The sequence below is a fragment of the Bufo gargarizans genome, chromosome 5 (genome assembly GCF_014858855.1).
Source record: "Bufo gargarizans isolate SCDJY-AF-19 chromosome 5, ASM1485885v1, whole genome shotgun sequence".
NCBI lineage: Eukaryota > Metazoa > Chordata > Amphibia > Anura > Bufonidae > Bufo > Bufo gargarizans.
This window is the reverse complement of record NC_058084.1, coordinates 442595683-442884040: the sequence shown is the minus strand read 5'-3', so window position 1 is coordinate 442884040 and position 288358 is coordinate 442595683. Positions and strand designations below refer to the sequence as shown.

At 44.6% G+C, this 288358-nt stretch overlaps 2 protein-coding genes across 2 annotated transcripts; one reads left to right on the top strand and one right to left on the bottom strand.

Moving 5' to 3' along the window:
- Positions 1-428: 428 nt before the first annotated feature.
- Positions 429-1733, bottom strand: OTUD1 (OTU deubiquitinase 1). The gene has a single exon (XM_044294465.1). The coding sequence runs from the start codon at positions 1716-1718 to the stop codon at positions 798-800; it is 921 nt and encodes a 306-aa protein (XP_044150400.1). The 5' UTR covers positions 1719-1733; the 3' UTR covers positions 429-797.
- A 97175-nt stretch (positions 1734-98908) lies between these two features.
- Positions 98909-279481, top strand: C5H10orf67 (chromosome 5 C10orf67 homolog). The gene is made up of 16 exons (XM_044294761.1): positions 98909-99016; positions 120764-120884; positions 128847-128990; positions 131684-131758; positions 138921-139082; positions 155572-155719; positions 160061-160119; positions 165373-165438; positions 173989-174054; positions 229328-229462; positions 230831-230916; positions 232174-232239; positions 252140-252227; positions 254480-254554; positions 254632-254728; positions 279344-279481. The coding sequence occupies exons 1-16, from the start codon at positions 98922-98924 to the stop codon at positions 279445-279447; spliced, it is 1587 nt and encodes a 528-aa protein (XP_044150696.1). The 5' UTR covers positions 98909-98921; the 3' UTR covers positions 279448-279481.
- The last annotated feature ends 8877 nt before the right edge of the window (positions 279482-288358 follow it).

Sequence of the window (288358 nt, the reverse complement as noted above, 5' to 3'; positions counted from 1 at the left end):
TATGTATCAAATCGATTTTTTTTTTTCCACAATAAAAGCACACAGAGCTATGGGGACTGGGTATTGCAGATTTGCTAGCGGCCATCTATACCTTTAAGCTAAAGCCAAGCAGCTTTTGGAGCTTCAGTCGTCTATTATGATCCCTCTGCATCTGGGGGGCAACATGTTGCCTAAAACCAATGCACCTTTACTTCATGTTGTAAAAGCCACCGGCAAGTCCTCTATCTGGTCAGACTATGAATAGAAGCTTCTGGAGGAACCTAATGAGATGTAACAGGCAGCACCTTGCCCCCTACAGCAGGAACTGCTCTGCTACAAGACAAAGGGGGTTAAAGAACCACAAACATCATGAAGACCCGTTTGAAAAAGATAAGAAAATTTATTCATTCCAAACCAGATGGGAATGTCACTAGAATATACATAGAAATCCCCCCCCCCCCCAAAAAAATATTACAAAAAAACAGAAAAATAGGAATTATAGTCAATAAATACTGAGCTGCAACACAGAAGAAAGGAGCCCTCGCCATGCTGCTGCCCCACCCCCAGACTGACACACAGTGTCCACTTCTCCTCCACAAGGCCACCTAGTAAACACAATGTAGCAGGAGAGACTTCCGGTACAAACCGCTTCTCATGGACCCTCAGGGATGGAGCCCACCAGCAGAAATAACGCATGGAGCAGTTTATTATCCAGGGGAGTTCACACAAAACAACCATAAGGCCTCAAGTCTGCGGGTTTTATGAAGGTTTAAAGTGCTGGAGGGCTCCCCATCTCCTCAAGGTTCAAGGGATCCATCTCAGGAGCAGTTCTGCTCAATGTACATTTTGGACAGGGAAAGGGCCATGGACCTGGCCAGTTCTTGGTCTCGGTGTTTCTGGGCCTGGTTCTGCTTACTCCAGCTCTCGTATTCAGGGTTGGGCAGGGGTTCTTCAAACACGGCGTCGTAGTGACCATTGCTGAGCCAGCTTAGCCAGATGCTGGGCCTGGAAGGGTCTTCTTCTCCTAGGTGGTGCGCCATGGTGGACACGGTGGGGCACTCCAGGCGACCTCCCGTGGTCAGGTGGATGTTGACATTGAGCATTTGGCTCATGGCCAGCAGTTCTGGGTATCCAGCCCAAGCTCCATCCTGGGCGGCGTTGATGAGGAACTCCCCGATGTCCCCCTCGATGATGAGGTTGAAGGTGTCCAGGTGGTCGGCCACATGGTGGACGGTGCGCTCCCGGAGCTCCGAGTGCAGGTTCTGCTCCCCGTACGTGGCCTTGCTGATCGCCCGGTACAGGCAATTACCGTCGGGGATGATGTGGAAGCGATAACGATTCTTCTCCCGGAGATACTTGTCCTGCTTCTCCAGCTCCGCTAAATGCAAGGCCAGGCGCTCCTGGGGAGAATCCGCGGGGCCCCTGGGGCCCTGATCGGCCGGCTGCAGGGACGAGGTGCTGGGTCGCCAGTATCTTCCCCCCTCCTCTGGCGATGCTGATCGGATGCTTTCCTGCTGCACCATATCGCTCAGCCATGAATGCAGATCTGGAGGGGAGGAGGACGGCGGGGGCTCCTGGCTCTGCTGGAGCTGGGGTGCAGAGATCTGCATGCTGAACCCCGACCCCCCAAAGCTTGGCTGGAGGAGGCGGATGGGCACGATCCTCTCCGGGCTGCACATGGGTCTGAAGTGGGTGTGAGCGCTGCCTGGCGCCTGGGGGAGGTAGGAGAAGGCGGGCATGGTGCAGGAGGAGCTGTGTCCCTGTCCCGGGGCAGGCTCCAGTATATATACACAGCCCCACATGGGGGGGGGGGGACGTAAAAATAACCCATGTTATCAGCCGGCAGAAATATCACACAACCTGCTGCATCATCTCCCCCTCCTCATGCCAAAGTAACAAAGTAACATCCCAGATGGCGACAATGGCAAGAAGTTTCTAGATTTCTTAAAGGATGTGGATATGGCCCATATGATGAATAGGCACACCTGGGAGGGCACCTACTGTATCTGACCCAATTCTTGGGCTACTTTCACACTGGCGTTTTGGTTTCCGTTTCTGAGATCCGTTCAGGGCTCTCACAAGCGGTCCAAAACGGATCAGTTTTGCCCTAAAGCATTCTGAAGGGATAAGGATCCGCTCAGAATGAATCAGTTTGCCTCCGATCCGTCACCATTCCGCTCTGGAGGCGGACACTAAAACTCTGCTTGCAGCGTTTTGGTGTCCGCCTGACGAAGCGGAGCCAAACGGATCCGTCCTGGCACACAATGTAAGTCAATGGGGACGGATCCGTTTTCTCTGACACAATCTGGCACAATAGAAAACTGATCCGTCCTCCATTGACTTTCAATGGTGTTCAAGACGTATCCGTCTTGGCTATGTTACAGATAATACAAACGGATCCGTTCTGAATGGATGCAGACGGTTGTATTATCTTAATGGATCCATCTGTGCAGATCCATGACGGATCCGCACCAAATGTGAGTGTGAAAGTAGCCTAATACCGCCATACTACTTACCTGTGATTCAATCTGGCACATACTACATACCTGTTATTTATCCTGGCACCATACTATATACCTATAATTTATCCTGACGCCATACTACGTATCTGTGATTTATCCTGGCACTATAGTATATACCTGTGATTTATCCTGGCACTATACTATGTACCTGTGATTTATCCTGGTGCCATACTATGTACGGTATAACGGTACCTGTGATTTATCCTGGTGCCATACTATGTACGGTACCTGTGATTTATCCTGGTGCCATACTATGTACGGTTCCTGTGATTTATCCTGGCACCATACTATGTACCTGTGATTTATCCTGGTACCGTACTATGTACGGTACCTGTAATTTATCCTGGTGCCATACTATGTACGGTACCTGTGATTTATCCTGGTGCCATACTATGTACGGTACCTGTGATTTATCCTGGTGCCATACTATGTACGGTACCTGTGATTTATCCTGGCGCCATACTATGTACGGTACCTGTGATTTATCCTGGTGCCATACTATGTACGGTACCTGTGATTTATCCTGGCGCCATAAGAAGTACCTGTGATTTATCCTGGCGCCATACGAAGTACCTGTGATTTATCCTGGTGCCATACTATGTACGGTACCTGTGATTTATCCTGGTGCCATACTATGTACGGTACCTGTGATTTATCCTGGCTCCATAAGAAGTACCTGTGATTTATCCTGGCGCCATATTATGTATCTGTGGTTTATACTGCCATCATACTATGAACCTGTGACTCAATCTGGCGACATACCATGTACCTGTGATTCATTCCGGTTATATTACCCTCTGAACACATTGGCTACAATATTATTCCTGTATACTGTGATGATGCAAGTATATGTGTAGTAAAATATGAGCATACCATGTAGGGCATGCAGTACCCCAGTAGCGTCCAGAATAATACTTCCATAGAGTGCCTGACCAATAGCGCCATACATAGTACTGCCCTCGTTGTTTGCCTGACCCCTCTCCTGGCCTGCCTGGGATGTTGTGCAGGTGTCGTCCATGCCTTGGGAGTTAGATAAAAATTCAGGACAGTCCTACAAAGGTCAGGACTGATGGTGACAGTGACGGCATGGTAACTATAGGTGTAATTATTCTCATTGTATTCAGCAGCACAGCTCAGCCATCAGCACCAAGAGAAGTATCTGGCGAGAAATAGCCAGCAGCCGTGGAAAGCAGGATAATAGAAGTGGACAGGGGCTAGGAGCAGACAACCCCCTTTAAGGAGTATGGACAGGGGTCCAAAGCATACAACCCCCATAAGTGTCACTTTATGGTCTACAGTTTTAAAACAAACCCTATACTCGCCCACGTTTCCAGCCCTGCCGTTTCGGTCTGCGTATACACATCTGTAGCTAATCACAGGTCTTGTGCCGTATAATGCTGAGACCAGTCATTGGCTGCAGCAGCACACATGACCCCTGTCAGTGCCGAAAGTGTGCATGTGAGGACCAGAGCGCCGATGGACAGAAAGAACCAGAACTGAGGGGTGGAGAGCCGGTAAGTATGCTTCACTCCACAGGTCTGGCAGGGAGGGGGGAGCATTTAAAAACGTATAAAAAGCTGGAGAACCCTTTTAAAGGGGCTCTCGCACTTCAGCAAATAGCAGGTATCATGTAGAGAAAGTTAATACAAGGGATTTACTAATGTATTGTGATTATCCATATTGCCTCCTTTGCTGGCTGGATTCATTTTTCCATCACATTATATACTCCTTGTTCCCATGGTTACGACCACCCTACAATCCATCAGCAGTGGTCGTGCTTGCACACTATAGGAAAAATAGATTTTTCCTATAGTTTGCAAGCATGGCCACCGCTGATGGATTGTAGGGTGGTCGTAACCATGGGAACAAGGAGTATATAATGTGATGGAAAATAACAATATATTGTGCACAGTCAACTAGACGGTCACAATACAGATCCATATTCTGTGAGCTAACTAGGGAAGACGTCCTCCTCCCTCCAAGCAATGCTTCCAATATGGCGGACACTGAAACACATTGTTTATTTATTGTAGAATTAATAGGACACCTCCATGTGTAAAATGGGGCAAAGAGGTGACAATACGGGCCAACAGCAAGCTACAAGCCTCCTGTGATACCCAATACTGCAATGTTTACATGAGCTACAGCCCCTTAGGAGACCTTGCCCAGTTGGGAGCCTTGTTGTTGCCTATAACAACCAATCATCCTGTATTCCTACTTAGAAAATGAAAGCTTAAGCCTGATTGGTTGTTCTGGACACCATGGCCTCGTCCTATTGGCTGTTAATTCACAGGCTATACTAATGCAGTGGATGTACACAGAACGCCTCTCACGTACACGAGGCGACAGACTCATAACAATGACCTCCTCGCTTCCAATCACTAGGCACAGTACAGGTGCCACACCCCCTCGGTGACGTCACCGCCGACCAATCCAGAACCATCGAGCGCTTCATACCGCTCTCCCGCATTGTTTACACACTCAGCTTCGGGCGTCATCACGCAGCCGCCATCTTGGAGCGCGGGAGATTCCCCTTACTCTGTTTACAGCTCGGCTCGAGCCCCGCCCCGCCTCTTCCCTAAGCTTTGATTGACGGGCAACACCTCCCAGTGACGTCACTGACGGATCATGTGACTGGCGCTCTCCAGTCGGCGACTGCAGCTGTTGTAGGGTTTTGGCGGGCAGTGTGAGGAGACGCTTTTAGCCGTAGTAATAAGGTTATTTTGGGGAGTGAGGTAGAGCAGGGCTGAGGAAGACGAGTCATGCTCGGTGTATACTGGTGACTTCATTCATAGGTTTATTTTTTTTTCCTATGTGTGGAGACATATGTCTGATTGTAGGGTCTTACCAGTGGGACTCAGCGCAGGTTAGGGGACCTGCATGTGAACAAGAATTATTCATATAGGATAGCAGAGGTCTTCTCTCTTTCATTTTTCTTCCCAGCTTTTTCTGAGCCATAACTTTTTTATTTTTCTGTTCACGTAGCTATATGAGGGCTTATTTTTTACGGGTCAAGTTGTACTTTCTAACCACCTCCGGACCGCCTAACGCAGATTCGCGTTCCGGAGGTGGCAGCCCTGCGCACAGTCACGCATATATGCGTCATCTCGCGAGACGCGAGATTTCCTGTGAGCGCGCGCGCTCACAGGAACGGAAGGTAAGCGAGTGGATCTCCAGCATGCCAGCGGCGATCGTTCGCTGGCAGGCTGGAGATCTGATTTTTTTAACCCCTAACAGGTATATTAGACGCTGTTTTGATAACAGCGTCTAATATACCTGCTACCTGGTCCTCTGGTGGTCCCTTTTGTTAGGATCGACCACCAGAGGATTCAGGTAGCTCAGTACAGTCGCACCAAACACCACACTACACTACACCCCCCCCCCCCCGTCACTTATTAACCCCTGATCACCCATGATCACCCCATATAAACTCCCTGATCACCCCCCTGTCATTGATCACCCCCCTGTCAGGCTCCGTTCAGACGTCCGTATGATTTTTACGGATACATGGATCGGATCCGCAAAACGCATACGGACGTCTGAATGGAGCCTTACAGGGGGGTGATCAATGACAAGTGGGTGATCACGCATATAGACTTCCTGATCACTTCCCTGTCATTGATCACCCCTCTGTCATTGATCACCCCCCTGTAAGGCTCCATTCAGACATCCGCATGATTTTTACGGATCCACTGATACAAGGATCGGATCCGCAAAACACATGCGGACCTCTGAATGGAGCCTTACAGGGGGGTGATCAATGACAAGGGGGTGATCACGCATATAGACTTCCTGATCACTTCCCTGTCATTGATCACCCCTCTGTCATTGATCACCCCCCTGTAAGGCTCCATTCAGACGTCCGCATGATTTTTACGGATCCACTGATACATGGATCGGATCCGCAAAACACATGCGGACGTCTGAATGGAGCCTTACAGGGGGGTGATCAATGACAGGGGGTTGATCACCCCATATAGACTCCCTGATCACCCCCCTGTCATTGATCACCCCCCTGTAAGGCTCCATTCAGACGTCCGCATGTGTTTTGCGGATCCGATCCATGTATCCGTGGATCCGTAAAAAATCATACGGACGTCTGAATGGAGCCTTACAGGGGGGTGATCAGGGAGTCTATATGGGTGATCACCCCTCTGTCATTGATCACCCCCCCCCTGTAAGGCTCCATTCAGACGTCCGCATGTGTTTTGCGGATCCGATCCATGTATCCGTGGATCCGTAAAAAATCATACGGACGTCTGAATGGAGCCTTACAGGGGGGTGATCAGGGAGTCTATATGGGTGATCACCCCTCTGTCATTGATCACCCCCCCCTGTAAGGCTCCATTCAGACGTCCGCATGTGTTTTGCGGTTCCGATCCATGTATCCGTGGATCCGTAAAAAATCATACGGACGTCTGAATGGAGCCTTACAGGGGGGTGATCAGGGAGTCTATATGGGTGATCACCCCTCTGTCATTGATCACCCCCCCTGTAAGGCTCCATTCAGACGTCCGCATGTGTTTTGCGGATCCGATCCATGTATCCATGGATCCGTAAAAATCATACGGACGTCTGAATGGAGCCTTACAGGGGGGGTGATCAGTGACAGGGGGGTGATCAGGGAGTCTATATGGGTGATCACCCCCCTGTCATTGATCACCCCCCTGTCATTGATCACCCCCCTGTCATTGATCACTCCCCCTGTAAGGCTCCATTCAGACATTTTTTTGGCCCAAGTTAGCGGCAATTTTTTGTTTGTTTTTGTTTTTGTTTTTTCTTACAAAGTCTCATATTCCACTAACTTGTGTCAAAAAATAAAATCTGACATGAACTCACCATACCCCTCACGGAATCCAAATGCGTAAACATTTTTAGACATTTATATTCCAGACTTCTTCTCACGCTTTAGGGCCCCTAAAAAGCCAGGGCAGTATAAATACCCAACATGTGACCCCATTTCGGAAAGAAGACACCCCAAGGTATTCCGTGAGGGGCATATTGAGTCCATGAAAGATTGAAATTTTTGTCCTAAGTTAGCGGAAAGTAAGACTTTGTGAGAAAAAAACAAAAAAAATCAATTTCCGCTAACTTATGCAAAAAAAAAAAAATTTCTATGAACTCGCCAGGCCCCTCATTGAATACCTTGGGGTGTCTTCTTTCCAAAGTGGGGTCACATGTGGGGTATTTATACTGCCCTGGCTTTTTAGGGGCCCGAAAGTGTGAGAAGAAGTCTGGGATCCAAATGTCTAAAAATGCCCTCCTAAAAGGAATGTGGGCCCCTTTGCGCATCTAGGCTGCAAAAAAGTGTCACACATCTGGTATCGCCGTACTCAGGAGAAGTTGGGGAATGTGTTTTGGGGTGTCATTTTACATATACCCATGCTGGGTGAGAAAAATATCTTGGTCAAATGCCAACTTTGTATAAAAAAATGGGAAAAGTTATCTTTTGCCAAGATATTTCTCTCACCCAGCATGGGTATATGTAAAATGACACCCCAAAACACATTGCCCAACTTCTCCTGAGTACGGCGATACCAGATGTGTGACACTTTTTTGCAGCCAAGGTGGGCAAAGGGGCACACATTCCAAAGTGCACCTTTCGGATTTCACAGGCTATTTTTTACAGATTTTGATTGCAAAGTACTTCTTACACATTTGGGCCCCTAAATTGCCAGGGCAGTATAACTACGCCACAAGTGACCCCATTTTGGAAAGAAGACACCCCAAGGTATTCCGTGATGGGCATGGCGAGTTCCTAGAATTTTTTATTTTTGTCACAAGTTAGCGGAAAATGATGATTTTTCTTTTTTTTTCTTTTTTCCTTACAAAGTCTCATATTCCACTAACTTGCGACAAAAAATAAAAAATTCTAGGAACTCGCCGTGCCCCTCACGGAATACCTTGGGGTGTCTTCTTTCCAAAATGGGGTCACTTGTGGCGTAGTTATACTGCCCTGGCAATTTAGGGGCCCAAATGTGTGAGAAGTACCTTGCAATCAAAATGTGTAAAAAATGGCCTGTGATATCCGAAAGGTGCACTTTGGAATGTGTGCCCCTTTGCCCACCTTGGCTGCAAAAAAGTGTCACACATCTGGTATCGCCGTACTCAGGAGAAGTTTGGGAATGTGTTTTGGGGTGTCATTTTACATATACCCATGCTGGGTGAGAGAAATATCTTGGTCAAATGCCAACTTTGTATAAAAAAATGGGAAAACTTGTGACAAAAAAAAAAAAGTTCTATGAACTCACTATGCCCATCAGCGAATACCTTAGGGTGTCTACTTTCCGAAATGGGGTCATTTGTGGGGTTTTTCTACTGTTTGGGCATTGTAGATCCTCAGGAATCATGACAGGTGCTCAGAAAATCAGAGCCGTTTCAAAAAGCGGAAATTCACATTTTTGTACCATAGTTTGTAAACGCTATAACTTTTACCCAAACCATTTTTTTTTTGCCCAAACATTTTTTTTTATCAAAGACATGTAGAACAATAAATTTGGCGAAAAATTTATATATGGATGTCGTTTTTTTTGCAAAATTTTACAGCTGAAAGTGAAAAATGTCATTTTTTTGCAAAAAAATCGTTACATTTTGATTAATAACAAAAAAAGTAAAAATGTCAGCAGCAATAAAATACCACCAAATGAAAGCTCTATTAGTGAGAAGAAAAGGAGGTAAAATTCATTTGGGTGGTAAGTTGCATGACCGAGCGATAAACGGTGAAAGGAGTGTAGTGCCGAAGTGTAAAAAGTGCTCTGGTCATGAAGGGGGTTTCAGCTAGCGGGGCTGAAGTGGTTAATGCCACCATTTATTGAGACATACAATGTAGTGGGAAGCAGGGAAAAAAATTCCAAATGGGGTGGAATTTGAAAAAAAAAAAGCAATTCTTCCACCATTTGAAGGGTTTTGTTCCCACGGCGTTCCGTTTATGGCAAACCTGACCCATCCCCTTAATTCTTGATGATACCACATGTGTGTATATATATATATGTATATATATTTTTTGTCTAAAGAGTGTAAAAATAAATTGAAACTTTGAAAGAATATATATATTTATTTTTTTACATCACCATAGTCTGACCCCCATAACTTTTTTATAAAAAACCAAAAAGGAAAAACAGTCGGCACTCCTCTGTTCAGAGTCGTGGTGCTCGTTTTTTATAGTTATATCTACTGAGCTATGTGGGGGGGGGGCTCATTTTTTGCGGGACAGTCTGTTTTTATTGATACCATTTTGGAGTGTGTGTGACTTTTTGATCACATTCTATTAAGTTTTTTTGGGTTAAAGAAGCAATAAAAACTTTTTTCCCCCCTAAAAGTGAGGGGCAAATGTCCGTGCGTCTTATAAAGCGAATACTAGTGAGCGCTTCCATTACGGAAGCGCTCACTAGTATGAATTAGGTGCCGGTAGTTGGAAGCGAAGCGCCGCAAGCGCTTGTAGTACTCTCCCTCCACTGTCTCCAACACAACATATAATGCAACAGCTCTCTGTGAACCAAATAAAGTACAAAAACATATTGTAATGCTATGCTAATAGAGATGCTTGGCAAATTCATTTTGTACAAAAATGTTTGAGCCCGTCTGCCGCACGTCAAGGCCTTGGCGTGCGGCAGACGGGCTCCAATCATTTTGTACAAAATGTATTTGCCAAGCATCTCTATTAGCATAGCATTACAATATGTTTTTGTACTTTATTTGGTTCGCAGAGAGCTGTTGCATTATCTGTTGTGTTTCCAGTCATAGCAGCGTGCACCTGCCCATTGGGATGTGCTGACCAACCCCTTTTGTGTTTCCTTGCTGGGGCCGGCGCTGCACTGTCCTGACCGCGTACAGCGTAAGGACGTAGTGCGCGCACTATGACCTGACGCTACATGCAGTCAGGTGACAGCAGTGCAGGCCGGGAAGACAGAGGCGAAGAGGAGCCATGGCGCAGGACAAGTAGGAGGAGGTTTTTATTTTAATCTGATATGGGGTCTAACATTGGGGGCTGATGTGATGTCCTGATAAGGGGTCAGATGGGGGCCTGATCTGATGTCCTGTTATTTATGGGGGTCTGATATGAGGTGTGAAAGAAGGATAAAAAATATTTTTTTCTTATTTTCCTCCTCTTAAACCTGGGGTGCGTCTTATAAAGCGAAAAATACGGTATGTATTTTTTTTTTAATATTACACGGAGAGGGGGGTGATATAAATGGAAGTTTTTTTTTTAACTTTTTTGTTATGATTTTGAAGCTCATATTTCAGCCTACAAAATCCAATATTTTTGTTTTTTATTCTGAACATTCTTGGATTTTTTACATCTATTTAAATGTCACAATTGCTCATTTCTTATGTTCACCTGCTAGCATGCCAGTTATGGTAATAAGCCATGTTTGCCGATCTCTCCAGTGCCGTACATGTACGCTGCTGGTAGCGAAAGAGGTATTCCGCTTGGTTAAAGTTATCCCCTATCCATGTGGCCGCTCCATTTATTTCTATGGGAATTCCAGATATAGGTGAGCGCTGTACCCTGCTATCTCTGGAGCTTCTGCATGTGCGACAGGCCGCTCCCGTCATTTCAGGGGGGCTGCAGAAGGTACGGGACACCTGTTCTTGTATACGGTGGGGGTCCCAGCAGTAGGACCCTCACCGATCTGATTATTATCCTGTGGAGGGGATAACTTAACAACCAGAATACCCCTTTAAGCATCGTGTATGAGGGCTGATATTGTTCAGTGCACCTAAACTTATAAACAAACTTTATTAAAAACTATTGTAAAAGTGATTACATTTTTCTAATATACTTTAATTTAGTTTATTTTTCACTAACAAAATGGTCGCCTGAAGTTTGCATGCCTATTTTACTAGGGTAAGTAAAAAAAAAAGATTAAAGTTTATTAGAAAAAAATTATGTAATAACATTTACAGGAGGTTTTAAAAGTTTAGGTACACTTTAAGGGTGTATTCACAGTCAGTCCTTAGTCATTTAGATTTTTGAACCTATGCATGTGTCGTCTGCATGCGTGAATCCCGCACCTGCTGATCGCCGCTCAGTACTGTCAATCACTGACCGCATCCGCTCAGGTTTCACCCCCCCCCCTACACTTTTCACTTTACACACACCAATAAAAATGTCACGTCAGTCCCAGAGAATGTACTCCACTGAAGAGACATACACGTATCTAGATCTGGAATCCAGATTAACTGCATGGGCTTTACAGAAATAGATTTTTTCAAGATCTTTTTCTCTGAAGATTTCATAAATTTGATGGCACAAATTTATACACCAAGCAATTTATTGCCCAGAACCTCACATCCTCATATGCAAGACCCCTTGGTTGAATCTCTTTTGAAATTCCTACATTATAATAACGGACACTGCCCCCCCAAAACAAAATTCCTGGCTATTCAAGATTAGACCTGTACACGAGCACCTCAACTCCAAATTTGCATTTGCAGAGATGTTCACCCCTGAAAAAGAAATTCGCATAGATAAGTCTCTTGTATTTTTAAAGGAAGGGTTAAATTATGCCAGTATCTGCTGAACAAACGGGCACGGTATGGAATTTGGGCTCATGCACACGGCTGTGCCCGTATTGAGGTCCGCAAACTGCACCCCGCATCATGGATACGGACCCATTCACTTTAATGGGTCCGCAATCCTGAAGGTCTGTGTGGAACGGAGGCACGGAAGCACTACGGAGTGCTTCTGCACCGCAAAAAAATACACCATAAAAGCCAGAGGTACAATGGCTTGCGGCACAGTATGCGAAAATCAGAGAGGCCTCCCTAGATCCCTGGTAGGGCAACTACTCTGACAAGGCAACACTAAGAACATCCATGAGAACATCCTAGTGGTTAAGTACAAGAGGCATGTCCTTATACTGACCACCATTCACACCAGTTCTCCTGCCCAAGTGCCAGGTACCAGTCTCAACAAGCCAGACTGCATCCTTGATTACAACAGGCACACGGGAGGGGTTGATCTGTCTGATCAAGTTCTGAAGCCCTACAGTGCCATGTGTAAAACTAAGGTGTGGTACAAAAAGCTGGTCGTGCACATTGTACAGAAGGCACTGTACAATGTGTACGTTTTACATCGAGCTGCAGGCCACACAGGGACTTTCCTTCAGTTCCAAGAGGGTCACCAAGGCCCTAATTTTCCAAAGTCAGGAAGGCGAGGTCCCCAGTACATCAGAAGGTCATAGTGGCTGTGTTGTACCAGGACAACATTTCCCTGGTGAAGCCCTCCAAACAGCGAGGAGAGGAAAGACCCAACAAAGATGCCGGGTTTGTTACAAAAGGGGAATACGAAAGAGCACCATTTATCAGTGCGACACCTACCCTAAAAAACCTGGCCTCTGCATGAAAGAATGCTTCTGAATCTACGACTCACTCCCATAGAAGTAAATGGAGCATGCTGGGGGTTGTAGTTTGACAACAGCTGGAGTGCCGAAGGTTGCTGACCCCTGGTCTAGGCTTTAATACAAGAGCAGCTGTTTTCAGAGCTGGAGTAGATTTTAATCGGACTGCCAAAGGATGTGTTTTGTAAATTAAGCACATCCTCCAGCGACGCAGGGGATATTTATGACTGGTGTAAAATGCCAGTCTGACAAATGACCCCCTAGAACTTTTCATACAAAGAAAAATAACCAATCTTTTTGTCTATTGGATTAAGGGTCCATTCACACGTCCGCAAAATGGGTCCACATCCATTCCGCTATTTTGCGGAACAGGTGTGGACCCATTCATTTTCAATGGGGCCAAAATGCGCTGTCCTCATTTGCGGATCCGCACTTCCTTTCCGCCAAAAAATAGAACATGTCCTATTCTTGTCAGAAATTGTGAGTGCCGGCGATGCGCGGAACCGCAAAACACATACGTATGTGTGAATGGACCCTTACTGTGTTTCTTCTTAGTACATGATGTTCAGAATATTTGAAAAGGGAACAATCCATTCAGATTAAGCATGGAACATCTCGTCTGTGTGTCTGCCCTCGTCACCAGCACTCATGGAAGGTATGCACCAGTGTCACCTAGATTAGAGGTATCATGGGAGAAGCACTCGGTGTCCTATTACAGACTGCATCATTTGTTTTTCTTGTCCCCCAAAATTGAATTCAGATGCTAATGTATAGGAATCCCAAAGTATAACATATAAGTGCAAAATTCCTCAAAACATATGCAGCTGCAACACTATAAAGTTATAAATTATAGAAATAATAAACTTTTTTGGTGGTCCTTAACCCCTTCCTGACATGTGATGTCCTACAGTAGTATGTCACATGTCAGGTCTTTAACCCCTTCCCGCATTATCACGTACATGAGGGAATGCGGTATCTCGCCTGGCCCCTACTGGCGGCGGATTAACCCTTCACATGCCGCTGTCAGAGCAGAACCCGGCACGTGCGGGGTTTATAGGGGGAGGGGGCTCCCTCTGACTCCATTGCCCCCCTGCGCTGCAGTGACTGCATCAGAGCCTGCCAGCTAGAGAAGCCCAAGAGATACAGCCCCCAAGCTGGGTCTCCTAGGCAACTGTCAGCGTCTTACTGTGTAAGATGTTGGCAGTTCAATGCAGTACAATACAGATGTATGTATTGTACTGAATTGAAACAGGGATCGAACCCTGAAAAGTTGAAGTCCCACAGTGGGACAAATATAAAAAAAATTCAAGTTTCAAGTAGAAAAAAAAAGCCCCTTCATCCTAAAATCGTGTATAAAAATTAAAACAGATATATTAGGAATCGCTGAGTCCTTAACGACCAACTCTATAAAAATGCCACATGATCTACCACCTCAGTTAAACACTATAAAAACAAAACATTTTTCCCTTCCCCCATGACAGCACCACGGAGAGAGAGGATCCTCCCCCAAGGAGAGGGAGACCTGCAGAATAAAAAAGTGGAGCCTCTCTCCCACCTCAATGGTTTCCTGTCCCTGGAGTGGGAGACCTGCAGTTTCTCTTTCTGGAGGGCTATGAGGTCAGTGCTCCAGACAAAAAAAAATTACCAGGAGCCATTGGCTCCTAAACTAAAAAAGTTAGGAGCCAAATTACATTTTTTAGTCGCCAAATTTAAAATGCATATCATTTTAAAAAAAGGACTTTGAGAAGATGAGACGCAGGTCACAGTAGTGAGCCAGCACTACATATAGGAGAAAACAGCACCACATACCTCTCACATCCAGGGACATCTTCTGGGGGACAAGGTGACTTAAAAATGGCGAATTGCGTGTTTTTTTTTCTGTTACGGCCTTCACCGAGCGGAAATATTTTTTTATATTTTAATAGCTCACACTTTTTGGGACGTGGCGATATGTAATATGTTAATTCTTTATTGTTTGTAAATTTTATATGTAAAACTGGGAAGGGGGCCATTTAAACTTTTAGTATTTTGGTGTTTTTTTTGTTTAACTTTTTATTTAATAACCATTTCTTCCCTTAGGGACTAGAACCTGGATCTTTTCATCCCTTGTGCTATTCACCCTGATAGAGATCTATCAGGGTGAATAGGATCTCACACATCTCCCTGCTGCCCTGTGCTCTGTACACACAGCAACAGGGAGCTGAGCATGGCAGCCAGGGCTCCAGTAGCGTCCTGGCTGCCATGGTAACGATCTGAGCCCCAGCAGTGTAATCTGCCACTGCCACCAATGGAGGGGATGGGACCCTGTGGCCACCATATAACAATGGGGGAGGGGGGGGGGGACTTGTGGCCAGTGATAATGGGGGGGGAGGGGGGGACTTGTGGCCAGTGATAATGGGGGGGGGGGGGGGTGAGGCTTTGGGAGGGCGCACTGCATCACCAATGAATGTACGGTAATTAAAGAGGACCTTTCGTGGGTCCAAAGAATATGAACTTATTAGTAGCAGGCTACATAGAGCGGCGCCCAGGGATCTAAGTGCACTTACTATTAGTCCTGGGCGCCGCTCCGTTCACCCGCTGTGGCCCCCGGTAATTTCAACATTCAGAGCAAGGAGGAGGTCTCGCCAGTGTCTGTCCTTCCCCCTGACAGCAGCGCTGACCAATCACAGCGCAGAGAGAGGAAGAAAAAAAACAACTCCCTCTCTCTGCGCTGTGATTGGTCAGCGCTGCTGTCAGGGGGAAGGACAGACACTGGCGTCTCCTCCTCCTTGCTCTGAATGTTGAAATTACCGGGGGCCACAGCGGGTGAACTGAGCGGCGCCCAGGACTAATAGTAAGTGCACTTAGATCCCTGGGCGCCGCTCTATGCAGCCTACTACTAATAAGTTAATATTCTTTGTACCTATGAAAGGTCTTCTTTAACTCCTGTCGGCAGCGGTATAACAGACCCGCACCCGGCCTCAATAACAGGGCATGCGATCTGTGGCACCTGAGGGGTTAATTACCGCAGATCGCATGCCCTGTTATTGAGGCCGGGTGCCGGGTCTGTGATACCGCTGCCTATATTTATGTTTTACATTCATTGGTGGGGCAGTGGCGACAGCTCCTCCCCTCCTCCTCCCTGCTATCTGCCCATTGGTGGTAGTGGCGGCCGCGTCACAGTGGAGAGGGAGGGACTCCTTCCTTCTCCACTGACTGTGCTACGAGAACATAGGCTGCGCAGGATCGCGGCGGTACAGTCGCAAATGGCGACAAGACTGAAAAGTCTTGTCGCCATCTGCAAATTTTAAGGCGCATTGGCGACCGTTTTGGTCGCCATCTGGAGCCCTGTATGAGGTACATACCTGCTGGGGTATATCACACATATGTTGGGCTGGCAGGACCCTAGGAGCCGGTGGTGGCCCGGGACTTGCACCTGGCTCTTGTGCGCTTGCACCTGGCTCTTGGGAGTGAAACATAAAGGAAATTGAAGCAGCCCCATGTGGGGTGTTGTATTCCTCCGCATGCGTCCAGGACCCAGCAGGGATTCGGGTCTTCTGGAGCGGCATTTTCCTATGCATGCGGTCCAGAGGAGGAGATAGCTCGAGAAGTAGACATCACTTCCAAAAAAGCGTAGGTTTTACAGCGAATGTTTGTGGCTTCAGGCCTGGTTGACTGCCTCATGGCTTCAGAGCCTGGCTGTCTGCCTCTGGGCTTCTGGGCCTGGGTGTCTGCCTCTTGGCCTGGGTGTTTGCCTCGGGGCCTGGGTGTCTGCCTTTTGGCCTTCCTGGCTGTATGCCTTTGGTGTTATGGTGGTTTCTGAGGCCGGTATGGTTGAACACCTTTGCATCTATGCTGCCTTTTGAGTCTGTGCCTGGCGGGCAGGCTGCCTTTTGAGTCTGTGCCTGGAGGGCAGGCTGCCTTTTGAGTCTGTGCCTGGCGGGCAGGTTGCCTTTTGAGTCTGTGCCTGGCGGGCAGGCTGCCTTTTGAGTCTGTGCCTGGCGGGCAGGCTGCCTTTTGAGTCTGTGCCTGGCGGGCAGGCTGCCTTTTGAGTCTGTGCCTGGCGGGCAGGCTGCCTTTTGAGTCTGTGCCTGGCGGGCAGGCTGCCTTTTGAGTCTGTGCCTGGCGGGCAGGCTGCCTTTTGAGTCTGTGCCTGGCGGGCAGGCTGCCTTTTGAGTCTGTGCCTGGCGGGCAGGCTGCCTTTTGAGTCTGTGCCTGGCGGGCAGGCTGCCTTTTGAGTCTGTGCCTGGCGGGCAGGCTGCCTTTTGAGACTGTGCCTGGCGGACAGGCTGCCTTTTGAGACTGTGCCTGGCGGACAGGCTGCCTTTTGAGACTGTGCCTGGCGGACAGGCTGCCTTTTGAGACTGTGCCTGGCGGACAGGCTGCCTTTTGAGACTGTGCCTGGCGGACAGGCTGCCTTTTGAGACTGTGCCTGGCGGACAGGCTGCCTTTTGAGACTGTGCCTGGCGGACAGGCTGCCTTTTGAGACTGTGCCTGGCTGGCTGTGTTTCCTGACTGACTGCCTTTAGTGTATGCCTGAATGGCCTCATGTGCCTATGGAGCGATTGCTTCTGTGTTTATGCATTGCTGGGATGGCCGCTCCTGCAGCCTCACATTGTAGCTGTCTGTTTTCTGCTGCTGGGCTTATCTAGTGCAGTTTTGTTTGATCGGCTGGCAGCTTCTACCGCAGTGTCTGCATGGTTTACGGCTTCTGCGGCCGTGTCTGCATGGTTTACGGCTTCTGCGGCCGTGTCTGCATGGCTGACGGCTTCTGCGGCCGTGTTGTCATGGTCCCTCCCATGACAGAGGTGATAGGATCTGAGAGACTGGCGGCACGTGAGGGTATCTGACAGTCTCTCTGTTTTCTCCTTGCAGTGTTGTTGTTTAGTAATGACCACACCTCTTGTCAGGTGTAGCTTGTGGTCATTACTGAGGCTCTATTTAGTTCTCACTCACACTGCTTACCATGTGGTTGATATTTCCTGCTGGAGTTGGTTGAGCTGGTGTGTTGTTCCTTTAGATCTACTGCTCCTCCATTCTTCAAGCTAAATGCATTTTGTTTTGCATTTTGTTGTTTGCTTGTGTTCGTTGTTTTCTAGGCCTCAGGGAGATGCTGGTTCCTTCATCTGGTAAGGAATCAGTAGTCTCATGCCACCACTTCTAGGGCATTTCAGGGTCTCCAGGACTAAGGTTCTGGTGTAGGAGTTAAGGAGAGGTCTAGGGATTCCTAGGATGTCATCTCTCCCTTAGCTTTGAGGCCTAGACTCCGGTCTATTTCCTTCTGTGTGTTATCTGGTGTTTTCCCTTCCCCATTACTTGTGACACGTGTCTATGGGTCTGGTGTCGTCTGTTGCTGTGTCTCCTGACCGCTCATGCAGCAGGGTCTGGATGACTTTTCTTGGCTCAGAATGGATCTCTGTGACTAGCTGTGCCTGAGGTGCCGCCATGCCTCGGTGGCGGTCTACCTTGGGCAGTGGCGTCGCCAGGGGGGGGCCAGAGGGGGCCACGGCCCCCCCTACATCATGCTCGGCCCCCCCATGTGCCCCCCCAACTAAAATGCGCCGCCCCCCCAAAGTGAGCCGCCGCCGGGCACAGGGAGATGAGCGCTTCCATTGCACTCATCTCCTTACTACTGCCTGTGCCAGCGGCAGTGCAGGGGAGGGAGAGGCGTGTCCCTTCCCCTTGCTCTGATAGGCTGCCGGCACTAGGCCGGCAGCCTATCAGAGGCCGGCGCAGGTGGCGCGATGACGTCATCGCGCTGCCTGAGCCATACAGCGTGGGACACAGGCCTGTAGAGGCCTGTAGAGGCCTGCATCGCATCGCTGACACTGAGGTAAGTATGTGTTCTTTTTTTTTTTTTTTTTTTTTTTTACAATAGTGATACTGAATACTGAAGGGGGGGACGGGGACCTTAATAATGGCACATGATGGGGGGGGACCTTAATAATGGCACATGATGGGGGGGACCTTAATAATGGCATATGATGGGGGGGGACCTTAATAATGGCACATGATGGGGGGGACCTTAATAATGGCACATGATGGGGGGGGGACCTTAATAATGGCACATGATGGGGGGGGACCTTAATAATGGCACATGATGGGGGGGGACCTTAATAATGGCACATGATGGGGGGGGGACTTAATAATGGCACATGACAGGGGGGGACTTAGTAATGGCACATGACGGGGGGGGGACTTAATAATGGCACATGATGGGGGGGACTTAATAATGGCACATGATGGGGGGGACTTAATAATGGCACATGATGGGGGGGACTTAATAATGGCACATGATGGGGGGACTTAATAATGGCACATGATGGGGGGGACTTAATAATGGCACATGATGGGGGGGACTTAATAATGGCACATGATGGGGGGGACTTAATAATGGCACATGATGGGGGGGGGACTTAATAATGGCACATGACGGGGGGGGGACTTAATAATGGCACATGACGGGGGGGGACTTAATAATGGCACATGACGGGGGGGACTTAATAATGGCACATGACGGGGGGGGGACTTAATAATGGCACATGACGGGGGGGGGACTTAATAATGGCACATGATGGGGGGGGACTTAATAATGGCACATGATGGGGGGGACTTAATAATGGCACATGATGGGGGGGACTTAAAGGGACTCTGTCACCACTTTCTAACCCCCACTTTTAAAACTATAGTTCTGTCCATGGAGCCCCTGTGATTACAATGGTGTTATATGCGAAATCCGCAGGCTCGTTTTGATAAAAAAAAACTTTTATCTAACCTGTCAATCATGAGGATAAGGTGCCCAGGGCGTTTCTCAAGGTCTTAAGCTGCCGCCCGCCGCCGCCGCTGTTGGTGCCCAGCTCCTCCTCTGATCCTTTCAGCGCCGCCTGAATGTGAAGAAATACGCCTCCGGCTCTCCCTCAGTCCCCCCTCCTTTTCTAAAATTTCGCGCGTGCGCACAGGCCTGTGCCTGATGCTCCCGTGCGGACTTTTCGATTCAACCTCATTGAGCGAAGTGCGCATGCAACCTCCCGATAACGCGAACACTGCCGCACGCGCGGGATCTTAGAAAAGAAGGAGGGGGGACTGAGGGAGAGCCGGAGGCGTATTTCTTCACATTCAGGGGGCGCTAATTCAAGGCAGAGGAGGAGCTGGGCACCAACGGTGGCGGCGGCGTGCGGCATGTTCAGACCAGGAGAAACGCCCTGGGCACCTTATCCTCATGAGTGACAGGTTAGATAAAAGTTTTTTTTATCAAAACGAGCCTGCGGATTTCGCATATAACAACACCATTGAAATCACAGGGGCTCCATGGACAGAACTATAGTTTTAAAAGTGGGGGTTAGAAAGTGGTGACAGAGTCCCTTTAATAATGGCACATGATTACTGGCACGTAATGGGGGGCTTATTACTGGCACGTAATGGGGGGCTTATTACTGGCACATTATTGGTGGGCACTATAGGGGCATCTACTGAGGCAACACAAAGAAGGGGTGTTTTATATGGGGGGCTCTGTACAGTAGCATTTTATACTGGGACACATTATGGTGGGTACTATGGGGAAGGGGGGAGAGGAGTACTATGGAGTCATCTACGGGGGCACTAAGAAGGGGTAATTTATACTTGCAAAATTATGGGGGACACTGAGGGCATCTACTGGGGCATTTTATACTGGTACATTATGGGGGGCACTAGGAGGAAGGGGGAGAGGAGCACTATGGGGGCATTTACTGGGGGCACTATATAGGGGTATTTTATACTGGCACATTTTGGGGGACATTAGCTCAACTGGGGGCATAAGGGGGTATTTTTTGCATTGTCACATTATAAGGAGAATTATTTCTACTGGGAGGCATTATGGTGGGCTTTATTACTCCACCATGGTATGACCCCCTAGTAGCAGCACCGGCCTCTCCCTGCTCTGCTATCCCTCTGCCCCTTCTCCAAATCCTTATTATGAAATCTTTCTCATTAGGATAAAACACAACATCAGCTCCGCCGAGCCCCCGGCCAAAGTGTGGAAGTGGCGACCGAGACCCCCAAGGGCCAAGCCAAGTAACTGTAAGTGTTCATGTGAAATATGTTTATGTTATACACATATAGCCTACACTGTGCCCCACAATATACAGTATACCTCTACACTGTGCCACACAATATACAGTATACCTCTACACTGTGCCACACAATATACAGTATACCTCTACACTGTGCCCCACAATATACAGTATACCGCTACACTGTGCCCCACAATATACAGTATACCGCTACACTGTGCCACACAATATACAGTATACCTCTACACTGTGCCACACAATGTACAGTATACCTCTACACTGTGCCACACAATATACAGTATACCGCTACACTGTGCCCCACAATATACAGTATACCTCTACACTGTGCCCCTCAATATACAGTATACCTCTACACTGTGCCCCTCAATATACAGTATACCTCTACACTGTGCCACACAATATACAGTATACCTCTACACTGTGCCACACGATATACAGTATACCTCTGCACCGTGCCACACAATATACAATACAGTATACCTCTACACTGTGCCACACAGTATACCTCTACACTGTGCCACACAGTATACCTCTACACTGTGCCACACAGTATACCTCTACACTGTGCCACACAGTATACCTCTACACTGTGCCACACAGTATACCTCTACACTGTGCCACACAGTATACCTCTACACTGTGCCACACAGTATACCTCTACACTGTGCCACACAGTATACCTCTACACTGTGCCACACAGTATACCTCTACACTGTGCCACACAGTATACCTCTACACTGTGCCCCACAGTATACCTCTACACTGTGCCACACAGTATACCGTATACCTCTACACTGTGCCCCACGATATACAGTATACCGCTACACTGTGCCCCACGATATACAGTATACCTCTACACTGTGCACACAATATACAGTATACCTCTACACTGTGCCCCACGATATACAGTATACCGCTACACTGTGCCCCACGATATACAGTATACCGCTACACTGTGCCACACAATATACAGTATACCGCTACACTGTGCCCCACAATATACAGTATACCTCTACACTGTGCCCCACAATATACAGTATACCGCTACACTGTGGAGTCTGTTCTATAAGCACCCTTGTTCTGTGGCGGCGGACAGAAAATAATCTGGAAGTGCCTCTCCCAAGACCAGGCTCTGGATCCGCCACTGGTCTGGACCGCTCACAGGAGTGTACATTTCTTCTAAACTGTAATCCGTATCCTCTGACCTGCAGAAATCAGCGCTTGCTCGATAACAACTAACAGGCAGTACCTGAAGGCTGTAGCCTGGCCCTGTTACCAAAGCTAGCCGAGTGGTGTAAGGTTTAGGTACTAGTAGAGATGAGCGGCTGCTGAATCCTGATTTAAAGTTACTGCAGGATATGGATTACGGTTTAGAAATGTCAAATGTACACTCCTGTGAGAGGCGGGGAGGGGGATCTGTGGATGACACTGTTATGGGGTGGATCTGTGGATGACACATATAGCATAAGATGCTATACACTGTATGTGTCATCCACAGATCCCCCCCATAGCAGTGTCATCCACAGATCCCCCTCTCTATACAAGTGTCACCCACAGACAGCTGGACTTTTCTTCCCTGTTGCGGTTTTAGGTATTGGGTAAAGTATCGCAGCATTTCGAAGCGTACTTGTGTAAATGTATCGTTGTTATAGCTGCCCCCCCTACTTTTGTCCTGGCCCCCAGTGTGCCCCCCCAAATTTTGAAAGCTAGAGACGCCACTGACCTTGGGGGCAATGCAGGCAGAGTGAACTAGTTCTGTGACTGTTTGGTTGTCTTTGTGGTTAAGGGTCTACAATAAGCATAGCACTCCAACAAAGCCCTATAATGCTCTTGGTGAGGAGTGAGAAGATGGACTGGACCATATTGCTTGGATGGCCTACAGGATGTAGGGCGTACCAACAAAGCCCTATATGGCTCCTGGTTGGGAGTAAGAAGATGGACTGGAACATTTAGTCTGGATAGCATACAGGAGGTATGGCGCACCAGCAAAACCCTATAAATTCTTGCCGCCTGTGACGGACCGCCTGGTACCCCGACTGGGTACCTCCGTCAGAAAACAGCTTCCCCTCCGCTGGAACCCGAATTCCAGTGTCCTCAGCCCAAACCTGCCTAATAATTGGACAGAGCCAATATATGAGGACAGAACGCTAAACTCCTCAATCATCAGGCAACACTAATGTTGAAGAGTAAATTGTATGATTTTGCTAGTTTATGACGTAAAGTCATGATTTTATGAAAGACACGGAGGCGAGTATTGCTATATCTCTCTTTACTGACAAACCACAGCAGCAAAGAAAAAACATAAGAGATTAGCATATCTCTATGGCAACAACCCCTCCCACATGCTCCCCTATATATAGTCTCTGTCACAGGAAGCCTTCCTCTTTCTTGGCGGATGCCACTCCAACTCTTCAGGAACCTTGGAACAGAAACCGAGAACTGGCCGAACCGGAACTGCGATGCCGCAACTGGAAACGAAGAACGTAGATCATACGTAATCCAACCGATATAGAGAATTTAGTCACACTGGAAGAAAAACAGAAACAGGAAATCACATAGAGGGGATACTAATATCCACTAAAGTAACATATGTATGCGAAGCAGCAAACAACATAATAAATAGCAAGCATAAAGTAATCAACACCAAAGCAAAAATAATAAAATAAGATAAATAACTTAAGTAACGCGACAAGGGAGGGAAACAAGTAAGTGAGGGAGGGCAATACTCGCCTCCGTGTCTTTCATAAAATCATGACTTTACGTCATAAACTAGCAAAATCATACAATTTTATTTCAAGACACGGATGCTCCTATTGCGAGTTTAAAGCTGCCCAATAACAGAAGCAAAAACATGTTGAGTAGGACGAAAATAAAATTCTCTGAAAGTTGATACCCTGGACCAGTCTGCAATCTTCATAACGTCCTCCAGGCGAGCACCCGCCGCCATCATAGAAGTGGAAGACGCGCTCCAAGTAGAATGAGCAGTGAATATGGAAGTATCAACACCTGCCAAAGACATGAGCCATTTCACCCACCTGGCCAAAGTTGTGGTGGAAACCGGGGCAAACGGACGGCGATAGGAAAGGAACAACTGAGGGACCTCGCTGGAACGATGAGATAAAGTTCGAGACTCATATTCTCGTAAACAAGATACAGGACAAAGAGCAGGAACCGCCGGAAAATAAGGATAAGAAACAGAACGAATCTGGGTCTAAGTCCGACGAGAAATGTCAAAAGTGACTCCTTCAGGAGAGAAAAATCTAGCGTCATAATCCAAAGCTCTCACGTCCGAAACTCTCTTACAAGAAATAAGACAGAACAAAGTGACCAGCTTAGCCGACAATTGACGTAATGAGAGTTCGGAATTGGATGGCCAGGAAGAGAAAAAATTTAAAACCAGAGAAAACGTCCCATGTGGCGGAAAGGCGTGGTCTAGGAGGACGGGACATCCTGGAACCCTTGAGTAAGCGGCAGACCAAAGGGTGTTGACCTGCTGGACGGCCTTCGAAACCCTGGTGAAGAGAGGAAATGGCGGACCTGAAAAGATTTATAGTCCGTTAAGCCTTACCGTCCTCGAATAGGGAAGTAAGGAAACTCAAGATGTCCGCTACAGGGGCCGAAACAGGATCCAGACACTGGTCCACGCACCAACTAGACCAAGATCTCCAGGCCGCTATATAAACCCGTCTGGTGCCGGGAGCCCAAGACTCTTCCAGTAATCTCCAAGTTGCTTCCGAAAGGTCGCGGCCTTCGTGGGAACGCCTGATACTCTGTAAGCCAGCAGTCGAAGAGAACCATCCAGAAGGAGAGGGTGTTGAACGTCTCCCGGACCTAAGAGGAGATCTGGACAATCCGGTAAGAGAAAAGGAGGAAGGATGAGAAGCTCCAAAAGGTTGGGAAACCACGACTGAGTGGTCCAGAACGGAACAATCAAGATGATCTCTGCTGATTGGAAACGCGTAGTGAAGGTCTTCGGACCAGTCCTGAAGGAATGCGTCCACAGCCTCCGCTTCCGGGTCCGGGCGCCAACTGAAGAATCTCGGTAGTTTGTTCAAACGGGAAGCGAAGAGGTCGATGTAAGCAGGACCCCAGATTCAGGAGATGGCAGAGAACACCTGTGAGTCTAATCTCCAATCCCTGGACGTTGTGTAATCCTGGGATGTATTCCGCCACCACTGTAAGTTCCCGGCTCAGACAGAAAGACCAGAATTCCTTGGCCAAATGAGAAAGCATGGGAGAGTGGGTACCGCCCATGGCGTCGGAATCCACTGTAAAATCCGGACGAGGACCGCAAATCGCCTTCCCGTTCCAGGCTTGGAGATTGCAGATCCACCAACGGATCTCGTCCCGAGTTTCGTCGTCTAGACAAATAAGGTCCGCGTAGGTGGCTCCCTTGTGTAAATGCGCCGTCTTTAGGCGTTGTAGGGCCCGGTAATGTAAAGGGGCTGGAAAAATGGCCTGGATGGAGGAAGATAGGCCGATGATCCGAGCCAAATGTCGAAGGGAAATCTGTGGCATGTCCAGTGTTCTGCGTAGTTCCTTGCGAATCTCCTTGATCTTTGACGTCGAAAGACTGAGGGTTTCTGCTACCGAATCCACGGAAAACCCTAGGAATTCCATTATCCGCGCTGAGGTCAAAACGGACTTGTCGTAGTTGATGAGGAATCCCAACCCGGCTAACAGGTTCGAAGTGAGCTCCAGATGTGAGAGAAGGGTATGTCTGTCCTGGGCCAACAAAAGGATGTCGTCCAGGTAGATAATTAGTCGAATTCCTCGACTGCGAAGCCATGCTACCACCGGCCGCATGAGTTTGGTGAAACACCATGGAGCCGAGGAGAGGCCGAAGGGGAGGCAAGTGAAACGCCAAGTTTTTCCCCTCCACAGGAAGCGAAGCAGGTCTCTGGAGGACTCTTCTACGGGGACGGTGAGGTACGCGTCCTTTAGGTCGAGCTTCACCATCCAATCCCCTTTTAGTAGAAGATCCCTGAGAAGATGGATGCCCTCCATCTTGAAGTGTCGATACCGTACAAACCTGTTCAGGGGGCGCAGGTTGATGACGGGGCGCATCTGGCCGCCCTTGTTGCGCACCAGAAAAAAAGTGCTTAGAACACCCCCGGGGGAGTCTGGCGCACGTTCGATCGCCTCCTTTCTGTGCAGGTCCACCAGCTCCCTGTCTATGTGGAAGAGGGTGTCTGATGGGGTGACCATAGGGTGGGGAGGGGTGGGAAGAACCGGAAGACTTACCAACTCTATTTGAAAACCAAGAATTGTGGGGAGCACCTAAGCGTCCGTGGTGATGGCGGACCAAGGACGAGAAAAATGTCGGAGTCTGCCCCCTACACAAATTGGAGAAAAAAGAAGTGGTGGTACACTTAGCGAAAGGGCGACAGGAGCCAGAGCCTCCACGGAAGCCTCTACGATTGGGGGCACCTCGTGATGGGAAGAAACCCGTTGGTTGTCTGGAATCCTGGAATGAGGACCTTTCGGAGAAGGAGCGGTGGTTGTAGGAACCTCGACCCGAGCCCCAGGTCTGGAATGAGGAGCGGCCGGACAGACGGCCCCTGGAACTGCCGGCCCTGTGTGAAAAACGAGGATGGAAAACCCTCTTCATAGAGGATTGGGCCTTGTCAAGGGCCATAAATGCTCCAACAAATTTGCTCATATCTTTGATGAATGAGTCGCCAAAGAGGAGGCCTTGCGCCTCACTACCGGACTCGGACAGAGCCAGATTAGACAATTTAGGCTCGATCTTAAATAAGATCGGCTTACGTCTCTCGATTGAAAGGGAAGTGTTAACATTCCCGGCTATGCAAATGGCATGTTGTGCCCAACCACGGAGGACCTCAGGGTCCACAGATTATTAGCCACTCTAGCGGTCTCAGCCAACTCGAAAATCTTGGCTAGGGGTCCAAAGACGTCCAGGAGTTTATCCTGGCACGCCCGAAGAGCAGAATCCAGGCCTCTCCTAGGATTCCAGCCAGACTTGGATAGAAATTGGACCATCTTAGGGTCTACTGCTGGCGTATCGCAAACTTTGTTTGCTATCAAGGGCCGCGGGCATTCGGCTTTGAGCTTTTTACGCGCCTCCTTACTGAGGGGGCAGCGGACTCTGGATTCTAGATATTGGGCTACGTGATCCAGCGGTAGCCACTCAGCCGACCTCGGGTGATGCAGTGAGTCGGGGTTAAATAATGGCTCCCCAGAGGGGTCGGTCAAAGGGCCAGATGAACCCAATGCAGCATGAGATGTAGAAGGTCCTGCCGCAGTAGCGGAACTATCAATGGGCCGAACAGATGGGGAGTCAGACAGGTCTGCATCTGGAAATTCCTCATCCTGAAACCTAGCCTCCTCGTATTCGGAACCGAATTCTGATCCTGAATCTGACTCTGGTTGTGCTCTGGCACATTTCCAACTCCTCGCCTTTTCTGCCTGGTGGGAAAAGGCTCTTTTGCGCGATCCTGGCGCGCCATCATGGGTGGCTATAGACACACCAGTCAAATCGGTTCTGGAGGTTGGATGGGAAGCAGGACCTGATTGGGTATCAATCCTGGGTGGGGGGGGGGCTGAGCTTTGAGTGCATCAGCAATTGACCTGGATAGGGAATGGGATATGGATCCCATTGCCGCCATAATAGCCTCTGACACAGAGCGCTGCAGAACATCCACCTGGGAAGGGTCCAAAGTGGAAGGGGCTCCACTAAATGTATGTGCTGCAGGAGGGGAGTGAAACTCCACCTCAGAATCCTCGGCCATAGAATGCTTGGATGGGGTATGTGACATAATAGTCGAGGTAGGGTACAGGATATACTGAAAAAATTTGGCCTGAGTTTAATAATATGGGCCCCTACAACTGACTACAAAGTATGGGGTAGCTGTGAAAAAAAAAACACAATCTGATCGGGGTGAGTTACCCCACAAGACGCAGAGCAGCGCGATTGGAAGCGATGCAGGGGAAAAAGAGGGGCGTGGCTAAGCGGAATTGCGCGCCCACAGTACAGATAAGACACAGAAACGGTAAAATGGCCGCCGAGAATCTCGCGACAGAGGTAGTGCGAGATCTCAGATGCGGTCACAAGGATCCAAAATGGCCGCCAAGATTCTCGCGACCGGAGGGGTCCGCGCGAGATCTCGGGGCAGCGCGACCAGTAAACCAAAATGGTCGTCAGAATCTCGCGACCGGCCAAGGTAGCGCGAGATCTCGGGCGCGGCGCGAAAATATAAGAAGTGAGTACGGGCGCGGGAGCAGAGAGGTGGGTAAGAAGGAAAGAGGGGGGGGGGGAATTAAGAAAGAAAGAAATAATGGGGCCGACGGACGAATAAGCGCAATGGGCGCAACCTGTAGATAAAAGTCAAACTACACGGGCAAAATGACCCAAAAACAACAAAACTGACAGAAAATAAAACTGGGTAAAGTCCGCGCCCTGTAAAGGAAAGAAATATATATATATACTATGCACAAACAGTAGAAAGGGACACAGTGAAGTACTTAACTGTGGCAGCAGCAAAGAAAGAGGAAGGCTTCCTGTGACAGAGACTATATATAGGGGAGCATGTGGGAGGGGTTGTTGCCATAGAGATATGCTAATCTCTTAAGTTTTTTCTTTGCTGCTGTGGTTTGTCAGTAAAGAGAGATATAGCAATAGGAGCCTCCGTGTCTTGAAATAAAATCAAGAACTGATTTTATTGACGACCAACTCTGTATATATACAGTTCAAGAAGTCTAACAACATAACTGAATCAAACATGAACAGCATGCAAATAGACCTCCCCTCCCCAGGGACTTAATGAAAGAATAGGGAGAGGGGAGACACGTGATGGAATTATCTCCTGAGTGTATCATAGGGTGATCTACTCTACACCGGAGTCGGCTACTCCTAGAGTCAGCTATCTTAATCCCATTACTAACACAATAGAACAAAGGGACAAATAAACTAACACATTCATTGGGAGTCTCAGTGCAGAGTTAACCCTTTTTGTGTTGCAGGATTCACACCCTGCATCTTTAATGGATAATAGGAAAGATGTGGCCTATAACTCCACACATAAATCAGGGTTGATAGTTCCTTGTAACTAGGGATCGACCGATATAGATTTTTTAGAGACAATACTGATAACCTGTGAACTTTCAGGCCAATAGCAGATAAATTATACCGATATTCTTAGCATTTTCACAAAAAAAAAACATTTTTCTGTTACAGCGTTCACATAGGAGATTTTTTTTATATATATATTTTAATAGTTTGGACTTTTCGGATGTGGCAATGTGATATATTTATTTATTTATTGTTTATATATTTTATATGTAAAATTGGGAAAGGGGGTGATTTATACTTAATATTTTTTATTTATTTTTTTACTTTTTATTTAATAACTATTTCCCCCCTTGGGGGTTAGAACCTGGGATCTGTTAATCCCTTGTCATATGCACCCTGATAGAGCTCTATTAGGGTGAATAGGATCTCACACTCTCCCTGCTGCCCTGTGCATAGGGAGGAGACATCAGATTCTCTCCCTGGGCCTCTCCTTCTCCCTGGCTGTCCAATTGCAGCGCAGAACGTCACAGCCAGGGAGAAGGTGATTTTTTTTTCTCTCCCTGGCTGTGATGCTCTGCGCTGTGATTGGACAGCGCTACAGCCAGGAAGAAGGAACCCCCAGGGAGAGAAGCTGATGTCTCCTCCCTCGTGTTCTGATGCTAGTGATTAGGTAACGGGGGCCACAGCGGCGCAACAGAGCACCGGACAGAAATAATAGTAAGTTCAGGGACATCCCTGCATTAATCCCTACATGTTCTGCTACTTAGTTAATTATGTTTGGACCCATAAAAGGTCCTCTCATTGGTGGCGCAGTGCGCCCGCCCTTCCTCCTCTCGTTTCTCCTCATTGGCAGCGCGGCACAGGGGGGAGGGAGAGAGGGACGCCTTCTCCCCTGTGCTGCTGAGGGAACATGTCAGCGCGCTCATGTTCTGTGATAGCGCGCTGGACGCATTATCGGCATATCGGCAAGGTTAGATGCCGATACCGATAACTTTGAAAATAATATCAAAGTCGGTAATATCGGTAACTCCGATAATCGGTCAATCCCTACGTAGCGTAATATCAAGTGATCAACAATCATATGTACCTCAAAATAGCACAAATAAAACTGCCACCTCATCCCGTAGTTTCCAAAATGGGGTGACTTTTTGGGAGTTTCTACTATAGGGTGCATCAGGGGGTCTTCAAATGTGACATGGTGCCTAAAAACCAGTCCAGCAAAATCTGCCCTCGAAAAACCATATAGTGCTTCTTTCATTTTGAGCCTTTCCGTGTACCCATACAGCAGTTTACGACCACATATGGGGTGTATCTGTAAACTGCAGAATCGGGGTAATAAATATTGAGTTTTGTTTGGGTGTTATCCCTTCATGGAAAATCTGCAAAGAAAAGTGAAATTTTCACATTTCACCTCCATTTTCCTTTAATTCTTATGGAACAACTAATGGGTTACAAAAGTTTGTAAAATCAGTTTTGAACAATGTAAGGGACTTAGGTTCTAAAATAGTGTGGTTTCTATTATGTAAGCCCTGCAAAGTGACTTAATAACTGAATTAGTACTTTAAAAAGTGGGTTTGGAAATTTTCTTTACAAATCTCAAAATTGCTTCTAAAATTCAAAGCCTTCTAACGTCCTAAAAAATAAAATGACATTTACAAAATTATGCCAACATAAAGTACAAAATATAGTGAATATTACGTCATAACTATTTTATGAGGTATCCGTCTTAAAAGCAAAGAAATTCAAATTTCAAAAATTTTTATTAGAATTTCTCAAAATCTATTCCATAAATTCTTTTTTTTTTTTTTTTAAATAAAGGTAAAACATATTGACTTAAATTTACCACTAACATGAAGTACAATATGTCACGAGAAAACAATCTCAGAATCATTTGGGTAGGTAAAAGCGTTCCATTACCGCATAAAGTGAAACATGTCCGATTTGAAAAATGTGTCCTGGTCCTTATGGCTTGGTCTTAAAGGGGTTAAAGGAGGTCTTGAGGAAGGAGTCACTGCCAACTCCGAAACGCGTCTGGTGCATAAGTCTCGAGTAAAGAAAGCAACCGCAGCCTATTATCTGCGCACCATCTTGGAATTTCCGGAAGCGCTTTTTCACAGAGCAGACAGAAAGAAACACAAGCCTTGTGGTGTCTCGGATCAAAGACACCAAGTAACGCCGAACTACACATCGGGTCTTGACTACTTCTGACCCCGGCGTCCAAATCAGTGTTTTTCCTGTCTCAGCAACCTACTCATCTGTTTAAAAGAACGGACCGGAGCCTAGACCACCGATGCTGTAACACGTGGGACGCCACGCTAAGCACGGGTGATCGGCCATTTCATCGCATCAGAACAGTGAGTAGTGTGTTCACACACAGTACGGTTTAGCAGCAGATTAAGTGACACATGCTGTGCAGAAAATCTATGACCAAGACTGTCTATGCAATTATAAATATTGGCTACATAGTGCGGTAACAGTAGACAAATACCGGCTACACAGTGCGGTTTAGCAGCAGACTAAGTCACACATGCTGTGAAGATATCCTATGATCAAGACTGTCTATGCAATTACTGGCTACGGCCTGAACTTTCAGATCCCAATAGAGGTAGTGCGCATCCATCCCTGCGCATCTGAAACACTGTATAGTTTGTATACATAGACAAACTCGATACTATCGAGTCTATTCTAAACTACTATCTATTGCAACATAGTTACCTACAAGTTCTATGTGTTTTAAATATATGTGCATGTATTAATGTGATTATTGAGGATCCTCACCTTATTTTATAGTGTGGTAATAAATAAACAATTACATATACGTATTGGCTGGCGGTCCATGTGATTTTTCATTTGTAGGTGTGCCCCTCATACCTTTTTATTTAGTCTATTTATTCTGAAAGATTGGGGATATCTTTTTCAGGGGGAGCACCCACTCCTTGTGATTGGAGGGTGAGCCAATCCATCTATCCAAGTTAAATTATAAATGACAGACCACTGAAATTAACTCACCTGTCTCTACTTTATTCTGCCGTTAGTATGGGCAGCATAAAGTTGATGACTGGTTCCCTTTTAAAGATGGCCATAGCAACCCGGTGCCTGCTGTTTCACACAGCAGACACCCGGGCCTAATACAAAGAAAGAAATGGGTGTTAGTAAGCACATCCCAATGTGCAGGTGTACATCTCCATGGCTGAAAGCGCAAAAGCAAAATCAAAATCAAACAATGCAACATCACTTTGCAAACACAAATAAAATAAATACAATACTGCCATACTCACTATAGAAAATGTGCTAATGCTACGTTAGAAATGTGAGATTCTTGGAAAGCACATTTTTGTCCGCCCTGGCAAGGTGATTCCTTTAGGACAGGAACTTACACTAAATACTATGTCCTCTTGTGCCATACCGGCCTCCATTAAATTCAGGGAATGCAGGCTGCACATGCATGCTGAGCCTATACTATATTATACCTTTTTTGGTGCTGCAGTGGCCTCCATTAAAGAGGACCTTTCATGGGTCCAGGTATTATGAACTAGCAGGTTATGTAGGGCACTGTGCACTGATGTAATATTGCCTTTTAGTTTGTCTGGGTACTGCTCCGTTCACCCACTGTGCCCCCCTGCAGTTTTCTGGGCTGGTATGCTAATGAATAGCATCTGTACAGGAAGGAGGAGACTGCCCAGTTTCTCAATGGACGTCTCCTTCTCCCTAGCTGTGACGCTCTCCGCTGTGATTGGACGGTGCTACAGCCAGGGAGAAGGAGACGTCCATTGAGAAACAGGGCAGTCTCCTCCCTGTACCGATGCTATTCATTAGCATACCAGCCGGGAAAACTGCAGGGGAGCACAGCAGGCGAATGGAGCGGCGCCCAGACAAACTAATAAGCAATATTACATCCGTGCACAGTGCCCTACATAACCTGCTAGTTTTTTCATAATGTCTAGACCCATGAAAGGTCCTATTTAAAGTCAGGTAATGTAGGTCCCACATGCATGTTGAGCCTACATTAAATTATACCTTTTTGGTGCCACAATGGCCTCTATTAAATTCAGGGAATGCAGGCTCCACATTCATCCTGAGCCCACTCTGTATTTTACCTCTCCTGGTGCCGAATGGCCTCCAATAAATGCAGGGAGATCAGGCTACAGCTTTATACTTGTGCAATGGCCAGGTACGGGTAGATAATAATCTGTATTTGTCGTGACGCTAATTGCAGCGTGCGCAGGGTACTATCCCAGGGCCCTTCCAAGGTGTTATAACCCACGTCCCAGATTAGGAATGCCAGAATGGTGTAATGGCCTATAATGTCTCTGTAGTGTTGTGGTAGTTGTGTCACGGTGTCTCCTACCTGGGTACGGCCGGACTCCTGGCTCACTTGCAATAAATTTGAGTGTAGTGATAGTAGTAGTAATAGAGGAACTTTGCAGAATAAATGATGTCCAGACCTTTAGATGAAGTTCAAACATTGCTTTACTTGAAATAACTTGCATCCAAACAGTATACAGCTTTGATCTCTTAGTCCCAGCAGGTTTTGGCAATGATTGGCAGGAATAAGTACTTCTGCTTTAAATGTGGAGCTTGCAGGATAAACTTCTGCTTGATAGCTCTGTAACTGTGGCAGGATTAGCTTCTGCACTTATCTGTAGCTTCTGCTGTGTGGGGACAGACTAGCTGAGGAGGAATAGGCTTCTCCTAGGACTCTGGACTTATCTCACAGATGGATTCTCAGGGGATGCTTACTTCCTGGAACTCTGGAGTTTGACTGTAGTTTCTGCTCTTTTCATCCAGCAGAGCTGAAGGTGCTCAGACTGGGTATATGGCCACATCTCTTGTGGAGACTTGCCCCTACTTTCTTCCCTAAGGAGGGAATACCACTCAATACCTCCCTTTCCCCAACAGGGGGTAAACTATCACTGGTTCTAACTAGTTTTTCCCTCCCTTGCTACAGGAAGAAGGACTCGACCACCTCTCTCCTGAAAGGGGGAGGGCAGAATAGAACAGGAATGTTCCACTCTGAAGTGCCATAACATTAAGACTATCTCTGCCAATGATGCTGCCACCGGCTGGTAACCAGGATAATTACATGAACCATTACTTTTAACATAGGTTTATATGTACATTTCTGGAGGACATAACATAAATTACATCAGATGACATTATAAGAGGCGCTTAGAAGATAGTAGCGGGGTAGAGGAGTGTAGTAACACAAATCTGGGGTGTTACATTCCCCCTTACTTTGAGTCAAGCCGTCCTCAGCTTGTGCTTAGGATAAGAAGATTAAGCTCTGGGGTACCCAATTAAATACAAAGTGCTGCATGAAGTACATATAAAGACAAACATAACGGCTACCCTAAGGTTCCTGCCCGCATGAGTAGGGTGTCTTATTAACAGTTGCCCTCTGGGTATAACCAGTGAACCAAAGGTCTGCAGTAAGCAATCATTACTGACTAACTTTTGTATACCGGACCCTAGTAATGAAGAAAGCATGGGGGTGTCTTTACTCTGTAGTCCATTGTGTAATGAAATGCCCGCAAATGGAAGGGTGGCTTTATCCTTTATTCCCTTCTCTGCACCAAAGTCTGAAAATAAGGCTTATAGCACGATCCCTATGGGTAGCTAAATGGCTCTAAGGTGGTGCACTAGGCCTTAGGCAAAGGCACAGAAGGGAGAGGGGATGCTTCTCCTGAACACTTCTGGCAGTCACAGGAGGAGGGTATAATCCATAAAACTCCCGGAAGACATCACAGGATGGGGCTTTTAATAATCCCTTACCAATCCTGTCACGTATAAGAAACAGGAAGGAGGGGTATACTGCTCTCCTAGCTATTCCCGAAGCAGCGGGGTTACCCGTGTTGATGCTGGACCTGCCTGGGACTTACCTCTTGGCCCCACCTGGGTACCTGGGTTATGACGGTGCTACTGATCTGGCTAAAGGCAAAAGTTAGCTCAAAATCACAAAAAGTGCATAGATTCACATTGCGGCACTTGGAAAAGAATGCGTTGCATAACCTATAAACACTGAAGCAAAATTAGTGCAAAAGTAGAACAGTATAAGTCACAAAGAGCTCAGGTACACGTTAGAGTCTTTCCTTTGGGTGCTGGCTTGTAATGTTGCAGAACTGTAACACATAGCAAAAATAAAATAAAAAATCTATTGTAATCCAACACGAGGTATAGTTGTATTCCTCATGGGGTATGGCTTGGCTGATAGATGGAGTCCATAAAGTCCTGGCACAAAAAGGATAGATAAAAAAGGCCAAAATGTAAACAATAAATTGGTTCTGTAGACATAGTAATTTTGGACATTGGCATCAGGACTCGAATTTGAGGTTGGAAAAACCACTGAAGGGGGTCAAGCCTGTAGGGCAACTCTATTGGAGTCTCATTTCCTGAAGACAATGGCAGTTCAGGTGACTCATCCACTTTTCTTGACTGCTCCTGAACAGGCTCCTGCAAGCATTTCTTGAGCCTGTTGCGATGTACTCGCTGAGTACCTTTATACTCTCTGGATTTCGTAGACCTCCAATGAGGGGATTGTAAATGGCTCACGCTCCCAGTGACTATCCAGCTTGCTTACTGGGTGATTGTTTTTTAGCCAGACCTGGTCTCCAGGCAGTAATGGATCAGCATGTGCATGCGTATCAAATTCCTGTTTTTCTATTTATTGGGCCTTCTCTATTTTGGAGTCCACTATTTCTCTGGCGTCCTCCAGGTGCTTCTGATGCTCTTTGACCCACTCAGATTGGGGAAGGAGTGGTTCAGAGTCCGGCACAGGGACGTCGAGAGCAAGATCTGCAGGTAAACGGCCATGTCTTCCGAACATGAGGTAGTATGTGGTGTACCCAGTGAAGCAATGAGTTGTATTGTTGTACAGGTACACTAATTCAGGGAGAAGTAACGGCCATTCGGCCCTCTTGTGAAGTGGAACAGCCTTGAGCATGTTGATCAGTGTCTGGTTCATCTTTTCACACAGCCAATTCCCCTGAGGGTGGTATGCGGTGGTCCTGTTTTTTGCAGTTGTACAAGGCACAAAGTTCATAGAATAACTGAGACTCGATTGCAGATCCCTGATCAGTGAGTATCTTGTCAGGACACCTATACGGCAGAATGAAGCTCTTCCACATGGCAGCAGCCATAGTTTTTGCAGTTAAGTCCTTTACAGGTACAGTCACGATGAACTTGGTATAGTGATCTATGATTGTCATAGCATAGACGTACCCGGATCTGCTGGGTTCCAGTTTCACGTAGACGATGTCCACGATTTCAAGGGGACTTCTGCTCACTATTGGATGAAGGGGGGCTCGCTGATTTTTTTTCCTTTAGCCACAGCACAGGTGGGACACTGCCGACACCTTGTTTCAATGCCACTTCTCATGACAATCCAGTAGAAACGCCGTCTGATGGTGGCTTCTGTTTTTTGGGTTCCAAAGTGACCAGACCTATTATGGTACATGTCCATTATCATCTTGGCATCTCTTCGGGGCACCACTATCTGGTGGAGGCGCTCACAGGTGACTTGATCAAGCGTTCTCCTGAGGAGCAGGTCTTTTTGTAGGAAGAGTAGCTTCTGTTGTCGCCAAAGGAGAACTAGCTCTGAGTCAGCTCTCCGCTGCCGGATTCTCTACAGTATGCGCCCACTGTAAAAATCATCCAACAGTTCTCCGATGGCTCTGCTCTCTGCTTGTAGTTTAATCCAGAGCTCTTTCTCAGTTGGAGGTGAGGGGGTCACAGGTCTGTGGAAAACAAGTGACTTTAGATGTCAGACGCCTAGTGTGTAGGGCCTCCTGCCGGGCAAATAGGGAGTAGAATATTGGCATTTTCACATCTTCCCACTGATCATCGGTAGAAATTGGTTCTTTCCGGGCAGGTAGCCTAGACAAAGCGTCGGCATTGTCATTAGATTTGCCAGTCCGGTACTTAATGGTAAAGTTGAAGTTCGCCAGTCTAGAGGCTAATTTTTATTCCAGAGCTCCCAGACGTGCAGTGTTCAAATGAGCCAGCGGATTATTATCGGTGTAGACTGTGAAAGGTGCTCAGTGGTTTTCCGCTCTGGCCAAAGCCAGGACTTGACCTCCCGGAGCGTAGCTCCCTGTAACTGGCCAATCAGGATTTCTACTTTATGATCCTGTGATACTGGATATAGCTTCAACGTGGCTAACATTTTATCACGGAATTCCCTGAGTGAAATGGGGTTCTCCTGAGTAACTTGGGAGCCAGGGTGCCTCAAAATAGTATGGAATAGTAAGAGGCATGATGCAGGTGGCTGCAGCTGCTGCTGATGGATCACTGCGGTCGAAGAGGGTGCTATTTTCGCTGTCCGACATGACTCTTGATGCCCAGTACCAGATTAATGGGGTCAGTATTGGCTAGAATGCAATTTAGGTGCACGTTGCTATGGGCGACCGCAGCAGAATTAACTATGTTACGGCGACGACTACAAATGACCATAAACTGTGTTTTGAACAATAAAGGAATTTATTAACAATCACAAGTCTACAGTCTATTATATTTGCAATATCTATATATATATATATATATATATATATATATATTTATATCAATAGTTATAAATATATATACATATAGACATACACCGCAATACACCTAAACTACGCTAACACAACACACTACACAATTACAGTTCCACCCCACAAACTATCTATACATACACTTACTCGCAAACGTTAAGTTGCAGCGCCCACCCACCTTGCTACACACTCCTTATGGCGAAAACAAGGGCTTAAATGCAATCAGGCGTTGCAGGAGTGGTCCTGCAAGGGTTGGTAAAAAGGGTTAACCCAGGGCTGGTGGCAAATGCATTGGTGGTTAATGACCAGGGCAATGCATTAATATTCCAGGGGTTAATGCAATGCCAGGAATTGTAGTGGTTAATGTGTGGTAGTGGGCTGGGTGTGGAAGCAGGAGTTAATATTTTGGTGGCAGTGGGTTATAATATTATAGGGGTTAGTTGGTGGTATAGGGTATGGATTGGTGGTTCAGGGGTTAATGCAGGGCAAGGGTTATAGCAGGGGTTATTCGGTGGTATAGGGTACTCAGCCATACAGGGGTTAATTGCTTGTCTCCAAAGGTTGCTCTTCGTCCTGGGGATAATTCTCTTCCATTGGGCTGCTTGGCCCAACATCCCTTCTGAGCGCAGCCCCGCCGGGTCATTTAAACACTGCAGCCCAGTACACACGGGCCGGCGCGGTGATATGACGTCACCTCACCAGCCCGCACGTCCTGGCAGGGGGATGCTTTGATCCTCCCACCTGTGAAGAGACTGCATACCTCTGGCGCTGTAATTACAGCACCGGAGGTACGCAGCATACAGGGGCAGGGGAGCTCTTTGTTCTCCTTTCCCTGTTATTGATCCTTTGTCTTTTGAAGTGACCGCAACTGGACATAATTGTCCAGTCATCTAGGCAGCATCGGCTGGGGGGGCACCCGTGCTTGGGGGAAATATATTGTCCATATTTAGGTTATAAGTAGTTATATATATATATATATATAAAAAAAACAGGGACATGTATGCATATCTATATATACCAACCCACTTGGGCCTATATATATATATATATATATATATATATATACATATATATAAATCTCCCTCTTCCCTCTACAAGTAAGATCAAAAATAATGAAAATTGATATTTACAATGGAATATAAGATTAGTATAGGTACAGATAGTCTTAAAAAAGGACATCTGGTAGTAAGGACTTGGATCAGAGGGTCTATGAAAATAGGGCACTATACGTTACATCATCATTTAGTCTGTAATAAAGAAAGGTAAAAAGGGGTGAATCATCGAAACTTAAAGGGGTTTTGTCACTTCAGCAAATAGCATTTATTATGTAGAGAAAGATAAGCATGACCACCGCTGATGGATTGCAGGGTGGTCGTAACCATGGAAACGAGGAGTATATAATGTGATGGGAAAATGAATCCAGCCAGCAAAGCAAGCCATATGGATAAAAACAATACATTAGTGAGTGTGCCTCACATTTTTTAAGGATCAGGGTACGATTGCCACCTCTTCTGAGTAGTGGGGGATGTTACAATACTTGGAATTGTAACTGGTTAATGTGATGTTTTGCATTGATAAAATGGAAGGGAATGGGAAGTTCTGTTTTTTTGCACCGGATCGTGGATTTATGTTGTGATATGCGGTCTTGCATGCTTTGGGAGGTTTCTCCCACATATGCTAGACCGCATGGATATTTAATGAGGTAGATGACCAATATGGTGGCACAGGTAAAGGGCTCATGCACACAAAATTATGCACCTCTATCTTCTGCTAGTGACACCAGGCGAACCTATGTCTGGTGCCAGCTTTCAAATCCTGCACTTTAAGTCTGATGCTCTTACTACTTAGACTCATCCTGGATTGATGGTCCCCTGATGATCTGGCGACGGCCAGTGAAACGCATAGGGACGAACAGGTCCGACACTGGGGTCTCCCCCCACCTTTATTGGCGAAGTTGGGCAGTCACTAGGCTGCATAGGGGAATTGGTAGGGATACCCAGATAGGTGAGTTTTATTTATCCACTGGGGTCACCCTTAATAGGGTGATCGTGGTGCTTCTCTGACAGGTATAAGCCCAGGTCAAGTAGGGTAAGATAAGGGTCAGAGACCCAGCACTGGAATCATGGAGACCCCAGTGGTGGCACCACTTTGAAAGACTGTGGTAAGACTGTTCCTCTTTTACTGAGCACTGGTAATTTAGGCACATTCATGCAGCACATATTCTTGTCTATTATTGTACTTAACCACCTCCGGACCGCCTAACGCACATGTGCGTTCCGGAGGTGGCAGGCTGGCGCACAGTCACGCATATACGCGTCATCTCGCGAGACGCGAGATTTCCTGTGAACGCGCGCACACAGGCGCGCGCGCTCACAGGAACGGAAGGTAAGCGAGTGGATCTCCAGCCTGCCAGCGGCGATCGTTCGCTGGCAGGCTGGAGATCCGAATTTTTTAACCCCTAACAGGTATATTAGACGCTGTTTTCATAACAGCGTCTAATATACCTCCTACCTGGTCCTCTGGTGGTCCCTTTTGTTAGGATCGACCACCAGAGGACTCAGGTAGGTCAGTACAGTCGCACCAAACACCACACTACACTACACCCCCCCCCGTCACTTATTAACCCCTTATAAACCCCTGATCACCCATGATCACCCCATATAAACTCCCTGATCACCCCCCTGTCATTGATCACCGCCCTGTCATTGATCACCCCCCTGTCAGGCTCCGTTCAGACGTCCGTATGATTTTTACGGATCCACGGATACATGGATCGGATCCGCAAAAAGCATACGGACGTCTGAATGGAGCCTTACAGGGGGGTGATCAATGACAGGCGGGTGATCACCCATATACACTCCCTGATCACCCCCTGTCATTGATCACCCCCCTGTCATTGATCACTCCCCTGTAAGGCTCCATTCAGACGTCCGCATGATTTTTACGGATCCATGGATACATGGATCGGATCCGCAAAACACATGCGGACGTCTGAATGGAGCCTTACAGGGGGTGATCAATGACAGGCGGGTGATCACCCATATACACTCCCTGATCACCCCCCTGTCATTGATAACCCCCCTGTAAGGCTCCATTCAGACGTCCGCATGCGTTCTGTGGATCCGATACATGTATCCATGGATCCGTAAAAAATCATGCGGATGTCTGAATGGAGCCTTACAGGGGGGGTGATCAGTGACAGGGGGGTGATCACCCTGATTACCCTGATCACCCCCTGTCATTGATAACCCCCCTGTAAGGCTCCATTCAGACGTCCGCATGCGTTCTGTGGATCCGATACATGTATCCATGGATCCGTAAAAAATCATGCGGATGTCTGAATGGAGCCTTACAGGGGGGTGATCAGTGACAGGGGGGTGATTACCCTGATTACCCTGATCACCCCCTGTCATTGATAACCCCCCTGTAAGGCTCCATTCAGACGTCCGCATGCGTTCTGTGGATCCGATACATGTATCCATGGATCCGTAAAAAATCATGCGGATGTCTGAATGGAGCCTTACAGGGGGGTGATCAGTGACAGGGGAGTGATCACCCTGATTACCCTGATCACCCCCTGTCATTGATAACCCCCCTGTACGGCTCCATTCAGACGTCCGCATGCGTTCTGTGGATCCGATACATGTATCCATGGATCCGTAAAAAATCATGCGGATGTCTTAATGGAGCCTTACAGGGGGGGTGATCAGTGACAGGGGGGTGATCACCCTGATTACCCTGATCACCCCCTGTCATTGATAACCCCCCCTGTAAGGCTCCATTCAGACGTCCGCATACGTTCTGTGGATCCGATACATGTATCCATGGATCCGTAAAAAATCATGCGGATGTCTTAATGGAGCCTTACAGGGGGGGGTGATCAGTGACAAGGGGGTGATCACCCTGATTACCCTGATCACCCCCTGTCATTGATAACCCCCCTGTAAGGCTCCATTCAGACGTCCGCATGCGTTCTGTGGATCCGATACATGTATCCATGGATCCGTAAAAAATCATGCGGATGTCTGAATGGAGCCTTACAGGGGGGGTGATCAGTGACAGGGGGGTGATCACCCTGATCACCCTGATCACCCCCTGTCATTGATAACCCCCCTGTAAGGCTCCATTCAGACGTCCGCATGCGTTCTGTGGATCCGATACATGTATCCATGGATCCGTAAAAAATCATGCGGATGTCTGAATGGAGCCTTACAGGGGGGGTGATCAGTGACAGGGGGGTGATCACCCTGATTACCCTGATCACCCCCTGTCATTGATAACCCCCCTGTAAAGCTCCATTCAGACGTCCGCATGCGTTCTGTGGATCCGATACATGTATCCATGGATCCGTAAAAAATCATGCGGATGTCTGAATGGAGCCTTACAGGGGGGGGTGATCAGTGACAGGGGGGTGATCACCCTGATTACCCTGATCACCCCCTGTCATTGATAACCCCCCTGTAAGGCTCCATTCAGACGTCCGCATGCGTTCTGTGGATCCGATACATGTATCCATGGATCCGTAAAAAATCATGCGGATGTCTGAATGGAGCCTTACAGGGGGGGTGATCAGTGACAGGGGGGTGATCACCCTGATTACCCTGATCACCCCCTGTCATTGATAACTCCCCTGTAAGGCTCCATTCAGACGTCCGCATGCGTTCTGTGGATCCGATACATGTATCCATGGATCCGTAAAAAATCATGCGGATGTCTGAATGGAGCCTTACAGGGGGGGTGATCAGTGACAGGGGGGTGATCACCCTGATTACCCTGATCACCCCCTGTCATTGATAACCCCCCTGTAAGGCTCCATTCAGACGTCCGCATGTGTTTTGTGGATCCGATCCATGTATCCATGGATCCGTAAAAAATCATGCGGATGTCTGAATGGAGCCTTACAGGGGGGGTGATCAATGACAGGGGGTGATCAGGGAGTCTATATGGGTGATCACCCCCCTGTCATTGATCACCCCCCTGTCATTGATCACCCCCCCCCCCCTGGTAAGGCTCCATTCAGACATTTTTTTTGGCACAAGTTAGCGGAAATTTTTTGTTTGTTTTTGTTTTTGTTTTTTCTTACTAAGTCTCATATTCCACTAACTTGTGTCAAAAAATAAAATCTCACATGGACGCACCATACCCCTCACGGAATCCAAATGCGTAAACATTTTTAGACATTTATATTCCAGACTTCTTCTCACGCTTTAGGGCCCCTAAAATGCCAGGGCAGTATAAATACCCCACATGTGACCCCATTTCGGAAAGAAGACACCCCAAGGTATTCCGTGAGGGGCATATTGAGTCCATGAAAGATTGAAATTTTTGTCCTAAGTTAGCGGAAAGTGAGACTTTGTGAGAAAAAAACAAAAAAAAATCCATATCCGCTAACTTATGCAAAAAAAATAAAAATTCTAGGAACTCGCCATGCCCCTCATTGAATACCTTGGGGTGTCTTCTTTCCAAAGTGGGGTCACATGTGGGGTATTTATACTGCCCTGGCTTTTTAGGGGCCCGAAAGTGTGAGAAGAAGTCTGGGATCCAAATGTCTAAAAATGCCCTCCTAGAAGGAATTTGGGCCCCTTTGCGCATCTAGGCTGCAAAAAAGTGTCACACATGTGGTATCGCCGTACTCAGGAGAAGTTGGGGAATGTGTTTTGGGGTGTCATTTTACATATACCCATGCTGGGTGAGAAAAATATCTTGGTCAAATGCCAACTTTGTATAAAAAAATGGGAAAAGTTGTCTTTTGCCAAGATATTTCTCTCACCCAGCATGGGTATATGTAAAATGACCCCCCAAAACACATTGCCCAACTTCTCCTGAGTACGGCGATACCAGATGTGTGACACTTTTTGGCAGCCAAGGTGGGCAAAGGGGCCCATATTCCAAAGTGCACCTTTCGGATTTCGCAGGCCATTTTTTACACATTTTGATTGCAAGGTACTTCTTACACATTTGGGCCCCTAAATTGCCAGGGCAGTATAACTACGCCACAAGTGACCCCATTTTGGAAAGAAGACACCCCAAGGTATTCCGTGAGGGGCATGGCGAGTTCCTAGAATTTTTTATTTTTTGTCACAAGTTAGCGGAAAATGATGATTTTTCTTTTTTTTTCTTTTTTCCTTACAAAGTCTCATATTCCACTAACTTGCGACAAAAAATAAAAAATTCTAGGAACTCGCCATGCCCCTCACGGAATACCTTGGGGTGTCTTCTTTCCAAAATGGGGTCACTTGTGGCGTAGTTATACTGCCCTGGCAATTTAGGGGCCCAAATGTGTGAGAAGAACTTTGCAATCAAAATGTGTAAAAAATGCCCTGCAAAATCCGAAAGGTGCACTTTGGAATATGTGCCCCTTTGCCCACCTTGGCAGCAAAAAAGTGGACACATCTGGTATCGCCGTACTCAGGAGAAGTTGGGGAATGTGTTTTGGGGTGTCATTTTACATATACCCATGCTGGGTGAGAAAAATATCTTGGTCAAATGCCAACTTTGTATAAAAAAATGGGAAAAGTTGTCTTTTGCCAAGATATTTCTCTCACCCAGCATGGGTATATGTAAAATGACCCCCCAAAACACATTGCCCAACTTCTCCTGAGTACGGCGATACCAGATGTGTGACACTTTTTGGCAGCCAAGGTGGGCAAAGGGGCCCATATTCCAAAGTGCACCTTTCGGATTTCGCAGGCCATTTTTTACACATTTTGATTGCAAGGTACTTCTTACACATTTGGGCCCCTAAATTGCCAGGGCAGTATAACTACGCCACAAGTGACCCCATTTTGGAAAGAAGACACCCCAAGGTATTCCGTGAGGGGCATGGCGAGTTCCTAGAATTTTTTATTTTTTGTCACAAGTTAGCGGAAAATGATGATTTTTCTTTTTTTTTCTTTTTTCCTTACAAAGTCTCATATTCCACTAACTTGCGACAAAAAATAAAAAATTCTAGGAACTCGCCATGCCCCTCACGGAATACCTTGGGGTGTCTTCTTTCCAAAATGGGGTCACTTGTGGCGAAGTTATACTGCCCTGGCAATTTAGGGGCCCAAATGTGTGAGAAGTACCTTGCAATCAAAATGTGTAAAAAATGGCCTGCAAAATCCGAAAGGTGCACTTTGGAATATGTGCCCCTTTGCCCACCTTGGCAGCAAAAAAGTGTGACACATCTGGTATCGCCGTACTCAGGAGAAGTTGGGGAATGTGTTTTGGGGTGCCATTTTACATATAACCATGCTGGATGAGAGAAATATCTTGGCAAAAGACAACTTTTCCCATTTTTTTATACAAAGTTGGCATTTGACCAAGATATTTTTCTCACCCAGCATGGGTATATGTAAAATGACACCCCAAAACACATTCCCCAACTTCTCCTGAGTACGGCGATACCAGATGTGTCACACTTTTTTGCTGCCAAGGTGGGCAAAGGGGCACATATTCCAAAGTGCACCTTTTGGATTTCACCGGTCATTTTTTACAGATTTTGATTGCAAAGTTCTTCTCACACATTTGGGCCCCTAAATTGCCAGGGCAGTATAACTACCCCACAAGTGACCCCATTTTGGAAAGAAGACACCCCAAGGTATTCCGTGAGGGGCATGGCGAGTTCCTAGAATTTTTTATTTTTTGTCGCAAGTTAGTGGAATATGAGACTTTGTAAGAAAAAATAAATAAATACAAATCATCATCATTTTCCGCTAACTTGTGACAAAAAATAAAAAGTTCTATGAACTCACTATGCCCATCAGCGAATACCTTAGGGTGTCTACTTTCCGAAATGGGGTCATTTGTGGGGGTTTTCTACTGTCTGGGCATTGTAGAACCTCAGGAATCATGACAGGTGCTCAGAAAGTCAGAGCTGTTTCAAAAAGCGGAAATTCACATTTTTGTACCATAGTTTGTAAATGCTATAACTTTTACCCAAACCATTTTTTTTTTTGCCCAAACATTTTTTTTTTATCAAAGACATGTAGAACAATAAATTTGGCGAACAATTTATATATGGATGTGGTTTTTTTTGCAAAATTTTACAGCTGAAAGTGAAAAATGTCATTTTTTTGCAAAAAAATCGTTACATTTTGATTAATAACAAAAAAAGTAAAAATGCCAGCAGCAATGAAATACGACCAAATGAAAGCTCTATTAGTGAGAAGAAAAGGAGGTAAAATTCATTTGTATGGTAAGTTGCATGACCGAGCGATAAACGGTGAAAGTAGTGTAGTGCCGAAGTGTAAAAAGTGCTCTGGTCATGAAGGGGGTTTCACCTAGCGGGGCTGAAGTGGTTAAGGGCTATTATTTTATATCTAGTGTTGATTAAAAGTTAAGCTTTAACAAGGTCACCTATTTTTGTGTTATATATTCAATAAAAGCGAAGGTTACAGCTGTACAGCCTTTTTCTCATGAAGACAGGAGGTTTAGCTACATGTCCGATTACACACCGTGCTAACGTGTATGAGGACAGTATAGTGAAACGACTGCTGAGAGCAAGCTCAGCTAAAAGACTGCTAAAAAGAAAAATAAGTTCAGAAGATCAGACTATACAGAGCCCGCCATTAGCCACGCAGAGCCTACTTACGTATATTGCAGCAGTCTTCTAACAGTCACACCATGTCTAATAGTCGTCCAAGTTATTTTTTTGTTCTTTGTATGTTTCTAACTAATCAAATGTAATAGCTTTACCATGCACTTACTGCATCTGTAGTTGCTCCTTTCTCAGATTTCACTGTGATGTCAGCTTAATGTTTCGTGCACAAGCCTGAGAGAGCAGATATGAGTCTGTACACCAGACGTAACTGTGCTGGCCACGGCCCCCTACACTGGCTGAGCTGCTGCTGTCTGTCCTGTGTCTCCCTCCCACTGGATACTTTTAGGAAAGATTAACCCCTTCAGGAGCACAGACTCTGGGCTGAATGCTTTACTGAGTAGCTGCAGGCAGTGAGGAGACAAATGCTGGGCACAGAAGCTGACAAAGGAGTTCTGCAGAGCACTGCACAAGAGCAGGTAGTGAGAACATCCTGTGTGTATCAGCAGTGTCATTGTACAGCTGGGACTTGTAGTCATACACATACATTCTGCTGAGTATCCCAGCAGTCAGAGATGTCACTCAGGGTAGACTTATTCACTCCCTTTGCAGAGTAGGGGGAGGGGCAGAGATTGTTGTTATTGCATGTAAACAAAGGGCCAGAAGAGAACCAGGGAAATTAGGAAATAGATTTTTTATTTATTTTTTTTACCTAAAACTTGCTTAGCTATATATTGCTGCCCATCAGATTTACAGTGCTTTATATTTTATTTTCATAACTCAGACAACCCCTTTAATTTTACACCAGTAAAGGGGAGGCGTCGAAAGTGGAGTAACATCTCAAGAGAGAAGTGTAAGGGCTCATGCACACGACCGTTGTTGCTTTGCGGTCTGTATTTCACAGATCCGTTGTTCCGTATCTGAGTCTTTTTTTTCTCTGATTTAAGTCCTCTTCCGTTCCGTTATTCCACAAAACATATCCGTATGGTTTTCGTATGCGATCCATTTTTTGCAGATCGGAAACAGAAACAGTAACTTATTAATCACCAAACACCTGAGCAATATGGGCTGGGCATAGCATTTCTACAGTATGGATCCACGAAATATGGATGACATATGAATGTGTTCCATGTACGATCCGTATTTTTTGCGGACCCATTGACTTGAATGGGGCCTCGGACCGTTATTTGCGGACACTAATAGAACATGCACTACTTTTTTGCAGAACGGAAATATGGAAAAAGAAAGCACACTTGTTGTATTTGCGGACCCATTGAAGTGAATGGTTCTGCATACAGTCCGCAAAAAAAACTGAACAGAAGAAGAAAGAAAATACATTTGTGTGCATGAGCCTTTAGACTTGCAGCAAATTTATTAAACATTGTGTGACATTTAATACATTTGGCACAAATTGACTTTAATATTTCCAATAATGAGAAATTCCTCCTACCAGTCTTGAAGGATGATGGGTTGCAGCAAAACAAAACTCTGATAATTCTTTGCCATTCAATACACAGTATAGATGTAGGAAAGACAGTCATACTTAGGCCTCCTGCACACGAACGTTTTTTTACACGGTCCGCAAAAACGGGGTCCGTGGGTCCGTGATCCGTGACCGTTTTTTCGTCCGTGGGTCTTCCTTGATTTTTGGAGGATCCACGGACATGAAAAAAAAGTCGTTTTGGTGTCCGCCTGGCCGTGCGGAGCCAAACGGATCCGTCCTGAATTACAATGCAAGTCAATAGGGACGGATCCGTTTGAAGTTGACACAATATGGTGCCATTTCAAACGGATCCGTCCCCATTGACTTTCAATGTAAAGTCTGGAGTTCTTTTATACCATCGGATTGGAGTTTTCTCCAATCCGATGGTATATTTTAACTTGAAGCGTCCCCATCACCATGGGAACGCCTCTATGTTAGAATATACTGTCGGATATGAGCTACATCGTGAAAATCAGATCCGACAGTATATTCTAACACAGAGGCGTTCCCATGGTGATGGGGACGCTTCAGGTTAGAATATACTGAAAAACTGTGTACATGACTGCCCCCTGCTGCCTGGCAGGTGCTGCCAGGCAGCAGGGGGCAGACCCCCCCCCCTGTTTTTAACTCATTGGTGGCCAGTGCGGCCGCCCCCCCTCCCTCCCCTGTAGTTAACTCATTGGTGGCCAGTGCGGCCGCCCCCCCCCCCTCCCTCCCCTGTGCGGCCGCCCCCCCCCTCCCTCCCCTGTAGTAAACTCGTTGGTGTCCAGTGGGCCCCCGCTCCCTCCCCTGTAGTTAACTCGTTGGTGGCCAGTGGGCCCCCCCCCTCCGTCCGCTATAGATAACTCATTGGTGTCCAGTGGGCCCCCCCTCCGTCCGCTATAGATAACTCTCATTGGTGTCCAGTGGGCCCCCCCTCCCTCCGCTGTAGATAACTCGTTGGTGGCCAGTGGGCCCTCTCCCCTCCCTCCCCCTCCTAATTAAAATCGCCCCCCTATCATTGGTGGCAGTGGTGAGTACCGATCGGAGTCCCAGTGTAATCGCTGGGGCTCCGATCGGTAACCATGGCAACCGGGACGCTACCGCAGTCCCGGTTGCCATGGTAGCTTAGCAATTTGTAGAAGCTTCATACTTACCTGAAGAGCTGCGATGTCTGTGACCGGCCGGGAGCTCCTCCTACTGGTAAGTGAAAGGTCTGTGCGGCGCATTGCTTATAGCACAGACCTGTCACTTACCAGTAGGAGGAGCTCCCGGCCGGTCACAGACATCGCTGCTCTTCAGGTAAGTATAAAGCTTCTACAAATTGCTAAGCTACCATGGCAACCGGGACTGCAGTAGCGTCCCGGTTGCCATGGTTACCGATCGGAGCCCCAGCGATTACACTGGGACTCCGATCGGTACTCACCACTGCCACCAATGATAGGGGGGCGATTTTAATTAGGAGGGGGTGGGAGGGGAGAGGGCCCACTGGCCACCAATGAGTTATCTATAGCGGACGGAGGGGGGGCCCACTGGACACCAATTAGTTAACTACAGGGGAGGGAGGGGGGGCTGGCTACCAAGAAGTTAACTACAGGGGAGGGAGGGGGGGGGGGCGGCCGCACTGGCCACAAATGAGTTAAAAACAGGGGGGGGGGGGTCTGCCCCCTGCTGCCTGGCAGCACCTGCCAGGCAGCAGGGGGCAGTCATGTACACAGTTTTTCAGTATATTCTAACCTGAAGCGTCCCCATCACCATGGGAACGCCTCTGTGTTAGAATATACTGTCGGATCTGAGTTTTCACGAAGTGAAAACTCACCTCTGAAAAAGCTTTTATGCAGACGGATCTTCGGATCCGTCTGTATGAAAGCAACCTACGGCCACGGATCACGGACACGGATGCCAATCTTGTGTGCATCCGTGTTCTTTCACGGACCCATTGACTTGAATGGGTCCGTCAAAAAAATAGGACAGGTCATATTTTTTTGACGGACAGGATACACGGATCACGGCCTCGGCTGCAAAACGGTGCATTTTCCGATTTTTCCACGGACCCATTGAAAGTCAATGGGTCCGCGAAAAAAAACGGAAAACGGCACAACGGCCACGGGTGCACACAACGGTCGTGTGCAGGAGGCCTTAGTACTTACCTCGTCTGTGGGGGATCATCCATAGACAATTCTAACTGGAAGTCAGCCAAATCCTAGTAGACCTCTCTTTCTGCATTGCTGTGCATGTGTGACACTTGATGCTGTTGAAAATAAAACAGGGCGCACCATAGGGTAATACTCTTGGTAGACATGTAAAATAAATGGTTCCAGTGCAAGGCTCACCTTTGATGGTTGTGCTACCTGTAGGCACAACTCTAGTAAAAGCTTGTCAAGACGTGTACTGGAGTCACGATTTGATGGTGGATCTGCAGCCGCGAAGGGGTGACTACTTTTCGGAGATACCTGAGGTCTCCAAGAAGTGGTAGGATACAGAAGTGAATAGATAAGATATCCCAGAGCGCAAGAATCCAGTCCAAATGGTGATAGTTAAAAGATACTTTTATTGCAGAAGTACAACACGTTTCGAGGAGTAGTTCCCCTTCATCAGGTACATAACACTGCAACCACTGTCTACCCAATTGTCTACCCCCCCCCCCCCCCCCTTTTAAAAAAAATTTCTGTATGAAGATGCAGCGGTGCTTCGTAAGCGCCAAAGTCTCTTCCTAGGCCATATGACATCGTTCACATGGTCTCGGTGCAGCTCTGTCCCATCTGAGTGATTGGGTCTGAGCTGCAGTACCAAGCGCAGTGCAATCAAATGGACAGCGCTGTGCTTAGTAACAAGCAAAGAGGCTGCGGCGCTCACTGGGACATTGCAGTCTCCTCAAACAGCTGATTGGGGGGGGTGCCAGGAGTCGGACCCCCACCATCTCATAACTCTCTGAGTACAGATGTCATAGATGTTACCTGCAGTCCTATGTAACACCCCACAGTGAACTATTGTGTTATGTGGGGTGTTACATAGGACTGCATGGAACATCTACTACATTATCTGTACACAGAAAGTTATCACTGTTATCTGGGCTGTTACATAGGACTGCAGGTGACAAATTAAAATTTTAGTTGCCAAATTTTAAATACATACGATTATGATAAAAAAAAGACTTGGAGGAGAAGATGAGACGCAGGTCACAGTAGTGAGCCAGCTCTACATATAGGGGAATACAGCACCACATACCTGTTACTTCCAGTAACATCTTCTGTCATGTAGATCTTCTCAGTTTGACCCAGACTGCCATGACAAATTTTTTTCAGCCACTTGTCATCCAGAAGGCTTACGTGGGTGCACGTCCGAAGATGATTTCTTCCACCCCAGAAATCTGTACAGGTTCCCAATGTTTAGTTTTGAGACCGCACACCAAATGATCTTCAAAAGTTGATACTTTTATTGATTTTTCAACATCAGTGGTACATGTTATAGCAATGTTTTGGGCCCAAATTTGTTGCCCTTCATCAAGCTATAAAATAGATAAGGATACACAATAAAAATGCAATCTACTTAGAAATTGTATTTAGAAATTATACATAATTGTTAAAGACAAAAGGGGAGGTTTGGGTTAGAAAAGTAGGAGCAGATCACATATTCTTTACATGATTAGATAATTAGCATATTTTATAACTAAAATAGTGGGTGGCTAGTATCAGCAACTGGATGGAACTAGGTAAGTATTGTCCAATTATGATAATTATTTAATAAAAGCGTTATACACACGATGACGTAATAGTACTAAGCTTTAAATATAGCACAATAATGAATGGTCTATATAAAACGTCTTAAATTATTCATGCAAAACGTCCTGTATATACATGTAATCTTCATAGCTGATAGCATGATAAATGAATATAATATTTTTTTTGCAGAGATCAGGATTGATCAGGAATGTGATTAAAAGCCTCATGCTTGAATAGCACAGAATAGGAGGCCTGATTATGTTAGCAAAATACACATAAAGTCTTCATAACTAGTAGCATGATAACTACATATAATACATGTTGGAGGGATCATACAGACGTGTAATCAAGGAGCTCTTGATTAGATGGCACAGAACATTATTATGCATGATTGTCCAAGGAAATATGTAAAAGATGTAAAAAAGGACATTAGTAATAGGGGACCTGGGTCTACAAGTGTTAGACCGAGACCTCTGTGTCAAAGACACTCTGGTGAGAGAAACACAGGAGCACAGAAACACAGAAAACAAGATGCATTGACAGTAGATCTAAACGATATAGGGGTGGCTATCTGCAAATAAAAGAGGAGCAAGTTACCTGTGTGATACAAGTGTCGGGTTTCACGGCGTGCATGGCACATGGAGTACGCTGTGTGTTTATAAAGGAGGAGAACCTTAATTGAAGTGGCGTGACGCCGGTACATGCTCCGCCCATGTAACAATATTGTTAAAAAGGGACAGAAGAAAAAAATGGAGAGAAGGACAAGTTTCAATGAAATGGCCACAAGAAGTTGGTATAGGATTCTATTAATACAATACCCTGATGGCATAGATAAGGACCTAGTGCTTCTCGGGTGTCCCCACGCAGTACTAGACATAGTTGTGGCCCTAAAAGGGAAGAAAAGAAAACATATTCAGTATTATAAAAATATATAGTTAATAGTATACAATGCATAACATAGGATTATACAATCATAGTGTAAGTTTATAGGAACCAGTATTCTTTATTCAGACCCCCGAGACCCAAAGTGCCCAGGCATTGAATCCATTGCATTTCTTTCATATGTAGTAGTTCCTCACGGTTCCCTCCTCTTCTTGGTATAGGCACCCAATCTATAACTTGAAAACGGAGCTGACCGGGTGTGTATTTGTACTCATAAAAATGTGGTACTAATGGGGCTTCTTTTTTATTTGTCCGTATGTTGGACTTATGCTGGCTTATTCGATCTTACATTTTTTGTGTTGTCTCACCAACATAACCCAATCCGCATAGACATTTAATAGAGTAGATGACATAACTTGAAGTGCAGCAGAAGTGTCCCCTGATGGAATATTGCTTTCCTGATGAGGGGTGGGTTAATGTTTTGCCCTTAGTAACATTGCTGCATTGAGCACAGCCTAAACATGGATTGGTACCAGGGTTGGACCTGCCAGTGATAGTAGTATGTGGGTCAATATTTCTTGAACCCAAGTCGGATCTGATCAACGTATGTTCACTGGTCGTTTATACGACATCAGAGGTTTCGTAAGGAAAATATCAGGTGCACTTTTTTGTAAAATGTGCCAGTGTTTGTGTACTATTTTCCTAATTGCCGAACTTTGTGTGGAATGCGTCGTGACACAGGGGATTTTAGTGTTCTGTTCTTCTCTTGTGGGTTTAGGCTTTAGTAACTCATCTCTAGATAGGCTCTTAGTCCGATCTAAGTGTTGGTCTAGGAGTTGTTTAGGAGTTATGTGTATTTTGCTAACATAATCAGGCCTCCTATTCTGTGCTATTCAATCATGAGGCTTTTGATCACATTCCTGTATAATCATGATCTCTGCAACAAAAAATGTATTATATTCATTTATCATGCTATCAGCTATGAAGATTACATGTATATACAGGACGTTTTGTATGGCTCATTTAAGACGTTTTATATAGACCATTCATTATTGTGCTATATTTAAAGCTTAGTACTATTACGTCAGCATGTGTATAACGCTTTTATTAAATAATTATCATAATGGCACAATACTTACCTAGTTCCATCCAGTTGCTGATACTAGCCACCCACTATTTTAGTTATGAAATATGCTAATTCTCTAATCATGTAAAGAATATGTGATCTGCTACTACTTTTCTTCCCCAAACCTCCTTGTCCCTGCCCTTTTTTCTTTAAAAATTATGTATAATTTCTAAATACAATTTCTAAGTAGATTGCATTTTCATTGTGTATCCTTATTTGTTTTATAGATAGCTTGACGAAGGGCACCAAATTTGGGCCCGAAACGTTGCTATATCATGCACCACTGATGTTGAAAAATCAATAAAAGTATCAATTTTTGAAGATCATTTGGTGTGCTGTCTCAAACTAATTCTTTCAGCCACATCTCGTCTCTACAGAGTTTGTTACACAGACACGTTAGAGTTCTCATAATTGGAGTCATTTATCAAACTGGTGTAAAGTACAACTGGCTTAGGTGCACATAGAAACCAATCAGACTTCACCTTTCATTTTCCAAAGGAGCTGTCAAAATGAAAGGTGGAATCTGTTGCAATGGGTAACTAAGCCAGTTCTACTTTACACCAGTTTGATAAATTACTCCAAAGGTCCCTATAGTGTCTACAGCAGCTATAATGTCCCCTAGAGTGCCCCCAGTAATAATAACACCCTATATTGTGCTCCAGGTAATAATGCCTGTATAGTGTCCCCAAAAATAATGTCCCCTAATAGAAACGCCCCCACACTGCCCCCATATAGTAATTTCCCCCACACTATCCCCATACAGTAATTTCCCCCACACTACCCCCATATAGTAATTTCCCCCACACTACCCCCATACAGTAATTTCCCCCACACTATCCCCATACAGTAATTTCCACCACACTGCCCCATATAGTAATTTCCCCCCACACTGCCCCATATACTAATTTCCCCCCACACTGCCCCATATACTAATTTCCCCCCACACTGCCCCATATACTAATTTCCCCCCACACTGCCCCATATACTAATTTCCCCCACACTGCCCCCTTATAGTAATTTCCCCCACACTGCCCCCATATAGTAATTTCCCCCACACTACCCCCATATAGTAATTTCCCCCACACTGCCCCATATAATAATTTCGCCCACACTGCTCCATATATTAATTTCTCCCACACTACCCCATATAGTAATTTCCCCCACACTGTCCCATACAATAATTCCCCCCACACTGCCTCCCATGTAGTAATTACCCCCACAAAGTAATTTGCCCCCCCCCCCACACTGCCCCATCAAGTAATAACCCCACACACTGCCCCCATTAGATAATTTGCCTTGACATTGCCATCCATTAAGTAATTTGCCCCCACACTGCCCTTCATTAAGTAATTTTCCCCCCACACTGCCCCATCAAGTAATAACCCCCCACACTGCCCCCCATTAGATAATTTGCCCCCCACACTGCCCCCACAGTATTAATTTCTCCACACTGTCCCCACAGTATTAATTTCTCCACACTGTCCCCACAGTATTAATTTCTCCACACTGTCCCCACAGTATTAATTTCTCCACACTGCCCTCACAGTATTAATTCCCCCCATGGTAGTAATTTGCCCGCACAGTATTAATTGTCCCCCACACTGCCCCCACAGTATTATTTCCCCCACACTAGTAATTTTTCCCCGCGTAGTAATTTAGCCCCCCCCAGTGTCCCTACAGTAATGTCCCCCAAAGTTGCCACACAAAAAATAAAACAAATAAAAGATAATACTTACCTGTGTCCCTGTCGGCACTCACTCGTAGATGGTGCAGGCGCTCTGCGCACACACGTCAGTGTGCTGCGTCCGGGCACAGACGCGGCACGATGACGTCATCACGCCCGCCTGCATCGGGATTTTACTACCGCATACGATTCAGGCCTACTAGGCCTGAAGCCTATGGCGTGATCAGCGGTCCCGTGCCTCGCCGCAGTTTGTGGGCGTTTGGGTTGGTGATGCCATGCCTGGGCCTACAGACCCAAACGCCCAATTATAATCCGCCACTGATCATGAGGATAGGTCATCAATATAAACTGCCTGCACAAACCCTTTAATAAAAGGACTTTTATGTATGGTGAGTTGCCACATCTTATATCTCCTTGGTACGGATATTTTTCTACTTTGCAGTACTGAGCCACTTTTCACCTTAAATCCCAGGCCGATTTTTGCAAATCTGACATGTTACTTTATGTGGTAATAACTTTGGAACGCTTTTACTTATCCAAGCCATTCTGAGATTGTTTTCTCGTGACACATTGTCCTTCATGACAGTGGTAAATTTGAGTCAATATATTTCACCTTTATTTATTAAATAATCCCAAATTTACCCAAAATTTGGAAAAATTCTCATTTTTCTAAATTTGAATTTTTCTACTTTTAAAACAGATAGTAATTCCTCATAAAATAGTTATCAATCAACATTTCCCATATGTCTGCTTTATGTTGGCATCATTTTGTAAATGTAATTTTATTTTTTTAGGACTGTAGACGTTTAGAAGCCATTTTTAAAATTTTCAACAAAATTTCCAAAACCATTTTTTAAGCACTAATTCAGTTATAAAGTGATTTTGAGAAGCTTATGTACCCATAACTGACGCATACCCATAATGACCCTATTTTAGAAACTACACCCCTCAAATTATTTAAAACTGATGTTACAAACTTTAACCCTTGACGTGTTCCACAAGAATTAAATGAAAATAGAGGTGAAATTTCAAAATTTCACTTTTTTGGTAGATCATTTTTTTTTGCAACACAAGCAAGGGTTAACAGCAAAATAAACCTCAATATATATTACTCTGATTCTGCAGTTTACAGAAATACCCCATATGTGGCGGTAAACTGCCCTGTGGGCACGTAGCAGTGGCACAAGGAAAAGAGTGCCATATGGATTTTGGAGGCAGATTTTGCTAGAATGGTTTTTAGTCACCACTTTAGAATATATTAAAGGGAACCTGTCACCTCCAAAACACATTTTAAACCGTATTAACTGGCTCTATAAAAATATCACATGATCCACCCCGTCAGCTGAACGCCGTAAAAAATAAAAACAGTGCCAAAACAGAAATTTTTTGGTCACCTTGCCTCACAAAAAGTGTAATACCAAGTGATCAAAAAGGCATATTAATCTCAAAATGGTACCAATCAAACAGTCATCTCATCCCGCAAGAAATGAGAGCCTACCTAAGGCTACTTTCACACTAGCGTTCGGGCGGATCCGTTCTGAACGGATCCGCTCATAATAATGCAGACGGAGGCTCCGTTCAGAACGGATCCGTCTGCATTATATTAGCAAAAAAAAGCTAAGTGTGAAAATAGCCTGGGACGGATCCGTCCAGACTTTCAATGTAAAGTCAATGGGGGACGGATCCGCTTGAAGATTGAGCCACATTGTGGCATCTTCAAACGGATCCGTCCCTATTGACTTACATTGAAAGTCTGGACGGATCCGCACGGATCCGCACGCCTCCGAACGGCCAGGCGGACACCCGAACGCTGCAAGCAGCGTTAAGCTGTCCGCCTGTCCGTGCGGAGGCGAGCGGAGCGGAGGCTGAACGCCGCCAGACTGATGCAGTCTGAGCGGATCCGCCTCCATTCAGACTGCATCAGGGCTGGACGGCTGCGTTCGGGTCCGCTCGTGAGCTCCTTCAAACGGAGCTCACGAACGGAAACCCGAACGCTAGTGTGAAAGTAGCCTTAGACAATAGCCCAAAAAATTAAAAAAAATATGGCTCTCAGAAAATGGCAACACAAAAACAATATTTGTTTCTGTTCAAAAAGGCTTTAACTGTGTAAAACTTAACAAAAATAAAAATGATAGACATATTAGGTATCGCTGCGTCTGTAACAACCTGCTCTATAAAAATATCACGAGATGCCTGCTCAGGTGAATGCTGTAAAACATTTTTTTTTTAACTCTGCCAAAACAGCCATTTCTTGTCACCTTGCCTCCTGTTACCCCTTGTGAAAATGAAAAATTTGGGGCTAAAGCAACATTTTCTTGGAAGAAATTAAACTTTTCATTTTCACAGCCAAGTGTTTCCAAATTCTGTAAAACGCTTAGGAGGTCAAAGTGCTCAGTACCCTCCTTAATATATTCGTTAAAGGGAACCTTCACCTCTAAAACACATTTTAAACCGACATCATTACCTTACAGTAGCCCCCAGTGTGTTCCTAATCATGTTTTTGATTCCTCCACTGGTTGTTGTATACTTTATAAAAACGCTGTTTTAATCTGTGTTTTTGCTATCCTCAGAGTCATCTTGAAGTCAAGGGGGCAGCAGCCTCCTTGCTTCAAGTCAAGCTAAGCCTGCCCCTTCCCCGTCCTCCCGTTACTATGATTGACATCCTGCTGTGAGGCTGGGATCATGCAAGTCTCGCGCATGCGCGGTGTGCTCCTTGTCACTGCGCAATCCCGTCTCCGGCTCCCGCACTCAGCCGGCCGCTTTCCTCTCTCTGTGCATGCGCCGGGCTTTTCCATTGTGCGCGCTTTCTTTGTAAAACTTTATTTTTCTTACTTTTTTTTCAACTTTTTTTTTTTCCCACTTTGGGACTTCAACTTTTAAGGGTCTGATCCCCTTTACAATGCATTACAATACTTCTGTATTGTCATGCATTGGCTGTAAGTGTATTACAGTCTGTAATACACTTACAGCCTACCTGCCTGTGAGATCCAGGGGGCTGGATCTTACAGGCTCACGCGGATGACAGCAACGACGCCTAAGGAAGGCATCTGGCTGCTGTCCAAGCAATCGGGTCCCCGTCACAGCAGTGCAGGGACACGATGGACACCCGGCAAGATACCGTACGTGCCGCGGTCAGCGCTGGCCGCGGCAGTGCGAGGGTAATGCGCCGGCATCAGTGTTTTTACCGATGCCAGCGCATACATCGTGGGGTCCAGCTATCAGTGACTGCCGGACCCCTGCAGCTGATCGGGTGGTCGCAGCTCCTGTGCCCGCCCGATCAGAGTGCCGTAGCTGTACGACGCTGGGATTTGTGACCCTGTTTCCAGCGCCATACATGTACGGCGCTAGTATCCTATTGGATAAAGAAATGTTTTTGCATCGCTGCAAGACCCATTACTTTTTTAATTTTTTGTTCTACAGAGCTGTGTGAGGGCTTGATTTTTGCTGGACAACTTGTAGTTTTCAGTTTAATTTTGGAGTACGTAACGCTTTTTATGTATTTAGCAGCATTTACACCACTACAACAGACCTGTTTTGAGTGGCTGATACCGCTGCTGATCTGCCATTGATCTTTTATAAATACCAACTTTACAGTTGGTAAATTAAAGGGGTTTTCCGGGATTTTAATAATGATGACCTATCCTCAGGATAGGTCATCAATATCAGATCGGCGGGGGTCCGACATCTCCGCTGCTCAGCCAGTTGAAGAGAAGGCCGCACTCCGTGTGAGCACTGCCTTCTCTTCATTGTTTACCTGATTGCGGTGAGCAGGTGTAATTACAAGCCGTCCCATTCACTTCTATGGGACGCCTGTGTAGTATACACTTGAATAGGAAGGAGCCATCCCATTGAAGTGAACAGGACGTCTTCTTGTAATTATACCTGCTCGCCACTGCAATGTTGATGGCGAGAAGATAAACAATTAAGGGAAGGCTGCTCTCCGTGCGTCCTTCTATTCAACCAGCTAAACGGCGGGGGTCCCAGGTGTCGGACCCCCACTATTCTGATATGGATGAATTATCCTGAGGATAGGTCATCGATATTAAAATCCTGGAAAACCCCTTTAAGGACAAATAGACCCCACCTGGAAACACCCCCAAAACCACACAGGACCACCCATTTATGAGCCCTGCCACTTTTCGGCCCAGCACAGCCCAAATTTGCAGGGTCTGTCTCTGAAAATTAGAAACAGTCCCTGCAGATTCAGGATTGTTGGCAACTTTGATCTTTCTGCTGCAGTATTTGCCCTTTTAAACATAGCCTTAATAGTGTTATACACAAGTTATTCCTTTTGCCATTTTTCTTTTCTTTTTCTTTTTATACAATAAGGAAAAAACACTTTTAATACACATTGGGCATTCCATTTTACTGACTAGCTTGTATTCACAAGGCCCAGGCAACTCCAGCATTATCACTCTGCAGAATATTAACATGACCGCAATTTTATAAAGGCAATTGTTTTTGAAAACCATGTTTCAGGGCTTGCCGCTGTTTCTCCCATTTAACTGGAGAAAGCCAGTGTATTGTTAAAGGCAGGATCACGTTTTTTATATGCACCACTACTGCTGATTCAGTATTTCTGTTGGCGCAGTTCCAGGAACTTTTTCTGCAATTCTTTATGTAAAATAAACAACAACCTGGTTTTGTGCTGCAGTCTCCCTCTGCTTTGATGTGCCCTGCATTACAACACACAACTAGGGGCTCCTGCACATGACCGTTGTTGCATTCCACGTATTGCAAGACGGCCAGTCCATAATAGAACAGTCCTACAGGTGAAACTCGAACAATTTGAATATCGTGCAAAAGTTAATTTATTTCTGTAATGCAACTTAAAAGGTGAAACTAATATATGAGACAGACTCATTACAGGCAAAGCGAGATATTTCAAGCCTTTATTTATTATAATTTGGATGATTATGGCTTACAGCTTATGATCTCAGAACAATCTCAGAAAATTAGATTATTACATGAAATCAGTAAAAAAAGGATGTTAAATAGAAAAATGTAGGACCTCTGAAAAGTATAATCATGCATATGTACTCAGTACTTGGTTTGGGCCCCTTTTGCATCAATTACTGCCTCAGTGCGGCGTGGCATGGATGCTATCAGCCTGTGGCACTGCTGAGGTGTTATGGAAGACCAGGCTGCTTCAATAGCGGCCTTCAGCTCTTCTGCATTCTTCGGTCTCATGTCTCTTATCTTTCTCTTGGCAATACCCCATGGATTCTCTATGGGGTTCAGGTCAGGAGAGTTTGCTGGCCAATCAAGCACAGTAATCCCATGGTCACTGAACCAGGTTTTGGTACTTTTGGCAGTGTGGGCAGGTGCCAAGTCCTGCTGGAAAATGAAGTCACCATCTCCATAAAGCTCATCTGTGGAAGGAAGCATAAAGTGCTCCAAGATCTCCTGGTAGACTGCTGCATTGACTTTGGACTTAATGAACTATAGTGGACCAACACCAGCAGATGACATGGCTCCCAAAAATCAACACAGACTGTGGAAACTTCACACTGGAGTTCAAGAATCTTGCATTGTGTGCCTCTCCATTCTTCCTCCAGACTTGGTTTCCAAATGAGATGCAAAAGTTGCTCTCATCAGAAAAGAGGACGTTGGACCACTGAGCAACAGACCACTTCTTTTTTTCTTTAGCCCAGATAAGACACGTCTGACGTTGTTTTTTTGTTCAGGAGAGGCTTGACAAGAGGAATGCGACATTTGAAGCCCTTCTCCAGGATCCGTCTGTGGTGGATCTTGATGCACTAACTCCAGCCTCAGTCCACTCCTTGTGAAAGTCCCCAACACTTTTGAATGGCCTTTTCCTGACAATCCTCTCCAGGCTGCGGTCATCCCTGCTGCTTGTGCACCTTTCTCTTCCACACTTGTCCCTTCCACATAACTTTCTATTAATGTGCTTTGATACCGCACTTTGGGAACATGCAACTTCTTTTGCAAATACCTTTTGAGGCTTTCCCTCCTTATGGAGGGTGTCAGTGATGGTTTTCTGCACAACTCTCAGGTCAGAAATCGTTGCCATGATTGTGATTCCTACTGAACCAGACTGAGGCCTCTTAAACACTACCGGGTTTTTTTCCGTTCATTTCAATGGGTCCGCAAACAAAAACGGAATGTACTCTGTATGCATTCTTTTTTAGTGTTTCCGTATCTCCGTTTAATGCAAAGATAGAACATGTCCTATAGGCCTCATGCACACACAACCGTTGTTTGCTTCCGCGTCCATTCCGCCGATTTTAGCGTTTCAGGTGCGGACCCATTCATTTCTATGGAGCCGTTGAAAATGCGGATAGTGCACCGTTTGCCATCCGCAGAAAACGGTTCGCGGACCCATTCAAGTCAATGGGACCGCTAAAAAACGCAGAGGCACACAAGATTGTCATGCACGTCCGTTTTATTCCTATGATTTGCATGGAAAACCTTATACTTTTTTTTACATTCCTTTTATGTCTGGTGGTCCTCCAAAAATAAGGGAAGACACACGTAAACGGATCACGGAACAACGGAACCCCATTTTGCGGAACTGAACACAACAACGGTCGTGTGCATGAGGCCATATTTGGCCGTAAATCACGTTCCGAGGCACCATTAAAGACAATGGGTCCGCAAAAAAAAAACGGAATGCATACGGAAATGCATCCGTATGTCTTCCGTATCCGTTCCGTTTTTTGCAGAACCATCTATTGAAAATTTTATGCCCAGCCCAATTTGTTCTATGTAATTACTGTATACTGTATATGCCATACGGAAAAACGGAACGGAAAAACTGAAGCAAAAAACGGAACAACCGATCCGTGAAAAAACTGACTGCAAAACACTGAAATAGCAATAAGGTAGTGTGAAAGAGGCCTAAGAGACAATGTAAAGGCTCAGGAACCCTTTGCTGAGGGGATATGGACTAATTAGCTGACTAGAGTGTGACACTTTGAGCCTAGAATAATAAACCTTTTCACAATATTCTAATTTTCTGAGATTGTGACTTTAGGGTTCCATAAGCTGTAAGACATAATCATCCAAATTATAACAAATAAAGGCTTGAAATATCTCGCTTTGCATGTAATGAGTCTCATATATTAGTTTCACCTTTTAAGTTGCATTACTGAAATAAATGAACTTTTGCACAATATTCAAATTTTTCGAGTTTCACCTGTATACTTGTCCATAATGCAGACAATAGTAGGACATGCTTTATTTTTTTGCGGAATGGAGATGCTGACATACGGACACGGAACGCACACAGAGTCATTTCCTTTTTGCAGACAAGGATAGGACATTTCTACAGAAGTTTTTAAAATAGTGGGGCTTGCACTCGGCCGGATCGTTGTACGGATCCGCGATTTGTGGACTGCAAAACACTTACGGCCACGTGTATGAGCCCTAAACCTTAGGTCTTATTTAGGTGGCCTCATGTGGGCCTTATTTAGTATTCATATTACAGCTGAAATTCCCAGTCTGACCGCAGGTGTAATTACCCAATTTACAGCATCATATATGCCTATGATGTAAGCATGGAACATGAGACCTACGGTTGGGCCAGGAATTATGGCTCTAATCCAGACACTAAAATATGCCCCACATTACAGCCGTCTGAATGAGGCCTATGACTGTCTGTAGAGCAATGAAAGACCTGACATTTTAGCTGATGGCTGTGGACGCTACGGCGTCCTGTTTTTAACATACACCCAGATCTGTTATATTTATACCAAGTTAAATCTAACAAAGATGTTTCTGTCATTTTGTCTGTGTGCCACTTTTCATGATTGTGAAGTGATTGGAGGCATTATTAATATTATTACCATACTGTTCACTATGGATAAAAGCTAGTTATGGTGCCACCTGGTGGTCATCTGATGACATTTCTTTCTGTTTCATGCGTTGTTTGAGTAGCACTGATTTTCTTTTGACACATATAGTATTATAAAGCAGGACTGCACAACCTTCTTTGGCTTGAGAACCAGATACAAGATTGCTGACCTGATTTTATTTTATTTTTTTCTGGACAATTACTGTAATTTTTTTAAATGGAAAAATAATGTAAAATGATAATTGCAATCACAATCTTTAAAGGCTACCCCAGCTTCAAGAGAATCAGGTGCCCACCATTTTTTTCATGGACACTGGAATAAGTTGGCAAGCCTGGCCAGATTGGCGCAAGGTAATACTTAAACAGTATGCAATAATGAAAATAGAAGTAATAATTACGGTTAAATCATTCTGTGATGAAGCCAAAGAACCGGCCTTCACCTGCTGACAGGTGCGGTGTAATGTGCCTGTGACATGCTATTGCTTGGCATCAGTGTCCTATGGTTTTGTAGATAGGACATGCAAAATCATGGGACTCTGGAAGAATCAGGTGTTGGTTATGCAAAGCATCAGCGGTGCCAGAGGGACAAAATATGGCAGACGTCACCACTTGACAAAATGCTACCAGCTCTACCACAGTATATCAAATCCATATTTTTTCGCTCCAGCAGCCGGGACACTCGTACCTTACAAAGAAGGTAAACCACAGTCAGGGTGCAGCCCTTCTCAGTGTGTGGGATGCCACACCAGGCGCAGCACCCGACTGGTATATTACCCCCACCTTTTTATTTTTCATCCTTTTTTATTGCGACCACTAACAGTGTCCGGCCAGCAATCCCTAAACAGGGAAACTCTGCATTTATTTTTGCCTCAGCAATATTTTATATATTTTATACACACTTTTTATTGTGAAGTGTTCACAAGGGACATTTATCCACCAGAGTGCCAATGAACTATTGAAGGTGGTAACCACCACCATACGACCACCCCATTGCTCCATTTTTGCACTCCCACCTCTGCATTTTGCAATTTTTATTTCTACTTTTATTATTATTATTATTACCCTTTTAATATTCCCTAACCCTCCCCTATACTATTGATATAGACAACCAATAAATGCTTATTTTTACCATCCTATCTGTCTACATTGCTCTTTAAGCGTTACCACCAGATGTAGAGTGCCGGTTTTTGTTATACACTTCTATTGCATACCTCCCTTCTCTGATTGGGTGAATCAGTCTAAACCTAGAGCACCTAGACATTGGTCAGGTGAGCCACCAGCAACCCACATTCTCTTCTCTCGATATACTTACTGTGTGTGTTCTCTACTGTAAACACAGTGCACGTTGTCTTTTCTCCTTCTGTGTGCCACCCACAATGCCATCACAGGCTGCAGCGCAAGAATGTTTTCACTAGAGATGAGTGAATCGATTATAAAGGAATCAAATTAGTCTTAATTTTCCCCAAAATTTTGGATTGCTGCTGATATATTCTCTCCATTCCAGTTCATTGGCTACTGAGCAGTCTTCACTGCACTTCCCGTCACCGCCTGTCAACTTCCACATGGACAGGGTCTTGTGCAACACTGCAGCCAATGACTGGCCTACGCTGCACGCTCTGTGATATACCTCAGAATTGTGCTTGTTTGGGCTACATCACTTATCATCCTCAGTAAAGAGCCCCTTCTCTTAACCTCCTGCCTTACATCCTGCCAACCGTTCACCATCAAGGGCACCACACCTAACACCAGGCAGGAGCCCCAAGCCCAGGTTAGGGTTGGGCGATATAAAAAATATTTTAGAAGAAAAACCACTTGGGGCCACAAGGAGACATACTGTATAGGGCTTATACAGTAAAATGTCTCCATGTTGCCCCTATGCATTATAGTAATGTCTCCTTGTGGCTCCATTGTCCCACGCCATGTAATGAGGCCTGGGCACATGGATTTAGAAATGAATGCGTCTGCATTCGATCTGCAAAAAATGCCCTCCATATTGCGCCTAATAATAATGGCCATACAGTACCCCCTATAATAATAATGCCCCCATAGGGCATTAAGGCCCCCCCTATAGTGCCCCCATTTATATAATGCTCTCCCCCTCTAGTATAATACCCCCATATATGTTGCTCTCCCTCTCTAGTATAATGCCCCCATATATAATAGTCTCACCACCACCACCCAGTATTTCCCCCAGTAGTGCCATACATAGATATATTTTTTTTAAAACAATGCCGGCCACAGGGCCTGAGTTGCCAGTTCCCAGTGAAGGCAGTCGCAATGACATCACTGAGACCTCCTGCTCTGGGTCACAGGGGGTGCCACTGGGGGTGGCTGTGGTCATTGCGACCGTCTGCGCCGTTCTACTGCCTCATAGACTTCAGGCCCCACTGAAAGGCAGGTCAACCACTGCCTGAGGTGAGATTCTCATCTCGCCTCATGGCAGAAGCAGGCCTGACGTCACTAAAATACTGCAGTAATTAAGAAAGGGTGATATTGCTATATTATAGTCTCTTAAAGGGGTTGTCCGGAATTTGTGACATTGTTGCAATAGTACTGTAGTGACATACATATTACATACATGCATGTCCTACTCTTGACACATAATTCTGAAGCCCAGTTTTCATATATGAAATTATTAGCCGGAAATGATTGTTTTCTTAGACTCAGTGACGTCCGGGTCCCTTGCAAGCAATGGAAGGAGGGGCGGTAACTAGACTACCGACATAGCGCTAAGACACGCCCCTCCGGTCAGTGTTCCCTCTAAGCCTTGGCAGCTGCTGAGCGGGGTCGGCTCAGAGCTGGGCACAGCGCCATCAAAGGTGGGCGCTAGGAAAACCTAAGAGAAGTGTCACATCAAAGAGCATACAGTGTAACCTCTGCACCATGCCGTACAATACAGTGTAACTGCTGCACCATGCCGTACAATATATAGTATAGTTCATACACAGTGCCGTACAATATACAGTATAGTTCATGCACCATGCTGTACAATATACAATATAACCCCAAAACCATGCAATATGATGTACATTATAATCCCTACACCATGCTGTACGATGTACATTATAATCCCTACACCATGCTGTACGATGTACATTATAATCCCTACACCATGCTGTACGATGTACGTTATAATCCCTACACCATGCTGTACGATGTACGTTATAATCCATACACCATGCCGTACAATATACAGTATAGTTCATGAAGAAAAGAGAGAAAATCCAGCTCTTGATAGCAGGGAATACTTTATTCACAGCGGTATTAAAACTTCCACATATGCAGGGCAGTCAAATCTATGCATTTCGGACATTTACATGCTGGTCCTTAATCATGATAATGAACAGTATAGTTCATACACCGTGCTGCACAATATAATCCATACACCATGACGTATAATATACATTATAATTCATACACCATGCCGTACAATATACACAATAATCCCCCAGTGTAGGTGGTATACTATATATTGTACGGCATGGTATCTGAACTATACTGTATATTGTACGGCATAGTGTATGAGCTATACTGTATATTGTACGGCACTGTGTATGAACTATACTGTATATTGCACGGCACTGTGTATGAACTATACTGTATATTGTACGGCACGGTGTATGAACTATACTGTATATTGTACGGCATGGTACAGGGATTATAATGTACAGTATACTGTACAGCAAATGACAATATAACCCCTGTGCCATGCTGTACAATAAACAGTATAACCCCTACACGGTGTCCCTACACTGCACCTCTCTGTATATATTTCATTATTTTGCACCTCTCTGTATATATTTCATTATTTTGCCCCTCTCTCCATCTCTGTATATATTCCATGATAATGAAGGATTTGCTGCCAGTGGGCCTGCCCTCATATGGCCGGCGTGGGCTCCCTTTTCTGAATTCAAGTGCGGCGTGCCCCCCCCCCCTCCCTATGAAGCCGGTGTGTGTGCATACATAAATAAATAAAAATACCTACTCTGCTCCACTCATCTGTCAGAACAATCCCGTCATACCCTCTCCGGCGCCGCGCCATTCAGTCATCCCGCCATTCAGTCATCCCGCGTGATCCTGCGAGACCTGTGACCTCAGTGCCGAGTCTCGCACTGTCACAGCTGGTGGCGCAGCACCGGAGAGGGTATGGGTTACTTAATGTGCGCACTGGGCCGGTAGCGCAGCCGGCCAATCGCACTGTAGGCGTTATAAAAATAAATTGCACAGAGAGGCCCCGAGCCCCTTACATAAAGTCCGGGCAGCAGCAGTGAGCGGGCCAGCAGAGGTGCTGAGCGGAGGCATAAAGGAAGCTGCGCGGCCGCGCGCCCGCGCAGCTTACAGGGAACACTGCCTCCGGTCCGGTGACATCACCGGTCATGCAGCTTTCTATGAGGGGGCGGATAGATGGAGGAGTGGTCAATGTGCAGGAGGCTGAATATGTATGAGGGGGGCGGGTGCAGGGACGAGATGTTAGACTGTAGAAACCGGGAGATGCCACAGTGCGCTGGGACCCACAGTGCAGTGTGGCAGGAAGTCATCAGACAGATAAACAACTATGTCAACTGTCAGGAATATGGATTATTATTTACTGGCAGCCCTGATTGTCACTTGATTCACCTTTTGGATTGTACACAGTCAGTGTACATGCAACATATGTTCCAACCCCCCAGCCATCTGATTGTCAGCTAGCAAGGGAGAAAGGTCCAGGGGTCCAGGCAAACCGGATACATATTTGTGTCCCAGTGGCCATGGTGAACATGCCCATAGGCTTTGTTTGATGGTGGCATGCCAGGGAAGGGAACTATCCATATCTCCCCACAGAAACCCAATAGCAGCACCATGTTTGGACTCTAGTTGTAGCCGGAACCCAGGCGGATCCGTTGATCCCAGAACCATCTCCCTGTGACCTTCCGGACTGGAACTATAAACCCTAAAGGGTTTTGTGGGTCATTTGCAGCCAGTCCAGCAGAGGGAGTGGACCCCTCCCGAAGGCCAGAAGGGGAGGGGCCGGCTACAGGTTAAAAGGCTTGTGCCAGCAAGCGGGCGTGTCTTTTCTCTGAAGAAGGGTCACATCGTGTAATGTGTTTAGAGGGACCCAGGAACTAGCTGAGATCACTGCCCTTTATGTGACTACAGCAAAGAACACCTTACAACCCAAAGGAACTTTTATCTTACCCGGTAACTTGCTCTGCTTAAACCTGTTGTACCCATATAACCTGTATCTGTAACCTCAGACCACTGTATATATTCTATCTTGTATCTCAATCATGAATCCCCACGTCTGTGTTTCGGCCTAGTTATAAGATACCCCGGGTTGGTTTCTCACGCTACATAATCCCATTAGCGGACCAGACTTATATGAAACGAGAAGCTGGTGGCAGTTACTCGGGCTGAGACAGCGCTGTTTTTACTGTGGCAAGAGGTGTGGTATTCGTCACATTAACAATCTGTTGGGGATCGTAGAGCCATGTAAAATCTACATAAGCACATCTGGGGAACCTTGACTTGGCTAGTAATAGTAAGTAAATGTTTTTTTAAAAATTATTTTGATCCTGGACAACCCTTTAAGGCTACTTTCACACTTGCGGCAGGACGGATCCGACAGGCTGTTCACCATGTCGGATCCGTCCTGCGGCTATTTCGCCGTGCCGCCGGACCGCCGCTCCGTCCCCATTGACTATAATGGGGACGGGGGCGGAGCTCCGGCGCAGCACAGTGGTGCACGGCGAAAGGCCGCCGGACTAAAATTACTGCATGTCAGGCTTTTTAGTCCGGCGGCTTTCGCCGTGCACCTCCGTGCTGCGCCGGAGCTCCGCCCCCGTCCCCATTATAGTCAATGGGGACGGAGCGGCGGTCCGGCGGCACAGCGAAATAGCCGCAGGACGGATCCGACATGGTGAATAGCCTGCCGGATCCGTCCTGTCGCAAGTGTGAAAGTAGCCTAATACCGTGATATATGGTACATACCGGTTTATTGCCAAACCCTAGTCCAGGGTGTGCCCCAAGGGAAGAAGGGGTGCACCCTCCTATCACTGCACAGCCCTAGGGAGCGTAGGAGTGAGAACAGCCACCGTGTACTGAGTACTACTGCCACTCGTCCCATCCTTCTCGCCACTCCTCCGGTATGCTGCAGAAGTTAACACCTTATGGACCTTGCCAATTTTCACCTTAAGGACCAGGCCGTTTTTTTTTTTTTTTTTTTTTAACTTCACGTGTCACTTTATGTGGTGATAACTCTGGAATGCTTTTACTTATCCAAGCCAATTTTAGTCAATATAACTCACCTTTATTTATTAAAAAATCCAAAATTTACAGAAAATTTGGAAAAATTAGAATTTCTCTGCTTTTAAGGCAGAGAGTGATACATCATAAGAGAGTTATTACCTTACAGTCCCCATATGTCCACTTTCATGTTTGCATTATTTTGTAAATGTAATTTTATTTTTTAGGATCTTATAAGGCTTAACATTTTAGAAGCAAATTTTTTTTCTTAAAGAAAATTTCAAAAACCCACTTTTTTAAGGACCACTTTAATTCTAAAGTCACTTTGTGGGGCTTACATAGTGGAAAACACCCATAAATGACCGCATTATAGAAACTACACTCCTCAAGTTATTCAAAACTGATTTTGCAAAGTTTTATAACCGTTTAGGTGTTCCACAAGAATTAAAGGAAAAGGAGATGACATTTTTAAATTTAACTTTTTTGGCAGATTCTCCATTTTATTTCATTTTTCCCTGTAACACATCAAGGGTTAGCAGCCAAATAAAACTCAATATTTATTACCCTGATTCTGCAGCTTACAGAAACACCCCAAATGTGGTCGTAATTTGCAGTACGGGAACACGGCAGAGCGCACAATTTTTTGAAAAAAAACAATCATGTTTTTATGTCTCCGTTTTCAGATAGCTTTTTTATTTTTTGGGCAATTGTCTTAGTTAGGATCTTATTTTTTGCGGATGAGATTATGGTTTGATTGGTACTATTTTGGGGTACATACTACTTTTTGATTGTTTAGTATTACACTTTTTGTGATGTATGGTGACAAAATAATTAATTTTTTGGCACGGTTTTTATTTCTTTTTCTTTTTACGGTGTTTACCAGACGGGTTAGCTCATGTGATATTTTTATAGAGCAGGTTGTTACAGACGTAGAGATACCTAATATGTCTGTTTTTTTAAATATATTTTGGTTTTAAACAATAAAAGCATTTTTGAAACCCCCCCAAAAATTTTATGTCTCCATTTTCTGAAAGTCATATCTTTTTTATTTTTTGGCCAATTGTCTTATGTAGCGACTTTTTTGTGGGATGAGATGACGGTTTGATTGGTATTATTTTTGGGTACATATGACTTATTGATTCGCATGGTATTACACTTTTTGTGATAAAAGGTGAAATAAAATGGCGCTTTTTAGCACAGTTTTTATAAAAAAAATGTACAATGTTGACCAGACGGGGTGGATCATGGGATATTTTTATAGAGCAGGTTGTTATGGACCCGGCGATACCTAATATGTGTGGGTTTTTTTTCTATTTTTTACAATTTTATATGTCTCTTTTTATGTGGAAGGGACTTTTTTTTTAATTAAAACTAGAATTTTTTTATTGTTAAAAACACTTATTTCACTTTTAATATTTTTTTTTGTCCCACTATGGGACTTCAATATTTCAGGGTCTGATCCCTGTTACAATACATCTGTATTGTGCTGTATTGAACTGTCAGTGCCTTTCACTGTAAGACGCTGATAGTTGCCTAGGGCTTCCGTAGCTGGCAGTCCCGATGCCTGTGCAAGGCATCGGGGCTGCCATAGCAACCATCGGGTCCCCGTCACCGCAGCACGGGGACAGCGGGGTGCTGGGAGTCTGACCTCCCGCCCGTCTGATATTGATGACCTAGATAAGTCATTAATGGTAAAAAGTGGACAACCCTTTTAAACAAAAAACAGCCTAGGAGCCATGGAGTCGGAAGGAAGCAGGTGAATATACACTGCTCAAAAAAATAAAGGGAACACAAATATAACATATCCTAGATCTAAATTAATTCAATATTCTTCTGAAATACTTTGTTCTTTACATAGTTGAATGTGCTGACAACAAAATCACACAAAAATAAAAAAATAGAGGTCTGGATTTGGAGTCACACTCAAAAGTAAAGTGGAAAAACACACTACCGGCTGATCCAACTTTGATGTAATGTCCTTAAAACAAGTCAAAATGAGGCTCAGTAGTGTGTGCGGCCTCCACGTGCCTGTATGACCTCCCTACAACGCCTGTGCATGCTCCTGATGAGGTGGCGGACGGTCTCCTGAGGGATCTCCTCCCAGACCTGGACTAAAGCATCTGCCAACTCCTGGACAGTCTGTGGTGCAACGTGACGTTGGTGGATAGTGCGAGACATGATGTCCCAGATGTGCTCAATTGGATTCAGGTCTGGGGAACGGGCGGGCCAGTCCATAGCATCAATGCCTTCGTCTTGCAGGAACTGCTGACACACTCCAGCCACATGAGGTTTAGCATTGTCTTGCATTAGGAGGAACCCAGGGCCAACCGCACCAGCATATGGTCTCACAAGGGGTCTGAGGATCTCATCTCGGTACCTAATGGCAGTCAGGCTACATCTGGCGAGCACATGGAGGGCTGTGCGGCCCTCCAAAGAAATGCCACCCCACACCATTACTGACCCAATGCCAAACCGGTCATGCTGGAGGATGTTGCAGGCAGCAGAACGTTCTCCACGGCGTCTCCAGACTCTGTCACGTCTGTCATGTGCACAGTGTGAACCTGCTTTCATCTGTGAAGAGCACATGACGCCAGTGGCGAATTTGCCAATCTTGGTGTTCTCTGGCAAATGCCAAACGTCCTGCATGGTGTTGGGCTGTAAGCACAACCCCCACCTGTGGACGTCGGGCCCTCATATCACCCTTATGGAGTCTGTTTCTGACCGTTTGAGCAGACACATGCACATTTGTGGCCTGCTGGAGGCCATTTTGCAGGGCTCTGGCAGTGCTCCTCCTGTTCCTCCTTGCACAAAGGCGGAGGTAGCGGTCCTGATGCTGGCTTGTTGGCCTCCTCCACGTCTCCTGATGTACTGGCCTGTCTCCTGGTAGCGCCTCAATGCTCTGGACACTACGCTGACAGACACAGCAAACCTTCTTGCCACAGCTCGCATTGATGTGCCATCCTGGATAAGCTGCACTACCTGAGCCACTTGTGTGGGTTCTAGACTCCGTCTCATGCTACCACTAGAGTGAAAGCACCGCCAGCATTCAAAAGTGACCAAAACATCAGCCAGGAAGCATAGGAACTGAGAAGTGGTCTGTGGTCACCACCTGCAGAACCACTCCTTTATTGGGGGTGTCTTGCTAATTGCCTATAATTTCCACCTGTTGTCTATACCATTTGCACAACAGCATGTGAAATTGATTGTCACTCAGTGTTGCTTCCTAAGTGGACAGAAGTGTGATTGACTTGGAGTTACATTGTGTTGTTTAAGTGTTCCCTTTATTTTTTTAAGCAGTGTATGATAGATACAATAGTGCTGTAGGGGGGAGGAGGAATTTAAAAAAATTCATGGACAATTCCTATGGTGTTTTTTAAATAATGCAGCATGTTCAAGCAATGGCATTTTTAGGTGTTTTTCCTTCTGTATAATGAAAAAAAAGGGCTGCAAACAAACATTAAAACATGAAAAAAATGCATGCTTTTTTATGGCTTGTTGAGTGGTAAGGAAGTTTACAGTAAGGGATGAAGAGCTTTCCATTAAGGCCTCTGCACACAACCATATATTCTATCCATTTTTTGCGGATAGCACACAGATCCTTTCTTTTCTATGGATCCTATATAAGTGAGTAAAATACTTGTAATTTTTTATTGGCTAAACATTTTTGAGTCTCCTTAATTCTATTATGTCATCTGAGCTGTGCATGTTTTATGCCTGTAAGTCTCAGATACCAGTTTATAGCCATGTCAAATTGTATGTAAAAAAAAGAATAAGACATGAGGGGGTGGGGGGGCAAATATTCCTCCAAGCGCCCCTTGTGGCTTCTGGTAACATGACAGGATAACAACACAGCCAAAATAAATTTGCAAATTGCAGGCAGAATTGTTGCTTCCACAAACCATTTCACTTTGATTTCCACATAATCATACCCAGAGCTGCTAAACTCAGCGACAATGTGTCTGCCATAACCAGATTATGGCTACTCTCAGCAAAAACAGCATTAACCCTTTGTTCAGAGGCAGACCTTACCATACGGCTGTCTGCAATATAATGAGATTAAGGATCCTCTGGCGCTGAGGAGATTAATTATCTGCATTCAGCATTCATACTTTGTTTCATATTAATTAAGTAGACTCATGTAGTGAGGTGGTTGCAGCGATATACGACAGCTGCGCAAACCCCAAATCTGACAGAGCGACTCTTTCCGTCTGGGGAGTCTTTGAGCTGTGCTCCTCTCACTTTATCGCAGATGGTCTGCTCCGCGCACATGTTCGGAAACTCTAATAACTTGAAATATTGTTGACATTTACTGTAGCATTAATTGCTCTGGGCTTTGTGGCCTGCACTTGCTTTGTGTTACGTGTTTATCTAGCAGACGTCTGGTGCAATTTGCTTACGCACATCAAACACGACGACTAGTAATTAAAATGCAGTTTTAATTTTTGCTTTGGAAAAAAAAAATGCAAACATTTTAATTTAAGTGTTGTTGCTAAGAACATCCAAGGAGCTATATAGCTGCATGCAAGCAAAATGCCAGTACTCCCGCTGGAACCTGATGGAGATCATTACATTGAATGGGGTCTGGTATATGCAAGATCCTGCGATTCGGTGTAAGGTTCCCTCTATGCCGGAACAGAATACCTGAATCTAGATAATAGTTGTTCTTTATACTTTCCTTTTATGATTCACACTTGATTTTTGGCTTCAGAAAACCGGATCCCTAAGAACACATCCACACTGGATATAATCGGGGGACGGACTGGGAACTTAAAGTGTCCCTGGGAAAAAAATAAAAATGGCCCCAAGTAATAGGCGAGTCAAATTGACAGAAGGCAGAGCAACACAATTTGGCAGGGCCAGCAATACTATAGTTTGGCACAAAATACCGCCCCAGCAGAACCAAATAACACAGTGCAACATAAAATACTGTCCCCTGACCATACTGAGTATGGCGATAGTTTAATTCAGGAGTACCGCATCCTCCTTGCATTAACGCTGAGCTCATCAGATGCTTATGTACCTGGCAGTGAGGAGGGCTCAGGTGGCCCCCTATAGGGTATATCACCCCCCCTCCTGTAGGGTATATGGCCAGTCCTCCCGTGGAGATAATTCATAGTGGAATGATCTGTGACAAATTCACTGAAATATCCATTAGAGTTAGATGCAGATTTGTCTTTTGAATTTGCAGCAGATTTCACCCTGTGCATGGCAAAGGGTGAAATCTACAGATCAATTAACACTGTGCATATTTTAACCCCTTGTACATGTACAGTGCAAGTCAAGTCTTTAATCATGATGCCCACTGCGGAGCATAGCGGGCACCAAAGCCATCAGGTGTGTACTGTTTTACATAGCAGGCACCTAGTGCTAATGTCTGTAATCAGCAATAACTGTGATTGCAGGTATTTAACTCCTCAGGTGCTGTGGTTAGTTGTGAGTCTGTTTTCCATGGGAGCTCTGTGCTTCCGAGGCCCGAATGGCTTCTCTGCCCTGAGATCGGGGAAGCTGTTAGTTGGTGGTAATAGACTGGAGCTTGTTTGAGGCTATGATGCCATCCATTTTTAAGTTTTATGCTTAAATGTCTTGGGCTAATATAACTATGAAGATCATGAATTTTAAGTTGAACTAAGAAATGTAGTCTGTTATTTTCTTTGATAATATTTATAAGGAACTTAGACACGGCAAATAGGGAACTACTCCTACACCAAGACATTGTGAAATATAGTGTGTGGAGGGGGCACCCGGACGTAATGTCTAGATGTATTTTTCCATACAAGTATGCTTCTGATTGGTTGCGTTAATAAATACTTGTGATTGGATGTATTAAAATTGATGGCTAAAGGAGGGGAGGTTAGACCCCCAATGTACAACTAATAAAATTGTCTCTATGGGTGTTGCCTGGCAGAGAATCCTTTAATCAGTGTCTGGGTCTTAGGTCGACCGCATCCCCTGGCACTTGGGGAGAATTTTTTAACCAATTTGAATCCCATAGACAAGCGAGGTGTAATCCCCTAGTTTGTCACTTGTCCTAAATTGCAGCGACAGCTTTTGGTGCCCTGTGTGAGGATCCCATCAGAAGTCCAAGGGGACGATCGTGGAAGAGCTTTGGTCATTAGGGCAATTGGGAATTGCACCGTTAAATACACAGGTAAGATATTTTGTTCTTATTGTGCCTTCCTAGTACTTGACATGACCACTGTTCAGGTATTGTCCTTTTGTTGAATGTGGGGATTCTAGGTTTAGTGTGATTTTTTTGTGTGGTAAATGAGACTGATGAGTGTAAGAATGAACAAGAGGAATGTTGTGTTGCTGTGTGGCCTGAAAGTGATGGCTGTAAAGGAACGATGATACTAGGATAGAAGAAAACCAGGTGATATTTGAGAAATAGTGCCTGCATAAATAGTGAACCACCAAGTGTGCATCCCTCTTGGGGTTTGTAACCGTGCTCTTGGTATCCACACGATACCCAAGGTACCCAATCTGCGGAACCGTGTGTGAGCAGGTTGGAGCCCAGTCTGTGGCTGCTGTGTGCTAGCGACGGGGACCCATCTGTGTATGGCCTCATGCACACGACCGTTGTGTGCATCCGCGTCCGTTCCGTCATTTTTCACAGTTTAGCGGAGGTCCCATTCATTTCTATGGAGCTGTGAAAAAAACTGATAGTCCTCCGTTTTTTCTCCGTGTCCGTGATCCGTTATTCCAGTCCGTCAAAAAAATATAACCTGTCCTATTCTTGTCAGTGGAAAACGGAGGACGGACCCATTCAAGTCAATGGGTTCGTCAAAAAAAAAAACGGGTGCACAACTGGTATGTCATCCGTGTCCGCCTCCGTCTCCGTTTTTTTTCTACAAGACCTTGGTGCAATAAAATTACACTTTTCATTAACCTTCCTTTTTTTCCCCTGTCAGACAAAAAAAAAAAGGAAGACACAAGGAAACACAATGAAGCAAAATCGGACACGGACCACTGAAGCCAAATCACTGACAGTGAAAAAACACTGTGGTGTGCATGAGGCCTAACTGTGTGTGGAGCAGACCGGTAGGTGACGGCGAATAGAGTTTGCGTGTTGGCTGTTGAAGTGGCACCGATGTCCAGGGGTAGGAACAGCCAGGGGAAGTAGAGTCTGATCAACTCTTCTTCAGTGGGAACCTAGGCAGTCAAAAAAGGCTCTGAATGAGGGGCAGTGGACTGCAATGGATATCATAGAGAAACGGTGTGGAGGATGGGCATTGAGAGATGTAAACATAATTTTTAGGAGAGCAGGTATGCCAAAAGTTTGTTGTTTTAATCAGGAAAGAGTTCCAAAGGAAGAATAGACTCTGGATAGAAAGGAAACGAAATGTAGAAGCAAGCAGAACAGTGAAAAGGTGAGAGGCTGTGAAACAGAGGCTGTGTGGAAAGCAAAGATTGCATGGAGAGAATGACGGAGAAAGGATAGGAAAGAGTATATTTTTTACAGAAGGGAAAAGAAAGTGTACATTATTATGAGGTAGAAGAGAAAGAACATTCTGCTATAAGAGCAGCCTCAATGAGACTGATGCCAACAGCACCCACGGTTTTCATAAGCACATACAGTACAAAAATGGGGCCACCAGCATTGCCGTCTTGTAGTTTACCAGAGTCCCCAGTGTCTCAAGTCATAGATGATAGATGTACCTAGAGATAGTGTTTCAATGACGGTTTGTGGATTGCCTAATCCTCCTCCATATGGAAGTGCACCCCCAGCACCTTCTGCTTCAGTGAAAGGACAGAATCAAACTCCTCTAGAGAGACCCATGACAATGCAAGGTACAAGCTAGAAAAATGTGGGAGGCAACATTAATAAATACTTCAGAAAGTGCAAAGTGCATTCTGCAACCAGCCCTTGAGGCTATTAAAGGCCTTTCATCAGTTTGCCAAGGAAGCCCCCAATAGATAGTTCATCCACTGAGGGAACCACTTTTTATGGGTTCCCTGCAGAAGAAGATGGACCGAGAGGAATATTCCCAGTTGTAGTGCAAGAAAGCACAGGACCAGGATGGAAGGTTTCCCAAACCAGATGGTCTAGACCTTGGTCCCTCTCCGATCAGATTACAGAAGGAAAGGATCTTCACATTATTTGGCACTTATAAAACAATATGGTCTATCACAGAGGTGCAGTAGTCCCTGTCCCAGATATTTTTTTTGGCAGAAATGTGGTTTGATAGAACTATCTCTGATGTTAAAAGAGAATGGCAGGTTGCCTCTGTATTTAATGTTATCTCCCCCAAGAACATACTGCAGCTACTGCAAGCTGTAATGTCCTATTTAGATAGATCCCTGTATGCTAGAGTCCTTATAAAAATACCTAGTGTTCAAAAGTAGATGTGTCAGTGTGTACTGCTGCCGTTTGGTGATTTATCAATCTTTACAGTTGTAGACAGTGATAAAGTGAAGTTTATAGACTTTTGATGATCTAAATTAGCATGTTTGTCTTCTGTCCCAGGAGTTCTAAAGCTGATATTCTGAGGTTATACACTCACCTAAAGAATTTTTAGGAACACCTGTTCTATTTCTCATTAATGCGATTATCTAGTCAACCAATCACATGGCAGTTGCTTCAATGCATGTAGGGTTGTGGTCCTGGTCAAGACAATCTCCTGAACTCCAAACTGAATGTCCGAATGAAAAAGAAAGGTGATTTAAGCAATTTTGAGCGTGGCATGGTTGTTGGTGCCAGACGGGCCGGTCTGAGTATTTCACAATCTGCTCAGTTACTAGGATTTTCACGCACAACCATTTCTAGGGTTTACAAAGAATGGTGTGAAAAGGGAAAAACCTCCAGTATGCGGCAGTCCTGTGGGTGAAAATGCCCTGTTGATGCTAGAGGTCAGAGGAGAATGGGCCGACTGATTCAAGCTGATAGAAGAGCAACGTTGACTGAAATAACCACTCGTTACAACCGAGGTATGCAGCAAAGCATTTGTGAAGCCACAACACGCACAACGTTGAGGCGGATGGGCTACAACAGCAGAAGACCCCACCGGGTACCACTCATCTCCACTACAAATAGCAAAAAGAGGCTACAATTTGCCTGAGCTCACCAAAATTGGACTGTTGAAGACTGGAAAAATGTTGCCTGGTCTGATGAGTCTCAATTTCTGTTGAGACATTCAAATGGTAGAGTCCGAATTTGGCGTAAACAGAATGAGAACATGTATCCATCATGCCTTGTTACCACTGTGCAGGCTAGTGATGGTGGTGTAATGGTGTGGGGGATGTTTTCTGGGCACACTTTAGGCCCCTTAGTGCCAATTGGCCATCGTTTAAATGCCACGGGCTACCTGAGCCATGTTTCTGACCATGTCCATCCCTTCATGATCACCATGTACCCATCCTCTGATGGCTACTTCCAGCAGGATAATGCACCATGTCACAAAGCTCGAATCATTTCAAATTGGTTTCTTGAACATGACAATGAGTTCACTGTACTAAAATGGCCCCCACAGTCACCAGATCTCAACCCAATAGAGCATCTTTGGGATGTGGTGGAACGGGAGCTTCATGCCCTGGATGTGCATCCCTCAAATCTCCATCAACTGCAAGATGCTATCCTATCAATATGGGCCAACATTTCTAAAGAATGCTATCAGCACCTTGTTGAATCAATGCCACGTAGAATTAAGGCAGTTCTGAAGGCAAAAGGGGGTCCAACACCGTATTAGTATGGTGTTCCTAATAATTCTTTAGGTGAGTGTAGATGTGTATTGCAAACAAGGAATGTATGGAATATGTGCTGTGCATGTTTCCTTTGTGAAGGAGAATTGAAGTAGTTAAAGTTAAAAGTTAAAGATTTCTGATACATGCAACATGTTTGTAATGATATCCTTTAGAATTGGGTTAAAGAAATTCCACGTGGGAAAAGATGACCTCATTGTCACATTTGGTATTGTGTGCACATCATTTTTCATTTTTGCAAACTAAAGGTTTTCTGAGTTTTATTTTACAAATCTACTTAATGGACGACAAGAAAGCATGGATGTTCTTGTTTATTTAACTTGGTGGGGATTGTGACTAATCTGTTTTTCAGGAGTGAAGAAAGAAACCCCGACATATGTGGTAGATCTGCACTAAAGATAGTATACAATTTTGATTCTGTACTGGAAACTTTTGCATTAAATTTAAAGGGATTCTGTCACCTCCCCTAACCCAAAATCCGATTTTAAAGCAGCCATGCAGCACAGCTTACCTTGATTAGGCTGTGCTCTTTTATCTTGTAATCCGTCCAGTAGTTTCTGTAAAAAACGACTTTTATGGTTATGCAAATGAGCCCTGAATGTGCCCAGAGGGGCGTTTTGTTCCCCTTAGAGAGCCCAGTACCGCCCCTCTTACAGTGCCCAGCCCGCCTTCCTTGCACTGTCTAACCGCCCCCAGCCTGCCACAGCCTCTCCTCCCTCTCCTCCCCCTCCCTCACGGCCGAACGAACTCTCGCACAGGCGCAGTACCCACTGAGGGCTGCGCCAGTGCGATCTGCAGGAGACTGAGGGCAGGAGCTTCATCCTCGTCACTGGGCATGCGCCGAGCCCAGTGACGTCCGATGCTCGCTCTTCCCTCAGTCAGCAGGGAAGAGCGAGCATCGGACGTCACTGGGCTCGGCGCATGCCCAGTGACGAGGATGAAGCTCCTGCCCTCAGTCTCCTGCAGATCACACAGGCGCAGCCCTCAGTGGGTACTGCGCCTGTGCGAGAGTTCGTTCGGCCATGAGGGAGGGGGAGGAGAGGGAGGAGAGGCTGTGGCAGGCTGGGGGCGGTTAGACAGTGCAAGGAAGGCGGGCTGGGCACTGTAAGAGGGGCGGTACTGGGCTCTCTAAGGGGAACAAAACGCCCCTCTGGGCACATTCAGGGCTCATTTGCATAACCATAAAAGTCGTTTTTTACAGAAACTACTGGACGGATTACAAGATAAAAGAGCACAGCCTAATCAAGGTAAGCTGTGCTGCATGGCTGCTTTAAAATCGGATTTTGGGTTAGGGGAGGTGACAGAATCCCTTTAAAGAATGTTTTAATGGGAAAATTATGATGTATATATATTTTTGAGTTTTTATTGGAGCTCTAGTGCATATTTGTGTGTGAAAAATGTGTGATGGACCCTTATCTTGTCTGTTTTATGATTGTATTGTTATATGTTATACGTTGTATGCCAAGACATCTAGTTAGAACTGGTCAGAAAGGAGAAGTTACGTTTTGCCAGACGAAAGAGGGTGTGTTAGCAGGTGACGTAGAGATTGAGAATTTGAAGAAAAGCATATATTATACAAAGACAGCTTCTTTTGTTCTTCCCTAAACACAGATAACATTATATGCCACCAGAGTTGGAGAAAAAAGAAAGTAAAACGTTGGTTTATTTGATTTTAACAGTTGCGTATATTTCCAAGTGAGAACAATACGACTGGGTAATATTGAATTCAATAGGTTTGTTCTAAAAATGTTTTTTAATATGGCAGTCAGATAATTGTGTATTTATAAAGGTCTGCAAACAAAGTTATCAAATGGTATGTGGTTAATTCAAAATGAGATGGTTGAAGGAACTGTGTCACCAAATATTTTATCTGCCACTGAAATCTAGATAATGGATACATTTTTCTAATGTGTTCTTATTTTGTGATTGTGTAACACCCCAGAGTTGTGTTACGAAACTCTTTTACCCCGCTACAATCTCTTAAGAGCATTTATGTTGTCATCTAATGTAATTTTACATCACATCCTCACAAATGTGCATTCTAAGCCTTGTAAATGTATATTGTTGTTATTCTTCATGTTCACCAGCAGGTGGCAGCAATGTGTTAGCAAGGAATCAGCTTCAGTTTAGTGTTTCTAGACTGGAATAGTTCATTCCAGTTTATCTCCCCCCTCTGTGAGCAAAGTGGGTTGTTCCCATATCCTGCCTCATGGGGAGAGAATGAAGTTAGAAGTCAGTGTAGCCCACCCCCTGCTAGGGGTAGGGTGTGCATGTTAGGAGCTCCCAGATATAGGGATCCAAAGCCAGGATCTTGTCTGAGGCAGCTCTTCACCTCAGTGTTGTGAAGTAACTTGTTCTCCTGTGTGATTAGGACAGGCTTTGTGTGTAATAATAGGACAGCGGCCATTTCGTTTTTCCTTATGATTGCTCCCCAGACAAAACAAGCCATTATAACTAATGTAAGGTATTTGGGAATATATTTATAATGAAGTAATATTTAAGTATTTTCATTTTCTTAAAGGGGTTATCCAATTACTCAAAACCCCCCACATGTGCCGGGCCCTTCACCGGTAATATACTTACCCCGCTCCCAGCGCCGCTCCTGGTCCCCCCACCGCCGCTGCTGCTTTTCCCTGCATACGGATGAAAACATCCGGTGTCGGGGGGATCTGCCAATGGCAGGCAGGGACGGGGACAAGCCTCACTAGCGTCACCCGCGATGCAAGGGAGGCTTGTCCCCAACTGCCATTGGCTGCTCCCCTCCGACACTGGATGTTTTCATCCATGTGCATGGAGAAGCAGCAGCGGCGGTGGGGGGAGCGGGGGAAGTATATTACTGGTGAGGGGTTTGGCACATGTAGGGGGGGGGGGGGTTGAGAAATTGGAGAAACCCTTTAATTCCCGGAGAACTCCTTTAAAGGTACACCTCAGTTAATAAATGGCCCATAGGCCCTAGTTAACCTGAATGTAGTCAATAAGGAAACTCTCTTGGGACAATTAGCAAATTATGTTCAAGAGGAGGAAAATGTGAAAGAAATGAAGTGGAGTATTCTCCATTTTTAAGTTTTATGCTGAAATGTCTTGGGCTAATCTATGAAGAGCATGAATTTTAAGTTGCATTAAGAAATATAGGGGGAGATTGATCAAACTGGTGTAAAGTAGAAGTGGCTTAGTTGCCCATAGCGACCAATCAGATTCCACCTTTCATTTATCACGGCTCCTTTGGAAAATGAAAGATGGAATCTGATTGGTTGCTATGGGCAACTAAGCCACTTCTACTTTACACCAGTTTGATCAATCTCCCCCATAGTTTGTTGTTTTTTTCGGTTCTGTTTCATAACATTTATAAGGAACTCAGACACAGCAAATAGCGAACTACTCAGACATTGAGACATTGTGAAATATAGTGTGTGGAGGGGGCACCCGGGCGTAATGTGTAGATGTATTTTTCCATACTAATATGCTTCTGATTGGTTGCTTCAATAAATGCTTGTGATTGGACATATGAAAATTGATGGCTAAAGACCCCCAATGTACAACCAATAAAACTGGCTCTATGGGTGTTGTCCGGCAGAGAATCCTTTAACCAGCAAAGTGTCTGGATCCTTGATTCTTAGGTCGACCGCATCCCCTGGCACATGGGGAGAACTTATTAACCAATTTGAATCCCACAGACAAGCGAGGTGTAATCCTCTAGTTTGCGACTTGTCCTAAATTGCAGTGACAGTCACTTCTTAAAAAGATCCATAAAGTGTAACTTCATTGTAGTGTACGGGAGAGTAATACCCCGTCACTACTGAAGGGTCACTTGGGTACTGTCGTTTCCCCTGTATTTTTGGGGAGGTTGGTATAGAATATCTTATAATGTCATGCTATGTATTTTCCTGTTACTGTGAAACGTGCATTTGCAGGCCGGCTAGGGTGTAGTTCCAGCTCTGAGTCACTAGAGGGAGCTAGGGAACCCTAGGTTATATAAGGCCCAGTCAGGAAGTAATAGCAGGGAGACAGACAGTGGGAGCAGAGGTCAGAAATGATCCTGTGTCTGAGAGAAGGCCAGGCTATGGGCCTGTGAGAGCAGAGCAGGCCTGAAGCCTGCCGGCTAGGAGAGGGTAGTAAAGGCCCTGTAACCGGGTTCCGGATCCAAGGAAAAGGTTCCCCTCCTGAGTCACCATCCGTTCAGCTGAAGTAGCATAAGCGAGCCACAAGCCAAGACACAGCTTACCACAGAGGCCGATCAGATAAAGCGAGAGGTACTCAAGATAACAGAGGAGGTACTAGATAAGGACAGCTTCAAGGGTACGCCAGATAAAGGGCATTAGACCTTGGAGGAAAGTCACATGTAGCAGGACCAGTCAGGAATAGTGTGCAAGCCGCCTGTACTGCATCTCCTGTAATCAACACTCTGTATAATTCATCGCTAAGACCGGCCTTCCTGTAATGTCAAGAACCATCTGTATTCTTCTAAAACCAACCGTCTTTTATGGAACTGTGTACTACCAGTGTCCGTGTATTATCCTGACTGATATTCAGTAAAAGTTCCAGTTTTTGTTGGCTATCCTGTGCTTGCTTCGTTCTTCCACCATACTTTACACGGCGTGTCACCGTTTAATTGACACTGGCGTCACGAACTGTTAAATACCTGCCTGTTCCAGTATTTGCCCCAATTGAAGACGACAGTGGATCCCAGGTTAGTGGTCAATCTGCACTACAAAGCCCAGCATACACTACTGATCCCCTGGGACACTGCATCGCTCTTTTTGGCGTCACGAACAGGATACGCATACTTCTACAGTGCAGAGAAGTGTGAACTGTGTGCTTTAATTACTCCACCACCGTATTACAAAGACTGCAACCTTTATTCCTAACTTGTAGATTACAATTGTGCCTGGGAGGAATTGGAGGCGCTGTACTGTGTTGCGCTACCCCCAGAGAGAAAATCGCATTTGTGGACTGTGTTTTACTGGACTTTTCATCATCCTGCTTGCTGTCAGTGAATTGCAGCATCAGGAAACCTAAAATGGCCGCCGGCGCCATGAGGCTTTTTACTGCGCCATCAGGATGTGCAGAGGCGCGAATATTTGGCGCCGAAACCTTCCAAGAGGAAGGAGGAGACGACTGCCCTGGAGCGCCGCCCACCTTGAGGAGTGGCGAAGCGGCTAACTACTTTGAAGAGTTACGCCTGGGAGGCGGGGCTCCGATGGAGATAGACTGGCCCAGTGCGTGGGAGGAGTCAGAGTCGATGCAGCAACCAGGAAGAGAAGAGATGGCGTGCGCTGCAGAGAGCGAGGCTGAGACCACGTGCGAGTGGGGCGCCACTCCACCGGACTTTCCGGAGTTGGGGCCGTGGGATCCTCTAGCCTGGACGGCCACCCCCTGGGCCCAGGCCATGGATCTAAGCATCACCCGACCTGAGTCCCCACCGATCCGTCGCCGGCACGCAGAATGGCCGGCTATTATGGAAGAGTTGAGAGCCGCGGTGGCGACAAAGAACACCAGCCGGAAGAAGCGGTTCGAGGAGATGGCTAAGTCCATACAGGGAGACTCCTTTCCGGGTAAGCCCCAGCTAGAAAGGCGCCGCGGGATCGTGGTGTCCTTTGACAAGGAAAAAGGCTATGGGTTTATCCAGGAGTTGGGGACTGGCCGGGACTTCTATGTCAACCGGCGATCGGTAAAATGGCACTACCTCCCAGAGCATCTCCACAATCTAACTATAGGGGAGATCATAGAATACACCCCTGCTGAAAGTCTAAGGGGCCCCTACGCCACCGCAGTGACTCGCCCGAAGGCGCCGGCTGAGAACTGGGACTCGGAGAAAGAGAGGTCAGAGCCAGTTGCGACAGGGAGAGCGCATGTGGAAAAAGCCCGGACCACCCATCTACAGAATCAGACCTACCTCAGCCCCGACGTTTTCTGGGAGCCCATCGTGCTGCAGGGGCTGGAGGAGCGGTATCCCCCTCCGGATGCAGTGAGACGAGAGGAGGAGAAGGAGCGACAGGACAGCTGCCGGAGAGCAGAGGAATGGGCTGAGGCCCGACGCCAAACCGCAGCTGCCATTGTTACCCCAGCGGCCGGACCCCCTGGACCTCCGGTAGATCCGACCACCTGCACTAAAGCGGAACTAGAGGCCCTGCGCAAGCGGGTGTACTGGGTGGCGGACCTTGGCTGCGCTGGAGGAGTGCAGTGGTTTCCATTCCCGAGGACAGAGGCTGAAATGGAGGCCGTGAAAGATAAACCTCCCCCTCTAAAAATTGTCAGGGGAGACGGGTTTCAAATGTGGCCGTCCTTGCCGGAACAACTGCTGCAGGTTCCCTATGTCGACTCGTCATCTGAGGAAGAACATGATACTCGTCTGTGAGTACTTTTGCCCTCTTGTTCATCTCCTTAATGGCCGTTTGTCCCTCCAGTTGGCAGAGCTGGTGAAGCTCGCTGCCAGTTACCCACGGCCGGTGGCCTCCTAGTTGAATGATGTGCCACTGTGTATCAATGCTTCCAGCTGCCTTTGTTTTGTTTGGGACATCCGGTTTGCTGCTGAATTCCCGGTTGTGCCTTGAAGTTTTTGCACAAATTTTATCCCTTTTCACCCCCATTTCAGGTTGAAAAGACATTTTTATGTCAGCACTATTTTAAAGGGTAAGCAGGACTTGCCAGGATAACATGGCCCTGGTATTGTCAGAGTCCTGTATTGTCATTTTATATATGTGCTGCTGACAGTATTTAATAACCGGTTTTCTTATTCAAGTATATGTGCCCAGAGATGGACTTCCTATGTGCGAGCCTCTGAGAGGTTAATTTATTGTGGACTTATTTATTGTCATGGACTATCCTGGTTCTTTCAACATCCGCTGTGCCAGGTCAGCGCCCCCGTTCCACTCACTATCCTGTGAAAAAAAGAACGACGCCCCTTGTCACCGCACTTCGCCATTTCCAATTGGGTCTGATAAGAGTGTAAATGACATATCTGTATGCATGCATGTGTCTTCCTCTATTTCAGGTCATGATTCCAGTTGGGCGGGCCCTGATGGAGTACGAGGTCGTACTCAGCTTAAAGCAGCGGGGTATGTAGTGTACGGGAGAGTAATACCCCGTCACTACTGAAGGGTCACTTGGGTACTGTCGTTTCCCCTGTATTTTTGGGGAGGTTGGTATAGAATATCTTATAATGTCATGCTATGTATTTTCCTGTTACTGTGAAACGTGCATTTGCAGGCCGGCTAGGGTGTAGTTCCAGCTCTGAGTCACTAGAGGGAGCTAGGGAACCCTAGGTTATATAAGGCCCAGTCAGGAAGTAGTAGCAGGAGACAGACTGTGGGAGCAGAGGTCAGAAATAATCCTGTGTCTGAGAGAAGGCCAGGCTATGGGCCTGTGAGAGCAGAGCAGGCCTGAAGCCTGCCGGCTAGGAGAGGGTAGTAAAGGCCCTGTAACCGGGTTCCGGATCCAAGGAAAAGGTTCCCCTCCTGAGTCACCATCCGTTCAGCTGAAGTAGCATAAGCGAGCCACAAGCCAAGACACAGCTTACCACAGAGGCCGATCAGATAAAGCGAGAGGTACTCAAGATAACAGAGGAGGTACTAGATAAGGACAGCTTCAAGGGTACGCCAGATAAAGGGCATTAGACCTTGGAGGAAAGTCACATGTAGCAGGACCAGTCAGGAATAGTGTGCAAGCCGCCTGTACTGCATCTCCTGTAATCAACACTCTGTATAATTCATCGCTAAGACCGGCCTTCCTGTAATGTCAAGAACCATCTGTATTCTTCTAAAACCAACCGTCTTTTATGGAACTGTGTACTACCAGTGTCCGTGTATTATCCTGACTGATATTCAGTAAAAGTTCCAGTTTTTGTTGGCTATCCTGTGCTTGCTTCGTTCTTCCACCATACTTTACACGGCGTGTCACCGTTTAATTGACACTGGCGTCACGAACTGTTAAATACCTGCCTGTTCCAGTATTTGCCCCAATTGAAGACGACAGTGGATCCCAGGTTAGTGGTCAATCTGCACTACAAAGCCCAGCATACACTACTGATCCCCTGGGACACTGCATCATGCGCTACACATTCCAGACGAACGCATGTCGTCCTCCATCATGGCATGAACTAACACTGGGCAAATAGACGTTTAAATGTGGTATTGCTGTAATCATACTGACCCATAGAATGAAGAGAACAGGTCCGTTTTACATTAGAAAGTAAAACTTGTTCCAAAAAAACAACAAAAAAAAAAAACAACAAGCTGTCATATGGCTAGGTGAATGGAAAAAAAAAAGTAATGGCTCAGAGAAGGTAGGGAGTGAAAAGCGAAAACACAGAAATGGAAAATTTGCTCTGGTCAGTAAGGCATTATGCAGTGTGTGGATGAGATTTTCTAACTTCTCATCCACTCGATGCCCTAACTCATTTGAATGCAGTAAATCTGCAGGGTATTACTACTAGCAAAGTGGTAATACCCTGCAGATTTACTGCATTCAAATCCGTTAGGGTAAATATCGATCCTATGTGGACATATACTAAAAGACAGATGTGTAGCGTACTGCCAATATCAGGCATATATGGCCCTAGAGCAGTGATGGCGAACCTTTTACAGACTAAGTGCTCAAACTGTAACCCAAAACCCACTTATTTATTGCAAAGTGCCAACACGGCAATTTAACCTGAATACTATACAGTAGTTCAATATCGTGTATCTTCCATGTACTTTATCATTTACCTATAATAACCTGCCTGCATACAATGTGCTGCCTGTGCCGTTCAAAGCGCGCCCTGCGCTGATGAATAAACTCCAAATCAGACAGCTCGCGATCCTCGTATTTACGTTGCACGGGAAAGTGGCAATCCCTCAAAACAGCTAAAAAAAACTGCAGTTGAGGAAGGCTGGACAGACCGAAACACGTCCTGTATATTGATGATGTATTTGGAATAAAGTATACTACAAAGAACGGATACGCTTGCTGGGATTATCGCCCTTGAGCTGCACTGATGAATGTCAGGAAGAGTCTAAGGCATGTTGGTACACTTTAGACTTTTTCCAGGGTGTGGGTGCCCACAGAGAGGGCTCTGAGTGCCACCTCTGGCACCCGTACCATAGGTTTGCCACCACTGCCCTAGCGTACTAGCCACAGTGTCTCCAGTACCAAATGCTGTAATATTGTGCACCAGTCAGCACAACACACTACTTCTTCATGATCTTGCCATTTCTGCTAGAGAAAGTTAAAGGGGTTTTCCAGGATTCTGATATTGATGGCCAAATCGGATGCTTACAAGCGGGACCGGAACGTGTCAGTGGAAGTAGCCAGAACCTAGCAGCTTCCCTCCGGAGATCTGTCCTCGTAAGGAAGGGAGAAAAGGTCTGGCAAAAAGGTCATCAAAACTGGACAACCCCTTTTAGGACTTATAAAGTGCAGAGCAGCTTGAAAACTTGTAGTTGGAGCCTAAAGCAGGGGTGCACAACCTTTTTTGGTCTCGGGGCCGCATTGTCACATTGCCCTATTTCAAGGGGCCGCAAAAAAAAAAAGTTAATCAGCACTTGTTTGCATCAGTCTATTACACAGGCTGATGCAAAGTAAATGGGGAGGAATGATCACTACCACAGTCACTGCTCCCTCATTCAGTTCTGTTGATTATTGGCAGCAAATTCCTGATTACACGGTGAGATATGCACGGTGACACTAATTGTACATCTTTCATCCCGATAAAACATGCAAATCAGCTGACAAACGAGTGATCGCTTGTTTATCAGCTGATCAGCGGCAGTGGCGTGCCTAGGCTGTTTGGCACCTGGGGCGGGTCCTTTCTCTGCCCCCCCCCCCCAATACTTTAAGAAAATCATAACCCCTCACAGTAGTATTGCCCTCATTGTTTTGTACAGATGCATGCCCCCTAACAGTCGTTATGCCAACATTGTGCCCCCTTTATAGTAGTTATGCCCTCATTGTGCCCCTCTCACAGTAGTTATGCCCTCTCTGTGCCCCTTTCACAGTAGTAATACCCTATCTGTGCCCCTTCACAGTTGTAATGCCCTCTTTGTGCCTCCTTCACAGTAATAATGCCCCTGAATAGTAGTAATGCCCATTGTCCCCTTTCACAGTAATAATGCCCATTGTGTCCCTTCACAGTAATAATGCCCAATGTGCCCCCTTCACGGTAATAATGCTCTCTGTGTCCCCTCCATAGTAGAAATCCCCATTGTGCCCCCTTAATAGTAGTAATGTCCTCTGTTTTAGTAATGCCAATTGTGCCCCCTCCAGAGTAGAAATGCCCATTGTGCTCCCTTCACATTAGCAAAGCCCATTGTGCCCCCTCCAGAGAATAAATTTCCATTGTGCCCCCTCCAGAGTAGAAATGCCCATTGTGCCCCCGTCACATTAGCAATGCCCATTGTGCACCCTCCAGAGTAGAAATGCCCACTGTGCCCCCTTCACATTAGCAAAGCCCATTGTGCCCCCTCCATAGAATAAATGCCCATTGTGCCCCCTCCAGAGTAGAAATGCCCATTGTGCCCCCTTCACATTAGCAATGCCCATTGTGCCCCCTCCAAAGTAAAAATGCCCATTATGCCCCCTCCAGACTAGAAATGCCCATTGTGCCCCTTTTACATTAGCAATGCCCATTGTCCACCCTCCAAAGTAAAAATGCCCATTGTGCCGCCTTCACATTAGCAATGACCATTGTGCCGCCTTCACATTAGCAATGACCATTGTGCCCCCTTTAAAAACAAAATACAAAAAAACAGGCAAACACAGTACCTACTCACCTTGTCCCGTTCCGGAAGCTCACATGCCTCTCTTCTCTGCCGCCACAAATCGCTCTGCAGCACTGTGTGGGCGGAGCTTATGCAGATTCCCGGGCTGCAGGCTCCGCCCACACATGCTGGCAGCGCGATCCGTGTCTGCAGCCTGAATGGTGGAGCGGGGAGAAGTCTTGCTACTCTACCATTCAGAGAGCTGCAGGCCTGAAGGAGGGGAGGAGCGCGGACCAGTGAGCGACAGAACTGCAGCTCCCTGTGCTCCAACAATGACCACTTCCATCTGTATTGATGGAAGTACTCATTGCTTCTGGCACCCACCTGAGAGCGGCACCCATGGCCAACTGCCCCCACGCCTCTTCCTTATGCCACTGCTGCAGAGCGCTCCTTGAGAAGAAGGCAGAAGCACTGATAAACTGCGCCTGCCTTCTCGTCGGCTCCCCCACTCTCACCAATAGCCAGGGACCCGTTCTGCTCCAGACTCCTGCTATAGTACAGGGGCAGGAGCTGTCATCCTTCCCTGTGCGGCGCTCCAGGAAGAAACACAGCTGATCGCATGATCAGCTGTGTTTCTGTCCAGCAGGACAGGGGCCGCAAACCTTGGCTCCGTGGGGCCGCAGGTTGTGCACCCCTGGCCTAAAGTGACAAAAGTTAATAGGTTAATTACCCTAGCAGCTCCGTTGTACTAATTGTACCCATGTATAATTTATATGTAAATCAGGTACTTGATATATTGTATAATCATGTGTTACTTCTGAAAATATATTTCCTTGGGGTATGCGTCCTTTTTGTAATGTGTCAAATTTTTTAATTATGTGATTTTAATGATGCGTTAATAAACTACATATTTTTAGATATTTGGGCTGGTGCACAATTTTTTTCTAGGTTGTATAATCATGAAAAATTTGCCAGGAGTTTCACCTTATTGGGGTTATCCGGGATTGGGGACATTGGTGTAATAGTACTAGAGTGATATACATATTATCTACATCCATGTCCTACCATTGCCACATATTTCTGAAGCCCCGTTTTCATATAGGAAATTCTTAGCCGGAAGTGACTGTTTTCTTATACTCAGTGACGTACCGGGTCTCTTGCAGGCGGGCTGAAGCCTCTTCTTCCGGCTGCTCAGGGAGCCTGGTGACGTCACCGACACTGATGGGCGGGATCTAGCGCTGCTCTAGCCAGTAAAACTGCTAGGGCAGCACTAAAGCCCGCCCATCAGAGTCGGTGACGTCACCGAACACACTGCCGGGCGGCAGTGTGTTATTATAAACAAAAGAGCCTTTGCCCTGCGCGATTTAGCTAAATCGCGCAGGGCAAAGGAGAGCATCGGAGCATGAACTGCTCTGATGCTCAAGTCAGGGGGCTGCCTGGGTGAATATGGTGGTTTGTCCGGGTTCAGCTCTGAACCCGGACAACCCCTTTAACCCCTTAAGGACCAGGCTCATTTTCACCTTAAGGACCAGGCCATTTTTTGCAAATCTGACCAGTGTCACTTTAAGTGCTGATAACTTTAAAACACTTTGACTTTTCCAGGCCATTCTGAGATTGTTTTTTCGTCACATATTGTACTTCATGACACTGGTAAAATAAAGTCAAAAAAATTAATTTTTTTGCATAATAAAATACCTAATTTACCAAAAATTTTGAAAAATTAGCAAATTTCAAAGTTTCAGTTTCTCTACTTCTGTAATACATAGTAATACCCCCAAAAATTGTGATGACTTAACATTCCCCATATGTCTACTTCATGTTTGAATTATTTTGGGAATGATATTTATTTTTTGGGGATGTTACAAGGCTTAGAAGTTTAGAAGCAAATCTTGAAATTTTTCAGAAATTTACAAAAACCCAATTTTTAGGGACCACTACAGCTCTGAAGTCACTTTGCGAGGCTTACATAATAGAAACCGCCCAAAAATGACCCCATTCTATAAACTACACCCCTCAAGGTATTCAAAACTGATTTTACAAACTCTGTTAACCCTTTAGGTGTTGCACAAGAGTTATTGGCAAATGGGGATGAAATTTGAGAATTTCATTTTTTTGCCTAATTTTCCATTTTAACCCATTTTTTCCACTAACAAATCAAGGGTTAACAGCCAAACAAGACTGTATCTTTATTGCCCTGACTCTGCTGTTTACAGAAACACCCAATATGTGTCTGTAAACTACTGTACGGCCAGACAGCGGGGCGTAGAGTGAAAGGTGCGCCGTATGGTTTTTGGAAGCCAGATTTTACTGGACTGTTTTTTTTTACACCATGTCCCATTTGAAGCCCCCTGATGCACCCCTAGAGTAGAAACTCCATAAAAGTGACCCCATCTAAGAAACTACACCCCTCAAGGTATTCAAAACTGATTTTACAAACTTCGTTAACCCTTTAGGTGTTGCACAAGATTTAATGGAAAATAGAGATACAATTTCAAAATTTCACTTTTTTGGCAGATTTTCCATTTTAATTTTTTTTTTCCAGTTACAAAGCAAGGGTTACAGCCAAACAAAACTCATTATTTATGGCCCTGATTCGGTAGTTTACAGAAACACCCCATATGTGGTCGTAAACTGCTGTACGGGCACACGGCAGGGCGCAGAAGGAAAGGAATGCCATACGGTTTTTGGAAGGCAGATTTTGCTGGACTGTTTTTTTGACACCATGTCTCATTTGAAGCCCCCCTGATGCACCCCTAGAGTAGAAACTCCAAAAAGTGACCCCATTTTAGAAAGTACGGAATAGGGTGGCAGTATTGTTGGTACTAGTTTAGGGTACATATGATTTTTTATTGCTCTATATTACACTTTTTGTGCGGCAAGGTAACAAGAAATAGCTTTTTTGGCACGTTTTTTTTTTTTGTTATTTACAACATTCATCTGACAGGTTAGATCATGTGGTAATTTTATAGAGCAGGTTGTCACGGACGCGGCGATACCTAATATGTATACAATTTTTTTTTATTTATGTAAGTTTTATACAATAACTTTTTTTTTAAACCAAAAAATTGTTTAGTGTCTCCATAGTCTAAGAGCCATAGTTTTTTCAGTTTTTGGGCGATTATCTTGAGTAGGGTCTAATTTTTTGCGGGATGAGATGACGGTTTGATTGGCACTATTTTGGGGTGCATATGACTTTTTGATCGCTTGCTATTACACTTTTTGTGACGTAAGATGGCAAAAAATAGCTTTTTTTACATCACTTTTTTTTTTTTTTTTTACGGTGGTCATCTGAGGGGTTAGGTCATGTGATATTTTTATAGAGCCGGTCGATACGGACGTGGCGATACCTAATATGTATACTTTATTTTTATTTATGTAAGTTTTACACAATGATTTCATTTTTGAAACAAAAAAAATCATGTTTTAGTGTTTCCATAGTCTAAGAGCCATAGTTTTTTCAGTTTTTGGGCGATTATCTTGAGTAGGGTCTCATTTTTTGCGGGATGAGATGACTGTTTGATTGGTACTATTTTGGCGTACATGCGACTTTTTTGATCACTTTTATTACCTTTTTTGGGAAGTAAGGTGGGCAAAAATTCAATTTTCTCATAGTTTTTTTTTTTTTTTTTTTAATGGCGTTCACCGTGCGGGGAAAGTAACATGACCGTTTTATAGATCAGGTCGTTACGGACGCGGCGATACCTAATATGTGTAGTGTATTTTATTTTTTTAATTTTTATTCAGTGATAAATGTTTTTTTTTTTATCTTAACTTTTTTTCACTTTTTTTTTATTTTTTTGACCCAGACCCACTTGGTTCTTGAAGATCCAGTGGGTCTGATGTCTGTATAATACAGTACAGAACCTATATAGGGTTCTGCACTGTATTTTACTTACACTGACGCTTACGCTTTCAGCATAGATCTGTTCAGCACCATGGACAGCAGGACGCCTGAGCAGGCGTCCTGTTGCCATGGGAACCTTCCCCGTCTGCCACAACTTCGCAGACAGGGAAGGGTAAGGACGGGGCTCTCGGGGGGCTGCCTGGGGGCTCTCTCTCTCTCCATCGGGGGGGCTGCAAAGGCACAGCAGCCCCCCGATCGGAGAGGGAGGGAGCTCCCTGCACTGTTAACCTTTTCCATACAGCGGTCCATACGGACCGCTGTATGGAAAGGGTTAAATGGCTGACATCACATCAACGATGTCAGCCGTTTATACCAGGGTGCCAGCAATGTGCTGGCACCCTGGTATATCCACTAGAAACCAACGATTATTCAAGGGGAGGCGGGCGGGGGATCGCGATCCCGCCTGCCGCACCTCCCGCAACGCCCCCACCGCCTGCGACACCCCCCCCTGCACCACCCGCCGCCATCAAATCGTGCAGGGGGAAGGTGAAATCTTGATTTTAGGCACTCTGAAGTTTCTGATCCCCGCGGTCCGATCAGAAACTGCAAAAAGCGCAGCAAGAATTGACCTGCGGTTTGCTGCGATCGCCGACACGGGGGGGGGGGGATCAAATGACCCCCCCCCCCCTGCATTGTTACGGGATGCCGGCTGAATGATTTCAGCCGAAATCCCGTTCCGATTAACCCCCGCGGCGCCGGAATTCTGATTTTAAGTCAGGACGTACCGGTACGTCCTCGGTCCTTAAGGACTCGGGAAATGGGGCGTACCGGTACGTCCTCGGTCCTTAAGGGGTTAAGGAATAAATAGGTTAGTGCTTTAGGTCATGTCCACACTTGCAATGGAGCCATTTGTTATAAAAGGACCACAGCAGAGACTCATAAAAGTATATGTGGCACATTTTATAGCGTTGTACATATGATATACAGAGGGTTGGAAATGACATGAATAAATCATAAAAACAAGCAATTCCAGTACAAATAAACATGAACTTACTGGGAGACAAACTGGTACAGGAGGAGCGAGGGCCCTGTATGACACAGCTGTCTACATAGTCCCTAAACTTATTCCAGCATGATCATCCATGGAAACCTTATGCAGCAATTCAGATAATCTCATGACGTCTCCCATCAGCTATCTAAGACAGTCACTGGCATATACTGGAAATGACTCCTCGGTTACGTGTTGGTTCCCAGCAGGCATCTGACCTGCAAGACTTCCAGAATGCTTGGTATGCCTTTCAGTCCAGGGTGACATTTCATGATTGGAAAACATTCTATTTAGAGATCATAGAGCTTGTGGGATCTGATTCATAAAGCCAAGTAAGACAGTGCCCGGGAGATGGTATCAAATACAGGGCTTTAAAGGGACATTCCACATACTAATGTATGCATATTTTAAATGGATTGTCTCATAGAGGGTGAGTCAAAGTTACATAACCTTTTAGTTTACAGAGAATAAGTTTTATTTGGAAAACCTTTTTAATACATAGTGGTGGACCCTATGCTTTGACCTTAAAGGGGTTTTTACGGAAGTTTTATTCTGATGACCTATTCTCTGGATAGGTCATCAGTACCTTATCGGTGGGGGTCCGACACCCGGGAACTCCGCTCATTAGCTGTTTGAGAAGGCTCCGGCGCTCACAGTAGCACCGCGGCCTTCTTTCTGCTCATCAAGCACAGCGCCGTACATTGTATAGCGGCAGTACTTGGTATCGCGCTCAGCCCCATTCATCTCTATGAGAGTGAGCTGCGCCTGGGCCATGTGACCAATGAATGTGACATCACATGGCCTAGGGACAGCTGGCTACTGCAAGAGCCAGTGTATTCTCAAACAGCTGATCGGTGGGGGCCCTGGGTGTCGGACCCCCTTCGATCAGATACTGATAACCTATCCAGAGGAGAGGTCATCCATGTAAAACTTTCAGAAAACCCATTTAAAAACTAGATTCCCAGAACCCTCCAAAGCTCTTGGAGAGGGGTGGTACTGTTTTTAACAAACAGCAGCCATGTTTTTTTAAATCTTGGATAACCCCTTTAAAAGCCCAACTGCTTTGGCTAGGGCTACACAACGACATTTTTTGTAATAATAGCTGATGGTGTCACACTGCAACATGCATTCAAGTTCGATTTTGTGCGACTGTCGTGGGTTTTAGCCGCAATTTGAACAGCATGTGGTGCCACAGAGAGGCAGAGCAGAAGAGAGCTGCCAGCGAAAGAGGAGCCCTAATAAATGTAATGCGAAACCTGGTCATTTATCCTCTCAGGTGCCATGTCCAATAGCGATCGCTGTATCTGTGGAGTAAGGGCTCATGCACACGTTTTTTTTGTGGGCCATATGCGGAACCATTCATTTCAATGGGTCCACAAATAAAAAACTGAAGTTACTCTAGGCGCGTTCCGTTTCTGTATGTCAGTTCAGCCAAAAAAATAGAACATTATGGACAAGGATAGGACTGTTCTATTAGGGGCCAGCTGTTTCGTTCTGCAAAATACAGATTGCACATAGACGTCATCCATATTTTTTGCGGACCGTAAAATACATATGGTCGTGTGCATGAGCCCTTAGGCAGGGGGAAGGGGCTCCCTCTACCTTCCGATCACAGCCTCAACAGTGAAATTGCAGGGCTCCGATCGGTTACCATGACAGCCTGGAGACTGCTAAAGCTTCACAGGCCTGTCATTGTAAACTGCCTGTAAAGCTGTGCAAGAGGCACAGCTCAGCAGGCAAATGCCAAATTTCCATAGACTGTAATAGCTCTCTATTATGGTCTATGGGACAAAAGATCAGACAATCACAGGTTCTAGTCCCCTAAGATGGCTATAAGTTACTGAGTAAAAAAACAAAATATAAAAAATTTAATTTACCCCCTTTCCCAATTTTATATATATAAATACACATATCAGGTATCGCCACATCCAAAAACGTCTGGACTAGTAAAAACTCTATATACTTTTCTTCCATGAGGTACGCTGTAAATAAAAAAAAAACTAAAGCCCGCCCATCAGAGCCGGTGACATCACCGAACACACTGCCGCAACGTAATCATATTGACCCACAGAATAAGGACGTCATGTCATTTTTAGCGAACAGTCAATGCCGAAAAACTCAAAAATCTTGTCAGAATTGTGGGTTTATTTTCAATTTCACCCCACAAAGAATTTTTTTCCTGTTTTCCAATAGAAGACATGGTAAATTAAATGGTGCCATTAAAACATACAACTTATCCCGCAAAAAATAAGTCCTCAGTCATGTGTCTATGTGAATGGAAAATTAAAAAAGCTATCGCTTGTGGGCTTGGAATATGGGGAGAAAAGAACGAAAATGGTCCTACATGGGTGGCTGCTTTCCAGGGATGGTGTAAGCACCAAAAGTGATGTGATCTTTTATGTAAATATACTGATGCAGCGCTTCTTTGAAAGAAATTAACGCAGCTTCACCTGCCAGCTGCTTACCACTTGCGTTAAGGTATTCCATTATAGGTTACATTGTAACAGAGTTTTAACGGAACATAACGGAATTCGTAAGACGCAATGTGAAACGGACGCCTTTAAGAGGCATTACATTTTTATCAGTCATAATAGAAGTCTATGGACAAGCATAACGGATTCATCTGGTTTCCGTTATGCAGGATGGAAAACAAAGTCCTGTTGACGGATACGTTATGCTGCCCATAGACTTCTATTATGGGGACCTACTAAAAGGAATGACAGAATGGAATGCCCATAGAGAATAATGGACCAGAGTGGAATGCCCATAGAGAATAATGGACCAGAGTGGAATGCCCATAGAGAATAATGGACCAGAGTGGAATGCCCATAGAGAATAATGGACCAGAGTGGAATGCCCATAGAGAATAATGGAAATGTAATATTCGAATTAGAGACAAAACCATTTGACATATCTAATAATTATTTAGCAGGCTTACTCTCCAAGTTCAGTGGGATTATTTAATGTTGAGATTAAGTGGAATTATCACTGTTTTCTGCAGAATGACGAGGGTGAATAACACAAAGGAATGCCCATAGATTTTAACAGGAAACTGGAATGCCCATAGAGAATAACGGAAATGTAATATTTGAATGAGAGAAAAAAACATTTGACATCTCTAATAAATATTTAGCAGACATACTCTCCAAACTCAGGATTATTTTAAATTAAGATTAAGTGGGATTATCATTGGTTTCTATGGAATGACAAGAGGAATGACAGAATGGAATGCCCATAGAGAATAATGGAGATGTAATATTTGGGAATTAGAGACAAAACCATTTGACATATCTAATAATTATTTAGCAGGCTTTTACTCTCCACGTTCAGTGGGATTATTTAATGTTCAGATTACGTGAAATTATCACTGTTTTCTGCAGAATGACGAGGGTGAATGACACAATAGAATGCCCATAGACTATAATGGAAAGTAAACTATGAGCTCATTTGCAGGTAAATCTGTGTTTTGTAGGACATTAACCTTTACCCCAAGTGTTCCCTGGGTAGAGTAGCATATTGTAAAATTAAAATTACCTTGGATTATAACCGTTTTCCATGGAATGCAAAGGTGATGGAATGCCCATAGGCTATAATGGGAAGTAAAACTTGATTTGGTGCCTGAACCATTCAACATATCAAATAAATCTGTAGCAGGTTTACTCTTCAAGTTCAGTGGGATTATTTAAAATTTATATTAAGTGGGATTATCATGTTAATGTCCTACATAACACAGATTTACCTGCAAATGAGCTCAGAGTTTACTTCCCATTATAGTCTATGGGCATTCCTTTGTGTCTTTCACCCTCGTCATTCTGCAGAAAACTGTGATAATTCCACTTAATCTGAACATTAAATAATCCCACTGAACTTGGAGAGTAAGCCTGCTAAATAATTATTAGATATGTCAAATGGTTTTGTCTCTAATTCAAATATTACATTTCCATTATTCTCTATGGGCATTCCACTCTGGTCCATTATTCTCTATGGGCATTCCACTCTGGTCCATTATTCTCTATGGGCATTCCACTCTGGTCCATTATTCTCTATGGGCATTCCACTCTGGTCCATTATTCTCTATGGGCATTCCATTCTGTCATTCCGCTTGTCATTCCATAGAAACCAATGATAATCCCACTTAATCTTAATTTAAAATAATCCCACCGAGTTTGGAGAGTATGTCTGCTAAATATTTATCAGAGATGTCAAATGTTTTGTCTCCCATTCAAATATAACATTTCCATTATTCTCTATGGGCATTCCACTTTCCTGTTAAAGTCTATGGGCATTCCACTCTGTCATTCCTTTTAGTAGGTCCCCTATTAGGACGGATAAAAACAGAATGCCTCCTAAAGGCTTCCGTTTCGCATTCCGTCTCTCACAATTCCGTTATAACGGAACCTATAACGGAATGGCATAACACTAGTGCGAATCTGCCTTGTTCCTAAATGATAGTGCTGCAGCAGATGTGAAAGATGGGTGACCACAGTGGTCAAGGCTATATTGTTTGTGACCTAAACGTCCCAGAAACAGGCATATGGAAGCATGAGATGTACGGCATGAGTAACTGTTTGTGACTTTTATTTAAAGGGTGAGATCATGAAGAAACTTTAGCTCAGCGGCTGCACTATTCCAATAAGGAACATCTAAGGCGCCATTGCCCACTCCAAAGATGGCCGCGTGCGGCGCTTCTGAACCGGAAGTGACGTCCCCTGACGGAGGTCTGCCTGGTTGTCATGGATACGGACGCCGATCACGCTGCATGTGAATATGGAGACCCGGGGAAGCTCGGAGCTAGCGGCTCTGCCCGGCTCAGAGGAGCAGGACCTGGCGGTGCAGGCTTATGTCCAGGAGATCGAGTTCAGGTAACGGTGGCTGCGGTCCTGGACCACACCAGTGTTACTGTCACCTGTGGAGAAGCCAACTACAACTCCCAGCATGCCCCCTGGAGACTGGGTTTGCCATTATGTACAGACCCCACTTTGGGTCACATGATGCATTAGTAGAGGTGACAACTTGACATGTTGCTAGGTTACCATAGGTAAAGCATGTGACTGTCTGCAACTTCGGTGGCGCGTTTTACAGTCGCAGCATGACCGCCACATGTGGTTGTCACAGAGGGGAACCTGGTGGTCAGTGACCGGAGGATTCAACCCTGTGCGGACCGCGCAGTTTTTTTTTTTTTACAGGAAGATTTTTTTCGTTTTATTTTTACTTTTTTGTCCCACTCGGGCAGATTTATTATCTCCCTGCGCCAGTTTTCTGTTGGAAAAAAAAGTGCCAAATGCCATGGTTGCGTCTTTTTAAACGCTGTCACGACAAAATGTCGCTAGTGACGTTTTTACGCCTCTCTGATACTTTCTGAAAAGGGTGACTTGGTGAGGGCAGGGAGTGTCTTTCTTGTCTTCTATTAAATGCAGCATGCTGGAGCTCTGCTAATTTTCCAGTTGTTTCACCAAAACTTTCTCAATAGTGAAAAACACCATGAAGAAAACACTAGTGGACAAACACACTGGAGTGTCTAGAAAAGTCTCGTAGCTCCCGGATGGCAATGTCCGTGATTGGCGATAATGCCAATCATAGACATTTAACTCCTCAGATGCCAAAGTCAATTGTGACCACCGCATCTGAGCAGTGAAACCCTGGAGCACTGCACTCAAAGGGCTCCCCAGCGCCAAGATCGAGGGAGCCATTTGATTGCTGTGGAAGCCTTTGGCCTTATGAAGGTTCCCAGGCATGCCACAGCTAAGCTCCTACGAGCCCTGCCTGTAGGAACATAGGGGCTCATTTATCAAGCTGATGTAAAGTAGAACTGGATTAGTTGCCCATAGGAAACCAATCAGATCCCACCTTTCATTTTCCAAAGGAGCAGTCAAAAATGAAAGGTGGAATCTGATTGGTTGCTATGGGCAACTAAAGACAGTTCTACTTTACTCCAGTTTGATAAATGGTCCCCATAGGCCACAATGTTAAAGTGCAGTCCCTAGGGGGACTTTAACCCCTTTCCGACACAAGAGGTAATAGTACATCATGGCAGCAAGTGACTTCCCGCATTTGGACGTACTATTACGTCATGGTGATCGGGCGGACACCTGAGTGGTGCGCATCCGATCACTGCAGGGGCCCAGCAGTCACAGATAGCCGGGCGCCTGCTGTATCCGACGACATTGCTGTAAAAGCCGATGCCGGCATAGTAATCCCTTCTTTGCTGCAGTCAGCGCTGACTGCGGCATAGAAGGGGTTTGCGGCGGGTGAGGAAGCCCATCGGGTCCCCATGCTGCTGTGGCAGGGACCCAATGGGTGACAAGGCAGCTCGATGCCGTGCAGAGGCTGCCCAATGCCTTGCACGACATCAGGACCTGCCTTCTACGGGGGCCGAGGAGATCCAGGCCGGGCTCCTAGGCAACTTTTTAGGGCTCGTTCACACGACCGCGTGAAGCCCGTGCCCATGCTGTGGACCGCACCGACCGTGGCCCAGCCGCATGGGGATCGTGGACCCATTCACTTGAGCATGTTCTATCTTTTTATCGTGCAGAGGCAAGGAACGGAACCCTAGGAAGCCCTCCGTAGTGTTCCGTTCCATGCTTCCATTCCGCATCTCCAGATTTGCAGACCCATTGAAGTTAATGGGTCTGCATCCGTGATGCGGAATGCACACGGAACAGTGCCCGTGTATTGCGGATCCGCAAATGCAGCAATGGGCAGCACACGTGTGAACGAGCCCTTAGTGTATTACTCAGTGTAAGACACTTAGGCCTCTTTCAGACGGGCGTTGCGGGAAAAGGTGCGGGTGCGTTGCGGGAACATGCACGATTTTTCTGCGCGAGTGCAAAACATTGTAATGCGTTTTGCACTCGCATGAGAAAAATCTGCATGTTTGGTAAAATTCTAAGCCTTCTAACGCCTAAAAAAATAAAATGATGCAAACATAAAGTAGATGTATGGGGAATGTTAAGTAATAACTATTTTATGAGGTATCACTTCATATTTTAAAAGCAGATAGACTACTAAACGAGATAGACGAGGCGGCAAATCATAATGAGGTGGTTATTATGGGGGACTTCAACTACCCAGATATAGACTGGGAAACTGAAACTTGTATATCTCATAAAGGAAACAGGTTCTTGGCAATAACCAAAGACAATTACCTCTCCCAACTGGTTCAGGACCCGACTAGAGGGATGGCCATACTGGACTTAGTATTAACCAATAGGCCTGACAGAACAACAGACGTGCAGGTTGGGGGACACCTGGGAAATAGTGACCATAAAGTAATAACCTTCCAATTATCATTCAAAAGAGCGTTTCTACAGGGAGGAACAAAAATACCAGACTTCAAAAAAGCTAAATTTAGCCAACTAAGAGAGGCTATAGGCCTAACTAAATGGGATAAAGTCCTCACAAATAAAAATACAGCCACAAAATGGGATATCTTTAAAAGCATCCTAAAATCTCATTGTGAGAGGTACATACCGTATGGGAATAAAAGGTTAAGGAACAAAAAGAAACCAATGTGGATAAACAGAACTGTAAAGAAAGCAATAAATGACAAAAAGAAAGCATATAAAACACTAAAACAGGAGGGCAGCACGGAAGCACTGAAAAAATATAAGGAAAAAAATAGAACATGTAAAAAACAAATAAAAGCGGCCAAACTAGAGACTGAGAGATTAATTGCCAAAGAGAGTAAAACTAACACTAAAATGTTCTTCAATTATATACCGTATTTTTCGCCGTATAAGACGCACCGGCCTATAAGACGCACCTAGGTTTTTGAGGAGGAAAATAAGAAAAAAAATATTTTGAACCAAAAGGTGCACTTTTGGTGGGTTTTGAACTAATTGTGGTCTGTGGGTGACGCACTGTTCTGGGGGATCTGTGGGTGACGCACTGTTATGGGGGATCTGTGGGTGACGCACAGTTATGGGGGATCTGTGGGTGACGCACTGTTCTGGGGGATCTGTGGGTGACGCACTGTTATGGGGGATCTGTGGGTGACGCACTGTTATGGGGGATCTGTGGGTGACGCACTGTTATGGGGGATCTGTGGGTGACGCACTGTTATGGGGGATCTGTGGGTGACGCACAGTTATGGGGGATCTGTGGGTGACGCACAGTTATGGGGGATCTGTGGGTGACGCACAGTTATGGGGGATCTGTGGGTGACGCACAGTTATGGGGGATCTGTGGGTGACGCACTGTTATGGGGGATCTGTGGGTGACGCACTGTTATGGGGGATCTGTGGGTGACGCACTGTTATGGGGGATCTGTGGGTGACGCACTGTTATGGGGGATCTGTGGGTGACACTTATGGGGGATCTGTGGGTGACACTTATGGGGGATCTGTGGGTGACACTTATGGGGGATCTGTGGGTGACACTTATGGGGGATCCTCTCTGAATGGCACTGTTATGAGGATGAGGATCTGTGTATGACAGTTATGGGGGGGATCTGTGGATGACACATATATAGCATCTTATGCTATGTGTCATCCACAGATCCCCTCCATAAGTGTCCCTGTAGTAGTGAATGACCCTCAATACAGGGGGTGGGGGTCGCATCTGCTTTAATAATGACAGCGGGGCCCGTGCAGTGACTATTCTACTACACGGGCCCCGCTTACTGTATAATCATATCTCTCTAATAGTTAATTGTTGTATGCATGTAATCGCATAATGAGTGCTGTGTATTACCGTACTTAAAACTAGAAGCGCTCGCCGTTCGGAGCAGAGAGGAGGCAGGAGGCAGGCCGGGAGGACGGGCGCTTGCAACGTGAGTCATACGTCACGCGCCTGCGCCGCCTGCTTCATTCATAAGTGGGCGGTGCAGGCGCGTGACGTATGACTCACGCTGCAAGTGCCCGTCCTCCCGGCCTGCCTCCTGCCTCCTCTCTGCTCCGAACGGCGAGCGCTTCTAGTTTTAAGTACGGTAATACACAGCACTCATTATGCGATTACATGCATACAACAATTAACTATTAGAGAGATATGATTATACAGTAAGCGGGGCCCGTGTAGTAGAATAGTCACTGCACGGGCCCCGCTGTCATTATTAATGCAGATGCCGCCCCCAGCCCCTCCTCCCTCACAGCTGATACACCCGCCGCACGGCATCGCGGCGGGTGTATCATTGAAAACTGGGCAAAATCAGCTACATTCGCCGTATAAGACGCACTGCTATTTTCCCCCCACTTTTGGGGGGGAAAAAGTGCGTCTTATACGGCGAAAAATACGGTAAATGTTAAAAAGTATAAATCTGAAGGTGTCGGCCCGTTAAAGAGTAATGAGGGGGGAGTCGCAGAGAGCGACGAGGAGAAAGCAAAGCTGTTAAATATTTTTTTCTCCAATGTATTCACTGAGGAAAATAAACTGTCAGATGACATGCCGAATGTAAAAATAAATTCCCCATTAAAAGTGTCCTGTCTGACCCAGGAAGAAGTACAACAGCGACTTAAAAAGATTAAAATAGACAAATCGCCAGGACCGGATGGCATACACCCCCGTATCCTAGGGGAATTAAGTAATGTCATAGCCAGACCCTTATTTCTGATATTTGCAGACTCTATACTGACAGGGAATGTCCCACAGAATTGGCGCATGGCAAATGTGGTGCCAATATTCAAAAAGGGTCCAAAAACAGAGCCTGGAAACTATAGGCTGGTAAGTTTAACATCTGTTGTGGGTAAACTGTTTGAAGGTTTTCTGAGGGATGCTATGTTAGAGCATCTTAACGGAAATAAGCAAATAACGCCATATCAGCATGGCTTCATGAGGGATCGGTCATGTCAAACAAATTTAATCAGTTTCTATGAGGAGGTAAGTTCTAGACTTGACAGCGGCGAATCAATGGATGTCGTGTATCTGGACTTCTCCAAAGCATTTGACACTGTACCACATAAAAGGTTAGTATATAAAATGAGAATGCTCCGACTGGGAGAAAACGTCTGTAAGTGGGTAAGTAACTGGCTCAATGATAGAAAACAGAGGGTGGTTATTAACGGTACACACTCAGATTGGGTCACTGTCACTAGTGGGGTACCTCAGGGGTCAGTATTGGGCCCTATTCTCTTCAATATATTTATTAATGATCTTGTAGAAGGCTTGCATAGTAAAATATCAATTTTCGCAGATGACACTAGACTGTGTAAAGTAATTAACACTGAAGAGGACACTATACTGCTACAGAGGGATCTGGATAGATTGGAGGCTTGGGCAGATAAGTGGCAGATGAGGTTTAAAGGGAACCTGTCACCTGGATTTTGTGTATAGAGCTGAGGACATGGGCTGCTAGATGGCCCCTAGCACATCCGCAATACCCAGTCCCCATAGCTCTGTGTGCTTTTATTGTGTAAAAAAACCTATTTGATACATATGCAAATTAACCTGAGATGAGTCCTGTATGTGAGATGAGTCAGGGACAGGACTCATCTCGGGTTAATTTGCATATGTATCAAATCATTTTTTTGGCACAATAAAAGCACACAGAGCTATAGGGACTGGGTATTGCGGACGTGCTAGCGGCCATCTAGCAACCCATGTCCTCAGCTCTATACACAAAATACCGGTGACAGGTTCCCTTTAACACTGACAAATGTAAAGTTATGCACATGGGAAGGAATAATGCAAGTCACCCGTACTTATTAAATGGTAAAACACTCGGTAACACTGACATGGAAAAAGATCTAGGAATTTTAATAAACAGCAAACTAAGCTGCAAAAACCAGTGTCAAGCAGCTGCTGCCAAGGCCAATAAGATAATGGGTTGCATCAAAAGGGGCATAGATGCCCGTGATGAGAACATAGTCCTACCACTTTACAAATCACTAGTCAGACCACACATGGAGTACTGTGTACAGTTCTGGGCTCCTGTAAACAAGGCAGACATAGCAGAGCTGGAGAGGGTCCAGAGGAGGGCAACTAAAGTAATAACTGGAATGGGTGGACTACAGTACCCTGAAAGATTATCAAAATTAGGGTTATTCACTTTAGAAAAAAGACGACTGAGAGGAGATCTAATTAATATGTATAAATATATCAGGGGTCAGTACAGAGATCTCTCCCATCATCTATTCATTCCCAGGACGGTGACTGTGACGAGGGGACATCCTCTGCGTCTGGAGGAAAGAAGGTTTGTACACAAACATAGAAGAGGATTCTTTACGGTAAGAGCAGTGAGACTACGGAGCTCTCTGCCTGAGGAGGTGGTGATGGTGAGTACAATAAAGGAATTCAAGAGGGGCCTGGATGTATTTCTGGAGGGTAATAATATTACAGGCTATAGCTACTAGAGAGAGATCGTTGATCCAGGGAGTTATTCTGATTGCCTGATTGGAGTCGGGAAGGAATTTTTATTCCCCTAAAGTGAGGAAAATTGGCTTCTACCTCACAGGGGTTTTTTGCCTTCCTCTGGATCAACTTGCAGGATGACAGGCCGAACTGGATGGACAAATGTCTTTTTTCAGCCTTATGTACTATGTTACTATGTAGATTAATAGAAATTTAGAAAATTGCTAATTTTTAAAAATTTTTGGTAAATTTGGGATTTTATCATAAATAAAGGGGAAATATAGTGACTCAAATTTATGACTATCATGAAGTACAATGTGTCACGACAAAAAAATCTCAGAAAGGCTTGAATAAATAAAAGCGTTCCAAAGTTATTACCACATAAAGTGACACATGTCAGATTTGCAAAAAATGGCCTGTGCAGGAAGGTGAAAACTGGCCCGGGGTAGAAGGGGTTAAAAAAGTGTAAAAACAAGTCCAAAAAAGTTTTCAAAAATATTAAAATTTGTATTCCCTTTATTAAAAATAATTAAAAACAGTAAAAAAAAATAATATGATTGTCATCACCAGGTCCCAAAATGCCCAGACTATTAAAAAAATAAAAAATAAAAATATTTATCCTGTACAGTGAATGACGTAATGGGGGAAAAAAATCGAGATGCCAATTTACCCTTTTTTGTTGCTTCACCTCCCAAAAACATTAAAAAGGGACCAAATAGTCATAACACTCCGAAATGGTATTAATAAAAACTACAGGTTGGCCTGCAAAGATTGAGCCCAAACACAGCTTCATAGGCATCCGTGGATATAAAAAGGCTATGGAGGGCAGAATATGGCAGTGCAAAGAAGACATTTTTTTCAAAGTTTTTTTTTTAAGTATCAAAAAACACAAGAAAAACTATATAAATGTGGTAACTCCGTAATAGTACTGACCCAGTGAATGAAGATAAAATCGAAACGGATAAAAGTATGGCGGAATTACATATTTTCCCAACTCAAGGTCATTTGGAAATTTTTCTCCAGCTTCCCACTACATCATATGTAATAGTAAGTGGTGCTCTTAGAAAGTACACCTCATACGGCTATGTGAACAGAAAAAAGTTATGGATCCGGAATGAAAAATCTAAAAACTGCTGGGTTAAAGCGCATCTGTAAGCAGGATCAATCCTATTATGGCCTCATGCACACGACCGTTGTTCGGGTCCGCATCCAGGCAGGCCGCAGTTTTTGCTGCTCGGGTGTGGACCCATTCAATTCAATGGGGCTGCAAAAGATGTGGACAGCACTTGCTGAGTTCCGTGGCCCCGCAAAAAAAATATAACATGTCCTATTCTCGTCCGTTTTGCAGACAAGAATAGGCATTTCTACAATGGGCCGCCCGTTCCGTTCCGCAAATTGAGGAAGGCACACGGGCGGCTTCCGTTTTTTGCGGATCCGCGGTTTGCGGACAGCAAAAAACGGAACGGTCGTGTGCATGAGGCCTTATTCAACATATCCTGTCTTAGGGTGGATCCCACTGATTAAATGATGCCTGTTGTTAGGCTGGCGGACCATATCTGCCGCTGTGCTGCTTTCCAGGGCAGGCACAGGCATTGCTCCATTCACCTTGTTTGTATTGGGACTGTTCTTGATGGACTTCCTTACAGCGCTGCTGGCGTTAATTCTTCCCTTTTGCTCTCTCTCCACCTTCTGACTAAGGTGCTGATCAGCCTTCCTATTTAGCTGGGCTGGCGTTCCACCTCCTTGCCTGAGCGTTGGGTTTTCTGGTGTCTAGTAACCAGCGAAGGTGTGATTTCGTTTACCCATGTACCGTACCTTGTCTAACTACCGATTCTGCTCCATGCCGCCTGCCCTGATCATGGAATTGCTATCTGGATTGTGCATGTACTCAGCCTGCCTCAATCTTGGACCATATTCAGACTACATCTTTTGCCTGATCCCTTGGTGCTTCGCACTGGTGTCTCTGACCCCCATGGGTAGCGGCCTGGTTGTTTCCCTGCAGCGAGTCTAGATCCCTGTACAGGGGTTAAACTGTGAATACCAGGGAACCGCCAGGACAATTCCCTTAGGTATAGCCCAAAGTCAAATTGTTTAGATGGCACAGTGGGTCCACTACCACTGTCCGTTACACCTGTCTCGTGAAAATTGGTTCCTGAGAAAAAATACTTTTATTATTTATGCAAGTGAGGGTTTAGCTACACTGGGTTGTGTGGTCAGAACTAGAAAAGTGAGGTGCACAGAGAGGCTAGGCTCTGCCCCTCGGAGCACTGAAGTCCTCACTACAACTGATTTTCACATTTTTGGCCTGATGAAGGGGAAAGCCCCTAAAACATTGCGGTAGCGCGATTTGCGCTTGGCCCTACCTCCGTCAGTTATGTCCATTATAGTTTAAACTGTCTATGGGCTTGCCGTCACTGACTTGGAGTTTTGTGAGGTTTTGTACCTGTATGTGAAATACGAAGGTAAATACATTTTGCAGTAATCCGAGTGTCTTTTCTATTGACTTTCACAGGACAGGTATTATTTTAAACAGCAGGATCAACACCAGCAGGCAGTATGCCTCCTTTAATAAATTTGATCCTGGTGACATAAGCTCTTTAAACAGGTTGTTCACTCCAGATGCCTTTTGGACAGACCTTCCAGCGTGGCCAGACCTGATCACGACCTTCACTCTCTGCCGGCCGCTGTAAATGGCTGGTCTCCCTGCATCAGCATTCGGTTTGGCAGGGGTCACTGGCTGGCTGCGGCGGTGACGTGTCCCCCATGCATCACCCAGTTAAGGGGATCAGGTAAGTATGATTGCCTACGCAGGTCCAGCCACGCTGGGGGGGGTCTGCCTAAAGGTCTCCAGGGGGTAAACAATCCCTCCCTTTAATATTAACTGAGGTAAGAGAACTATCCCCTTAATCTTGCATAGAAAATAGAATAAAAAATCTACAGTCAGGAAATATAAACATAAAAAAGGAATATGTTGAACTAAGTGCATTTTTTTCACTTTTTTTTTTTTTTTTAACCAATGGGTGTTCACTTCAATAGAAAACCATGGGGCACATTTATTAAGACTAGCGTTTTAGACGCCAGTCTTAAAAAAGCCCCATATCTGGCGGAGGATCCACCAAAGTTATGAAGGAGGCGCAAGCTTCTCCATAACTTCAGCGCATCCAGCGCCAGTACTAAATGTAAGACGGCTTCCCATCTGTCTGACATTTAGACCTTTTCTACGCAGCCATCTGCGCCTGAAATATATCTAACATAGGCGTATTTTAAGTATAATAAATGACCCCCTGTATTTCCCCTACGTCCATGACAGCACCCTTGAGAGACCGCCTCCATCCAGGACAGGTAACAGGAACTTTCGTGGAGAGCTCTTAAGGAGGGGCTCTGCCCCTGTAGCACCAGTTCCTGTTTCCTGCCCTATGGATAGGACCTATAGTGGAGAGCTAAAGATTAGGCTGCAGGAACCCCGCATGTGTTTCAGGTTTCAGGGGTTACCTGGTGCGGCGTAAGACTCCACTAGGAGCTGCCCGCTAAGCCTGGGGCCATCCTTCTGGGTCTCGGACTGTTCCATGTCGAGCCGGCATTCCTGGGCAGTCCCTGTGTTACTTGGAGGTAATCCTCCTGGCCTCTAGTAGCTTACAGAGGCGGGGGGAGGGCTGAGTTTTTCTGAGCACGCTTCATGCGTGAACCGGAAGTTGCGTTACTCAACTTCCAGTATTTGGAACGCATGTGGTTCCGGTGGCCAGCGTTCTGGAAATGAGGGAGAAACATCCTTCTTCCATAAGGGGCTGCATGGGGATGCCGGCAGGGACCCGACCGGTGGGTTTTAAACCTTATCAGCGCGCGGTCAAAAGGATCTCTGCCAGCCTGCAGGCATCCGTGGATGTGCCTATGTCACGGAATGTGTACAGGAAACAAGACAACACAAATTGAATATATGACTCACTGGATCCAAAACTAAGGAACAAAAAGGGAGACCCCTGCAAAAGACCTGGCTCTCTCCCTTACTGCTCAGCCTATGCAAAAATCCCAATGGTAGATGATCGCATATCCTCGTACCTCGACTGTATAACACCTGAACACCCTACAATAGTGAGGGGACACGACCTCCGGCTCCCTACACTAGATACGGAGGGAGTCAGGGTCACCTGGGATCCAGCAAACAGAAAAACACAAATGAATGCACAACACTTATCTTGTAGAAGGCTGGGAAGTAGGATCAGCATGCACACACACTCCAGGAAGTAATATAAACCGCAAACTGATGCACTATGGGGAGGAATTTAAAGGGATGCAATCAGTACAACTACATGACAGCTGAGAGAGGCTAACGAGATGAGGAACTGAAAGCAAAACAAAGGAGCTTCTCAGATGCCTGGTGGTGACAGCCTATGGACAACACTCTATCCTTATCTGGAAGTATGAAGGAGGAGAGCAGTCAGCGTGCTGATGTCCAGGAGGGTCATGATGGCAGACCGGTATTCCTGGTGGGGTAAGGGGGTCAATCCCCACCTTTTATTCCTCCCTCAGTATCTAATGGGACTTATTCTCTTATTTTATTTTAGAATAACAAAGAGAGCCCTAGGAAAGCCACCGCTAAAATTAAAGGAAGAGAGTGTGCTGTATGCTAGAAAAAATTCTCTCCTTCCTGGGCTAAATTGTTATGTCAGCATTGCGTTAAGGTGGTAGAGGAGTAATCCCTATCACTACTTCAGAATATCAAAGACATTGTTAAATCTGAAGTTTCTGATTCTATCAAAATGTTTTAAGAAATGCCTCCCTTCCTCGGCTGCGGGCAAGCAGGGTCACTCTAAAGTCATATCCGATGCCGAATCTTCCAACGAGAATGAGCAAGGAGAAATCCTAGATAACTCAAGCTCTTCCTCAGATGAACAATCCACAGGTAGACCTTTATTTTCCCCTGAGGATATGGATTCTCTGCTCAAAACTATTAGAGCCACGATGAAGGTGGATGAATCCAGAGAACAGAAATCCATTCAAGATATAATGTTTAGTGATCTGGGTCACAAAAAAAATCAAAATCGCGCAGGGCAAATGCATTTTCAGGAGTTCCGGTGATGAACCGTGCTCTCCATGGAGCTGCCAGGAAATCCCGGTGATGTTACCGGCAGTGATGGGCGGGCTTTAGCGCTGCCCTAGCCAGTAAAACGGCTAGGGCAGCGCTAAAGCATGCCCATCTGAGCCGGTGACGTCACAGAACACACTGCCAGGCGGAAGCTTCTGCCCGGCAGTGTGTTGTTGTAAACAAAAGAGCCCGTGCCCTGCGCAATCTAGCGCAGGGCAAGGGAGCGCATCGGATCATGAGATGCTCCAATGCTAGCATCAGGGGGGCTTCCTGGGTGAAAATATGGGTATGATTGTGTTCAGCTCTGAACCCAGGCAACCCCTTTAAATTAGTACCTCAAATACAAAAAGTTCATAATGGAATCCGTACAGTCTGCTATAAAACATCTTTTCAAAGACTGTGTAATGGCTACCATAGACATAAAGGATGCCTACTATCACATCCCAATTCATGTTGATTTTAAAAAATACCTCAGAGTAGCAGTGTCTATGGAAGGACGGGTTCATCATTTACAATACAGAGCACTTCCATTTAGAATATCCCAGGCCCCGAGGCTTTTTACAAAATTATTGGCAGAGGTTATGGCCCACATAAAGGAAAAGGACATTCTCGTTATTCCTTACTTGGACGATATTCTGGTGGTGGCAGATTCTATAGATCTTCTAACCTCTCATCTTCTAGAAGTGGTAAACATTCTAGTAAATCTCGGATGGCAAATGAACTGGGAAAAGTCAATCTTGACCCCCTCCCAAGAATGTATTTTTCTAGGGACGATCCTAGATTCTGTGAATCTGCGGTGCATCCTCCCTTAGCATAAGATAACCCGGTTAAGAAAAGACGTGCAAGTTCTGATAGTTCGATCCTTTGAGGCTATCAGGCAAGGGATGGCGGTACTAGGCAGAATGACCTCCACAATACTAGCTGTAGGTTGGTCCCTGTTTCGCTCCAGGACACTTCAGAACCTAAAAGAATGGCAGGGGTCATTGTCCCCGCTGGATGCATCTCTTCCTCTCACCCCTCGGGTGATACAGTCCTTAACCTGTTGGCTAGAGACTTCAAATCTGACTCAGGGCTTCCTATGGGTTCTTCAGGAACAAGTAACCAAAGCCACAGATGCCAGTCCGAGGGTGGGGAGCATTTTGTCAGTGGGGGTTTCTGTAGGGGGTATGGAGTCAAACAGAAAGCCAGGATTCCCATCTAAAAGGAACAGAAAACAAGGTAGCGGATTACCTAAGCAGAAACCATTTGGTTCAAGGAGAATGGTGTTTGAATCATGAGGTCTTCAATCAGATAGTTCTGCTTTGGGGTCGTCCTCAGGTAGAACTTTTTGCAACCAAGCAAAACAAAAAATGTAGTCTCGTCTTTTCCCTTAATCCAAGAGACTTTCCGTTAGGGATAGACACTTTCTTCCTTCTTTGGCCGGATCAGCTTCGGTATGTCTTTCCTCTTATAAGACTTCTACCAAGGGTATTGCAGAAGCTGAGGCAGGAACAGACGAGGCTCGTTCTAATTGCACCTTTCTGTCCGAGAAGAACCTAGTTCACTTGGCTGAGGAAACTGTCTGTCAGATCCAGGATTCTTCCGGACAGGCAGAATCTGTTGTTTCAGCCTGTCTTTCATCGGAGGTATAGAACCTTCATCTGGCAGCCTGGTATTTGACGGGGAAATCTAAGAGCATAGGGGCCTATCCAATAAGGTTATTTCCACCCTTTTCTCTTGTCGTTAGGAAGTAACCGCCACCATTTACCTTAGAGTCTGGAAGACTTTCTTAAGGTTCACTAGGACCCCGGTTGATCATTTGAACCCTCCTCCTATGCCTAAGGTTCTGGATTTCCTTCAAGAAGGTCTTAAAGAGGACCTTTCACCGGTCCTGACATTGTGAACTAAGTATACAGACATGGAGAGCGGCGCCCGGGGATCTCACTGCACTTACTATTATCCCTGGGCACCGCTCCGTTCTCCTGCTATGCCCTACGGTATCTCTGGCCACTAAGTTATAGTAGGCGGGGTCTGCCCTTGTTCTGCTGTAGCGATGGCCAATCGCAGCGCAGAGCTCACAGCCTGGGAGAAAATAACCTCCCAGGCTGTGAGCTCTGCGCTGCGATTGGCCAGCCCTACAGCAGAACAAGGGCAGACTCTGCCTACTATAACTTAGTGAACGAAGATACCAGAGGGCATAGCAGGAGAACGGAGCGGCGCCCAGGGATAATAGTAAGTGCAGTGAGATCCCCGGGCGCCGCTCTCCATGTCTGTATTCTTAGTTCACAATATCAGGATCGGTGAAAGGTCCTCTTTAATAAAATCCTTAGACTTAGCACCCTTGAAGTACAAGTCTCTGCTCTGAGTGCTTTTTTTATTTCCCCATTGCTAATCATCCTTGGAATAGGCGATTCTTTAAAGCAGTCAGTAGAATTAAGCCTGTAATCAGGTTTTCTGTTGCCCCGTGGGATCTTAATCTAGTTTTGTCTAGGATGATGGAGCCTCCTTTTGAACCGCTACATGATTTATCTATTAAAACATTATCTTTTAAAACAGCTTTTTTCTCAGCTAGGAGAGTGGGTGAGATTTCTGTCTTTTCAACCTCTCCTCCCTATACTAACATCCTGGAGGACAGAGTGCTCATTAACCACTTAGCGCTACGCTAACGCCGAAAGGCGTCATCGCGGCGGCTCTCCCAGGCTACGCTAACGCCAATAGGCGTCATCTCGCGTGAGCCGAGATTTCCTGTGAACGCGCGCACGCAGACGCGCGCGTTCACAGGAACGGGAGGTAAGCGAGTGGATCTCCAGCCTGCCAGCGGCGATCGCTCGCTGGCAGGCTGGAGATGTGATTTTTTTAACCCCTAACAGGCATATTAGACGCTGTTTTGATAACAGCGTCTAATATACCTGCTACCTGGTCCTCTGGTGGTCCCTTTTGTTAGGATCGACCACCAGAGGACTCAGGCAGCTCACTAAAGTAGCACCAAACACCACTACACTACACTACACCCCCCCCTGTCACTTATTAACCCTTTATAAACCACTGATCAGCCCATATAGACTCCCTGATCACCCCCCTGTCATTGATCACCCCCCTGTCATTGATCACCCCCCTGTAAGGCTCCATTCAGAGGTCCGTATGATTTTTACGGATCCACGGATACATGGATCGGATCCGCAAAACGCATACGGACGTCTGAATGGAGCCTTACAGGGGGGTGATCAATGACAAGGGGGTGATCACGCATATAGACTTCCTGATCACTTCCCTGTCATTGATCACCCCCTCTGTAAGGCTCCATTCAGACGTCCGTATGATTTTTACGGATCCACTGATACATGGATCGGATCCGCAAAACACATGCGGACGTCTGAATGGAGCCTTACAGGGGGGGGAGCAAAAACAGAGGAGTGATCACCCAGATAGACTCCCTGATCACCTCCGTCATTGATCACCCCCCTGTAAGGCTCCATTCAGACGTCCGTATGATTTTTACGGATCCACGGATACATGGATCGGATCCGCAAAACACATACGTACGTCTGAATGGAGCCTTACAGGGGGGTGATCAATGACAGAGGGGTGATCACCCATATAGACTTCCTGATCACCCCCTGTCATTGATCACCCCCCTGTAAGGCTCCATTCAGACGTCCGTATGATTTTTACGGATCCACGGATACATGGATCGGATCCGCAAAACACATGCGGACGTCTGAATGGAGCCTTACAGGGGGGTGATCAGTGACAGGGGGTGATCACCCCATATACACTCCCTGATCACCCCCTGTCATTGATCACCCCCCTGTAAGGCTCCATTCAGACGTCCGTATGATTTTTTACGGATCCACGGATACATGGATCGGATCCGCAAAACACATGCGGACGTCTGAATGGAGCCTTACAGGGGGGTGATCAATGACGAAGGTGATCAGGGAGTCTATATGGGTGATCACCCCTCTGTCATTGATCACCCCCCTGTAAGGCTCCATTCAGACGTCCGCATGTGTTTTGCGGATCCGATCCATGTATCCGTGGATCCGTAAAAAATCATACGGACGTCTGAATGGAGCCTTACAGGGGGGTGATCAATGACGAAGGTGATCAGGGAGTCTATATGGGTGATCACCCCTCTGTCATTGATCACCCCCCTGTAAGGCTCTATTCAGACGTCCGCATGTGTTTTGCGGATCCGATCCATGTATCCGTGGATCCGTAAAAAATCATACGGATGTCTGAATGGAGCCTTACAGGGGGGTGATCAATGACAGGGGTGTGATCAATGACAGGGGGGTGATCACCCCATATAGATTCCCTGATCACCCCCCTGTCATTGATCACCCCCTGTAAGGCTCCATGTAGACTTTTTTTGGGCAGAAGTTAGCGGAAATTTTTTGTTTGTTTTTGTTTTTTCTTACAAAGTCTCATATTCCACTAACTTGTGTCAAAAAATAAAATCTCACATGGACGCACCATACCCCTCACGGAATCCAAATGCGTAAATTTTTTTAGACATTTATATTCCAGACTTCTTCTGACGCTGTAGGGCCCCTAAAATGCCAGGGCAGTATAAGTACCCCACATGTGACCCCATTTTGGAAAGAAGACACCCCAAGGTATTCCGTGAGGGGCATATTGAGTCCATGAAAGATTGAAATTTTTGTCCCAAGTTAGCAGAAAGGGAGACTTTGTGAGAAAATACAAAAAAAATCAATTTCCGCTAACTTGTGCCAAAAAAAAAAATTCTAGGAACTCGCCATGCCCCTCACGGAATACCTTGGGGTGTCTTCTTTCCAAAATGGGGTCACATGTAGGGTATTTATACTGCCCTGGCATGTTAGGGGCCCGAAAGCGTGAGAAGAAGTCTGGGATCCAAATGTCTAAAAATGCCCTCCTAAAAGGAATATGTGCCCCTTTGCGCATCTAGGCTGCAAAAAAGTGTCACACATGTGGTATCGCCATACTCAGGAGAAGTTGGGGAATGTGTTTTGGGGTGTCATTTTACATATACCCATGCTGGGTGAGAGAAATATCTTGGTCAAATGCCAACTTTGTATAAAAAAAAGGGAAAAGTTGTCTTTTGCCGAGATATTTCTCTCACCCAGCATGGGAATATGTAAAATGACACCCCAAAACACATTACCCAACTTCTCCTGAGTACGGCGATACCAGATGTGTCACACTTTTTTGCTGCCAAGGTGGGCAAAGGGGCACATATTCCAAAGAGCACCTTTCGGATTTCACAGGTCCTTTTTTACACATTTTGGCCCAGATTCAGGTAGATTTGCCCATTACTTACACCTGAGCCGCTCAGCTGAATTTCTCTGCGCTGGAGCAATTTTGCCAAATTGCCACCTGATTCAGGAATCGTTTGTTCATTTAATTTGCTCCTGTTTAAGGCAAAGCTGAGGGCGCAAGGCCGTGCAAGTCAAAGTGGGTGTGCCCCTATGTAAATGAGGAATTTTCGGCTCAGCAGAGGTTTGCTAGCAGAATTTCAGGGCAAATCCTGCTCAGCTGCTTGCACTGAGCAAATAAATAGGAGCAGACTTGCGCAGGTTCTTTGCTGAATTTTATCCTGCTTTTTCCTACCCCCCCCTGAGCAAGGAAATTCAGCCCTTTTGCAAGACATGGCACCTCCCAAAGGGACCAAAATAAGGAAGGCCAACTTTGTGGCTGCAGAGATGGACATCCTGATTGCTGCACTCCAGCAGCATAAGGAAGTCCTATATGGTGCCCAGCGGGCAAACACCACCATTGCCCAAAGGAGGGCTATATATGAAGCCATTGCCCTGGACATCAATGCCCTGGGTAATGAAGTGCGTACCTGGGATGACATTTGGCCATCTTTTGCTAACTTGCCCCTGCTTTTAACAGGAGCAAGTTTGCCCAGGGAAAAAAGCTTGCACGCTTCCAGCGCAAGATGCGCATCACACGCGCATGTTTCTGAATCATCGGCAGTACCTAATTTGCATATTCGCTGAGGGAATTCCATGAAGGCGCAACTTACACCCCGCGCAAAATTGCACGAAAATTGCGCAGGAACAGCTAGGCTGCGTGCGCGGGAAAATGGCCGCATTTCAGGCTTAACTGGTTTACAGAATCAGCCGCAAATTTGCATAGGAGCAAATCAGTACTTGCGCGGCGCAAATCACACTTGTTCCCGCGCAAGTGCTTCTTGAATCTGGGCCTTTGATTTCAAACTACTTACCACACATTTGGGCCCCTAAATTGCCAGGGCAGTATAACTACCCCACAAGTGACCCCATTTTGGAAAGAAGACACCCCAAGGTATTCCGTGAGGGGCATGGCGAGTTCCTAGAATTTTTTATTTTTTGTCACAAGTTAGCGGAAAATGATGATTTATTTATTTTTTATTTTTTTCCTTACAAAGTCTCATATTCCACTAACTTTTGACAAAAAAAATAAAATTCCAGGAACTCGCAGTGCCCCTCACGGAATACCTTGGGGTGTCTTCTTTCCAAAATGGGGTCACTTGTGGGGTAGTTATACTGCCCTGGCAATTTAGGGGCCCTAATGTGTGCGAAGTAGTTTGAAATCAAAATCTGTAAAAAATGGCCGGTGAAATCCTAAAGGTGTTCTTTGGAATGTGGGCCCCTTTGCCCACCTAGGCTGCAAAAAAGTGTGACACATCTGGTATCGCCGTACTCAGGAGAAGTTGGGCAATGTGTTTTGGGGTGTCATTTTACATATACCCATGCTGGGTGATATAAATATCTTTGTCAAATGCCAACTGTGTATAAAAAAATGGGAAAAGTTGTCTTTTGCCAAGATATTTCTCTCAACCAGCATGGGTATATGTAAAATGACACCCCAAAACACATTCCCCAACTTCTCCTGAGTACGGCGATACCAGATGTGTGACACTTTTTTGCAGCCTAGGTGGGCAAAGGGGCACACATTCCAAAGAGCACCTTTCGGATTTCACCGGTCATTTTTTACACATTTCGATTGCAAAGTTCTTCTCACACATTTGGGCCCCTAAATTGCCAGGGCAGTATAACTACCCCACAAGTGACCCCATTTTGGAAAGAAGACACCCCAAGGTATTTCGTGATGGGCATAGTGAGTTCATGGAAGTTTTTATTTTTTGTCACAAGTTAGTGGAATATGAGACTTTGTAAGAAAAAAAAAAAAATTATAATAAATCATCATTTTCCGCTAACTTGTGACAAAAAACAAAAAGTTCTATGAACTCACTATGCCCATCAGCGAATACCTCAGGGTGTCTACTTTCCGAAATGGGGTCATTTGTGGGTTTTTTCTACTGTTTGGGCATTGTAGAACCTCAGGAAACATGACAGGTGCTCAGAAAGTCAGAGCTGCTTCAAAAAGCGGAAATTCACATATTTGTACCATAGTTTGTTAACGCTATAACTTTTACCCAAACCATTTTTTTTTTTACCCAAACATTTTTTTTTTATCAAAGACATGTAGAACAATAAATTTAGCGAAAAATTTATATATGGATGTCGTTTTTTTTGCAAAATTTTACAACTGAAAGTGAAAAATGACATTTTTTTGCAAAAAAATAGTTAAATTTTGATTAATAACAAAAAAAGTAAAAATGTCAGCAGCAATGAAATACCACCAAATGAAAGCTCTATTAGTGAGAAGAAAAGGAGGTAAAATTCATTTGGGTGGTAAGTTGCATGACCGAGCAATAAACCGCTAAAATTGTGGAGTGCCGATTTGTAAAAAAGGGCCTGGTCACTAGGGGGGTATAAACCTGTGGTCCTTAAGTGGTTAAACCGGACCCATCTTCTTTGCCCAAAGTGGTCTCTCTTTTATTGTTCTCCCATCTTTGTGTCAATCCCCTAAGAATGAGAAGGAAAGGAGGCACCATTGTCTAGACGTTAAAAGATGCCTGTCTCATTATCTGAATGTCACCAGTCAGTGGAGGAAATCCTCTAGGCTTTTTGTATAGTTTGGTGGAAAAAACAGGGGTAATAAGGTTTCATCTAGAACCCTAGCCAGATGGATAGTAAGGGCTATCGTTTTGGCCTATTCCTCAGTGGTTGAAACTCCCCCCTCGGGTTTCGGTGCTCATTCAACCAGATTCATTTCTATTTCATGGCAGAAAGGGCCAATGCATCTTTAGAGCAAATTTCTAGGGCAGCTACATGGAAGTCTCCATGTACTTTTTTTCGTCACTACAAGTTAGATTTAGACTCTAATGATCGTCTATCCTTCGGGAGGAAGTGTTACAAGTGGTAGCGTTCCCCCCCCCCCCTAAACTGGTTCTATTCTAGTCGTCTCTCAAGGGTTCTGTCATGGGCGTAGGGGAAATTCCGGATTACTTATCGGTAATCGTTTTTCCATGAACCCATGACAGCACCTGGGATTTATTCCCACCCTATGTTTCAGTTTCATATTCATGACATACTTATGTAAATACAAATTCAATTAAATAAATAAAAGGGGTGCAAAGTCCCCCCCAAAAAAGTGTGTTTAGGACAAGTTCTCGCAATTGACTGGTGCTACAGGAGCAGAGCCCCTCCTTAAGAGTAGTGATGAGCGAACTTCTGTTTTAAGTTCGCCGTCTAAAGTTCGGCTTCCGGTTAGCGGAGAATCCCGATATGGATTCCGAATACCGTTGTGGTCCGTGGTAGCGGAATCAATAATGGCCGATTATTGATTCCGCTACCACGGACCACAACGGAATTCGGAATCCATATCAGGATTCTCCGCTAACCCGAACCCGAACTTTAGACGCCGAACTTAAAACACAAGTTCGCTCATCACTACTTAAGAGCTCTCCAAGAAAGTTCCTGTTTCCTGTCCTGGATGGAGGCGGTCTCTCAAGGGTGCTGTCATGGGCTCATGGAAAAACGGTTACCGGTGAGTAATCCTGAATTTTCAGCTTGTGGTTTTTGCCATGGATCCACCCCAAAAAACGCACAGAAAACACAAAAAAAGTATGGACGCACACAGAGTTGTTATTTGACGCTTCCATTCATTTCAATGGGATATTTAGCTCAGATTCTGCCCCAAGATAGGGCATGCTGCTTCTTGTTTCCACAACAAGTGCTTCTTTCCATTAAAATGAATAGGAGGCAGTTTAAAGGCATTTTTTTAGTTTTTTTTTAGGCAGAAACGCTCCAAAATTAGGATCAAAGAAGGTCTCTATACACATTAATGGTGGCCTAACCCCTTGAGTTTGGCGTGACTGACCGATTAATGTGTGGGTCCCAACTGTCCTTTAACAACAGATGATGGGGGAAATCCTTTGTTCCAAAGGGAGCTAATCCACCATCAAAGGTGTCTGAAACAGTTTTTTCCTCTCTCCTGTTCACGGGTTTCAAATTTGAAAACTGGCATTGGATCTGTGGAGAAATCTGTGACAATTTGTGGAGTAGATTATAGACTGTAGGGAGCAGGACCCTCACGCCTCTTGTTTGAATTGTTGATTTGTTTTTTTTTACTATGTAATGTTTGAATGAGTCTGTATGTGTATCCTCTGATTGTAAAGTGCTGTGGAAAATGCTGGCGCCATATAATAAGGTTTATTATTACAAAATCTGCAGACAAGAATAGTACTCTAGCCTCAGTCTTAGGGCTTATGCACATAAGTGTAAGGACCACTTGCCCGTATTGCGGACCATAAACAGTCGGTCCGCAATATACTGGCACAGCCATGTGCACTCCGTGGTGCGGATGCGGACCCATTGACTCGAATGGGTCAACGATCCGCAACATAGGACTTCACCTATCTTCCAAGCTCACGGAAGCACTACAAAGCGTTTTCCATGGGCTTTCGGGTCTGTGCCTCCGCATCACAAAAATATAGAACATGTTCTATCTTTGGATGTATATTGCGGATCGCGGACCCATTCAAGTCAATGGGTCCGCATCTGAAAACGGAGTGCACACAGCCAGTGCCGTGCACTGCGGACCACTATTTGCGGTCCACAGCACGGGCACTGAGCTATTATGCCGTAAAAACGCAGATTTGCAAAAAATTCGGATAACCGTGTTGCATTTTTATTTTATTTTTTTGTGGATCCATTGGAACAATGCCTATTCTTGTCCGCAAAATGGACAAGTAAAGGACATGTTCTATCTTTTTTGCGGGACTGCAGAACGGACATACGGATGCAGACAGCACACGGTGTGCAGTCCACATTTTTTGCGGCCCCTTTGAAATGAATAAGTCCGTTCCACAAAAAATGCAGATTGGATGTGGTCCGAAAACAAAGGTTGTGTATATGAGGCCTTAACAACATTTTTTTTTAAATTGCAGGCAGTCAATCTCCAATCAACTTAGAGTCGGCCTCTATGAATTGGATCATTCTACACAGACTGACGTGAACGAAGTGGTTGAGATGAAGGAGCTGACGAGTGTGATACAGTCTCTTACACAGGTCAGATCTCCGGGAAGAACATAGACAATGCAAAAATGTACTAATTAGAGATGAGCGAATTTCAGGTTGTGAAATTCGTTCTCGCTTCGTTTACTGGTAAAAGGTGAATTGCGTTATGGATTCTGTTACCACAGACCATAACGCAATTCTCTAACGGAATTCCGTCATAATAGAAGTCTGTGGGCTGCAAAACGGATCCGTCCCGTTTCCATTATGCGGGGGACGGATCTGTTATGCAGGCCATAGACTTCTATTATGAGGGAATGAATAACGGAAGCCTCTAAAGACATTCCGTTAGGCCCCTTTCACACGAGCCAGATTTCCGCGCGGGTGCAATGCGTGACGTGAACGCATAGCACCTGCACTGAATCCTGACCCATTCATTTCAATGGGTTCGTGTACATGAGCATTGTTTTTTCACACATCAGTTCTGCGTTGCGTGAAAATCGCAGCATGTTCTTTATTCTGCGTTTTTCACGCAGCCCTGGCCCCATAGAAATGAATGAATAACGCATTGCATCCGCAAGGAGATGTTGTTTGTAAACCTTCAGTTTTTTATCACGCGTGTAAAAAAACGCATCAAAACGCATTGCACCCACGCTGAAAAAACTGAACAACTGAACGCAATCGTAGAGAAAACTGACTGAACTTGCTTGCAAAATGGTGCGAGTTTCACTGAATGCACCCTGAACGCATCCGGACCTAATCCGTGACGCTCGTGTGAAAGAGGCTTTAGGCATTCCATCATAGAATTTCATTAGTCCCCTTTCACACGGGCGAGTATTCCGCGCGGATGCGATGCGTGAGTTGAACGCATTGCACCCACACTGAATCCGGACCCATTAATTTCTATGGGGCTGTGCACACGAGCGGTGATTTTCACGCATCACTTGTGCGTCGCGTGAAAATCGCAGCCTGTTCTATATTCTGCGTTTTTCACGCAACGTAGGCCCCAAAGAAGTGAATGGGGTTGCGTGAAAATCGCAAGCATCCGCAAGCAAGTGCGGATGCGGTGTGATTTTCACGCATGGTTGCTAGGAAATGATCGGGATGGAGACCCGATCATTATTATTTTCCCTTATAACTTGGTTATAAGGGAAAATAATAGCATTCTGAATACAGAATGCATAGTACAATAGCGCTGGAGGGGTTAAAAAAAAAGAAATAATAATTTAACTCACCTTAATCCACTTGCTCGCGCAGCCCGGCATCTCTTCTGTCTTCTTTTTTGCTGTGTGCAGGAAAAGGACCTGTGGTGACGTCACTCTGGTCATCACATGGTCCGTCACATGATCTTTTACCATGGTGATGGGTCATGTGATGGACCATGTGATGACCGGAGTGACGTCACCACAGGTCCTTTTCCTGCACACAGCAAAAAAGAAGACAGAAGAGAAGCCGGGCTGCGCGATCAAGTGGATTAAGGTGAGTTAAATTATTATTTCTTTTTTTTTTAACCACTCCAGCGCTATTGTACTATGCATTCTGTATTCAGAATGCTATTATTTTCCATTATGACCATGTTATAAGGGAAAATAATACAATCTACAGAACACCGATCCCAAGCCCAAACTTCTGTGAAGAAGTTCAGGTTTGGGTACCAAACATGCCGATTTTTCTCACGCGCGTGCAAAACGCATTACAATGTTTTGCACTCGCGCTGAAAAATCGCGCATGTTCCTGCAACGCACTCACACCTTTTTCCGCAACGCCCGTCTGAAAGAGGCCTTATGGTCCGTGATAACGGAATCCATAATGCAATTCACCTTTTACCAGTAAATAAAGCGTGAACGGATTTGAAAATATGAAATTCACTCATCTCTAGTTCTAATATATAATCCTACAGTTGCATCATATTTCTGATGTTATCTTCAGTTATCCTTTGTGCTTCGCTTTATATCAGTTCAAATTCAAATTATCATTTAAAATACTCACTTTTACCAATTATGTCCACTATTGCAGTCTTAGGCCGAGTTCACACGAACGTGTGTGACCCGTGCTCGTGCTGCGGGCCGCAAACAGCGGGCCGCAATGCACGATCGCCGGCCGTAGGTCAGCCGCATCGGATCGCGGACCCATTCACTTTAATGGGTCCGCGATCTGCCCGTTCCGCTAAAAGATAGGACATGTTCTATCTTTTTGCGGAACGGAGGTACGGGACGTAACCCCACGGAAGCACTCCGTAGTGCTTCCGAGGGGTCCCGTCCCGTGCGGCCGTTCCGCTATTCCGGATTTGCGGACCCATTGAAGTGAATGGGTCCGCATCCGTGAATCGGAATGCACACGGAACTGTGGCCGTGTATTGCGACCCGCGATTTGCGGGCCGCAATACGGCCACAGATCACACACGTTCGTGTGAACTAAGCCTTACCCATATGCAGGTATATAAATCTCCAATTAACATCTTTTTAGAATGAATGTTTTTCTATTTTATTTTACAGGTTTTTTTTAATGAAAGGATATTTTAATATTTTTTTTATGTTTATTTTTTTCCTAAATGCAAAATTAAGCAACTTTCTAAATAGTTATCATTATTAATTTCCTACCTCTCTGCTTCTGCAGTAAGTCCTACATGCAGCTGCTAGTGCTATGAAATCTGACATAATGTATCAGAGCTTTGCTCCTGTTTCTGACAGCTCTCTGATCTCCACCTACCTTCCCTCAGTGTTAGGGCTCATGCACACAAACTTATTTTTTGTGCATGTCCGTTCCGTGTTTTTTTTTGCGGCTCGTATGTGGAGCCATTCATTTCTATGGAGCCACAGAAAAAACTGAAAGGTCTTCATTTGCATTCCATGTCTGTATATCCGCATGTCGGTTCCACAAAAGAATAGAACATGTCCTATTCTTGTCCGTTTTGCAGACAAAGACAGGCATTGTAACAATGGATCCGCCCCAAAAAAACGGATGTCATCTGGTTATTTTGAGGACCGCAAAATACATACAATCGCATGCTTGAGCCCTTAGAGATGGCAGCAGGAGGTTGTGCACAGCGGTCTGGAGAAGGGGAAAATGATGCAAGGAGGACAGCTTAGTCTACTTTGACACTCGTGTTTTGGCTTTCTGTTTGTGAGATCCGTTCAGGACTCACACAAGCGGTCCAAAACGGATCAGTTTGCATTCTAATGCATTCTGAATGGAAAAGGATCCGCTCAGAAAGCATCAGTTTGGCTCCAATCAGTCTCCATTCCGCTTTGGAGACTAACACCAAAACGCTGCGTCCGTCTGATGAAACTGAGCCACACAATGTATGTCAATGGGGACGGATCCGTTTTCACTGACACAATCTGGCGCAATAGAAAACAGATTCGTCCTCCATTGACTTTCAATGGTGTTTAAGACGGATCAGTCTTGGCTATGTTAAAGATAATACAAATGGATCCGTTCTGAACGGATGCAGATGGTTGTATTTTCTGAACGGATCCGTCCATGACGCAAGTGCGAAAGTAGCCTAACACAAGCTGTGTAGATAAGGAGGAAAGCACACACAAGTCAGTTTACAGGAGACTTCAGCAGCATCCTGGACACACAGATCCAACAAGTATTACTGGAAGGGACAAGACCACATGGGAAAAGTCTGAAAATGAGTGAAGAAAGAAAGGTTGCAGACTGAAATTTATGTTTACTCTGAGTTTATTGGAATTACCAATTTCAAAAATTAATAGTGACAATTGACGTACAAAAATATTACATTGTAACCATTAGGGTCCAGCGCATAAAGTAACAATGAGAAAGTTGTTATTAATACAAATATAAAGAATGTGTACAATCATCAAAAAGTGAATACAGATATAGACTCACTTGCATCATTGTATCCACGTTAAACACTATCCATGAAGCATTGTGGCCTATGTAGCCAATTAGGGATCTCAGTATATTCCTTGTGGCTATACGTTTATCTCACTGGAAATTATCACCATTTAGTAAGACAATAACATGGGGGGAACAAAGAGACGCAAGAAAGGAGGGGGGTGGAGGGGAAGACAACATTGAGAGATGTTAAAACAAATGGACCTGACCTAAAGATACTGTGAGAGATCTTATAATATATAGTTCTAAAACTCATTTCGCTCCTAGTAAGTCAACAAATTCCGATGAGTCCAGAAACTGAAGTAGGCGGTCACAGCTACGGGCAAAGGATTCAGCTCTTTCTTGCTCGTTTGCTATCAACTCTTCCATACGCAGGGGCGGATTAAGGCCCCTTTCACACGGGCAAGTTTTCCGTGCGGGTGCGATCCGTGCGGCGAACGTATGGCACCCGCACTAAATCCTGACCCATTCATTTCTATGGGGCTGTGCACATGAGCGTTGTTTTTAACGCATCACTTGTGCGTTCAGTTGAAATCGCAGCATGCTCTATATTGTCCGATTTTTGACGTGACGCAGGCCCCATAGAAGTGAATGGGGTGTGTGAAAATCGGATAGGCATCCGCAAGCAAGTACGGATGCCGTGCGATTTGCACGCACGGTTGCTAGGAGACGATCGGGATGGAGACCCGATCATTATTATTTTCCCTTATAACATGGTTATAAGGGAAAATAATAGCATTCTGAATACAGAATGCATAGTAAACCAGCGCTAGAGGGGTTAAAAAATAAATAAATAATAATTTAACTCACCTTAGTCCACTTGATCGCGAAGCCCGGCATCTCCTTGTGTCTCCTCTGCGCTGAACAGGACCTGGGGTGAGCTGCTGCATTAAAAGAGGTTAAGGACCTTCGATGACGTCACTCCGGTCATCACATGGTCTTTTACCATGGTGAATCACCATGGTAAAAGATCATGTGACGTACCATGTGATGACCGGAGTGACGTCATCAAAGGTCCTTAACCTCTATTTAATGCAGCAGCTCACCCCAGGTCCTGTTCAGCGCAGAGGAGACACAAGGAGATGCCGGGCTTCGTGATCAAGTGGACTAAGGTGAGTTAAATTATTATTTATTTATTTTTTAACCCCTCTAGCGCTGGTTTACTATGCATTCTGTATTCAGAATGCTATTATTTTCCCTTATAACCATGTTATAAGGGAAAATAATACAATCTTCAGAACATCAATCCCAAGCCCGAACTTCTATGAAGAAGTTCGGGTTTGGGTACCAAACATGCGCGATTTTTCTCACGCGAGTGCAACGCATGACAATGTTTTGCACTCGCACGGGAAAATCGCGCATTTTCCCGCAACGCACCCGGCTCTTATCCGGGCAAAAAAACTGACGCCCGTGTGAAAGAGGCCTAAGTGCATGATAGGCCCGGGGCTGTCTACCCAACTTGGGCCCCTCCCTCTATTTTAGTTTAGTTTTTTTTTTTTTGGTATGAAGAGGCTGCAGTGTTTCGTGAGCGCCTCAGTCTCTTCCTAGGCCATATGACATCTTTAGACTAAAAAAAAAGACCACCATGGCAAATTCTTTCAGACGCATCTCGTCTCTACAGTTTGTAACACAGACAAGTTAGATTTCTCAATTTTTCCATCAACCTCCTCCTCCTGGTGTCCCCACAGTGTCATCCTGCTGCCACCCCCAATACTGTGCCCGTTGTGTCCCCAATGCCCCAGGTACGATACTGCTGAAAAAATTGTGACCCTAATAGACATGATTAGAGTCATTTATCAAACTGGTGTAAAGTAGAACTGGATTTCCAAAAGAGCTGTCAAATATGAAAGGTGGAATCTGATTGGCTGCTATGGGCAACTAAGCCAGTTCTACTTTACACCAGTTTGATAAATTACCCCAAATGTCCATATAGTGTCCACAGCAGCTATAATGTCCTCTAGAGACCCCCAGTAATAATACCACCCTCTATTGTGCTCCAGGCAATAATCCCTGTATCGTATCCCCAAAAATAATAGAATTGCCCCTACAGTGCCTCCCCAATAGCAACACCCCCATATAGTAATTTCCCCCAAACTGCCCCCATATAGTAGTTTGCCCCAACACAGTAATTTCCCCTACATAGTAATTTCCACCACACTGTTCCCACATAGTAATTTGTCCCCACATAGCAATTTCCCCCCACTGTCCCCACATAGAAATTACCCCACACTGTCCCCACATAGAAATTACCCCACACTGTCCCCACATAGAAATTACCCCACACTGTCCCCACATAGAAATTACCCCACACTGTCCCCACATAGAAATTACCCCACACTGTCCCCACATAGCAATTACCCCACACTGTCCCCACATAGCAATTACCCCACACTGTCCCCACATAGCAATTACCCCACACTGTCCCCACATAGAAATTACCCCACACTGTCCCCACATAGAAATTACCCACACTGTCCCCACATAGAAATTACCCCACACTGTCCCCACATAGAAATTACCCCACACTGTCCCCACATAGAAATTACCCCACACTGTCCCCACATAGAAATTACCCCACACTGTCCCCACATAGAAATTACCCCACACTGTCCCCACATAGAAATTACCCCACACTGTCCCCACATAGAAATTACCCCACACTGTCCCCACATAGAAATTACCCCACACTGTCCCCACATAGAAATTACCCCACACTGTCCCCACATAGAAATTACCCCACACTGTCCCCACATAGAAATTACCCCACACTGTCCCCACATAGAAATTACCCCCCACACTAGAATACCCCCACTGTCCCCATAGTAATTTGCCCCCACATAGTAATTTGCCCCCACACTGCCCCCACATAGTAATTTGCCCCCACATAGTAATTTGCCCCCACACTGCCCCATATAGTAATTTGCCCCCACATAGTAGTCCCTCCCATAGTAGTCCCTCCCATAATAATTTGCCCCCACACAGTAATTTGTCCCCACATAGTATTCCCCCCCCATAATAATTTGGCCCCACAGCCCCCACATTCTCCCCCTCCCCATGTACTCGAAGTCTCTTTATATGTCCTACTGTTTGTCCCCCACCCCCCACATGTCCCCCAAAGTAGGCACATGAAAAAAACAAGAAAAAATGAAAAGCTAAATACTCACCTACGCTATGTCCAGGGCCAGGCTCGCAGAGGAAGGCGGGATAAGGCAGTGCTGCGTCCCGTCACAGGCGTGCGATGACGTCATTACGCACATGCCTGCGCCGGGATTTCACTACCGCATAGGCCTCAGGCCTATGTGCGGCCTGAAGCCTATGGCGGTGATCGGCGACGGGACAGGGAGCTATGCGCTCCCGTGCCCCGTCGCAGTATGTGGGCGTTTGGGTCGGCGTTGGGCCCCACAGCGGTGCTGGGCTCGGGGCTTCCGACCCGAATGTCCCTATTGTAATCCGCCACTGTCCATACGTAATATAAATCCTAGCTCTCTTGACCATTCAAGCAATGTGGGTGGAGAGCTGGACTTCCAATGTCTAGGGATAACCATCCTCGCAGCAGACAGGAAATGTCGCAGAACTCCTTTCTTGACCTGGGCAAGAGAGCCAGGAATCAGGGATAAGGTAAGTTGTGGAGTGTTAGGAATCGTTCTGTTTGAGTAGCAGACTGAAATTTAGTGCAACTTTTTTTACTTGAGGTAACCATGGAGAACTACTTCCTTCTCGAATCCAATCAGAGGGTATTGTCTGTCTACGCGCTACTGAGATATAAATCCGGTAGGAGAATACGCACTTACAGCAAGGTGACTGCCATATTACTGACAGGTCCAATCAGCTATTATACTAAAATATTGCACCATCTGGATAAAAGCTTAGGCAAAATAATTAAGTGGGCTCATGAGTATATGCTGTATTCACGAGCCCCGTCTTCCCCTTTTCTTGTTTAGCAATTGAAGCAACTTTGCAAATAACCTTGATTGTGGAAATCTCCTGCCATTTTGTGCTTACAGCTCCCTATATTCAGATCTAAGTGTCTCCATGGTTACAGACTACAAACAAGCTCTGTGTAGTCCTGTCCTGCATTCCCTGTATTCATATGAATTCTCGTTGTATTTGGCTCAGTCTGACTTCCACATGCTCTGTTCTATCATCTTCTAGTCTCTTGACACCTTGAAGAAAGAGGTTCTTCTGCAAAAAAATCTTCTACAAGCAGAATATGAGCAGAAAATTGAAGCTCAAGCACTGGAACTTTACAATCGTATGAATGACACCGTACGGGACCTTGAAATGGTTCACAAGAAGGTAACACATGTCTTGTTATCTAGTATATTTTACTTTAGGGCGTCCCCCTGTTAAGGTACAATTCAGTGCTAGGGTTTCTCTCCACCAAGTGCATATAGTTTTATGCTATTCCTTATGTATCGCTTCCTCTACTTCAGGTCATTAAGTAGAAATCCTTATTGTTTATATCTGGGGTATAAAAACCTGTCCATGGTCCAGTGATGGACACACAACTTATTAGGTGGCAGAGCACACATACATAGTGACTATAATGAGATGTCTACTTTGGTGTCCGTCACATCACAAGGACAGATTGTCTTTGGTTCTTTGACAATTGAATAATGGCAAACTGAAACAGAAATTATACTGGAAACCTGGGAAATTTGTTGAAACGGTAATACCCCTTTTACTAGTGCCCGACCCCTTAATTCCAATGATTGGTGGGATTCAGATCATCAACACATCCAACCTTGAAGAATTTTCTGTTTAAACTATGCTGCATAGAGCCAAGCAGAGTGTAGGGCTTGTAACCATAATAATGCCAATAATCACAACCTACTGTTTTACAAAACTGTATTCTACACAATTTTACGGCATCCACTTTATGTTGCACAATTTTTGCTAATTTTAAGGTAAAACATACCCATATATGGCCCTATGGTAATACACTCATTGAAAAACAAAATGAGATACCGCCTCTAGCCTGGATACCAGATGAGATACAGCCTCTAGCCTGGATGCAAGATGAGATACGGCCTCTAGCCTGGATACAAGATGAGATATGGCCTCTAGCCTGGATACAAGATGAGATACGGCCTCTAGCCTGGATACAAGATGAGATACGGCCTCTAGCCTGGATACAAGATGAGATACGGCCTCTAGCCTGGATACAAGATGAGATACGGCCTCTAGCCTGGATACAAGATGAGATACGGCCTCTAGCCTGGATACAAGATGAGATACGGCCTCTAGCCTGGATACAAGATGAGATACAGTTGGGCATGGAGGCATACAGGTTCCTGGTATCCTGCGGCATATTTGACCACAGATGATGCAGCTGGACCTGTAGATCCTGCGCACTTGTAGGTTGCTGAAGCTGGCTTCCCATCTGGTCCCATAAATGCTCTATTGACAATAAATCCGGTTACCGGGCAGCCAAGGAAGTGTTGTAATCTGGAGGAGACATTCCTGGGAAACCCTTGTTGTGTGCGGGCGAGCATTATCCTGCTGAAAAATGCCAGTTGGAAGCCCTGCCATGAGAGGAACACGTGGCGGCAGGATGTCCTGCACATATCACTGAGCTATTAGTGTCTCTCATATCGCTACTAGAGGTGACCGACTGTCATATGCGATGGCTCCCCAGATCATCACTCCAGCAGTCGGGACAGTGAGTCGCTCCACAGCAAATGCAGGATTGATGCACTCTTCATGAGGCCTCGAACCCGACCATTGTCGAATCCCAAACAGAACTTGAATTTGTTTGGGATTCGATACGGTTCCAGTCCGTAGCACTCCAGGTTTCTCATTCACAACACCACAGCAAAGGTGACATTGGCTCAATGGCAGGACATGTAATGGAAGCCGTGACACCAAATTTCCTTCCGCTGTGTGCCTGGAAATGGTCTGGGCAGAGACGGGGGTGTAATGAAGGTGCCACCTGTGTCTGGGTGGTGGACAACAACACTGCGGGAGCTGCTTGTGCTTGCCAGCAGATCAAATCATCTTCTTTACTGGTAGCTTGTCTGGACCATCCAAAGCCTGTTGGCTGTGTGTGTGGCCCTCACGTACAACTGCTCCCAACACTTCCTAACATCTAAGTCAGAACATCCTAAATGACGGGCAGTTCATTGAAACAACCATCCGGCTTCTCGTCCCCTCTCAAAGGACTCATGCACACGACCGTTTTTTTTAAGGTCCGCAAAAACGGGGTCCGTAGGTCCGTGATCCGTGACCGTTTTTTCGTCCGTGGGTCTTCCTTGTTTTCTGGAGGATCCACGGACATGAAAAATGAAAAAAAAAATCTAAGTCAAGTTTGCCATTGAAATGATAGGAAAAAACGGACACGGATCACGGACACGGATCACGGACGCGGATGACAATCTTGTGTGCATCCGTGATTTTTCACGGACCCATTGACTTGAATGGGTCCGTGAACCGTTGGCCGTGAAAAAAGTAGGACAGGTCATATTTTTTTCACGGCCAGGAAACACGGATCACGGATGCGGCTGCCAAACGGTGCATTTTCAGATTTTTCCACGGACCCATTGAAAGTCAATGGGTCCGCGAAAAAAAACGGAAAACGGCACAACGGCCACGGATGCACACAACGGTCGTGTGCATGAGGCCAAAGTCTTTCCACTGGGAAAAATATCATAGAGACATGTCTGGCAGTCAAGAGGTACACTACCCAAAAGTAGTCTATGAGAGTTAGCAGGGGAAGCACTTTTACGCCTTTTTCTGGCAAGACCCAGTGTCTAATCAAACCACACTAATAATTTACATACTGTACCTGCCTGAGACATAACTGCATGGCAAGTTTTGCAGGTTGCAGCAATCCAACATTTCTTTCTTGGTGCGTTATTTTTTTGTAAATGAGTGTCCATAATTTATTTCCTATAGCTCCTCTGTATCTTAGTTGACATTTACATTGTATTTGTAGCTTGCAGTTATGTGCTCTCCTCTGAATTCTACCACCTTTTGCTTGTGATTTATAGAAAGTCTCCACACTCAGGAAAAGCTTTCAGCAGCAGCTGATCGATGCTCTCGCTGTGATTAGGTCTGAGTATGAGGTGAGTGTACGGTACAGTGGGGGGTTCTAGTTACCGCAGGTTTGTCATATTTTTTTCTTTGTGATAAATTGACATATAAGAAAGAATATTCACCATTTTAAAAATACATTGTTCTACTGGAAATAGCCAGGTCCGCTGCGTAAGTCTGTAGTGTCTCATTAGAATATTTAAAGGGCTTGTCCGAAATAATAAAAAATCTCAGACAAACCCTTGAAATGTCTAAATGAGAAAATTTTTGTAATACTTACCTCTTTCTCTAGCGCCATTCTCTGCAGTGGCATGAGGACCAGACTAGTGCTGCGGAGAATTCAACTGGAGAACGAGGTGAATAAAACATAATTTTTTTTATTATTATAGACCATTCAGTGGCTTGTCCAAGATTTTTAACTCCGATAGCCCCTTTTAGAGAGGTTTTCCTGGTCTTAAAGAAGTTGTGCAGGGACATAATATCGATGACATATCCTAAAGATAGATCATCAATACCAGATCGGCGGGTCTCCGACTCCCAGCACCCCTGCCAACTAGCTGTTCAAAGGGGTCACGGTGCTCATGGGAGCGCTGCATCCTCTTCAATATTTCCCTGCATGTCGTCTCCCTTGTAGTGGCGGTGCAGTGTAATTACATCTTCCTCTCCCATTCACTTTAATGGAATGAGCTGTAATTACACTGCACCGCCGCTAATAGGGAGACCGCATGCAGAAAAATGTTGAAGAGGATGCAGCTCTCACATGAGCGCCACCACCGCTAGAAACAGCTGATCGTCAGGGGTCCCCGGGAGTCAGACCCCCGCTGAGCTAATACTGATGACCTATCGTGAGGTTAGGTCATCAGTATTATGCTACTTCACAACCCGTTTAAATACTGATGACCTGATCTTAGGGTCCTTTTACACAGTCTAAGCAGATATCGGGAATTGATTGATCGTGTAGCGGAGATGAGACCTGCATTTACATGCAGCAATTACCTCTGCTGTATGGGGATAAGCGAACGATACAGCAATCACTTGCCCCCATAGAAATTCATTGTTCTTGGTCAGCAGATTGCTGTTTAGACAGTACGATCTGCTGCACAGGATGGATGATTTTTGGTGCCGGGGTTCTGCCACTTTTCTATACCCGGACAAAAGTCTATACCTGGAAGTGATGTAGCTGCACCGGAAGTCACGTGGAGTCGTTGGAATCAGCTGGAGGAGGGGGTGTGCGCGCTGCGCAAGCGCATTCGGCTAAAGTATGTTAATCTGGCAGAACTCCCCTGCATTTTCCCAGCCCTCCATTTCTTTACTATTCGTCTCTTTCTTAACTATCCATCTTTTTTCTTTACCATCCATTTCTTTCTTTACTATCAATGGCGGCATAGAGCCTGATGTGTGGCGAGCGAAGCGAGCCCGCGAGGATACAAATTAATGTAGATTACGGGCTCGCGGCGTTCTGCCAGATTACTATACTTTAGCCGAATGCGCTTGCGCAGCGCGCACACCCCCCTCCTCCAGCTGATTCCAACGCGTCCACGTGACTTCCGGTGCAGCTACATCACTTACGGGTATAGACTTTTGTCCGGGTATAGAAAAGTGGCAGAACACCGGCAAAACGACACGATGACCTGATGAATGAAGGTTTTCTCCTACATCAGGTCATCACCAGCACTTTTTATACAGGCCAATTATTGGGGATGAGCATTTATACAAACGCTCCTCTCCAATAATCGACCTGATTATCGGTCCGTGTAGAAGGACACCTAGGGAAGGTGAGCATTATCAAGTCAGTGCGCGCTCTCTCCAGGCACCTCCACGGATCAGCTGTTTGAAGGAGTTGCGGCTTTCTTGCAAGCTTTCCAGCTTCTTCTTCAGGCTTGTGAGTTCATGTTCATTGGCCGTAAAACCTTTCTGCAGCTTTTTCTTATTTAGGTGAATAGGATGAGTTGTAATACAAAGCACAGCCACTATACGGTGCTGGGCCTGGGACACAATGAAGAGACCACAGTGCTTGCCTAGAATGATCTGATATAGATCACCTGTTCTAAGGATAGGTCATCAGTATTTATGCCCTGTAATACGAATTTAAGTTGAGCTTCATTGAAAGTTAGTAATTAACTATGATCCCTTAAACGGAATCTGTCACCAGGAAATTCACAGGTACGATGCCTTGTGGGGCTGGCTCAGCTATACGTAATGAGGCCTTTCACTTATTGATCCATTGCTTCATTCTGGAGGATAAGTATGTTTAATCCGTATTCAAATGAGCAATTAACTGCGCCGATTTTTAGCAAAACGGCTGGGTCCTTTTAAGTGGTGGACTGAACATTTTGCTCACTGGATCTTTCACGAGTTTACGCTGCCGTCATCTAGGGTTATAAACCTGGTGACAGATATCTTTCAGTCATGGGACAACCACTTCAAGCCGCAGAAGTCCCTTCTTTAAACAAGTAGGGGAGAATTTATAAAGGGGTAACTAACCTATTAGACAACTTTATTTTAAAATATTTCTCTGAAACTGATTTTTTTTTTTAAATGTTATTTATCGATTTTACTGTTTTACCAGGAAAAATAGGCACCTGAAGTTCAGGGTTGCACAGTTCTGCTGGAATAGGGGACGCAGCGAGCTCAGTACTTGCAGGAGCGTACACTGCTGCTCCTGCCTGTGCCCGCTCCGCTGATCTAAATCCTGGCACAGCATTTCAGTGCAAGGTTTCCTGTATGATCTGCTATGCCAGGATTTAGCTGAGTAGAGTAGGCAGCGGGCGCAGGCAGGAGCAGTGATGTGTTATGCAGACTTCCTACCTGTGCCCTCTTCACTCAGCTAAAGGCTTGGCATAGCACATTGGTGCAGGAAACCCTGCACCTATGTGCGGTGCCAGGATTTAGATGAAAGGGCACAGGCAGGAGCTTTGTATAACACATCACCGCTCCTGCCTGTGCCCACTTAGCTAAAAGCTCTGCGTAGCACATAGGTATCAGAAGCCCTGCATCTATGGGCTGTGCCAGGATTTAGCCAAGTGGAGTTGGCACTAGCAATGACATGTGCTCTTGCCTGAACTGAGCTTACTGCGGTCCCTATTCCAGCTAAACTGTGGAATCCATAAGCCTGTATACCACATACATGTCAGCGGTGTGCAAGTGAATGGATTCCAAAGCGCTATAGACACCCTAAACTTCGGGTGCTGTGTTTTTAGTGAAACAGTAAAATCGATAAGAAAGGTATATTACAAAATGAGTTTCAGGCATTTAGATTTTTTCTATAAAAAAGTTGTCTAAAAGATTAGTTACTTTAATAAACTTGTAAGTAGAGATGGCCAGTTCGCAGTGTTCACCAGCGAACACATGCAATCTGCCATCTTAACTGACAAGTCCGGCGAGGCACAGGTAAGTCCTTACCTCTGCCTGTGCGCGAGCCGGTCTGAAATGAAATGCTGTCTCCGGGAGCAGGCAGTTCCCATAACGGCCCCTGGAGGCTGTTCTCGGAACTGCCTGCTCCTGGAGACCGCATTTTATTTCAGACCGGCTCGCGCACAGGCAGAGGTAAGGACTTACCTGTGCCTCGCCGAACTTGTCAGTTAAGATGGCAGATCGCATGTGTTCGCTGACTAACACAGCGAACTGGCCATCACTGCTTGTAAACCACATTTCTTGCGCAAAAATGGGATCCGCTCCCCTCTTTTAGATTACACTCACCACTTTTAGATAAAACTCCTCAATTTTGTTATGTTGCAGCCTTGTGCGAAAATGAAAAATAATTTTCCCCCCATCATTCTGCACTCAGTACCTCATAATGACCACGTGAAAACAGAATTTTATGTATTTTTGCAGATTTATTAAAAAGGAAAAACTAAAATTTCTCATGGATATAAGTGTTCAGACCCTTTGCTATGACACTTGCAATTTTGCTCTGGGGGCCTCCCATTTCTCTCTTCATCTTTGAGATGTTTCTACACCTTAGTTGAAATCCCCTGAGGTAAATTCATTTGATTGAATATGATTTAGAAAGATATACCCCTGTCTATATGAGGCCTCACAGCCGACAATGTATATCAGAGCAAAACCCAAGACATGAGGCGTAAACAACTGCCTGTAGAGCTCAGAGACAGGGTTGTGTAGAGGCACAGATCTGGAGAAGGGTACAAAATAGTTTCTGAAAGTTCCCAAGAGCACAGTGGCCTCCATAATTCTTAAATGGAAGTTTGGAACAACCAGGACTCTTCTTAATGCTGGCCGCCCCATAAAACTAAGCCATCAGAGGAGAAGAGCTTTGGTCACTCTAAATGAGCTCCAGAAAGAAGCTTCTCTTCAGTAAAAGACACATACAATCCCACCTGGAGTTTTGTAAAAAGCACCTTAAGGACTCTCAAACTGTGACAAACAGGATTCTCTGGTCTGATGAAACCAAGATTGAGCGTTTTGGTCTCATTTTTAGGAATCATGTTTGGAAGAAACCAGGCACTGGTCATCACCACCATCCCTACAGTGAAGCATGGTGGTGGCAGCATTATGCTGTGGGGTGTATTTCTGCAGCAGGGGAAGGGAGACTGTTCAGGGTTGAGGGAAAGCTGAATGGAGCAAAGTACAGATATTTTCTTAATAATAACCTGATCCAGAGTGCTCTGGACCTCAAACTAGGCCGAAGGTTCACTTTCCAACAAGACAATGACCCTAAGCACACATCCAAGTCAACACAGTGGATTAGGGACAACTCTATGAATGTCCTTGAGTGGCCCAGCCAGAGCCCTGACTTAAATCCAATCAACATCTCTTGAGAGACCTGAAAATGGCTGTCCACTGATGGTCCTCATCCAACCTGACAGAGCTTGAAAGGATCTGTAAAGAAAAATGGCAGAAAATACCCAAATCCAGGTGTACAAATCTCGTGGCATCATACCCAAGAAGACTGGAGGCTGTAACCACTGCCAAAGGGGCTTCAACGAAGTCCTGAGTAAAGGGTCTGAACACTTACAGGTCCTTCTAAAAAAATTAGCATATTGTGATAAAGTTCATTATTTTCTGTAATGTACTGATAAACATTAGACTTTCATATATTTTAGATTCATTACACACAACTGAAGTAGTTCAAGCCTTTTATTGTTTTAATATTGATGATTTTGGCATACAGCTCATGAAAACCCAAAATTCCTATCTAAAAAAATTAGCATATCATGAAAAGGTTCTCTAAACGAGCTATTAACCTAATCATCTGAATCAACTAATTAACTCTAAACACCTGCAAAAGATTCCTGAGGCTTTTAAAAACTCCCAGCCTGGTTCATTACTCAAAACCGCAATCATGGGTAAGACTGCCGACCTGACTGCTGTCCAGAAGGCCATCATTGACACCCTCAAGCAAGAGGGTAAGACACAGAAAGAAATTTCTGAACGAATAGGCTGTTCCCAGAGTGCTGTATCAAGGCACCACAGTGGGAAGTCTGTGGGAAGGAAAAAGTGTGGCAGAAAACGCTGCACAACGAGAAGAGGTGACCGGACCCTGAGGAAGATTGTGGAGAAGGGCCGATTCCAGACCTTGGGGGACCTGCGGAAGCAGTGGACTGAGTCTGGAGTAGAAACATCCAGAGCCCCCGTGTACAGGCGTGTGCAGGAAATGGGCTACAGGTGCCGCATTCCCCAGGTCAAGCCACTTTTGAACCAGAAACAGCGGCAGAAGCACCTGACCTGGGCTACAGAGAAGCAGCACTGGACTGTTGCATGTCATTCGGAAATCAAGGTGCCAGAGTCTGGAGGAAGACTGGGGAGAGGGAAATGCCTGAAGTCCAGTGTCAAGTACCCACAGTCAGTGATGGTCTGGGGTGCCATGTCAGCTGCTGGTGTTGGTCCACTGTGTTTTATCAAGGGCAGGGTCAATGCAGCTAGCTATCAGGAGATTTTGGAGCACTTCATGCTTCCATCTGCTGAAAAGCTTTATGGTGATGAAGATTTCATTTTTCAGCACGACCTGGCACCTGCTCACAGTGCCAAAACCACTGGTAAACGGTTTACTGACCATGGTATTACTGGGCTCAATTGGCCTGCCAACTCTCCTGACCTGAACCCCATAGAGAATCTGTGGGATATTGGGAAGAGAAAGTTGAGAGACGCAAGACCCAACACTCTGGATGAGCTTAAGGCCGCTATCGAAGCATCCTGGGCCTCCATAACACCTCAGCAGTGCCACAGGCTGACTGCCTCCATGCCACGCCGCATTGAAGCAGTCATTTCTGCAAAAGGATTCCCGACCAAGTATTGAGTGCATAACTGAACATCATTATTTGAAGGTTGACTTTTTTTGTATTAAAAACACTTTTCTTTTCTTTTATTGGTCGGATGAAATATGCTAATTTTTTTAGATAGGAATTTGGGGTTTACATGAGCTGTATGCCAAAATCATCAATATTAAAACAATGAAAGGCTTGAACTACTTCAGTTGGTGTGTAATGAATCTAAAATATATGAAAGTCTAATGTTTATCAGTACATTACAGAAAATAATGAACTTTATCACAATATGCTAATTTTTGAGAAGGACCTGTATGTCAATGCAAGATTTTAGTTTTTCCTTTTCAATAAATTGGCAAAGACTTTCTAAAATCCTGTTTTCACTTTGTCATTATGAGTGCAGAATCATTGGGGAAAACGTGAATATTTTTTTAATGTGAAAGGGTCTGAAGACTTTCCGAATGCATTGTATATGAATAGTGCTTTCTGATGCTTGTAGACATGATAAATGCTCTTGACGTTTTTTTTATTTGCATTAATGATTTTATTAAGTCTTTTGTTGATATTTGAAGAGCAATGGAAGTTATGAGCTCAGAAGACAAGTCTAAAGTTCAAGCCGGCACGCCTGGCACACTCACAAAGCTCCTCGGCACCTTTTGTGCATCCATTGTGTTCCCCTCCCAGACAGTAACATTGACCATATAAGACAAATACTGCACGTATTCTACACCTATGAAATGTCTGGCAGCATTGTCCTGTAATCGATCTGTGCAAACCTTCCCGCATAGACGTGCAGTATGATTGAATGGAAGACTCTACATTTCTGACACCTGTTGCATAAACTGAATAGATAAAGCTATTTTAAAAAATTGAAACTGACCTACGGCCTTTATTAGATTTCTCATGCTGGGTTATTGATGTGTTGGTATATTGTGTCTTGTATTTACTGTATACTTTTGCCTTTTGACAGAATCATTATACTGGGAACTCAGAACTATTGAAAAGCAAAGACTCTCAAGCAGGTGCTGCAAAAATCCAAGAGTTGCGGAGGAAGGTCATTGAGAAAGACCTGCTAATCCAGTCATTAGAGGCACAAATATCAGAACTGGTAGAAAATGAGTCACCTAAGCAGGTAACTGAGGTCACTCCACGGCTGATGATGGAACCATTGCTGATCTTAAAGTGGTTTTCTGAGCATTTTATACTGATGACCTAGGTCATCAGTATCTGACCGATGGGGGTCCAACACCCGGGACTCCTGCCGATCAGCTGCTTAAAGAGGCTGTGAGCACTGTGGCCTCCTCGCGGCTTACCAAGCACAGCGCCGCAAATAGCATCGCAGCTCAGCCCCATTCACTTGAAAGGGACTGAGCTGCATCTAGGCCCATGTGACCGAGGAACTTGATGTCACTGGCCTAGGGGGTAAGCTATGAGGAGGCCACAGAACTATCTGGAGTGCTGCAGCCTATTTAAGGAATTGATGCAACTCCTGGGACCCCCACAGATCGTATCAGATACTGATGACCTATCCCGAGGATAGGTCATCAGAATAAAACACTTGTAAAATCCCTTTAAAGGGAAAAAACGTTATTATTAAAAAAAAAATTGTGTGACTGATTCAATCATCAATAACATCACAGTGGTCGAGGTCATCTCAGGCTTTTGTAGCATATCCCTAGGATATACCAATAATGTCAGATAGGTGCGGGTCCCACCTCGGCATGCTCTCTATTCACTTCTATGGGAGTTCTGAAAATAGCCAAGCAAGCTTAGCATAGAAATTAATGGAGAGCACACCGTGCAAGCATGGTCACTGCTCCATTCACTTCTATGGAACTGCTGGAAATAGCTGAGCCAGCTATCAACTATTTTTCGGTAGTCTTTTAAAAATGAATGGAGGTCGGCCACGCATGCACAGCTGTTCTCTGTTCGTTTCTGGGGTCCTGTTCTTAAGCTAGGAGCAGGTGCAGGTCCCACCTCTGGGACCTATCAGACTTTGGTGGCATATCCTATCCTATCATATGCCACCAATGTCTGAGATGAGATAACCTCTTTAAAGAAGTGTCACGAGACAACGGGTGGATTTGTTGCATTCGGATTGGTTGCCTCTGACAGGTGCCTCCTAATTCTAAATTGTTGCTCACGGTATATATTGTAAGTTATCAAATGTCGTGTTTATTTTATATTCTTTATTGGTGCTCAGAGATCTTAATGTGTTTGACCCATATATATGATTACACGCTTTACGTTTATTGTGGCCCCATTTATGGGAGCCCCTAGTACTCCGGCAAGTATGACACGCGTTAATACTATTGTCAAGCATGCTATGAACCAACAACTGAACGGTTAAATAATGGGAGTGAAGTTGGGAGCTTCGGTAGACCATTATTTGCAACCTCTAGTCAAAAAAATGCCATTAGAGATACAAAACATGTAGGTATTTAATGATTAACGGTGGATTAAGGAGTACAAATGGCCGTCTGGTGATGTCATAACTTTGTAATCTTCCATCCCTCATTATCGGCAGTAGCTCCAGCGCCAGAAGCAGACAGCACCATCTATATTGGACTGATCTGGTTACTGCATCTTTTCCCATTAAAGCCAGCAGGAGCAGCGCTGCAGTGGCGAGCTCAGTCCACTACAAAGTAGATGGCGCTGTCTGCTTCCCTCAACAGAGCTGTTGCTGTCAGCAGGAATGCTGTGTGTCGGACTCCCGCCTATCAAGAGAATAGGCCATCACTTAAAAGGTGGATAACCCCTTTAAATCTTCCTTGTATAGGTTTAATTTGTGTAACTTTCAATTATGACGTATTTACAAGCTCAGCCCGACAGCATAATGCCATGCTGACGTCTGACCCACCATACTTTGCCATCTGCTCATACATAAACAATAGAAGTGCTCTGATGGGTTTGCACATACATCTACCCACATACCTGTACTATGTCTGAACATGTGTGCTCACCGAAATCATAGGTCACCATAGAAAAACTTGTATGGCCTCCACTGACCATTGAATATACTGCATTGTAACATAGTTTGTAAGGCTGAAAAAAGACTTAGGGGGTCGTTTATTAAGACCGGCGTTTTAAACACCGGTCTTAATAAGACCCTGCGCTGGTGGTGGATCTGCCAAAGTTCTGTAGAGGCGCCGGCCTTTACATGACTTTGGCAAATCCTGCGCCAGTCTAAATGTAAGCCAGCTTCCTAGCTGTCTTACATATAGACCATTTCCTACACCTAAAACAGACGTAGAAAATGATGAATGAGATGGACCTGCCGGCCCGCCCACGCCATGCCCACTTTTTTAGACCTGGTGTGGTTGGGGAAAATAACCTTTGCACCACATACTACACCAGAAATACACCTAATATAGTCTTTAATTAATGACCCTCTCAACATCTATCCAGTTCATCCTGTTATCCTGCAATGCTGATTGAGGTCATTATACCTTTATTAAAATCCACTATTCTGCTATTAGGTTTAACATAATGTTCATATTCATTTTATATCATGTGTTTATAGAGGAGCCATGTTTTTTCCAGGATTAATCACACTCCTTGCCAAAAAAATGTAATACCGCACACAGATAGAATCGTCAGATTGCAGCAAATCTCAGCATGCAGTGATACAAGTACCGTAAATGATTACAGCTGAGTAGACACTGGGTTTTGCTACAAGGGCATAACAGTGCTTCTGCCGCTGCCCCATAAAAAGGCTCTCAGAGGTTACTTTTGGGTAGGGTACCTCTTTGTGACTGGTCATTGACTAATAGACATGTCTCTACGATGCACTCGAAGACATATTACCCAGTTGACAAACTTTGAGAGGGGGCACATCACTGGACTGAGAGAAGCAGGATGGTCATTTTGACAAATTGCCTGTCATCTAGGCTGTTCTGGCCTAGCTGTTAGGAGGCGTTGGGAGCAGTGTTTACACGAGAGAGCGCACACACGGTGAACAGACCACCAGTAGAGAGGATGCTTTGATCCCCCGACAAGCATGAGCAGCTCCCACTTGGAACCGAAGTTTTGAGCAAAGCGACTTCGAATCTAGCATCCGAAGCTCACTTCGCTCATCACTAATCATTACATTCACACATTGAAAGTTTCATTCGATTCCGACAACTCCTTGGTGCAGTATTATTTTTTGTCAGTGTATATATGAGTGTATAAAATTCATCCACCACTAGGGGGCACTATCTACACATGGATTTATACAGTTGGTATTAGATGCTGTATAACATTTTCAGCATGGATTTGAGGGCACACTACAGATTTTAGAAGGTACGTTCCGGATTTTCCCCAGTGATTTCACCTAATCTGCTCCTTAAGGGTACTTCCACATGGGATGGATACACTGTTTCGCTCCAATGGATTTGTCTGTGCCAAATCCACAGCTTTTTACAGTCCCAGCAAAGTGGATGAGATTTTAAGAAATTTTATCCACACCCTGCAAAAAAAATACAAATAATCCAGCTGTGCCAATTTTAAATACGCAGCAAGTCAGGGTATGCTGCAGATATCTACTGCAAATTTCACCACTTGCAATTAGTGTTGAGCGAACTTGTGTTTTAAGTTCGGCATCTAAAGTTCGGGTTATCGAAGAATCCCGTTATGGATTCCGCTACCACGGACCATAACGGAATTTAGAATCCAGAACGGGATACTTCGATAACCCGAACTCGAACTTTAGACGCCAAACTTAAAACACAAGTTCGCTCAACACTACTTGCAATGCACAGGGTGCAATATAAGCAAAAATAAGTGAATGTTTTACCTGTCCTATGAAGGCCAACAGCTCGTTGACTTCTAATAGTCTGTCAGTTTCCATCGTGTCACGGAATCTTCAACGGAGCCTTAGTATTGAGCTTCGGCTACTTAAAGTTACAAGCAAGCATGAAACTCACCGCCATAGTATTATTCCCTTCAATGGGAAGAATCACAGTGACCTTGTGAAATTCTAAGCGCGAGGTTGCTTATGACTTTTTTTTTCCCTCAAAAGGAATATTAGAAGTTTGATTGTGAAACTTGCACTGCATGCGGCTGCCAGTAGTGTGAGCCCGAACCATATTCCGTGTGTCTTTACTACATGTCCTGTCCAATCTCTCCCTCTAGTGGCATGCTTCAGAATACATCTAAAGAGAAATTCAACTCCGGTTCATTTACAGTCTCCATCTCTGCTATATAAGACTACTTGCACCCACAACGTATTACAGCACCAGCAAAGTGTATGAGATTACACAAATATCATGTAGACTTTGCTTCTTTCTTCCATGCGGAAATTGACCTGCTGTGCGGATTTAGAAATCTGCAGCATGTCAAATTGTTAGTGCGATTTTCAGTGCGGATTTCACCCTTTTTAATGGAAGCATAAGACCTGTGGCAAAATCGCATCAAATATGCAATAAAATCCGCAAATAACACAAGTGGATTTCGTTGTGGATTTTGTGCGGTTCGATGTGGAGTTATGCGAGTCTTGTGCAGGCCTCAAACACAAGACCATGTCGGTTTTGCAGTCCACAAATCGTGGATCCACAAAATACGGATGCGGTCCGTGTGTCGTCTTCTTTATATTATATTATATGTTTTCAATGGGTCAGTGGTCTGCATTTTGTAGTGACTGGCGAATTTAGACAGCCTCTGCATAATTTAGGGGCTTTACCGGCAGCCATGCGACTTGATTAAATCTACGCCAGCTCCCTTGCTGGTGTAGATTTAGGTCATTTTCTACGCCAAAAACAGGGGTACAAAATGATGAATCAGACCAGCTTGTCGAAGCCACGCCCCCTTTTCTTGGAACTAGCAAAAAGTCGCATACATGTGGAAAAAGGCATAGATTGTTCCGCAAAACACCTTTACAACAAAATCTGTGCCTTATACTGTATATGCCAAAAAGTGGCTTAGATTTTTTAATAAATGACCCCCCTAGTCTCTCTTTTTGTAGAACAGACATAAGGATGCAGAAAGCACACAGACCATCCATGTGCTTTCTGCATGTCCGTTCTGCAAAAAGTTAGAATATGTCCCATAGTTGTCCACCAAATTTGGACTACAGACCCATCGAAGTCAATGGATCCACAAAAAAGTGCGGATGCAAGACAGACTGCAAAGTGTATACGGTCATGTACATGAGTCCTAAAGTCTTCTCACACAGCCCAATAGACTTGATATTTTTTCTCTTATGTAGAAGAGTTCAGGCCTGGCAAAGTGCCTACCAGTATTATAAAAAAATCAGAGCTCTCCTCAATCTATTCTAGCAATAGGAAATTCTCTAGTTATGATTTTGAAGGAGAGGCAGGGGAGCTCCGGGCCTAGGAGACTAACAGAGACCTGTACTCAGCAGAGCCCTCAAACAGAATCCAGTGTCACCGTGTTTTGTGAAATTTGGCATGTGCACCTATCACAGATGCGGTAAGGTCCTCCATCCTCATGACCTCCTGAATTTTACTGAACCAGAGAGCTGTGGTTTGGGCCGACATCTGTTCCCACAGACATGGGATACAAGCCCTTGCTGCATTAACCAAATGACGTACCACAGACTTCCTATAAGTTGACAAGCGGATGTCACTATGGTGAAGCAAAAAGAAGGCAGATGACTTAGGGAGAACATGAGAAGTGAATTCCCAAAAGATGTGTAGAATTCTTCCTCGTTCGTTTCCACGTGGTGGAAATAGAGAGTAAAGTTTACAGGGCGCCCTATACCACCAGAAGAGGACCTTGTAACCAACCTCCTGAGCTCTACTAGCGATTGAGGTCTCATGTATCAATGTAAAGAGACAATCTTCTGTTCCATTGAGAATGTGATAACCAAGTCCTGTTCCCAAGGACTAGCCAGGGCACTGGCTCCGAGATGTCACTAAAAGCCTGTGTCGTAATCCAGCCATCCGAAGAGCAAAATAAAGAGCGAGCGGTACATTGTATAGCGGCTGTGCTTGGTATCACAGCTCAGCCCCATTCACTGCAATGGGGCTGAGGTGTGTCTAAGCCATGTGATCAATGAAATCAACATCATATGGCCTAGGCAAAGCGAGAAGGTGCTACTGCGGGTGCCACGCATTCTCAAAACAGCTGTTTGGCGGGGATCCCGGGTGTCGGACTCCAACCAATTAGATACTGATGGACTTTCCTGAAGATAGGTCATCAGTTAAAAAGTCTCGGAAAAATAACCCTTTAAGTGAATATCTAAATTGTTCTTGATCTCAAGTACAAGGCAAGGTTGCTCCCTACCCCCCCTTTTATCTGCTATTTTTCTGGATCCTCTAGCCATAATCCTCAGAACTGGCAGTGAAGTTAGAGTTGTAGTTTTATGTTTGTTTTTTGGTTTTAGACCAGCAGTAGGAAAGAGTCACTGTATATGCAGGCGATGTTCTTCTTTTCCTCTCGGAGACCAGGATATCTCACTCGACTGCTCTGAGGATTACAGACAAGTTTGGGGACTTCTCAGGTTTGAGGATAAATCAGTCATACTGATGGCCTTGGAAGACGTAGGATCCCCTCCTCAATTAGCCATCTCTATATTACCACCAGGTGATAGCTTCATATATTTGAGGATAGTTATATCTAGAGATACTTTAGAGTTTTGGAGATTAAACATTTCCCTGCTTTTAGCCTATTTTAGAAACAAAGTAGATTCCTGGCCTGAAATGACCTTTTACAATGGCAGAAAAACCCTAAACTAAACGGTGTCATTTCTTAAAATTTTATATGTATTCAATAACTGTCCAATACCTTTACAACAGGATACTTTCAAAAATATTAATAATATCTATCCCAAACGTAAGAATTTATTATCTGGTGACCAAATATGGACAAATTGTGGGTTGGCGTGATTTTACATATTCATTCCGGATAAAACGTTTAATCTGTTTTTCACACATTAGAATCCAGGTTGTTGGCGGCTGTCTATATAGAGTTAAAGGGAACCTGTCATCAACTTTATGCTGACCTCACTGAGGGCAGCATAAATTAGTGACAGAAATGCTGATTTCAGTGGAGTGTCACACATCAGCTAAAAGTAAGTGGTTGCCGAGAACCAGCATCATAATCATTGCAGCCCAGGCCTTGAAAAGAGTCAAATCTACCTGAGAAGAGTCCTGGTTATTCATGAATTCCCGCCCACCTGCTGATGGCTGACAGTCTTCTACCTAGTTTTCTCTCTTTCTCTCTAGGAGAGAACTGCCAATCTTCAGCAGATGGGCATGGAGAGCAGGATATTATGAATAACCAGGACTCTTCTCAAGTAGATTTGACTCTTTTCAAAGCCTGGGCTGCAATGATTATGATGCTGGTTCTCCGCAACCACTTACTTTTAGCTCACAAGTGACACACCGCTGACATCAGCATTTCTGTCACTATTTTATGCTGCCCTCGGTGAGATAAGCATAAAGTTGATGACAGGTTCCCTTTAAGCATTTATTAGACATGCAAATCAGTAAGCCAGAAATCTTGCAATTAAAATGAAATCTATTTTCTGAACTTCTCCCTGTCATTATATGTAGCCGCACATGGCATGATTTTTATAATTTTTTCGTAGTGAATGGAGTGTCTCGAAAACCACCAACATACAAATCTCTCACGCTGGGTTCACACCTGAGCATTTTACAGCGCGTTCCTAGGCGCTGTAAAACGCTCAACAAGGAGAAACCAATGCTTCCCTATGGGAATGGTTCTCACCTGGGCGTTTTACAGCGCGTACGATCGCGCTGTAAAACGCCCGACGCCCCAAGAAGTACATGAGCTTCTTTGGGGCGTCTTGTCGCGCGTTCCCATACATAGACTTTCGGGAACGCGTGACAATGGGCGTTCGCTTATCTCTGTATGCGCGATTGCAAACGCCGGTACAATCGCACATACAGAGCGATCCCATCGCGAATGCTCAGGTCTGAACCCAGCATCAGAGGTGTGGAAACGACCATGCAATCAATTAAAGGGGTTCTGCACTTTGTTTAAACTGATGATCTATCCTCTGGATAGATCATCCGCTTCTGATCGGCGGGGGTCCGACACCCAGGACCCCGCCGATCAGCTGTTTGAGAAGGCAGCGGTGCTCCAGCAGCGCCGCGGCCTTCTCACTGTTTACCGCAGGCCCAGTGACGTCACGACTAGTATCAACTAGCCTGGGCGGGGCTAAGCTCCATTCAAGTGAACTACCACGGCACAGGTAAGGTAAAACTACAGGGAGCGCTGACTCACAGACACTGCGCGTGCGCCCTCAGGGGTAAGGAGATCTGATGGTCTTTTCTCCTTACCCTCACATTGTGCACGCGTGGATTGTGAAATCTCCTTACCCTCACAAGGGTTAGGGTTATGCCCCCCAATATGCTGCACCCACCCCCGGATGGCTGATAGTGCTGGGAGCAAAAGGAGATTTCACAAACCGCGCGTGCGCAATGTGAGGGTAAGGAGAAAAGACCGTCAGATGTCCTTACCCCTGAGGGCGGACACGCGGTGTCCGTGAGTCAGCGTTCCCTGTAGTTTTACCTTACCCGTGCCGTGCACACCCCTGGAAGTTGAGGCGCACACCCCCGGAGGTCACGAGGGGTAAGTTATTTTCACGAAGTAAGGCTACTTTCACACTGGCATTTCTGGGTCCGCTTGTGAGATCCGTTTCAGGGCTCTCACAAGTGGCCCAAAACGGATCAGTTCAGCCCCAATGCATTCTGAATGGATAAGGATCCGTTCAGAATACATCAGTTTGCCTCCGTTCAGCCTCCATTCTGCTCTGGAGGCGGACACCAAAACTCTGCTTGCAGCGATTTGGTGTCCACCTGGCGATGTGGAGCCAAACGGATCCGTCCTGACTTACAATGTAAGTCAATGGGGACGGATCCGTTTTCACTGACACAATATGGTGCAATTGCAAATGGATCCGCCTCCCATTGACTGTCAGTGTAAGTGAAAACTGATCCGTTTGCATTTTCATGAACAAAAAATATATATTTATTTATTTATTTTTTTGTTCATGGTAATGCAAACGGATCCGTTCTGAACGGATACAAGCGTTTGCATTAGGCCTCGGTTTTTTTGCGGACCCGTTGACTTGAATGGAGCCACGGAATGTGATTTGCGGGCAATAATAGGACATGTTCTATTTTTGAATGGAAATACGGAAATACGAAAACGGAATGCATACGGAGTACATTCCGTTTTTTTTGCGGAACCATTGAAATAAATGGTTCCGTAAATGGACCGTATACGGAACGCAAAAAACGGCCCGCAAAAGGAAAAAAAAAACAGTAGTGTGAAAGAGGCCTTATAGGTGCTGATCCGTCTGTGCAAATACCAGATGAATCCGCACCTAACGCAGGTGTGAAAGTAGCCTAAGGATTTTTGGTCGAACACCAGCACTAAATCCATTGTAAGTCAATGGGCGCTGGATCCGTGTTGTGTTTTTTCGCCTTGTTCAGTATCCAATGACACACTCAAAAACGCTGCTTGCAACGCTTTTGTGTGCATCATGGGAACGAAACGGAATACATTCTGGTGCACTCCGTTCAGTTTTGTCCCCATTGACAATGAATGGGGCCAAAACTTAAGCATTTTCCTTCGATATTGAGATCCTGTGACTGATCTCAATACCGGAAAGAAAAACGCTGATGTGAAAGTAGCCTAACAATGCAGCAATAAAAATCATAATATAACGTTCAGTCCCGGGGAAAGCTGGGTTACCCACACTGTGAGCACTTTGATGGTTTCTGGTTATCTCTTCACTCTAAAGCCTAAAAGGACCAAGAAATCCATAATTAGGAAAACACAGCGACTTTTATTAGTACGTCTTTTTTATGGTTTTGTGCAAATAAAAAATAACAAAAAGATCCTAGTCCCCTGGAGGACAATCTGTATCTGCACAGCATAGACTTCTGATATGTGCTCTAGTTGCTGTTTTGTCGCCTCCCGCATTATCCGCATTCATCGGGGGCTCAATATTTCTGCAGATCATTAGACTATATACCAGGAATTGATAGCAGCATTAATATGCAGTATAACCCCCATCCTTGCTCCGCACTGCTGACATCCTAATCTCGCTTGCTGTTTGGCGTAACCTCATTGGCTCCCGGCTTCAATAAGTCAAAATCTACTGCTGTGGACAGATGGCGCAGAGAATACTATAACAAAACCTGAAAATTAAAGTGTAACAGATGACTGTAGCTACAGAGGACGGTCTCTTTGTTCATCTTGCTAATGAGCATCTTCATAGAGGCAGGAGACTGAATAGATAATTACGTGCAGTTCCCTGCTCTGACAGATGATGGCGCAAGAGATAAACATTAGCCACATGGAGGAAAAGCTCCAAGCGATAGTGTTAGAAAGCCACATCATCAACCCAGTGACCAGTGGAGCTGCAGTTGTGGGGGTATCTTTATATGGAGAGAGGGTTTGATCACACAATACAGACATGCTACAGGTTTTTAGTCTGGATTTTGCATTAGGCTACTTTCACACTGGCGTTTTGGCTTTCCGTTTGTGAGATCCGTTCAGGGCTCCCACAAGCGGTCCAAAACGGATCAGTTTTGCCCTAATGCATTGTGAATGGAAAAGGATCCGCTCAGAATGCATCAGTTTGCCTCCGTTCAGTCTCCATTCCACTTTGGAGCAGCGTTTTGGTGTCCGTCTGACGAAACTGAGCCAAATGGATCCGTTCTAACACACAATGTAAGTCAATGGGGACGGATCAGTTTTCTATGACACAATCTGGCGCAATAGAAAACGAATCCGCCCCCCCCCATTGACTTCCAATGGTGCTCAAGACGGATCCGTCTTGGCTATGTTAAAGATAATACAAACGGATCCGTTCTGAACGGATGCAGACGTTTGTATTATCTGAACGGATCCGTCTGTGCAGATCCATGACGGATCCGCACCAAACGAGAGTGCCTAACAAGAACGGCAAATTCACAATTAACAGATTTGCTGCAAACTCCCTGGCAGATTTTATGTTGATGTTCCCTACGGCCTCATCGGCAAAGAACAGATGTACAAAATACGGATACCTTCCCTATACAATCCTTTTTTCACACATTAGAATCCAGGTTGTTGGCAGCTGTCTTTATAGAGTTAAAGGGAACCTGTCATCAACTTTATGCTGACCTCACTGAGGGCAGTATAAAGTAGTGACAGAAATGCTGATGTCAGCGCTGTGTCACTCATAAGAAGTAAGTGGTTGCCGAGAACCAGCATCATAATCATTGCAGCACAGGCCTTGAAAAGAGTCAAATCTACTTCAGAAGAGTCCTGGTTATTCCTAATATCCTGCTCTCCTCGCCCATCTGCTGATGATCGGCAGTTCTCTCCTAGAGAGAAAGAGAGAAAACTAGGTAGAAGACTGTCAATCATCAGCAGGTGGACGGGAGAGCAGGAGATCATGAATAACCAGGACTCTTCTCAGGTGGCCGTGACTCTTTTCCAGGTCCAGTCTGCAATGATTGTGAGGTTGGTTCTCGGCAACCACTTACTTTTAACTTTTATAAATGACAGACCGCTGAAATCAACTCACCTGTCTCTACTTTATACCGCTGTGAGTATGGGCAGCACAAAGGTGATGACAGGTTCCCTTTAAGCAAATGTTACAATCTATTTGTAGGGCCTGGACAAGTATGAAAGAAGTTTTTAACCTCTTGTCACCCCAGACACATAATACTACTTCAGCAGGCACGAGAAGTGTAAGCAGTGGGATCACAAGCTGATCCTCACCCATACACGGCAGTTTCTGACTGTTTAATACAGCTGGAACCTAGCCGCAATAACCAGGATCAATGAAAATGCAATTGCAGTCCTGGTTGTTCAAAACATTTTCCTTTTAAAAATTATGGAGGCCTCTGTGATCTTGGGAACTTTCAGTGCTACAGAAAACTTTATTGTACCCTTCTCCAGATCTGTGTCTCCTCACAATCCTGTCTCTGACCTGTACAGGCAGTTCTTATCTCCTCATGGCTTGGTTTTGGCTCTGATATGCATTGTCAACTGTGAGAGACAGGGGTACATCTTTCATGTCCAGTCAACTGAATTTACCACAGGTGTACTCCAATCAAGGTGTAGGAACGGGAGGCCCCCAAAGCTAAATTTCAAGCATACCAAAGAATCTGAATAGTTATGTTCTAGCAAAATTTTAGTTTTTCCTGTTTTAATAAATTTGCAAAAAAAATATAAAAGTCTGTTTTTAAAAAACTTTTTTTTCCCTTTATTTTAGCAGAAGGCCACAACATAAAATGTGAAAAACGGAAAGAGTTTCCGAATGCATTGTACCCGCTATATCCACTACACAATGGATGTTAATGTATAGTTCTGGCACCGGAGCTACTGCAGAGCAGCTGATTGGGGTGGGTGTGGGGTATCAGACCTCCGCCTATCAGATATTGATGAAACCAATATAAAAGCACTGGAAAACCCTTTTAAACCTGTTGGAACTTTCCCTATAGTTACAAGCCAATTACATTTTTCTCATAGGAATTATTATCACAGTCTCATCATGTCTGTGATTTTACCACAACCCATAGTCACCATGCAGGCCAAGCCTAAAAACACATTTATCAAATTATAAAAGATATAGTGGCCTTGTTTCCTAGTAGAAACCAATCACTGAGCAGCTTTAAAGTGAAGGTAAATTCTAAAGTATTATAAATCTGCCCAGCCTCCTTGCGCCTGCACTGGCCACTTTATTTCAAAAGTGGTAAGATGGAGAAAAAACACCAAAAAGTCACAAATTTCCACAATTAGCAACTTTTTGATGCCAAGAAAATAGCATAAGGAGTCTCATAAATACCATCTTTTAGTTGGCTTAGTTTCCACCAGAATTTTGTGGCAAAATTTTGACGCACATTGTCACGTCTTAAGCCACGCCCTTCTTTGTCAAGTATGGCGTGAAAAAAAATCTAAAACCCTTAATAAAGGTAGTGTTGGCCATGTGAAGTTGCAGTAGTAAATCTGCCCCAGTGTGTGTAAAGGAGACCTAACGGGAATGTATTATCAGAATAGTGCCCTCTCTTTGTCAGAACCAACCTGTGATTACAGCTGTGCTGGGGGTCCTACAATCCACACGGCTGTCTTTGAAGAAGGGGTTTTCTTCCTGAGACAGCCCTTTTAGAGTATGGACTGTAAATTCAATGGGAAAAATCAGCTTGAGTTACATGATTTTGTTGCGGAATTCACGTTTTGCATTGCAAAGGGTGAAATCCATGTAGGAAATCCGCAGCATAAATTGACATATGGCAATTTAAAATTCCTCAGGTAAATTTCCACTGCAGATTTTTTTCTGCTGTATGTGGATGGGATTTGGTAAAATCTAATTTTGCTTGTAGGGTAATATGCAGCAGACTTTCCACCTGCAATTTGCAGCATATTCGCCACATATAAACAGACCCATCAAAGGAAAAAATTTAAACAATTGGCGAGATGTTGACAAACCGTTACTTTAATTCCCTGACGTTGCTTCATAATCCGCATAGATTGGAAGAGAAGGAGTTGACAGTTCAGCCCGAGCAGAGCTTCAGCAGTAGCTGCTCATATCTCAGGATTTGTAGAGGCTAGGAATGGGCCTGGTCTTGTTTGAAAGCTGGCATTCCAAGTTCTCAAATAAGGCCAGAATCACAGCATTATCTCCACCACATCGGGGGATATAACTGTTAGAAATGGAGTTGGGAGTGAAAGCAGTGAAACTTACTTTTACTTTCATTTTCAGCTGCATTCACTGCCATCCTAATTTCTAACAGCTATATCTTCCAATGTTGTGGAGATAATGCTGTGATTCTGGTTTTGTTTCAAAGCTTGAAAAGCCAGTTTTCAAAAAAGGATCATATCTCTAGCTGTTACCAATACCCAGATATAAGGAGCTAAAACAGCCCTCTCCTCTTCAGGTGGGGGAAGGGGGGGGGCAGTTGGGGAGCTGACAGCCTGCAGGAGGAAAGAAAAATATATCTATATATATTGACCCAATTTGCAGTTTTTTTTATCTTTCCCACAAAAAAATTAAAGTTATTTAATAGATTATATGTACCCAAAAATGGTTCCTTAAAAATACTCATCCCGCAAAATCAAGAACAGTTTTTAGAATAAAAAATTAAAAAGTTAGGACTTCCGGAACAGCGAAGGGGAAAATGTTACTGAATCTTAATGCTAACATTGGTGTTTGTGTGTGTGTGTGTGTCACTAAGGGGTTAGAAATGCAATTGTGTCCCGGGAGTTGTGCGGCAACAATTTTTACTTCAGTCATATTAAAAATCTACAATTTTAAAAAAGTTACATTTTCATGAGGGTTTTTCCAATTTTAATGTGACTTTTCGGTTAATAAGAACAGGTTTTATTCCACAGGATAGGGGATACCTATTGGACCGGGTGGTGGTACCTACTGCTGCGAGCTCCAGTGATCATGAGAACAGAGACCTTGTACCCCTCGGGGCCCTCCGAAATGAACGGAGAGGCAGTTTGAGCTTGTACAGTGGCAGAACAGGATCAGAATCATCAGCTGAAAGCAGGTCTTCGTTGCTGTCTGAAATGCCCCCAAATACACTCCAAATAGGCCACTCTGTGCACCCTGGCTCCTCCTGCTTCTTCTGCCTTCAGCCTCTCCCTCTCCTTGATTGACAGGGCCAGGCAAGATGACTATACAGGATCCTGGCTCAGTCAGTCACGAAGGAGAGGGAGGGGCTAGCAGAGGAAGCAGGAGGAGCAACAGAGTGACTAGAGCCCACCCTCTGTGCACCTAACTGCTCATTTGCATATGGATTTAGAGTATTTTTTCTCCAGAATGAAGCAACGGATTGCTAAGTGAAAGGTATCTTTACATTCAGTTGAACTAGCCCTACAAGACATTGTGTCTGGTTTATCATTGAATTTACTGGTGACAGAATCCCTTTCAAAGGGTTGTCCGAGTTATAGAAAAACTCGGGCAACCTCTGTAAATGGCCTAAAATATCAAATGAATGGATGCTCACCTGCTTTCTCCTCTGCCTCTTCCTCCTTGCGCTGAGCTCTGGTTCTCACCGGTGCTATTTGATTCTTCAGTGATAATGTTTGGTGCATTCAGCTTACCGCTGAAGCCAATCACCGGCCTCAGCAGAGACGTCCCATGCATGGCTGAGGCCGGTGATTGTGTGCACCACTGCAGCCAGTAAGATAACGTCCGCAGTGGAAGAAGCAGCGGAGAAAATGAGTGAGCATCCATTCATTTGTTATTTTATTCCCTTTACAGGGGTTGCCCGAGTTTCTCTATAACTTGGACAACCCTTAAATGGGTTGTGAATGTTAGGGCAGACCTGTGCAGGGTAGCATACTTACCAGCTCCTGCGCTGTGCAGCCTCCACTGCTCCACACGGGTCCCTGGATGTAAACTTCCGGTTTGATGCCGCTGCAGCCAATCACTGGCCGCAGTGGTGACCTGCTCCCCTAGCGTCATGACAGGATGAGCGAATCTACTTTGGATGAAACATCCGAAGTCGATTCGCATAAAACTATTTTCTAATACTGTACGAAGCAGGAGCTCAGTACAGTATTATAATGTATTGGCTCCGATGAGCCGAAGTTATTTCTTCGCGAAGTCTGGCGAGACTTCACGCAATAACTTCCTAAATTAATTTGTACTGTAAAAAAAAAAACATTTCCCGAACTCGGGTTCGGTTCCAAGGTACAGTCGTATGCATGAGCCCTAAGGCATAGCATGCCGTTTCCATGTTGCGGAAGGCTTTAGAAGTGTACGTCTAGACGGCCCTAACATGGTATCTCCTGTTACCATGAAAGGCTTTGAATGAGGGTATGAGTGGCGATAAGCGTCCACCCCGTTAGAAAAAGACTTTTTTTTTTTCATAATGGAAGTGGCAAGATTGAAACAAAAGGCGCGCATAATAAAAATGTAAATGAGCTTGCTTTCCTAAAATGATAACTTTAGAGCCTTTTGTGGGGCGTTATCCTGAAGCCGTCTTACAAGGTAATCACTGTTTGCCCAGAGATTTTAAGTGAAGTGCTCAATAGCATTAGGCGCCTGCACAGTGCTATGTGTGACAAGCATGCAAAGCCACGTTAATGTTCAGAATATGAATGGCCTCCGGGTGGCTGCAGCGCCATGTAGAAAGCCAACTGTGCCGATATCTGTGGGCCTGATGGACTCCATGCGGCTTCCAGGCTGAAAACTTCACTTGCTTTGACATGTGATGTGCTCCTTGTGACACTAGCAGCACTGTCACAGAGGAACGGCACAAAGACAACAAGCCCCCCTCCTAACCGCTGCTCTCCGCAACCCCCCAGAGTTTGTCCGGCCACAAAACTCCTCGCTTTTTGCCTAGTTACGAGCAGCCCCTGTCCTAAACCCATAGAGGGAAGTGTGGGTGTGCAGGCTCCAGCTGCCTTCCTGGACACAGCCTCCATAATAAATTGACCTGAATGATGAGGGCACACAAAACAGTATGATAAGCATTATCCCTGTCAATAAAACCGTCCCCATGTGTTTTATAGCTTTTGTGTGTCATGTACTGGCGGCTTTCAAGAAGCTTTTTTTTTTCTATTCATATTTTAAATATGCAGCAGAATTCAGGAAATGATATGATGAGCACGCGGGATGATTACCACTACACAGTGGCGGGGCGGGAAGCCCCTTTGTCCCGTCCTGTAAAATAAAAGACTTTCTGATATTGCAGATCATTTACCAATCAGAAGATGACCCGGAGAAAGAGAAGCTGCTGGAAGAAAACGAGGAGCTGAAGGAGAAAACGGATTCCCTGCAGGACAGCGTCCACCAGCTGGAAATGGTTCTGAAGGAGAAAGACCAGCACATCCGCTCATTAGGTAAAATGCGGAGAGTTCGCCGCGCTTTCCACTTAAAGCGCTGTGAGGTTGCACTCATACGTGGCGGAATTTCCCGCCAGAAAATCCGCGCAGGTGCAGAGTTTTACAGATTTGCGGATTGTTTTGGTGTGAATTATGTTGCAGATTTTCTGTATGAGAATCTCTCCATTCTATTCAGCGGAAAACACTGCGGAAAAATCCGCAATAAAACTGGATTTTGTTGCCGATTTTTCCGCTGTGGTTTCCACTGCAGAATCAATTTTAACATTTAATTAAATTGAGAGATTCTCATACAGAACATCTGCAACACAACATTATTTAAGTTGCGGAATGTAAATTCCACAGCACACGACCGTATGTATTTTGTGGTCCGCAAAACACGGATCTGCAAAAAATGCGGAGGACGTCCATGGGCATTCCGTATTTTGTGGAAAGGAACAGCTGGCCCCTAATACAACAGTTCTATCCTCGTCCATAATGCGGACAATAATAGGACATGTTCTATTTTTTTGCGGAACGGACATACAGACACAGAATGCAGACAGAGTCACTTCGGTTTTTTTTTGCGGACCCATTAAAGAAATTGGTTCCACATACGGGCCGCTAAAAAAAAAACGGAACGGAAACAATATATACGTTTGTGCACATCAACCCTAAAATAGCGCAGGGAAAGACAGTTTTCAGGGGGAGTCTTGATGTTGCCACGTCTGAGTCCACCCTGAAGAGCACTCCATGCACAGGGTGCTGCCGATACTGTGCTGATAGATTGGGAGTAACAAAAATTAGGCTGGAAATATAGGGGGAGATTTATCAAGACTGGTGACTTCTACTCAGGCCTTGATATCCCCTGTGTTGCCTAATCGGAAATCTGTGGAAGCTCTGAGCTGCCGTGGGTTTCTGACTTCATTTATGGCAAAAAAGTGGAGTAAATGAAGATAACTGTGCCAGTCCCACCGACTCCACCGCTCCCCATTCCTTGCCACGCGCATAAAAAAAAAACGTTTGATCCATACTTCACTGTTACAGCGCATAAAAAGTTGAGCATTACAGTAAATACCTTAATTTCCTTATCCTCATTTGATATTCAGTGTTATTTTCTTTACCATTTACTCTGAAAGTAACAATTTTACAGGTTCCTCAAAGAAAATAAATGTCACCACAAAATAGTGACATGCTTCATTGGACCTGTATTAAAGGGAACCTGTCACCAGGATTTTGGGTATAGAGCTGAGGACATGGGTTGCTAGATGGCCGCTAGCACATCCGCAATATCCAGTCCCCATAGCTCTGTGTGCTTTTATTCTGTAAAAAAAAAAAAAATATTTTAAACATATGCTAATTAACCTGAGATAAATCCTGTAGGTGAGATTAGTCAGGGACAGGACTCATCTCAGGTTAATTTGCATATGTATCAAATCGTTTTTTCCCCACGATAAAAGCACAGAGAGCTATGGGGACTGGGTATTGCGGATGTGCTAGCGGCAATCTAGCAACCCATGTCCTCAGCTCTATACACAAAATCCCAGTGACAGGTTCCCTTTAAGGGGTTGTTCTCCAGTAGAAATGAGTTGTAGATGACTTCTAGGGTAGAGTACCTCTGTAATATGGAAACGTACAACACTCGCCTATAACTATGCAGTACAGAGAATGGGGGGCTCTGTGCACCTTCATCTTTTGTGGACCCCAAGATCAGGGGTTGAATCATCAATACATAAATACATTATTTCAAAGGGTAGTCCAGGATTTTGTTATTGATGGCCTATCCTCAGGTCCGACACTCGGCCCCCCCCCCCCCCCACTAATCAGCTCTTGCCGTGTAGCTGTCGTTCACCTCAATGGGAGCAGCTCTGCAGTTACTGGCTCCAGAGTGGAAATAGCTGTGCCGTCCCGGCAATGACTCCGGCTCCGGAGCTACGTGGGACTGCCACAATCTGAGAATCATATCAATGTCATAACCCTGGACATTCCCTTTAAACTCAATTGATATATTCTCAGTTACTTTCTCTTCATATTTTATATAACCTCTTTATAGTATATAATAAGGGAATCATGTTAAACTAACTATGTTTATGGGAGCTGATCTATAGGATTGCTTAGAAAAGATGTGAGGCAGTGTGGTGGTACTCACCCCTCCTTTTTATATATAATTGTGGGGGTTTTTGGCAGCGTAGCTGTAACCCAGCCCTAGTGTAGGAAGGACGTCCCAGCGGCCATCTTGGGAGTTGAATACTGCCCCAGCTCACCGGCGTGGGGATGCCGTATAGTGAAGCCGTGTCACCCACCGGGGAGGAGTCTGGAAGGGGTATAATTAGCAGCCCCTTTTTTCCACCAAGGTGTTCTGGGCACAGTGCTAGGTGTGCGTGTGGTAGGTAGGTTGCCACTGACTGTGAGCACTCACACGAACGTGGCTTGGTTCCGCATCCGAGCCGCGGACCTATTCACTTCAATGGGGCCGCTCCGTGTGCTGTCCGCATCCGTTGTTCCATTCTGTGGCCCCGCAATTTTTTTTTCAATCATGTCCTATTCTTGTCTGTTTTGCGGACAATATTAGGCATTTCTATAATGGGCCGTCCCTTCCGTACTTCAAATTGTGGAACGCACACTGGTGGCATCCGTGTTTTGCAGACCGCAAAACGCGCACGTTTGTGTGCATGAGCCCTTAAAGAAATTGTGTCTGTGTTGCTAAGACTTAAGGCTGAAGAAGTTGTAGTGCTTGCACCTGTCATCCTGTCTCCCTCTTACCACTTGAAGATACCTGCATTTCTCGAATCAAGATTTAAGGGGATTGTCCAAGCCGTAAAAGCCAACGGCCGTAATCTGTGCCCAATTCGCCATCTCGCAGTTCTGCCTGTTCCCGGCCGCTTTAGTGGTCACATGTCCTACAACAGCATGTCACCGGAAGAGGCCAGGAATGGAACAGCAGAAAGGTAAGGTTTTTGTTTTTTTAAATTGGGCACAGGTTATCACATCCATGGCCCAGTGCTAGAAGAGGGCTTACCACTACGACACTTTTCCAAGGACTCACCAACAAAACTTTGAGATAAAATTGTTAACATTGTCATTAAGGCCCCGTTCACATCACCGTTTGGAGATCTGCCAGGTATTTGCGGCACAGAGCAACTTGCCGGATCCTCTACTTCATCGCCATATCCCCATTGACTGCAAAGAGGTCTGGCGGTTATCCGGCCGATATATGCCGGGTTTGGGCTGGACAAAAAAAAAATTTGTTTTTTTTTGTCCATTTGACAGCCAGCATTTGCGCCGAATCCGGCAGCCAGGTCTCCGAAACAGAGATGTGAACGAGTCCTTATTGAGCTGCCAAATTTATTAAAAAGGTGCTGGCTTCTTTAATAACTTTGGCGCATCTTCCGGGAGTCTGTTTGCCAGAAATGCAGCTCAGGTATGGCGAGGAGCTGGCATAGATTTGAGCTGTAGTTTACCCCCCTCCCACTAAGCCCATGGTTTTTATAAGTGGTGAGAGCAGTGTAAGGGTTCATGCACATGACCGTATGTATTTTGCGGTCCGCAAACAATACGGATGACGTCCGTGTGCATTCCCCTAATAAAACAGTCCTATCCTTGTCCGTAATGCGGAAAATAATAGGACATGTTCTATTTTCTTGTGGAACGGACATACGGAAACCGAATGCACACAGAGTAACTTCCTTTTTCTTTTGTGGACCCATTGAAATAAATGGTTCTGACATAAGAAAAAAAATGGAACGGACACGGAAAGGAAATATGTTTGTGTTCATGAGCCCTAAAACTGAGCAAATGTAATTTCTGTGCAAAATGCAGCACAAAAATGAGCAATTTTTGTAAACCAGAAACCTGCCATACATCCTACGATACCCTCTCCGCCATTGTCACAGCAGCGCTGATAAAGGACCACATCTTATTTTCCCATTAGCGGCTATTATGAGCATCAATCTTTTAGGGGGACACAAACCATATTCTCCCACATGTTTGTCATATGATTTAATGAGTCTTTTTATCTTTTCATACAAGCCTTTCAGCTCCGGAGAACCACCTGCTAAACCTCGTCGTATTTGCTGTGACTAACAGCGGAGATGTCCAGTACTGGCATTGATGAAATGCAGCAGGTCTTCCACGCCACACTTGGCTCTTGAACTTACTTCTTAATTTCTCTCTAGGCAGCCGGCCAAACAGCAGGAAAAGGACCCTGAATGTCAAGGGCGGCTGTGAGGGTCACACTAGTGCCAGGACACTCGGCCAGCGTGCAATGACCAGGGCTTCCATCGCTGACCTCCACTGCGTGCTATGAATGCACGGTCACGGGAATGAGATTTCACGCTCTGCTTTTTAATTCTATTGTTCTAGATCTGGATGTGGGCGCCATGAGAGTCAGAATGGAAGAAGACCAAAGAACCATTGAGAAGGTGTGACTTTTGACATTAAGTGATGGCTTTTTTAAACATGTTAATAGCCAGCCCGTAGCTTTCTCTCAATCCGCAAGAAAACTGGCCAAAAAAAGAGCAGCGAACAAAACCGTTTTGTACATCCAGATTGATGGCTTATTTGAAGGAGATGAAAAGATGACAAACAGCCTATCAAAGTGAGATGTGCTTTGCCCTGAAGACAGGCTTATCACAGGGGCAGATATGGCGGCATTATGTCACGGAGTAACGCAAGGACACAGTTCATTGAATCACATTATTGTCCGTGCAGCAGCGCTCATGTGTTACAGTGTAGCCGACTGTTCACCGCCTCAATTGAAATGTAACTATTTGTCTTTATTGTTACATTTCTTTGCTTCTTAGGTTCTAACCCGTTGTTGCCTTTATAGCATTAAGAAGCCAGACGTAGCGCCCTCGACTCCAGCATCATGTGGATAATTCTGTTTTATTAACATAGGTTTTAATCACAAAATCCGAAAGGGTTTTCTATTACAATTTGATCACTTTTTATTCTTTTTTTTTTTAGGATTTTATACAAAAGAGACCCCGGGGTGATTTTCCCCAACCTAAGAGGTTCTCCAGTATTCGTTAAAATTAGGCAGGGAGTGGCGAGCGCTGTAAAAAAAATAAAAACCTTAGGCTAAGTTCAGATCTGCGTTTGGCATAGCAACTGGATATATCGTATCCGGCATACCTAGACCCCACCGGGGCCACCCAGATCTCCATTCACAGGTTTCCGGCATGAATGCTGGCTTTCTGATGGAAAAATACCACTGCATGCAGCATTTTGTTTTCCGCAGAATACACCATTCTTGCCAGACACCTGACAGATCCCATTACATTGAATACAGATCCAGCAGCCCACGGCAGTGACAGATATGATAATTCCAGTAGTCTGCTCCTCTGCCGCAACAGACTAGCAGATGTGAATGTAGCCTTACTCACCTTTAATATGTCCGGCTGCTCCAGTCCCTGCTGGGTCTACAGCGATCACGTACCATTCATCTGATGCTGCAGCCAAACACTGGCCTCAGCAGTCATGTGTTGTTCATGCACTAGTGACTACTGAGGCCAGAGATTGGCTGCAGCGGTCATCAGTGATGGTCAGTTCGCAGTGTTCGCCAGCGAACACATGCAGGCTGCCATCTTTAGTAAGGTAGACTCACCCGTCCGGCGATGCACAGGTAAGCCCTTACCTGTGCCGGGTGTCGGTCTGAAATCAAATGCAGTCACCGGGAGCAGGCAGTTCCGAGAACAGCCCGATTAAGGCCCCCGGCGGCTGTTCTCGGAACTGCCTGCTCCCGGTGACTTCATTTGATTGAGTCTACCTTACTAAAGATGGCAGCCTGCATGTGTTCGCTGGCGAACACTGCGAACTGACCTTCACTGGCGGTCATGTGAACTATGAGCATGATGTGATCACTACAGGCCCAGCGGTGATTGGATCATTGAGACATTTTTAAAGTTAGTAAGAGGTAGAAGAAGGCTGCTCTATGTCCTGTTCCATATATGTTCAAGTTTTGGCAATAAAGAAATGTCGAAAATAGGACCTTTCCGTGCCAGATCACCGTTTTTTTTGTTTTGTTTGTTTCTCCCTGCCCAATTGTTAAAAATATTGGAGAACCCTGTTAAGTTGGGCAAAATCGCCCCGTGGTCTCTTGGTTTTTTTTCTTTGTCTTTTGTGCAAAATCCTAATAAAAACAAAGAATAAACAAATCTGATAAAATGAAATTATAATAAAAAAAACAACTTCAGATTTTCTGGGCTCACAATGATAGCTCCTATGTAAAATGATAACAACTTATAAATGTTACTTTTATCATGTCCCGCCGCTCTGATCCCCACTGGGCCTGTAGTGATGACATCACGTTCTTAGTTTACGTGACGCTGCAGCAGTTACATCTACAACACATGAACTGCTGAGGCCAGTGATTGGCTGCAGTATCATGTGAACAGTGAACAATATATGGCCACTGCAGACCGAGCGGGGGTTGAAACAACCAGATATTTTAAAGGTGAGTAAGGCTACTTTCCCACTAGCGTTTAAATTTTTCGGTATTGAGATCCGTCATCGGGGCTCAATACCGGAAAAAAACGCCTCAGTTTTGTCCCCATTAATTGTCAGTGGGGAAAAAACTGAACAGAAAGGAGTGCACCAAAATGCATTCCGTTCCGTTTAGCTGCATTCCCATACCGGAGAGCAAACCGCAACATGTTGTAGTTTTCTTTCTGTTCTGGGATGCGGAGCAAGATGGATCCGGCATGATCCCCAATGCAAGTCAATGGGGACGGATCAGTTTTCTCTGACACAATAGAAAACGGATCTGTCCCCCATTGACTTTCAATTGAGTTCATGACGGATCCGTCTTGGCTATGTTAAAGATAATACAACTGGATCCGTTCATAGCAGATGCAGACGGTTGTGTTATCAGTAACGGAAGCGTTTTTGCTGAATCCTGCCGGATCCAGTAAAAACGCTAGTGTGAAAGTAGCCTAAGGGTACTTTCACACTTGCGTTTTTCTTTTCCGGCATAGAGTTCCATCACAGGGGCTCTATACCAGAAAAGAACTGTCTTCAGTTCAGTTTTTTTGACTGATCAGGCAAAAGAGAAAACCGTAGCATGCTATGGTTTTATCTCCGGCGAAAAAAAAACAGAAGACTTGCCTGAACGCCGTATCCAGCATTTTTTCCCATAGGAATGTATTAGTGCCGGATCAAAATACCGGAATGCCGGATCCGTCCTTCTGGCCTGCGCATGCGCAGACCGGTAAAAATGTGAAAAAAGATACAAGACTGATCCGTCTGTCCGCATGACAAGCGGAGAGACGGATCCGTCCTTGCAATGCATTTGTGAGACGGATCCGCATCCGTCTCACAAATGCTTTCAGTCAGCAGCAGATCGGCGGATCCGGCGGGCAGTTCCGACGACGGAACTGCCCGCCGGATCACACTGCCGCAAGTGTGAAAGTAGCCTAACTGATAGCTTTTGTCAGACGGATCAGGATCCTGATCCGTATGACAAATGCATTGGAATGCCGGATCTGTCTCTCCGGTGTCATCCGGCAAAACAGATCCGGCATTTTATTTTTTTTTCACATTTTTTGCTGTCTGAGCATGCGCAGACCGCAATGCCGGATCCGTTTTGCCGCAACACTCGGGCCGGATCATGCTTTTCAATGGGAAATAATGCCAGATCCGGCATTTCGGCAAGTGTCCTGGAATTTTGGACGGAGATAAAACCACAGCATGCTGCGGTATTAGCTCCGTCCTGAAAAGTCAAAAAGACTGAGCTGAAGACATCCTGATGCATCCTGAACAGATTGCTCTCCTATCATAATGCATTAGGATAAAACTGATCAGTTCTTTTCCGGTATTGAGCCCCTAGGACGGAACTTTATGCCAGAAAAGAAAAACGCTAGTGTGAAAGTACCGTAAGTTTTTCTTCTTTTTTTACTCAGCTTGTCTAATTGGGGCTTTTTACACATTTATATAGAACTAACATATTCTGAAGCGCTGCACAGGCATTGTCATCACTCTCCCCCATAAATTCCAAATCAGCAAGTGGGAGGAAACCAGAGTGCGGAAACAAAGCCACACAAACACAGGAAGAACATACAAACTCCATGTTGATGTTGTTTTGGGCAAATGTCAAACCAGAAGACCACAGTGCTAACTACTGAGCCGCCGCGCTGCCCAACTTCTGGCTACACATGCTTTTCATTTCATGCTTTTTATATAATTATTAAAGGTTTTTTGGGGGGGGGAGTTTTATGAGATTAGCAAAAAAGGGATGTACTGTTTTTTTTTTCCAGACAGAGCGCCACTCTAGTACACAGATTGGGTCTGGTATTGTAGCTTGATATTATTCAAGTGAATGCTGCAATATCAAACACAGCCATGTAGGGGGTGGCAAGGCTTCTGGATAAAAAATAAAAAAAATCAAGCTGTCCCTGTTATGTAATCCCAAACAACCGTTTAACCATTATGCACTTAATCTGACATGGAAATGGCCATTATGACTGTGCCAAGCACTTCTACATGTAACATGCAAATCTGCGGTGCTGAAATTTGGGGCCAGATTATCATTATCATTATCATTTTGGCGCAACTTTAAAGGCCATTTGTCTGCCACTCCCAACTGGAGGAGGATTATGCCTTTTTTGCAACTGTTTAAAAAAAATTATTGACGTCCTATGCTGAGCATAGATCATCATCAGTGGGAGTACCACTTCCAGCGCCCCCACCAAACCAGGCATCGGCACTACACATCCACAATGTGGTGGTCCTACCTAGATACTGCAGCATTTAGATGAATGGGAACAGAGCTGCAGTAACCAGGCATTACCAACGCTAAGCATAGGAAGATGAATCTTGGAGAACCCCTTTAACATAGCTAACCAGACCCACTCTTCCAAAGTGCCGAGCGCTGCATAAAACCACAAAAAGTGTCTACATGCTGTGTGCCAAAATTTGCAACTTTTTCATTCCACCAGATTTCTCATGCAAAGGCGGGAATAAATAAATAAATAAATCCCCCCCCCATCCCCGGTGGACTTTTATTATTCTAATTATTTATTTGAAAGCGCCATTAATTCCATGGCGCTGTACATTAAGAGAGGGTTAGAGCTAGGGCTACACAGCTTCATGTGTCGTGCGACAGATAGGGTACAACTACAGTGCAACATGTGTCACTCAACATTTTATAACGGTAGTCCATGGTGTTGCACTGCGACATGACAGTCACATAAAAATCCATCTTGGATGGGTTTTTTAGACTGTCGTGTTGCAGTCGCAGCATGTCGTAGTGCGACACCATAGACTACCATTATAAAATATGTCTTGCGACAAATGACGTCATGTAGCCTTAACATACTTAATAAAAAAATACAAATACGCTAAACACAAAATTATGAACAGGCTGATACAGAGAGGGAGAGGACCCTGCCCCCAAGAGCTTACAATCTACAAACTTTTATGATCCTCATCTGAGGGTAAGAAAATATTGGATCATTGATTGGACCAGGGACAATTTGGAATCTACCTATAGCTGTTCTTTGTGGCATTGGTGGGGAGTCCCAGTAGTCGGACCATCACGGATCAGGTAGTAATGGCATGTACTAGTGATATCCCATCAAAGTCTGTGATGCAATACATTTATACCTATACTAAATACTGGGAATCTGCGCTTTACTTTGTCCAGTCGGTCACTTACATACAATGGTTTTGTATTGTAGTTATCATCGGCTCAAGAAGAATTGAAAGTCCAACTTGAAAATGAAAAATCTTCTGCAGCCGACCTGGTGAGTTTATAACTCCTGATACAAGCATTTTACACCATAGACTTTCATTTAATGTCTGTCTGCAGGGTTTTTGTAGACAAAAATACAGGAAAAATTGCCATGAAAACCACCCTTCCAGGCCTGTTATAGCTGTCGGGTAAAGGAAGACTGGATAGTTAGCAATTTTAACCTGCCCTGTTATCTATTCTACGTGAGATAAGCGGCAACAAATGTGACGGCCGCATGCTTGTCTCACACCCCTATTGAAATAATTTACCTTCCCTTTGCTGGAGAACCACTGACCTGGGCTCGAGAATCCACAGGGTTGGGTAGCACAGGCACAGAGACATGGCAAGCATCTTCACTTAACGAGGACTTGTCACCTGTCCTGCAATGTCTGGTTTAGTAACTACTTGTATCCCCCATGTAATAACAATTCTGGAGCATCTATCTTATCACTGTATGATGTGCCATTCCTTTATTATTCATGCTAGAAGTTATGTATTAATTTCTAGCAGTTTGCAATGAAGGTCCAGATGGGTGATACCAGTTGGTGGGGTGTCCCTGCACAGTCTGACACTGGCAGCATTGATTGGATAGACTGTGCTGGGACCCCCCCCCACCCCCCCAACTGGTAATTCCCAGCTTGTCCTTCATTGCAAGCTGCTAGCAATTCATTCATAACTTGTCACAGAAGTAATAAAGGAACAGTAGAACATAGAGTCATAAGAATAGAAGATGCTCCAGAATTATTACATGGGAAATGCAAGTAGTTACTAAAAGCGACACGTCTGGAGAGGGGACGGGTCCTCTCTGAGCCTGACTGATTCAAAGAGGTAACGTACTGTTCCTGAGATATTCCCAAAAAATGACCTGGATTAGCCAATACAAGCCTTTCTCTTCATATCCCAACTGCCATACACACGGTCACATGACCCTTATCAGCCAATAGAAGTTCGCAGGCCCTTAGTCTCCACATACACACAGTTTTACTCCAGGTTTCCATAACAACCCAACCATTTTTCTTCACTGCTGCAGGTCAGCTTTAAAGGGGCAGGGCGCTGTGGATGACACTGTTAATGGAGTGGGGTGCTTCGGAGGTCACAGTTCAGGGGGCAGGTTGGGTGGCAATTAAGGCCAGCCTCAAAAGACGGACTTAAAAACCCCGTCCCCAGGTCCTGCTAAGCCACGCCCAGATCTGGTTAGACCAGGCCCCCCTCCCACGCCGCAGCCGACAGGGATTGAAAAAATGAAGGTAAAAATCAACTTCTGTCAGCTGCAGGGGTGGGAGGGACGGTGACTTTCTCCCTGCAGCTCACACTCAGACAGCACATGCTGCTGTCTTAGAGTGAGCTGTTCAAAAGGACATCCCTGTGTGAGTTATTCCCAAAAAATGCATTGGCCAATAGAAGCATGGTCACATGATCCTTATCAGCCAATAGAAGCTCGCAGGCCCTTAGTCTCCACATACACACAGTTTTACTCCAGGTTTCCATAACAACCCAGCCATTTTTCTTCACTGCTGAAGGTCAGCTTTAAAGGGGCAGGGCGCTGTGGATGACACTGTTTAGGGAGCGGACTGCTGTGGAGGTCTCAGTTCAGGCTCGGGTAGGGTGGCCATTCAGGCCACCCTCGAAAGACTGACTTAAAAGCCCCGTCCCCAGGCCTACTAAGCCACGCCCCCTCCCACTCCGCAGCCGACAGGGATTGAACAAATTAAGGTAAAAATCAACTTCTGTCAGCTGCAGGGGTGGGAGGGAGGGTGACTTTCTCCCTGCAGCTTCCGCTCAGACAGCACAGTGCTGCTATCTGAGAGTGAGCTGTTCAAAAGAACATCCCTGTGTCCATCCAGGTCCTGCGCCGGACGGAGGACAGGGAGTCTGAAAGATCGACTGTCCTGCCTAAAACCGGACCTCTATGGAGGTCAGTATTAAGTGGCAGAATGCTGTAGAGGCCACAGTTAAGGGGACAGGGTGTTGTGGAAATCACTGTTAAGGAGATGGGGTACTGTGGAAGTCACTAATTAAGGGGTGGCCGCTGGGGAGGTCACTGTTAAAGGAGCGTGCTGCTGTGGAAGTCACTGTTAAGGGGGCGGGATGCTGTCTAGGTCACTGTTAAAGGGGTGGGCGCGGTGGAGGTCACAGTTAAGGGGCAGTCCACTATGGAGGTCAGTGTTAAGGGGTCGGGGTGTTGTGAAGGTCACATTTTAAGGGAACAGAGCTCTGTAGAGATCACAGTTAAGGGGACAGGGTGTTGTGGAAATCACTGTTAAGGAGATGGGATACTGTGGAGGTCACTAATTAAGGGGTGGCCGCTGGGGAGGTCACTGTTAAAGGAGTGGGCTGCTGTGGAGGTCACTGTTAAGGGGGCGGGATGCTGTCCAGGTCACTGTTAAAGGGGTGGGCGCGGTGGAGGTCTCTGTTAAGGGGACAGGAAACTGTGGAGGTCACAGTTAAGGGGCAGTCCACTATGGAGGTCACTGTTAAGGGGGCGGGGTGTTGTGGAGGTCACATTTTAAAGGAACAGAGCTCTGTAGAGATCACTGTTAAGGGGGCGGGTTATTGTGGAAATCACTGTTAACGAGACGGGATACTGTGGAGGTCACTAATAAACGGGGCCGCTGTGGAGGTCACTGTTAAAGGGGCGGGGTGCTGTAGAGGTCACTGTTACGGGGACGGTCCGCTATGGAGGTCAGTGTTAAGTGGCAGATTGCTGTAGAGGCCACTGTTAAGGGGACGGGGTGTTGTTGAAATCACTGTTAAGAAAATGGGGTACTGTGGAGGTCACTGTTAAAGGGGCGGGCTGCTGTGGAGGTCACTGATAAGGGGATGGGATGCTGTGAACGTCACTGTTACAGGAGAAGGCGCGGTGGAGGTCTCTGTTAAGGGGACATAAAACGGGCGGTCCTCTATGGAGGTCAGTGTTAAGGGGCGGGGTGCTGTTGGGGTCACTGTTAAGGGGGCGGGATGTTGTGGAGGTCACATTTTAAGGGAACAGAGCCTACGGGCCCCATAGACTATAATGGGGTCCGTTAGGTTTCCGCTCAGAGGAAGATTTTTAAAGCGGAGACAAAAGGTGTGCATGCAGGACTTTTGTCTCCACTTCAAAAATCTTCCTCTGAGCGGAAACCTAATGGACCCCATTATAGTCTATGGAGCCGTAGGCTCCGTTCGGCTCAGTTATGCGCCGAATCCGTCCTTTACGTTCTCCTGCTTCTATTACGGAGCAGAACGGAAAGGCCGAACGCTGATGTGAGCGAAGCCTTCGTGGGAGGGGATGTAAATGACAGTCCATAGCTGGTGTAGATCTGAATTTCTGGTGAATGGAGGGCCAGGGATGCACCTAATTTATGAATGGCCATCTCCTTCTTAATAAAGTAGGTGCATCTCACTCCAGCAGACAGGAAATCAGGACTGGTATATGGGAGCGCCATTCTTCCTACGGTTTGTATTAGAGATTCCCCTAATTTAAAGAGACATGCTTCCTTTAATTTTGAATTATTATTACCAACAAAAATCATCACTGGTATAAAATTATCAACTTTAATAATATTCCATGTTATTTATGGGAAAAAGTACTTTTCCTATTCAGCGTTGCCCATTGATCTGTTACCCATAATTTGACCGGTCTGTGGAGTCATCTTTCTCACAATGGCAGTGAAGATGCTTTTGTTCCATTAGCAGCCTGCGTTGTCTATAGTAAGAAATAAGACACAGCTTGTGCCCAACATTCAGCATGTTCTGCAGAAGAATATGACACTGTTCAGAAGAGAAGGCTGGCTGACACCAAATCAAGGACGCCTTTAGATATGTAAAGAGACACTTTCTCGACGCTTGTCAAGCTCAGTGCCAAGTCATGGCAACTTTACGTATCCCGTTTTGTCGGCTTAGCGTTGGGTATTGTTGGGCTCAGTGTCTTAGAAATTCATGAAAAACGATACTTCAACATTACAATGGGGTCTTTCTATGAATCCAACTGGTGAGGGTCTAGTATGAGGCGTAAATGATTTTGTGGCATCATATTGAGCTCAATAATGAGGAGTCTGTTGGCATGTCGAGATGTCGCTGAATCTATTGTTGGAAGTAGTGCGGATGATGAACCATATCAGAGCCATTTAAGCCAGATTCTTGTAGTAGACATGACGTAGTACATATTTTATATTACTTTGTTCAGTCTGAGTTGTGTTTAGTGCAGCTTTTCCATGAGTCTCTCTTCCGCGTTATCAGGGCGGTTGGTGCAGCCTTCACTTCCTCTTGGCATAGTTTGCCCAGACGGGGCCAAATCCGAGGATAGGTGAGCACTGCGCCCTCCAGGAGGCAATGATGGTATTTAAAGGGCGACTGGAAAACAATTTTTGTACATATTAGTAGCTTTGTAATATATAATATCGAGATTTATCAGGAGGGGAATTTTTAAAGTTAGTTTTGCACGAATTTGCTTAATTTGTGCCAAATGTTGCACAGTGTTTTATAAATTTGGAGTATCTAGAACCATTTATATTAATGGGTCAAAAAAAAAGGTGTGCATTCCGTTTCCGTATGTCCGTCCCGCAAGAAAATAGAACATGTCTTATTATTGTCCGCATTACAGACAATTATAGGACTGTTCTATTAGGGGCCAGCTGTTCCGTTCTGCAAAATACGGAATGCACACGGACGTCATCCATATTTTTTGCGGACCGTGAAATACATACAGTCGTGTGCATGATCCCTTAAAGGGATGGTCTCACTTCAGCAAGTGGCATTTATCATGTAGAGAAAGTGAATACAAGGCACTTACTAATGTATTGTGATTGTCCATATTGCCTCCTTTGCTGGCTGGATTCATTTTTCCATCACATTATACACTGCGTGTTTGCACACTATGAAAAAAGTGCCAGTCTCTCTGGTGGGCGGTACCGTGGGAGTGCACATAGACATGTGCTTTTTCCTATAGTTTGCAAGAACGACCACCACCAAAAAATGTGGCATGTGTAGCGCGCTGTGCCAATTCTTTTGCCCGCCCATTTTTCAAAGCCCCCTTCATATTTAAAAATGCAGAAGTGAAAAAAGCAGCATAGCACGCCGCGCACCTTTTTTTTTGTCCCGCCCATTATTAAAAGCCCCTCCTACATATAATAGGCCACCCCCAACAAACACTGTACCGCTGACATTCTATAGTTGAGGCCTGTCTCTACACATCATACGGAGAGGGGAGGCCTGTCCTGGCTGCACTGCCTGCTTCACATCATACAATAGACAACAGCAGGCTACAGCCAGGAAGCTCCTCCGCTCTCCTGCCTCCCCAGATCCTGCTCAAGGCCTGTGGTTCCCCCCACCATCTGCCACCCGCCCGTGGCCTGCTGCCCACCTTGGCCGTCCTCACCCAGCTCTGAATCCTCCTTCTGCAAATGGCAGTGGAGGAGCCGGAGCATCTCCTCTCCTACATAGCGCCACATACCTCTTACATCAGTGATGTCACCTTTGTTGTAGACGTTCTCTTTCTTTATCTTCTCCATTCAGACCAGACCGCTATGATGATTTTTCTGCCATCTCCTGTCTCTGCAGAGATTGACAAACAGGCATTAGTTTCCCACATTTCTCTCATCTTCACATCTTCTGAACACCCTTTTCTGCCACCCCAATACTATACTGCAGAAACAGTCCCCCTGGAAATACTACTACCACACAGATAGTGCCCCCTATACTGTGCCCGCTGTGCCCCCAATACTATACTGCAGAAACAGTCCCCCTGGAAATACTACTACCACACAGATAGTGCCCCAATACTGTGCCCGCTGTGCCCCCAATACTATACTGCAGAAAGAGTCCCCCTGGAAATACTACTACCACACAGATAGTGCCCCCTATACTGTGCCCGCTGTGCCCCCAATACTATACTGCAGAAACAGTCCCCCTGGAAATACTACTACCACACAGATAGTGCCCCAATACTGTGCCCGCTGTGCCCCCAATACTATACTGCAGAAACAATCCCCCTGGAAATACTACTACCACACAGATAGTGCCCCCTTCAACAATTATTGGCACACAGTGCTCTAAAAAATAACTGCGCCCAGACACTAATAGTATAAAGATAATGTCCCCCAAAAATAATTGTGCTAAGCTGATACTGTGCCAGGGTGCCCCCCAAAGTAACAGTGCTCCCCAAAATCCCACCAATAGAAATAATTCTCTGCCAGAGCACACTTAGTAGTAATAATGCCCCTATAGTGCCCATACTAGTGATCATGTTCCTCATAGCCCCCCAGTAGTAGTAAAGCTCCCCATAATACCCCCTAGTAGTAATAATTCTCCCTATAATATGACAGTACATGAAATACGCTTAGTGCCCGCAGTTGAGCTAATGTCCCCATAATGTATGCCAGTATAAAATACCAGTATAAAATACCCCTGTATAGTGCCCCAGTAAATACCCTAATAGTGCTCCTCTCCCCCTTCCCCATAGTGTTCCCCATAACATGCCAGTAAAAAAATGCCCCTTCTTAGTGCCACCAGATGCCCCAATAGTGCTCCACTCCCCCATAGTGCCCCCAAATAATTCCCCATAGTGCCACCAGATGCCCCATAGTGCCGCTCTCCCCTAGAGTGCCCCCCATAATGTGCCAATAAAAAAAAAAAAACTGATGCCCCCATAGTGCTTTTCTCCCCCATGGTGCCCCCCCCATATTGCCCCCCCAAAAATGGGCAAGAAATAAATGCCCCCAGAGTGCCACGCCCGGCTCAGGCACCGCCTGAGCCGGCCCATGATAGGCCGCAGGCATTAGTGCCTGCGGCCTATCAGAAGAACAAGGGAAGGGAGACGCCTCTCCCTCCCCTGCCCCGCCGCAGCACAGCCATCTGTATTGCTGTCCTAAAGAAGGCGATACAAATGAATATGGAGATGAGCGCCTCCACAATGGAAGCGCTCATCTCCTACTTCCCCCCACCGCCGCCGGCAACTAGAACCAGGGCCGCGCCTGGTCAGGGAAAAAAACTGACAGCACACGAGTGTCATCCAGATGCAGTCCGTCTTTTACTGATGGTTGCTAGGAAATGCTGCGTGTTTGCATGTTACCTCTGTTGTATGGGGACAAGCGATCGATACAGCGAATGCTTGTCCCCATAGGAAATCATTGATCCCTGCACAGCAGATCATTGTTTAGCGCAATCTGCTGCATAGGACGATGATTTTTGGTGCTGGTAGAACGATACGATCTGACACAGACAAGCACTAATCCTCAATAATCTACCAGATCATCGGTCCGTGTAAAGGACATTTATACTAGTGATTGGGATTGAGTTCCAATGCTGTGCCGTGCTGTTCTTGGTATAGTACAAAGAGGCCGCAACACTTGTCCGAACTCTGCCGCCCTTTCAAGCAGCTGATCGGCGGGAGTGCCAAGAGTCAGACCCCCCCACTGATCAGACATTGAAGACCTAGCCTGAAAATAGGTAATCGATATTTAATTCCTGGAAATCCCATTTAACTCTATGTCTATGGAAAACTGGTAATTGGTTCTGAAGCCCCCCACATTTTGATCCAGAACAAGAGAAAGATGCCTAATGTGGATACAGCAAGTCCTTATGTATAAAACAAGCTGTAGGTCTTTCTGTGTAGAGGATCCTGCACAGTGTACCAAAAAAGTAAAACATAGCTGCCATAATTTGGTGCCCAAAGGAGCAGCTCATCCTGACTCCTGAGTGTAGTAAATGTGATACTCTGAGACGAAGTGCAGTGTAATGAAGAGGAAGCAGCTGATCGGTGGGGTGCCGGGTGTCGGACCCCCACCGATCAGATATTGATGACCTATCTCCGGACAGTAGTTCATCAGTATTAACTGCTGGACAACCCCTTTAAGGCTGGAGGCTTGCATGCAGTCAAAGCTGGTAGTGGATCCATAGGGAAGGAAATGCAAACACGTGTTGGGAAGTGCTGAGCGAATCGAAGTCCTTGAAGTTGACTTCGATACGAATTTCAGGATAAATTTGATTTGCCTCGAAGCCGAATTTCCTCGTGCTTTGTAGTAGTGAATCGATTTAACCTGAAACAGTATAAAAATGAAAAATAAAAAAAAATCATACTTACCTCATCCATTTGCTTGAAAATCTCGGCCGAAATCCCGTGCGTGGTGACGTATAACCACCCCGACGGTGTGATGACGTCATCTCAGGCCGCCCGATATTTCGTGCCAGATCTTCTAGCAAGGTGGTGGCAGCCGACCAGTCGTAAGCAATTGGATGAGGTAAGTAGGATTTATTTATTTATTTATTTTACATTGCGGTATGTATATCAGATGCTGCAATCATGTATGAACACGGCATCTGAGAGGTACAATGATGGCGGAGGAGGGGGGGCAGCGCAATCGCCATTTCCTGTCATTGCACACACTACTTACAAACAAATGCGCTTCGTGACAAAGTAATTAGTCAAAAAGCTAACTTTTTGGGAAAATTCTGTGATTTACACCAGAAACTGAATAAAAATGACATGTAAATGCGGCCTGCAGATAATATCTTCCACTGTGCATGATCTGTGTGCAGTTGTTACGTTGTTGTCACATTGTAGTAATAATCGTTTTCTTAATAACAGCTCCAACAGCAAAAGGAAGATATGGAAAATCTCCTGAAAACAAAGCTAGTAGAAAAAGATAAAGAGGTAAGCCCCCGAGGAGCGTGTCACAGACGCAGCGCTCCTCCAATGAATATTCAGGTAACTACTGCTCACAAGACGAGCTGTGCGGCGCACTGAGGAACACTGCGGTAACTGCCACCTGACCTTGTATTAATGGAAATATATAATCCTTCCATACTTTGCTTTTGTCTTTTAAGCACAATTCATGTAGTGAACTGGTAATATTCTGCCGGGGTCAGTTTACCCAGGTCTAGAAAAGCTGTGGACATGCCTTCCCCGATGAGACTGGATTTTTGGGCCAATTATCTGGAACAAGCGTTCATAGGAACACTCGTTCCCAGTAAGGCCCCTTTCACACGAGCGAGTTTTCCACGCGGGTGCAATGTGTGACGTGAACGCATAGCACCCGCACTGAATCCTGACCCATTCAATGGGTCTGTGTACATGATGTTTTTTTTTTCACGCATCAGTTCTGCGTTACGTGAAAAACGCAGCATGTTCTATATTCTCAGTTTTTCACGCAGCCCTGGCCCCATAGAAGTAAATGGGGCTTCAGTGAAAAACGCATTGTATCCGGAAGCAAGTGCAGATGCGATGCGTTTTTCACTGATGGTTGCTAGGAGATGTTTTTAAACCTTCAGTTTTTTATCACGCGCGTGAAAAGCGCATCAAAACGCATTGCACCCGCGTGGAAAAAACTGAAGAACTAAGCGCAATCGAAGACAAAATTGACTGAACTTGCTTGCAAAATGGTGTGAGTTTCAATGTACGCACCCTGAACGCATCCGGAACTTAATCGGTCACGCCTTAGGCCTCTTTCACACGGGCGTCATGTTTTTGGCCCGGATAAGATGCGGGTGCATTGCGGGAAAATGTGCGATTTTTCCGCGCGAGTGCAAAATATTGTAATGCATTTTGCACGCGCGTGAGAAAAAACGGCATGTTTGGTACCCAGACCCAAACCCGGATTTTATTATTTTCCCTTATAACTTGGTTATAAGGGAAAATAATAGCATTCTTAATACAGAATGCCTAGTACAATAGGGCTGGAGGGGTTAAAAAAAAATAATAATAATTTAACTCGCCTTAATCCACTTGCTCGCGCAGCCCGGATTCTCTTCTGTCTTCATCTTTGCTGTGCACAGGAATAGGACCTTTGATGACGTCACTGCACTCATCACATGGTCCATCACATGATCTTTTACCATGGTGATGGATCATGTGACGGACCATGTGATGAGCGCAGTGACGTCACCACAGGTCCTTTTCCTACTGCACAGCAAAGATGAAGACAGAAGAGATGCCGGCTGCGCGATCAAGTGGATTAAGGTTAGTTAAATATTTTAACTTTTTTTTAACCCCTCCAACCCTATTGTACTATGCATTCTGTATTCAGAATGCTATTATTTTCCCTTATAACCATGTTATAAGGGAAAATAATAATGACGGCTCCCCATCCCAATCGTCTCCTAGCAACCGTGCATGAAAATCGTACTGCATCCGCACTTGCTTGCGGATGCTTGCGATTTTTTCACACAGCCCCATTCATTTCTATGGGGCCTGTGTTGCGTAGAAAACGCACAATAAAGAGCATGCTGCGATTTTCACGCAACGCACAAGTGAATGCACCTCACCTCACGCATCGCACCCGCGTGGAAATCTCGCCCGTGTGAACGGGGCCTTACTGTCCCGTCCAGTCGTGCTGTTGATCAGCCAATATACGAGCAAATGCTCATATGTCAGCTGATGGATAACTGATGCATAATTATCGGCAGCACGTTTTCCTATGTAATCCGTTGTGCTGCCAATAATCATTAGAACTGAATGGGGGAGGAACGACTGCAGTAACGATCCTTTCTCCCCATTCAGTTTGCAACAAACTGTGTAATAGGCCGATACAAATGAGCAGTAATCAGCATGTGTCAATCAGGGTTCATCCTGCCCAAATATCAGGCACTCTAATGGGCCAATACTTGCGTGGAGGATTCAACTGTGTCGCTATAACGCTCTGCATTGCTGATTGATGGAGGGACACTGACCGACAAGGCTGTCCTTCTCCATTGCCACCCAGATGTTCTGTTCAGGGGGCCAGAACCAGTGCTGTAAGGTTGGTTCAAGGAAGTGCAATTGCATCTCAAAATTGGAAAGTATTACTTAAAGGGGTTATCCAATTCCTTTAATGCCACCCGAAAAATGCCTGGGGCCCTCATACAGGTTATACTTACCCCGCTCCCCAGCACCCGCATCACTTCAGATGCCCTAACGGAAGCCGCTGCCTCTCCCCTTTATGCAGATCAAAACATCCGGCAGGGAGGGGGAGCCAGTTACAGGCGGCAATGGGAACAAGCCTATGGAGGCTTGTTCCTGTCGCGGCCTGCTATTGGCTACCACCCCGTTCTCTTGCTTGATGTTTTAATCCACGCGATGAGGAGGTGCAGCGGCGCCCATGCAGGCATTAGAAGCAACGCGGATGCCGGGGAGCGGGGTAAGTATAACCTGTATGAGGGACCCGGGCATTTTGGGGCACATTATAGGGGTTGGATAACCCCTTTAACTTTATGAACTGTTAGGTTATGAAACATGCTCCCACAGGATTTGGTTACAGCTGAAAGTGTATATAGGTGTAAAATGGCGCTGCACTTTGAAAAACTTTTCATGTGTCACAGCGACATGTCAAAGGTTTTGACCATGGGGTTCTGAGCACTGAGACCGCCACTGATCGCTAGAACGAGGAGAGAAAACACGTAGCGCTCTCCCTACTGCAGGAGATGGAATTGAGACGGGCCCTACTGCAGGAGATGGAATTGAGACGGGCCCTACTGCAGGAGATGGAATTGAGACGGGCCCAAAGCCTTAATATTGAGTCCATCTCGCTTCCGTTTCCTGCAGAGAGGAGAAAGCCCTATGCAAGGGATTCTCTCTCCTCGTTCTAGCGATCGGTGAAGGTCTCAGCACTCAGACCCCCAACAATCAAAAACTTTGATATGTTACTATGACATACCAAAATTTTTTTCATATTGCAGTGACACTGGCCATTCACATTAGATTATTGGTGGCCAAATCCGATTTCAGTGGGACTGAATGACCATCTAGTGTCCTAATTTTCAGCATGCCCAATCTTTTTGTCCCCAGTGGAGATAAGCTGATGTCGGAGGTATCGGGCATCGGCTTATTCTACTTGTTCCGTTTAGAACACATGCACACTCAGCCAAGCGGAGGGGTCAGGAGTGGTGACTGTCAGCCAGACATGCATTCGTCAGGCATCTATCTAAGGCTATATGGACATGACTGTATCCGTTTTGCGGTCCTTGAACCTCAGTTTTGCTTAATATGGAAACGTTCCGTGCACAAGTCACCTTTTCCTCTGTCTCCATTATAGAAATGGCTATTCTTGTCCACACATCAGACAAGAATAGGACTTGTTCTAAAATTTGCGGGATGGACATACGGATGGAGACTTCATCCGAAGTTGATTCGCATAAAACTTTGTTAGAACACTGTATGGAGTGAGCGTTAGAATGTGTTGGCTCCGATGAGCCAAAGTTATTACTTTGTGAAGTCTCGCGATACTTCATGTAATAACTTCGGAAATTAATTTCTACAGTAAAATTCCTTTGTATCGAACTCAGGTTCGGTTCCAAGTGGTATCTGTCCTGATGTCCCGCTACTTAAGGACACAGGGCGTACCTGTACGTCCTATATATATCCGATCACTGCCGCTCGGCCGGCGGTGATCGGAACCCGGTGCCTGCTCAAATCATTGAGCAGGCACCTTGGTTAAATGCCCCCCCGTGTCGGCCTGCGGTTTGCGGCTTTTACATGTTGCGGACTGCGGCGGGCAGCGGTGCCATCGGGTCCCCGTGGGGCTGTAGGGGGAACCCGATGGCATGGAAGGCAGCGCAATGCCTTCCTAAGGCATCTGCGCTGCCTTCCTGTGACGAGCCTGTGAGATCCAGCCCTCTGGATCTCACAGGCCGGAAGCTGTATGAGTAATACACACTGTATTACTCATACAGCCAATGCATTCCAATACAGAAGTATCGGAATGCATTGTAAAGGATTAGACCCCCAAAAGTTGAAGTCCCAAAGTGGGACAAAAAATAAAGTGAAAAAAAGTTGAGAAAAAAAGTTTCCCCCCAAAAAAGTCAAAGTTTCAAGTAAAAATAAACAAAAACGTCAATAAAGTAAAAAAAAATTGGTAAAAATTAGGGAAAAAAAAAAGTTGACATATTAGGTATCGCCGCGTCCATATCGACCGGCTCTATAAACATATCACATGACCTCACCACTCAGATGAACACCGAAAAAAATAAAAAATAAAAACTGTGCTAAATAAACCATTTTCTTGTCACCTTACATCACAAAAAGTACAACAGCAAGCGATCAAGAAGGCATATGCCCACCAATCTAACCGTCACCTCATCCCGCAAAAAATTTGCCCCTACCTAAGACAATCGCCCAAAAAATAAAAAAAACTATGGCTCAGAATATGGAGACACTAAAACATAATTTTTTTTGTTTTAAAAAAGCTGTTATTGTGTAAAACTTACATAAATAAAAAAATTATACATATTGGGTATTGCCGCCTCCGTAATAACCTGTTTTTATAAAAATATCACATGACCTAACCCCTCAGATGAACACCAAAAAAAAAAAAGCTATTTTATGTCACCTTACATCAGAAAAAGTGTAATAGCAAGCGATAAAAAAGTCATATGCACCCAAAATAGTGCCAATCAAACCATCATCTCATTCCGCAAAAAATGAGACCCTACCTAAGATAATCGCCCAAAAACTGAAAAAACTATGTCTCTCAGACTATGGAGACACTAAAACATGATTTTTTTTGTTTAAAAATATCACATGACCTAACCCCTCAGATGAACACCGTAAAATAAGTAAAATAAAAACGGTGTAAAAAAAGCCATTTTTTGTCACCTTACATCACAAAAAGTGTAATAGCAAGCGATCAAAAAGTCATACGCACTCCAAAATAGAGCCAATCCAACCGTTATCTCATCCCGCTAAAATCATACCCTACCCAAGGTAATCACCAAAAAACTGTGGCTCTCAGACTGTGGAGTCAAAATAAAATCATTGTGTAAAACTTACATAAATAAAAAAAGTATACATATTAGGTATCGCCGTGTCCGTGACAACCTGGTCTATAAAAATACCACATGATCTAACCTGTCAGATGAATGTTGTAAATAACAAAAAATAAAAACGATGCCAAAACAGCTATTTCTTGTTACCTTGCCTCACAAAAAGTGTAATATAGAGCAACTAAAAATCGTATGTACCCTAAACTAGTATCAACAAAACTGCCACCCTATCCCATAGTTTCTAAAATGGGGTCACTTTTTTGGAGTTTCTACTCTAGGGGTGCATCAGGGGGGCTTCAAATGGGACATGGTGTCAAAAAAACCGTCCAGCAAAATCTGCCTTCAAAAAACCATATGGCATTCCTTTCCTTCTGCGCCCTGCCATGTGCCCTGCCATGTGCCCGTACAGCGGTTTACGACCACATATGGGGTGTTTCTGTAAACTACAGAATCAGAGCTATAAATACTGACTTTTGTTTGGCTGTTAACCCTTGCTTTGTAACTGGAAAAAAATCATTAAAATGGAAAATCTGCCAAAAAAGTGAAATTTTGAAATTGTATCTCTATTTTCCATTAATTCTTGTGTAACACCTAAAGGGTTAACGACATTTGTAAAATCTGTTTTGAATACCTTGAGGGGTGTAGTTTCTATTATGTAAGCCTCACAAAGTGACTTCAGACCTGAACTGGTCCTTTAAAAGTTGGTTTTTGAAAATTTCTGAGAAATTTCAAGATTTACTTTTAAACTTCTAAGCCTTGTAACATCCCCAAAAATAAAATGTCATTCCCAAAAATGATCCTAACATAAATTAGACATATGGGGAATGTAAAGTAATAACTATTTTTGTAGGTATTACTATATATTATAGAAGTAGAGAAATGTAAACTTGGAAATGTGCAAATTTTTCGAAATTTTTGGCAAATTTGGTATTTTTTTATAAATAAAAATGAATTTTTTGGACTCCACTTTATTGTCACGAAGTACAATATGTGACGAAAAAACTTTCTCAGAATGGCATGGATAAGTCAAAGCGTTTTAAAGTTATCGCTACATAAAGTGACACTGGTCAGATTAGCAAAAAATGGCCTGGTCCTTAAGGTGAAAATGAGCCCGGTCCCTAAGGGGTTAAAGAGGTTGTCTGGGCTTTTAATATTGATAATCTGTGCTCAGGATAGGCCATCAATATCAGATCGGTGGGGGTCCGAAACCCAGCACACCCACCGATCAGCTCTTCCTGCTCGCTGCTGCTGTCTATGGCAAAGCAGCAGCAAGCAGAAAGAGAGACTGGAGACGGCACTGCGCACGCTGTCTCCTCATACAGCTGATTGGCGGGGGTGCCGAGGGTCTGATGCCTGCCGATCTGATATTGATGACCTATCCTGAGGATAGGTCATCAATATAGGAGAGCCCGGAGAACCCCTTTAAGAAACAGGGTTTAAAGTTTTACTAGTATAAATGTAGAGTTCAGGAAGGAATTTTGCCGCCCTGTGCCAATTAGTTTATGGCATTGAATGAACTTTTTTACCTCTCTACATATTAAGAACCCAGTAAAACACGATGAGATGCCAATAAGTACATGGTGCACACTGCAAATCGGAAAACTGCAACCTCTGGGGCTTTGCGAGTCAAATGTCTTCTGCGTATCTAAGAATGAATTGGCCTAATAGTGGACAATTTGTACTTATTGCAGAGCTGTTTACTCACCGTATCAATCACACTTATTTCCAGAAATCATGACACTTGGTGGGAACCAGGCACATGCTGCGATAAGACAAACGCGTAACTGTTTCCCTAACAAATAATAGAGTTCTAACCGGGTAAATATGTTACCAGTAAATTGGGATTCTGAACGGCCCTCCATATCCCGTCTAATGAGGCAATCAGTGAATAAGGGGGTTACATTTATTCCTCAAGGCTTGAGGTTGCACATCGACATTGTGTAACCACTGCTTGTCTACAAGCTTTCACACCTCGGGGACACTTCTGTTATGACGACAGACAGACAAGCCTGTCCAAAATGCGTAAGCCTCTGCCCGGAGTGTTCCTACACCTGCTGATTTCAATGTGATTGGATTTTAATTGGGACGAGATAAACCTTTTTTTTTTTTCTATTAGATTACTTCGAATTAATGCTGTTCATTATGTTTGAGAATTAAAGCAGAGTTCAATATGGGAAATATGGATTTTTTTTTTCATTTAAATTGAAATGTGCTCCAGAAAAATGGAAAAAAAAAAAAAAAAAAAGGAGTTTAACCCTAGGACTTAAATTTTGCCTCTGATCCTTGCGTGTTAATGCTGATGGGCCTGGATAGACCCACATTACTAGAACCGTTGGGGAGTGTGGTTACGTGACCTGACATTACGGCAGTGTCAGAAATTTGCACTTGCATGTAATTAGATGGCGGATATCCCATTCACATGCACAGGCTGCAGACTGTCCTTGGGTTTAGCAAGGATTTTGGCAATGAATCTGCTCCAAAATTAGTGCATGTTTTAAATTTTCCCTACAGATTTTTTTATGTCTACTGCCCTCCCTTTCCAGATCTAGAAAATTCCCTGATCATGGTCCCATCAGTACTACCCAGACCACCATCTGGGGTTACATTGGACAGATCTAGAAAAGCTGGCAGGCCCAGTACTGAAATGACCCCCACCCAGATACCAATCCCCAAATTTTCTTTGGGCCCTCCAAACTTCCAGGCAGCTGTATGACTTACCTTTACGGTGTCTACACCTGTGAATTTTACTTTCAGTGGCTGCCTCCATGTTCCAAGTAATGGGTTTTATGAGAACCTCAGAACTTGTGAAGTAATAAAGTATTACAGCCAGGAGCGTTTAGCACTGTTTAACCATTCAATCAGGGATTGTCCAGGATTCGAAAAACATGGCTGCCTTTTTGAAGAAACAGTGCCTCAGCTGTCTGCAGGCTGTGTCTGGTATTGCAGCCCAGCTTCATTGAAGTGCATGGGTCTGGTCTGCAATACCACAAACAACCTGTGCATAAGTGTGGTGCAGTTTTTGGAAGAAAGCAATCACGTTGCATGCTAACTCTGGAAATCCACTTAAAGGGCTTGTCTGGGATTTTTCTATTGACACCTGGCACCTCCACCGATCAGCTGTATGAGAAGACATGTGACCAATGGATGTGACGTCACAGGCTGAGGAAGAGGCTGCAGTGCTCAGTTCAGCTCCGCGGCCCAACCTAACAGCTGATCAGGGTGTCAGTAGTCAGACCCCTATCCTGAGAATAGATCATCAACACTTCAATTCCTAAAAAAGCCCCTTAAAGGGGTTGTCCGGGCTTTTACCATTGATGACCTATCCTTAGAATAGGTCATCAATATTAGATTTGCGGGGGTCCGACACCCGTGACCCCCGCCAATAAGCTGTATGAGGAGACGGTGGGCAGGGCACACGTGCCATCTCCCTTCTCTCTTCCTGTCCGCTGCTGCAGTCTATGGCGAAGACCGTAGACCGCAGCAGCAGACAGGAAGAGAGAAGGGAGACTCCTCATACAGCTTATTGGCGGGGGTCACGGGTGTCGTACCCCCGCAGATCTAATATTGATGACCTATCCTGAGGATAGGTCATCAATGGTAGAAGCCCGGACAACCCCTTTAAGGGGCTTTTCTAGGAATTGAAGTGTTGATGATCTATTCTCAGGATAGGGGTCTGGTGGAGTCTGACTACTGACACCCTGATCAGCTGTTAGGTTGGGCCGCGGAGCTGGACTGAGCACTGCAGCCTCTTCCTCAGCCTGTGACGTCACATCCATTGGTCACATGACCTAGTGCCATTCAAGTGAATAGGATGAGCAGGAATACAAAGCACAGCCGCTATACAGTGTACGTCGCTGTGCTTGGCGTACTGTGTAGAGGTCATGGTGCTCATCTGAGATCTGCAGCCTCTTCGGACCTACTATAGCTAGACATTGATGACCTGAGGTCCGTAAAGACCTATTAAATGCCTAAATGACTACACCATCTGATAACACAACTAGGGGTTAATAAAACAGAACCGTGTCAGTGACTGGAGTGAAGAGGAAGAGACCAGTTCACTGTGGATTGACAGCTATTATCCTCTATATAAGCTCCGCAGGGAAGAAATGTGAAGATGGGGGCGGATAGGGGACATTATCCCTGCAGTGTCTTCTGTAAAGTCCCAGCAGAACTGGTGTCATTTTCATCCTTGCTAAAGTGAATGAAGTCATACTGCCGTTTCACAATGCACGCGGGAGAGCTGTCTAGTTTGAGTTTTCGGTGAAAGCCGCGCTCCAGCCCCCCTGCCAGGTAGCTCTGTAAGTGGGTGAAGTAGAAGTGTGGTCATTATGGCCGACACAGTCCCATCTCACTCTACAGACGAATACTGATTGATGTAGTGCGTGTACATGCTATACAGTGTGACGGCTTCACGTGCTTTTATCTGACCGATATCTGTCCTACCAGACCAATGGTATACCAAAAGATCTGTGTGTGTAAACGGCCATCTGGCCAATGATTGGTCCGAAAATCCGTCAGATAATCTGTTGGTGTAAATGGGCACTAGGTGCTGGGTGCAGTTATTTTCACACTCAGCAGATTTATTGCAGACATCTCTTTGAATCCACTGCTTCCGCCACAAACGCGTGGAACAATCGCAGAACTGGGAAACACGGTGACTCAGTGGTTAGCACTGGTGCCTTGCAGCGCTGGGGTCCTAGGTTTGAATCCGACCAAGGACAACATCTGCATGGAGTTTGTATGTTCTCCCCGTGTTTGTGTGGGTTTCCTCCGGGTGCTCCGGTTTCTTCCCACAATGCAAACACATACTGATAGGGACCTTAGATTGTGAGCCCCATTGGGGACAGTCCGATGCTAATGTTTGTAAAGTGCTGCAGAATATAGTAGCGCTATATAAGTGCATAAAATAAATAAATTCCAGTACAAAATCTGCTGCGTGTGATGACTACAGGGGACGAGTATCACTTACGTGGAAGCAGGAGATTTTGACTGCAAACTGAAGTTCCAACTTTACTGTACTAGGATTTTCATTTCCAGGCAGGAGCGATTCAGGTGAATAGAATAGGGTAAGGCTGGTGTAACACTTTTTTTTTTTTTTATGTTTTTGAGGCTTTTGGCAATTTTTTGTCAAAAAAACACCAGATCCAAATGTTACCTGGAAGTCTATGGGAAATATTAAAAGCACCACACATAAGAGCATTTTTGTGTAGTGATCATATTTGACCCATAAGAGGTGTCTTTTGAGTAAGTGGCATTTAAAAAAAAAAAAAAAAAGCAGCATGCACTGGGTCCAGCTTTTTCGTCCTCACTGTCTGGTGTTTTTAGACATCCATAGTTTTCTTTTGCACTAGGTGAAAAAACACTAGTGCCAGTGTGTTTTGCATTTTTAATACCAAAGTATTTTTTCCATAATGCTGTACATTGGAAGTACAATACATGTGGGTACATACTGTCTGATAAAAATGCAAGAAATGCAAAATACATCAAGTGGTTAAACACACTATGTGGGCAAAAAAGCCTAAAAAGCCTGCAACAAACACTGGCCCAAAAAAACACACAACACAAAACTTTGTGCCGCAGCACACTAGTACTTTCCTGGAGTCATCAGCAGAATACAGACGTTTTATACCATAGTGTAAGCTTCATCTGCCACCGCTGCCCCCCTCTTAGCCAAAATACTGCTGTTTGTAAAGAGACTAGGCTAATAGAATTACATTAGTTAATAGCTGATAAAAAAGAAAGTAATGGTAAAGGGTTAAAGGAGTTTTTAGGTTTCATTTAAATAAAGATTAAAAGGGTTGTCTGACTTGTTTAAAAACGCCCCCCCCCCCCCCGAAGCCCACAATTATCATATCATATATGAGAATGCATGGTCACCCATCTCATCCCCAGTGTTCCCAGTGCTGCCGTTCTCATCCTCCTCGCCAGGCTTTGTCTGTTTGTCTGCAGGGATGACATGCCCATATACTCCATGTGACCACTGCAGCCAATCACTGGTCTCAGTGGTCTCATGCCGTATATCACTGAGGCCAGTCCATGGCTGCAGCTGTATCCGGTGTATATCGGCACATGAAGATGATGTAGCCAGACATCTGCAGTGGCGAGGAGGATCTGAGCTGTGGCACTCGAAGCAGGAAGGAAGGAATGAAATGGATGAGTATATCTTCTTTTATTGTAGCCGGCTTAGAAGGCATTTTTGACTTTCTTTGGGGGCATTTGTGAAGTCGGACAACCCCTATAACAGCCTTGTAATGAAAAGTTCTACAACTTTTCATTTTGTTATTCTACATGCTGGAGGTATATATCTGGAGTAAACCTCTGATGTTTCTATAGGCACTCATTTCCCCAATGTATGCCTAAAGAGTGTCCTTTTGGCATGCACTTGGTATGTGTATGTATACCATGGGAGCCCATTGCTTATACCATGATGATATACCTTGCAGCCTGACTTCGGAGGTACGTGTTGAGAGATCCTTCCAACATACACTGCCAGTGTAGACCCAAAATGATATAATTTGTGTTTAAATTCCTCACCATTTTGAAGATCACTGTTTGTAGTCATTATATGTGAACATTTTGCTTTGCCTTCTGGAAACCTGTACCTACTGTATCCAATCCTGCTTTCAGATGAGACGTAGATACAGTTGTGTTCAGCGTAGACAGTGCATCCATGGCTGAACACATCGGCTATGGCAGCCACAGCACACATCTCTCCCATAGTTCTCTGCAATGCATCGGTCTGGACTCCCGGCTCATTGGCCTACAGAGGACTGACTTTACACGTCGTACAATTTTCATCCAATGACATTAAAGATATTGTTAGGAACTGAAACACACACCTCATTAGGAAGTTACATAACCTTTCATTATACAGGTCCTTCTCAAAAAATTAGCATATTGTGATAAAGTTCATTATTTTCTGTAATGTACTGATAAACATTAGACTTTCATATATTTTAGATTCATTACACACCAACTGAAGTAGTTCAAGCCTTTTATTGTTTTAATATTGATGATTTTGGCATACAGCTCATGAAAACCCAAAATTCCTATCTCAAAAAATTAGCATATCATGAAAAGGTTCTCTAAACGAGCTATTAACCTAATCATCTGAATCAACTAATTAACTCTAAACACCTGCAAAAGATTCCTGAGGCTTTTAAAAACTCCCAGCCTGGTTCATTACTCAAAACCGCAATCATGGGTAAGACTGCCGACCTGACTGCTGTCCAGAAGGCCATCATTGACACCCTCAAGCAAGAGGGTAAGACACAGAAAGAAATTTCTGAACGAATAGGCTGTTCCCAGAGTGCTGTATCAAGGCACCTCAGTGGGAAGTCTGTGGGAAGGAAAAAGTGTGGCAGAAAACGCTGCACAACGAGAAGAGGTGACCGGACCCTGAGGAAGATTGTGGAGAAGGACCGATTCCAGACCTTGGGGGACCTGCGGAAGCAGTGGACTGAGTCTGGAGTAGAAACATCCAGAGCCACCGTGTACAGGCGTGTGCAGGAAATGGGCTACAGGTGCCGCATTCCCCAGGTCAAGCCACTTTTGAACCAGAAACAGCGGCAGAAGCGTCCTGACCTGGGCTACAGAGAAGCAGCACTGGACTGTTGCATGTCATTCGGAAATCAAGGTGCCAGAGTCTGGAGGAAGACTGGGGAGAGGGAAATGCCAAAATGCCTGAAGTCCAGTGTCAAGTCCCCACAGTCAGTGATGGTCTGGGGTGCCATGTCAGCTGCTGGTGTTGGTCCACTGTGTTTTATCAAGGGCAGGGTCAATGCAGCTAGCTATCAGGAGATTTTGGAGCACTTCATGCTTCCATCTGCTGAAAAGCTTTATGGAGATGAAGATTTCATTTTTCAGCACGACCTGGCACCTGCTCACAGTGCCAAAACCACTGGTAAATGGTTTACTGACCATGGTATTACTGTGCTCAATTGGCCTGCCAACTCTCCTGACCTGAACCCCATAGAGAATCTGTGGGATATTGGGAAGAGAAAGTTGAGAGACGCAAGACCCAACACTCTGGATGAGCTTAAGGCCGCTATCGAAGCATCCTGGGCCTCCATAACACCTCAGCAGTGCCACAGGCTGATTGCCTCCATGCCACGCCGCATTGAAGCAGTCGATTTCTGCAAAAGGATTCCCGACCAAGTATTGAGTGCATAACTGAACATAATTATTTGAAGGTTGACTTTTTTTGTATTAAAAACACTTTTCTTTTATTGGTCGGATGAAATATGCTAATTTTTTTAGATAGGAAATTTGGGTTTTCATGAGCTGTATGCCAAAATCATCAATATTAAAACAATAAAAGGCTTGAACTACTTCAGTTGTGTGTAATGAATCTAAAATATATGAAAGTCTAATGTTTATCAGTACATTACAGAAAATAATGAACTTTATAACAATATGCTAATTTTTTGAGAAGGACCTGTATATCGATTAAGCATAAAAATATTCATCTCTGACCACCAGTCATCTCAAGAGAATCGATAATGTCCCTAATTGTGTGACTGATGGTCCAGTGTGGTACCAGGTAAATGTCTATGCAGGAGTACCTGGAGGAAACCCTAACACACTCCATGCAGATGTTGTCCTGGCTTGGGTTCGAACCTAGGACCTCAGCAAGAGTGCTAGCCACCATGCTGCCCACCACTAAACCAGTTGACAATGACTGGTTTGACCGGCAATCTAATGTGCATGGGGAGCTCCTGACTCTCCCTGACAGATGATGTCGGGCAAGAAACGGATTGAACTTAGTGAATTGTCTTGCCGGTTCCTTTTGTTCTCCCAGTCAATAATCTGCCACCAGAAGTGTCCGGCAGTGGTTTTCTCCAGTGTCCTCCAGTGGCCAAATTGAACATCTACGTATATGGGGGAATCGGCTATTACGTGTGCTTGACCAACGTCACTTAGTGGCAAGCATCTCCTGTGTGTCTGCGCCTGCCTGGGAGAGAACAGTATGCCCCGGACATATTGGCATCTCCAGGGAGAGTGGGGCTCCATACAGATCCCATAGATTTTTTTTTTGTGTACGGGGCATGAAGCCCCGTATACAAAGCTAATTAAATAGTTTGGGGAACCTGTGCCAGCTCAGATCCCTTTTAGCAAATAGGACAGTCACTTGAATAAAAATGTATACCCAAACAGTCCAACCAATGACTCTCCAGTTTACTAACTGTAAGACGTCCCCTTGTTTCTCCAGGTTAGTTCCCAATTCTCCCAACACCCACGGAACCTACTCTGACTGCAAAAAGATAGCTTAATACAACTGCACAGGGGATATCGATGTACATAGATTATAGTGCATCCAGCAACTGTGATACATTGTTTTCATTGCTACAGTACATGTATGTGTATGTATGTCCTTCTGTTAAGTAAAGGAAATAATACAAGAAAAAAAGCCAGCAGCTGCCTCTTGGCCCTTTCACAGTCTGAAGGATTTGCTGGAGTACACTCTTAACCCCATCATCTTTTGGGCTTATTGGCAGTGGACCAACATGGCATTCTGACGACTTACTTCGCGGGGCATGTTAAATGTAAGGGTTTGAGATTTGCAGCTGTCAGAAGTTTACCCATCTTCATAATGAGATTGTATCTGAAGTCCCTAATTACTTTATGACTAGATGTAAATGTTAACTTTAGATCTCTGGGGGGGTCAACCATATCACATAGAAGGCTAAGGGTACTGATAAAGAAGATGAGAATATTGCAGTATCAGGCAGCTACTGCTGAGCTTTGCCTGGATTTGTGGGGCTCTCTCAAGTTGCAGAAATTCTGCATGACCCTTATATTAAAATGTAGGCCTTAGGCACATGGCTGAGCGATACACAGGAGGCTGTACAGAGGCACGTGGAGTCACTCTGGCTCAGCATTACAGAGCCATAGTCATTATGTGTGCCACAGCATGGTACCAGGTCCAGCCTCTGAAGGAGGAATCTATGATTTCTCTAGTATGAATTTGAAGGTAACGTAGAGCCCCCATAGATGTCTCTGGGTAACATCATGGCTCTGGACAGTTTGGAGGCTGTATGAAGCTGTAATACACCCATGAGGGTATATCATTATGATATGGCATCACTTCATAATTGGTGGGGGTGACATCAATTTATAAGATGGTAATTACCCTTTAAGCCAATGTTCATGGAATCCACCAGACCTTTTCCAAAAATGGCGGCCACACTTTTCTTTCCAAAAATATAGCTTAAAATTTACAGCTCTACATCATTTACTAGCATCATAGAATGAAACATGAACCATTATAATTTAAGGAATGGCGCACACAGGGCCAGGACATGGTATCGTGGCATTCTTGGCAGATTAGGTAAATTGCCTGCCCCATCATCCCCCCATAGAGTTTAAAACTACCTTACTTCCTAACATAAGATATTTTAACACATTTTAACCACTTCACATCTGGGCCATTTGCCCCCTTCCTGACCAGGCCTAATTTTGCAAATCTGACATATGTCACTTTATGTGGTAATAGCTTTGGAACACTTTTACTTATTCAAGCCATTCAGAGATTGTTTTCTTGTGACACATTGTAATTCTTGATAATCATAAATTTGAGTCAATATATTTCACCTTTATTTATGAAAAAATCCCAAATTTACCCAAAATTTAGAAAAATTAGCATTTTACTAAATTTCTATTTCTATTTTTATAGAAACGTTAGAAGGCTTAGAATTTTAGAAGCAATTCTTAAAACGTTTAAGAAAATTGCCAAAGGTCTGAAGTCACTTTGTGAGGCTTACATAGTGGATACCCCCCCATAAATTACCCCATTGTAGAAACGACACCCCTCAAGTTAGTTAAAACTGATTTTTACAAACTTTTTTAACCCTTTAGGTGTTCCACAAGAATTAAAGGAAAATGAAGATCACATTTTTTTATTTCACTTTTTGGGCATATTTTCCATTTTAATCAATTTTTTCTTTAACACATTGAGGGTTAACAGCCAAACAAAACTCAATATTTATTAGGCCTTATGCACACGACCGTTGTGCCGTTTTCCGTTTTTTTTCGCGGACCCATTGACTTTCAATGGGTCCGTGGAAAAATCGGAAAATGCACCGTTTTGCAGCCGAGACCGTGATCCGTGTTTCCTGTCCGTCAAAAAAATAGGACCTGTCCTATTTTTTTGACGGACAACGGTTCACGGACCCATTCAAGTCAATGGGTCCGTGAAAGAACACGGATGCATACAAGATTGGCATCCGTGGCCGTAGGTTACTTTCATACAGACGGATCCGAAGATCCGTCTGCATAAAAGCTTTTTCAGAGGTGAGTTTTCACTTCTTGAAAACTCAGATCCGACAGTATATTCTAACACAGAGGCGTTCCCATGGTGATGGGGACGCTTCAGGTTAGAATATACTGAAAAACTGTGTACATGACTGCCCCCTGCTGCCTGGCAGGTGCTGCCAGGCAGCAGGGGGCAGACCCCCCCCCCCCTGTTTTTAACTCATTGGTGGCCAGTGCGGCCGCCCCCCCCCTCCCTCCCCTCCCTCCCCTGTAGTTAACTCATTGGTGTCCAGTGGGCCCCCGCTCCCTCCCCTGTAGTTAACTCATTGGTGTCCAGTGGGCCCCCCCTCCCTCCCCTGTAGTTAACTCATTGGTGTCCAGTGGGCCCCCTGCCTCCCCTGTAGTTAACTCATTGGTGTCCAGTGGGCCCCCCCTCCCTCCGCTGTAGATAATTCGTTGGTGGCCAGTGGGCCCTCTCCCCTCCCTCCCCCTCCTAATTAAAATCGCCCCCCCTATCATTGGTGGCAGTGGAGAGTACCGATCGGAGTCCCAGTGTAATCGCTGGGGCTCCGATCGGTAACCATGGCAACCGTGACGCTACTGCAGTCCCGGTTGCCATGGTTACTTAGCAATTTGTAGAAGCTTCATACTTACCTGCGAGCAGCGATGTCTGTGACCGGCCGGGAGCTTCTCCTACTGGTAAGTGAAAGGTCTGTGCGGCGCATTGCCTATAGCACAGACCTGTCACTTACCAGTAGGAGGAGCTCCCGGCCGGTCACAGACATCGCTGCTCGCAGGTAAGTATGAAGCTTCTACAAATTGCTAAGCAACCATGGCAACCGGGACTGCAGTAGCGTCCCGGTTGCCATGGTTACCGATCGGAGCCTCAGCGATAACACTGGGACTCCGATCGGTACTCTCCACTGCCACCAATGATAGGGGGGGGGCGAATTTAATTAGAAGGGGGAGGGAGGGGAGAGGGCCCACTGGCCACCAACGAGTTATCTACAGCGGAGGGAGGGGGGGCCCACTGGACACCAATGAGTTAACTACAGGGGAGGGAGGGGGGGCCCACTGGACACCAATGAGTTAACTACAGGGGAGGGAGGGGGGGCCCACTGGACACCAATGAGTTAACTACAGGGGAGGGAGGGGGGGCCCACTGGACACCAATGAGTTAACTACAGCGGAGGGAGGGGGGCCCACTGGACACCAATGAGTTAACTACAGGGGAGGGAGGGGGGGCGGCCGCACTGGCCACCAATGAGTAAAAAACGGGGGGGGGTCGGGTCTGCCCCCTGCTGCCTGGCAGCACCTGCCAGGCAGCAGGGGGCAGTCATGTACACAGTTTTTCAGTATATTCTAACCTGAAGCGTCCCCATCACCATGGGAACGCCTCTGTGTTAGAATATACTGTCGGATCTGAGTTTCACGATGTAGCTCATATCCGATGGGGACGCTTCAAGTTAAAATATACCATCGGATTGGAGAAAACTCCAATCCGATGGTATAAAAGAACTCCAGACTTTACATTGAAAGTCAATGGGGACGGATCCGTTTGAAATGGCACCATATTGTGTCAACGTCAAACGGATCCGTCCTCATTGACTTGCATTGTAATTCAGGACGGATCCGTTTGGCTCCGCACGGCCAGGCGGACACCAAAACGACTTTTTTTTCATGTCCGTGGATCCTCCAAAAATCAAGGAAGACCCACGGACGAAAAAACGGTCACGGATCACGGACCTACGGACCCCGTTTTTGCGGACCTTAAAAAAAAACGGTCATGTGCATGAGGCCTTACCCAGATATTGCGGTTTACAGAAACACCCCACATGTGGTCGTAAACTGATTTAACCACCTCAGGACCGCCGTACGCAGGATTGCGTCCTGCCGGCGGTCCTGCTCTTCTGGGTGGACGCATATACGCGTCCTCCCGCGAGAGCCGAGATTTCCTGTGAACGCGCGCGCACAGGCGCGCGCGCTCACAGGAACGGAAGGTAAGCGAGTGGATCTCCAGCATGCCAGCGGCGATCGTTCGCTGGCAGGCTGGAGATCCGAATTTTTTAACCCCTAACAGGTATATTAGACGCTGTTTTCATAACAGCGTCTAATATACCTCCTACCTGGTCCTCTGGTGGTCCCTTTTGTTAGGATCGACCACCAGAGGACTCAGGTAGGTCAGTACAGTCGCACCCAACACCACACTACACTACACCCCCCCCCCCGTCACTTATTAACCCCTTATAAACCCCCGATCACCCATGATCACCCCATATAAACTCCCTGATCACCCCCCTGTCATTGATCACCGCCCTGTCATTGATCACCCCCCTGTCAGGCTCCGTTCAGACGTCCGTATGATTTTTACGGATCCACGGATACATGGATCGGATCCGCAAAAAGCATACGGACGTCTGAATGGAGCCTTACAGGGGGGTGATCAATGACAGGCGGGTGATCACCCATATACACTCCCTGATCACCCCCTGTCATTGATCACCCCCCTGTCACTGATCACCCCCCCTGTAAGGCTCCATTCAGACATCCGCATGATTTTTACGGATCCATGGATACATGGATCGGATCCGCAAAACACATGCGGACGTCTGAATGGAGGGTGATCAATGACAGGCGGGTGATCACCCATATACACTCCCTGATCACCCCCTGTAAGGCTCCATTCAGACGTCCGCATGCGTTCTGTGGATCCGATCCATGTATCCATGGATCCGTAAAAAATCATGCGGATGTCTGAATGGAGCCTTACAGGGGGGTGATCACCCCGATTACCCTGATCACCCCCTGTCATTGATAACCCCCCTGTAAGGCTCCATTCAGACGTCCGCATGCGTTTTGTGGATCCGATCCATGTATCCATGGATCCGTAAAAAATCATGCGGATGTCTGAATGGAGCCTTACAGGGGGGGTGATCAGTGACAGGGGGGTGATCACCCTGATTACCCTGATCACCCCCTGTCATTGATAACCCCCCTGTAAGGCTCCATTCAGACGTCCGCATGCGTTCTGTGGATCCGATCCATGTATCCATGGATCCGTAAAAAATCATGCGGATGTCTGAATGGAGCCTTACAGGGGGGGTGATCAGTGACAGGGGGGTGATCACCCTGATTACCCTGATCACCCCCTGTCTTTGATAACCCCCCTGTAAGGCTCCATTCAGACGTCCGCATGCGTTCTGTGGATCCGATCCATGTATCCATGTATCCGTAAAAAATCATGCGGATGTCTGAATGGAGCCTTACAGGGGGGGTGATCAGTGACAGGGGGGTGATCACCCTGATTACCCTGATCACCCCCTGTCATTGATAACCCCCCTGTAAGGCTCCATTCAGACGTCCGCATGCGTTCTGTGGATCCGATCCATGGATCCGTAAAAAATCATGCGGATGTCTGAATGGAGCCTTACAGGGGGGGTGATCAGTGACAGGGGGGTGATCACCCTGATTACCCTGATCACCCCCTGTCATTGATAACCCCCCTGTAAGGCTCCATTCAGACGTCCGCATGCGTTCTGTGGATCCGATCCATGTATCCATGGATCCGTAAAAAATCATGCGGATGTCTGAATGGAGCCTTACAGGGGGCGTGATCAATGACAGGGGGGTGATCAGGGAGTCTATATGGGTGATCACCCCCCTGTCATTGATCACCCCCCTGTCATTGATCACCCCCCCCCCCCTGGTAAGGCTCCATTCAGACATTTTTTTGGCACAAGTTAGCGGAAATTTTTTGTTTGTTTTTGTTTTTTCTTACTAAGTCTCATATTCTACTAACTTGTGTCAAAAAATAAAATCTCCCATGAACTCACCATACCCCTCACGGAATCCAAATGCGTAAACATTTTTAGACATTTATATTCCAGAATTCTTCTCACGCTTTAGGGCCCCTAAAAAGCCAGGGCAGTATAAATACCCCACATGTGACCCCATTTCGGAAAGAAGACACCCCAAGGTATTCCGTGAGGGGCACGGCGAGTTCCTAGAATTTTTTATTTTTTGTCACAAGTTAGCGGAAAATGATGATTATTCTTTTTTTTTCTTTTTTCCTTACAAAGTCTCATATTCCACTAACTTGCGACAAAAAATAAAAAATTCTAGGAACTCGCCATGCCCCTCACGGAATACCTTGGGGTGTCTTCTTTCCAAAATGGGGTCACTTGTGGCGTAGTTATACTGCCCTGGCAATTTAGGGGCCCAAATGTGTAAGAAGAACTTTGCAATCAAAATGTGTAGAAAATGCCCTGCAAAATCCGAAAGGTGCACTTTGGAATATGTGCCCCTTTGCCCACCTTGGCAGCAAAAAAGTGTGACACATCTGGTATCGCCGTACTCAGGAGAAGTTGGGCAATGTGTTTTGGGGTGTCATTTTACATATACCCATGCTGGGTGAGAAAAATATCTTGGTCAAATGCCAACTTTGTATAAAAAAATGGGAAAAGTTGTCTTTTGCCAAGATATTTCTCTCACCCAGCATGGGTATATGTAAAATGACACCCCAAAACACATTCCCCAACTTCTCCTGAGTACGGCGATACCAGATGTGTGACACTTTTATGCTGCCAAGGTGGGCAAAGGGGCACATATTCCAAAGTGCACCTTTTCGGATTTCACCGGTCATTTTTTACAGATTTTGATTGCAAAGTACTTCTCACACATATGGGCCCCTAAATTGCCAGGGCAGTATAACTACGCCACAAGTGACCCCATTTTGGAAAGAAGACACCCCAAGGTATTCCGTGAGGGGCATGGCGAGTTCCTCGAATTTTTTATTTTTTGTCGCAAGTTAGTGGAATATGAGACTTTGTAAGGAAAAAAGAAAAAAAAAGAAAAATCATCATTTTCCGCTAACTTGTGACAAAAAATAAAAAATTCTAGGAACTCGCCGTGCCCCTCACGGAATACCTTGGGGTGTCTTCTTTCCAAAATGGGGTCACTTGTGGCGTAGTTATACTGCCCTGGCAATTTAGGGGCCCAAATGTGTGAGAAGTACCTTGCAATCAAAATGTGTAAAAAATGGCCTGCAAAATCTGAAAGGTGCACTTTGGAATATGTGCCCCTTTGCCCACCTTGGCAGCAAAAAAGTGTGACACATCTGGTATCGCCGTACTCAGGAGAAGTTGGGGAATGTGTTTTGGGGTGTCATTTTACATATACCCATGCTGGATGAGAGAAATATCTTGGCAAAAGACAACTTTTCCCATTTTTTTTATACAAAGTTGGCATTTGACCAAGATATTTTTCTCACCCAGCATGGGTATATGTAAAATGACACCCCAAAACACATTCCCCAACTTCTCCTGAGTACGGCGATACCAGATGTGTCACACTTTTTTGCTGCCAAGGTGGGCAAAGGGGCACATATTCCAAAGTGCACCTTTTGGATTTCACCGGTCATTTTTTACACATTTTGATTGCAAAGTTCTTCTCACACATTTGGGCCCCTAAATTGCCAGGGCAGTATAACTACCCCACAAGTGACCCCATTTTGGAAAGAAGACACCCCAAGGTATTCTGTGAGGGGCATGGTGAGTTCCTAGAATTTTTTATTTTTTGTCGCAAGTTAGTGGAATATGAGACTTTGTAAGAAAAAATAAAAAAAATAAAATCATCATCATTTTCCGCTAACTTGTGACAAAAAATAAAAAGTTCTATGAACTCACTATGCCCATCAGCGAATACCTTAGGGTGTCTACTTTCCGAAATGGGGTCATTTGTGGGGGCTTTCTACTGTTTGGGCATTGTAGAACCTCAGGAAACATGACAGGTGCTCAGAAAGTCAGAGCTGTTTCAAAAAGCGGAAATTCACATTTTTGTACCATAGTTTGTAAATGCTATAACTTTTACCCAAACCATTTTTTTTTTGCCCAAACATTTTTTTTTTATCAAAGACATGTAGAACAATAAATTTGGCGAAAAATTTATATATGGATGTCGTTTTTTTTTGCAAAATTTTTCAGCTGAAAGTGAAAAATGTCATTTTTTTGCAAAAAAATCGTTACATTTTGATTAATAACAAAAAAAGTAAAAATGCCAGCAGCAATGAAATACCACCCAATGAAAGCTCTATTAGTAAGAAGAAAAGGAGGTAAAATTCATTTGGGTGGTAAGTTGCATGACCGAGCAATAAACGGTGAAAGTAGTGTAGTGCAGAAGTGTAAAAAGTGCTCTGGTCATGAAGGGGGTTTCACCTAGCGGGGCTGAAGTGGTTAAGGGCACACAGCAGGGCGCAGAAGAGAAGGAGCGCCATATGGTTTTTGGAAGGCAGATTTGAGCGCTGTGTATACAGCGATCTAGAAGGCAGGGACACCTGGGAACTGCCCCTGCCTTCCGTCTGTGTTGCCCTGCTGTCACTGACAGCGGGCAACCCGCTCTGCAGCTGCACGATTAGCGTGCAGCTGCCATCTCTGAATGGACGTTCAGAAACGTCCATTCAGAGAGAGAGATCCACCTCCCGGACGTTTATAGTCAACGGGCATACGGGAGGTGGTTAAAAGACACAGGCAGAGTAAATAATAATTTAATTTGTTGACTCTTCTGATTGTAGACATTTTATTTTCTTCTCCATCCAACCCAGACTATGATGATGACTTCCCCTGAAGACTGTAGAGTTGGGGTGTACCTGTAAGGAGTCTAGAGGTAGCAGTTGCACCTGGTCCCTGGAGCCTAAAGGTATCCAAAGACCCTTCTGCCACATAAGAATACACCAGTAGTATAAGTGGTAGGTAAGGGCCAAGTGACAGATTTTGCATTGGGCCCCAGGAGCGGCCCGCAAAAACGGAACAGCTGGCCCCTAATAGAACAGTCCTATCCTTGTCCGTAATGCAGACAATACTAGGACATGTTCTAGTTGTTTGCGGAACGGACATACGGAACCGAAATGCACACAGAGAAACTTCCGTTGTTTTTTTTTGGGCGGACCCATTGAAATAAATTGTTCAGCATACAGTCCGCAAAAAGAACGGAACAGGCACGGAAAGAAAATACGTTTGTTTGCATGAGCCCTACATCTGTTACTTTATTTAATCGGTTCGTCAGCGTATCCACACCCTTATAACAACAGAAACCCCACATCCTGCTGCCCCAACACTGTGCCTGCTGCTGCTGCTCCTGATGTCCCCAGTACAGTGGGTGCTGCCATGTACCCCCAAATACTATACAACCAACTATACAATCCCTCATCATCTCTGTGTGCTGGTAAGAGGAGTAGCGGTGGTACAGAAACACAGTTATGCTTGTTCTTAAGAAAAAGGATCCCAAATTTGTTTGTAAGTGGTAGCCTAGACAAGTGCCTACCCCTCATCCTGGCCCAGATAAACATGTTTCTCTGACTACAGCTTGTCAGAACTCTTGGGTTTTAACAGAACTGAAGGGAGATTGGAATGGAGGGAACATATGGGAAGTGGTTGTTTATTTGATTTCCAGATATATATTTGCAAGTTGCATTCATTTTCAGTGTGTTATAGAATCTCACATAAAGAACTATGCAAAGACTTAGCAAAGAAAAAATCTAAAAGGTTGTCCACAATTAGAAAATATGTCAGCTAAAAAAAACGGTCTTTGGGAATTGTCTGGCATTGCAGCTCAACCTCCTTCACTTCAGCTGGAATAACATGCGATACCAGACACATCTCACAGAGAAGACCATGTTTAATCCTGGTTAAAACCCCTTTAATATATCCTTACACAAATGAATGAAGAGGAGGAGTTAACCATTATTGGTCATGGTGACAACCAGAAGAAGACCCAAAGACCAGGATGGTAAAGAAACAGGTGGACATCTGTTCCTTTAAGTGTCCGGCACAGTCCATGAATGCGTGGCTTAAAGAAGTGGCCATTGATCTTTGCAGTGAAGAAGTCACTGACCACTTTTGTAAATGCAACTTCAATAGAATGTTGTGGGCGTAAAACAGATTGTAAGGGGTCAAGCTGACAATTACAGAAGAGAAATGGGGTCAATCTGTTGTAAACAAGGCATTCAGAAAAAACAGGGATGAGTGGAACCAGTGTGAGGAAGTGGAAGTTTGCAAGACACATGGGGTCATGAAGAGGTTTTCTTACTATAGGTAGCATATGTGTGATACATCTGGAATGGAAAAGCTATAATAGCTACACATAATTAAAAAGTAACTGTGATTTTAATTTTTCATAAATACACTACCGGAAAAGGAGATTGACAAAGTATAAACTGCTAATGGTGCTTGGTCAATGATCACACACAAGGTGCTGCACCCTTTATTCTGCAGCAGGATACATGATGGGTGTCATCTCCTCTTGTTGTGATACAGGCGGCCACTCTGCCATGGTAGTGGTCATACAGATGCTGGATAGCCTCCTGTGGTATGTCATTCCAAGCTCTTTCAACTTGGACCCATAGATCAGCCGAGGGGGGTTGTTGGCTGCTGTGTATGGGAGATCTGTCGCCCCTTCCAGTCCCAGACAATCTTGATGGGGGAGAGATCTGGTGATGAGTTGGCCATGGGAAGCTGCTGGACACCCTGACGAGCACGTTGTGTAGCCGGGCAGTGTGTGAACAGGCGTTACCTTACCTGAAACATCACAGTAGGACAGGCTCCACAATGTCCTGAAAATAGAAAATGCTGGTCAGTGTTCCCTCCAAGAACACCAGATGGGAACAACCATAGTAGGCAATGGCACCCACCCTAGGATACCTGCTGTTGATCATGTGTGTCTCCACAATATGAATGATGGCACTAGGCGCTCTCCAGCCCTCCTGTGAACCCTGATGTGCCCGTCAATGGCAAACGATAGTGTTCAGTGATGAAAGCAGGTTCTGCCTTGGTACTAATTATGGCCATATTGGAGTTTGCAAGAGGGATAGAGAACGCCTACTGCCATCATGCATAGTGCAGAGACACCATGCTCACTGTGACTGTAGTATTAGAGAGGGGAGTGTTGGTCATTACAGGGCTCCATTGGAGTATTCTGTGGTCTGGTTAAAAATATCTGAGGAGTGACATCACCAGTGGTGTTCACATACTCCACTCACATAGACTGCTTAGACTAAAGGATTAGGTGACCGTCTAATGCAGGGGTGCACAACCTGCGGCCCGCGGAGCCAAGATTTGCTTGCGGCCCCCAGAGCCAAGATTTGCGGCCCCCGTCCTCCTGGACAGAAACACAGCTGATCGTAAAATCAGCTGTGTTTCTGCCCGCAGTGCCGCGCGATGGATCATTACCGCTTCTGCCCCTGCACTGTAGCAGGAGCAGGACGGGTTGTCGGCTGTCAGTGACAGCGGGGGAGCCGAGAAGGCAGAAGCAGTTATCAGCGCTTCTGCCTTCTCCTCACACAGGTGAGCGCTATGTAGGGTGGACCCGGCTTGGGGGCAGAGAAGTGCAGAGCTGCAGAGTTAGGAGACCTGATCAGCTCTGCCTGTGTACAATGACCCCACCGCAGGCTGGTTTCCCCTGTAACTGGGGCTCCCCAAAGGTCTTTCAGTGACCTTATGGGGACAAATTATGTGGAAAAAATATATTAAATAAGTTAAAAAAATATTTTAAAAAATATAAGAAATCACAAATAAAAGAAGAAAATAAATAAAATATGATGTGGCAAAAAAATAGAAAAAAAAATACAAATAAAAGGAAAAAAAATATTATGGAAAAATTGCTAAGTAAAAAAGTGTTCGCTGCCCCCTAACAGTCTTTTTATGATCCCTTGTCATTATGTGGCAAAAATATATAAAAAAAAAAGAAAATAGAAAATAAAAATAAAAGAAAAAAAAGAAAAAGTGCAAAATAGTAGAGTGTTCATTGTCCCCCAACAGTCTTTTTATGACCTCTTGGGGGAGATATTATGTGGCAAAAATATATTTAAATAATAAGTAATAAACCAATTATAAAAAAAAGAATACAATAAAATATTATTAAAATACAAATAAAAGTAATAAATAAAAAGGAAAGAGAGAAAAATTCACAAAAGGTGTCAGTGTCCCCCAAATGTCTATTTATGACCTATTGGGGGATATTATTTGTAGCAGAAATATATAAAAAATTAAGTTAAAAAAAGATCAAAAATAATAAAATATATAAAAGAAAAAACACCCACACCAACCAAAACCGTTGCCATTATCCATTATGCCATTCATGTGAAACCGTTCGAACCACCAGGTGCACAAAAACACAAAAAATGTGTCTTTTCAGACCTGGCTATTAAAGTGTTAACCAATAAGCGCTTTCCCACTAGTAAGAGAAAGTGCTTACTGGTTATTGCAGGGTGCCTGTAACTGGCAGGAGGCGATAATACCCAGGGAGCACGGCCTCTGCAGTGAGGGAAATCCCTGATTTATGAACAAGTTCCTGCAGCGTGGCTCCTGAACCAGAAGATGCATACTTACCTGCTTTATGCCGCCCTGCCCCCGCTGCCTCCATCTTCCGGTTCCTGCACTTTTACACCTCTCCATGCATGACCATGGTCACATACACCGCTCCAGTCAGTACCTGGCTGCAGCAGTGACACGCTGCTTGTGGCCACATCACCGCTGAAGCCAGTGATTGGCTGCAGAGGTACATGTGACCATGGCCATGCACTGACAGGTCTAATCAGCGCCGGGAGCAGGTAAGTATAACTCTTCGGTTTCAGGGTCCATGCTGCAAGAACTTGTTAAAAATAATTTTTACTGGGAAATCCCTTTAAGCCAGGGTGGATTAGCCATAGATCTCACAGGGAAATTTCCCAGGGGGCCGTCTGGGCCCTCCACACGGCCAGCCAGAGAGATTTTGGGGATGTTTTTTGTGCTCATGGGGGCAGTATTGTGTGATCAACTGTGGGGCGGTATAATGTGCCAGAATATGGTATTGCTGGCCTGGACTTCCGTTAATTTGTACCTGACTACAAAACGGGCCACTGTTAGTATTTTTCCAGGGCCAGCAGCGAGATACTCAGGTCAATTACTGGAAACACGTCTTCATAGGAACACTCACTCATGATAACTGGCGGTATAATCGTGCCGCACATCTCTCTGTGTGATCAGGGATGTGCTACTGATATAGTCAATGTAACTAAATGAAGGAGGAATGACTGTGATAGCGATCATTCCTCCCCAGTCACTTTACATCGGCCTGTGTACATTGCGGCCCCTTGAAATAGAGCAATGTGACAATGCAGCCCTCAGACCAAAAAAGGTTGTGCACCCCTGTCTAATGTATTTGAGGGTGCCCTAACTTTGCTCCACTGGCAGGTGTCGTGGAGAAAAGGTGGCCTATTTTGATGTGCCCCAGCTGAGAGTCCATGTGTATAGGGGGCGTTGTCAAGAATAGTTGTCAGCCAAATTTATGCCTAAATAAGCAACGTATTTACAAAATTTCAGTTTCTTTAAATCTATTTGCAAACTGGTGCTGAAGTTGGGCAGAATCTTTACCCAGGATATGTTTACCTTCCGGTTTCATGACATTTTGTATTAACGATATAGAGCTAATTATTTTCACTTGTAATCTTAGAAACAATTAGTATTTCAGTAATATGCAGATCTGGGTCAAGGACGGCAGTTCACGATCACACAGGTGCTAGATTGTCCCCATCATCGCCCTCAATTTATTCCTACTAATCCTCTCTTTTTAAATGTTGTTGTGTTTGTAAATCAGTCGGGTGTATATACGCTCCATGTTATTCTTCCATTCACTCCCTTCTGCAGGCATCCAGACTTGGCTTTGAAAAGTCGCCCCTCCTCATGTTTAATCTGCTTGTCAATACTTTTTATTGTGCATAAATTGGTGACAGGATCAAACGCCCCTTAGAAGAATGAAGCTGTTATTGACACCCTCTGTCTTCCAGAGACTACCAGCCTAATGAATATGTTAATATCAGTTATCAGTGCTGAGACCAAACCACTTCTCCGTGTCTGTGATTGAGAACGAGCGCTGGCTGCTGCTACTCAATAAAACTCGAGTGCCGTATATTTCATTTTCATAGTCTCTAAGTGCTACCTAAGCAGTGCATTAGTTCACTATTGTAAACTCCCACGTGGATTATTTTTTCTCTCTTTTTTATTTGCTCAGAAAAGCATTTGTTTCCCTTTTCCGTGGGTTGCCGCTTTCACACAAATGCAGGTGCCCTGATTAATACGAGACATTAGAGCGTTTGCTTCTCTTTGAATCTCGAGTATTAAAGGAATTTCTCCTAATTTTACTTTAACATACCCCCACCACAAACACACACACACTTTACGATGGAGAATAATTACAAAAGAAGCAAATCTGCCTAGTTATGCAAAAAACAAACAAACAAAAAAAACACCCCTAATCTATGCATAGACAGACTTGTTAGTTAGAACTCCTAGAAAGTTGGGTGGCAACCCATGGATTTTGGGTATCATCAAGCTTTCCTGGAATCTGGTAAAACTAAATCAAAATGGTTGAATTACCCAGTAAATTTTTTATCAAATTGGCAGAGCAGCTTGGAGCAGAGAATATATTCACATGTAATGTTGATATGTTTATAGATGTAGCAAGTGGAATTTAGGCAAGGGCTACACGGCGACACTGGTCGAACGACACCTGTCGCGGCCAGGATCGATGAGCAGCGGCGATCCCATAGAAATGAATGGCATTGCCTAGCAGTCGCAAGAAATCCAGCCGTGTAGGATTTTTTGCAACTGCCGTGGCGATCCCATTAATTTCGGTGGGACCCTTGCCTAAAAGGAATCTGTCAGGTCCAAAGCACCCCCCAAACTAGACTAGGAGGTGTATAGTATAAGTGATGCTGAGTCCAGTTATGTAATTTTTATCTTTATACTCACTTGCATTCAGGTACTGTGCTCCGACGAACCTGCAGTAAAATGCATTGGGAGGACTCGTTTTTGAGTCCTTACATTATATGTGTGAGGACCATTTTGCTGCTGGTTTGTCGGAGCACAGCGTCAGAACATAAGTGAGTGTTAATTTAATTATTACATAATTGGACTCTGCTTTAGGGACCATTCACATGTCCGCAATTCTGTTCCGCATTTTGCGGAACGGAATTGCGGACCGATTCATTTGTATGGGGCCGCACAGTGTGCTGCCCGGATCCGGAATTGCGTTTTCTGTTAAGTGCCGGCGATGTGCAGTCCGCAAAATGCCGGTGTCCGAGTTTTGCGGATCTGTAGATCTGCAAAACACACACGGATGTGTGAATGGACCGTTACTTACACTATACACCACTTACTAAAGTTTCGGGGATGTTTTGGAGTTGACAGATTCTCTTTAAAGGGGTTGTCCCACTAAAAGAACCTATCATCTATCCACAGGATAGGTGATAAGTATCTGTTCAGTGGTGGTCCAACCGCTGGTACTGTCAGCGATGAGGACAACGAGGTGCTCTAGTTGAAGTGAGTGACTGTAGGGCATAAACCCTGCTGCTGCATTCATCTCTATGAGACTGCTGGAAGAAGCCGAACACCGTACTTCTCTTTGGCAGTCCCATAGAGTTAAAGGGCCTCTGTCATCAGATCTGTACCTATGACGCTGGCTGACCTGTTACATGTGCCCTTGGCAGCTGAAGACATCCGTGCTGGTCCCATGTTCATATGTGTCCGCATTGCTGAGAAAAATTATGTTTTAATAAATGCAACGGGGGCGTTGCCATTACACCTAGAGGCTCTGCTCTCTACAACTGCCGCGAATGAATGAGAACATGGCTGAAGTCCCAAACAAACCTGTAGTGTGCTACAAATGTATCTTGTGTAAGCGCTTCTTTGTGAGCTCTTGCATGGATACATTGTTGCAAACTATCAGGACAGGATACCAAATATAGTTACATCAAGCTGCTGGTTGTGAGCCTTATCCCATCCGTACAGTTTTTAGCTTCTGGTTGTATGCCATCAAGTTTTCATTTGCTGTTTGCAAACAGAGATCTTGAAATGCGATTCCATATCCAGTGATGCAATGTTTTGTTTAACTGCAAGCCCTCGCATATAATGTTTTACATGGTCAGCTCACCTGCAGGCCCTCGCATATAATGTTTTACATGGTCAGCTCACCTGCAGGCCCTCGCATATAATGTTTTACAGGGTCAGCTCACCTGCAGGCCCTTGCATATAATGTTTTACAGGGTCAGCTCACCTGCAGACCCTCGCATATAATGTTTTACAGGGTCAGCTCACCTGCAGGCCCTCACCTACAATCTTTTATAGGGTCAGTTCACCTTCTGATGATGAAAGCAAAGTCTTGCCTGTTGGTACTCAGGCACACATCGCTGACTTCATGTTAGGCTGCCTTTCCCACGACCCGCGCATCATATGCATTTTAGACAACACGGTTTACTGGTTGTTTACCCTTTTCGACCCCACTACAAAATTAACTTCTCATCTCTCATTTCTCTGGTGGAGAGGACAAGCAAAACGGTGCTATACCAGAAGGTCCTTGTTGAAAAATTGCTCCAAAGTTAATAGGGCAGACATCCAAATGGATCGTCGCCGTCACGGGGACGTGTGATCGCCTAGAAGTTATCTAGAGTCAACAAAGCGGCAGCAGGCCCTCACCTACAAGTCCAGTAGCCAAGAGTCTGGTCAACACAATCCTCATCATGATGGCACACTGGGTGAACGTTGCGGAGGCCGGGAGAAAGTTGGCTGCTGGCACCCAACTTACCCTCCAATAGATCCTTGTTTATGGAAAGTGTACTCATTCCAATAACAAGGCCACTTAGGATTGCTGTATTGTTATTTATCGTCACTACCTCCCTGAGTCGGGAGTGGGTAATTGCAGCGCGCCTGCTGCCTTCCTTGGATGCTTGTGCTTTAATAACTTGACCCACCCTATCTGCGTGGTTCATAATTAGGAGAAAAAAAGGGGCAAGTCAACAACAGCCAATCAGATTTCAGCCATTGACCTCCCTTGGATGTGGTAGCCCTTTCTCAGGCTCGCTCTAGCATCGAACCCTGATTGCCCGTTACCCGTGATCACCATGGTAGGCGCAGAAAAGAACATCGAAAGAAACATCCAAATGGATCGTCGCCGTCACAGGGACGTGCAATCGCCCAGAGGTTATCTAGAGTAACCAATACGGCAGCAGGCCCTCGCCCCTAATGTTTTAAATGGTCAGATCAGCAGGCCCTTGCTCCTAATGTTTTTGAAGGGTCACCAGCAGGCCATCAATCATAATTTTCCAAGGCTGTATATGATGCCCTCCTTTATGTGTAATAAAGGGTGTATTGGAGTGCCGGTTCATTGTAATTTTTGGCAGCCCTTTCACTTAGTGCATAGGCTTTATGGGTGTAGGAGTCCCAATACATGTGAATGAGGCCCTCCATTATGTGATATACAGGTTGTATCGGAGTGCCTCTTCCTTGTATTTTTTGGCAGCTCTTGCACTTTATATACAAGTAAATACAGGGAAGAATGTTTCTTAACTTTTTTTTTTTTTGTGCGTATTATTGTCAGTCTGTAAAAGTGGCGTACTACTCGGACAACATGGTTCCTAGCAGTGACCTGGGAGTCCAAGCTGCATCCAGACATCCCCCCATGCTGTTCCCGAACCATTTCAGTGGTGTTTCCATCAATTTCTGACCTTTTCCTATGAACCAGGCACCATCCCCTCTTCAGAGCAGGAGGTGCCTGGTTTAATGCTTGGGTTCTCCCATTGATTTCCATTATACTCGGGTGCTTGGTAGAGCACCCGAGCATCCCGATGTGTTCGGCCAGAGCACCTGAGCACTTTGGTGCTCGATCATCACTACTGTGAACCCTTACGAAATTTTCTATACTGCTCAAAAAAAATAAAGGTAACCACATCCTAGATCTCAATGAATTAAATATTACAGTTGCAAACAGTTATATACACTCTACAGTGAAGGAGCTCACGACCAAAATGAACCAGGTGGCTATTTAACATCTGTCTAAAAGCAACAGTTCAGTGAACCCTACTGTGTATGAGGCTCTGAAGCAGACAGATGGTCACTGCACCTTTGCTATCGAAATTGCATTGGCAGAAAAAGCTTCAATTTCCGCTGCCATATCGGAATAGGACCTCTGTTGAAAGGGTTGCCTTCTCCAATAAGTCATATTTTCTGCTTCATGGAATGGATTAATGTTGGTGTGTCAGGTGAGAAACATCAGAGAACAAACACCCTGCAGCCATTGCTGGAGGAAAACAAGCTAGTGGGGACAGCTTTATGCTCTGGGGAATGTTTTTGTAGCCTTCTCTAGGCCCACTCATCCATGTGGGAGGCACTCTCAACCAATTTGGGTATGAATCCATTCTTGCAGATCATGTACACCCATACTTGCTTCCCTTGTCTTCCCTGGAGTCGGTGTGATCTTCTAGAAAAACAATGCAACGTTACGTGGTTAGAAATGTCCAACATTGGTTGGAAGAGCATGACCAAGACTTCCAAGTACTACCTTGGCCTCCTAATACCCCAGACTTGAACCCAATTGAGCATCTGTGAGACCACCTGGATCGTTGTGTTTGGTCAACTGATCCTCATGAACCCTCCAGCAGCTGTGGGATGCACTGCAGTCAGCATGGCTCCTGATACCTGTGACAACCTACCAGATCCAGGACCTTATTGAGTCACTCTCAGCCCGTCTAGCTGCTCTCTGTGCTGCACACGGCAGTTACTCTAGATATTAACAGGTGGTCTTCATAATGTGACCCGACTGTGTATATAGTCCTGTATATAAGCCGTATAAAATATTACCTGCTAATAATACTTCTACAAAGTGGATAACTCCTATTAGAACTACCGTAATCATTTCGAAAATACATATTAAATGCTACTAACGGATGTTTACCTGGTGTCTTATATGGTAGCCTCATCTCCTTCTGGCAAGGGTGTCCGCTCCACTCTTATGTCACTACTCATCGAGAGCCAGCAAAGCAATACGCAGCTAATTCCAGCCCCTATCTCGGCGGTCTCGCCCGTCTCGTCCGTCTGTGTATTTACAGAGAGCACTCGAAATAAGATTAGTTTTACAATATTCCTCTTCCTGGTGAGATACATAAAATAAACAGCAATTATAAAGAGGCCACTACATTAACCATTAAACATCCTTGCACAATGTTAACACTCACTTTGGGTTCTGTTTGCATTGTCGCACTGATTGGGTTTCTTATAAGCACATAGAAAGCCCCGGGCACCTGCATCTAATTCCGAGCCTATGTAAAGGTTTATATTTATTTTTTACTGAGCCTATTTGCACACAGCTCTGAAGCCCGTGTGAGAGCAATAATAGCATTTTTGTGTTACAGTGCTGCATGGGTTTTGTTTATTCAGTGCCAATAGAAGTAGCGATGGCGTCTGTTATAGAAGAGGGGAAGGATGTGATCATCAGGCCAGCTTGACATCAGAAACATAATGCCACATGCAATGTGTCTACAGCTTAGGCCGGGTTCACATCAGCGCTAGCAACTTCCATTGTTTTGCTTCACTAGAGGAGCAGAGCATTCAAAATAGCCGAAGAGCCAGATATGGCACATAACTGAGCCAAACAGAGCTGAGCAGACCCCATTGACGATATTGGGATTTATTCCCATTCCATTCGGGACACTGCTTTTTTACCGGACAGAAAAATCCTGCACTCAGTATTTTTTCGTCAGCTCTTTTTGAAGAAAGCCTTTGATGCAGATAAAAACAAAGGCTTACAGCCTCATTCACACGTCAGTGTTCGGTCAGTGATTCCCGTCAGTGATTAAGAGCAAAAACCAGGATTGGAGCCTCCACAGACATGAGGTATCAGAGAAAGATCTGCACCTGTTCTGTGTTTAGAGCCGCACCTAGTTTTGGCTCAAAATCACTGATGGAAATCACTGACCAAAACACTGACGCTGGGTTCAGACCTGAGCGTTCGGGATGTCGCGCTCTGTATGCGCGATTCTACGGGCGTCTGACATACGCGGCTCCGGAACAAGCAAACACCTATTGTCGCGCGTTCCCGCTAAGTCTATGTACGGGAACGCGCGACAAGACGCCCCAAAGAAGCTCCTGTACTTCTTGGGGCGTCGGGCATTTTACAGCGCGATCGTACGCGCTGTAAAACGCCCAGGTGAGAACCATTCCCATAGGGAATCATTGGTTCTTGCCTGTTGAGCGTTTTACAGCGCGTAGGAACGCGCTGTAAAACGCTCAGGTCTGAACCCAGCCTCACGTGTGAATGAGGCTGTAACTTTCTCCTGTAGCCCTTCGTTTTTTTTTTTTAGCATTTCTTATTATAAAATTTTAAACAGGTGTTTTTTCTGACACTTTTCAATTCCTTTAGAGATACCTAAGGTAAAAAAAACTGTATACTGTACCTAGAACATACAGAATTTTCAAAAAAAAAAAAAAAGCCTAAAAACACCCGCACTCAAACAAATAGCTGTAAAAGATGGGAAAAAATACCAAAATGATTAGGCTACCGCCTTGTTGCGTATTATGTACGGTTTTTCATTGCAGATTTTCATGACCAAAACTCTGATGTGTGAATGAGGCATTACACTGACATTTGACTGTTTACCTATTACAAATCACTTAGAAGGCCAATTTATTGTCTACCTGAGGCCCCATTAAACCTAAGCAGCATCCAGTTTCTATTGTGTGGCTAAATCCTCTAAGGATTAGGCAACATAATTCAGCACTATTCATTATAGTTTGGTGCGTATTTTGCAGTTTTTGGTGCTGATTTTCCATTTTCTGTAAACAACTCCATCAAAGCCTATTGGGAAAACCACTCTACGTAAGGTTCGGAACAAACAGTTGACATGCTGTGGATTCGAAAATCTGCACAACAGGTCAATTTCCGCATGGAAGAAAAAAGAAAAAGTGTACATGCAATTTGTCAAATATAATTCACCTTGCTGTATTACACTGTGGTTTTTCAAGATGAAAATCGGTGGAAAATTTTTTTTTCTCTGCATGCAGATACCCTAAAGGTTTTTATGAACCTTCTGAGTACCCCATTTATGATATCTTTTCTGGCATATTTGACCCATTGCTTGTAATGGAGGAAACCCACCAAATGTGCATCCTCTTATATGCAGCACCACCATCAACATACCTATAATGGTAGCAGACATAGCAGCTGAACCATTATAAATCTTGCAATGAAACCTAATGATTACATGTTACACCCTTTGTGCATTATTCCTGTACTGCAGCATCACTTTCTTCAATATTCCTATGTTGTCATATTTCCATATGCATTATCCCTGTATGGTGACATTGTTGCATACATCATATCTATACTGTGACATTACTGTGTCTTTTCTTATACTGTCATCTCACTGTCTGCACGTGTGACATATTCATGTGGGTTGTTACTGCAATCAAATATCATTGCCTTATCCCTGTGATATTACTGTGATATAATTCATAGGGCCCCATAGCAAAATAAAATTGGGTCCCCCCCACCACCTACTGTAAGAAAATTAAAACAGCGTTATAAGTAGCCATAATGAATGTATTGTGGGGTTTCGCTCTGGTAGATAGGTTAAGCGGGCGCAGTACAGAGGCAAAATACAAGTTCTTAACTCAAAACATCAGTGTTTATTCACACTTGAGGCAATTGCATAAAACAGCACGTAACTTTGCAGTCTTGGTGTTAATTCACACACAATGGAAAGTTCATATAACACGTCTCCTTGCTGGCAGTTCTGCCTCCAGTAGTCCACAGCAGGCTTTAGGGGGCCTGTTTCCCCAGCATGCGGCTCTCAGCCCTCCAGCATGGCACAAAGCCTCAGATCCCCAAAACAGAGACATCTCTGCTGAGCCCAGCTGCCTATTTAAGGACAGCCAGGTGTACCTCTGTACTACAAGATATTGTACACTGCATACTCTTGATTTATGTCCACTTGATTGTACCACAACAATGCCTTGTTACTCTTTTTCAATAAAACGAGTTTAAAGGACAGCCAGGTGCTGCCAGAACCCAGAACGGCACTTAAACTCCAGTCCGGTATTTGACCTCACCTGGCTGGAAACTAGCCCAGCCGCACATGCTGGGAGGAAAATACCTGCCTTGCAAGACACAACCCCTCACTGTGTTACATACCCCCCCTCTTTGTTCAACACTTAGGGGGTGGGCACACGCCAGACAATGCACCCGGGACAGGGCATCCGCGTTTCCCTGAAACCGGCCTGCTCTGTGTTCTACCGAGAACTTAAAGTAATGCAGATACAAAAACCATCTGGTGACCCGGACATTCCTGTCTTTGGCCTGGCTCATCCACTTGAGAGGGGAGTGGTCGGTCACTAGGTGTAACTTTCTTCCCAACAAATAGTAGCGGAGAGACTCGAGTGCCCACTTGATAGCCAGGCACTCTCTCTCCATTATACTGTACCTGGTTTCGGCTGGGGTGAGCTTGCGGCTTAGGAAGACAATGGGAAGCTCCTCCCCATTGAGTTCCTGAGACAGTACAGCACCGAGGCCTACTTTGAAGGCAACCGTTTGTACTACGAACTCCCTCTTGAAGTCGGGCGTCACCAGAACCGGTGACCCACACAGGGCCGACTTTAAAGCCGCAAAAGCATCTTCTGCCCGATCATCCCAGCGAACCATCACTGATTTTCGTCCCTTCAAGAGCCCTGTCAAGGGCGCGGCTAGAGTAGCAAAGTGGGGAACAAACCTCATGTAATAGCCCACCATTCCCAGCAATTACTTTATTTGCCTAGTGGTGACAGGTCGGGGATAATTCCATATTGCCTCTATTTTGTTCCCTTGGGGTTTGATGACATACCCCAGTTACTTAGTCTCTTCTAACCCTATCACACATTTTTTGGGTTAGCGGTTATGCCAGCTTTCCGAAGGGAGTCCACTACAGTCTGCACTTTGGGTAGGTGACTTTCCCAGTCGGTACTGTGAATGACAATATTGTCCAGGTAAGCTGAAGCATACCGACGATGTGGACAAAGTACAATGTCCATTAGTCGCTGAAAAGTGGCGGGGGCGCCATGCAGACCAAAGGGTAAGACCTTATATTGATACAGCCCCTCAGGCTGCCCCTGAAGGCAGTTTTCTCTTTGGCAGCCTCCGTTAAGGGCACCTGCCAGTACCCTTTCGTGAGGTCCAAAACAGAAAAATACTGGGCTTGTCCTAACCTCTCGATGAGCTCATCCACCCAGGGCATGGGATATGCATCGAATTTGGAAACCTCGTTAAGTTTTCGAAAGTTATTACAAAACCGCAACATCCCGTCCGGTTTGGGTATCAATACTATAGGACTGGCCAACTCACTTTTTGACTACTCAATGACGTCTAGCTGCAACATTAGCTGCACCTCCTCCAATATGGCTTGTCGCCGAGCCACGGGTTCCCGGTATGGTTTTAATCGGACTTTGGCCTGAGGCTCAGTGACAATGTCATGCTGGATTATGGAAGTGCGTCCACATCCGTGTTCCGACTAACGAACTCCCTGGCCTCCTGAGTCTGTTTAGAGGAGAGGCTGTCAGCAATTTTTACTGTGGCAGCCGCCTTTCTTGCATCAGACAGAGGGGCCAGTACCTCTTCTCCTAGAAAACCCGGCTGTGGGCTGTCTTCTGTACAGGTTTCCCTATCTTTCCACGGTTTGAGTAAATTCACATGGTAAACCTGCTCCGGCTTTCGCCGCCCTGGCTGGTGTACCTTGTAGTTTACATCTCCAATTTTCTCGAGTACCTCGTAGGGCCCCTGCCACCTAGCCAGGAACTTACTGTCCACGGTCGGCACCAGAACTGAAACCCGATCATTTGGGTTAAGGATCTGGACCCGAGCCTGGCAATTATAGACTCGACTCTGGGCTCGCTGAGCTGCCTCCATATGCTCCCTAACAAGAGGCAACACTGTCTCTATCCGATCTTGCATCTGGGTAACGTACTCAATGACGTACTTTTATGTGGAGTGGGTTGTTGTTCCCACGCCTCTTTGGCCACGTCCAAGAGACCGCGAGGGTGTCTGCCATATAGTAGTTCGAAGGGCGAGAACCCAGTAGAGGCTTGGGGTACCTCTCGCACTGCGAACATGAGATAGGGCAGAAGGAGGCCCCCAGTCCTTCCCATCTTTAGACACTACCTTTTTCAACATATTTTTTAATATTTGGTTAAACCATTCTACCAGACTGTCCGTTTGTGGATGTTAAACGGATGTCGGTAGCTGTTTTGTGCAGCAACTTACAGAGTTCCCTCATCACTTTGGACATAAAAGGGTTCCCTTGGTCGGTCAGAACCACTTTAGGTAGTCCTACTCGGGAAAACATCTCCATTAACTCCTTAGCTTTGAATTTGGCAGAGGTATGTTGCAGTGGCACCGCCTTCGGGTACCGAGTGGCGTAGTCTAGAATGACTAAGATGTGTTGATGCTCTCTGGCAGACTTCGATCCTGGGCCTATGAGGTCCATAGCTATTCAGTCGAACGGTACTTCGATAATCGGGAGCGGTACTAGGGGACTACGGAAATGTGGCTGGGGGCTAGTTATCCGGCAGGTCGGGCAAGACTTACAAAACTCTTCCACTTCTTTGAATATGCTGGGCCAGTAAAACCGCTGTAGAATACGATCCTGAGTTTTCTGCAGCCCCAGGTGACCCCCGAGAACGTTTTGGTGGGCTAGCTCTAACACAAGCTTGCGATAAGCCTTAGGGACCACCAACTGTTCAATAGGCTCACCCCGTAGTTGGTTTACCCGATACAACATATCCTGATGAACCACAAAACAGGGAAACACTGACTCTGCTCCAGGTTGTTGTGGTTCACCATGTACTTTTAACACATTTTCCCAGGCGCGGGATAGGGTTGTATCCCAACGTTGGGCGGTACCAAAATTATTCCTGGAGACTTTGAGGTCTGCCAATTCAGGACCCGGCGGCAAGTCCTCCACGTCTCCCACCATCACACTTAGCGTGGTTGTCTCCCCCTCTTCCACCGAAGTGGTGGTAAACCAAAAATATCGGCGTTCACACCAGCCTCACTGCTCTTGCCCACATCCTCCACCAATTGTGGGGTTTCGCTCTAATAGATAGGGTAAGCGGGCGCAGTACAGAGGCAAAATACAAGTCCTTAAATCAAATTGTCAGTGTTTATTCACACTTGAGGCAATTGCACAAAACAGCACGTAACTTTGCAGTCTTGGTGTTAATTCACACACAATGGAAAGTTCATATAACACAAGTCACCTTGCTGGCAGTTCTGCCTCCAGTAGTCCACAGCAGGCTTTAGGGGGCCTGTTTGCCCGTTATGCAGCTCTCAACCCTCCAGCATGGCACAAAGCCTGAGATCCCAAAAACAGAGGACAGCCAGGTGCTACCAAAACCCGGAACGGCACTTAAACTCTGGTCCGGTATTTGACCTCACCTGGCTGGAAACCAGCCCAGCCGACACATGCTGGGAGGAAAATACGTGCCTTGCCAGACACAACCCCTCACTGTGTCACAGTATGTATAATAGCTTCAGAAATATATCAGAAAACCCACATTATAGCAAAAAGCCACCATATTATTATTTCCCATAAAAAGGTGCAATGTTCGTGCACCTGATGTGGGCCCCCAACCTCTGAGCAGCATAGTGAGTGCTATGGCAATGGCTGTAGTTATGCCCATGGCGTTATTGTGCTGTAACATCACTGTTTGCAATATCCTTTATTGTGACATCACTGTTTGCATAATTCCTGTGCTGTAACTTAACCCTGCACTGTGACATCACTGTGTGAATTGTTTCTATATTGTTACATCACTGTACTGTGACATCATCATGGTTCTGTAATTTTATGGAGTTTATTATCCCTTTGCAGTGTATAATATCTTAATTCTGTGAATCGCTTTAAAGGGGTTATCCGAGAGTATAAAAATGTCCCCCAATATGCCGGACCCCACATTGAATATACTTGCCTGGCTCCCTACTCCGCTCCTGGTCCCCGCACTGTCACTGCAGCTTCTCCCCGTGCGTGGATGAAAACATCTGGTGTCGGGGGGGGGGGGGAGCAGCCAATGGCAGGCGGGGACAGGGTTGAGCCTCCCTAGCTTCACCCGCGATGCTAGGGAGGCTCCCCCCCGTCCCCACCTTCCATTGGCTGCTCCCCCCCCCCAACACCGAATGTTTTCATCTGCGCATGGTTAGAAGCTGCAGCGGTGGTTCGGGGAACCAGGAGGGGAGCTGGGGAAGTATATTCAATGTGGGAGGCCCAGCATATTGGGGGACATTTTATACTCTCGGATAACCCCTTTAACATCCCTGATCATTAGGAAGGGCACATGGGCCGATAGTGTTTACTAGTTTTCAAGCATAAACTGTGCCAAAAAGTAACGTTATATCTATGCATTGTACGGTTGTACAGTTTGTAAATTATCTATGTTGTGATGTCACTACGTGGATTATTCTTGTGTTGAGGCATCATAGTGATCGTGATTCCTGTTCTGTAAATTTATTAGTGTTTCCTTTGCTGTGATAGCATCTTTATTGTCTTTATATTGTGACATCATTATTTGTACTAATCCTAAATCAGGGGTCAACAACTGTCAGCACTCCAAATGTTGTGAAAGATGTTCCCTAGAACTCTCATAAAAGTGAATGGAGCATGCTGGGAGTTATCCCATATACCGTCTATCAATCCATACTTCGAATGCTAGAAAAGCCAAGCAGAGCCAGTAAACCCTGAGGTACAGAGCAGCTAGAGAAGCACAGTCGTGGTTTTCGGTAGAAAGTTAGAAATGGCACAAGTTTTGGCACAATTATTCGGCTGCGCATAGCTAACGTAGAATTCATTTTCTATTTAGAAGCATGTAGGGCTGCAGCTATCCATTATTCTAGTAATCAAGAATTCTACTGATTAATCAAGTACTCTAATAATAAAAAGACTAATTAAAAGAACGTTTTATATAAAAACTCATGCCATCAGTTTTCAGCACTATTAGCCCCCTCTATGCCATCAGTCCCCCCAGTGCCATCAGTTCCTCCCCCAGCTTCCTGCAGTGCCAGGAACTCTCCCAGTGCCATCAGCTCCCCCAGTGCCATCAGTTCCTCCTCCCCTGTGCCATCAGTTCCTCCTCCCCTGTGCCATCAGTTTCTCCTCCAGTGCCATCAGTTCCTCCCACAGTGCCACCAGCTCCCCCCAGTGCCATCAGTTCCTCCTCCCCTGTGCCATCAGTTCCTCCTCCCCTGTGCCATCAGTTTCTCCTCCCCTGTGCCATCAGTTTCTCCTCCAGTGCCATCAGTTCCTCCCACAGTGCCACCAGCTCCCCCCAGTGCCATCAGTTCCTCCTCCCCTGTGCTATCAGTCTGTCCTCCAGTCAGGGGCGGATTAAGTGCATGATAGGCCCGGGGCTGTCTACCGAACTTGGGCCCCTCCCTCCATTTTAGTTTAGTTTATTTATTATTTTTTTTGTATGAAGAGGCTGCAGTGCTTCGTGAGCGCCACAGTCTCTTCCTATTCCATATGACATCTCCAGACTTAAAAAAATACCCTAAATTGCCCCAAATTGGCTCCTAATCTTTAAAAATGTGGTCGCCAAATTTAAAATACATTTAATTAAAATAAAAAAGACTTGGAGGAGAATACAGCACCACATACCTCTTACATCCAGGGTCATCTCCTGTCATGTAGATCTTCTCTTTCCTCTTCTCAAGCGTCTGACCCAGACCGCCATGACATATTCTTTTAGCCACATCTCGTCTCTACAGAGTTTGTTACACAGATACGTTAGATTTCTAAATTTTTCCATCAACCTTTTCATCCTGGTGTCCTGACAATGTCATCTTGCTGCCACCCCCAATACTGTGCCCGTGGTGCTCCCCAATGTCCCAGGTACTGTCCTGCTGAAAAAATAGTGACCCCAGTAGACATAATTGGGGCCATTTATCAAACTGGTGTAAAGTAGAACTGGATTTCCAAAGGAGCTGTCAAATATGAAAGGTGGAATCTGATTGGCTGCTATGGGCAACTAAGCCAGTTCTACTTTTCACCAGTTTGATAAATTACCCCAAATGTCCCTATAGTGTCCACAGCAGCTATAATGTCCCCTAGAGTGCCCCAGTAATAATAACACCCTATATTGTGCTCCAGGTAATAATCCCTGTTTAAACTGCTTACATGGCGCTCTAGCACAACTACACAAGATTTACAATGGTACCTTTCTTGTATTCTGACTTTCACTGAAAAAAGGATGTTTAATCCATATGCAAATGAGGGCTCACAAATGTGCCCAGGGGCGAGGTTCTTGTTGTAGGTGCCCAGGCTGCTCTGCCTTCTTTTCATAATACCCCTCCCCAGCCTCTTGCAGGTCCCGCCCTGTAAGCCCGATTCATCATCCCAATATCTTATGAAATATTAACTCTGACATCATATAGTACATGAGAACCTCTTTCTAACAAAGCTAGAACCAGCCCTATAACTCACATGGATCTGTATCCTCATTCATTGCTCCAATTGTTCTGCTACATTTTAGGCTGGCAGCTCAGGGAGCATGCCCTTTCTCAGACGACATATACTTTCTGCTGTAACTGCCACAGCTTCTAATAGAACATATGGCCGATGACCGCTGTAAAGTTGAATGGAGCGTGTGCAACCACCTCAGTCAGGTGGACTGAGAAATAAGGAAAAGAAGATACAGCAGGTAATGCTATAAAGGTGCATTATATTGAATAGTTCAGAGGCTATACTAAATTTTTTATTACAACCTCAGTTCTAAAAAATAGTTGGGATGCTGTGTCAAATCTAAATAAATGTGAATAATAGCAGAATGTAATGATTTTAAAATTTCGTAGACCCATATTTTATTCACAATAGATCATAGAACAAATATCAGATGTTAAAAGTGAGGCATTTTACAATTTTGTCAAAAAAATTTGCTAATATGGAACTTGATGACAGCAATGGATCTCAAAAAGTTGCTACAGGGCCATGTCTAACATTGTGAAGCATCTCTTCTTCTTTAAACAACAGTCTGAGAAGTGAGGAGACCAATTGCTGTAGTTTTGGGAGAGAAATATTGTCCCATTCTTGTCTGATGTAGGATTCTAGCCAGATTACTTGTTTCATGATTCATTAAATGCTTTCTATTGGTGAACAGTCTGGATACAGGTGGCCAGCATGTGGACTCTTCTGCGAAGCCATGCTGTTGTGATGGATTTAGTATGCGGTTTAGCATTGTCTTGCTGAAATATAGAATATCATCCCTGAAAGAGACGTCTGGCTGGGACAATATGTTGTTCTAAAGCCTCTACCTACAGTTCAGCATTGATACTGCCTTTCCAGATGTCCAGATGTGTAAGCTGCCCATGCCGTAGGCACTAATGCAACCCATGCCATCAGAGAGGCTGGCTTTTGAACTGTGCACAGCTAACAAGCTGGATGGTCCGTCTCCTCTTCAGTCTGCAGGACACAGCGTCCATGGTTTAAAAAAAAAAAAAAAAAAGGATTTTGATTCCTCTGAACACAGAACATTTTGCCTCAGTCCATTTTAAATGAGCTTTGGCACTGAGATGACTGCAGCACTTCTGGATCTTGTTCACGTATGGCTTCTTTTTATGATACAATTTTAACTTGCATTTCTGGATTCCACAGACAACTGTGTCTATAGACAATGATTTCTGGAAGTGTTCCTGAGCCCATGCAGTGATTTCCAGTACAGACTCAGGCCCGTTTTTAATGCAGTGCCGCCTGAGGCTGTTTATTATTAGCACCACTTAAGCTTGTTCCACATTTGCTTTGGACAGATCCGGCAGGCTGTCGCTGCCGGAATGCCGTCTGGCCCCACTAACTATAATGGGGACTGGCGGAGATCCAGCCACAACCTGGCAAATATGCTGAGAATCAGCTGGACTAATACCGCTGCGCGCAGCTGTTTTTGTCTGCCCGATTCACGGCATGTTTGCCAGGTTGTGGGCGGATCTCCGCTAGTCCCCATTATAGTTAATGTGGCCAGCAGGTATGAATCCTGTCGGAGATGTCTAATGCCAATGTGAAGCCTTACATTTCCTGCCTTTTGTTGCCTCTGTCCCAACATTTGTTTAGATGTTGACCTGGCCGACTGCAGTCCAGACCTTTCACCAATAGAAAATTAGATGAATCATGAAACAAATAATCTAGATAGAATCCTACATCAGACAAAAATAGGACAACATTCCTCCAAGACGCCTGCAAATCTCACTTCTCAGACTTTTACAGACTGTTGTTAAAAGAAGAAGGGATGCTACACAATGTCAGACATGGCCCTGTCCCAACTGTTTTGAGATTTGTTGCTGCTATAAAGTTCTAAATGAGTTAATTTTTTTATTTAGTGTCTCACTTTTAACATCTGATATGTGTTCTATGATGCTTTCTGAGTAAACTATGAGTCTACGAGATTTGCAAATTGTTATATTCTGTTTTTATTAGTATTTTATAACTTTTTAGGAACTGGGGTTATGCATGCAATTAAAAGGATTCAGATCCAAGTGGTGGTTTGAAAAATGTAGAATTTTTTTTGTAAAACATTTTTTGTCAAATATTTATGGCTCTTTGAAGACAGAGAGTAAAAAAATACAAATAAAATACTAACTGCCTAAAGGGGTGGGGCGCTTTATTTATATTGATAACCCATCCTCACGATATGCCATTAATATCAGATTGGCAGGGGTCTGACTCCCGAGACCCACCGCTAATCAGCTATTTGAAGAGAAGGCTGCGCTCCTGCAAGCACTGCTTCCCCTTCATTGAGAGCAGGTGTTATTACAAGAAGCCGTCCCATTCACTTCTATGGGACGGCTCCAGGCTCGGACTGGCCCACAGGGGTACAGGGGAATCCCCCGTTGGGCCCCTGAGCAAGGTGGGCCCCTAGTCTCCCATCCCCTGCACAAGTGGCACATAACACATTAGATTTAGTACACTACATACATATATTCAATGTACAGCACCTCAACCAGCCTATGTTCATATAAAAAACTTGTTCGATTATTTATTATATTTGAATGTATCCGTACGGTGGGCCCCCAAAATAAATTTTACTGGTGGGCCCTAGGTACCCCAGTCCGACACTGGACGGCTCTGTAGTATACACTTGAATAGGAAGGAGCTGTCCCATGGAAGTCAATGGAACAGCTGAGATGTAATTACACCTGCTGACCACTGCGCTTGCGCCGGCGAGCAGGTAAACAACGAAGGGAAGGCAGCGCTTGCACGGAGAGCGGCCTTCTCTTCAAACAACTAAAAAAAATAATACAAAAACGCAGCACACCACGTTCTCGTATCCTGCACAGTCTGGTTAAAAAAAAAGTTTACCGATACTGTTTACAATGGTAAAAAAAAAAATACATTTTTTTTATTTTTACAATGGAACTCTATGGTGAAGGATGCCACTGTATGGCATCAGTCTGAGGCATCCGTTTTTGTATACCTTAAACAGATGGGAAAAACGTGATGTGAACCCAGCTTAAGGTCTCAACCAATTTTAAAGATATTTATTTTTCAGCTGGACATGCCCTTTTACACTATAGCAGTATATTTAACCATCCCATTATTTTCAACAATGCAATTTCATCCATTCCATACTGGAAATCTACATTGGTCAGTCTGTCTCATAGGGAAAAATTCCCAACTCACGATGCCTTGTGCACAGCGACATTACACGATTGCGATCAATAATTCGATAAAACGAGTGGCAGGGTGGAGATCGCTCCATTACGGCACAATAGATGCATCGGTTATTGTTATATCACCTCATTATTCTTCATGTGAATTCTTGCCTTTCCGTCTCTGGTCGGATTAATACCCCGATGGGCCTTGTGAAATACCTTTGTCTCTGCGTTATGCAAACAACTTGACTACATCTGCAGCTCGGTCATTCATCTAAGCTGAGCGGTGTGAAAAGTGAAAGTGTCTCTAATCAGGACACTTGAAGGCAGAGTAAAGTGCTCTTCTATCTCCACCACCTCATTGGCAGCAGATGGACAGAGAAAAAGTCACCGAGAGCACAAATAAAAGTCACAGACAATGGCAAAGTGTGAAAGTGGAGGATGCTACAGGAAAGATCTTAACAGCCTTGGTCGGTTAGGCATTGTGCCTAGGTTGTATTCATTTTCCGTGTGAACATATATAATATAACATCTGATTATAAACTCCGTACATTCCATATCCATTCCATTGAAATAAAACAAAAACACAAAAATCAAGAACTAGTGGGGGAAAGTTATTTCTCTACACACAATTTCCAGTCCAGTAACCTCATAGACAGCGCATACAGCCTCGCCCAGTACGGAGGTGGTCATTCATGCAACAAGACTTTGATTAATCCAATCAATAAGAAGCCATCAGGGCAATCATATGTTTCCTGATCAAAATATGCTCCGTCAGTTGGAACAAATTTTTTCTTTGGGGCTGATTTTTTTTTTCCATTGCCTGTTACCCATTATTACAATAGGCTGTGTTCACCCGTCAGTTATTTCCATCAGTCTTTATGAGCCAAAACCAGGCGTGGCGGCTAAACAGACATAAGGTATAACGGAAAGATCTGCAACTGTTCTGTGTTTTTAAACCCGCACCTGGTTTTGGCTCACAATAAGTGTGGGTTCACACTAGCGTTAGGGATTCCATTATGGCTTTCCGTTATAACATGGTTGTAACGGAATCCATAAGAAGGACGGATCCATTCTTCTGCCCATAGACTTGTATTATGACGGAATGCAAAACGGAAGCCTTTAAAAGACATTCCGTTTGCTTTCCGTCCTAATAGAAGTCTATGGGAAACCATAACGGATCCGCCTGGGTCCCGTTATGCAAACGGAAAACAAAGTCCTGTCGACGGATCCGTTTTGATTCCCATAGACTTCTATTAGGACGGAGAGAAAACAGAATGCCTTTTAAAGGCTTCCGTTTTGCATTCCGTCATAATACAAGTCTATGGGCAGAAGAACGGATCCGTCCTTCCGTCTTATGGATTCCGTTATTTTCCATTATAACGGAAAGCCATAACGGAATCCGTAACGCTAGTGTGAACCCACCCTTACAGATGGAAATAACTGATCAAATAACTGACGTGTGAACAGGCCTCATATATCAGTGGTTGAAGGTACAGGCCGACTTAGGCCCCTTGCAGACGAGCGTGTCCAGAGTAGGTCTAGATGCGTCCCGGTGCATTGCGGCAAACCCGCGCGAGTAGGTGCGCAATTGCAGTCAGTTTTGACTGCGATTGCGTTCCGTTATTCAGTTTTTATCGCGCGGGTGCAATGCGTTTTGCACGCGCGTGATAAAAAACTGACTGTGGTACCCAGACCCGAACTTCTTCACAGAAGTTTAGGTTTGGGTTCAAGGTTGTGTAGATTGTATTATTTTCCCTTATAACATGGTTATAAGGGAAAATGATAGCATTCTGAATACAGAATGCATAGTACAATAGCGCTGGAGGGGTTAAAAATTAAATAAAAATTTAACTCACCTTAATCCACTTGTTCGCGCATCCGGCATCTCTTCTGTCTTCATCTGTGAGGAATAGGACCTTTGATGACGTCACTGCGCTCATCACATGGTCCATCACATGATCTTTTACCATGGTGATCAAAGGTCCTATTCCTCACAGAACAAGACAGAAGAGATGCCGGCTGCGCGAACAAGTGGATTAAGGTGAGTTAAATTTTTTATTAGTTTTTTTTAACCCCTCCAGCCCTATTGTACTATGCATTCTGTATTCAGAATGCTATTATTTTCCCTTATAACCATGTTATAAGGGAAAATAATAAAGATCGGGTCTCCATCCCGATCGTCACCTAGCAACCGTGTGTTAAAATCGCACCGCATCCGCACTTGCTTGCGGATGCTTGCAATTTTCACGCAGCCCTATTCACTTCTATGGGGCCTGAGTTGCGTGAAAAACGCACAAAATAGAGCTTGCTGCAATTTTCACGCAACGCACAAGTTATGCGTGAAAATCACCGCTCGTGTGCACAGCCTCATAGAAATGAATGGGTCCGAATTCAGTGCGGGTGCAATGCGTTCAACTCGCGCATTGCACCTGCGCGGAAAACTCGCCCGTGTGAAAGGGGCCTTAGGCCTCATTCACACAAGCATATTGAAATCTGTCAGTATTCTGGCTCTGGATTATGCACGGATTCCAGATGATATACCATCAGTATTGCTTCAGTATTTCATGCAGTGTGTAATGTGCATATTTCAAAACAAATACGCACAAAACTCGGACACGCTGCGGATTTCAAATACCGACGGAACTTATACGCCCATGTGAATAGCTCTATTCATTAACAATAGCAGCGGATTCCCTACATAAAATCCGGGTCATAGACTGATTGCTCATGTGAAAGAGGCCAGTGAGATAAAGTCGTCACTGTGATTTTGTAGTAAAAAGATCGCAGAGAGACACGGAGCATTATCAATCACGTTAATGCTCCGTGTCTCAGCTGTCTGGAGCGGGGCTTGGCTGTCATTCACACAGCGGATGACACGCACGGCATCCACTCGTGTGAAACAGCCCTAAGGGTCCCTTACCATGGCTGATGCGGGGCTTTAATCGGCACTGATCAATGATATAGCAAGCTCCTTAAAGTAATTGCATGAAATGAGCTGATGCAAAAAGCCTGCGGGACGAATGATCGTTAAAGGGGTTGTCCAGGATAGGCTGTCAGCGGGCATCCGACACCCCACACCCCTGCCGATCAGCTGCATCAGAATAGATCCTGCACTGGAGCTACACATCTCCGTCCACTGCTGGTGTCCGCAGCACTGACCCCATTCACTTCAATGGGAGCAGCGCTATAGATGCCAGCTCCGTCCACTACACAATGCATGGGGGGGGGTCGTTCCACTGACAACTCGTGAGGGGTGTCAGACCCGTTTGATTAGATATTGATCCTGAAGATTGACCATCAATAGTAAAGTCCTGGACAAATCCTTTAATACTATGGTTTATCCCCCCATGCAGTTTGCAGATTGTCAGCAGCACAACCCTTGTTCACACGGGGATTATTTTTATGAACTCAACAACAAGTGAGAGTTCATTGGGCTGTTCAGGAAAGAGTGTTCTTATCAACGGTTGTTCAGCTGATTATTTGCCTGTGTAAATGGTTCTCTTAAAGGGGTTGTCCACATTTTTATATTGATGAGTTATCCTCATCAATATCAGATCAGCAGGGGGGGCGACTCCCGACACCCCTGCCTATCAGCTGTATGAGCGCTGTCTTGTCTTCTCTGTTTACCTGCTCACCACCCTGATGATGGGTCATCAATATAGAAAAGTGGACATCCCCTTTAAGAAGTGAGCTTCTACACCCATGTCCTCATGATAAGGCCTCTTTCACACGGGCGTGTGCGCCCCGTCGCAATACACGGGTGCCGTTCCGTGGGCATTCTGCATCACGGATGCGGACCCATTCACTTCAATGGGTCCGCGAATCCGGAGATGCGGAATGGTGCGGAACGGAACCCTACGGAAGCACTACGGAGTGCTTCCGCTGGGTTTCATCCCGTACTTCCGTTCCGCAAAAAGATAGAACATGTCCTATCTTTTTGCGGAACGGCCAGATCGCGGACCCATTCAAGTGAATGAGTCCGCGATCCGTTGCGGCTGCCCCACGGACTATGCTCGCCCGTGTGAAAGAGGCCTAACCCTTCCTGTCCCAGAGCTCAGTCAATTACAATTTATCATAAAGACAAAATGTGTCACAGCAAGCAATCAGAGACCCTGTTGTGGACATTCTGCCCTTGTGATAACACCCTTTTTTCAGAGAACGATTGCAAGTAGTGTTATTATGGGAACATGGACACAGGGGACCTCATGCATGTGGAAGAACCAGTACAGTAAGGCCCTGCAATAACATACAATTAGCTGCTGGTGGTTATGGAAACTTATTCAAAGTTTTGCCACGTCTTGTGACGCCTCTGTTTAAAGGGGTTGTCTCACTTCAGCAAATGGCATTTATCATGTAGAGGAAGTTACTACAAGGCACTTACTAATGTATTGTGATTGTCCATATTGCCTCCTTTGCTGGCTGGATTCATTTTTCCATCCAATTATACACTGCTCGTTTCCAGAGGCCACCGCTGTAATGCAGATACGATGTGGCCGGGACAGGAGCTGCTGCGCATGCGTGCCTAGGTGCTCTCCCATGGTCCCAGCCACCAGAGAGGCCAGCGCTTTTTCCTACAGTGGGCAAGCACGACCACCGCTGATGGATTGGAAGGTGGTCATAACCCCCTGGAAACGAGCAGCGTATAATGTGATGGAAAAATGAATCCAGCCAGCCAAGGAGGCAATATGGACAATCACAATACATTAACTTTCTCTAATATAACTTTAAAATAACTTTCTCTACATGATAAATGCCATTTACTGAAGGGAGACAACCCCTTTAAGAGTAGCTTGCTGCAAACTACTAGACGCCAGACTCCGGACTTCTATGCTGCATATATTTCTGGTGTGTAGAGCTCACAACATAGGAGTCTGCAGTGGCCGGTGCAAGAAGGTTTGAAGTCTTGAGGACATTAGAGTTGTTTCTGCGCCTGTCAAGTGGACGGCAATGTAGACAAGTGCTTGAATAAGGGAGGTGACAGCAGCTGACGGGAGAGGTGACAGCAGCTGACGGGAGAGGTGACAGCTCGGTGCAGAGAAGACAGGGTCATTAGGAACGGCTTTAGAAGAACTGAAAGTTCAGCTCAGGCAGATGAAAGATTCTGTATTCAATGCAAAGTGAGAAAATGTCTTTGTTCTGACGCTTTGATGTGTTATTTTCTGTTCGGACAACACTTGGCTCCTCAGATATCATAGAGTAATACTATAAAAATATAACGCGACTATGAGGTTTTATTTTACTCACTTATATAGCGCCGACATATTCCGCAGCGCATTACAGGCATTAGCATCACTCAATAGAGCTCAAAACCTCTTGGAGGAAACCGGAGTATCCAGAGGAAACCCACACAAACACGGGGAGAACATGCGACTTCCATGCTATGAGCAGGAGTTAATTTGCGCTATATTTTAGTCCTGATAATAATAATAAATCTTTCAGACCGAAGGACACCACCATGTTAACCATGCCCCCCCCCCTTTCGAAGTTGGCAAGGCTCCATTATTTGCAACTCCACAAAACCTTTGCAAATTGCATAATGAATCTCTCCCTCTGTTTTAAGATATAAACGTAGAAAATCATATATTTCTAAAGAAGATATATAGAGTGAAAAACTTGGTAAAATTGGAAAAAAATGTATCTCTGAAGGGAATGTGTCACCTATAATTTTTTCTGCCAACTAAAACCAGATAGCACATCTCCTTTTTTTTTTTCTAAGGCTACTTTCACATTAGCGTTTTCAATTCCGGTATTGAGATCCATCATATGATCTCAAAACTGGAGGAAAACGCTTCAGTTTTGTCCCCATTCATTGTCAATGGGGACAAAACTGAACTGAACAAAACGGAGTGCACCAAAATGTATTCCGTTCCATTTTGTTGCGTCCCAATCGCGGACAGAAGCAAGCAGCGTTTTTCTGTCCGTGATGTGGTGCGGAGCAAGACGGATCCGTCCTGACACACAATGTAAGTCAATGGGGACTGATCCGTTTTCTCTGACACAATCTGGCACAATAGAAAACGGATCCGTCTCCCATTGACGTTCAATGGTGTTCAAGGCGGATTCGTCATAGCTATAGAAGACATAATACAACCAGATCCGTTCATGACAGATGCATGCGGTTGTATTATTGTAATGGTAGCGTTTTTGCAGATCCATGACGGATCTGCAAAAAAAACGCTAGTGTGAAAGTAGCCTAATCTGTTTTTATTTTGTGATTGTAGATTTTTTTATTCTTTTTCCTGAACTTGATTATGGGGGCAGCCATCTTGCATGAGCAACAGCATTTAGAGGTTAGCACTGGTGCCTTGCAGCGCTGGGGTCCTAAGTTTGAATCCGACCAAGGAGAACATCTGCATGGAGTTTGTATGTTCTCCCCGTGTTTGTGTGGGTTTCCTCCGAGTTCTCCAGTTTCCTCCCACACTCCAAAGACATCCTGATAGGAAACTTAGATTGTGAGCCCCATTGGGGACAGTTGGTTGCTAATATCTGTAAAGCGCTGCGGAATATAGTAGCGCTATATAAGTGCATAAAATAAATAAATATATAATATGCTTTACGGCAGCCACCATGGGTCATAGACACAATGGACATTAGGGGACCTCGTTGACTTCTATGGGACAGTTTTCTAGGCATGCTGTGTGGCCTGTGCAGAGGTCAGGAGGGAGTAGAGATCACCTATTGGGAATATGGATCCTGTGTTATCTATATAGAGGTGATATCTGTCATTGTAATTGTGCATATGATTATAACTAGATGACTGCTGAATTGATCTGCACAGACCATGAAGAGTTAGGCCCCTTTCACACGGGTGAGTTTTCTGCACGGGTGCAATGCGTGAGGTGAACGCATTGCACCCGCACTGAATCCGGACCCATTAATTTCTATGGGGCTGTGCACATGAGCAGTGATTTTCACGCATCACTTGTGCGTTGCGTGAAAATCGCAGCATGCTCCTCTTTGTGTGTTTTTCACGTAATGCAGGCCCCATAGAAGTGAATGGGGCTGCGTGAAAATCGCAAGCATCTGCAAGCAAGTGCGGATGAGGTGCAATTTTCATGCAATGTTGCTAGGTGACGATCGGGATGGGGACTCGATCATTATTATTTTCCCTTCTTAATACAGAATGCTAAGTAAATTAGGGATGGAGGGGTTAAAAAAATAAAATAAAAATTTAACTCACCTCATCCACTTGTTTGCGCAGCCCGGCTTCTCTTCTTTCTTCTTCTTTGATGACCTGGGAGAAAAGGACCTTTGGTGACGTGACTGCGCTCATCACATGGTCCGTCACATGATGACGGACCATGTGATGAGCGCAGTGACGTCACCAAAGTTCCCTTTCTCCCAGGTCATCAAAGAAGAAGAAAGAAGAGAAGCCGGGCTGCGCAAACAAATGGATGAGGTGAGTTCAATTTATATATATTTTTTTTAACCCCTCCATCCCTAATTTACTTAATCTACACAACACCGATCCCAAACCCAAACTTCTGTGAAGAAGTCCAGGTTCGGGTCTGGGTACCAAACATGCCGATTTTTCTTACGCGCGTGCAAAACGCATTAAACCACTTTGCACTTGTGCGGAAAAATCGCGCATTTTCCCACAACACACCAGCATCTTGTCCGGCCCTCACATGCGACGCCCATGTGAAAGAGGCCTTAGTGACCAGTGTGAAAACTGCAACATTTTAAGATTTTTTTTAATATAGTGATATGAAAAATTTTAAATAATATCATAAAAATTCTTTTAAGATATGTTTAACAAAAAAATCCCCTCTATTATGTTTTTATCCCATTGATTTATCTGTGATTTTACTATATATCATTATATTATGTATTTATTATTATTACTTCTATTGACTGGCAAAATAGCAGTTTGTTAGGCACCAATTGGACATTCTGATCATCTATGCAATATGGAAATTATATTATAAATCATTTTTTGTCCATGTTTGAGCCATTTCAGTTCACTTTTTTAATATAATTGTAAATTGATGGATTCACTTAAAAAAAAAAAAGATAAAACTGGTTATATCGGATTGACAAGAGGCTTTGTTTACATCAGTGCTAAGGGTGCTTATACATGGTGTAGATTTGTGCGCAGAAAATCTGCATGAAATCTGCACCAAAACTGCACATAAATCCTATTTATCGAGGTTTTGGTACATTTTTGTGCGTTTTTTATGCTTTTTTTGTTTGTTTTGGTGCAGATTTTCTGTTAATGTACACAACCCCTTTGAAGTCTATGGGGAAAACCACTGTACAGAAGGTGCGGAATCACACGAACAATTGATATGAGGTGGACTTTAAAATCCACACAACAGGTCAATTTCCGCACCTAAGAAAAAATCTCATGGACTTTGCAGGTACTGTATTACGCTGAGGTTTCTCCGCATGAAATCCGTGCACAAAAACGCACCTAATCTGCATCAAGTGTAGGTACCCTAATATTTTCTATAAAAGAGTGGAATAATTAAAGCACTGTATTCGCATCATGCTGGACATGGACGTCACCGATGGACCCCATTGATTATAATGAAGTCCATTGAATTTCCTTCAGGGAGGCCGGCATTTTACGGGACAAAATAGTGCAGCATGCTGCTCTGTTTTGCCTTGGATTTTTGCCACAATCTGTGATGGAATCTCTTAAAGGGGTTCTCCAGGAATGATTTAAAATGGGCACAAGCAATCTGTCCTAGAATGTGAACAGGACTGGTTGCTACCGCTTTCAGAGCTGTCTGTAATACACATTGGTGAGTGTTCCTGTCAGGCTGCTCAGCCAAGATGGCATATTGTAGGCAGGATCACATAATTACCATCCATTGTAGAGCAGTGTAGTGAGACCGTCAACCCCCAGCGCTGCTCTGCAAGTAGTGACAACTAGTCCTGCTCACGTTCAAAGACAAGTTGCAGGTGGCCATTTTAAATCATTCCCCTTTAGTGAAGCCTCCATTTATTTAATGGTTTTCATGTAATATGTTTAAGTGGTTATTTCGAATTAGCAATTTATTCAATTGACAGATCTGATGTTATGTGATGGGACTATATAATGGTGGGGACTAATATTGTGTAGATCCCTCTCATGGTACCAAAACAGCATTGACCCTTCAAGGCATGAGGGGTACAAGACCACTCAAGGTATCCTGTGGTATCTGGTACCAAGATGTTAGCAGAAGTCTCCATGTCTCCATGGGGTCTCCATGGATCAAACCATTCCTATACGATTTTTGCAGTGTAGCAGGGCACATTATCCTGCTTAAAGTGGTGCTGCCATTAGGGAATGCTTCCGCCTTAAAGGGGGTACTTGGTCTGTGCAATGTTTTGTTTAGGTAGGTGGTTCTTATCAACATAAATGCCAGGACTCAAAATATTCCACAGAACATCATCCTGCCTCCACTAGCTTGTCTTCTTCTCAGAGTCCATCCATTAAACCTAGTGCACAATCAAATCATGAATTTTAACTTTCTGACACTTTATTATTTTTGTCACAGCAAATAAAACTTCAGAAGGAGAATGAAGAGAAGGCGCTACGTGAGATCCAAAGACAAAAGCAGGAACTGATCTTTGCAGAGGAACACCTAAAGAAAATGAGAGAGAAGCTGAAGACACCAAAGATTGATGTAAATGTGAGTATCAATTCACTAATCCTCAGTAATTGCCAATGTGCAATTGTATTCACAATATGATTATCAATTCTTTAGGAACAGTGACATCACTGGGAAACCCCATGAGCCTTACTGGTGGTGCACTTGCTAGATACTAGATACCTCTTCTTCTTAATCTTCTTCTAGATATCTCTTCTCCTCTTAGCTTTTGAACTAAGTAACTCTTCCTCATGTAGCATACAAATTTGCCTTGTTAAAGAAGTTGTCACAATTGAACAATTATGGCATTTTGATGCGATCTTCTATACATATTCGATAGGTGTAGTTACAAACTCTGGGACCCGCTCTTTTCTCAAGAATGGGTTCCCGTCATGAATAGAGAGCCTGCCGCACTTCTACAACTTTATTTGCACTGCTATGGGAGTTGTAATCCCATAAATTGTCGAGCGTTGGCTGGGCTATTTTAGGAGTCCCAGTGAAAGGATAGGTGCCCGCACATGTGTGGCATGCTCTTCATTCATGACAGGGCCCTGTTATTGAGGTAGGAGCGGGTCCCAGAGCTGGTACCACACCTATCGAACATTTATGGAATATCGTATCAGTATGACACAAATGGGCAGACACATCAACCCCTTTAAAGGGGTTGACCGACCTTGAAGCCGACAACCCCTGGGGCACTAACCTATGTCCCTGAACATAATAAACACCACTCATCTGTTTGCGGGCCCCAGTGCCGCTCTGTTCCCGCCGCGTCAGTCCCACAGCCACCACAGTGGTTTGAAAGCTATGTTATAGCAGTGATATACCATTCAAAGTGCTGTGACCAGTAAGGCCTGTGATTGACCGCTTCCTGGTCCTGTAGGGAATGGAGCAGCGGCAGGACAGCGGACAGGTGAGCGGCATAAGTTATGTCCAGGGGCACAGGAAAGGACCCCAGGGGTTGTCAGTTTCAAAGCTGGACAACCCCTTTAACAAGGAAAATCTGTATGTTGCATGAGGACGAAGAGTTGCTTGCTTCAAAAGCTAAGAGAACAAGAAAATAAATTGAAATGATTGGTTCCACATCCAATCCTCAAAGAATGCGGCTCAGATGCCGAAAAAATACGTTTGTGTGCATAAGGCCTAAGTTGGCAAAGGCTTTCAAAGAACTTGATACGACACAAGGAGATTTTCCATGTTTTCCATGGTGCTGTCAGGTTAGGGGGTCGAGGCACAGGCAAGTATTTTACCGGTTTAGTGGTGGTGGGACACCTGCCTTTATATGACCGTTCTAGCTTCTATAATTATTGCCGTTTTTCTCTCTTTGTATATTATATCATGTATATGTGTTCCTGTGATCCATTATATCTTTGCACCACATAGAAGCAATATGTACATTTTTTTAATCAGATTATGAATGCAGACCAAGAGCGGCTGCAAGCACAGGTTAAAACGCTTCTAAGTGTGAAAGAAGAGGACGCAAGGACCATAGAAAGGTACAACAATTGTGCTACACACAAAATGTACATAGCCGATAATGAGGATTTTCTGCCATCTACACAGAGGATGTGTATATATTGGGGGAGATTTAGTATGTATTACACCAACAGATTATCTGACCAATATCTCTCCAATCAGACCAATAGTTGGTGTGTATTACATAAAATCCGTGTGTTTAATTGGCCATCTGACCAATGATTGGTCAGAAAATCTGCCAGATAATCTCTGGGTGTAATACAGGCCTTACTAAACTGAATGCACCACAATTCTGGCTTAATGTGGGCCAATAAAAAACTAGCATGCATACTTTACAGCACAAGAGTAGATACCTTTCACCTCCCTAGTTTAGGGGGCACGCTTCAGAGGAAAATGGGCAGCCTTATCGGGAAGGCCCTGGTTTAAAATGCATCATATTGCGCCAAAAATGGTCTAAAGTGAGCCTGATCTAAGTTTAGCCAGGATTAGTAAATCTGCTTCATCGTGTATAAAAATTGTATGGATTTTTTTATGTGCCTAAAAATAGTAGGTTGCCCATCCCCCCCAAGGGAATGGCATGTGTCCCTGCATGTGTTAGCTTGGGTTTTCACAAAGCTGTTCTTACAACAGTCCTCATGCGGAGTTTCAGAGCCATTTTCACCAGATTCGTACAATAGATTGGGAATAGTAGGGTTTCATTTTGCCACAATGATTAACACAAGGAGAAGATATATCAAAACTGGTGTAAAGTAGAACTGGCTTAGTCGCCCATAGAAACCAATCAGATTCCAGCTTTCATTTTTCACAGCTCCTTTGGAAAATGAAAGGAGGAATCTGATTGGTTGCTATGGGCAACTAAACCAGTTCTACTTTACACCAGTTTGATAAATCTCCCCCAAGGACTGTTTAACGCTACACCCAGTTCTGGCCTGTCATTTTTCCGAGAGCAGTCGCTATCAATGCCAGATATATATCCACTGCTATTGACATCGCAGAGATGAGGAAGTGAAATGTGGGAAATTCTGTCACTTTATTGGGAATCTGTGAGCCCTGTTTGCGGATTTAAAGCATCTTTATGTCGCCACTTTTCTCATTGAAAGCAGTGGAAAGGTGGCGATGTTGTTGCTTAGTTTCTCTCTGTTGAAATCTAATGAAGTCGAGAACTGGGCAAGCCTTTTTCTATCATATTTGGATATTATTTGCTATTGAACATTTACAGGTTAATAGACTATATGATGGGAGATCTTCAACCCTCCACGTGTGGCTTTTATTTTTAGGTTACAAAGGGAACTTGAAAGACTCAATAGGACATGGGAAAAGAAGTTTGACATTCTGAAACAAAGGTAAGAGTTCATTAGTATTGACTGCAGCGCTCAGGTAAATCCGATATATATGTGTATAAAGATATGATAGATAAGTAAATAGATACTGTAAGATAGATATAAGATAGATAAATAGATAGATAGATATGAGATAGATGGATAGATAGATAGATATGAGATAGATATATAGATAGATAGATATTAGATAGATCAATAGATAGATATGAGATAGATAGATAGATAGATAGATATGAGATAGATAGATAGATAGATAGATAGATATGAGATAGATAGATAGATAATAGATAGATAGATAGATAGATAGATAGATATGAGATAGATAGATTAGATAGATAAAATTGATTAGATAGATAGATAGATATGAGATATACATAGCTCCACCAGAGTCTCCATACTTCAAACCCCAACAGCTTTGATATCCTACAGAGGGAAGCTGCTCATTTTTCAGGCCCTGGGCAATGTTCTCATCTTTAGGGACCTCAATGCAAGAACAGGGAGGGAGAGAGACTACCTGACAATCGACGGTAATGTCTATATATTCGGATCAGACACTGTGACAGCTCAGTGCACACACTGAGAGGAACAGCTATGACAGCACAGTAAATAAAAGTGGCAGAAAACTACGGAACTTATGTCGAAGCCTCTCTTGGTTGATATACCCTAAACTCCCATGTAGGCAACAGTGTGGTAGACTATGCCATCACAGATATGGACCCCAGAAATGTTGGTGGCTTCATAGTCACCCCACAGACACACCTGTCAGACCACAACCAACTGCTCCTGTACATTAAATCCACAAGTAAACCACCGGCACAAACATCACAGCCTACTCTTTAGCCTACCTCCATCTTTTAAATGGTCAAAGATGTCAGCCCCAAAGTATATGGAGACCATAAACAGCGCAGAGATCCAGAAGATGCTCCATAACTTCCATAGTAAAGTGTATGAGCTGAACCCAGAAGGAGTAAATCTCGTGGTAAGGGACTTTAATAATATACTTTACACCATGGCGGAAATGTCTGACCTCAAAAGATGCAACAAAAGGCCAAAAAAGCAACAACCCAACAGTTGGTTCGACCGGGAGTGTAAAAATATAAGGAAGGAGCTAAGAATGGCCTCAAATAGGAAACACCAAGATCCGAACAACCCCAGTCTGAGGGAAGCCTACAACAACATACAAAAGCAATACAAAAATACCCTCAGAAAGAAAAACCAAGGCAACATCTCAACCAAGCTGCTCCAACTCCAAGATGCTCTCCAGGACAACTCCTTCTGTGAACTATGGAAGCACATGGACAAAACCAGCAAGAACACCAACCTCCACATCCAAAACGGCAACATCTGGCTCCAGTACTTCAAGGATTTTTACAAAGCCTTCTCGAGCGAGGACCAAAGCCCAGAACAAAAAGAAATCACAAAAAAGCTGAAGGATATGGAGGAAAAAATCAAAGATTTCTAAAACCCTCTAGACTCTCTATTAGGAGTAAATCTCACGGTAATGGACTTTAATAATATACTTTACACCATGGCGGAAATGTCTGACCTCAAAAGATGCAACAAAAGGCCAAAACATCCAAAACCCTCTAGACATACCGATCACCGATAATAGAGAGAATCTCAGTGATAAAGAGTAAAAAAAACTGCGGCCCAGATGGGATCCTTCCAGAAATGATCAAATACAGCCCGCCAGATATCCAGGCCGCATTAGTAAAACTCTACAATGTTGTGCTGAGTGCCGGCTACTTGCCCCACAGCTGGAACCAGGGCATCATCACCCCCATACACAAGGGCAGAGACAGTACGACCCAGCCAACTATAGAGGGATATGCGTCAGCAGCAACCTGGGAAAACTCCTCAGCAGTATCCTAAATAAGAGGATCCTCAGCTTCCTCACCCAGCAAAACATCCTCAGCAGAAGCTAAGCAGGCTTTATACCAAACCACCGCACCACGGACCATATCTGCACCCTGTAGAGCCTCATCAAGAGCCATGTCCACAATACAAAGCATGGAAATATCTATGCCTGCTTTGTAAGTATTCCAAAAAGAAAAAATAGAGTCCAGCTTCCCATAGAAGAAAAAGCTTTATTTCCTTGTATAAAAATATCCAGACATCATACAGTGAGGAACAGGAGTATTTGAACACCCTGCGATTTTGCAAGTTCTCCCACTTAGAAATCATGAAGGGGTCTGAAATTCACATTGTAGGTGCATTCCCACTCTGAGAGACAGAATAAACTTTAAAAAAAATCAGGAAATCACATTGTATGATTTTTTAAGAATTTATTTGTCTTGCACTGCTGAACATAAGTATTTGAACACCTGAGAAAATCTGTGTTAATATTTGGTACAGAAGCCTTTGTTTGCCATTACAGATTTCAAACGTTTCCTGTAGTTCTTGACCAGGTTTGCACACACGGCAACAGGGATTTTGGCCCACTCCTCCACACAGATCTCCTCTAGATCTGTCAGGTTTCGGGGCTGTCACTGAGCAACACAGAGTTTCAGCTCCCTCCAAAGATGTTCTATTGGATTTAGGTCTGGAGACTGGCTAGGCCATTCCAGAACCTTGATATGCTTCTTACGGAGCCACTCCTTGGTTATCCTGGCTGTGTGCTTTGGGTCGTTGTCATGTTGGAAGACCCAGCCACGACCCATCTTCAATGCTCTGACTGAGGGAAGGAGGTTGTTGCTCAAAATCTCACAATAAATGGCCCCATTCATCCTCTCCTTAATACAGTGCAGTCGTCCTGTCCCCTTCACAGAAAAGCACCCCAAAGCATGATGTTACCACCCCATGCTTCACAGTAGGGATGGTGTTCTTGGGATGCAACTCATCCTTCTTTTTCCTCCAAACACGACGAGTGAAGTTTAGACCAAAAAGTTCTACTTTGGTCTCATCTGACCACATGACTTTCTCCCATGCCTCCTCTGGATCATCCAGATGGTCATTGGCAAACTTCAGACGGGCCTGGACATGTGATGACTTGAGCAGGGGAACCTTCCATGCAATGCATGATTTGAAACCATGACGGCGTAGTGTTCTACCGACAGTGACCTTTGAAACTGTGGTCCCAGCTCTCTTCATGTCATTGACCAGCTCCTCCCTTGTAGTTCTGGGCTGATTCCTCACCTTTCTTATCATCAGTGATACCCCACGAGGTGAGATCTTGCATGGAGCACCAGTCCGAGGGAGACTGACAGTCGTCTTTAGCCTCCTCCATTTTCTAACAATTGCTCCAACAGTCTATCTATTTTCACCAAGATGCTTGGCAATTGCCCCGCAGCCCTTTCCAGCCTTGTGGAGGTCCACAATTTTGTCTCTGGTGTATTTTGACAGCTCTTTGGTCTTGCCCATGGTAGTAGTTGGCATCTGACTGACTGTGGGGTGGACAGGTATCTTTAAAGAGCTCAGACAGGTGCTACTAAGTTAGATTAATGAGTGGAGTAGAGGTGGACTTTTTAAAGACACAGTAACAGGTCTTTGAGAGCCTGAATTCTTGCTGTTTCTCAGGTGTTCAAATACTTATGTTCATCAGTGCAAGACAAATACATTCTTTAAAAATTATACAATGTGATTTCCAGATTTATTTATTTTTATTCTGTCTCTCAGAGTGCGAATGCACCTACAATGTGAATTTTAGACCCCTAAATGATTTCTAAGTGGGACAACTTTCCAAATCGCAGGGTGTGTAAATACTTCTGTTCCTCACTGTATACAAAAACTTTGTCCACGCGTTTCAGACCTTAGAAATAGCTGTCCTTCATCATGACATACAAAAGTTAAAATAAAGTCCCTCTTATAATGATGGGCCGGGTTTCACCTAATTAAATCCCCCACTCCACCTGTACACCTACAGAGAGAGAAAGAAAAAAACTCCTTCTTCAAAACAGAAAAAAACCATAGGCTATCTGTATTGGAGAACTAAATCATGCTTCTTATTCAGACCATTTGTAAAACAGGTTCCTAACTTAAACATCCCAAAAGTTTCTCTACTCAACCATTTCTGTCTGTGATCACCTCCTCTGATCGGGGCACACACCCTTTCTATGCCCTGTACCGCAAATGCCGAAGTGTTTCCTTTATGAACAGTGGCAAAATGTAATGAAACCGCTGACACATTCCTAGTTGTATAGTGGGGGATATCAGATAGGTGTTTCCTGATTCTCACCTTAATCTGATTAGTCGTACAGCCCACATATTGTAGCTGGCACTCCCTGCAAGTTATGACATAAACAGCAAAATTCGTATTGCAATTCAAATAGTGTTGTATTGTATAGCTACCTCCATTGGCTGTAGAGGTGATTGATTGACATACATTTATGAAATTGCAGCATATGCATCTATTGCTGCCACATTTATAACAGCCCTTATATGTGAACCACGTGGGTTTTTTAGTCTTCATACCTTGATCGAAAAATAAACTCTGGCTGACCCTCTGACCAATGGTAGGAGCTTTTCGGCCTACACATTTAATACCTGCCGATACTACATTTTCCCACTCTCTGTCATAATTCAAAACCAGTAAGTGTTGCTGTATGATATTGCTGATCTCCCCAAATTCCTCACTGAATCTTGTAACAAAGGTAATGGGACTTTGACTCAGTGTGACACTTCTGCCTATTCCTGAAACGTCTTGAAAGCGGAATAGGAGGAAAAACATATGATGTCATCAGACGTTCCTACACTGAGAACAGATGCAGCGTGAAGGTAAATGGGAGGAGAACGGCTTATTTCTGGCAGAGCCGAGGAGTCAGACAGAGCTGCAGCCTCAGTCCAACCCTGTTTAACATCTACATCAATGAGCTGGCGGCGGCTCTGGAGTCCTCCACAGCATCTGGTCTCGCCCTCCATGACACCAAGGTGAAATTTCTCCTTTATGCAGATGATCTTCTGCTACTATCGCCAACTGAGAAAGGTCTCCAAGATAACCTGAAAATCCTGGAGAAGTTCAGTAACACATGGGCACTGCCCATCAATCAAAAGAAAACCAACATCATGGTGTTCCAGAAAAGAAACCGTAAAGCAGCCGGGCGTCCTCCCTTCCTGCTAAACCACTGTCCAATTTCAGAAACCGACAGCTACACCTACCTGGGCCTAGAAATCAGCCAGTCAGGGAGTTTTAATAAAGCCATGGAAACACTGAAAAACAAGGCGAGCAAAACCTTCTATGCCATCAGAAGGTGTCTGTATCACCTTAAAGCACCAGTGACCGTCTGGCTTAAAATCCTTGACACCATCATCGCCCCAATCCCCCAGACATATACCCAGACCGTGCAAAGACCTGGGCCAACAGAACTATTCCACCTAGAATTCTGCAAACACTTTCTCAAGGTCCACAGGAGCACCTCAAACAGCGCCTGTCGAGCAGAACTGGGAAGATTCCCACTTTACTTTGCTGTCCAGAAGAGGGTGCTATCATTCAGAGCCCATCTGCATAGCAGCAGTCCCAGCTCCTACCATCACAAAGCCTTGCTACACCAAGAAGCCCCAGAAAAACAAAGCACCCTGCAACGAATCACCCAAACCCAGCCTGCCCAAGCCACCAACCAATACAGCCTGGCAAAGGGGGAAATCCAGAGGATGATACACAAGAGCAAAGAAGAGTATATTAGCGTCTGGAGGAAAGACATACAAACATCACAGAAGATGACAGTATACCAGAGCTTGGAGAGGGAGTACAAACTGACCCCATGTCTGGAGAAACTCCCCAATCCAAGAGACCGACAGATACCGGTACAGACTGAGCACCCACAACCTGCTCATTGAATCTGGGCATCACTGACAGAGGTACATGCCCAGGGAGAGCAGACTGCCAGCAGTGCGACCAGGAGGTCGTGGAGGATGAGGCTCATTTCCTGCTGCAGTGCCCCAAATACTCAGCATTTAGGGAGACTCACTTCAGGACTTAACCTCTATGAAGGAGGAAGACAGACTCTCCATACTGCTGGGTAGAGGAGAACACGGCAGCACAATATATTACTGCCTGCCATAGACTGAGAGGAGCCTGATATACCATGGACTCCTTTATCCCCACCCTGGATGTGTCCCCACCCCCCAACGCTACCCAATTATTTCCCACTTGCTTTGGCAATGCTAAAATGTATTTAGTCCTGCCAATAAAGCTTATTAGATTTTATTTGATAGATAGATATGGATTGCTATTAGATAGACAGATAGATGATTAAAATGGACATAGCTATATATATATATATATATATATATATATATATACAGTACAGACCAAAAGTTTGGACACACCTTCTCATTCAAAGAGTTTTCTTTATTTTCATGACTATGAAAATTGTAGATTCACACTGAAGGCATCAAAACTATGAATTAACACACGTGGAATTATATACATAACAAACAAGTGTGAAACAACTGAAAATATGTCATATTTTAGGTTCTTCAAAGTAGCCACCTTTTGCTTTGATTACTGCTTTGCACACTCTTGGCATTCTCTTGATGAGCTTCAAGAGGTAGTCACCTGAAATGGTCTTCCAACAGTCTTGAAGGAGTTCCCAGAGATGCTTAGCACTTGTTGGCCCTTTTGCCTTCACTCTGCGGTCCAGCTCACCCCAAACCATCTTGATTGGGTTCAGGTCCGGTGACTGTGGAGGCCAGGTCATCTGGCGCAGCACCCCATCACTCTCCTTCATGGTCAAATAGCCCTTACACAGCCTGGAGGTGTGTTTGGGGTCATTGTCCTGTTGAAAAATAAATGATCGTCAAACTAAACACAAACCGGATGGAATAGCATGCCGCTGCAAGAAGCTGTGGTAGCCATGCTGGTTCAGTATGCCTTCAATTTTGAATAAATCCCCAACAGTGTCACCAGCAAAGCACCCCCACACCATCACACCTCCTCCTCCATGCTTCACGGTGGGAACCAGGCATGTAGAGTCCATCCGTTCACCTTTTCTGCGTCGCACAAAGACACGGTGGTTGGAACCAAAGATCTAAAATTTGGACTCATCAGACCAAAGCACAGATTTCCACTGGTCTAATGTCCATTCCTTGTGTTCTTTAGCCCAAACAAGTCTCTTCTGCTTGTTGCCTGTCCTTAGCAGTGGTTTCCTAGCAGATATTCTACCATGAAGGCCTGATTCACACAGTCTCCTCTTAACAGTTGTTCTAGAGATGTGTCTGCTGCTAGAACTCTGTGTGGCATTGACCTGGTCTCTAATCTGAGCTGCTGTTAACCTGCGATTTCTGAGGCTGGTGACTCGGATTAACTTATCCTCCGCAGCAGAGGTGACTCTTGGTCTTCCTTTCCTGGGGCGGTCCGCATGTGAACCAGTTTCTTTGTAGCGCTTGATGGTTTTTGTGACTGCACTTGGGGACACTTTCAAAGTTTTCCCAATTTTTCGGACTGACTGACCTTCATTTCTTAAAGTAATGATGGCCACTCGTTTTTCTTTACTTAGCTGCTTTTTTCTTGCCATAATACAAATTCTAACAGTCTATTCAGTAGGACTATCAGCTGTGTATCCACCTGACTTCTCCACAACGCAACTGATGGTCCCAACCCCATTTAGGCCCCTTTCACACGGGCGAGATTTCCGCGCGGGTGCGATGCGTGAGTTGAACGCATTGCACCCGCACTGAATCCTGACCCATTCATTTCTATGGGGCTGTTCACATGAGCGGTGATTTTCACGCATCACTTATGCGTTGCGTGAAAATCGCAGCATGTTCTATATTCAGCGTTTTTCACGTAACGCAGGCCCCATAGAAATGAATTGGGTTGCGTGAAAATCGCAAGCATCCGCAAGCAAGTGCGGATGCGGTGCGATTTCCACACATGGGTTCTAGGTGACAGTCTATTCACTGTATTATTTTCCCTTATAACATGGTTATAAGGGAAAATAATAGCATTCTGACTACAGAATGCTTAGTATAATAGTGCTGGGAGGGTTAAAAAAAATAAAAAAAGTTAACTCACCTTATCCCCATGATCGCCTAGTTCCCGGTCGGTCTGTTCTTTAGCTGTGGCTAAAGGACCTGTGGTGATGTCAGATCACATGCTCCATCACCATGGTGATGGACCATGTGATTGGAGCATGTGATCTGACATCACCAAAGGTCATTCAGTCCACAGCTAAAGAACAGACCGGGATCTACACGATCATGGGGATAAGGTGAGTTAACTTTTTTATTATTTTTAACCCTTCCAGCGCTAGTTTACTATACATTCTGTATTCAGAATGCTATTATTTTCCCTTATAACCATGTTATAAGGGAAAATAATACAATCTTCAGAACATCAATCCCAAGCCCGAACTTCTGTGAAGAAGTTCGGGTTTGGGTACCAAACATGCGCGATTTTTCTCACGCGAGTGCAAAACGCATTACAATGTTTTGCACTCGCGCGGAAAAATCGCGGGTGTTTCCGCAACGCACCCGCACATTTTTCCGCAACGCCCATGTGAAACCAGCCTTATAAGGCAAGAGATCCCACTTATTAAACCTGACAGGGCACACCTGTGAAGTGAAAACCATTTCAGGTGACTACCTCTTGAAGCTCATCAAGAGAATGCCAAGAGTGTGCAAAGCAGTAATCAAAGCAAAAGGTGGCTACTTTGAAGAACCTTGAATATGACATATTTTCAGTTGTTTCAAACTTTTTTGTTATGTATATAATTCCACATGTGTTAATTCATAGTTTTGATGCCTTCAGTGTGAATCTACAATTTTCATAGTCATGAAAATAAAGAAAACTCTTTGAATGAGAAGGTGTGTCCAAACTTTTGGTCTGTACTGTATATATATATATATATATATATCGCTGTGTCCCTTTTAATGATTATATATACAGTGGATATAATAAGTCTACGCACCCCTGTTAAAATGTCAGGTTTCTATGCTGTAAAAAAATGAGACAAAGATAAATCATTTCAGAACTTTTTTCACCTTTAGGGTCCATTTACACGTCTGCAATTTCGTTCCGCATTTTGCGTAACGGAATTGCGGACCCATTCATTTCTATGGGGCAGCCCGGATGTGCTGCCCTATTCTTGTCTGCAATTGCGGATAAGAATAAGCATTTTCTATTAAGTGCCGGCGATGTCCGTGTTTTACGGAACCTCGGATCTGTGGATCCGCAAAACACACACGGACGTGTGAATGGACCCTTAATGTGACCTATAAACTGTACAACTCAATTGAAAAACAAACTGAAATCTTTTAGGTTAAGGGAAGAAAACAAAAAAAAACTAAAATAATGTGGTTGCATAAGTGTGCACACCCTGTTATAACTGGGGATGTAGCTGTGTTCAGAATTAAGCAATCACATTCAAAAGCATGTTAAATAGGAGTCAGCATACACCTGCCATCATTTAAAGGGATTCTGTCACCTCTCATAACACAAAATCAGATTTTAAACCAGTCATGCTCGACAGATTACCTTGAATCGGCTTTGCTGTTCTATACTGTAATCCGTCCAGTAGTTTTGCTGAAAAACGACTTTTATAATTATGCTAATTAATCCTGAAGGTGCCCAGAGGGGCGTTATGTTCCACTTTGTGTGCCCAGTAACGCCCCCCTGCAGTGCCCAAAACGCCTTCCTCCTGAATCCCTAACCGCCCACAGCGTCTCATCCCACTCCTCCCCCTCCCTGATGGCCAAGCGAAGCCTCGCACAGATGCAGTACCCACTGAGGCACCTCTGGGCCCCTCTGGGCACCTTCAGGATTTATTAGCATAATTATAAAAGTCGTTTTTCAGCAAAACTACTGGACGGATTACAGTATAGAACAGCACAGCCGATTCAAGGTAATCTGTCGAGCATGACTGGTTTAAAATCTGAATTTGTGTTATGAGAGGTGACAGAATCCCTTTAAAGTGCCTCTGATTAACCCCAAATAAAGTTCGGAAAAACTATGGGGGGGCAGTATACTAGATAAAATGTCACTTTTATTAAATAATAGGAGATACAAAACGGCCCCTACAGACAAACAACAAGTAAGACATGTACACACACACAAACTGGTGCAATGGAAAGACCAGTTGAGTAACAAATAGGATGTGGGTGGTGGGCTGGACCAATGGTGGCAAACTGGGCACAACTGTGTCAAATCAGATCAGCTAGCCCTATTGCCTCCCTGCTTGTCCTGGTCCGCCCTACAAAATGTGTCCATGGGACGGGGTCCAAAAAAGCCCCGCAAGGGGTGGCCCCGATTGGAACTCTCTTCCTGTATAAGTGACCCTATTGGGGCCCTGACACAGGGAGAACACAAACCGTCCAGAGGAACGGAAAACACACAATTAGTGAAAGAGTAACCCCACCAACAAATATATCCACTAAAGAGGGGGATAGGGTGAGGGATATACTCATGTGTCCAATGAGTACACATGAGTATATCCCTCACCCTATCCCCCTCTTTAGTGGATATATTTGTGCTGTAATAAAATCAAAAGGTGCTTCAACAAAGTATTAGTGTAAGGGTCCATTCACACGTCCACGTGTGTTTTGCGGATCCGCAAAACACGGACATCGGCGATGTGCGTTCCGGATTATACGGACCGCACATCGCCGAAACTTAATAGAAAGTGCCTAATCTTGTTCACAATTGCAGACAAGAATAGGACATGTTCTATTTTTTGCAGGAACGGAATTGCGGACCCGGAAGTGTGGGTCCGCAATTCCGGATCCGGGCATCACATCGTTCTGCCCCATAGAAATGAATAGGTCCGCAATTCCGTTCCGCAAAATGCGGAACGAAATTGCGGACGTGTAAATGGACCCTTAAGGGTGTGCACACTTATGCAACCATATATTATTATTTTTTTCTTCCCTCTACCTAAAAGATTTCAGTTTGTTTTTCAATTGAGTGATACAGCTTATAGGTCACATTAAAGGTGGAAAAAGTTCTGAAATGATTTATCTTTGTCTCATTTTTTTTATATCACAAAAACCTTACAATTTAACAGGGGTGTGTAGACTTTTTATATTCACTGTATATATATATGTTTTGTGGGGACTTGCTCTGGTTGAGAGAATTAGCGGACGCAGTATAGAGGCAGCAACAAGTTCTTTGGATCAAACAGTTCAGTGTTTTATTCGCACTTTAGGCAAGTGACAAAACAAGCAGTCATATTCAAACAAAAAGTCACCTTGCGGTGTTGGTGGTAATTCACACCATGCGGCAATTCTGCCTCAGAGTCCTTGCTGATAGCAGCACCAACCTGTTTTCACGCCAAAAAAGGTAGCAAGCCTTCATCCAGACACAAGGCTCCCAGATCCCAACACAGAGACCTGCCTTCTGAGCCCAGCTGCCTATTTAAGGACAGCCAGGTGCTATCAAAACCCGGACCGGCATTTAAAAGCCGGGCCGGTATTTGAACTCACTTGGCTGTAAATCAGCCCAGCAGCACATGCTGGTAGGAAAATACCTGTTTTCCCAGACCAAACCTCACACTGTGTCACAATATATACGTAGATAAATAGATAGATAGATTTGCATATTAAAGGGGTTGTGCATTGCTACAATATCTAACCTCAGGATAGGTCATCAATATCAGATCAGTGGGGGTCCGACTCTGATGGGTTTAGCAGTTGTAATTACATTGTGGCGCCGCTTCAGAAGAGACTTTGCACAAGTAATTTTGAAGCAGCGATTGCACGAGTGCCACTTCCTCTTCAAGCAGCTGATCAGTGTTTGTGTCGGGAGTTGGACCCCCGTCAATCTGATATTGATGTCCTTTCACTTTTATGACCGGGGTGACCTGATCTGAAGGTTATGGTGGGAATCTACAAAAGATTCCTGAAAGGTGGAAATGTGTCTGAATTCACATCAGCCAAATCAGAGATCTGTTTTTATTGCCTGACCTGAACCACCGATTGTTTCCTTCTCCAGGTATCGGTGTAAGGTTAATAAATAACCCTCACTGCTATTTTTACCATTTTCCAATGCCAATATATATGTAAATGTGTAGATTATCTCAAGATCCACCTGCAGAGATGTAGGTTTCATGATGTTTTTATCACATACACAGTCATACAGATTGCTCACACTTGATGTAGCTTTTATGTTTTTCTTATGTGTATATTATTTTAAAGTAATAGAGGTGATCTATCAATGAATCGTCTTATTCTCCCAGGATCTATTTCTTACTATATGGAACATGACATATTCATAAGCATCCCACCATTACGGATGAATCGATTGTTAAAGAGGCTTTCTAGGATTTTTATATTGATGCCACATTAGGATAGTCCTGTGATGGCTAAACTCCGGCACTCCAGCTGTGGTAAAACTACGATCACCTCCCCACACCTTCACCAATCAGCTGTTCTACAATAGCTCTGGAAGTGGGCGCCCAAACTACATAGTTCTGTCTGTCGGTAGTAGACATATGTATCTTCAGGTTGCAGTTTTCATTCGTTTATTCCTCTAATGTTCCGTTTGCAACCTGCTCCTGTGGTTGTATTTTTCCCATTGATACATGCTGTATATGAGGTCTGTGTTTCCAGGATGCTGCTGTCTTCACTAGCTGTCATATATCTACAAAGCTTTGTTCCTTTACTGATTTACCTTTCTGCAGCTCATGAAGGATCTCTTCTCACTTCTACTGACAGTCATTGATGTTAAGGAGATGTGATCCCCATCCTGCAGAGTTTGCTTTGGGTGGATCTCTTCTCACATGGTAGTGATAGTCACTGATGTTTAAGATTTGTGATTGAAGTCAAGTGACCGCTACCTAAGTCCTGCCCCTGCTCCTATGGCTAACATCTTCAGTGCTGGAAACATCATCCCCTATCCAAATCTCCCCATATCTTGTGCTTGTGCAGTTTTGTCACGCTGTCGGTGTATGAACAGTAGGGACGGACTAGGAATTTAAAGTGGGCCTGGAATAAAATAAAAAAATAGAAGTGGCCCCATGTTGTAGGTGGTTCCAAATTGACAGAAGTCATAGTAACACAACTAGGCAGGGCCAATAGACGTAGACGGGGCCTGCATAGTACAGCACAAAATAACATCCCAGCAAAACCAAATACCAAATACTGCCTCCCTCACCACAGTATTCAACTGTATCACTGTCCTGAGGAAGGTGATAAAATTCAGTTCCGGAGGGCATCTGTGTTGACCAGGTGCATAAGTTGTTCCTAGCTTTAATTAATGCTGAAAGCATAAGATCATTATGCACTACGCCGGCGGCCATAAGGAGGGCTCGGGCGGGCCCCTGGACATCAGCCCACAGGAAAATTTCCCTGTAGGGTCTATGGCCAGCAGTCAGTTCCAAGAACAGCCCAATGAAGGCCCCTGGAGGCTGTTCTCGGAACTGCCTGCTCCCGGTGACTGCATTTGATTTCAGACCGGCTCCCGGCACAGGAACAGGTAAGGGCTTACCCGTGCATCGCCGGACGGGTGAGTCTACCTTACTAAAGATGGCAGCCCGCACGTGTTCGCTGGCGAACACTGCGAACTGACCATCACTGATGGCCAGTCCGCTCCTTATGAACAGTAATGCTGGATACAAGAGCTCATGCACACAAACGTATTTTCTTTCCGTCTCCGTTCCGTTGTTTTGCGGACTGTATGCGGAACCATTCATTTCAATGGGTCCTCAAAAAAAACGGAAGTTACTCCTATGCATTCCGTTTCCGTATGTCCGTTCCGTAAAGGAATAGAACATGTCCTATTATTGTCCGCATTGCGGACAAGGATAGGACTGTTCTATTAGGGGACAGCTGTTCTGTTCCGCAAAATACGGAATGCACACGGACGTCATCCGTATTTTTTGCAGATCCGTGTTTTGCGGATCGCAAAATACATACGGTTGTGTGCATGAGCTCTAATGCTGTGATTCTGGTATCGTTTGAAAACTTGGAACGCCAGCTTTCAAACTAGGTCAGGCCCATATTTCTAGCTGTTACCAATCCCAAGATAAGAGCAACTCTGCCGTCTGGTTTGCTTTGGGCCCTTGGAGCAGCAAAGCTGGGCACTTGGGAGCTGTTTTTCAGCAGAATAAGGGCTCATTCAGACGACCGTATATTTGTGTCCGCTTCCGTTCCGTGGCCCCGCAAAAAAAGATAGATCATGTCCTATTCTTGTCTGCAGACAATAATTTGCATTTCTATCATAGGGCTGGCCGTTCTGTTCCGCAAAATGCAGAGCGCACACGGCTGGTATCCGTGTTTTGCGGATTTGCAATTTGTAGACCACAAAACGGATACGGTCATCTGAATGAGCCCTAGAAGTGCTTTTCCTGGACATGGAATAAAGACACAAAGTGCACCCAGTTCTGTTTGGGATGCGTTTGCAGTCTTCTGTGGGGCAGTGTTGTTAGTTATATTCCCTTTAAAATGTATACTGCATGAATCCACAATTTTATTTTTGGCATTTCTAGCAAGTTAAAAAAAAAACATTAGTTTTCTGTCCATTTTCCTATTGTATTTGCAGTCTATTCCATTGAAAAAATGAAACCCCCTCCCCAAAATACACAAACAAGTTAATATAAGTAGGAGCTCAGCTACTGAATTCCTCTTGTTAGCAGCAGGATGATTTCACATTCCTTTTCTTTTTATGACTCTGATTATTCATTAAGGAGATAGTGGTCCTCATTTACCATGGTCTTTATCACCTCACAGCCAGATAGCAGAAGAGTCTGAGGAAATGTGAATTCCTCCGTATTCCATTACTCTTACTACTGGGGGGAGTGATAATATACTAGATGATATTTGGTCTATCCTGAAAGTTCACCTTAAGGGGTATTCCCACCATGAATAATTTCATCTTTTAACCTATAGTACCTAAGAAAAAAACTAAAAAAACATATATGTCATTTACATCCATTTTCTAATTTTCAGCATTCTCCATCGTGTAACCCAAATCTTAGCGCTGTTTGCAGTGAGTTGCCATTGGTCGTGTCCTGTAGTAGTTCACTTTCTACACTACGAGCATGCACAGATGCATTTCGGCCCATCAGCACTTTCAATGCAGACATCTAATCTAAGGTCCATCCTGATGGTATAGGGTGGACATACTCGTTAGATACCTCTGTGCCACTCACATGGGCATGTGCAAAAATCAGTGGAGAAGATCAGAAGGTATCCTTGAGCTGAGACCTTCACTAGTCACTAAAATGAAGGGGCAGCTGGAGATTTCTATATTTCCAGAAGTTTCAATCAGCTGGGCTGCAGCCTGCATTACTTTATGGGGTTTTATTTATACACCTTGATGGATTTTGTCCATTGAATCATTGGTTATTAGAAAAAGCCATACTTAATACAACAATATGTTGTTTTGGCCTCCCTTTGGATGCATCACCCCGGGACTCAGAGCGTTACCTTTATGGTTATATTTATGGTTATAGATCTCCATTTGGAGAAATAATTGCCGAATGCTCAGTTTTCTACCATATGTAGGCTCAGTTTGGCCATGTTTATTTCAATGAAAGGGAGGTGTCTGGCAGTGGTCTAACAAATGATCAGGTATGCTGAAATTCAATACCCCCGATACTACTTTTGCCCAACATCTTCCATCAGAGACTGGCAGAAGGTCCCTATAGACATTAGATTTCTGGCTGAGCACGCCAACCCGTGCAGGTTCAGTCACTATGTATATGGCCATGTGAATATGTTCCTCTAAAGCTGGCAATACACTTGAAATGTTTATTGTCTGGACCCTATAATGAAACTGACGAGGATACGGGTAGCCTGTCCAGCAAACTGAGCAACCACTGCCAGATTTGGCTCTAGCTGGTGAAATCGCTCTGCAATACCCTTATCACTACAGGGGCATTACAATATTACAATATACAGAACAGCCGGATACTGCCACACAAAACCAGATCCCCGCTGACTATAATGAGATCCGGCGACTTACCAGCATAAATGCCGGCTTTTGGCCAGACAAATACCATATACATTAACCCTGGTAGTCTTTTTTTCTGCCAGAACAGACTACTGGATTACCTGATCTAGTACACAGGAACCAGGTTGAAAGTACAGTTACTGGTATTAAGGGGGTTCTCCGAGCTTTTAATATTGATGACCTATCCTCAGGAGACATCATCAATATCAAATCAGCGGGGTTCCAACACCCGCCACCCCAGCCGATCAGCTATTTGAGGAGACAGTGCGCTCAGTGGGTACGTGCCGTCTTCCTTCTCTCTTCCTGCTCGCTGCTGCTTTTCCATAGACAGCTGCCGCAGGAAGAGAGATGGGAGACGGCACGTACCCACTGCGCGCGCCGTCTCCTAGTAGAGCTGATCAGCAGGGGTGTTGGGTGTCGGACCCCCACCGATCTGATATTGATGACCTATCCCGAGGATAGGTCACCAATATTAAAAGCCCAGAGATCCCCTTTAAGCAATATCACAGCAGGATTTAAGTGCAGCGCAGATCTCACAAATTGGCTCTCAAACCAAGCCCCCTTCTTCCTCTCTCCTCTATGTCAGCAACCAGAACAGGTGATTTTGTCATAACTCTCTAGCTGTCTCCTCTCTTACCTGTTTGCCTGACTTCTGGAGCAGAGATTGTTACAAACACTCTGATTACTGTAGGATTGGCTGACCTTCTAATGTGTATGGGGGCCTTCTGCCTCTCATCCTCCTCCAACAGCCTCATCCTTATCTGTAGGGGGAGATGAGGTTCAAGCTGTTGGATTGTTGGATTTTAACATGAACAATCCTTGTTCATAGGGAGATAAGCCACCACCAGAGAAGTCTGGAAGCATCTTTCTTCTTTATCCCACTTCAGATCATGTGTACTTTTGGCTGATCCAAGTGTGCATGTGTATGGGAAGCTCCGGAGAGATAGCTGGAGTCCAAACTATTGCTTGGCCAACAGGTATATCATGTGTATGTCCAGCCTAAATTTGTCCATATGCTCTCTTTGCCAAGAACTTCCTATCTGGACATTTATGGCATATGGACATTTATGGCTGCTCCTATCTCAAGAACATGGCCCCACTGTAAAATGGGGAGCACGCCACACATGCGCAGCCACCCTTCCATTAGCTCTTAGGGGACTTCCAAAAATAGCCTAGAATGCTGGCTCGGCTATTTTTGGACATCCCATAGCAGTGAATACAGGGGTGACATGCACTGGGTGCTCTTCATTCACAGGGGGCCGATTTTTGAGACTGGAGATGGGACCCACACCTATTGAGCATTTATGGCATATAAACATGCCAATGATGTCCAGGTGGCAATACTCCTTGAACATTTATGAGAAAAACCCATCTGTGTAATGAGAATGAGCCCCTGGTGTTATTATGGCAGGTTCATATCACTCAGACTCTTTTCTCCAGATTAGTTTAGAAATGATTGACTAATCATAATAGCAGGACTGTCTTGATGGGACACTAGCAAACTCCAAACCTTGTGGTATGGCATCAGCCATCAGAGGAAGATAAGTAAGACAGGTTTATGATTTGTGGTGCATGTGATAAGCTAGAGGATACCTCTTGTCCTTTATCTCCCTCTGGCTTCATAAGCTCCAGATTTGCCTGTTTGCGCTTTGAGTCATATTTTCCCTTTCGCTATCTTTTCCTTTATTAAACATTGTTTAACCCTGCCAGCTCCAGGATCTGGAATCAGAATGGTCTTTCTCTTCTTGTGCCAAGGCTCTACTTCTTGTTATACTCTCCTTTATGCCATTAGCCATCCTATATGGATGGCTAATGTAACAGTATGAACCGTCAGCGACGTCCTTTTCCCCTAGTAAGAGTGGCGCTGTAGAGTCGCTCCATCGACTTCCAAAGCTGAGTTGGGATTCCTAGCAGCTGTGCAGCTCTTACAAGAGCTAGTAGTAATATAGCTGTTCCATACAATACGAGACGAGGCTGCGAGTTGAGGGTAAGAAGATCAGACTTTATTGGTGCCACACTTGGCCTTATATGCAAGTCCCCATGCAAGGGGAGCTCCCCTCTGGACCTGATGGAGAACTACATGATAACCACACAGACCAATGGGAATAACCACACAACCTGGGACACTCCCATACAGTACACACCATGCCTCCCTTCTGCCTGGGAGATAATTAGGTGAGATACTGTAGATCAGTGTTCCTCAACTCCAGTCCTCGGGGCCCACCTACCGGTCATGTTTTTAGGGTTTCCTTAGCATTGAGCAGGTGATATAATTAGTGTTAGTGCCTTAGGACTTACCACAGGTGTTCATTCTGTGGGATATTCTCAAATCCTGACCGGTAGGTGGCCCTGAGGACCGGAGTTGGGGAACTCTGCTGTAGATAACCCAATCATTTCCAGACAGTAAAATCACATTTCTTTATAGAGCATTAGAAAGTTCCCCAAAATCCAGAAATGTGACATCCCCTGATAGCCCTGATCTGAGTGACCAACATATCCAAAAAATCACCCAAATCAAAAAAGGGGTTAAAGAATTTCCTGGAGGCCTCGTTTCTGACCGACCGCACACGAGGCTCCTGCCCAAAATAGTTCCATAGAATCCGGCTGTGCATTATGCCATATAATCGAAAGCTGGTTTTACACATTATGACATTCTATGACATAACTAATCCAGCTTCTGCCTGAAGAGGAGGCGCCCACCCATGAATTCTCACCCAAGTTGTCAGTGCCAATCAGATGATCCACTTATGTCATCTAGCAAGCTGTTCAGGTCCTATGCATTGTTGTCATGATCCAGGTACCTGTATAGGCAATCACTCAATGCAGTCACATATGCAGTCTCATTCCTTATACATGATCCAGGGTAGCCTCCCAAAAGTCATCTCGGATACCCTTCATCAGTGAAGACGTCTAAGATTAGACTTTTAGGTCTCTAAAAGATCTCTGTTGTCAACACTTACATTGCAATTTATTTTCCATTTGGTATTAGGTTTATGGACGGTATACTAAAAACATACAGTGCTGTGCAAAAGTTGTAGGTGTGAGAAAAATACTGCAGATTAAGAATGTTTTCAGAAATAGAAGTGTTAATAGTTTATTTGTATCAATTAACAAAATGCAAAGTGAATGATCTTAATCCAATCAATACTTGGGGTGACCACCCTTTGTTTTCAACATAGCATCATTTCTTCTAGGTATATTCGTACACAGTTTTTGAAGGAACTCTGCAGGGAGGTTGGAGAACTAACCACAGATCTTCTGTAGATGTAGGCTTAGTCAAATCCATCTGTCTCTCCATGTAATCCCAGACAGACTGGATGATGTTGAGATCAGGACTCTGTGGTGGCCATATCATCACTTCTAGGACTCCTTGTTCTTCTTTACACTGAAGATAGTTCTTAATGACATTGGCTGGATGTATGGGGTCATTCCCTGCCGCAAAGGAAATTTTAATTTGAAAGGGGTTATCCAGGAAATGATAATGATGATCTATCCTCAGGATAGGTCATCATTACCAGATTAGCGGGGGTCTGAGTCCCAGCAGCTGTTCCAGGCAACCGTCACGCTCACCGGAGCTCTGGTGAGCGCATCCGGCTCCCTGCATCTCTCCAAGCACAGCGCCGTACATAATATAGTGGATGCACTTGGTATTGCAGCTCAGCCTCAGCCTTTATTCATATGGGGCTGAGCTGCAACTAGGCCATGTGACTAATGTACAGTGACATCACATGGCCTCATCTCACTTTGCAGCATTTTTTCCACACCTGCCTAAAACAGTACTGTATATACTGAAGAATATATAATATCTTTGCAGTAACCGCATGTAGTGTTATATTGTGCCTATTTAAATGAGTATAATATTTGGTCGTGCTAAGTCCTCCAGAGCTGGAGACGCTCTTTGCAGCAGAATATGTTCTTCTTTCACGTCCATATAGTCTGTTTAGGCATATAGACAGGGGGAGTCCGAATGATAAAACCCCTGAAAATGTTCACCAAAAAATAAAATCCGTTTACAGTCTTACATCTATGAAGATTGTTGTGCGCTGTATGTCATTTTTTTTTTCTTTGCCCCCTGTAAAGTTTCCACGCCATTAAGGATGAGATGTTCCTAAGGCAGTCTCTCCATCGCCAGGCGATGAACCTGCACAGGGTATCCGTCAGTTACATGGTAGGTACCAAATCTCACGAATTTATTTAGGGGACCAGATAGCGACTCATATTTTTCTAATTTGTTTTTATTTTCTGATTATAGATTTTTTTTTATTACAATGTATGTCCTGAACAGGGTTATGGAGGCGGCCATCTTGCCTGAGCTGTTCCTAACAGAATTAGAAATATGCTTTACAGCAGCCCCATGGTCCATAGACACAATGGTCAGGAGCTGACCTCATTTACTTCTATGGGAGAGTTTTCTAGGCATGTTCTGTGACCTGTGCAGTAGCTAAGCTGTGATATCACCTATTGTGAATCGTGGGACGCTATGTTAGGAGGAGTTCACATCTGCGTTTGAATTTACGTTCTTCTGTTTCAGGGATAGAAAAATTGATAGTATTATGCCTATTCAAAATGATAGGACAAAGTGTATTTTAGGGTACGTCAGTTTGCATCCTTTCCGTTCAACAACGTCTTTTTTTGCAGGACAAAAAATTGCTGCTTGCACCTTTTTTTTCTTCCTCCGGCATAAAAAGATGGAATAAAATGGAAAGTGACCGTTTTGTTTTACATTAAAGTCAATGGCATGACGGATACCTCCAATGGCATCCGTCATTAATTCCGTTTGACAGATCCTTTTTTTTTTTTTACGCATGTGCAATAGATAGAACAAAAACAAATCTGTTAAAACAAGATAAATAACGGAAGTGTAAATAACACTTTGTTCCTCTATTAGGACGAATCTGTTTAAAATAAGAGAAATTGAGTTTCCGTTTTGACGGATCCGTATAAAAATACAGCATATTTGCTTCCGTTTAGACATTATTACGGATCTACCAACGCAGATGTGAACCCTGCCTTATCTGTACATAGGTGATATCTGACCTTGTAATCCTGCCTATAATAAGCAGGTAACTGCAGCAAAGTGACCTGTACAGACCAAGAAGTGGCTTCTATAATTAGGCTTAGTGACCAATGTGAAAACTGCAGGATTTTAGGATTGTTTTAAATGTAGATGGTGACATGGAAAATGAAAAATAACATCTTCAAAAATTTTAAAAAAATTCTAAAATATGTTTAACATAAAAATTTCATTTCAAGTGTAACTTTCCTTTCGGTTTAAAAAGTCTTTTTTAGTAAAGTATTAACTGAGCGTTGCTAAGGAGAGTCAGTCTTCAGCTTAAAGGGGTTTCCCGGCATTGTTATACTGATGACCTATCCTCAAGATAGGTCACCAGTATCTGATCGGTGGGGGTCCAACACCTGGGACCCCCTGTCGATCAGCTGTTTGAGAAGGCAGTGGTGCTCCTGTAAGCACTGCAGCCTTCTCTCTGCGCTTCCTAGGCCGACACAACACATTGATCGTTCGCGTGGCGTAGGAGCAGATGAGCCCAATTTAAGTGAATGTGCAATACCAAGCACAGCCGCTTTTCAATGTATGGCGTTGTGTTTGGTGAGTTGTGAGAAGGCAGCTGCGCTCACAGGAGCGCCGGTGCCTTCTCAAAACAGCTGATTGGCGGGGGGTCCCGGGTGTCGGACCCCACCGATCAGATACTGATGACCTATCCAGAGGAAAGCCCTTTTAACTGAGCGCTGAAGACACCTGTGTGTAACATACAGAGGTTTTCAACCTACCTTTTTGTCACTACCCCAGTCCCTGACTATGTACATGTGCCCTAACTGTCACTGCCCATCTCCTTGGTTGTCTGAGTTGCACACAGACGTCTTCAGTGCTTAGTAAAATGCTGAAGACTGAAGACAGATTCTCCTTAGTAACACTGTTAGAGCTTTGCTAAGGAGACTCTTTACATCCTGTTTTCTAGAACAAAGAAACATCTTTCACTAATAAAGTATATTACAAAAAATGTTAACATTCCTGTCCCTGCACTGTGTTAAAGAGAAATCGAAGCAACATTTACACTTTTAACAATGTCATCTACTTTAATATACGGTCCTATGTAAGGAGTACATGCTATAACTACAGGGTGGTAATGTTATTTTAGGCGAATTAGGCTGATTCCTCTGCATTCTGAGTGACCGTGTGTCTAAATAATAGCTCTGTGGCTGCTAAAAATGAATACTCTCACTTAGCTAATTTCTGGGCCCAGTTAAAAGGTAAAGATGTCAGCAATATAATTAACTGAACTATGAAGAAAGCTAGCTGACCTAAAGAGTGACAGCACAAGAAGATCTCCAAACCCAACTATATGTGGATTGTTGACTGTAATATTTTATGCCATGATTCACATTATTCTGTATTTGTTGCAGGCAGATGGCACATTGGGAGCTGCCTCCACCGATCTACCTGTGCGGAATAATTTCTATCTCCCGAGCATGCCCTTGGTATGTCTGTATGTTATATTTCTGTATTTGTTACATCACTCAAACATCAATATTAACCCTTCAACTATCCAATGTAGCCACACATTGGAGCCAAGCCCCCGACTGTGATGACCAGGACTGAGTTTCCCTCTAATTTAATGGATGCTTCTGAGCCGGATATGTTCCCCGAGGACGGTGAGATTCAGACTAAGATTTAACATTTCGTTTGTGCACTCTGTATTTTATTGTTTTTATTTATATTTTTTATTATGTATCTTTTTTTATTGTTTTATCTTATTTTATTAATGTATTTATTAAGCCTGACCAATCCCTTGTTCTAATTCTTCCCACCCATTTTCCAAGTATGTGTCGATCAAAGGAGTGATGACAGCAGCAGGAGATGAGAGTGCTGATCTTTCGGGGGACACTGACCTGTCCATTTATGATTGTTATTGAAGACCAAAAGTGACAGAACTGTAGAAAAAGGGGAAAATGAACATGCCTCTTTAAGCCAACAATAGTCTTATGTCTATTGTTAAAAAGGTTATCTGAGATTTTTTTATACTGATGACCTATCCTGAGGATGGTGGTGGGCCAACACCCAGAACCCCTGCTGATCAGCTGTTTGAGAAGGCATCGGTGCTCCTGCGAGCGCCGCTGCCTTCTCACAGCTTACCAAGCACAACGCCGTACATTGTATAGTGGCTGTGCTTGGTATCGCGCTCAGCCCCATTCACTTCAGTAGGGCTGAGCTGCTTTTAGGCCACGTGAACGTTGAACATGTCGTCACTCACCTAAGAAAAGCAGAGAGAAGGCCGAAACGCTCACAGGAGCACCACTGCCTTCACAAACAGCTGATTGGTGGGGGTCCCAGGTGTCCAGAGGATAGGTCATCAGTATAAAAATTTCAGAAGACTCCTTTAAGTTTATTTGACCCCAAATCATGGGTGGTTGGCAGTGCCACTGTACAGGACAAATAAAAAACAAGCAGCCTCTTCATGTTCAGGAGTAGTTGGGGTCCCGGATGTTGAACAGGTGGGGGGACACCAAGGTGCTTGCAGAAGGTCTCGTCAGTCCAAATGTTACATAACAAAATTTACGGCACATTTCCTGAGTTGCAAAACCGATTAAGTTTTTTTTTATTTAATCAGACTTTATCCAAAAAACTGTGCAACAACATTGGATAAACACAATCCTTTTCAGCATGAAGACACAAGGTATTTCCAGATTCGGCTATGCAACGTTTCAGTCTGATTCAGGACCTTGATCAAGCTAAATCAGTGCGAGAAAACAAGGTAAGCATTTTCATAAGTCATTAGGATAGAAAACAACATAGTAGACTGCTTTTCTATATAAGAAAGCAACTGAGAAATAAAACCAAACATAAGAATGGAGATTAGACTATTGAATAGAATAGAATACATAGCGATGAGGAGAGAGAAATGTCCCAATAAAAATGTAAAGTAGCTAACCACGTGTGGAGGACAGAATACTATGTATATTGTAACACATGCCTGAAAACCCAGAGGCTGAAGAGGTCAGGGGATGGCTGGGGGCCAGCAGCAACACTATTCTGGTGTAGGACATGTGGTAAACAAACAGCGGAATAGGCCAGATTGGTAAATCAGTGCAAGAATACAAGGTCAGTATTTTCATAAGTGATAGGATATAAAACAATATACTGTATTTTTCGGACTATAAGACACAGGTTTAGATAACAGAATATTAGAAATAAATATTTTTTACTTATTAAACCCTCCCTAATGGTTAAATGATGTAGTAACATACACACAGCACTGCTGCATACACCCCATGATAAACACAGCTCTGCTACACAGCTGACATACACACACACACAAACTGCACAGCTGTATACACCTCATAATAAACACAGCTCTGCCACACAGGTAATATATATATATATATATATTTATACAGTACAGACCAAAAGTTTGGACACACCTTCTCATTCAAAGAGTTTTCTTTATTTTCAGGACTATGAAAATTGTAGATTCACACTGAAGGCATCAAAACTATGAATTAACACATGTGGAATTATATACATAACAAAAAAGTGTGAAACAGCTGAAAATATGTCATATTCTAGGTTCTTCAAAGTAGCCACCTTTTGCTTTGATTACTGCTTTGCACACTCTTGGCATTCTCTTGATGAGCTTCAAGAGGTAGTCACCTGAAATGGTCTTCCAACAGTCTTGAAGGAGTTCCCAGAGATGCTTAGCACTTGTTGGGCCTTTTGCCTTCACTCTGTGGTCCAGCTCACCCCAAACCATCTCGATTGGGTTCAGGTCCGGTGATTGTGGAGGCCAGGTCATCTGGCGCAGCACCCCATCACTCTCCTTCATGGTCAGATAGCCCTTACACAGCCTGGGAGGTGTGTTTGGGGTCATTGTCCTGTTGAAAAATAAATGATGGTCCAACTAAACGCAAACCGGATGGAATAGCATGCCGCTGCAAGATGCTGTGGTAGCCATGCTGGTTCAGTATGCCTTCAATTTTGAATAAATCCCCAACAGTGTCACCAGCAAAGCCCCCCCACACCATCACACCTCCTCCTCCATGCTTCACGGTGGGAACCAGGCATGTAGAGTCCATCCGTTCACCTTTTCTGCGTCGCACAAAGACACGGTGGTTGGAACCAAAGATCTCAAATTTCGACCCATCAGACCAAAGCACAGATTTCCACTGGTCTAATGTCCATTCCTTGTGTTCTTTAGCCCAAACAAGTCTCTTCTGCTTGTTGCCTGTCCTTAGCAGTGGTTTCCTAGCAGATCTTCTACCATGAAGGCCTGATTCACACAGTCTCCTCTTAACAGTTGTTCTAGAGGTGTGTCTGCTGCTAGAACTCTGGGTGGCATTGACCTGGTCTCTAATCTGAGCTGCTGTTAACCTGCGATTTCTGAGGCTGGTGACTCGGATGAACTTATCCTCCGCAGCACAGGCGACTCTTGGTCTTCCTTTCCTGGGGCGGTCCGCATGTGAGCCAGTTTCTTTGTAGCTCTTGATGGTTTTTGTGACTGCACTTGGGGACACTTTCAAAGTTTTCCCAATTTTTCGGACTGACTGACCTTCATTTCTTAAAGTAATGATGGCCACTCGTTTTTCTTTACTTAGCTGCTTTTTTCTTGCCATAATACAAATTCTAACAGTCTATTCAGTAGGACTATCAGCTGTGTATCCACCTGACTTCTCCACAACGCAACTGATGGTCCCAACCCCATTTATAAGGCAAGAAATCCCACTTATTAAACCTGACAGGGCACACCTGTGAAGTGAAGACCATTTCAGGTGACTACCTCTTGAAGCTCATCAATAGAATGCCAAGAGTGTGCAAAACAGTAATCAAAGCAAAAGGTGGCTACTTTGAAGAACCTAGAATATGACATATTTTCAGTTGTTTCACACTTTTTTGTTATGTATATAATTCCACATGTGATAATTCATAGTTTTGATGCCTTCAGTGTGAATCTACAATTGTCATAGTCATGAAAATAAAGAAAACTCTTTGAATGAGAAGGTGTGTCCAAACTTTTGGTCTGTACTGTGTGTGTATATCTGTAGAAATTCACCTCTGTATATGGTGAAAAAAATGTGTCTTTATTCACACATGTCACAGCAGCGACGTTTCGGTCCCCTCACGGAACCTTTCTCAAGCCAAGTGAATTACAAAAGTGCATATACTTATATAACTCTCAATTAATCAAAAAAATAAAAGCCTGTGAGGAGTTAATAATAGAGAAATGCAGGAGGGATCTATAGAACGCGATATGAGACCTTTGATCCTGAGTGATTGCGGTCCAAGCGTCTTCTAGATAACTATCTGGCATTGCGATTTATATAGGCATATGAATTATAGTTATATAGGGTAAATATAGTATTTCATGATGATGATCACGGTATTGCCCATTCCCTTGCCCACAAACAAGATGGCGATCGCTATCTCTAAAGGGATGTGGCTGGCAATAAGAACTGGAGAATGCGCACTGAATTGATGATGACGCCGAGGCCTTGGCGCTGCGCTCTTGTGCCGGTTCCTTGTTAGTAAGGTGACTATGTAATATATAGGACCATAATCTCCTTCTACAACGATGTATTTGATATAGCCAAGCGCTTTTTTTATGTTTTTAACTTGCACATCATGCACTTTGTAGTTTATGGATATATATTAATATTATGCCTAACACTATAGTATACACATATATATGGTAAGGAAATCATGGAATGGATGCACTTTATTTCAATGGAATCATGTTTAAGTACTGAATTTATAGTTAATCATGTGGAAAGTCATACTATGATGAAATGACACATATTGAAGTATTTATTGAGCACTGATTGATTAATTGAGATAGGGATCGACCGATATCGGATTTACCGATGTTATTGGCCGATATTCATTATTTTCTAAGTTATCATCAGTATCGGCATCTAACCTCGCCGATAATGCGTCCAGCGCGCTATCACAGAATGTGAATGCGCTGCTGTCAGCGCGCCATGTTCCCTCAGAAGCACAGAGGAGAAGGAGTCCCTCTCTCCCTCCCCCCGTGCCGCGCTGCCAATGAGGAGAGAAGGTTAATCAAAGTTAATGTCTAATACAAATGCAGGAGGTGGTGCCCAGCCTATATGACAGGAAGCTGCGATCGGCGGCAGTTAACCCCTCTGATTTAGCTAGATTAAAAACATTGGTGGCACAGTGCACCCTCCCCCCCAGTATTAAAATCCTTGGTGGCGCAGTCCCCCAACACCCCCCCCCCCCCCCCCCCCCCAGTTTTAAAATCATTGGTGGCAGTAACCACAGGGTCCCTCTCCCCTCCTCTTCATTGGTGCCAGTGGCAGCTTCTGATCGGAGCTCCAGCAGTGTAATCCTGGGGCTCCGATCGGTTACCATGGCAGCCAGGACGCTACTGAAGCCTTCCATGGTAATCTCCCTGCTTCTGTGTGTACTATGCACAGAGCAGCAGGGACAGTGTGATAGAGCTCTATTAGGGTGAATAGGACAAGGTATGAAAAGATCCCAGGTTCTAGCCCCTAAGGGGGAAATAGTTATTAAATAAAAATAAAAAAAATGTAAAGAAAAAACGCCAAAGTATCAAGTATAAATCACCCCCTTTCCTAATTTTACATATAAAGTATATAAACAATAAATAAACATATCACATATTGCCACGTCCGAAAAGTCCAAACTATTAAAATATTTTAAAAAAATCTCCTATGTGGGGAACGCCATAACAGAATTTATTTATTTTTAAAAAAAATGAAAATGCACAGAATATCAAAGTTCACAGGTTATCGGTATCGGTATCAGCTCTAAAAAATCAATATCGGTCTATCCCTAAATTGAAAGTTATCTAAGTATTTCACTTGACTTGAGAAAGGTTCCGTGAGGGGACCGAAACGTCGCTGCTGTGACATGTGTGAATAAAGTAAAAAAAAAAATCACCATATACAGAGGTGTGCCGTGAATTTCTACAGATATATATATATATATTACCTGTGTGGCAGAGCTGTGTTTATTATGAGGTGTATACAGCTGTGCAGTTTGTGTGTGTGTGTATGTCAGCTGTGTAGCAGAGCTGTGTTTATCATGGGGTGTATGCAGCAGTGCTGTGTGTATAAGTTACTACATCATTTAACCATTAGGGAGGGTTTAATAAGTAGAAAATATTTATTTCTAATATTCTGTTATCTAAACCTGTGTCTTATAGTCCGAAAAATACAGTATTTTGTTTTATATCCTATCACTTATGAAAATACTGACCTTGTATTCTTGCACTGATTTACCAATCTGGCCTATTCCGCTGTTTGTTTACCACATGTCCTACACCAGAATAGTGTTGCTGCTGGCCCCAGCCATCTCCTGACCCCTTCAGCCTCTGGGTTTTCAGGCATGTGTTACAATATACATAGTATTCTGTCCTCCACACGTGGTTAGGTACTTTACATTTTTATTGGGACATTTCTCTCTCCTCATCGCTATGTATTCTATTCTATTCAATAGTCTAATCTCCATTCTTATGCTTGGTTTTATTTCTCAGTTGCTTTCTTATATAGAATAGCAGTCTACTATGTTGTTTTCTATCCTAATGACTTATGATGCTTACCTTATTTTCTTGTATAGATTTAGCTTGATAAAGGTCCTGAATCGGACTAAAAGGTTGCATAGCCGAATCTGGAAATACCTTGTGTCTTCATGCTGGAAAGGATTTGTCGTTGCATGGATCTTTGGATATAGTCTGAATAAATAAATAAAACTTCATTGGTCATCTCAAGAAGTGTGCCGTGAATTCTGCCATGTGTTATATAACCTAGAAATATGCTATCGCTTTACGAGAGGGGAAAACTATTTTAATGTAAAAAAAATTTATGTAATTTCTAGAGATGAGCGTTCAACTATATTCGATTCGATTAAATCCAAATTTTGGGTGATTCGATTCAGATGAATTTCTCAAAATGGCTTTAGCCATATTTTAGATAGGAAGACAGGAAAGATGGAGAAGAGGATCAAGTGATCCTAGGCGGTGTATGAGTATACACACTGCGAGGCACCTGCTGGAAAAAAAGGGACAATTTTTTCTGACCATTTTTTTTTTTTTTTACGTAAAAAATCCTACAATGTGTTTAAAGAGTTAAATGAGTTGCATTGAGTCCCGGGAGACCCCAGAATGTCATCCACAACCTCTTTATCATACACCAAACCTGCAGTCTCACTGTTCTGTATTTAATTTCGTATTTTTTTTTTAAACTGCATAATTTCTTGTGAAATATTCACCTTCTTCCCATTGCTTGAGTGAAATGGAACCAAACAAGTCTGTGGAGGCAGTCTACTGTGCAGCAGATAAGTCCTCCCGTTTTACCAGTACATGTAGTTACTATAAAAGTGATGAAATAGTGAAAGGAGGTCAAGTGGTTGCACATTATATGTGTACCATAGGTTAGGATGGGTGGGGAGCCATGAGGAAAAACAGAGACATGGAAGGCAAATGCAGGGGGGGTCTTTGACAAAGACCACTATGTGGGTCAAAACATAGCAACATGTGTGAGAAGTGACAATACGCCTAAGCTGTTCTTCATTGGCATATATGCTTCATTCCTGTAAAGAGCTCCGGTCAGCAGGATCAACCTTCTTAAATTAGGCATACTGCTTGATAGGGTTGATCCTGCTGGTTAAAATGATACCTGTCTTGTGAAAATCAGTTGTGGCATGCCTTAGAGAAAATATTTTTTTCCATATGCAATTGAGGGCTTCAGTGCACCAAGGGGTCTGACCAGCACTGGAAAACTGGGGTATTGGGAGGCTAGGCTCCACCCCTCAGTGCAATAGGCTCCACCCCTCAGTGCAATAAATCCCTCATTTGCATAAAGAATTATAGTCTTTTTTTCTCAGGAACGCCATAACCAATTTTTACAAGACAGGTTTTATTTAAATCAATAGGATCAACCCTGTCAGGCAGTATGCTTAGTTTAATAGGGTTGATCCAGCTGACAGGTGCTCTTTAAAACTTCCTAAAAACAGTCTGTTCATTATCTATTTTCTATAACTTACCGTCATATCCGGGGGCTAAAAAATTCTCAAACTATAGAAAATAAAATTACAAAATAAATGTGTATGAATAAATGAAATGAACTTGTTACTTCCTATATTTATATTATACAGTAAAGAATCTAATTATATCATAGTCATATTTGTCATGAAAATCATCCAGCTGTCATAATGAATGAAAGTATAGATTACTAGACACTGAGAAATAATTAGTATGTATAAAATCGGCGGAGGATTATTATAATTATACGTATCTGCAGCCGCGCGGCATTGTGATTACCGTGTGCGACAAGCCATGTATGGGGGCAACGCAAACCAGTATTCATTGTAGATTCTCTCCTGCTTCACTAAGCAATTTCCCCCCTACAATAACATACTGTAACACAGATGATTCGGATTTTCTATTAACGGCGTCACTGAGGGCACCAGAGATTATGCAAATATAGCCGAATTCATGTACAAAAATATGGTCTTTTGTGTGACCCATAATCCCAGAATACTAGATGAAGGACAAAGCTGGTAAAGCCATATACTCTGTGCATTAAAGGGTTGCCATGTGGAAAACACATTTCAAATACTCTATTAGGAAATTTTGAGTTAATAGGGGGAAGGTCCCCATTTAGGACCCTCATCTAACAGCTAGTGGAGGATGCAACACGTCCGCTGAGTGCATGGACAAGCCATTGACTACTATGGGGAGTGCCTAATAATTTCCTCTTGGGTAATGTTGTATGTGCTGTGGTGGGGTGCCAGCGCCAGGACACCTTGTAATAAATGTTTTATCGGAGAATCTTGAGAAAAAAAAAGGCAGTGTCAAAGTGGTGACTTCTAGGATACAACTTTTAAAGGGGTTTTCTGGGAGTTCACTATTGATGGCCTATCCTCAGGACAGGTCATCGGTATCTGATAGTTTGTGGTCCGACTCCCAGCACCACCACTGATCAGCTGTTTAAATGCTGCGGTGAATGCTGCAGCCTCTTCCTAGTCCAGTGACATCACGCTCATTGGTCGCATGGTCAATTTGCAGCTCAGTCCCATTCAAGTGAATGGGCCTGGGCTGCAATACCAAGCACAGCCACTGCACAATGTATGGCGCTGTGCTTGGTCTACTGTGAAGAGGCTGCAGCACTCAGTTCAAACAGCTATATGGTGAGCATGTAAAACATTGGGCCACATAAAGTAAAAAATAAAAAAAAATACTCATCCTCACCGAGTCAGACCCCCCACTAGTGAGATATGGATGACCTGTCCTGAGGATGGGCCATCAATATTGAACTCTCAGAAGGCCCCTTTAATAACATCCACTGCTAGTAACCCTGGCAGGAGACCTCTCTGCTTTCAGTGGGGCATAATAGATCCACTGTGTGCCCCAATGGGACATGATGTCATGATGCACTATATCATACAGCAGAAAGTCTTTATGTAGTCATAGTCTCAAAGTCTATGGACATCTTTGACATGGATAAAATAATTTTTACGTGTTAGTGTTGCAATAAAAAAAGGTTCTCTACGTGTCAGGCTGCAGTTTTCATTTTTTTGTTCACCTGCTTCTAATTTCAAACTTTTCTCATGTCGACATGTCCTCTCAGTAATACATGCTGGATGTGAGGTCTGTGTTTCCAGAATGCTGCTGTCTTCACTAACTATAATATATCAGTACAGCTTTATTCATGTTCTGATTTCTTTTTCTATAGCCCATGAGGGATCTCTTCTCCCTTGTGATGAAAGAAGAATATGTTATTTCCCCCATACACCCCTGCAGAGTCTGCTGTGGGTACTCAATTCTTTCTGCAAGCATACACAGCCTATGTGATTCTTCTGCTTCTCCCTTCAGACTGTCTTGTGTGTGCTTTTTTCCTTATCTATAGCCTATGTAATCTGCCTTTCCTAAATAACTTGGATGCTTTCCACCTCTCCAAACTCTGATCTGCAGTGTACTCCTTCCCAAACCTCCCGCTGCTTTCTTATCAACTGAGGGAAGGGAATGCATCAGAGCAGAGAGAGCCAACAACCAGGAGCAGAATGCTGAAGGATGTAGAAATCTTAAACTTGACACTAAGGCCTCATGCACATGACCGTTGTTTGGGTCCGCATCCGAGTCGCCGTTTTGGCGGCTTGGATGCGGACCCATTCACTTCAATGGGGCCGCAAAAACCGTCACGGTAGTGTGCATGAGGCCTTAACACAACAAATACTATTGAAAGTAACTTAAAGTTTGTTGCAACTGTGTAATTAACACAAGTGTACATGTACATCCATGCATCAAAAGGCGTTGGACAGCCAGCTATGTGGAGGACTTACACAGACTCTGCAGCCTCAAAATAGTTGGACATTTTGAATGAAGAGCCTTTAGAAAGTTTCTTAATTTGACATTTAAGAACCAAATTAACAATAAAAATCAGTTATTTTCTTTTAAGGGGGAATCTAGTCAACGTGATTTTCTGATGTATCAGATCGATCACATTGGAGAGGATACCAGTGAATTCCAGAATAAAAGGGATCTATAGAAGGCTAAACCGATGTGGCACTGCTCAGAGATTTCTGTTTCTGGAAACATGACATAATACTATGGACAAGCCATTCATTGGAATTATCATTTGCTTCCAATGATGTGTCAGATGTCTATTTTCAGAAGTCTCTGAGCAGAGGCAAAGATGTTACAATAGAGCCGAAGGGACTCTGTGTGTCTTTGTACCAAATTTCATGAGGCTCTGGGTATGTGGGAGATATTCTTCCTGAGAACCAATGCTTCTGAGTGCAATACCCCCGTCATACATCATCTAAAAAAAAATATTTTATATACACAGCCCAGGTCTTTTAAAGAAACCATCTTGCTCTACAACATCACATGCAACTGAGCCCATTGGCCTGACTAAAAACAGCCAAGGGGACATGGTTCAACCAACAACCAAGGCTTGAAATGCAGTTATATTGACGGACTCCTCTGCCCTGTATGTACACCCACAGTAGTGGCCCATAGTAGTACCATAGTGATATAGCTATAGATGCAGAATAGTGAATACCTCCATACACTATATAAATCTGTTGATTGTAGGAATCTTCAGGATAGGGGTTGCTGGATAACTGTTTAACAAACCTCACTTGAATCTATGTACTCAACAAGACCTTTCTCACAGTCCTGTAATTTGGCTTTATTGACATAGTCATCATTAAGACCCTTCTTAATGAGCTGAAAAGACACGAATCCTAAAGATAAAGCTCTTAAAGTAACAGTGATCCTTTACTTGCTTGTCAGTAGTAGAAAGCTCAAACACCAGTATCTGATGCACAGAAGTCACACGTATCGTCTCGGCAGATTACATTGTTTTCTCTTTCTTAACACATTCCCTGTGATAATGTCTGTTTGTTTTGTGTGTGTGTTGGGGGGGGGGATTGAGGACCAGTTGCCATTTAAAAAAAATATTTTCTATTCTGCTTTATTTGGGGGTTGGAATGAAGTAAGAAATTATACAAATACATTTTGACACCCAGGCATTTACTACATTAGTAACCATAAAAGGGGTTGGCCTATCTGGGAGATTGATGGCATATCGCTATGATATGACATCAATGTCAGATAGGGGCAGGTCCCACCTCTGGGACCAACTCCTATCTATAGAACAGGGCCCCAGAAGTGAGTAGTTCTGAAAGTAGCCGAGCACTGACTCGGCTATAACAACAGTCCAATAGTGGTAAATGGAGAGGTGGCCCTGCTTGTGCATTGTGCTCTCCTTCACTTTGGGGTCTCTTTCTAGAGGAGGTTCGACTCGTACCTATTTGACATGGCATAGCGATAGGTAATCAATTTCGCAGATGGGCTAAGCCCTTTAAGATGGAAGGTATTTAATTTGGTATTTTCAACAGAGGCATATCCACATAGATGTGAATCCTACAGCTGAAATGGCACTTACTTTGAGAACAGGGATCCTCTGACCCCTCCTGGCCACCTTATCCATGGGAGAATGAATGGAAAGTTGGCCCCACAGCTCAGCTGCTTCTACAACAAGTTAATCTTGAGAGCCACACATACGTGGCCACCTTTTCATTCATTCTGTAGGTGGATGAAGCTCCCACCTTGCCAGGCATGTCAAGGGAGCACTACTTTACAAAACAGGTGTTACTTCCAGAGGTGGGACCCTATGGCTAAGCCTTTAATGCCCATGTTGGGGATACCCCTTTAAAAATCTGTGCCTTGCCGTTATATTGCGCCAGTTACACATTTTGCCATCATGGCCAAAATCATCACTTCTTACCAATATTCATCTGACTCTTGTATATGAACAGTTTACTATTACATCAGTCAACAATTTACGGGATATAGTGGAAATCAAGGATCAGGTTGAGTGTATTCCAGTGGTCCTACATTTGGGTAAATCTATAGCCTTTAGGACTGATGGCCGAAAGTGAGCACCATAGACCTACTTCCAAAGACAATACAGGCTTATATGTTATGATCAGCTGGCAATATTCCCTCTACTCTCAATGAATAGTTTGAAGGTATATACTTTATAGGTACAGCCAGGTCCATAAATATTGGGACATCAACACAAATCTAACATTTGTGTCAGTGTCCCAATATTTATTGACCTGACTATATATTTGAAGGTACAGTCCTGATCAAAAGTTTAAGACCACTTGAAAAATGGCAAAAAATCTTATTTTACATTGTTGGATCTTAACATGGTTCCAAGTAGAGCTTCAACATGCAACAAGAAGAAATGAGAGGATTGCAGGATAAAACTTACCAGGAAAGATTAAAGGACCTTAACATGTATAGCTTGGAAGAAAGACGAGACAGAGGGGATATGATAGAAACTTCTAAATACATAAAGGGAATCAACAAGGTAAAAGAGGAGAGAATATTTAAAAGAAGAAAAACTGCTACAGGAGGACATAGTTTTAAATTAGAGGGGCAAAGGTATAATAGTAATATCAGGAAGTATTACTTTACTGAGAGAGTAGTGGATGCATGGAATAGCCTTCCTGCAGAAGTGGTAGCTGCAAATACAGTGAAGAGTTTAAGCATGCATGGGATAGGCATAAGGCCATCCTTCATATAAGATAGGGCCGGGGCTATTCATAGGATTCAGATATATTGGGCAGACTAGATGGGCCAAATGGTTCTTATCTGCCGACACATTCTATGTTTCTATGAGAGTGAGACAAAACATTTTTTGAGCATTCAATTAATTGAAAATAACGATTAAACTGAAACAGGCTGTTTTTCAGCTGATCCAAACTTTAGGACCACATGCCTTTAACCTCCTTGCCGGTATTCCCGAGCATGACTCGGGGTTAATTTTCGCTGCCAGGAGCGGTAACCCCGAGTCACGCTCGGGGTAACATTGCAGTCCCCCCTCACCTTCTGCCGGCGATCCGGCGATGTCCTGTGCTGCGAGCGCCGGCCGGCATATCACTTCCTGGTTCCGTTCCTTGCGCAGCAGCTGCGCATGGGGGCGGAACCGGGCGGGAGATTCAAAAAAAATATAAACACAAACAGTGACACACACACATAAAATAGGTTATACAGTGTAATCTGAGAGGATTACACTGTATAACCTCAGAGCTGACATTTTATTACTGTACAGTGCCCCTTGCCTGCAATTTTACTGTAATTTGTGCCCATAAAACAAATTTCATTATTTTTATTACATTATTAAATAAAATTATTATTTATTAGATTATAATTCATGATTTTGTGTTTGAAACTTTATCACATCTGGGATGTCTACTAAAGTCTTGTTTGGTCAGGTTTAAGTAAGTAATTACTAAGAATTGCAAGCCTACAATACATAACGCCAAATTTCATGCAAAAAATGGTACCACTTTTGGTACAAAATTCCTGACATAATCATACCGCCAGGGAGGTTAAAAGGCCAAATCTGTGCAAAGATGTGGATTCATTGTCATTTTCTGTCAGGTAGTCTCCCTTTTTGAACGTGGTCGGGTTGTTGAACTGCATATGCAGGGTCTCTCACAGCGCGCCATCGCTGCTGAGGTGGGACGCAGTAAGACAGTCATTTCTTAAATGATCCTGAGGGTTATGGAACAAAAAAGTCAAGTGGAAGACCCAAAAAAATTTCACCAGCACTGAGCCGGAGGATCCAATTGGCTGTCCGTCAAGACACTGGACGATCCTTGACCCAAATTAAGGCCCTTACTGGTGCTGACTGCAGCCCCATAACCATCAGACGGCATCTGAGACTGAAGGGCTTCAAAAACAAAAAACTTCTTCAAAGACCTCGTCTCCTTGAACGCCACAGAACTGCTCGTTTGGACTTTGCAAGAGAGCACCAAACATGGGACAGTCAAAGGTGGAAGAAAGTTTTATTCTCTGATGAGAAAAAATTTAACCTTGATGGTTTCCAACGTTACTGGCATGACAAGCAGATCCCACCTGAGATGTTTTCTATGCACCACAGTAGAGGGGGCGCCATAATGGTCTGGGGTGCTTTTTCCTTCAGTGGATCAATAGAGCTTCAGGAAGTGCAGAGGCGTCAAACGGCCGCTGGCTATGTCCAGATGTTGCAGAGAGCATTCCTCATAACTGAGGGCGCTCGTCTGTGTGGTAACAACTGGGTTTTTCAACAGGGCAACGACACAGTACACAATGCCCGCAGGACAAGGGACTTCTTCCAGGAGAATAACGTCACTCCTTTTGGCCCATCCTGCGTGTACCCCTGATCTAAATCCAATTGAGAACCTTTGGGGATGGCAAGGGAAGTTTACAAAAATGGACAACAGTTCCAGACAGTAGATGGCCTTCGTCCGGCCGTCTTCACCACTTGGAGAAATGTTCCCACTCACCTCATGGAAACGCTTGCATCAAGCATGCCGAAACAAATTTTTAAAGTGATCAATAACGGCGGAGCTACTCATTACTGAGTTCATGTTTGGAAGTTGGATTTCTGTTTTGGGGGGTTTAGTTTTTTTGGGGAGGTATGGTCCTAAAACTTTTGATCAGCTGAAAAAAAGCCTGTTTCAGTTTATTCGTTGTTTTCATTAAATTAAATGCTCAAAAAATGTTTTGTCTCACTCCCATTTCTTCTTGTTGCATGTTGAAGCTCTACTTGGAACCTTGTTAAGATCCAGCCATGCTAAATATGATTTTTTGCCATTTTTCAAGTGGTCCTAAACTTTTGATCAGGACTGTATATGCTTTCTTAAAGGGCTAAAAAAAGTTTTCCCATCTTATATTTCTGGCCTATCCACAGTCCTCTGGTATCCTGATCCTTAAGAAGAACTAACCCATGTTTTGCCAGTCAAGCTGGCCAGCAGTGGAGTCATCTGGGCATAGATCAATTAGAGATGCACTGTATAGGAGTTATGGAATAGTTAAGCAAGCCACAGGTCAGAGGTAAATTCTTGTGTTTGCTACTTATGTATCCAGTTTAATGTAAAATGGTCTGTTACCATGTTGTCCTCATGGGGAGGAGGTATCAGCAGGGAGTTGATTGCTTATGCCTTTTCCATGAATTATGGATGTCTCCGGAAACAAGGAAACTTTACAGAGATCCCTATGTACATTCCTCTGGGACATAGGTAAGCAAGTATATCACCCTTTCCTTGTTTAGGGACCAAGTTGTAGAAGACGATTAGAAAAGATCTTGGATTTGTAGTTTCTGCAGTCTCTGTATAATACAGGGGAACATTCTAAATTCTATGTTTTCATTGAAAGTGATGGTGAAGTGGCCCAAATCGTTAGTTGGCTGACCCTCCAATCTTCCAAGACAGCCAACTGTAGCTAGGACTATAAGTGGCAAAGTCTAACATTAAAAACAGTGCTGGTGGCCCAGTGCTTAGCACTGTTGCCTTATAGTATTGTTTTTTTTGTTTTTTTTTAATTAGACCAAGGGCAATGAAGCATGGAGTTTGTATATTCTCCCCATGGGTTTCCTCTGGGTTCTTTGGTTTCCTCCAATATCAGCCACTCCAGGTGGTGAGTGGATGGAAAGGTTGTTGCATTGCTCTATCCATTCATTTCTGTGGAAGTAACTGAAATAGCCTAGCAAGAGTGTTACCAGAGGGTTGTTGGGGGAACTCTGGGCAGGAGGTAGGAGCAGATCCCAGATGTGGTTATAAGGTGCATTCAATAAATGTCTATGATGATTTCATACAGCCAGTTTCTGAAAGATTCCCCCATTTACATACTTGGATCGGCTAAGTGAGTGTTCTCCTCTGGCGGTGGCTTATCTCCCCTAAGAACAAAAGGATCGGACATGTTGAAATCCAACTGCCGAGTATTCTCTTCCCTGACATCTGCCACTGAAGGAGAGTCAGGAGGCCCCCATACACAATAGATGGATGACCACATAGCTAATTCTGGTGGCTGGGGCTCCTACTGGCAGCTAATTTATGAGGTTGCTAGATGTTAGACCCCGGCCAATCCGTTATTGATGACCTATCCTAAGGTTATCAATATCTAAGTCTTCGGAAACCACATTTAAGCTTGGCCATACATGTACACAAATTTCCCCATACACATCCCTATTTTGCTCAGCTGAACATGCACATGTTCTCTTCTTATCTCCCTTATCTCCCCTGAGAACAAAAGGATCAGACATGTTGAAATCTAACTGCTGATCCTTCTCTTCCCTGACATTTGCCATTGGGGAAGAATCAAGAGGCCCCTCAAACACTTTAGATGGATGTCCAGGTCCCTTAAAGTCAGCGGAGTCGGATAACATTCATATTATATTTATGGTCAGCTTAAAGGAGTTGTCTGGCCTAGGAGACTACAAATCCTATGGTCTTAACGTGTGCCCCTTAAAAATAAAAACACAACCCCTTTAACTATGTGCCTCTTATGCAATATCCAGAATATTTATTCCTGTAATCTCCTGTGACTCAGATTCTTTCTGATGCGCGGTATATATTAGCATCAATGTCAACTACTCAAAAGAAATTACTTGGGCCTAATATCCATTTCCAGATTTCAACGGAGTTCACCCAGTGGGCGCCTGACTGAAGAAATCATTAATGTAGTTACAGGGAATTATTTCTTAAATGTGATAGTGGACATGATGCCAGCACCCACTTTCCATTGTTTCCTTTCAAGTAAATGTTGAGATAATCAGACTAATCTGACACTTGACATGGCTAAATATGGTCACTTTATAAGCGGCCAACCATTGACTTACATTTTCTTTGTCTGATGTATTAAAATACACAAGAGCCATTCGGTCGACACGTATTTTTAAGAGTTTTTTTTTGTGTGTCCACCCTTTCCCTGTCCCTCATTCATGCGGGCGCAGACACAGTCAAGCATACATTGTCGTCCCATGTAATGATACTAGTGACTCTTTAAATGGAAGTTTTTTTTTTGTTCACACTTCACCATTAAAAGCAGAAAAGGCTTTTGGCCGTGGCCATACAAGCATAATAAATTGTATATGTTTGCAATACTGAATGCGTTTCGTCCATATGCTGTGCTGCATAGCTACATGAATGAGCATTTACCAAATCAGTCCCACCACATTAAACAGAAAAACAATCTTTATTCATGGTAACTTATCAGTTTCAATTAATCAACCCTAACAATGGAATTTCTGATGTGCTTAAGCAACTTGAAAGCAATAGGTCATCTCCAGGGCAGTCTTGTTGTGTCTTTGTGTCTTCAGATTTAGACAAAGCCTCGAGGAACCACGTAATGATCAAAATGTTACATTATATCCTTCCCAATAATGGTCTTAAAGATTCCATATTTACCATTCAGTCTTTTTTTTTTTTGTAATGTGTATTCCCTACTTTTATAAAAGTCTCGTCCCTCTTGTTGGACACAGTGACTATAAGAAGTCTGCTGCCTGGAAGAGAATAGGATATAGGCTGACCATTCTTTCAAAGCTGCTGTGCTGCTATGTGAATAGCATTGTGCCGTCCATTCCAGTGGGTATTGAAAAGAGGTAACCATTGGTTTGATTTGGTTACACGCTTTAGCAAAGGACTCCCTCCCACTGCCTAAGGGTCTGTGAAAGGTCCGTGACCTGTTTAGAAGAGTCGAACGAAATGTCATGTTGCCCCTCCCAAATGGGAGTATCTGCATTCATTTGATCCGTATAAAAAATGATTGGGGATGGCTAGATCAGTGCTTTTGAATTGCAATTTATAGTAGTTTACAAAAAAATTCACATTGTTAGCGCAGAAAACGTGGAAGTGTTTCTTGCTAAATTGCATTACCTGTGAAATGTCATTAGTCTTCCGGGGCTCAGATTCTTTCATTTTTTCCTCATTTTCATTTTCTAATTTTCTACTCAGGCATGAATTAAACCTCCAGAGGATGCTGTAAACTGATTGTAATTTAATGAAATGAAAACTTGATAGATAAATACTGTAGATAAATAGATGATAGATAATGAGAAAGGTTTCGATTGATAGATATGGATAATTGATAGACAGATGGATAGATAGATATGAGATACCCATATTTTTCTCCCCATAAGACGCATTTTCCCCCTCAAAGTGGGGGAAGATGTCGCTGCGTCTTATGGGGTGAATACTCATGAGCGCTTCCATTATGGAAGCGCTCATTAGTACCGGAGGACCAGGAAGCAGTGAATGCAGCGCTCTGTACTCACCACTTCCTGGTCATCTGCCGTCGGCTGTCCTCTGACTGCGCACAGCATGAGGATGCTCTGGGGGTCTGATCTGAGGCATGGGGTTTCATCTGAGAAATGGGGGTCTGATCTGAGGTCTGATTGAGGGTCCTATTAACATTAGGGGTCTGATTGCGGCTGTGAGCTGAGGTCTGATCAACATTGGGGGTCTGATTGAAATTTTTTTTTTTTTCTTATTGTCCTCCTCTAAAACCTAGCTGCGTCTTATACGGTGAAAAATACAGTAGATGCTGGATTAAAGTGTACCTAAACCTTCACACAACGCACAGAAGGTGCTGCTTTCACAGCATGCGGAGTATGGATCCTGTGTGCTTCCATATTTCCCATGCTGCAACAGCAGAGCAAAATTGATGCAAGAAGAAGGTGCAGATCACTCTTATGAGCACCGCTGCACCTTCTGTGCTTTGCGTAAAGGTCCCCTTTAAAAGAATTTCACTAGACATATTTAATTAGCAGATAAAAAAATTTCTGAGATGAATTGGATTTATTGCAGTCAGTTTTCTCAGTAGGTGGAAATATAGTAGGAGCAGTCTCGATCCTGCTACATCTATATATTGCACCCTGTTTTCTGTTCTGATAATGTACTTTGGTAGTCACAACATACCTCAAAAGCAGGGATAGACTTGGAACTTAAAGTGTCCCTGGAAAAAAAACTAAATGGGGCCCCATGTTGTAAGCAGGTAACTAATTGAGAGTAGGCAGGGCCAACACAAGTAGGCAGGTTAGTAATACCATATTCTGGCAAATAATACTACCCTAGTAGAGCCAAATACCACAGTGCAGCACAAAATAATGCCCCAGCGGCAGAAAATACCTCCCCAGTAACTGCCCCTCTGTGGTGACCAGCGCCAGCCACCACGTTGTGTCCTCCTACTCCAGTTGCTTTATAATGGCATTACAGTTGAATTCAAGATCATTAGCTACCTGACTGGTGGTCTTGAGGAAAGCTCAGATGACCCCTTGGGCATTGGCCCACCAGGAAGTTTCCCTGTAAGGTCTATGGCCAATCCGCCTCTGCTCAAAAAAGGAACTGTCCTAGAAGAATACAACACTTAAAGGAGTTTTCCGGGTTCAGGGCCAATCTTGGTAATACTGCTCTTTCGTTTTAGCCTACATATGAGTGGAGCATACAAGCATTTCCTTGCCACTTGTCACGCTGCAATCACACAGCACAAGGGTGTGTTTTCATTGTGCTGGTAAAGTACAGGGTTTCTCATCACTATGGTAAGCCGAGACTTCCTCCCAGCACTGAGCTCGGTGACATCACCGGCACAGATGGGTGTTCTCTAGCACTGCCGGAGGCTGTTTTGGAGGCATGCACTATGCAAAGTAGCCTCTGGCAGCACTAGAGAGCACCCATCTGTGCCGGTGACGTCACCTGGCTCAGTGCTGGGCGGAAGTTTTGGCTTACCATAGTGTTGAGAATCCATGTACGTCACCGGCACAATTAAAATACATCCTTGCGCTGCGCGATTGCAGCGTGACAAGGGGAAGCATCAGAGCAAGGAAATGCTTGTGTGCTCCACTCATGGGCAGCATGGTTGCTCAGTGGTTAGCACTGGTGCCCTGCAGTGCTGAAGTCCTAGGTTCGTATACGACCAAGCCCAGCCTGCTGGCCACAGGTTGCCTGTTAATTAGGTATCTGGCGATTGTTTGGTTTCCTGCATACTTACCTGATCCTGTGTTCCCTGATGATCCTCTGCGTGCTCCTCCTGTACTGCGCTACTCTCCTGGTATTCTGACCCCGGCTTCCACCTGACGATTCTTTGCGGACTCCTGATGTACTTCGTTTCTCTCCTAGTATTTGACCTCGGCTTCTCCTGACTATTCTCTGCTTATCCCTAGGTACTGCATAGCTCTCTAGGTATTGACCCGGTCCGTTCACGATCCGTTATTTGTCTTGTCCGTCTTCCCAGCACGTATCCTAAGTTAGGGACTGCCGTCCAGTTGTCCCCTGTCATCAGGACTTGCGAGGCAAGTAGGCAGGGCCAGGGGTGAGGGTGGAGCGCAGTGGTCACTATCCTCCCCTCTGTGTGTAGTGTACGTGACCGTCACACTTCTCTTACTTTGGGCAAAAGCCACAGTTTTGAGATATGAACCCCTGGACCAGGATACCACCTGTACAGTGATGGGTGGCATTTCATGAGATGTTGGTTGTTTGCATATACTGTACCACATATGAAGACTTCTGGCTTCAAATCTCAGAACCCCAATTTTTGCTCATGAATATATTAGGGGAATTCTTCCATATTAAGTATAGTTTCCTGCAGTTCTCTGTTCTACGATGAGTGCACCATCAACAGTATCTACAAAGGTAATATAGTTTTGGGTGGAATTCTTTCTGTAACATTTCACTTTTTTTTTTTTATACATTTTTTGTGTATGGTTTATGTCTTCCTATTACTTGCATTGGGTTTGTGACACTGAGCAGTACATTTTATTCTATGTGTTGACTTTTTGCTACTGCTTTATTTTAGTGTTTCTTAGGGCTTGTTTACACAACCGTGTGAAGTCCATGCCTGTGCTGTGGTCCGCAATGCACCGACCGTGGCCCAGCCGCATGGGGATCGCGGACCCATTCACTTGAATGGGTCTGCGATCCGTCTGTTCCGCATAAAGATAGAGCATGTTCTATCTTTTTGCGGTGCGGAGGAACGGAACCCCAGGAAGCACTTAGTGCTTCCGTAGTGTTCCGTTCCGTGCTTTCGTCCGCACCTCCGGATTTGCAGACCTATTGAAGTGAATGGGTCCGCATCCATGATGCGGAATGCACACGGAACGGTGCCCGTGTATTGCGGATCCGCAAATACGGGCCGCAATACGGCAACGGGCAGCACACATTCGTGTGAATGAGCCCTTATACATATATTTTTTTCTTTTCCTCCTCTTCATTCATTGGACAACTACCGTTGATCACAGCAAGAGACATGTCTAGACACTGACTTATTGTCCCTCAATGTTAAGTCAATAGACCAAACTCGGACAGAATTCATCAAAGGTTTTTACGCCTGGTTACTGACCATTTGTACGTATTGAACAGATTTTTTGGGACTTCAGTGAAATAATGGTTGTTTCTTGAGCTTTCTCCCATAGTCTTCAATACAATACAATGAGTTCTCTCTAAATAAAGGATAGCCTGCCATGACAGGTAACTATTAGTGCAGTCCATATGTTAACATATGCTCACTCCATTCTGCCTGGAGCCGAAATCTACAGGGATTTTTCTTAAAACCTTTAATTCTTCCCAGTCTTCATCCACATGTTAGATGCCCTCTCCATTTGTCTAATAAAAAACATTAACCAGTATATTGGTGCTGCTGGGCATTTTTTTTTTTTTTTTTTTTACGATTTTGGTCTGGAATTTAAAATTGGAAAATGGTTCTGCTTTGAGTTCCAAAAGCATAGCCTCCGATGCAATATCGATGCATATTTAATATATACTCTTATGTTAATGAATGAGTTTAGTGTAGAATTAGTTTGCAAATGTACTTCCATCCTGTATGCTAGATTTTTTTAGGCTTAGGTCTTCCTACTGAGAAGAGTTTTCCCAACTTTTATAAAAATATCTTTCGTTATCCTTGCTCAAAAATGTGAAAAAGCAAACACGGCCATATACGTAAAGTTCATCTGTCAGCAGTCTTTTACCTATGAAACTGGCTGACCTGTTACGTGTGCTCTTGGCATCTGAAGACATCAGTGTTGGTCCCATGTTCCTATGTGCCCGCATTGCTGAGAAACATGATGTTTTAATATATGCAAATGAGCCTCTAGGAGCAACGGGGGAGTTACCATTACTCCTAGAGGCTCTGCTCTCTCTGCAACTGCCGCGCCCTCTGCACTTTGACTGACAAGGCCAGGCGTGATGATGTTTACCCTACCTGGCCTTGCAGAGGGTGCGGCAGTTGCAGAGAGAGCAGAGCCTCTAGGTGCAACGGCAACGCCCCCGTTGCTCCTAGAGTCTGATTTGCATATAGTAAAACATCATGTTTCTCAGCAATGCGGGCACATATGGACATGGGACCAACACGATGTCTTCAGCTGCCAAGCGCACATGTAACAGGTCAGCCGGTGTCATAGGGACAAATCTGCTGACAGATGCCCTTTAAGATATTCCTTTTCCTCACCTGCACTGTCTGATTATTCATTTGCTTTGGTCATGAAATGATGTGTTGTCCAAGAAGGTAACATGTCAGAATGTGGCAGCCAGTCAGGAGCTGCTGCAATGACATCTATGTAGACAACACTTCATTAACTAAACAGGAGTAACCAGGGGTGTCATTAGCACTGGGCTATTGGTACTCATGCCAAGGATCTCCATCCAGCTCCACTTTCAATGTTATCCTTTCATGGATTACATTGAAAACTGTTGATCCATGCCTTGCCGTTCACATTTGTAGGCCATAGCCCACTTTAAGCCTAAGGTCTATGGTAGTGTAGGTTTTCAGCATCAGTCGGTGCAATTATATCTCACCCGCCTGCACCGTCTTTCAGGCTACAGGCTGGAAGAAGCCATATAGCCTGCACAACTATGAATTGAAATAATTGACTTTGTTTTGTGCAGGCAGTTTGCTTGGGGGTACTATTGCTTGTGGAAGAACACCGAAACTATTATTTTGGGGAACTATTACTATTGGGGGCATGCTGCTTTGTACTATAGGGGTACACAGACTGACAGAGTTGTTTTGGAGGGCACTGTGTATTCACTATAATGTTGGGGCACTGCTTGGTACAGTTATTTTGGGGGTACACTGTGGGTACTATTACTTTTTAGGGCAACCTACTTGGTACTATGGGGGATCTATTGAAGGTACAGCTTAATTGGAGCACTATTACCATATGGGGATTTATTTTGCACAGTTAGTATGCAGGCACTAGTTTCTTGACACTATTATTGTCTACCACTAAGTAGTGTCAGGGGCTATATCCGTTGACAGTCTTTTTCCAGGGCAGTATATGTACAACACAAATTACTGTCGGGTACACTGTATGGTAACAATTATTTTTGCAGGCAATATGTGTATTGCACTATAATTTTTGGGGCACTATGGGGGAGCAATTACTTCTTGGCAAAATTAACTCTGGGAGCACTTTGTGGCACCTATTATTGTCAGGCTGGGCTGCACAGCAGGCACAAAGTAAAGGGTAGCAGCAGGATACCACATTAATCTAGGATGGGGTATGTATATTGAGAAGGAGGGGATGAAAAGTGAGGAACCTGATGTTTGGACAGAAAACTGTGCTGAGATGAGTCTTGGCTGGTCATAGAAGTTGTCCTAGCGGTCTGGAACAATGGAGAAGATGAAGTAAAAGAAAATCTTCAATCAGGGAAAACACCACTTGTGAGTTACTGGATGTTATTGGTCTATATGTTTCCAGTGACTGGGTCTGATAAGTGCTGTATTCTCCTGTATGTTCTGTAGTTGTGAATTTCATTTAAAAAAACTAATATCCATCCAGGGACAGTGTGCTGCTGAGTCAGTGAATCCAGTTGGAGGGGTGGATTTAGTACCTATACATTGAGGCAACCAGATGGTGGTGTAGCATCTTTTGAAAAGCTGGCTCCTTTTCCTATAGTTTACAAGCACGACCACTGCTGATGGATTACAGGGTGGTCGTAACCTCTGGAATTGAGCTGTATATAATGTGATGGAAAAATGAATCAAGCCAGCAAAGGAGGCAATATGGGCAATCACAGTTCTTTAGTAAGTGCCTTGTATTAACTTTCTCTACATGATCTATGGCATTTGCTGAAGTGAGACAACCCCTTTAAGCTCTGAAGCCTGAGGAATGGTTAATGTTTTTCTACACTATAGGACGAGGTGCGGCTCAGGATCAATGCATTATAAGTAGTATGTGGAAAGTTTCTGTGCTTTTCTGTAGATTTTTTTCTATATGTAAACTGTAAAACTATGCTGAAGATAGACATAGGCTTTAATATGGTTCGGATAAGCACAACAGTAGAGCTTAAAGGAAGCCAAATGCATGGTAACCCCAATACTGCAAACACTACAAGCTATGACTTATATACACGTTACTATGTACTGATAGTCACCATCCCATACAGCCCTGATCAGACAGTTTGGGACTGTGCTACTCCCCAGAGGCTCCGAACGTACAGTTATCAGTGCATAAATGGGCAACGTAATGAAGATTAACCCTCCTGACAGTGGAAATATTAGCATTTATATAAAGCACTTTGAAAATCCTATTCTTACTATATTATTCCTGTAGCGAACCATTGGGGAAAAGTTACCACAATCATACATCTGAGTGCAAGAAAACCACACAGCAACATAAAACAGCCGACCCGTGTGGAATCATTCAAGAAATGCGATTGTTCCGCATGCAAATGCTTAACACAAGACCCCTGTGCTAATAAGACCCCAATGACAATCATAACACCGTTATTACGGATTAGTTTCTGTTAGGAAACCGTCATTGACTTGGCTTTTATTTTTGGCCAGTGTGTAAACCGTTAATCCTTTTAGTCTGTACTAAGGCATGCAGAGAGAGCATGTCGAGATAAAACCTCCACAAGGGATTTCACTAATCAGACAGAGTGACGGGGCCCCGAGCAAGAAGATTGACAGTTGGATTATTCCACAGCAATAAAAATGTAACTGCTTCGCATTATTTTAGAATTGCAGGTGGTTTCGGACACGGAAGAAGATGTCGGGGGAGTCCTTCCTCTGCCGCCTCCACCTCCTGACAGAATGAAGGGAAATGAAGTCAAGCCTGTGTAACCAATCCCAGTTTTGGTAAATAGGGGGGAAAGTCTCTAACTTGTGATTTGTTTTTAAAACTCTTAAAAATCTAAATAAATAAATAAAAAATTAAATAAAAATTTTAAAGTATTATATAATAAATGTATTTGTGTACTTTGATATTTGACTTGTATTTGGTATCTTTTTTTTTTTTTTTTAAGTATAGGGTTCAATTGACATAGAACTTATTCAGATCAGCCCATTATGTCTTCTTTTAAACATGGAGTGTTGATGCACATGTATTCAAGGCGCTGTCGAGATTAGAAATAAAGGTCTACTCTCTTTGTCCAAAACATCGCCTCTCTTGTACACTGGCCATCTCTGGTATTGCAGCACAGCTGTAATTTGGCCAAAGCCCATTGACAAAAGTGGTGCTTTTTTTTTTGTAAAAAGAAAAAATGTGCAATCATATTTCTTATCACACACCTATATTGTATTGTCAAACCCCATGGCCTGACTGCACCGTCTGGAAATGGATTGCCGTGAAACTCACTTTTATACTTGGCTATTTGGCAGTGCTCCCCACCTGTGGCTCCCTGATCCCTGCATGTGGTTCCCCTGCAGATATGATTCTGCCCTTGTGGCACCAGGGAGGCCATAGCATTCCTACAATATGATGCCTGGGTTAGGACCATATCACTAGCAGTATATGGTAAGGACCATCACTAGGTCAAAACTTTAATGCTTGATTGTAACTCTGCTCTACCTGTCATATTTGAGAGTGGCTCATGGCCTTCAGAAGGACGGAGAACCCTGATATGTGGTAGGTTCCTCAGTTAACTTTCAAGGGTTTTAAGAACTCCTTTACTGTGCCCATTCTGTATAAGACAAGTCTAGCACCACTTTTCTAGGTTATGCTACAAAACGGTTGTCACCAATAGCAATCTGTCTGTTCAGTCAAAGTATATAAATTATACTTGGTTCCTAGTTGTTACAGTTCATGCACACAGTCATATAACAGTTCTGTGTATTAGTGCCATAGATAGCATCAGAAAGACTTTCACCACTCCTTCCTTTAAAAAGAAAGGCCTGATCTATCATTATGTTATTGGATCCCAATATTAGCACAAAATATACTCATGAATGAAAATGTTATGTGACCATCATGTGCATGAACCACTATCTTTACATTATTTTTATTGATTGACTTTTGGCAGAGATCCAAGCAGCGAGCACAAAGGGCTGTCTAAAAGTGGAAGTCTTATTAAAGGGTAACTGTCATATTTTTTTTATTTGCTAGTTTATTAGAGCTGGCATGTATACCTGAGTTAGTCTGTCAATGATTGTCAAAATATCTGTAATTACCTTATAATAACAGCTTTCAAGAATGTCCTCTGTTCCTTTCCACTGCTCTTTTAAAAGACCATTGCTAGGGCTTGTCTGTCTTCCCTTTAGTAAAAACAGTAGAAAGAGGGGCGGTCCTCTACACTGCATGCCTGCATTAGGCTTCATAGTGAGGAGGCGTGTCTCTCAGTAATCCAATCTGATTGGCTGGCTACAGCAAGTGTGTATGGGAAGTGAGGGAAAGCAGTTTTGGCCTCAGAGAACTGGCAGAGGAGCCATCTTGAGAAGGTTCCTTATATTATAAATGTTTAAACAGCCGTAACTAAGGGAAAAACTCAAGGAAAACAGTGGTATGTGAAGAAACTAAAGATTGCTTTATGCATAATGCTGCTGCAGCAGTAATATATGCTAAAATAGATTTTTTTATGAAAACATGACAGTTACCCTTTAAAAATAAAAGATTCAGATTTTATTCAGGAAGACTGTATTGACCATTCCAGCTTGGGTGTGGGAACTTTCAGCTTGATATGAACAGGTACAGTAGGTCCAAAGCAGACAGGAATAGGACATGCTATATTTTTTTGCGGGGCCACGGAACGGTGCAACGGATGCGGACAGCACACGGAGTGCTGTCCGCATCTTTTGCGGCCCCGTTGAAGTGAATGGGTCCGCACACCAGTGGCAAAAAATGCGGTTCGGATGCGGACCACAAAAACGGTCGTGTGCATGAGGCCTTATTCACACATCAGTGTTTGGTCAGTGTTTTCCATCAGTGATTTTGAGCCAAAACCAGAAATAGAGACTACACAGACATAAGGTATAAGGGAAAGATCTGCACCTGTTCTGTGTTTAGAGCCGCACCTGGTTTTAGCTCAAAATTACTGATGGAAATCACTGACCGAACACTGACTGTGTGGATGAGGCATAATGCAGAAATTCCTATACATTCCTATCATGTCTCTAAATATCAAATGTAATACAGTAATTATCACCTCATATCTGAATTAATAAGATAATTCAAAATATTAATTCAAACCAAGAACCAGAAGGTTCTTTGTTGCCAGACCTGATATTGGTCTAGTGAGTCCAAAAAAACACCTTTTTCCAAGACCAAAAATTTTACTTTGGCTTCAGTTCAACATTGGTAATTGTCTTTGGTCATGGAAGAGCCCAAAGCCCCAACAATTTAGTAGGGCATCTGACTCTCCTTCCACATCAGGCTTCAGTAGGAGGAGCTTTGACAACTTTGCTTTTGCTTTTGCTTTAAAGGCCATCTGTCAGCAGATTTGTACCTATGAAACCGGCTGACCTATTGCATGTGCACTCGGCAGCTGAAGACATCTGTGTTGGTCCCATGTTAATATGTGTCTGCATTGCTGAGAAAAATGAAGTTTTGATATATGCAAATGAGCCTCTAGGAGCAACGGGGGCGTTGCCGTTACACCTAGAGCAGTGATGCCCAACCTACGGCTACGGCGAAGCTGTGTCATGCGGCCTGTGCAGTGACCGAAGGCAGAGATTGCGCACAGTTGCAGAAGAGACGTGCTTGCACCGCCATTCTTAATTATACTGGGGCAGTACTATTATTAGATTTGCGGCGACTTAAGACCCCCATCTCCCCTCACCCGCCCGTACAGACCCCCTCTGGACTCTCAGCCAGGCATCAGAGCACGTCGAAGGAGAAGGGGAGGACGAGTCAGATGGCTGCAGGGGGTAATTTCCAGATGTGCCCCCTTCACGGGGGTAATGCCCAGATGTGCCCCCTTCACAGGTGTAATGCCCAGATGTGCCCCCTTCACAGGGATAATGCCCAGATGTGCCCCCTTCACAGGGGTAATGCCCAGATGTGCCCCCTTCACGGGGGTAATGCCCAGATGTGCCCCCTTCACTGGGGTAATGCCCAGATGTGCCCCCTTCACTGGGGATAATGCCCAGATGTGCCCCCTTCATGGGGATAATGCCCAGATGTGCCCCCTTCATGGGGGTAATGCCCAGATGTGCCCCCTTCACGGGGGTAATGCCCAGATGTGCCCTATTCACGGGGGTAATTTCCAGATGTGCCCCCTTCACGGTGGTAATGCCCAGATGTGACCCCTACACGGGGGTAATGCCCAGATGTGACCCCTTCACGGGGGTAATGCTCACATGCGACCAATTCACGGGGGTAATGCTCACATGCGACCAATTCACGGGGGTAATGCTCACATGTGCACCCTTCACAGAAGTAATGCTCACATGTGCCCTCTTCACAGTAAAAATGCCCAGGTGCGCCTCCTTTACAGAAAAAATGCCCAGATATTTGCCCCTTTACAGTAGTAATGCTCATTCTGGCAAAGCTACCTGGTTCTGGCCTGCAAAATTTATACCATGTCTAGTGCGGCCCTCAGATGGTTGGGCACCACTGACCTAGAGGCTCTGCTCTCCTTGCAACTGCTGCGCCCTCTGCACTTAGATTGACAGAACCAGACAGTGAAAACATCATCACACCTGATCCTGACCTCCTAAAGTCAATCAAAGTGCAGAGGGTGCGGTTGGTGCAGAGAGAGCAGAGCCTCTATGTGTAATGGCAACGCCCCTGTTGCTCCTAGAGGCTCATTTGCATTTTTCTCAGCAATGCGGGCACATAGGAACATGGGACCAACACAGATGTCTTCAGCTGCCAAGAGCACATGCAACAGGTCAGCCAGTGTCATAGGTACAAATCTGCTGACAGATGCCCTTAAATTTTGGAAGCTATCAAAAATGCCACCAGATGACTAACTGTGCATCTAATACCCCACCACTAGAGGTCCCTAAATTTTTGTAGCACAGCAAAATGGAATGATCCTTCGTAAAAATTAGGTTTCTAGTGTGTTGTGTTTCCACATTTTAATTGACTTTATGTTATATATAAAAGCACTTCAATGAAAGAAAATGATCTATAAGCGAAGTAAAACATACGGCTATTAGCCATTGCTGATTCCCTTTCAGACGCCTCTCCAGGCGCAGTACCGACCTCCACGGCAGTGTTGCCCTAGAAACCTGCTTAACTTTGCTCAACAAGCTGCTATATATCAACACCTTGTTCTGGTAGTCTCTGGTTCAATTACAGTTACACAGTTTGGCGCTTCTTTCAAATTTCTTTCCAAAGAAAGGAATTTTCCCCTTTTAGAAATGAATTGGCTTAATTAGTAAGTAGATTAATGGCAATTGCTGGTGAGCTGGTTTCCAGCAGAGATGTACCAGAGAGGGTTAATAGGAGTCAGGATGGGAATTTCTCTCAGAACTGGCTTCCAGCCATAGCCAATAACAGCCTAAACCAACACTCAGTGTGGCATATAATAAACATCTATTTTCTTGTGCGTTAACATTTCTCCACATAGCGAAGACACCCATGGGTTTTGGGGTCAGTAAACTTTTTTTTTTTTTTTTTGTATTGCAATGCGGAAGAGTAAATGGAGACTTTTGTTTGCTTTGCTATGAGGTTTTTGCTTCTCTTTTTTGTAAGAATTAGTGTCTCCTCCACAATGTGGGCCTCCTGTTTTCCCACATTGTGCGTTATTGTCCCACTCTGCGCATTTTATAGTCTTCGCTTGAGTTTCTAGTCATTTTCCAGTTATAAAATGGGTTCATAGCTTCACTCCCAGCTGCAATGGGCCTACAGAATAAAATAATAAAATAAAAACTTCCCTGCTGTGCAATGCCTATAATAGGGTAAAAAAAAAAAAAAAAAAGCAAAGCAATCAATACAAAAAGGAACTGGGGACGGTTTTATAGTTTGGCTTTTGAGAATATCAAGGAAGGAACCTAGTGAAAAATGACGTGTGTTTTAGCATTTCAGAAAGCTGGCAACAAGAAATAGCTCCCTTCATTCTCACTTTATGCCACAGAACAAAGAGGTCGGGGAACTAGCTAGATGGGCAATGGGTTCTATGTCCCAGCACATTAAGTGCATGATGGAAACATATTGTATAGAGATAGTTTGGAGGGGGATTCAACTCATGAAAGAGAATGGGTGCTTTGATCAGCTCCCTGGGGTCCTGAGTGTGCATAGATCCCCCCTTGCATGGAGTTATTCAGCCCCAGCTAGACACACTTGAAAGAAATTTGCATATCTGTAATTTATCACATTTGTCTTCAACATTTTTTGCTATGTAAATAAAAGTTAACCCAAAAAAAAAAAAAGGGGGGGGGGGGTAGGGACCTTGGAGACAGCAGATCTGCTCCCCCTTTGTTATCTAGGAACATATAGGAAAACTCTGTCATGGAGATTTTGCCTTTACAATAACTATTCTGGTTACTTTCTGTGACAATGTAACATTATCAGGAAACATGTTGCAACTTTCTGACACCAAGAGCTTCCTTTGGCATCCAGTGAAATGAAAGAGAGTCCTGTGAGATGATCACCCCATAGATTACTAGCTCCAGGCAGTGATTGAGACATTTTGAAGCTCAACCAAATCTTGTGAGGCTCCTCAGCATCTTCCAAGGACCTGAGGAACTGCTGAAAACATGAGCTTCACTAATCCCCATCCTCCTGCCAGAAGGGGCCATAAAACAACAGTGTCATTGGAAGAGGCTGTGAACAATACTTCTCATATTAATCGCAATATTCCTTTGCTTTGCTGAGGAACAAAAGTCATAGCAAGAGGTCTTTGTGGTTAATTCAGCCAAATGCACATCTCTCATTCCCCTGCAGGAAAGGTCAGTGTCGTTATGTTTGGTCCACCAAGGGGGGGTTTTCACAGAGAAAACTGAGCCAGCTGTCCCTGTCATAGTATCACCATTGGGGGCACACACTTTGAATGCTGGCTAACTTGCTCTTTTACACCTGCAGAACATACCCATTTCCAAACCATTTCACGTAGTATTTGTTTTCTTCATAAACTCCTAAAACCTTCCATGGTTTAGGATGCAGTGTGTAACATTAGACCAGCCATTCAGTCCTTGGTTACAATGGGTAAAATCATGCATAGGGCACTGTCTTTAAATGCAGAATAATTGGTTTTGAAGCAGGTAAATCCCAATACGCAAACGGTAAGTGTATCCCTAAAATTCATGCTGCGCCCTGTTTTTGGATGAAAGATTGCCCAAGCCCTCTGAGTGCTTAATAGGCTTTTATCAGGGAGAATCTTCAGCAGGAGGAGGTGTGGTGGCCCAGGAAATGATGGGAGTTGTGATATTAAGGTAAGCCCTGGGTTGTACTCCATGAGAGAGAGCTTGGAAGGAGCCCCCCAGCCTGTGCTTGCTGGTGCCTTTCCATGCGTAATCAGAACCCTTTCCCCCCGCCGCCCATACTTCTGAGCAGTGCCAAGAAGAGTTAACTCTTGACACTTCACTACATGGGTCAAACTTCGCTCAAGGGTCAGTGCCACCCCCCGAGCTCCTTGTCAGGACCAGCCGATGTGGAAATAAGGAGCATAAAGTCCAAATAGCAGTGCCTTACGCGTGCGCGCACTCCTGCAAAAACTTCTGTGCCAGAGAAAGTGCGAAAAGTTTTCCCAAAGTTTGCAAAGTTTTTGCTGCGGGATCTAGAAGGTCTGCAGCCTTTGGCGATGCAAATGAAAGCTGCTGGAGCACCGTATGCTTCATGAATAAAGCTGTATGGGCTTGAAAAGATAAAAAATGAAGTCTTTAAAGGCTAGAAAAGGACTTTTGTGTGGTTTAGAGAGCAGCACTTGCGCATGAACGCAGCGCGCTTGTGCCATTGACTTAGCCTTTCTTTGGGAAGTCCAATAGCCACCACATAGCGTGTTTCATTACAGCATAAGCTTTTCATCAGCCGGCTTTGTTCTGGCTGAAAGTAATGCTGTGAATTCAAGAAATGACAATATTTTCTGTCTGCTTGAAAGTCCAAGAGAAGGGCCCTTGAGCTTGGCAAAAATCAGGCAAATCATTCATCCTGCCACCCTGCACCTGTGGTCTTGACATTCAAAGTCTAACAAACCTATTCCTATTAAACTTCATTATTCAAAAAAAAAAAGCAGGCACAATGGTTGAAATGGAGCAGGTTGGAGTCGGTTTATTGGTGGTAAATGTTTTTTTTTTTTCTGAAGATCTCCCTGGATTTCATTGTGAGCTCGGTTGTTGAGCCCCCTGCCCCTTCTCCCTTTCAAGCCCTGGAACAGCCTTGGACTTGTTCAAAATCTCAATCGTAACATCTGCTTAATCGTACGGATCAAAATATGGAGACACAAAACATATGCAATGGTTGATTTGTTAAATCCTGGTAATGAGTTATTAACAAGGGGAGACAATAGCCACGATGGTGAGAGCCTTATGGTAACAGAGTCCCTTCATGTAACGCCTGACATGGCTGCTCTTGATAAATGAAACTAGGGGGCTGAGCGCCAGGTGATAGCAGGAAAATCAATGTGTCTATGGGCCAAGCACCCAGACTGTATTTTTTTTATTTATTTTTTCTATGTGAAAAATTTACAAGACATAAAATTTAATTGGCAGATCAGGCAAAAGAAATGGTCTGAAAGTTTAATTGCCCTCAGTGAGCTTGGCCAGGCAGACAAAAACATGGGAGTTTTTTTTTTCTTTTTTTGGAGGGGTGGGCCTGTTTGTTTGCTTGCAAAAAAAAACAAAACAAAAAAACCTTACTTTGAAAATGGGTTTTTATTATAACACATGCCATGCTTTACAGTTCCCATATTGTGTCAAGACAATGGTTAATGGTACATTAAAGACAAGCAAACCATGCCAACACTTCTTCTTGGAGACATTGTAAGGGCCCCTTCTCTTCTCTCTTGTGCTTGTTTTAGGGCAGCTGCAATTCAGGGGACAAAAAAAAAAAAAAAGAAACAACAAAAAGGACAACTTTGAAATACCAGGTGCATCCCAGAGAACCAAGACAGGGATTGATATGTTATAGCCCAGGACATGAACCTAGCTATAAAGATATCATTTTGATTGTGTGGGGATTGCACGCCATGTAAAGGGGACAGAGAGCCCAGGCAGCTTCATTCTGGCAGCCCAGCTCTCTCCCCTCCCTGGGTTGCCCCTAGAAGACATCAGCCAAATCCGAACACCTGTTGGCCAGACCTCACATCCCGTCGTGGGAATCGTTCACCCCCTACGATTCCAGATATCCAGTGCAATTTATTTGTGGAATTATTTAGAGCCATTTCCCACAAGGAAAGCATTTGGAACTGGGGGAGATTTACCCATCAGGGATTTTTTGTTCTTCTCAGTCTCATGGATTCAACTGGTGTTTGTTCAAGTTGGCAGCTGGTAGTCGGTGCCACAGAAAGATACATTCATGAAAATAGGATGAGTTCATGGATGGAGGAGGTTTCACACCCTATATATTAATCCCACTATTGGCAGATTAGAAGGCATGGGAAGCAGACAGAGGAAGCTTCTCACTCACCCAAAGCACTTCCCTGCGCATTGGTTGTCTGGATGAGCTGGGCACCTCTTACCAGTGCCTGCTGGCACCATCAAATAAACGACCCCCTTCTCTTGTATTGAGCCACTATGTGTAATGGTCACTCACTACAGTTTCCTGCGCTCTGCCCTGCAATGCACCATGGAGCTGCTCCAGCAAAGTGGGTGATGAGACATACAGGATACTGGAATACACTTTCCTATAGAGGACCCAGTCATACATGGACATATT

What these genes read in the sequence shown, in the direction of transcription:
- OTUD1 (XM_044294465.1), bottom strand. Translation starts at nt 1,718, where the DNA reads ATGCCCGCCTTCTCCTACCTCCCCCAGGCGCCAGGCAGCGCTCACACC.
- C5H10orf67 (XM_044294761.1), top strand. Translation starts at nt 98,922, where the DNA reads ATGGAGACCCGGGGAAGCTCGGAGCTAGCGGCTCTGCCCGGCTCAGAG. An exon ending in AATCTTCTGCAGCCGACCTG is followed by an intron (nt 165,439 to 173,988) that starts GTGAGTTTATAA and finishes TCTTAATAACAG; the next exon opens with CTCCAACAGCAAAAGGAAGA. An exon ending in GGATATGTTCCCCGAGGACG is followed by an intron (nt 254,729 to 279,343) that starts GTGAGATTCAGA and finishes GCATTATTTTAG; the next exon opens with AATTGCAGGTGGTTTCGGAC.